Source organism: Lithobates pipiens, unplaced genomic scaffold, assembly GCF_037356315.1.
Source record: "Lithobates pipiens isolate NorthernLeopardFrog02 unplaced genomic scaffold, aLitPip1_a1.2 Scaffold_18, whole genome shotgun sequence".
Classification (NCBI taxonomy): domain Eukaryota; kingdom Metazoa; phylum Chordata; class Amphibia; order Anura; family Ranidae; genus Lithobates; species Lithobates pipiens.
This window is the reverse complement of record NW_027507758.1, coordinates 274,531,918-274,820,275: the sequence shown is the minus strand read 5'-3', so window position 1 is coordinate 274,820,275 and position 288,358 is coordinate 274,531,918. Positions and strand designations below refer to the sequence as shown.

Genomic DNA, 288,358 nt, shown 5'->3' with positions numbered 1-288,358 from the left:
CGATTTTTTTTTTAACCAAAAATATGTAGAAGAATAAACTGAGGGAAAAAAATGTTTTTTTTATATATTTTTGGGGGATATTTATTATAACAAAAAGTAAAAAATAATGCGTTTTTTTCAAAATTGTCGCTCTATTTTTGTTTATAGCGCAAAAAATAAAAACCGCAGGGGTGATCAAATACCACCAAAAGAAAGCTCTATTTGTGGGCGTCAATTTTGTTTGGGAGCCACGTTGCACGACCGCGCAATTGTCAGTTAAAGCGACGCAGTGCCGAATCGCAAAAAGTGGTCTGGTCTTTAACCAGCAAAATGGTCCAGTCTGAAAGTGGTTAAACAAAGTGGTCAGTTTATAAGATATTTCTAACTCAAAGCATGTACATAGCAAAAATTACACCCCAAAATACATTCTGCTACTCATCCTGAGTATGGCGATACCACATGTGTGTGACTTTTACACAGCGTGTCCACATACAAAGGCCTACCATGCAGGGAGCGCGGGCAGGTGTTCTAGGAGCATAAATGACACCTCTAATTTCCTAACGACCTATTACATTTGTGAAGGCCCTGGAGCACCAGGACAATGGAATTACCCACAAAATGACCCCATTTTGGAAAACAAACACCCCAAAGTATATTCTATGAAGCATTATGAGTCTTTTGAGCAGTTCATTTTTTTACACAAGTCTTCAGAAAACGTGGAAAGAAAATTTAAATCTTTTTTTTTTTTTTTACACAAAGTTGGCCATTTATAAGATATTTCTAAAACATAGCATGTATATAGCAAAAATTACACCCCAAAACACATTCTGCTACTCCTCCTGAGTATTGCGATACCACATGTGTGAGACTTTTACACAGCCTGGCCATATACAGAGGTCCAACATGGAAGTGGTACCTTCAAGCGTTCTAGGAGCATAAATGACACATCTCATTTCGTTCCTACCTATCACACTTTTGAAGGTCCTGGAGCACCAGGACAATAGAATTACACACAAAATGACCCCATTTTGGAAAGCAAACACCCCAATGTGTATTCTATGAGGCATGGGCTGCAAATAAGTACTCGGATACTCCGACGGGCTGGTGACAGGTACTCGGATACTCCGACAGGCTGGTGACAGGTACTCGAGTACTCCGACGGGCTGGTGACAGGTACTCGGGTACACCGATGGGCTGGTGACAGGTACTCGGGGACTCGGACGGGCTGGTGACAGGTACTCAGGTACTCCGACGGGCTGGTGACAGATACTAGGGTACTCCGATGGGCTGGTGACAGGCATTCGGGTACTTAGATGAACTGTGACAGGTACTCGGGTACTCGGATGAATTGTGACAGGTACTCAGGTACTCGGGTACTCAGATGGACTGTGACAGGTACTCAGATGGGCTGTGACAGGTACTCGGGTACTCAGATGGACTGTGACAGGTACTCAGATGGGCTGTGACAGGTACTCGGGTACTCAGATGGGCTGGGACAGGTACTCAGGTACTCGGGTACTCAGATGGGCTGGGACAGGTACTTGAGTACTCAGATGGGCTGACAGGTGCTCAGGTACTCGGATACTCAGATGGGCTGTGACAGGTACTTGGGTACTCGGGTACTCAGATGGGCTGGGACAGGTACTTGGGTACTCAGATGGGCTGACAGGTGCTCAGGTACTCGGATACTCAGATGGGCTGTGACAGGTACTTGGGTACTCAGATGGGCTGGGACAGGTACTCAGGTGGGCTGGGACAGGTACTCAGGTACTCGGGTACTCAGATGGGCTGTGACAGGTACTCGGGTACTCAGATGGGCTGTGACAGGTACTTGGGTACTCAGATGAGCTGTGACAGGTACTCAGATGGGCTGTGACAGGTACTCAGGGACTCAGATGGGCTGTGACAGGTACTTGGGTACTCAGGTACTCAGATGGGCTGACAGGTACTTGGGTACTCAGATGGGCTGACAGGTACTCAGGTACTCAGATGGGCTGACAGGTACTCAGGTACTCGGGTACTCAGATGGGCTGACAGGTACTCAGGTACTCGGGTACTCAGATGGGCTGGGACAGGTACTCGGGTACTCAGATGGGCTGACAGATACTCAGGTACTCGGGTACACAGATTGGCTGGTACAGGTACTCGGGTACTCAGATGGGCTGGGACAGGTACTCAGGTACTCGGGTACCCAGATGGGCTGGGACAGGTACTCAGGTACTCGGGTACTCAGATGGGCTGACAGGTACTCGGGTACTCAGATGGGCTGACCGGTACTCGGGTACTCAGATGGGCTGTGATGGGTGATGACAGGTACTTTGATGGGTGATGACAGGTACTTTGATGGGTGGTGACAGGTCCTCTTTATTGGGGGGGTAATCAGTGTGTGTTGGTGTACACTGAGCGGTAACGAAATGTTACCGCAATCTCCTCCTCACACACGATAAGTGTGTGAGAAGGAGAACCCGGTAACATCTCGTTACCGCGGTTTGTTTACATTCTGTGACCGGCTGTGATTGGACACAGCGGCCACGTGGTAAAGAGCCGATTTCATTGGCTCTTTACTGTGATCGGGGTTGGGCTGTGTCAGGGTGATAAGCCGCATCCCCGATCGGCGCTCTGCACGCGCCCTAGGTGCGTGCACGAGCCCTATAACGGCACAGTACATGTGACCGGCTGTGATTGGACATGGCCGGTCACATGTAGCGAAGGGGGTCGATGGGGAGGAAAATCCCACAGATCGGGGATGGGCTGTGTCCGAGCCCTATAACGGCACAGTACATGTGACCGGCTGTGATTGGACATGGCCGGTCACATGTATCGAAGGGGGTCGATGGGGAGGAAAATCCCACAGATCGGGGATGGGCTGTGTCCGAGGGACACAGCTCATCCACGATCGCCACGCTGCAGGCCCCCGGGGGCCCGCAGGAGAGGCGCAATACCGAGGCCGTCATATGACGTCCACCCAGATCCCATCTGTGGCCGTCATTTGACTATGGCCCGGTATTGAAGTGGTTAATACAGGTGTTTTGGCTTATGGTGGTGGGAGATAAGAATATGGTGGGGAAATTGACAATTATAGGAAACCCCCTAATTTTGCTACTGGGAATATGTGATACAGTAGATACTATTTATCATAAAAACACTTTGGGGGAGATTTACTAAAACTGTAGTACTCAAAATCTGGTGCAGGTGTACATGGTAGCCATTTAGCTTTTAGCTTCAGCATGGTCAATTAAGCTTTGACAATAACGCCTGGAAGTTGATTGGTTTCTATGCAGAGCTGCACCAGATTTTACAAGCTCCAGCTTTAGTAAATCTCCCCCTTTGTGTGACTCTGCAAATGTGAAGAGCCATGGTTAATGCAACCCTGCTACTATATATAAGCTTACATATCTAGTGTATAACTGTCCAAATAAATGTGTGAAGATTTAGGTGATCCGAGTTGAAGCGAGGGAGTAGACTCTATAAAATGTAAAGGTTTATATGGCTATTAGCATTGTTGACACTTCTTATGCTGCGTACACACGATCGGACTATCCGGCGGACAAACCGCCGGACTTTGCAGCGGAGGTCTGCCAGACTTTCCTAACAAGCGGACCTGCCCACACATGACCGGCCTTTCCTGGCTTGCTAGGTCCCATCAGACTATAAAATGAACAGACTTGCCCACACACGGAGAAAAGTCAGTTCATGCCCTCAACATGGGGGGTGCTTTGGGGAAGGGGGGCCCTGCGAAGATAGAGGAGGCCCGGCAGAAGAACCTAAGAGCGGGACAAGACCCCAGAAGAGCGGGACAAGACCCCGAAGTCGGAAGAAGACCCCCGGACAGCGGCGATGATGAAGAAGAAAGCCGGGCTCCTCCGCTAGTAAAAGAGCTAGCTAGAAGATAGCGGAGTAGTCCAGTGAGAAGACCCCCCAAGACAGAAGAAGACCACAGGAGCTGTCTAATAATTTTTAAAAATTGTTTTTTTATTTACACTTTTTTCACCAGGTGAATGGGTAGGGGTACAATGTACCCCATACTCATTCACATAGGGTGGGGGGCTGGTATCTGGGGGCCCCCTTATTAAAGGGGCTCCCGGATTCCGATAAGCCCCCCGCCTGAAGACCCCGATAACCAACGCCCAGATTGTCAGGAAGAGGCCCTTGTCCTCATCAACATGGGGACAAGGTGCTTTGGGTTGGGGGGCCGCAGGGCCCCCCTTCCCCAAAGTGCCCCCATGTTGATGGCACGCGGCCTGGCACGGCTCAGGAGGGGGGCGCCCATTTGTCCCCACCCCCTTTCCTGACCGGCTATGCTAGCTATGAGCTAACTATGAGTAAGCACTGATTTCACTGTGAAACGCATAAGCATTTTGTTCTGTATCACGTTTGCTGTGGATTGTGTTATGTGATCTTTAGTTTACAATAAAAGGCACAAGAAAATAGATCCTTTTCGGAGTGCGGCTGCCCAGAGTTTTTCAATTTCCTCTCATCTATGCTTGCACTAGCCAGCACCTGGAGCTCTCTGCCTGGAAGTGGAGTGATTATCCTGGTGGTTCAACCAGAAGGTATCCTTTTCTCTAACTGTGCTACCCTGTAGGTCCATTTGTTGAAAGGAGGGCTGAAGTTTCCATAAACTCCTTGTCTGTTTTCCCTACTTCCATAGCAGCCAACAGTCCCGATTTTTCCGGGACATTTACATTTTTTAGGCCCTTGTCCCTATCTATCTGTGTCCTGGGAAAAATCATGGGAATTTGGCTTTGTCCTGGCAACCTGTCACTGACCGCAGCTCCTGGCTGTGAAGACATGGCCGTGGAGGATCTCCATGTGGCTATCAGATCTCTTCTGTGTGTACAGTGCAGAGGGGAGTGGCCTCTAACTCGGGCAGCTAATCAGCTTCTCTCTTTAGTGTACATGCAGAGCAATTTACTTATACACTGATGCCTTTTAGCTGTCAAGGTCAGAGGCCCCTGCCCTCTGCACTGTACACACGGAAGAGACCTGCACCACAGAGCTGCCATCCACCCCCCCTCTTAGTGAGCTGACAGCCAGTAGAGGTGCAGGGGAAGATGCTGCAGGCACCAGGATGTTGCAGGTGTGTGGCCATAATGGGGTGATCTGCTAGATGGTCCATGTGTTGGGGGGGTACAGAGCGCTATGTTGGAGGTGCACATCAAGTGAAGTCCTGCACTCTCTCATCCTCTCCTGTACCATGTCTGCACCATCTCACCCCCTCCAGTACCATGTCTGCACCCTTTCACTCTCTCCTGTGTCATGACCGCACCCTCTCCTGTACCATGTCTGCACCCTCTCACCCTCTCCTGTACCATGCCTGCAACCTCTCACCCTCTCCTGTACCATGTCTGCATCTTCTCACCCTCTCCTGTACCATGCCTGCAACCTCTCACCCTCTCCTGTACCATGACTGCACCTTCTCATATTCTCCTGTATCATACCTGCATCCTTTCACACTCTCCTGTATCATGTCCGCACCCTCTCCTGTACCATGCCTGCACCCTTTCACCCTCTCCTGTATCATATCCAAACCCTCTCACCTTCTGCTGTACCACGTCTGCACTCTCTCACCCTCTCCTGAACAATGCCTGCACCCTCTCACTCTCTCCTGTACAATCTCGGCACCCTCTCACCCTCTCCTGTACCATGTCCACACCCTCTCACCCTCCCCTGTACCACATCTGCACCCTCTCACCCTCTCTTGTACCATGTCTACACCCTCTCACCCTCTCCTGTACAATGTACACACGCTCTCCTGTATCATGTCCACACCCTCTCACCCTCTCCTGTACCATGTCTGCACCCTTTCACCCTCTCCTGTATCATATCTGAACCCTCTCACCCTCCCCTGTACCACATCCGCACCCTCTCACCCTCTCCTGTACCATGTCTATACCCGCTCACCCTCTCCTGTACCATCTCCACACCCTCTCACCCTCACCTGTACAATGTCTGCACACTCTCCTGTACCATGTCCACACCCTCTCCTGTACCGTGTCTGCACCCTCTCCTGTACCATGTTCATAGCCTCTCACCCTCTCCTATGCCATGTCCACGCCCTCTCACCCTCTCCTGTACCATGCCCTCACCCTCTTATGTACCATGTCCGCACCCTCTCCTGTACCATGTTCCCTCTCTGACTGTATCATGTTCTCACCCTCTCTAACAGTCTCTTGGACCATGTCTGCACCCTCTCACCCTCTCCTGTACCATGTCTGCAACCTCTCATCCTCTACTGTACCATGTCTGCACCCTCTCGCCCTCTCCTGTACCATGTCCACACCCTCTCTGACTGTTTTCTGTATCATGTCCGCAAACCCTCTCTAAAAGTCTCCTGTACCATGTCCACACCCTCTCTGACTTTCTCCTGTATCATGTCCGCACCCTCTCTAACAGTCTTCTTTACCATGTCTGCACCCTCTCATCCTCTACTGTACCATGTCTGCACCCTCTTGCCCTCTCCTATACCATGTCTGCACCCTCTCTGACTTTCTCCTGTATCATGTCCACACCCTCTCTAACTGTCTCCTGTACCATGTCCACACCCTCTCTGACTGTCTCCTGTATCATGTCCTCATGCTCTCTGACTGTCTCTTGTCTCATGTCTGCAATATCTGACCATCTCCTGTGTCATGTCTGCACACTCTTTGCCCATCTCCCTTTCTCTCTTTTTCTCCCTTTCTCTATTTTTCTGTCTCCCTCTTTCTTCCTTTCTTTGTCTCTCCCTCACTTCCTTCTCTCTCCATCCCTCTTTCATCTCAGACGCCAACCACACCCCCATTAAGCCACACCCACAATTTAGTTTAAACCATGCCCATTTTTACAGTGCCACCTTTTTCCTCTACTAAGCCACACCTAAAAATGAATGCCCCTCCCCTAATTAAAATGAGACCCCAGCATACATGCAAAAAAAGTGTCCCTATAAATTTTTTCGGAATGTTGGCAACTATGTTCTTCCCACCCTACCTCTTCCTTAATCCCCTTCTTTTTCCTCCCTTCTCAAGGCTTTATGCTGAGCACTATCCTTCTGGGTTCGTTTGGAGTGTACCCAACATTGCAAAGTTGTAATTTGGTCTTTGCTTTTCTATGAATACCTCTTTGTCGAATCTACTGTAACTATGGCCTGCAATGTTGGACCGTCTAACTTTTATACTGTTCTTCATGGAGAATACTTTATGTACCACTGCTATTTGCAGCATGTTGTTAAAACATAATAAAGTTTTTCTGTTAAAAAAAAATGATCGCCAACAGGTCCTAAATATCTTATGGGTGTGGATGGGCTCTCCCTGCACCCTGTCATTCTGTCTGAGGGTCAGCCTCAGAGGGGAAGGGTACAGTGTTGTGGGGGAAAGGGAAGCTAATTTGCTTTGTTAGAGATTCAATTTGTAAAAAGACATGGCAGTTGGGCTCATTTTTGCATGTTGATAAAATACTCATGCAGGAAAAAAGAACATTTGAGTGATTTTGAATTGGTGCTGTGATATTGCAAGGTGTGTTGTGTTCTGTACATCATAAGAGAATTTGATTTACAACTGAACTTTAGGCTGGATTTACAAAATATAATTTAATACACTTTTCATTCATTAAAAAATAATTAAATGCATTTTAAATGCAATTAGTGTAAGAAAGAATTGTACCCCAATAAAAAAAAAAAGTATCAGCTTGTATAATCCCTTGTTTACCAACACTCATAGTGGGAGATGAATTGTCAGAACCCCAAACCACAGTGGCAAATTGAAGAGAGAGATCACCTCCACAGACTGATTCCGCTCCCTTATTGTCCAGTCACAAGCTATGGGCGATGAGGAGAACCATCTGTATTGCTTAACTACAGTATAGAAAAGTTAGGCCACCAATTTGACACAATTGATTAGCAGGGCTGTGTAAATCTTAGGGACTGGCTGTACAAAATTAGAAATCATTTATAAAGTAGCTCCTGTAGATGTATTCCGATTGTGTATTTGGACTTTTGGCTGGAGTTTTAGGTAGGAAAGAAAAGAGATTGCTTAGTTTAGTATAAGTGCATAGTCGGCTGTGAAATGTTAGTATCTAATGTAGAGAATAGACTCAGCTAAGCAGTGTACATATTTTATTTAGAGGTGTTAACAGAATGTAACCTCAAAGAGCGTTTTCTTGGAGGTCTGCTGATCCCACACTCATCAATGATGATAGATATGTGCAGAAAGTGATGGTTTATCACATCATCTACTATGCATGGAAACATAAACACCTTAGAAAGGATAATGCACTGCAGGGAATCGTGCCCACACATAAAGTTACTCTACACAAGCATTATATAGCATCCTTTTTTGAAGATCAGTGTACGATTTCTGTAAAGCTAATGGGGACAAAAAAGAAAAAGCATGTAAGACAAAGGTATAATGTGCTAGTATGCATCGCATACTAACTCATTATGAAATGCTTACCTTAGATTGACACTGTTGCAGCGGTCCCCATACACTGCTGTGACTGGCGACATGCCTCCCGGAGTTATTTCCAGGTTCATGGGCTCTAGCGCTGTGATTGGCCAGAGCCACGATGACATCACTCCCACGCATACGCGTGGGAGCAGCCAGTAATGGCACAGCTGCTGAAGAAATGTCACGAGCGAGCTGTTTCTTCAGTGCGCATGCGCCAATGACGTCAGCTCAAGCGTATATGGTAAATATATGGTAAGCCTGCATCGTTTAGGAGATATATACAGTACCTACAGGTATGTATTACTATTATAGGCTTACCTGTAGGTACAAGTGGTGCAATTAGGTTTACAACCACTTTAAGCCCTCATTCACACTGAACACGGCTTTGAAATCGTGTGAGCTCATCTAAACTCACACAATTTCAAAGCTGCATTTCAATCCGAATTTGGGGGTGACTTGAAAGACATCTGTGTGGGTTCACGCATAGATGTCTATGGAAACCTCCCCTGAAGTCACCAAAAGTAGTGCAGAAACTACTTCTGGAAATCGGTGCAGCGCCACAAAGTCTGAATTGCACCGATTGGGACAATCCTATTGCCTGTCAAATCGCTGGTCAAATCACCCCAATGTGAATGGGGGCTTAAAGTCATGCAGGGGATGTGTTGCCTGCTGCTTGTCTTCTCTAATGCGCCTGCAGCATATTCATAGGACAAAGATTCACGAATAAAAAACAGCCAAAAGCCAAACGCTGCGCTAGAGAAGGGATATGAATGTCCAAACAATAAAAATAAATCAATCGGTAGAGCAGCCAGCACTTCGAGTTTTAGAATACAAGAAAACCTCTAAATCAGTGACAAATAAAAAATAAGTGCAGCGCTAAGTGATAAAACAATAGTGAAAAGAAAAATTTACATAAATAATAATATATCAAGAAATATGCTGGATTAATGGCACAAACTCTGCTTAAATATAATAGATTTGCACACTGGAATTAAGCATATATAATAAACATCAAATAAATAATTATTTAAAGTGGCTAAAAATATCTGGTGAAAAAATGCTAAAAGAGAAAACTAAGGCCGAGTCCCAAAAAGTGAAAGTATAGTGAAAATCAGTCCATAGATACAAGTCCTTAGGTGAATTAACAATGAAGATCAGTGAGTATGAAATCACTTTGCCAAGTGGAAAAACACCCAGGAAGTGAAAAAATATTCTCCTTACCGACTCCAAAGACCAATAGAATGTTCTCAGCAAGCCCAGGGAATTTGGTCTCCCAAAAACCTATGCCGCAATACAGCTGATCCTGGATCGGTACCACTCAGGGAATACAAATAATAAAAGCTCCCATTGTGTAGTATTTAAATAAAGAATTTAATAAAAATAAATAAATCTCACTTACAAGAAAGTTGAAATATAGCGCAATATAAAATCATCGGTGTCCCATAACACTCTCCCTGCTCGCTGTCCTCAGCAGAGCTACACCTCCAACGAGGCAAACGTGATGACATCAGAGCACCTCCCTACGCGGCATTTCGTCACAAGCGGACGTCATCTGGGGATTGGCTGAGGCTTCTGAGTCATCACAAGACATCTTATATAATGCAAAGGCGCCATTTTAATTTAGGGCAAAAAGGGCAATAATAGAAAAACAAACGGCGCAAGCTGCACCAGCGATATTCATAGTATGCCAAAACAAGCGGGACAGATACAGAGATAAAAAACATTGTCACAGCACCAACCACTGGTTAGGTGAAATATAAAAAAATTACATTAATAACAAAAACACGTCAGACAACGCATCACGAGAGTCATATTGGGATCAAATAATAACACATTAGCATAAAAGTTTACAAATTTGAATAAAACCATACAAATTGATACCTGAAACGAAAGATTACCGTATATACTCGAGTATAAGCCGAGATTTTCAGCCTCTTTTTTGAGGCTGAAAGTGCCCCCCTCGGCTTATACTCGAGTCATCGCTGTCTGCCTGCTCGATCAGCGTGTCGAGCAGACAGACAGCGGACATTCTAAAATTCAAAAGCCGCGCCTCCGCCTCCGCCTTCGCCTGTGATAGGCGGAACACTGAATTTCCCAGCAGTCAGTGTTCTGCCTATCACGGACATCCGCTCATCCTCGTACTACGGACGAGGATGAGACGATGTCCGTGATAGGCGGAACACAGGCTGCTGGGAAATTCAGTGTTCCGCCTATCACAGGCGAAGGCGGAGGCGCGGCTTTTGAATTTTAGAATGGCCGCCGAGGCGCCGACGAAGAGCGGCGATCCTGGCAAGGCACGGGACGGAGGCAAGGCAAGGCACGGCACGGGACGGGACGGAGGCAAGGCACGACACGGGACGGAGGCAAGGAGGCAAGGCACGGCACGGGACGGAGGCAAGGCACGGCACGGGACGGAGGCAAGGAGGCAAGGCACGGGACGGAGGCTCGGGACACAGGCTCGGGACACAGGTAGGCTGGACACACACACACACACACACACACACACACACATGGACACACAGGGATGGATGGATGGAGACACACACACACAGGGATGGATGGATACACACACACACAGGGATGGATGGATGGAGACACACACACACAGGGATGGATGGATGGAGACACACACACACAGGGATGGATGGATGGATGGAGACACACACACACAGGGATGGATGGATGGATGGACACACACACACACAGGGATGGATGGATGGATGGATGGACACACACACACACAGGGATGGATGGATGGATGGACACACACACACACAGGGATGGATGGACGGACACACAGGGATGGACGGACACACAGGGATGGACGGACACACAGGGATGGACGGACACACACACAGGGATGGACAGGCATGTCTCACCCTCGGCTTATACACGAGTCAATAAGTTTGCCAGTTTTTTTGGGGTTGTAAATTGGGGGCCTCGGCTTATATTCGGGTCGGCCTATACTCGAGTATATACGGTAATTGAATAATAATAATTTAAAAATTACTTTGATAAAAAAAAACACTCTAGGCATTGTTAAGAAAACAATTAATATCCCAATCAACATTTAATCCGAATGGCACATAAGACTTCAAGTCGAAAATCCATTTTGTTTCGAGTCTAGAGATCGCCCTAACCTTATTAGTACCACTCCAATGTGGACGAATTTTATCAATCGGAAGAAATAAAGTACCTTTAATTTGTTTATCATGATGTTTAGCATAATGTCTAGAAAGATTATGCTTGGTGAAGCCTCTCCTAATGTTACCTACATGCTCTTCCAAACGTACATGTAGAGCTCGTTTAGTACGCCCAATGTACTGTTTGGAGCACGGGCACTGAATCAAATATTCCACACACTCCGTAGAGCATGTAATAAATGATTCAATGTTGTAAACCTTATTTGTTTGGGTAGAATTAAATGTTTCACATTTTCTACCTCTAAACTAATTAATCTGGCAAATGATACATTTGCTACAGGGGGAAAAACAAAACCATTTTAGGAGGATCAATAACATAATTGGTCGGTCAGGGATGCAGATCTGCCAGTATATCTGTGTGCCTGTACATCCCATACAGGCAAGCCCAGGCCCAAAACCTTATCATTTCACAATATATTCCAAAATTTGTTAAAAATCTTTCTAACTGAAAAATGCTGATTTGAATATCTAGTGATCATAGAAAAACCAAATTTATTATCAACTTATTGGTTAATTCTCCTCGGACAATTGAACATACCTTCTGTATCCATATCGGCAACTCTTTGGATAATATCATCCAATTCACGCTCACCATAACCTTTATCAATAAACCTAGTTTTCAAAACAAGAGCTTGTTGCTGATAATCGGATAGAGAGGTACAATTACGACGTAACCTCTGAAATTGACCCTTAGGGACAGCTTGCGGCCATGTTGGATGATGGCAACTGTTAAGCGGAATGAACGCATTGCGGTCCGTTTCTTTAACCACTTCCCGACCAGCGCACGACGGTGTACGTCGACAGAATGGCACGGGCAGGCATATTGGCGTACAGGTACGTCCAATATTCAATGCCGCCCTGCCATCGGGAGCGCGCCGCCGGCGGCGCGCTTCCGCGCTGGTCGGGACCCCCGTGAGTCCGGTCGCGGGACCCGCGGACTCGATCACCGCGGGCATCCCCGCGATCGTCTCACGGAGCGGCCGAATGGAGGAAATGCCGAGTAAACAGCATTTCTCCATTCTGCCTAGCAACTAGTGACGCTGATCTCTGCTCCATGTGATTGGAGCAGAGATCAGTGTTCACTAAATGAAAGCCCAACCCCCCCACAGTTAGTAACACACCCCTAGGAACACTTAACCCCTACACTGCCACCCACTGGTTAACCCCTTCACTGCCAGTGTTATTTACACAGGAATCACTGCATTTATATAGCAGTGATTACTGTAGAAATGACAATGGTTCCAAAAATGTGTCAAAAATGTCCGATGGGTCCCCCACAATGTCACAGTCACAATAAAATCACTGATCGCCGCCATTACTAGTAAAAAAATAAATAATAAAAAATTATTAATAAAAATGCTATAAAACTATCCCTATTTTGTAAACGCTATAACTTTTGCGCAAACCGATCAATAATCGCTTATTGCGATTTTTTTACCAAAAATATGTAGAAGAATACGTATCGGCCTAAACTGAGGGAAAAAAAAGTTTTTTTATATATTTTTGGGGGATATTTATTATAACAAAAAGTAAAAAATAATGCGTTTTTTTCAAAATTGTCGCTCTATTTTTGTTTTTAGCGCAAAAAATAAAAACCGCAGGGGTGATCAAATACCACCAAAAGAAAGCTCTATTTGTGGGAAAAAAAGGACGACAATTTTGTTTGGGAGCCACGTCGCACGACCGCGCAATTGTCAGTTAAAGCGACACAGTGCCAAATCGCAAAAAGTGGTCTGGTCTTTGACCAGCAAAATGGTCCGGTCTGCAAGTGGTTAAAGAACATGGTAGTAACCAAAAATCCATCTCTAACAAATATGTTGAGATCTAAAAACTGAATCCGCGATTCACTCGCCTCATGCTGTAAAACAATATCCAAAGTGTTGGAATTCAATTTGGCAAAAAAGGCTTCTAGAGAAGGTAGATCCCCTTCCCAAATCACAAGTACATCATCAATGTACCTTTTCCAAAAACATAAGTCGACAGGGGGGTCTATATCAATTACTTCACGTTCCCATCGGGCCATAAACAAGTTTGCCAAACTTGGGGCGAACTTGGCACACATGGCAACGTCACAAGTTTGCAAAAAGAAGTTGCCCCCAAACCAAAAGTAGTTATGGCTTGTGGCAAAAACCAAAAGATTAATAATGAAATCTTTCTGAATAGTGGTCAGAGTATGGTCAGATTCCAAATAGAATTTAACCGCATCTAGGCCATCCTGATGTGAAATTATATAGTGTATATGGAAGTAACATCAGCTGTTGCCAGAATACACCCTTCATTCCATATACAACCTGCCAGCAATTTGATAACTTGGGTAGTATCTTTCAGATGTGAGGGAGTGGCCACAACCAAAGGCTGTAGAAACTCATCTACATACTTCCCAATTCTGTCCGTAACGGAGTCTATACCGCTAATTATAGGAAGGCCAGGAGGTTTGGATAGACTCTTGTGGATTTTAGGAAGGTAATACATAACCGGCACTCTAGTTGCAGAGGGTACCAGATATGCTTTTTTTTTTTTTTTTTTTATAATCCCAAGCTGAAATCCGTTATCCACTATAGACCCAAGTTCTCTCTTATATTTAACTGTAGGATTTGAAGCCAGATGGGTGTAAGTCTTCCTATCAGACAAAAGTCTGTTCATTTCTTCTAAGTAATCACTTTTATTTAAGATAACCACCCCACCCCCCTTATCTGCGGAGCGTATAACAATATCTCTGCATGTGCATATCTGTTTTAAACCTACCTGGAAGTCGTTCTGACTCCCAAATTTTGGTATTTTAAGAGCCACAAGGTCCTTAACGACCATCTCTTTAAAGATCTGAACAGAAGAGGCAACAAAACCTGGAGGGTTTAACAGTGAGGCATTCCGAAGTTCCGTATGACGGATGCTAGCCACCCTACTTCCACCCTCCACATTTTGAGACAAAATAGCCGAAGGATTAACACCAGATACACTATTGGTGGTTACAATCTGGGGCGCAGTGTTGACACTTACCTGATTGACCACCGAATTAGATAAAAGATATCTTTTGATGTTCATTTTACGGATGAATTTATGGACATCTATAAAAGTTTCGATTTTACTAAGTCTCCGGGGAGGAGCAAATTTAGGTCCCTGGCTAATAACTCTGTTCACCTGAAGAGAGTTGAGCTGAGCTCAAATTAAAAACACCACTGATGTCTATTGCCTTTTTCTCTTTGGACCTGATCCTCCTCCCCCCTCTAATGCCTCTCTTATTATTTATGTAAATTTTTCTTTTCACTATTGTTTTATCACTTGGCGCTGCACTTATTTTTTATAGGAAAAAGATTACCTAAAAAAACACACTCCATATTTTAAATCAGGGAAATGTCTATATTATTGTACCCATTTTCTGAGTGTTAGTGACACCGGTGCAAAAAGGGGGGTTATAACAGATTCACATTTTTTTCTGCTTCCTCTAAAAACTTAACATGGCAGTGTCAGGTGTCCACACATGTGCCTCAGTTACGAAGCTTTGCTGCCACAACAAATTCAAAACTTTTTTCAAGAAACTGGACTTTTCAGGTACATAAAGAGACAATTCAAAAGCAGGGAAAAGGTAAGCTCCAAAAGAAAAACTCAGCATACAAAGGTACCAACATCCCTTTAAGTAATGAAACAAGAAAAGTGGACAGAGTAGGTGATGGTCAGACAGATTGGGGTAGGGAGTTCCAGAGAATGGAAGAGGCTCTGGAGAACTTTTGAGGACGAGCATGGGAGGGAGAGACAAGGGAGCTAGAGAGCAGGAGGTCTTGGGAGGAGCAGAGAGGATGGTTTGGGTGATATTTGGAGACAAGATTGCTGATGTAGCTTGGGGCAGAGTTGTAAATGGCTATGTATGTTATTGTTAGTGTTTTAATTTTTATTCATTGGGCAATGTGAAGCCAGTGGAGGGATTGGCCGATAGGGGTGACCAACACTACAGTATGCTGTAGGTCCAATCCCAATATAAAAAAGGACTGATATATTATATCCATGCAAAAGGTATGGTTGTATGGATATAATATGTCAATCCTTTTATTTTACCAGGATTAAAATTCCAGCAAACTTATACAATATCTTAACATACCTACTTTTTGAACTATCATAGACTCCTGCATGTGGAGATGAGCCTACAGTCGATCCTGTTGTTTGTGATACGTGAACACAGGCTGTCATCTATGACGAAATGCGTAGGTAGGGGCGACGCGCTGACGTCACTGCGATTGCGCAAGTCCCAATACACGGCTGCTACCATTAGCTGGCCAGCTTGAATTTTTTATCCTAAAGATTACATTCCTTGATGTAAGTGAAACCCAAATTTAAACTAATAAACTTTGAAGATTTTACACTATGGCAGCCTTATCTCTTTTTGGGGCTCACGTGTGATCAAATATCAGAGTGATCCCCCTGGACGATCAAAGGCCCTGGCTCGGTATATAGCCACAAGCGTAAAAGACCTCCCGTGACAGGACGTCATGAGGAGCTGGTGAGCAGCCATTTTATGAGGTGGAGACTTTTCATGAGAATTCATGATTATTTTAGTGAAAGTGTAAGACACTGAGGGACACATTGGACTTCATGTCACTTTATGGACCTCTCTTCTGTTTTCTCTTTTTATGTGTTTATGGACACAGATCCATCATTATTTCACAACCATTTAATTAGTGCAATTTATTTTTGATATACTGTATATAGTATCAGAAGAGATTTCATTGAACATAGTGTATAATTTTACTTCAGACTTTACGACAACAAAGACCCAAGGGGAATTACACTTAATTCCCATTGGAGAAGATGTAACAAAACAGAGATGGACATATGGTAGATTTATGAACTTAAGACTTTTTCTTCTGACGGGATGGGATGGGACATCAATTGTTTTATTGATACTAAATAGTGGGACTATTTACTAATTATGGAGGTCTCGATAAAATTTATTATTATCACAATTTAATTTAAAGTTTAGGCACAATGCATTGAGTTTATATTGGTCACATTGGTGTAAGTTGTAAGATATTATTTTATTTCATATTAACCATGCACTTTATTGAAGAGGCCATATTGTGTGCATACAGGCAGTCCCGGAGTTACGAACAGGTTAGGGACTGCCTGTTTGTTCTTAAGTCGGATTTGTTCGTAATTTGAACATGCATGTGCAGAATGGCGTTTTCTGATGTTTTACGCTGTTTCCGACATTGTTTTCCGATGTTTTCCGTTGTTTTCTGCTGTTTTTCAACGTCGTTTTCTGATGTTTTCCACTGTTTTCCAATGTGCCCGCCGGCGCCCCCTGCCACTTGTAAGTAGGAGTTGTTCGCAAGATGGAGGTTCGTAACTCAGGGACCTCCTGTACTGTATTATATGTTTATTAGTAGGGGTATTATAACATGTACAGTATCACATAATGTATAGAGATGGATATCAGGGGAGGGCTGGCAGCCTTAAGCCTAGGGGGCAAGTCCAGTTGAGTGGGCCATTGTACCAACAAATCAGCCCACTATCCATACCCACCGGGTTTTATAACATGTATTGATGTTATGAAGCAAGACAAATATGACACAGCAATAACAGCAAGACCCCGATCTTGGTAAAGAGCCAATGATGCGGCTCTTTACCCATGTGATTGGCTGTGTCCAATAGCAGCCAATCACATGTAAATTACAACATGTAAAGAGAGCCTCACAGGGGAGACTGTATAGACAATTAGGGCACCAATTACAGCCGTGCCCAGCAAGTGACTTCAGTCTGTGCCCATCAGTGACACCAATCAGTGCCCATCAGTGAAACCAATCAGTGCTGCCTTTCAGTGCCCAGTGCCACCGATTAATGTCCATCATTGCCACCCACCAGGGCCCAACTATACCACCCATAAGTTCCGCCTATCGGTGCCACCTATCAGTGCCCTCCATCAGTGCCACCACCTATCAGTGAACTTCAATGAAGGAGAAAAATTACTTACAGTGCCTTGAAAAAGTATTCATACCCCTTGAAATTTTCCACATTTTGTCATGTTACATCCAAAAACATAAATGTATTTTATTGGGATTTTATGTGATAGACCAACACAAAGTGACACATAATTGTGAAGTGGGAGGAAAATAATAAATGGTTTTCAATTTTTGTTTTACAAATAAATATATGAAATATATAAATATGACGCCCCCCTGAGTCAATATTTTTTAGAACCCCCTTTCTCTGCAATTATAGCTGCAAGTCTTTTTGGGTATGTCTCTACCAGCTGTTTGCTCATTCTTCTTTGAAAAATATCTCAATCTCTGTCAGCTTGGAGGAAGAGCGTCTGTGAACAGCAATTTTCAAGTCTTGCCACAGATTCTCAATTGGATTTAGGTCTGGACTTTGACTGGGTTATTCTAACTCATGAATATGCTTGGATCTAAACCATTCCATTGTATCTCTGGCTGTATGTTTAGGGTTGTTGTCCTGCTGGAAGGTGAACCTCTGCCCCAGTCGCAGGTCTTTTGCAGATTTTAACAGGTTTTTTTCTAAGATTGTCCTGTATTTGTCTTCATCCATCTTCCCCATCAACTCTGACCAGCTTTCCTGTCCCTGCTGAAGAAAAGCATACCCACAACATAATGGTGCCACCGCCATGTTTCACAGTGGGGATGGTGTGTTCAGGTTGATGTGCAGTGTTAGTTTTCCACCACACATAGTGTTTTTCTTTTTTGGGTCAAAAAGTTCAATTTTGGTCTCATCTGACCAGAGCACCTTCTTCCATATGTTTGCTGTGTCCCCCACATGGCTTCTTGCAAACTGCAAATGGGACTTCTTATGGCTTCTTATGGCTTTCTTTCACCAATGGCTTTCTTCTTGCCACTCTTCCATAAAGGGCAGATTGTTTAGTGCATGGCTAATAGTTTCTCCCACCTGAGCTGTGGATCTCTGCAGCTCCTCCAGAGTTACCATGGGCCTCTTGGCTCCTTCTCTGATGAATAATTTCCTTGCCCGGCCTTTCAGTTTAGGTGGACGGCCATGTCTTGGTAGGTTTGCAGTTGTGCCATACTCTCTATTTTCAGATGATGGATTGAACAGTGCTTCGTGAGATGTTCAAAACTTGGGATATTCTTTTATAACCTAACCCTGCTTTAAACTTCTCCACAACTTTATCCCTGGCCTGTCTGGTGTGTTCCATGGCCTTCATGATGCTGTTTTTTCACTAAGGTTCACTAACAAACCTCTGAGGGCTTCACAGAACAGCTGTATTTCGGTGACTTCCGGAGGCAATTGGTTCCACTAGATTTTAGGTTAAGGGTATTAGAGTAAAGGGGGCCGATTCCAAATGAACACCACACTTTTCAAATATTTATTTTTTTAATAAAATGTTGAAAATCATGTATTATTTTCCTTCCACTTCACAATTATGTGCCACTTTGTGTTGGTGTATCACATAAACTCATCAATAAAATACATTTACATTTTTGGCTGTAACATGACAGAATGTGGAAAATTTCAAGGGGTATGAATAATTTTTCAAGGCAATGTATTTACAAAAAAAATTACTATTATTTTTTTTAATTCGGTCTTTTTTCATATTTTAGCAAAAAATAAAACCCCCCAGTTGTGATTAAATACCACCTAAATACCACCAAAATGAAAACAATGTAACAATGTAATATGGGTACAGTGTTGCTTGCCTGCGCAATTGTCATTCAGAGCCTAGGTTTACACTGACATCAGGAATGAAATTGAGCGAGTTCAGCTGAACTACTGAACGATTTCATACTCGCATGTCAGTCCCAACTTTGGGGTGCGATTTCAAAGATATCTGTGTGGGTTCCTGTACAAATGTCTATTGAAATCGCACTCCGAAGTTGCCAAAATTTGTACAGAAACTACTTTTGGTAATCGGTTTGATACCGCAAGTGGATTTGATGCGGCTTTGAATCGATTCGGATGGTGCCATCGCCGGCAATTGCCACTGATTTGGCATGCGATTTGACATATCAAATTGCATGTCTAATCGCTCCAATGTGAACCTGGGTTTAATGTGAGAGCACTAAAAGATGTAAATTGTCCTGGGCAGAAAGGGGGTGAAAGTGCCTGGCAGGCAAGAAGTTAAATGATAAGGCTGAGGAAGAGAGGGAGGAGGGGGAGAGTCTGGTCACAGCTCACTCACTTGCACAATGCACAGTCCCAGCAGGAGGCTCACTGGCTCAGTCAGTGTCTTCATGTTTAGGATGGGACATTGTGGCTGCCGACTTTAAGACCCGGTTCACACAGGGGCGACTTGTCAGGTGCGTCCGGTTCTGTACCATGGAACCGTTCTAATAGGAGCGACTCAGGTCGCTCCAACTTAGAAAAAGGTTCCTGTGCTACTTTTGGGGCGACTTCAGGTGGCTATACAGAAGTCATTTTGCAAGCCGCCAATGAAGTCATATGCAGGTCGCCTCCGTGAGTCGCAGTGCAAGTCGTGCCCCTGTGTGAACCGGCTCTAAAGTTTCCCACCCGCATATCCCCTTCAAACAGCACACGGGCTGCATTAAGTGTGGGCGGGCACAGGGAAAGAGGAGTGGGAAGAGGCAAAGCTGATCAGTCTCCCATTAGTGTATGCTAGAGGAGGGCTGCCAACATTCCTGCCACAGGACACATCGCAGCTGCAGCACGGGATGAAGATCATGGAGGGATCACTGCAATTTGACTGCTAATTCAGGATCCAGCCCTTTTAACACCCCCCCCCCCCCCACACACACAGCTGTAGTACTTGGCCGGGTCCAGAAACTGCACATGCACAGTTCTGAGCTGCGGCCATTTTGCAGAGAATCATAGCAGCCCTGAGGAAATTTCCACTCTACACCCCGGCCCAGCCCGCTCCTGATGGATATTGTATTTGATTTGTGGATATCAGAATGCACCTGTGGGTGGTAGATATTATGTGCACATCATATGTGTAGCAATGTGGACTACAATTGCAAAGCATAGCAATTCCCCATCATTTCTATGTACTGTATTGTCCAGCATCACTAACTGACATCATATCTGCGAGCCAAGTCAAAGGGATTGTGGGATTAGTAGTTCCTCAGAATGGCAATTGCTTCATATGACTATGCACCTGGACTACATATCCCAGGGATCTTTGCTAACATTGGAGAGATTGCTGGGAAAAGCTATAAAAGAGGACAGAGACCCATTCCTCACTCTCTTCCTCCTGGGCCTGGTGTGTGACGGACCTCTCTGTACAGAGGGTGAGGTCGCGGCCTACCATGCAGTGTATAACATTCCAACCTGGCCAAGAAGGGCCTATCACTGCTTGCTGTTCATCAGACATCAATCCAGCATCACCCTGATAGTCCAACAACCCGTGCTGCGTGCTTTGCATCAAATGATCATTGCGATTGGATCCACTGCAAGGACACCTCTCCGAGAACGGCTGTTCAGAAAGCATTGAATTGGCCTGGTTGCTGGTGAGAGGGCAATTGTCCACCTTTGCAACCCTTTTTTTTGTTGCTTCACTGGGATACTGTGCACAGACAGCTTTACCCTGGGGAAACACTACTGCAATTCTAATTGAACAATGTACATAATCACCTGTTGCATCAATCATTCCAAGAAATACCATTGCCTTGTTGCTGCACTGCTCAGCAGCTCCGACTGCTGGCAAAGACCATCAGGCCTGCAACAGGGACATTACTGTCATTACTAATTAAAGGGCCTTCATACCGTTCTTGCTTAATTGATCTCCCATTAGGCTTAAAGGTTAAATAGGCTTGCCTGGGTTCCTCTTTAGAAGTCTTGCCAGAATGAATGCTTATCACTTGCTTATCCTTTCAGGTCATGTTCAAGTGGTACTCCATTTTACATACGTGTATATAATATACTGTCATTGTCAAATTGTCTTAACTTGTATTATTGTAGAGGAATTTTTCTACTGAACTAGGATTGTTATCCAAAGTTCAGTTGATCTATTACCTTCTCTGTGCAAGAAGATCTTCCTTGAGTTATCCAGTAAATGTTAATAGAATATAAACTCATCCAGTTGTTAGACTTATTACTTTAAGGTGGTGCAAAGATGTCTGAACTCAGAGTGTCAGGTAGGTGGGGATGTTCCTGCACTAAGGTGGTGCAGATGAGCAGGTAATACCAAGCATTCCCCAAGGGGATCGTGCTACATTTGGGGGGCTCTCTGGATGCCATCTGCAGCCGGGCCTGGTCAACCATGGCCACAATCTGCATGGCCGCGGCTGTTTGGGGCAAATGTCAGGGAGCTCAAAAGGGAAGGAGCGCTGTTCCGGAGATCTCTGAAAGTGAACACACTGAGAGAGAGATTAGAAAGTGGATGAGAGCCCTGGCCCCAGGACACAGGGCCTACATTGTGGAAGCAGAAACTGAGTATGACCTGGATCAAGTTAGGGTGCTATTGGAGTGGCAGAAAAAACTCTCAAGGGGCCAATCCCCCTCCCCTCTCTTAAAAAAAACGAATTTGAGCGGGCTAGTTGATAGCTTAGTGAAGAATGGGTCAGGAAATTCCAGCCAGAGCTATCAGGGCTTTTCTCAGGGCAGTTGCCGCCTCCTGTGGGGGAAGATGAATTTGAAACCTGGATGAGCCAGGCCCTTCAGGCCGTGGAAGAATGAAGTGTTTCAGAGGCTGTGAAGAGGCAATGGCTCAGTGAGAGCCTTTGAGGCGATGTGATCCGTAATCTGAGGATGGGAAAGAAAACTTGTGTTGCCATGAACTACATAGATGCTCTATATGCTGTATTTGGGAGGGTTGAAACCATTGCAGACTTGATGAACAAATTCAACTACACTCACCAACAAAAGGTGAAGAGTCTGTCTAAATACATATTCCTCGAGTAGACAGAATGCTACATCAAATTATCCTCAAGAGGGGTATTGATCCCAATGTTGATCAAGCTCGTCTAAACCAGGTTTGCAAGGGGCCCCGCCAAACAATCCTATTGTATTAACCACTTCAGCCCCGGACCATTTTGCTGGTCAAAGACCAGACCACTTTTTGCGATTTGGCACTGCGTCGCTTTAACTGACAATTGCGCGGTCATGCGACGTGGCTCCCAAACAAAATTGACTCCTTTTTTTCCCACAAATAGAGCTTTCTTTTGGTCATATTTGATCACCCCTGCGGTTTTTATTTTTTGCGCTATAAACAAAAATAGAGCGACAATTTTGAAAAAAACGCATTATTTTTTGCTTTTTGTTATAATAAATATCCCCCAAAAATATATAAAAAACATTTTTTCGCTCAGTTTAGGTTGATACGTATTCTTCTACATATTTTTGGTAAAAAATTTTGCAATAAGCGATTATTGATTGTTTTGTGCAAAATGTATAGCGTTTACAATATAGGGGATAGTTTTATGGCATTTTTATTAATATTTTTTTTTACTAGTAATGGCGGCAATCAGCGATTTTTATTGGGACTGCGACATTATGGCGGACACATTGGACATTTTTGACACATTTTTGGCACCATTGTCACTTATACAGCAATCACTGCTATATAAATGCAGTGATTCCTGTGTAAATGACACTGGCAGTGAAGGGGTTAACCAGTGGGTGGCAGTGTAGGGGTTAAGTGTTCCTAGGGGTGTGTTACTAACTGTTGGGGGCTGGGCTTTAATTTAGTGAACACTGATCTCTGCTCCAATCACATGGAGCAGAGATCAGCATCACTAGTTGCTAGGCAGAACGGGGAAATGCTGTTTACAATGGTGTGCTCGCGATGGCAGGGCGGAAAATTTAAAGGGACGCACAGGTACGCCCATTTGCCTGCCCATGCCATTCTGCCGATGTACATCGGCATGTGCTGGTTGGGAACCGGTTAAAGTTGTTATTAAGAGTACCAAGGTGGTGCCTACGTACCCTGAATTGATACGAAAAGTGCGAGAAGAGGAGGCTCTATTAGAAAAGAAAACCCTATTGCTGGAAATAGAGAGAAAGTGGTGGCTCAAGCTGGTCATGCAGAGATGGGTTTCTCCGCTGAGGAGAGTGGAACTGAGTTTGAACCAATGAGACTGGCCATCCCTGATACTAATAAACCAGTAAAATAGATGCAAAGGGATTTTGATTAGGGATTATGATGGTGCCCAAGTACATGGAAGATACAATTTTTACTTAAAAAGTATTGATTTTATTACATAGATATATGACAAAAATGAACAGAGGGTGCATAAAAAATAAGAAAAGTAGATATACAGACATTCATACTGGCCAAAGTATCTGTATGCATGGAATGGTCGCTGATGCATTACAAGTCCCTACGTGGTTTGCCAAACAATGGCTTCTTCAGGGGATTATATGGTCGCCAGTGTTCAGCAATGGCTCTAGTAGTAATAAATACCGTATTTATTGGTGTATAACACGCGCCGGTGTGGTAAAATTTCCTGCGACTCATAAAAATTCCTCACCCCGTCACTTCCGGTGAGGCTCCGTCACTCTAACAGCTGACGGCGGGCCTTTACTGCGCATGCGCCAAGTCCGTGATCTGAACGGCGCATGCGCAAGATCTTAATTTCAGTGGTGGTTAAAAATTCTACACGGAGACTTGCTGGTGGGCGGGCGGAGCTGAACAGATGCTCAGGACGTCAGCAGCAGCCCCGCCCACCCCACTAACATGCCCCTGAATCTTAAGTGGTGGTTAAAATTATACTCAAGTGGGCGGAGACTTGCGGGTGGGCGGGCGGAGCTAAGCTGCTTAGAACGTCATCAGCAGTCCCGCCCACCCCACTAACATGCCCCTGAAGTGCTGGATGTTGTTTATGGTCGAGAAAATTTATGGCTTCAGCTGCTATTAACAGCAGCCGTGCATGCGCGGGATTTTTGATTACTGACCAGAAAAATTATGCACTCACTAATGATGGCTTTATTATATCATCGGCAGCACCAATATGTATAGTATTTATTAAATCTGAACAAATAAGCAGTGTATTTATTAAAGCTGAACAATTAGCAGTGTATTTATTAAAGCTGAACAATTAGCAGTGTATTTATTAGGCTGCTTTCACACTGGGGCAGTGCGGGCGTCGGCGGTAAAGCACCGCTATTTTTAGCGGCGCTTTACCGTTGTTTTAGCGGCGGTCTGCGGCGCTAGCCGGGTGGTTTTAACCCCCGCTAGCGGCCGAAAAACGGTTAAAACCACCCGCAAAGCGCCGCTGCAGCGGCGCTTTGCCAACGGTATTGTCGCGCTGTCCCATTGATTTCAATGGGTAGGAGCGGTTTAGGAGCGGTGAATACACCGCTCCTTCACCGCTCCAAAGATGTGGCTAGCAGGACTTTTTTCACTGTCCTGCCAGCGCACCGCTTCAGTGTGAAAGCCCTCCGGCTTTCACACTGGAGTGACAAGGGCCAGTTTTTTTCAGGCGCTACACAGGCGCTATTTTTAGCGCTGTAACGCCTGAAAACCGCCCCAGTGTGAAAGGGGCCTTAAAGCTGAAGAATATGGGCACAATATTGGGGACAGTGTGTGCGTTTGGGGACAGTAGCTGCATTTGGGCACAGTGGCTGCGTTTGGGGCACAATGTCTGCGTTTGGGGACAGTGTGTGCGACAGTGTCTGCATTTGGGCACAGTGGCTGCATTTGGAATGATCACAGTCAATTGCGTGGTAAACGGCCAATGGCTGTTTACCAGCATCAGTGGCGAGCAGTGTTCCCGGGAACACGCCGCCACCAACGTGCACGCGCAGAGCGCGCCCGCGATCGCCGTGGAGATGTGGGGCAGCCACCAACGTACACGCGCAGAGCGCGCCTGCGATCACCATGGAGAGGTGGGGTGGCCACCAACGTACACGCGCAGAGCGCGCCCACGGTCGCCGTGGAGGGGTGGGGCGGAACCATCTGTGATCACGCGGTAAACAGCCTCATGGCTGTAATGGGGCCTAGTCCTCATGTGATGGGAACCAAGGCCTGATGTGATGGGGGGGGGGTCCTGTGATGTGATGGGGGTCTTCTGATGTGATGGGAGTGTCCTGTGATGTAATGGGGCCTAGTCCTCATGTGATGGGGACCAAGGCCTGATGTGATGGGGGGGACCGGTGATGTGATGGGGGGTCTTCTGATGTGATGGGGGTCCTGTGATGTAATGGGGCCTAGTCCTCATGTGATGGGGACCAAGGCCTGATGTGATGGGGGGGTCCTGTGATGTGATGGGGGGTCTTCTGATGTGATGGGAGTGTCCTGTGATGTAATGGGGGGCCTAGGCCTGATGTGATGGTAACCAAGGCCTGATGTGATGGGGGGTCCTGTGATGTGATGGGGGGTCTTCTGGTGTGATGGGGGTCCTGTGATGTAATGGGGCCTAGTCCTCATGTGATGGGGACTAAGGCCTGATGTGATGGGGGGGGGGGGTCCTGTGATGTGATGGGAGGGTCTTCTGATGTGATGGGGGTGTCCTGTGATGTAATGGGGGACCTAGGCCTGATGTGATGGTAACCAAGGCCTGATGTGATGGGGGTCCTGTGATGTGATGGGGGGTCTTCTGGTGTGATGGGGGTCCTGTGATGTAATGGGGCCTAGTCCTCATGTGATGGGGACTAAGGCCTGATGTGATGGGGGGGGGGGGGTCCTGTGATGTGATGGGGGGGTCTTCTGATGTGATGGGGGTGTCCTGTGATGTAATGGGGGGCCTAGGCCTGATGTGATGGTAACCAAGGCCTGATGTGATGGGGGGTCCTGTGATGTGATGGGGGTCTTCTGATGTGATGGGGGTGTCCTGTGATGTAATGGGGGCCTAGGCCTGATGTGATGGTAACCAAGGCCTGATGTGATGGGGGTCTTCTGATGCGATGGGGGGGGTCTTCTGATGTGATGGGGGTCCTGTGATGTAATGGGGGCCTAGTCCTCATGTGATGGGGACCAAGGCCTGATGTGATGGGGGGGTCCTGGGATGTGATGGGGGTCTTCTGATGTGATGGGAGTGTCCTGTAATGTAATGGGGCCTAGTCCTCATGTGATGGGGACCAAGGCCTGATGTGATGGGGGGGTCCTGTGATGTGATGGGGGGTCTTCTGATGTGATGGGGGTCCTGTGATGTAATGGGGCCTAGTCCTCATGTGATGGGGACCAAGGCCTGATGTGATGGGGGGGGGGGGTCCTGTGATGTGATGGGGGGTCTTCTGATGTGATGGGAGTGTCCTGTGATGTAATGGGGCCTAGTCCTCATGTGATGGGGACCAAGGCCTGATGTGATGGGGGGGTCCTGTGATGTGATGGGGGTCTTCTGATGTGATGGGGGTGTCCTGTGATGTAATGGGGGCCTAGGCCTGATGTGATGGTAACCAAGGCCTGATGTGATGGGGGGTCTTCTGATGCGATGGGGGGGTCTTCTGATGTGATGGGGGTCCTGTGATGTAATGGGGGCCTAGTCCTCATGTGATGGGGACCAAGGCCTGTGTGATGGGGGGGTCCTGTGATGTGATGGGGGTCTTCTGATGTGATGGGAGTGTCCTGTGATGTAATGGGGCCTAGTCCTCATGTGGACGTGTGATGTGTTGCCCTGAGTTGCTAGGTCACATGGCTAGCTTCTATCCCAGGGACATCTGGCTGCTAGGCTGCCTGAGGGACATTGTGGGAGAGCAGCGTAGGGTTGGGACTTACAGCTTGTAGTCCAACCAGAAGCAACAGTGCTCCTGTCTGGGAAAACAAGCTGCGGTCGGGAGGTAAAAAGGAACAGCTGTCGCCACAAAGGGACCATACACCGTGGTACCAGAGACCATTGTGAGTAACTAAAGCCATTACCCAAGCAGTCTTCTCACTAACCAGAGATGCTGAAGTGGGAAAACTTGAGTTAGTGCCAAGCCAGGGACCTATCTGAGGAGACGCTTTGAGAGCTCCTTTGAGTGCTGGTCACCTGAGAAGGTCGGAGATGCTACACTGTATCCAAATTAAATTTTTATCATTTTTTTCCCACAAACAGAGCTTTCTTTTGGTGGTATTTGATCACCTCTACGGTTTTTATTTTTTGCTAAACAAATAAAAAAAAGACATAAAAGTTTTCTCCTTCACTGATGGGGCTGCAGTGACGGGTACCGATAAGGCCACACTGATGGGCACTGATGAGGTGGCACTGATGGGCGACACGGATGGGCACTGATAGGTGTCACAAATTGGCACTGATAGCTGACAAGGATTGGCATGGATAGGCGGCATGGACGGGCATGGATAGGCGGCACAGATGGGCATGGATGGTCACAGATAAGCGGCACTGTATTGTATTATATAGTACTGATGGATGCCAATCAGTGCCAAACAATAATGCATACCAATCAGTGATGCCCATTGTGGGCACTGATTGGCATCCATTGTGGGCACTGACTGGCATCCCTGGTGGTCTAGGGGGTGCATACCTGGTGCTGGGCATCCCTGGTGGTGTCCCTGGTGGTCCAGTGTGGGCATACTCGGGGGAGGCTGCAATGAAAATCGATCAGCACAGACCCCCCCCCTGTCAGAGGAGCAGCCAATCGGCTCTACTCGTGTCTGACAGACGCAAGTGAGGAAAAGCCGATCAACGTCTCTTCTTATTTACACTGTGATCAGCCATGATAGGACACGGCTGATCATGTGGTAAAGAGTCTCCGTCAGAGGCTCTTTACCGAGATCGTAGTTGCGGGGTGTCAGACTGACACACCGCAACAACGATCGCCACGATGCACGCCCCCAGGGGTGCAAAGTGGATCAAAATCATGAGGACCTCATATGGCGCCCGGTCAGGATTTTGAAACCACTTTGCCGCTGTCATTTTGCTATAGGCCAGGCGGCAAAGTGGTTAAGAGACAATAAATCTCTGTGCATTAAAAAAGTGTCTAGTGCCCATCAATTCTTTTTGCACTGCACCCAACTTGCCTTTTAACCCACTCTACACAGAAGGATGTCTGCTGTCCCTAACTCTTAAAGTCACCAATATGCCTCCAAGAGCCCAGGACTCTACTACAAGAGGAAAGAGCGCTACACAGAAACCCAGGTATTAGTACAAGTACCACAAGTAGGTGAGGAATCTTTGGAGTGTGGCACAGTGCACCTAAACACTAAAAACTTCCTAACAGCAGCATCAGCCACACTGTGATGTAATGGGTTCTTGATACACCAGCTAGTTGCATTGATCGAAAAACAATCATGATTTTTGACCATCTGGCCCCCGGAACAGTACGCCCTTGCTTCGCTGTTACAAGTCTCCTATCACTGGACAATAGGGGTGCAACGGATCCAAAAAACTCACGGACCGGATCGTTCCTCGGATCTGAGTCACGGATTGGATCAGTTTTCGGATCAGCCAATAATAATTGAATTAGCAAAAACCTGTTAAAATTCCACCACAAAATAGTCCCCACTGTAATATATATCTCCCCCACTGTAATATTGGCTGAGCATGGCTGGGTACGGCTGGCTACCGCCGAGTATGGCTGGATATTACAGGGTATGGCACAGTATTTGCTGGGTACGGCAGAGTATTGGCTGGGTACGGCAGAGTATTGGCTGGGTATGGAGGGATGACTGTGACTGCACTTGTCACAGAGCAGTTCTGTGGACACAACAGATGCAGCCCGCAGCGCTGCTGCCTTCCAATTTCTCCCCTCCACTGTACAGATCAGTACACAGAGGGGAGAGAGGAACTGGCGTCACTATGACGCCAGTTTGTTTACAAGTGATCGCTCCGTCATTTGACGAAGCGATCACATTGTAAATGGGTGCACCAAGATGGCCGCTGCTACGGAGCTAGGCCGAAGCCACGGCCTTTCCTAAGGCCGAGGCCGCGGGGCACTCCGCGGATCGTGGCGTGTGCTGATCTGAACAGGGTGACCTGTTCGCATCACGGATCGGTGATGATCCATTGCACCCCTACTGGACAATGCAAGTGCATTCCCTTCCCCCATCACATCAGGCCTAGGTCCCCATCACATGAGGACTAGGCCCCCATTACATCACAGGACCCCCATCACATCAGAAGACCCCCCATCACATCACAGGACCCCCCATCACATCAGCCCTTGGTTACCATCACATCAGGCCTAGGCCCCCCATTACATCACAGGACACTCCCATCACATCAGAAGACCCCCCATCACATCACAGGACCCCCCCCATCACATCAGGCCTTGGTCCCCATCACATGAGGACTAGGCCCCCATTACATCACAGGACCCCCATCACATCAGAAGACCCCCCATCACATCACAGGACCCCCCATCACATCAGGCCTTGGTTACCATCACATCAGGCCTAGGCCCCCCATTACATCACAGGACACTCCCATCACATCAGAAGACCCCCCATCACATCACAGGACCCCCCCATCACATCAGGCCTTGGTCCCCATCACATGAGGACTAGGCCCCATTACATCACAGGACCCCCATCACATCAGAAGACCCCCCATCACATCACAGGACCCCCCCATCACATCAAGCCTTGGTCCCCATCACATGAGGACTAGGCCCCATTACATCACAGGACACTCCCATCACATCAGAAGACCCCCATCACATCACAGGACCCCCCCATCACATCAGGCCTTGGTCCCCATCACATGAGGACTAGGCCCCCATTACATCACAGGACCCCCATCACATCAGAAGACCCCCCCATCGCATCAGAAGACCCCCATCACATCAGGCCTTGGTTACCATCACATCAGGCCTAGGCCCCCATTACATCACAGGACACCCCCATCACATCAGGCCTTGGTTACCATCATATCAGGCCTAGGCCCCCCATTACATCACAGGACACCCCCATCACATCAGAAGACCCCCCCATCACATCACAGGACCCCCCCATCACATCAGGCCTTACTCCCCATCACATGAGGACTAGGCCCCATTACATCACAGGACCCCCATCACATCAGAAGACCCCCCATCACATTACAGGACCCCCCATCACATCAGGCCTTGGTTACCATCACATCAGGCCTAGGCCCCCCATTACATCACAGGACACTCCCATCACATCAGAAGACCCCCCATCACATCACAGGACCCCCCCCCCCATCACATCAGGCCTTGGTCCCCATCACAAGAGGACTAGGCCCCATTACATCACAGGACCCCCATCACATCACAGGACCCCCCCATCACATCAGGCCTTAGTCCCCATCACATGAGGACTAGGCCCCATTACATCACAGGACCCCCATCACATCAGAAGACCCCCCATCACATCACAGGACCCCCCATCACATCAGGCCTTGGTTACCATCTCATCAGGCCTAGGCCCCCCATTACATCACAGGACACTCCCATCACATCAGAAGACCCCCCATCACATCACAGGACCCCCCCCATCACATCAGCCCTTGGTCCCCATCACATGAGGACTAGGCCCCATTACATCACAGGACCCCCATCACATCAGAAGACCCCCATCACATCACAGGACCCCCCCATCACATCAGGCCTTGGTCCTCATCACATGAGGACTAGGTCCCATTACATCACAGGACACTCCCATCACATCAGAAGACCCCCCATCACATCACAGGACCCCCCCCCCATCACATCAGGCCTTGGTTCCCATCACATGAGGACTAGGCCCCATTACAGCCATGAGGCTGTTTACCGCATGATCACAGATGGTTCCGCCCCACCCCTCCACGGCGACCGCGGGCGCGCTCTGCACGTGTACGTTGGTGGCCGCCCCACCTCTCCATGGTGATTGCGGGCACGCTCTGCACGTGTACGTTGGTGGCCGCCCCACATCTCCACGGTGATCGCGGGCGCGCTCTGCGCGTGCACGTTGGTGGCGGCGTGTTCCCGGGAACACTGCTCGCCACTGATGCTGGTAAACAGCCATTGGCCGTTTACCACGCAATTGACTGTGATCATTCCAAATGCAGCCACTGTGCCCAAATGCAGACACTGTCGCACACACTGTCCCCAAACGCAGACATTGTGCCCCAAACGCAGCCACTGTGCCCAAATGCAGCCACTGTCCCCAAACGCACACACTGTCCCCAATATTGTGCCCATATTCTTCAGCTTTAAGGCCCCTTTCACACTGGGGCGGTTTTCAGGCGTTACAGCGCTAAAAATAGCGCCTGTGCAGCGGCGCTTTGCAGGTGGTTTTAACCATTTTTCGGCCGCTAGCGGGTGTTAAAACCACCCCGCTAGCGCCGCAGACCGCAGCTAAAATGACGCTAAAGCGCCGCTAAAAATAGCGGCGCTTTACCGCCGACGCCCGCACTGCCCCAGTGTGAAAGCAGCCTAATAAATACACTGCTAATTGTTCAGCTTTAATAAATACACTGCTAATTGTTCAGCTTTAATAAATACACTGCTTATTTGTTCAGATTTAATAAATACTATACATATTGGTGCTGCCGATGATATAATAAAGCCATCATTAGTGAGTGCATAATTTTTCTGGTCAGTAATCAAAAATCCCGCGCATGCACGGTTGCTGTTAATAGCAGCTGAAGCCATAAATTTTCTCAACCATAAACAACATCCAGCGCTTCAGGGGCATGTTAGTGGGGTGGGCGGGACTGCTGATGACGTTCTAAGCAGCTTAGCTCCGCCCGCCCACCAGCAAGTCTCTGTGTAGAATTTTTAACCACCACTGAAATTAAGATCTTGCGCATGCGCCGTTCAGATCACGGACTTGGCGCATGCGCAGTAAAGGCCCGCCGTCAGCTGTTAGAGTGACGGAGCCTCACCGGAAGTGTCGGGGTGAGGAATTTTTATGAGTCGCAGGAAATTTTACCACACCGGCGTATAACACGCACCCCAAGTTTAGGAGGGAATTTTAAGGAAAAAAACTTTTAGGAAGGAAGTTTAAGGAAAAAAAACTTACATTTAAATGCCCATCAATGCAGCCTTATCAGTGTCTATCTGCAGCCTTGTCAGTGTCATATGCAGCCTTGTCATGCAGCCTGTCCATCATTGCAGCCTTGTCAGTGTCATATGCAGCCTTGTCATGCAGCTTGTCCATTATTGCAGCCTGTCTATCATTACTGCCTTGTCCATTGTTGACCCCTTGTCAGTGTTATTTTCAGGTTCTACTTTTAAAAATGGCGCCGCCGAGATGTCCTGTGTATCTCGGCGGCGCCCGGTAGTTCTCGGCTGCTCTGGGCAGCTTTCGGCCGCCTTCAGCCCTTCTCGACGGCTTTCGGCCACCTTCGGCCGTTCTCATCGGCTTTCGCCCGAAAGCCGCCGAGGAAGGCCGAAGGAGGCCGAAAGCCGCCGAGAAGGGCCTAAGGCGGCTGAAAGCCGCCCAGAGGCTCAAAAATCACGGAGGATCGGCGTATAACACGCACCCGCGATTTCCCCCTGATTTTATGGGGAAAAAAGTGCGTGTTATACTCCGATAAATACGGTACATAGTCAAAATTTTAATAATCAAAAATAACAAAAAGTAACAAAATAGGTTGAATGTGGCAAAAAAAGAGTAAACAAGTCATGTGTCATGGCTCATAATCTCTCCCACTCCGCAGTTCCCACCCAACTGACCAAGGAGACTCCCACTCCCACAAAGGGTATGCATCCGGGCAGTCCAACAGCTGCAGCAATGGGGGGTTCCGTGTAGCCACAGGGGGCTTACAAGGGCCAGGCTAAATCAGGATTAAGAAAAAGGAAGAAGGTAGTCTATATTATTGGACATGACGCAGTCCAATGTTGTGGGACTCGATTGTAATTACTGTACATGTACTCTGCTATGCAAAAATATGGGTACAGGGGCGCCACAGAGACCAAAATGTAAAGGTTGAGATTATGACTCCGTCATAAGCAAACCACTATGAAGAAGAGAAATGAGATAAAAATAAGAATAAGAGAAAGCAAAATAAAAATAATAAATCAATAAAATTGAGGAGAGATAAATAAAAATAAAAATAAATATTGTTTTTAAAAAATATAGAAAGGAAGAGAGATGTAGTATAGGATAGTTCAAATATATAGATGAGAATAAATATAAGAATAGAAACAAAAAATTGAAATAAAAATACCCATATGTATTAACATATGTCCCATTATGGACATACAGCAAAAAGAGAGACTAAACTATAGAAAAGAGAGGAAAAAAGCACTAATCCAAAAATAGCAAGTAAGATTGCATGTGAGTACAGTGACTCTCAGCGATAGCCCAACAAGTAAGAAACCCATGCAACACACTAGTAAACAGAGAAAGATTCAGTCAAGCAGCACAGTCCCACAAGAACAGAAGGAGTGGAATGAAAAGCCGTCCAAATTGACCTCATATCAGTTGGGATGTCTAAATGGCTGCCCCTGGCATCCAACTGATGGAGAGCTGGACAAGCCGGGCCTATACACCCCCCACTCGGTCGGCATTTCACGTCACCGACTGAGTGCGGATGAAAGGAGGCCACTGTGCATGCACCAGAAGGCTACAGATACCAGGATGATAAGCGACAGATATAGGCACTGCCACGCATTACGCAGTTGGACACATGAACGGGAGCAGGCAGTAAGCGAACTTGGGGCAACTGAAATGATGGCCCAGGTAGCTCAGGCCCAAATCCAGATGTGTCATGCTTTAATGTGAGTGATAGAGACCCAAGCGAAGGTTCCAGAACAAGAGACTCGTCAAGGGGAACCAAAACTTTACCAAGGGCGAGAAAAGAGATGTTATGGGTGTGGAGAAGGTGAACCCTTTCAGGCTAAGTGTCCCAATACTAGCATCAGCCCTCATGGAGGTCCTGAAAGCCTTACAAAAGCTACTCTTCACCAAGCCAGCGGGAAACTTAAGGGGACCTCAGTGAAGGAGCTTGTTGAGAGTCCTGAGGGAAAACTGCACTCCAAAGTTAAGAGAAGATCTAAGAAGAAAAGGAGGCACAAGCCACCTGTTGCTCCTTCCCTTCCTTTACTGAAAAAACGAAAAAGAAACAAAACACTCATGGAAGGAAAGACGAGGACAGGAAGTGCACACCTTACTGAGCGAATAGTAAAACCAATTCCACTGCTCTCAAAGAGGCTGATCAAAGCCCAAACTATAGAGTCACCCACTGGGAACCTGTCAGAGAACCTATTGATGCCCTTCCCTATAGTCTTGATACAAGTAGAGGTCATCTACACTAAAGCCCTGCTGGATACTGGAGCCCAGGTGATGTTGCTGTACCAAGACTTTTACTTGAGACATATCCCTTTGTGCAAACTCGAGGAGTTAGAGATTAGGGACCCAGAAGTGCCCTTTTAACAGATACATACCCATCAAGATAACATTTGATACTGCCTTGGCTGGAAAACCAGAGACTTTTGATACATTGACAGTTTGCTGCCCCTGACCTCCTGGGGCAGGCCAAAATTCCTTGTTGATAGGCACCAACACTTATCTTGTGCGGAGATTACTCACTCCACTGGCCATGGAGGGTGCTCCAGTAGGAATGATCCATCTTCAGCTGCGACAGGCTTTCCAGAGAGTGTTGCAAGAGAAGAAGGCCCCTGAGGAAGGGTCAGGAAGACTGTGGCGATTAGATACCCATGAAAGGGAGTTGCAGCCAGGAGAGAGAGCCTGTCTAAAGGCCACTGTTAAGCTGTCATGGGACCAGCCAGGTCCCTATGTGGTGGTGGAAGCTGACTCAACAGAAGAGGATGTTGAAATAGAAGTGGTCCTGGAGATCAGACCCACTAGGGCCTTACTGGGAAGCGAGGGGCGAATTCCTGTCCATGAGAGGAACGTCACTAGTCACCCAATCAGCCTGAAGCCCAGAATGGTGATTGGAAAAGTGAGTACCAGGGGATGAGCTAGTCCAAAAGGGAAATGGAAGAGAGACTACCGTCCACTGTCCAAATCTACCTTCCAGATGGGAGGAGAGGATCAAAGCTCAAATAGCCTGATGGGAGAAAATATTCAAGAATGACCTTGATGTGGACTGTACCCGTGCTCAACATCAAATTCGGCTAACTGAAGATAAGCCTTTTTGTGAAAGAGCCGGGCAGATTCCTTTGTGTGATCTGGAAGATCTTCGAGAACAGCTGGCTGAACTGAAAAAGTCAGGGGTCATTGAGGAGTCCAGGAGCGCTTATGCTTCCCTGATTGTGGTAGTGAGAAACCGAACCTTGAACCGAAGGGCCATTCCAGATCTGTACACAACCCCCCACATAGAAGAGGCCCTGCAATGCTTATCCGGGGCCAAATGGTTCAGTGTGCTGGATCTAAAGTGTGAATACTACCAAATACCCATGCATCCAGATGACCGAGAAAAGATGGCCTTCATCAGCCCTCTTGGTTTTTTTTCGCGTTTGACCAAATGCCATAAAAATTAACAGGGGTCCCTGCCACTTTCCAGAGACTGATGGAGAACACTATGGGTGATATGAACTTGTTAGTGTACCTTGATGATATCATCGTGTTTGGCAGAACGTTGGAGGAGCATGAAGCTCGTTTGGAGAATGTTTTTCAATGATTACACACAGAAGGGCTGAAGCTGTCATTAGAGAAGTGTCAGTTCTATCTGACTTCAGTCCCGTAGTGCATGTAGTATCAGCCAAGGGAATAGCTGCTGACCCTCAGATGTTGGAGGCTGTTACTTCGTGGCCTCGCCCACACACTGTCACTGAGTAGAAGAAGATTTGTGAAGAACTTGTCACAGATTGCCCGGTCGTTGAACGAGCAATGGATGGTGAAGTGTGAAAGGGCTTTTGAATGACTCAAACAGAGCCTTGTTAAAGCACTGGCACTGGCCTATGCTGATCCATCCAAACCTTATGAATTGCACATGGATGCCAGCAGAGATGGCCTGGGGGGGGGTGTTGTATCAAGAGTTGGAAGGGAGACTTTGTCTGGTGGCCTATGTGGGTCGCAGTCTCATGCCCTGAGAAGAACTGTCCTGTACACAAATTGGAGTTCTTGGCCCTCAAGTGGGCTTTGGCAGATAAACTACATGATCATCTGTATGGGGCTACCTTTGTGCTGAAGACTGATAACAACCCCTTGACCTGCCTCCTGTCCACTGCCAAGCTGGATGCCATTGGACATCGGTGGTTGGCCGCACTGTCTGGATTCCAGTTCAGTTTGAAATACTGACCAGGAGTGGGAAATCAAGATGCTGACGCTCTTTTCCAAAGGCCTCACTTCACCAACGCTGGCCAAAAGAGTTGGGTTAATTTACCCTTGGAAGGAGTATAGGCTGCGTGTCAAGGAGTAGAGCATAAACACAGAGGGGCCAAAGAAGCCGAAGCTTTAGGAGCTACCCCCACGGGAGTACCAAGATATTACTGTGATTTGACCCAAGTGTGCAGCCAAGAACTGCCTCAGTTGACAAGAGAGAACATGAGACTGGACCAACATGAAGACCAATTGGGGAATCTTGTGAAGAATTCGTTAACCACCCAGAACCCTCAGATACTGTTGAATAGCCCCATTGAGGAAGCAAAAGTCATCCACAGAGAGTGGGAACAAATGCGGTTGGGAGATGGAGTCATATACTGAAGAGGTCCATCTGAGGAATTAGAGGGTGTTCTTCAACTGCTCCTCCCTGAGAAACACAGACTTATAGTGTTGACCACTCTTCATGATGATCATGGTCACTTAGGCACAGAAAGAACCTTCAAGTTAGTCAGAGAGCGATTTTATTGACCATCTATGAGAGCTGAGGTGGAAAGCTACTGTTGCTCTTACATTAGATACATTCAGAAAAAGACTTTACATGGAAGAGCAGCCCCAATGGGCCATCTTCAAAGCCAGGGACCAATGGAGTTGGTGTGCATTGAATTCTTATGCTTGGAACCTGACCTGAGTGGATGGAGTAATGGCCTGGTTTTGACAGATCATTTCACCCGTTATGCTCAAGCTTTCCCCGCTAGGGATCAGCAAGTCAGTACTGTAACAAAAACTCTAGTGGAAACGCTTTTTGTTCACTTGCAGGGCTGCCTCAGCGCCTACATTTTGGATCAAGGTCGAGATTTTGAGAGTAAGCTGATCAGAAGACAGTGTGAACTCTTAAACATAAAGAAATCCAGGACAACTCCTTACCACCCTCAAGGAGATACACAACCTGAGCGTTTCAACCGTACCCTGCTGAACATGTTGGAAACCCTTCCCTTGGAAAAGAAACAGAATTGGGGGGACCATATAGCTGCAGTGGTTCAGGCTTATAATAGCACCTCAAATGATTCTACTGTATACTCCCCCTATAGTATACTGTATACTCCCCCGATAGATTAATGTTCGGAAGAGAAGCTTGTTAACCAGTGGATCTGGCCTTTGGAACATCATTAGATCACAAATCTCAGGCCTCCTACTGAGGGTATGTTGACAGACTTCGAAAGAATCTAAAAGTGGCCTATGAGAAAGCCAAGGATGCCTCTATCATCACAGAACAGAGGAACAAGAAAAACTTTGACTTCAGAGTAAGGGTTCAGGATCTAAAACCTGGAGATCAAGTGTTGTTGTGCAATCTATGGGTGCCTGGGAAACATACACTTGCTCTTCGATGGCACTCTCAACCCTACATTGTCTGTAAGCAATTACCTGGGCTCCCTGTGTATCAGATTCGGCCTGAAGGGAAGACTGGCCCTTTGAAGACTTGGCATCAAAACCATTTGCTGCCTATATCCGAGGCTGTCCAAGTACCCCTATCCTCTTGCAGGAAAACCTGCCCACCCATACCACCTGAAGAGGAGGGAGATGAAGAAGAATTGCTATAGCTCACCTCAAATATGTGATGCTTTATTGGTGCTGGTCCTCCTGGAGTAGACTTCTGGGCATCACTATGAAAACCAGGAAGTCGATGAGTGGAAATGTGGGACTAATGGCAGTATTTTGTGTGTGTGGGGAGCTCAGTTATGATGTAGAAAAAACAGAGGTCTGGAGGTGCATGTATTGAGCTGATCTGAGGTCTGAAGGTGCATGAATTGGGGCCGATCTGAGATATAAATGTGCAGAAATTGGGGCTCATCTTAGGTTAGAAGGTACAGGAATTAAGGCTGATCTGAGATCTGAAGGTGCAGGACTTACGGCTGATCTGAGGTCTGAAAGTGCAGGAATTGGTGTTGATCTGTGGGGAAAAGGTGCAGGAACTGAGTCGGAGCTGAGACCTGCAGGTGCAAAAACTGGGGCTGATCCAAGGTCAAAAGTCAAATACATTTGGGGCTGATCTAAAGTCTTTTCAAAAAGCCCTCCGGCAAACACTGCGCTGTAACCAAGGTGAGATATATAATATAAGCAGCCAGCACCAAAAAAGTCCAGTACCAAGTACTTTTTGCACAAATATAAAAACAAAATAGATGCAGAGCTAATAACAACACATGACTAAATTACGTAGTAAATTCATTTGTGAATAATGAATACAATTAATTAATCACAAAAGAAAAAAAAGAAATCTGATCTAAAGTCTGAAGGTGCAGATATTGAGTCTGATCTGAGGTCTAAAGGTGCATGCATTGGGGCTAATCTAAAGGCTGAAGTAGACATATTGAGACTGATCTGAAGTCTTAAGTGCACACATTGGAGATGATCTGAAGTCTGAATATGCATGCATTTGGGCTGATCTGAGGTCATATAAGCTTGTTTTGTGTGTCCACCAATTTATATTATAAAAATTGAGTTTAACTATCTGTCTGTCTATCTGCCACCTAGTGTGAGTACATAATTCTCATAGGCTGTCATTTTGTGTGATCTTTGCTAAAATGAATAAAAGTAATGAACACATACTGTACACAATGAAGCAGTTTGCATGGGATTACCTGTAGGGGGTACCATATCACACTTCACCTAATGCAGCAAAAAGTTAGAATCAGTGAAAGGGAGTTTAAAAAACATGCGGCCATTTACTGAAATTGGAAGAGAAGCCGTTTAAATGTAATCAGCATAGAGGGTTCTTTACTATCAGAGCAGTAAGGATGTGGAATTTTCTTCCACAAGAAGTGCTGTCAGCAGAAAGCATCCATACTTTCAAAAAACTATTAGATGAGCATTTTAATGATCACAACATACAGGGATATATATATACGATTTACTATTGAAATAAACGCATACACACACAAGTTGAACAGGATGGACTGGTGTCTTTTTTTTAATCTTACCAACTATGTAACAATGTAAAGATCGCCCCTGACCTCTACATTGCCTTTAAGTGTAGCTCACAGCTTTTCATTTGCTCACGGGGATAGATATCTATGCCATTCATACTAACCATACATATTGAATGTTTCCATCACCTCCCATTATAAATACCGCTATGATGTCAAATGTAAGATAAACAGATCTATAGATAAAGAAAAAGATAGATATGTGTGCAACATTGTATCATAATATAATTATAGTAGAGACAGCCTTAATTGGCTTCATTTCTGTGTTTACCTGCAAACTTTTGCAAAATGCAGTCTTTTGTTTGGTTACTTAGAAACCATTTTATAAGGGCTTGTTGGAATTTATAGATTTTCCATGCTTAGAAAGTCTTAAAAAAGAGTAATAAAGGATCGTTTAAAGCTTTCTTCCTAAGGTATTTGGGGCTGAAACATGCATGCAGTGGAGAATTTGTGTTTACTGGACTTCCAGTCACTAATAAAAAATCAATTCAGTGTCTTTGCTGCCTGCTAAATTATTTTTGCAATTACTTTCATGCATAATAGGTTTTATTGTGCAGGGAAATAGATTTATTAACCAGGTTTGTAATAGCCATATTGTGGGACTTAGGCAGTATTGCACAAGACCTCATTGTACTGGTGACCTAGTAACAGTGAAAAGAACTTCCATCAAAGTCTCATTTCTAATCTCAGATCATTCCAAGAGGGGAACAGAACATCTGGGGAGAATTTTAACACCTTTAATAGAAGTGTATGTACAGGCATACAGGTTCATTAGGGAAAACTAGCAGGTTTGTCGTTTTTGCGTTAGCCTGACATTGCTCAGTCACAACATTCTGTAGTCAAGAGTAAATATTCACACCCCTGATGTGTCACTTTTTGTTTTGCAGCCAATAAAGCTTTTCATGGTGAAGGAAGCCTGCACATTGTAATAATGACATATGCATTTATATTGTGTCATTACAGTATGACGAACAACCTCAAGCTCTTTATTAAACAGATGTGTGCAGTATCTATGCCGACCATCACAGGTGCTTCTGTACAATTTGTCCACAGAATGATTCTTTCACATGGATACAGACACGCTGACCAACACAGAACAACAGGGCCTCTGCAGAATAAGGGCCCATTCACACTATTTTCATTAGGCTGTACTGAGCAGCTCAACGCAAGTCCTAAAGCAAATTGTCTTGTGTCCTATGTGAACAGTGCACACCACTTTGCTGCACTTGTGTTCCCTGCACAAAAGTAGGATATGCATTACTTTTTTCACTGTAGCATGTAACGACCCACATCAAAGCGCTCTGCTGTGAATACAATTAATGAAATTGCACTTTGAGACACTTTAATACAGTTTAAAAAACTCCTAAGATTCGTGCTTAGCCGCAATTAAATTGAGACTGCTGCACCAAAATATTCCTTGAATTCTAGGACTGTGCAAATTTTGTAAAATTATTATTGATAAATGAATACCTGCAGCATCAATTAATTAATGCACCCTCATATTTTTAAAGGGCAAATTACAGTATCTCACAAAAGTGAGTACACCCCTCATATTTTTGTAAATATTTTATTCTATCTTTTCATGTGACAACACTGAAGAAATTACACGTTGCTACAATGTAAAGTAGTGAGTGTACAGCTTGTATAACAGTGTACGTTTGCTGTCCCCTCAAAATAACTCAACGCACAGCCATTAATGTCTAAACCGCTGGCAACAAAAGGGAGTTCACTTTTTTGAGATACTGTATGTGCTGTATGTGCTAAAATTCAAACATTAAAGCATTTGTTAACCCCAAAAAATAAAATAATGGATCCTCCTCCTTTAAAGCATGTTATATAGCACAATACTTGTGCTGTGTCATTTGGTCCCCTTTAACACTTAAAATACTTGGTTGATCCTGAAAGTTTCTACCCTCCCCACTGTAAACTGACCATGATATATCATGGCTGCTGAGCCCTGACACCGTGGTCAGTTTACATGCCTCCATCATCCGCAGCCTGCTCTCTGCTCTAGAGGACTCACATTGCTATAGTGTTTAAATCAAGTATTTCATAAAAAGTATTGCACTTACAGAAATATTGTGTAAAACAAGCAAACAATGTCATATAAGCACGGCCACGATGAGTTGGCCCATGCATGTTAAAGTTGCTCCACTAGCTCTGCTCGATGTGTTTCCCCTTAGCCCTTGTACACATGGTCGGATATTCCGATGGACAATGTCCAATAGGACCGTGTTGTTGGATAATTCGACAGTGTGGGGGCTCCATCGGACTGTCTCCATCGGAGTATCCGATGGATCAAGTTTTCCAACTTGTCTATAAAATTTTCTAACAACATGCTCCGATCGGACTTTTTCCGATCATGTGTAGAGAATTCCGATCGGACAAAGTGTCACGCATGCTCAGATCAAATTCCTAGACCAAAGCTATTGCCTACTAGCCTGAATGTATTCCCGTTGTAACAAAAAAAAGTCATCACATTAAGTACGATCGGATTTTCTGACAACTTTGTCCGACTGTGTGTATGCAACAGTTTCGGACAAAATCCGTCAATCAAAATCCGACGGATTTGGTTGTTGAAATGTCCGACCGTGTACAAGGGCTTAGAAGGCGTCATCTGGGATTAGAAGCCTTTAATAAAGTTGTTAAAAAGTTTTAAAAAAGTTGTTATAAAGCTGTTAAAGGAAGTGAGCAAAAATCTCCTCAGTGGGGATGCAGATACATTAAAAATCTGACAGAGTCAATAACAATATTCTACTATATTGACCTTTATGCCTTCTTCAATTTCAGAGGCATATGGGTGTGGGTGAGACAGTTTGCATTCAAGGTCATGCATCCACATTCACATGTTTGTCAAATTGGGATAAGCAGCTGTGTCTGTGAGCCACCGCATCCCTATAAACTTAATTAGGCCTGTCGGCATGAAGCACCTGGCAGCTCAAGCAGCATAAGCACACGGCCAATTCACAAACTATGAAACTCAGTGTCCATGTGAATGGGGCCATAAAGTGCTTGTAAACCCTTACATATACCTAGTGAAGGGAATAGCCTCAGGTGATACATAGAGATTAATCAAATCCTCCTACATAAAGTGTGCCTGTAAATCTGCAGCCATGTATCCTGTAGTGCCTTATAAAACATGCAGATCAAAGGATTTTTCACAAAGCAGGACGGCAGAGATCTGATGTCACACATACACTGCAGAGCTGCAGCACAGAGTTGTCTGTAATCTGATAGCTGAGTTGAGGTAAAGGACACACCCCCTGTAGACAGGCTCATAGAAATACATACGGAGCTGAGGCTATGAGTCACCTGCTCTGTGTTCTCTTGCTACAAAAGCTGGATTGTTTTTAATTATTATGGCTGATAAGTATACAATGGGTCTTAAGTGAAAAACATCCAATCAGCCAGGACTCAGTATAAGGCAAAGGCAGAGAAATATCTCATAGTTAGGGTTGCCACCTCATCCCTTTAAACCCCAAACACATATGAATTACACAGGTTCTGAGGCTGATTAAGGTGGTAATTAAACTAACTTAGTGCTTTAGCTGCATTAAATTAGCCTTAGAACCTGTGAAATTCATATGTGTTCAGGTTTAAAGGTATGAAGGCAAGAAAATCACATATAACACAAGTAATCCATATCAGCATACATGGGGAAAAAGGGAAAATAACTAGTTTCTCACTAGTGGTTATCACTGTCAGGCTTTAATAAGCCAACTAGACAGCATCCCTGGTGATTGCTGACTCGCCTCAATTTAGGGGGTGATCCAAGTGACCCAAACACATGTAAAAAGGAGTTGGGGGAAAGAACCCCAAATAGAAAGTCACAGATGGACCATGCTGCTTAACCACTTGCTTACTGGGCACTTAAACCCCCCTCAGTCCCAGACCAATTTTCAGCTTTCAGCGCTGATGCACTTTGAGTGACAATTACGCGGTCATACAACACTGTACCCAAATGACATTTTTATCATTTTTTTCCCACAAATAGAGCTTTCTTTTGGTGGTATTTAGTTACAGCTCGGAGTTTTATTTTTTGCTAAACAAACAAAAAAAGATGCAAAAAAAAAAAAATGTTTTAATAGTTTGTTATAAAATTTTGCAAACGGGTCATTTTTCTCCTTCATTGAAGTGCGCTGATTAGGCGGCACTGATAGGCTGCATTGGTGGGCACTGATGGGCTGCATTGGTGGGCACTGATGGGCTGCATTGGTGGGCACCTATAGGCTGCACTGGTGGGCACTGATAGGCATAGTTAAGGCGGCACTAATAGGCACAGATAAGGCGGCACCGATGGGCACAGATAAGGCGGCACTGATGGGCAAAGATGGGCACAGATAAGATGGCACGGATGGGTGGCACGGATAAGTGGCACGGATGGGTGGCACGGATGGGCACTGATAGGTACCACAGATAGATGGGACTGATGGGCACTGATAGGTGGCACTGATAGGTGGCTCTGATAGGTGGCACTGCTGGGCACTGATGGGCGGCACTGCTGGGCACTGATGGGCGGCACTGCTGGGCACTGATGGGCGGCACTGGGGTGCAGCACCTTTGAGGCAGATTTTGGGTGGCACTGTGGGTGGCACTGCTGGGTGGCACTGTGGGTGGCACTGTGGGCACTGCTGGGTGGCACTGTGGGCACTGCTGGGTGGCACTGTGGGCACTATGGGCACTGCTGGGTGGCACTGACAGGGGGGCACTTACTTTATTTCAGGATGGCACTGCGGGTGGCAGGTGGGCACTGGCAGGGGGCAGGTGTCCGCTTGAATTGCTGGCCGTGATCGGGACTGATGTCCCGAACACGGCCGCCGGCGATCGGCTTTTTTTTTCTCCTCGCGCTGTCAGCGCGAGGAGGAATACTAGCCGATTACCGGCTCCGTTTTATCACATGATCAGCTGTCATTGGCTGACAGCTGATCACGTGATAAGGGGTCGGGATCGACCCCTTACACGGATCGGTGATCAGGCGAGTCTCACGGACTCGCCGATCACAGAGCCGGGCGCGCAGGCCGCTCGTAACCGGGACGATGTCAATAGACGTAGTCCCAGCAATCTAGGTCCGCGCTAATGCCGTCATTCGGCAATAGCGCGGTACCCAAGTGGTTAATCATGGGACAATTTTATTGAATTAACAAATATAAAAAACTTCTGGGTAAAAACACCACCTTCACCTTCCCCTTGGTGAAAAGTTAAAAAGACAACATTGTCTAGGATACAGTGGGGATCGAAAGTTTGGGCACCCCAGGCAAAAATGTGTATTAATGTGCATAACGAAGCCAAGGAAAGATGGAAAAATCTCCAAATGGCATCAAATTACAGATTAGACATTAGATTTTATTTCCATCATTTACACTTTCAAAATGACAGAAAACAAAAAAATGGCGTCTGCAAAAGTTTGGGCACCCTGCAGAGTTAATATCTTGTACTGCCCCCTTTGGCAAGTATTACAGCTTGTAAACGCTTTTTGTAGCCAGCCAAGAGTCTTTCAATTCTTGTTTGAGGTATCTTTGCCCATTCTTTCTTACAAAAGTGTTCCAGTTCTTTGAGACTTCTGGTCTGTTTGTCACGCACTGCTCTTTTAAGGTCTAGCCATAGATTTTCAATAATGTTGAGGTCAGGAGATTGTGAAGGCCATGGCAAAACCTTCAGTTTATGCCTCTTGATGCAATCCCCCGTGGATTTTGAGGTGTGTTTAGGATCATTATCCATTTGTAGAAGCCATCCTCTCTTTAACCTCACATTTTTCACAGATGGCATCAAGTTACCATCCAAAATTTGCTGAAATTTTATTAAATCCATTTTTCCTTCTACTCGTGAAATATTCCCTGTGCCACTGGCTGCAATACAATCCCAAAGCATGATTGACCCACCCCCATGCTTAAAAGTTGGACAGAGGTTCTTTTCATTAAATTCTGTGCCCTTTCTTCTCCAAACGTACCTTTGCTCATTTCAGCCAAAAAGTTATATTTTAACTTCATCGGTCCACAGAACTTGTTTCCAAAATGCCTCAGGCTTGTCTATATGTTCATTTGCAAAGTTCAAACGCAGATTTTTGTGGTGAGGACGTAGAAGAGGTTTTCTTCTGATGACTCTTCCATGAAGACCATATTTGTACAAGTATCTCTTTATAATGGAATAGTCTACCACAACTCCAGTGTCTGCCACATCTTTCTGGAGGGATTGTGCAGTCAAACGTGGGTTTTGAATTGCTTTTCTCACAATCCTGCGAGCTGTTCTGTCTGATATTTTTCTTGGTCTTCCAGATCTTGCTTTAACTTCCACTGTTCCTGATGACTGCCATTTCTTAATTACATTCCGAACAGAGGATATTGACATCTGAAAACGCTTTGCTATCTTCTTATAGCCTTCTCCAGCTTTGTGAGTGTCAATTATTTTCAGTTTCAGTTTTCTAGACAACTGCTTAGAAGAACCCATGGTGCTGATTGTTGGGGCAAGGTCAGATGAGTCTGGCCATTTAAAACCTTTGAGATTGACATCACCTGGTCTTCCCAGATGATGATTGAGAACAATCCATGACACTGGCAGGTCTCAGCTTTGCAAAGGGGCAGTGTATGCTATGAATTCTGCAGGGTGCCCAAACTTTTGCAGATGCCATTTTTTTGTTCTCTGTAATTTTGAAAGTGTAAATGATGGAAATAAAATCTAATCTTTTTGACATATTATAAGAATGTCTAATCTGTAATTTGATGCCATTTGGAGATTTTTCCATCTTTCCTTGGCTTCGTTATGCACATTAATATACATTTTTACCTGGGGTGCCCAAACTTTCGATCCCCACTGTAAATGTAGCTGCGAACACATAGTGCACACACACATAGAGATTACACTCATAAACTGATTATAGCACCTTCCTAGTGGTAAGAGGAATCTGAGCCTAGTGCACAATATCACAGTGAAATAAAGCAGCCTCTTAAAGAGGAAGTGCAGTCTGCACATAATTTGTAATAAAAACATCCCTGCCATTCTAAAGCTTCCCTCCAACCACTTTGCATATTATTTTATATATACTGTTATTCTGTACCTGCCAAATATGCTGCAGAAATCTCCCTCCACTGGCTGCAACCATTTTAACTGTGGGCAGCTGAAGCTGTTGCTTGTTCACTTTCTGGATTTACACAGACACACCTCCAGCTCTGCAGCTCTCATTGACCCTCTTATGGCTCATCCTCCCTCTCTTCCTAGCAAACTCTCATGAGAGTGAGAGAGAGAGAGCTGTGCATGATGTCGTAAGCCTAGGCTTTTTCCAGACAAGAAACAGGTAGTGGGTTATATAAGGTTTTTACTGGCAGAAAATAAACATGTTTTACTATCCAAAGTTCCATCCAAAGTTAAAACAACAAGGGCAGAAGATTTAATAGATCGAAAGTTGAAAAAATTACTGAAGTTCCACTTTAAGAATCCACATGTAATCACTGGGTAAATAGGATTTTTCACAGTCACTTAATGTGAGTATAGTTGATCCTTGGTTGGATAGGGTGAATGCTATAAAAAATAGGACTGGAAGAAAATGTTAGACAATGTGAAGGGAGTCTTATAACTTCAGTGTCATAGGATGAGGAAATAAAGCATCAGGTATGCTATAAAGTCAAATGCTCATAAGGAATCGCAGGCAACAGTAAAGTGCATCCGCACTGTAATCTAGAACAGGACCAGTATTATCAGCTCACCTGACCAGTATCCCATTAGCATACAGATGAATCCACCCTCTGGGTCATGTAAGAGAGGCTCTGTACTTACAGATATTCATCTCACAAGGAGCCAGGCTGTCTGCCGACATCAGTACTTGATGATTCTGGTCTCTCATGGAGGTTGGAGTGATCTGTAAGCATGATGGTCTGTTAGCTGTGTGTGCCTGCACCTAAGGTGGTGTCCATTGTCTCATTAGGTACTTCAGGCATGTGCAGATGTGTGGTGCTGCAGCATTGGTGACTTCAGAGCTTCACTCACGTGGTGTAGGGACCTCCTTTTGCCCAATTAGCTTGAGCTTTGTCAGGGACGGGAGGGGCAAGTTGGTGTTGTTTATTTAAGATTTTTTTTGCCGTGGCATTTTTTATTCCACCACCAGATGTCATCCATACCATTAACACCACACAGACATATATTGCAAACGGTTTTCAAGGTAAGTTGAGACAAAGTGAATTAAAAGCCACGAGGCTTAAACAGTACAAATCAAATTCCACCGCTCTGCAGTCCAAGCTACATTTCATAGATACATATTTTTTTCAGCACTCCGACTGGCGTAATGACATAAAAGCTGACGTCTATCCGACACGTTTCATCAAACAGAACATAGTCCATTGGGGCAATGGAGTATAGCAGTGATTGAGAACATAAGCAATAAATAGATACAGCCCACAATACAGGTGCATATACACAGGTTAGCCATTGGTTTAAATGGTGCTAATTGACATCCGTGTGATGTGTTGTCTGTTTCTTAATGCATCATTGCACATTGTTGGGCCTACTGATAATGATGATGGAAGTGCATGAAAAAGCATGATTGTAGATAACACACATAAAAATGCATGAAAACACACACTGAAAGGTGTGAATCCTGCCTTATAGTTTAGCACTAAAGTTGCACTCCAGAAAACTTGAAAATGCTCCATTGTAGTGGGGCTGTGCTCGCACTGTCATGGTTAACTAGTCATTTAGATCTAAGGGCATGAAAAAGTAGATTTATTTACCCAATCCTCCTGCCCTCTGTGCTGGTGGACCAGTCCCGCTTCTCCCCAATGCTCCAGTGGTCCAAGGTCCTGATGACATCAAGACAGACTAATGCAGGGTCCATAGCCAGAGCATGGGGGAGAAGTGAAAAGGGTAAGTAAAAGTGTTTTTACTCCCCCCAAAATAAACAAGTAGGAAACCCTTGCAGTGTGCAGCCTCAATTCAAGGGAGAATGTTCAGATTTCCAAGAGCTGGGCATTGACTAAAAATCCAGTCATTTATTTAATAGTGGACTACGTAATACAGCCCATCAGAACAATAATACACTGTTCTTTAAGATTTTTCTTTTTAAATATTAAGAAACTAAAGGGAATGCATAAAACTGTACTCAACGAATTCCCTTTTGACATTTTTTTGTACTCAACCTTGTTTTTGAGTTGCTGCTTATAAACTGACCTCAATAATAAAGACGTCTACAGGAATTTCCAACAGTTAACTTCTATAGGTCCGGTCTGTGCGAAACATTAATACTTGCTACCATCTAATGGCAAGTTGGTGGTATTACAGGAGTTATGCTACCAGGCTTTACAATCTGCATGTTCTTCTAAATCAAATGTAAAAACTTAAATTTAAAAAACTAAATTTACAACGGAACACTAACAGCTTCTGCAGAAGAGATTCTGTTTGCACTTTCCAAAGAAGAAAACTTTTAATGGAATGAATGTAAAAAGTAAAAAAAAAAAAAAATTATTGAGAAGCACAGAACCATTCCAAAAAAAGGAAAACATGATTTGCGCTTTAAAAAATAGTTTTTGGTAGACATGCCAAATACGGCAGCTCATATAATACTCATTAAAAACTCTTCTTAGAATATGTTTTTACTTATGAAAATGTAGTTATTGTTATCCTTAGCAATGTTCTTAAATCATATAACCAGAGGTACTGTTAATTTGTTCTCATTGCAACTATGGTAATCTGTTCACAAGTTATATGTGGTTTATGAAGGGATGGTTGTACAGAGGGACAGCTTCTCTAGCAATTAAGCCACAGCACAGCGGTGTTGGAAAAATTATATTTTCCTCTGAAGGTAGTTTAAAAAGTAGCAAGTTTTAATCTGATTTGCAAATCAAAGAAACAGCATATACAACAGAAAGGCCCTGTAACAATGTGCCTACCACCTTTCAGAATGAATTCAATAAAGTATTCCAAACACTTTTCTGGCAGCAGGTGCCTTTATAATTACCTGCACCTAATTCACGCAACAGTTCTGGTAATATTACCAACATGAGAAAAAATTGACAGTAAGGCCGCGTACACACGCGGGGACTGTTCGCCCAACTTTGTCCGCTGAACAGTGTTTCGGCAAACAGTCCGCTCGTGTGTGGGCTTTCAGCGGACAGTTTCAGCGAACAGTCCGCTGAACAAGGTTTTTCGGAAATTCCGAAAAACTGTCCGCTGAAACCTTGTTTCAGCGAACAGTCCCCTCGTGTGTAGGCTTGTTCGTCAAACTAAGTTCCGCGCATGCTCAGAAAGGATTTACACGCCGAAAGTTATAATGCAGTGTATAGGACGTCGTATTTTTCGTCCCGTCGTACGTGCCGTTCACGTCATCGCGCACGGTTTCAGCAAACTGTTCGTCCGTCGTGTGTGGCCATGTCCGTCCATGCTAATTTTGAGCGGACTGTTTGCCGAAACTGTTTGACGGACAAAGTTGGGCGAACAGTCCCCGCGTGTGTACGCGGCCTAAGGGAAAAAAGTATTCAATCCCCTTCTGATTTTGTACGTTTGCCCACTGACAAAGAAATGATCAGTCTATAATTTTAATGGCAGGTTTATTTTAACAGTGCAAGACAGAACAACAACAAAAATATCCAGAAAAACGCATTTTAATAAAGTTATAAATTAATTTGCATTTTAATTAGTAGAATAAGTATTTGAACCCCTATCAATAAGCAAGATTTCTGGCTCCTATACAGGTAAACAAGCTGAGATTAGGAGCACTCTCTTAAAGGGAGTGCTCCTAATCTCAGCTTGTTACCTGTATAAGACACCTGTCCACAGAAGCAATCAATCGGATTCCAATCTCTTTACCATGGCAAAGACCAAAGAGCTGTCCAAGGATTTCAGGGACGAGATTGTAGACCTACACAAGGCTGGAATGGGCTACAAAACCATCACCAAGCAGCTTGGTGAGAGGGTGATAACACTTGGTGCGATTATTCGCAAATGGAAAACACAAAATAACTGTCAATCTCCCTTGGTCTGGGGCTCCATGCAATATCTCACCTCGTGGAGTTTCAATGATCATGAGAACAGCGAGGAATCAGCCAAGAACTACAAAGGAGAATCTTGTCAATGATCTCAAGGCAGCTGAGACCATAGTCCCCAAGAAAACAATTGGTAACACATTACGCCGTATAGGACTGAAATCCTGCAGTGCCCGCAAGGTCCCCCTGTTCAAGAAAACATATGTACAGGCCCGTCTGAAGTTTTCTAATGAACATCTGAATGATTCAGAGGAGAACTGGGTGAAGGTGTTGTGGTCAGAGGAGATCAAAATCAAGTTCTTTGGCATCAACTCAGCTCACCATGTTTGGAGGAGGAGGAATGCTGCCTATGACCCCAAGAACACCATGCCCACCGTAAAAGATGGAAGTGAAAATGTTATGCTTTGGGGGGGTTTTTCGGCTAAAGAGACAGGACAACTACACTGCATCAAAGGGAAGATGGACGGGGCCATATACCATCAACTCTTGGGTGAGAACCTTCCCTCAGCCAGGACATTGAAAATGGGTTGTGGATGGGTATTCCAACATGACAATGACCCAAAACACACGCCCAAGGCAAGAAAGGAGTGACTCAAGAAGAAGCACATTAAGGTCCTGGAGTGGACTAGCCAGTCTCCAGATCTAAATCCCATAGAAAATATGTGGAGGGAGCTGAACATTCGAGTTACCAAATGTCAGCCTTGAAACCTTGAAATGACTGTAAAGAGGAATGGGACAAAATCCCTGCTGAGAAGTGTGCAAAACTGGTGGCCAACTACAAGAATCATCTGACCTCTGTAATTGCCAACAAGGGTTTTTCCACCAAAGGGGTCAAATACTTATTTCACTCATTAAAATGCAAATTGATTTTATAACTTTTTTGAAATGCGTTTTTCTGGACATTTTTGTTGTTATTCTTACTCTCACTGTTATAATAAACCTACCATTAAAATTATAGACTGATCATTTCTTTGTCAGTGGGCAAATGTACAAAATCAGCAGGGGATCAAATACTTTCTTCCTTTACTGTAGGTAATTCTTACCACCTCCACTGTGACCAGTTGCTATGGTTGTCAAATATTCAAAAAGAATTACCACCAGTTCGCAAATCGGGAAACTGGACCAAATCTCAGCTGGTGTATTTCAGAGTAGGTAGTATGTTCAGGATGATGGTATGTGTACGCTGGGCATTTGTCATGAATGTGAAAGTTTTCCACCCATGGCTCGAGGTTGATAGGTCACAGGAGACTGCCAGCTTCCTAGCAACCAATGACTTATCCCTGGCCCCATTCAGCTGCCGGTCAAGAAATTCCCTGGCTGAAAACTGAATGTAAACAAAGAGATTCTGGCTGATGTTACTACTCAAATGTGGCGATATTTGTGCAATGGTGAGTTCTCCATTGGGCATTACAGCCCAACTTCACACCCGCCCATGTGCTGTCAATCAAATTTAGTACAAATATTATGTTGATCAAACCAAATGTGCAAAATAATGCAATGAAAGTGATCAATGCAAAGAAAGTTGTTTCCATAAACAATCCCAAATAATCAATTAACATGTGTTCCTGCGTCAGTTCTGATTAAATGCATAAGAAGGAGCATGTGTTCTGAAGTCATCGTGCACGCACACATAGCAGCGCAATATCTTGTATATGCCGTTTGCTGCTTTTCTTTTGATGGGGCACAAGTACATAATCTTTTTTGTTTTCTGGCTTTAAAATTGTTGGAGGCCTCATGTTCTACAGGCTACCTGTTGAATATATACCGGTAGGTAATAAATAACAGGTGTTATGACCTCACTATAAAGGCTTGTATACACTATAAGAAAATTGGACAAACATTTTAAAAATCAGAAAACAAAGACTGCTCATGATCAGAAACAATAAACAACAACAAAAAAAGCCTTTGTTGTACGAGATTTTTTTTCAGACAAATTTAGGTTCACCGATTCCGGTTTGCTGTGAAACATTGAGAAAAATCGGACAAACGTTCACCCGATTTTCTTATAGTGTGTACCCCACTTAAGGTGCCCTATTACTCAATAGGTAAGGCATACACCAAGATCTAGACTGTTGCAAAAAAATACATAAGTCATTGAACTGTTTCCATAATAGTATCCACTGAGCCACAATGTACTGTGGCAACCCCCCCCCCCCCCCCCCTCAAAGGCACCTGCTGTGATTGTACACAGTGGGAGCCTCTCTTATTCATAGCTGGGACATGCTGATCTGCTGTGTATATTTAAAGCCCAGAGCAACACAGAGCTCTGTACACAGGGAATATGGATGAGCAAGTTAGGTGTTGAGAAACTTGACAGGCCTGCACAGAGTCCTGACCGCAACCTCATAGAACACCTTTGGGATGAATTTGAACGGAGACTGCAACATCAGTGCCTGACCTCACAAATGTGCTTCTGGAAGAATGATCAAACATTCCCATAGACACACTCCTAAATCTTGTGGACAGCCTTCCCAGAAAAGTTAAAGCTATTATAGCTACAAAGGGTGGGCCAACTCAATATTGTAGCATAAAACGTTTATTGAAAACATTTTTGCAGTAAATAGACCAGTGTAGTTGATATCATTGCAAATCTTTCTATACTTTATGTAATGTCTATAATACTTCTATATTTTCTCCCAAGGTACTTACTGTGTTTTCAAGCATAAGGGACAGGGTAATATAGAGCTAAGGCACAGGAGAGGATTCTTTTCATCTGTGGGAAAATGCACCTCGAATACAAAGCCATCGCGGAAACAGAATGCTCTCATGTAGCCATTGGCACTTGCTGAAAGCAGATTACTTTGATACTGGAGATTGCTCGCAGTAAAAATGGAACATTCTGTTCACTCCTGCAGTGCTTGTTTTTTCCCCACTTTATGACTGGCTGTATTCATTATTCCCTTTCTGTGTTTCATTGAAGAGTCTCATCAAATTTTGTCACTGGACCCTGGTAGCAGCTACCAAGAACATATAAAATTATAATCTTTGTACCATTTATATGTAATAGACTATATTCATTTTTAATGTCTCTAACACTGACTAAGATCATTTCGAATTGTACAGATCCCATCCAAATGAACTTGACCTGGATGTTAAATGAGAATCACGCTCTTGGTACAAATAGCTAGTTATGTACATTTTGGTCCTTTTTTATTCCTCGTAAGCTGCAGTAGGAGTACCTACACACCACATCTTACAGCAATGCTATCAAGACTACTTACCTATATCTTATGGACCAAGGGTTAATTGTGGAGGCTCCCTATGCAGAAAGGAGTAAAATTTTGTTTCTTTCTGCTAAATTCTAAATGTGTGAAGCTGTGAGGTTAGATACAGTATATGGGAGCTGTTATCTGATTTATTTTCACCACTTTTCATCTGCCCCACTTTTTACATTTCTCACACACATTTTAAAATCAGCATTTTTTTTGCTAAAAAATTATTTAACCCCCCCCCCCCCCCCAAACATTTTTTGAAAGCAGTGGCACTGGAGAATAAAATTGCGGCTTTTGTAATATTTTATGTTGCACGATATTTGTGCAGCTGTTTATCAAACACAAATTTTCAGGAAAAAATACAGGGAAATGCATTTTAGTGCACACAAACACAATTTTTTTGGAAAGAATAAAAGATGATGTTGCGCTGAGTAAACAGATACCAAACATATAAAGATTTTAAATTTTGCAGGCCTCTGAAATGGCGACAAACTAAGGTACCTAAAAATCTCCATATGCCTTTACAGTTTACCAGTTCAGCGGTAAATGTGAACTCTAGTGATAGAAAGATTGCTCTCATTACTCTTTTGTTGGTTCAATCACTGTTTACATGTGCATGCAGGATGTGAGCGTTTGCATTTACATATGAGCACGAGGGTGCTTTCATTGTTTTTTACTTTACTACTTATTTTATTTAAATTTATTTTTTATACCTTTTCATCACAAGGGATGAGCTACTCTACTGCAGTGCTCCCAGTGCCTAGCGGAGCTGTATAGCATGTCATGGGTGTGGTTAGGAACTTGCTAGATGGTGTAATACTGGGCTGTCATTTTCTGTTGTCTTGGGAGCTGTTGGGAAAAACAGGTATCCATTTCTGAAAGTGTGTCCTAAGTAAAACTACTGATGAAGAAGTAAACTAACTTTGAAACGCATTTTGTGTCTACTACGCATGTGTCTATAGTGACGTTGGGATTGCAGTCCTGGGTTGAACACTGATTGCCTTTGCAGTGACAGTGGCTTCCTCCACCTTCAGCATGGTTTATCGCCAGCCAGTGGCAAAGGCTGGTGGTTCTCTGGTTGGCCCTCAGATATTTCTGGCTCCCAAGTAACCTTTATGCCATGCCCCATACATGCATACTTTTGGGAATGCATTTATTTTTTAATGCTACAATGTGGGGATGCACTGTTATTTCTCTTGTTTTTTTCCGATGCCTTACAAAGTTACTGGATCAGTTTATTTTTGGAGTGGATACCTACCCTCTTAGTATTTTCTTTTAATAATCTTTATGTAACATTTTAAACTGTACAAATCAGGAAAAAATAAATACTGTATTTATCGGCGTATAACACGCACTCTTTTCCCCTTAAAACCAGGGGAAAATCGTGGGTGCGTGTTATATGCCGATCCCCCGCCGATTGCTAGCTCCTCTGCCTTTTCTGCCGTTCTCGGCAGCTTTCGGCTATTTTTGGCCGTTCTCAGCGGCTTTCGGAAGCCACCGAAAACAGCCGGTGGCCGTCAAGAATGGCCGATGGCAGCCGAAAATAGCCAAGAGCGGCCGAGAGCTACCGAGTTCCGCCGAGATACACAGGACATCCGCTCTGTATCTTGGCGGCACCATTTTTAAACTGAAAGCCTGCAAAAGAAACTGACAAGGCTGCAAATGACATGTAAGGCTGCAATGGAAGGCCGCAAATGACACGTAAGGCTGCAATGGAAGGCTGCAAATGACATGCAAGGCTGCAATGGAAGGCTGAAAATTACATGCAAGGCTGCAATGGAAGGCTGAAAATTACATGCAAGGCTTCAATGGAAGGCTGAAAATGACATGCAAGGCTGCAATGGAAGGCTGAAAATGACTAACAAGGCTGCAAATGACTGACAAGGCTGCAATGCAAGGCTGCAAATGACACTGACAAGGCTGCATTGATGGGCATTTAAATGTAAGTTTTTTTCCTTAAACTTCCCTCCTAAAAGTTATTTTCTTTAAAATTCCCTCCTAAAGTTGGGGTGCTTGTACAGTAAATAACTAAAACAACAATTAAATAAGTACAGAAAGGCCAAGCACCTGCTCAGTCTATTCCAGACTTTCAACGAATGGGTAGTCAATGGGGACACCCAGTCAGAGAGATATCTGTCCCCCGATTGAACTCAGGGAGCACACAACAGATTGTGGCTTGCAATGTTTTTTTCAAGTAAAACCCACATAATTTAGAGGAAGCGTGAAATTTCAAGTCGAGTACACGTTGCAGAGCTATCACCTGGTAATATTGGAGAACATTAGGCAGACCCAAGCCCCCATTTCGCTTGAACCGCTGCAGCAACGCCATGGCTAATCGTGGTTTCTTGCCTCTCCACACAAACCCAGTAAAAAGACTACGTAGCTCCATGAAGAAGTATCAAGGTAGGGGGACAGGTACCATCTGAAGGAGAAACAGTATGTGGGGAGAATTGTCATCTTTATAATATTCATGACCATGACCAGCCCATGTGAAAGACGCCTTGTTCCAAGATTGTAAGTCTAGGCAGATTTTCTTGAGTAAGGAAATATAATTGTGTGTGTACAGAGTGTCTAAGAATTGGGGGTGGATTTTGGGACTTTAAATGTGTGGTGTGCCTCCATCCCTGATTCCAGTAAATAAAGAAGGAAAATTGGGACTTTAAATGAAGCTATTAACATTGTGGAGGTAAATTGGTAAAATAACATATTTATTTGCCATAGGAATATGTAAAAGATACATATCAATAATGGAAGACAAATAAGTAGTATTATTTCATATATAGTCACACACACATATGTGCGCATGTAGCATGGACATCAAAGAAGATAAATAGATATATATCAGCTTGGCACCATATGGTAATCTGACAGAATTGATGGATACATTCTTTAAATTAATATAAACATGTCATCTAGGCTGCACATTGCAAAGGAAATATGAATGATAAAAAAGCAGTAAAAACATGATTAATTTGTAGATGATGACTTAGATTGATTGTCTAGTACAGGCATATGTTTGCATCCTAAATGCTGGCAAGATTTGGCATAGTTAATCTAAATATCAAAAAGATGCAGTGCTAATTCAAAACTCATAAAAATATAAATGTGAAATATATATAAAAAAGAAAAGAAATACCAAAGTGAAAAAAGAAAAAAAGTGACAAAAAAAATAAAGACTAAAGCAAAGTGCCATCAAAGAACAAAGTCCATAGATCCTTAGAAGATGGTGTCCATAAGAATCAATTTAGAGAAAGATAATTGTGACAATCATGACAAAGTCTACAAACGAAGTGCATCTAAATCACCATCCAAAGTGTGTGAATTGCCTGCTTACCAGAAAGCGATGACCACCACAGAAGTCTCGCCCAGCCTAGGGAAGTAAGGTCTCCCTCAACCCGTGTGGACAGTCCGGAACTCCCGCTGTTTAATTGGAGTACTCAGAGACATAAAACAAAAAGGCTTTCATAGTGTAGAATGTTGATAGATAAAATGTATTAAAAGATAAGATTGCACTTCCAAAAATGTAGTAATCTCTCAGCGGAACAAATAGTGGGGTAGATATGCTACAGTTGTGGTATCACCTTTAGTCTCACTCTACTTCCTATATTGCGCTCCCATCCACTGTCTCGAAAAGGCAAGGCTCAGCCTGCGCGTTTTGTCAGCAACAGGATATCGTCTGGGGATTGGCCAGATATAGGAAGTTGAGTGAGACTAATGGCGATACCGCAACTGTGGCATATCTACCCCACTAAGATGCCACTTTTTTCATTTTTTCACTTTATTTGTTTTCTTTTTTATATACCGTATATATTTCACATTTAAATATTTCTGTGTTTTTAATTAGCGCTGCATCTTTTTGATATTACACCTTATTTGGAAGTTTCCGTACTGGACTTTTTTGATGTTAGCTGCTTAGATATATATTATTTTCAGAAAATAATTTCTTTCTTATTGTTCTAGCGCAACGTTTGCCTTAGGGCTTTTTGCACTTTTTTCTATATATACAAATAGTTAATCTTAAAGTTGGACAGCCGGCTATAGGCCACCAGTTCCTCCACCAGATTAGGCAGCAAGACAGTGGGGGCCACATGAAAAAGAACAACATCCATTTATGCTAAGAGCTTATGTTCCCCCGGGACCTATGGGGACCATTTTGTTCTGATTAGCTTGCATTTTCCAGAGCAGTGGTTCCAGGACCAGCGCGAACAATAGGGGCAAGAGTGGACACCCCTGCCTCATGCCATTCTGGATAGAGAACACAGAGTACAAGCAGCCATTCACCGTAACCTGAGCAGTCAGGGATGTATATAGCGCAGATATCCAGCACAGCATATGATGGTCTAAACCCATCCTCACCAGCACAGCATTGAGAAACTCCCAGTCCACGCGATCAAACACCTTCTCAGCATCTGTGGAGAGGATCAAGTAGGAAGGCAGATGATCGCGTGTATGAGCCCAATGAATTAGCTGTACCCTCTGTGCATTTTCAAATCACAGGTAGTTAGATTAATGAAGAGACATATATTTAATATATATAATATTTGATCCTATACATTTATTGGATCTGAGTTAAACAGCTCATAGATAATTAGATTTTCTTTCCTTCCACCATGAGTCAGTGTTGATGGGGGAATGCCTCCAGCAATGTTATTTTGTTCTGTTGGTGGGGGGAGCAATCCCGGCTGATGGAACACATTTACTGCTAGTTAGTGGCTATAGCCGCTGACAGTAATCTCATGAACAAAAATCCAAAAATCTGGTTTTACCCATGTTGATCAATGGCTGTAGGCTGAGTTGGCATTTTAAAGTCGCAGTGGAGGTCTTTTCTCTGTTTTTAATCACTTTTTTAAATGGTTTACTTTTTTTGAATTCCTTGAGTCTGTATTATCATACACCCCATCAGCTATCAAACATAGATCTTGCAACTTCATTCAGAAATGTGTCTTATTTCCAGAGGAATATACCATTTGATATGTCATTTGTAAATTGTAAAAATGCGATTGAATCTCCACGTTTTACCTTTATTTTACTGTTTTGAAAATGAAATGCAAAATATATAAAACAAACAAGGGAACAAGTGCTGCCTGTTGGTTTTGGAGAATCCAATAGGGGAGACCTTATTAGTCAGTACTAGGGATGAGCCGAACACCCCCCTGTTCGGTTCGCACCAGAACCTGCGAACAGACCTAAACTTCGTGTGAACTTTAGAACCCTATTAAAGTCTATGGGACTCGAACGTTCACAATCTAAAGTGCTAATTTTAAAGGGTAATATGCAGGTTACTGTCCTAAAAAGTGTTTGGGGACCCGGGTCCTGCCCCAGGGGACATGGATCAATGCAAAAAAAAGTTTTTAAAACGGCCGTTTTTTCAGGAGCAGTGATTTTAATAATGATTAAAGTGAAACAATAAAAGTGTAATATTCCTTTAAATTTCGTAGCTGGGGGGTATCTATAGTATGCCTGTGAAGGGGCGCATGTTTCTGCTGCTTAGAACTGTCCCTGCACAAAGTGTCATTTGTGCAGGAAAAAAAGTCTTTTAAAATCACTTGCGGGTCCCGTAATACAGAGAACACTCAATGAGTGTTCTCTGCATTAGCCGACAATTCATTCATTCATTGATAAAAAAAAAAAACGTGGGGGTTCCCCTAAATTCAATTACCAGGCCCTTCAGGTCTGACATGGATATTAAGGGGAACCCCGTGTCAAATTAAAAAAAAAATTGACGTGGGGGTCCCCCTAAATATCCATAACCAGACCCTTCATGTCTGATATGGATATTAAGGGGAACCCCGCATCAAATTTTAAAAAAAAATTACGTGGGGGTCCCTCTAAAAATCCATATCAGACCCTTTATCCGAGCACGCAACCTGGCAGGCCGCAGGAAAAGAGGGGGGGACGAGAGAGCGCCCCCCCCTCCCTCCTGAACCGTACCAGGCCACATACCCTCAACATTGGGAGGATGCTTTGGGGGTCTGTGACCCCTCAAAGCACCTTGTCCCCATGTTGATGAGGACAAGGGCCTCATCCTCACAACCCTGGCCGTTGGTTGTGAGGGTCTGCGGGCGGGGGGCTTATCAGAATCTGGAAGCCCCCTTTAACAAGGGGATCCCCAGATCCCGGCCCCCCCCTGTTTGAAATGGTAAGGGGGTACAAAAGTACCCCTACCATTTCACAAAGAAAGTGTCAAAATGGTTAAATAAGACAAACACACTTTTGAAAAATTCCTTTATTGAAAATGAAAAAAACAAAAAAAAGATTCCAGCGGTGCTAATCCACTCTTGCTATCCAGCGACGGGTCTCCGGGGTCCAGCGATGGATGATCATATCCAGCGACGGGGGATCTCTCAGTCCAGCGCTGTCCATACATCCTTCTTCTGTCTCCACTCCGGAGACACTGCAGAGATCCCAGCGCTGACGTTTCTTATATTAGGAGGGTGGGGCCCCCCGTCACCTGACCCCGCCCCTCTGACGCTGGAGAGGGAAGCCAGGGGTTCCCCAGTGACGTGTGGGTGACCCCGCCCCCTCTGATGTAACGCAGGTTTCCGTTACATCAGAGGGGGCGGGGTCACCCATACGTCACTGGGGAACCCCTGGCTCCCTTCACTAGCGTCATAGGGGGCGGGGTCAGGTGACAGGTGGCCCCGCCCTCCTAATATAAGAAACGTCAGCGCTGGGCTCTCTGCAGTGTCTCCGGAGTGGAGACAGAAGAAGGATGTATGGACAGCGCTGGACTGAGAGATCCCCCGTCGCTGGATATGATCATCCATCGCTGGACCCCGGAGACCCGTCGCTGGATAGCAAGAGTGGATTAGCACCGCTGGAATCTTTTTTTTATTTTTAATAAAGGAATTTTTCAAAAGTGTGTTTGTCTTATTTAACCATTTTGACACTTTCTTTGTGAAATGGTAGGGGTACTTTTGTACCCCCTTACCATTTCAAACAGGGGGGGGCCGGGATCTGGAGGTCCCCTTGTTAAAGGGGGCTTCCAGATTCTGGTAAGCCCCCCGCCCGCAGACCCTCACAACCAACGGCCAGGGTTGTGAGGATGAGGCCCATAGATTTAGATTTCTCCCATAGACTTGTATAGGGTGTTCCGGCTTTTCAAATTTGCTGCGAACAGCCCAAATTGTTCACTGTTCGCTGAACAGGCGAACAGGCAATGTTCGAGTAGAACATGAGTTCGACTCGAACTCGAAGCTCATCCCTAGTCAGTACAAAGTCCTCCTGCATAGAACTGTGTATGTTTACTGCCTTGCTGAATAAAATTGCAGATCACACCTTCTTGGACTGTTCCTAGATTTCCCTGTCTTGTGCATGGTTCACTGTTGCCACTACCAACTAAGCCTGTACAAATCTGTGTACATTTTTACCCTTTCCTAAGTCAGATGGGCTGGGCAGCTGCTGAAGAAACAGGTCTTTAAGATGTTAGAATGTTTACGCCCAAATCAGACCCAAGTTCAAATTTTTCTTCGAATTTCGTATTCAATGTAAATGGCTAACTTCATGCTGTTTAATTTTTCCACTTTTGGTTAAATTATCATTTGAAAAGACAACATGCCCCTGTATTAGGATAGTAAAGAACTCTTTGCAAACTTTTTCTTTAATAGAAAAAGACTTGTTGCAGCAGTGCGCCGTTTAGGCTTTCCATATGTTGTGCTTCCAGGAATGGTCCACATGCATTTCAAAACCTTAATGAAGTAATCTTAGGCTCTTAGACCTAAATTCATTCTCAGATCATGATACTAAAACCTGCTAACTATTCTAGCAACAGTAATTCCTGTTTTGGAAGCCGGTCAGCCAAGCTGTTTAACATTGTGATAGCCAAGCCTGTCTCCTCAAGTTCCTCCTTCTACCTCTGCTGCTGGAAGCCAATGCCTGGAGCATCAGGAGATGAAGACATTCAAACTTCAGCAAGAGATTTCTACAAAAAAAGTAGGTATAAAAGTGGGGAAAGCATGGGGACGGGGGCATACTTCCTACTTTGCCAAAGATGAGTGCTGCTAATTGTATTGCAGATATCCCTCAAACATTTTGTACAAGAATTGCCCTGTGAACACAGGAAGGGTTAACTCAATTGAAAGGAGTTACGAAGATAATCTCTAAAAAGCTTGCATCTGTTTTTTCTGCCCTGTATAGACAGAACTAAAAGCCATATGTCTGCTTCTTCAAAGAAATGACTTGACAATATAATCATACTACTGTACTTTCTTTCCAGGAATGATCTGCTAAAACCCTGTGAAGCACAGTATCATGGATAACTATAAATAAATGCTACCAAGTAGCGGCTGATATGCAGGCATTAGACCATTATTTATTACTTTACTTCATACAGAAATCAACCGATCATGACAAAAGGAAGCTTTGTTAAATACATAAAAGTAATTTTGATTTTAAACATTGGACAGTGATATACAATAAAGTAAGCAGTGTAGAAAAGAGCTGGAGTGATTTCCTTTTTTTAACCTTTAATATTTTTAAAGATTTTGATTTGTGTCAAGTGAAATAGTGCTGGTAATAAATATTAAATAATGGGAGAATTCATGGGTACAAAGACTGACTTTCAATAAAAAAATATGTTCATACAGTGGGAACCAGCTTCATACGGTAGAGCATTAAGCCACTCACAACTACTTTTTTTAAGGGTTTTTTTGTCCACTTTTATTAAAACAATGTTCCCAAAACACACCAGGACTTCACTTGCCCTGCTACAAAACATCAGCCTCCTGGCTTACACTTTGCAGCACTAATGCTCACCATGCCTTTTGTCTGTATACTCCACTGTCTACCTGCTCACACAAACTCTGTGCATACATCTAGTATGTCTGTGCTGCACTGGCTCCCACCTGTCTCCTAGATGAAGTCCTCCTGACACCTTGGCTGACACCTTCTATGTCTGCCAGGGTGGAGTGCTGAACCATAGTCATGCCCTGCACAATCAGTATTCTGGTTATCCACAAAACCTGGATCCTGGAATGGAGACTTCATCCCTTCCAAGTCTATATGAAGCCTCCAGACTCCAGGTTCCAACATCTTTATCAGCCTCTGAGAAAGCTAAAATTGCTGTTACCTCTGTATGAGACAAGAACCCTGGAGCACCTCAACCTGGGTGACACCAAACCCCTTTCACACCATAGCAGAGCACAGCACTGTCCCAATACTAACAAAAATTGAAAAAAAGTGCTTATTAATGGGAACAACTTCCCTGTTTCAAGAAAGGCACTTCACTAGTATTTGGCAACTTGCTGGGTGTACTGTCAACTGGATTCTACAGGATCTATGAAACCAAAAACTTCAAGTCCCTCAAGGCAGCAAGCGCCCTAAACCCTGGGATACCATGGGTCATGAAAAAACTTAGCACTGGGGACTTTTGACAGCACAGGAACCCTGGCATCATCAGGGTGTCTTATTGCAACTGGATAGCTTGTCTGATTCCTAGGACCTGTTGTGCACATTGACCTAGGTCTTTCCAGGGTGCTGGTTACCTGATCCAGGTCTTCTAATGCACCTAGAGTCACAGTAATTACATCTGGGTCATGAACTCCCCAGAAGATTGAGACTAGCAGGACTGTTATGGCAAATGCGGCTACTGGTTGCAGAGCTAATGTCCAGATCACCAAGCTGTGGCACTACAGGAGCAAAACACTCAAAAAAAACTTGAACAAAGCAACTACTGGAAGAATCTCAAGGCAGATGGGCAGCTCATGCAAGACACATGACAAAATAAAACGCTGAACTATCAGACCAATTAGCTGGCAGGTACTTAACTCAGTACCAGAGTCAGACTGGGCAGCAGACAGAGAAGAAGCACAGTCATGCTGGGCAGCAGGCAGAGAAGTGGCCAAGTTTGGCCGGGAAGAAAGCAGAAAAGCAACCTAGTCTGGTTAGACAGCAGACAAAAAAGCAGCAAAGTTTGGCTTTGCAGCAGACAGAGAAGCAGCAGAGTCTGACTGAGCAAACGGTAGAAGTTCATAAGTGCCTGCAAAGAAATAAGAAAAGCTGCTCCAGGTGAGTGAGTCTCTGGTTAATCCCCACACACACTAGTCAGATGCTAGCCCAGCTCGCATTCTGTGTAACATAAGGAAATGATTCCAGTCAGCTGCACTTCCAAAAATCCTTTTATTGAAGCTTCATATGACAAGTGGTTGACAGATTGAGCAGGGGACAAAAAGGTGGGAGCGTTTTGCGCAAATGTTAGCGCTTAGTCATTTGCGCAAAATGCTTCTACCTTTTTGTCCCCTGCTCCATCTGTCAACCACTTGTCATATGAAGCTTCAATAAAGGATTTTTGGAAGTGCAGCTTTCTGGAATCATTTCCTTATGTTCAGAAGAGTCTGGCTGGGTAGCAGGAAGTGGATCAGCAAAGTCTGAATGGGCAACAGTCAGAGGATCAGCAGAATATAGCTGGGCACCAGGTAAAGGATCAGTGGAGTCTGTCTGATCAGCTGGTAAAGGATTAGCAGAGTCTGTCTGGACAGTGGGAAGAGGATGGACCAGTGGAGTCAGCCTGGGCAGCAGGAAGAGGACCAGCGGAGTTAGCCTGGGTAGCAATCAGAGGACCAGCAGAGTCAGCCTGGCCAGCAGGCAGGAGGATCAGCTAAGTCAGGCTGGAGGGCAGACAGGAGGATCAGCAGAGTTAGGCTGCAGAACTGAAATACGGACAGAGTGCATGATGTCTGGAATGGCTACAGAGTGCAAAGTCTTTGGAACAGAAATGAGGTGCAAAGCTACTGAATAGGCTTGTGCAATTAGTTTCGTAACAAATCGAAATTCGGCCGAATTTTGCATCTTTCGGACATTCGCATGCATCCGAATGTCCGAATAAAAAAATAACGAATAACAACGAATACGAAAGAAATATAACGAATGAATTCGAATGAATTCGACATGTTTCGGTAATTCTTTAAAGATCTAATGAAACAAAAGGTCAGCTCAAAGTAAATCTTTTTTTGATAAATCTTTTTATTGAAGAAGTCATGACATACATCAGAAACAGCGGGTACATATAACATGTTACAAACAAGCCATTATAAGTGCAGTACAATGTCTAATAAACCATCAGTAATAATTGTTAAGAAAATCTAACATAGTTCTTCTCATTGGGGATACGAAGGCTTCCACATCACGATCCGTGTGATCCAGAACCAGGTCTGGAAAGGTGATAACCGGAATGTGTCAGATAAAGTTAAATGAAAACATTGGAAGAATAACCGAACTGTTTAATAATTGGTTGCCGTACCTCTGAATTGCTCTATCGTAAGTGTCTGAAATGTTACATCTAATATATGATGACCAGCATCATAACATAAGGGGAAGGAGGGGGGGGGGGGTCGAAAAGGAAAGGGGAGGACATGTGTACTTTAGTGTGTAAGGAATATTGCCTAATCCGATCACATCCTATAAAGACCATAGAGGCATCAAGTAACAACAACTTGCTGAGTATTTCGTTAATCTACCATATACCGTTTGTAATCATCGGTTGTTTGGAAGTGTTTCCAACATGCCCAGGTGTTAGTGAACTTAGGAGATGTGTCAAGGATTCGATGCGTGAGTTCTTCCATGTCCATTATTCTGTTTACTCTACGTAACCAATCCTTGACACAAGGGGTCGTAGTTGACTTCCAATGAACTGGGATGCACATCCTGGCTGCATTAACTAAGTGTATTACAACTGACTTCCTGTAGTGGCGCTGAGATAAGGACGTATGATGAAGTAAGTATTGGGACGGTGTAAAATCTAGTGTGAAAGTCGTTATATTAGAAATAGCTTGGTGGATCGTCTGCCAATACAAACGGAGTGCTGGGCATTCCCACCAGATATGTAGGAGGGTTCCCGGAGTCTCGCCACATCTCCAGCAAGCTGGAGAAACCGAAGGGTAGAAGGAATGCAGAATATCGGGGGTTCTATACCATCGGGAATAGAGCTTAAAACCGTTTTCCTGCACTGATACATTCCTAGAACCTTTGTGAACATTTATTAGTATCCGTTCCCAGTCGTCTGGTGTTAGGTCTATACCCGTGTCTCTCACCCATTTAGAGCGCAATGATGTCACTGAATCGTTCGTAGTAGGAAAGAGAGCAGAGTAGAGTTCTGAAACCAGATGTCTTTGTGGAGTCGTTTCAGTGCAAAGTTGTTCAAACGGGGTCAGATCTCTGCACCACGTAGTGGCTGGAGATTCCTGTAGTAAAAAGTGTCGGATTTGTAAGAAATTAAAGAAAGGTATCTTTCTGTCCGGGAATCTAGCCAGTAGAGTTTGAAATGTAATCATTCTACCTTTGTCAAAGAAGGATCTTGCACGAACGTAGTCTTTGTGTATATCATCAGTGGGGAGTGGAGCTTGAAAACCAGGGGCGAAGTCCGGATTGTGTTCTAAGGATGTGAGCGGGCCATGCGGGGAGGATATTTTAGTATTCCGGCAGACTGTTTTCCATATAGTAAGCGTGGTGTTAATCAGAGGGTGATCTGAGATATTCTGAAGAATTGGGGCTGTGCCTATCCAAGGAAGCAAATGTATCGGTGTTTGTACGAACGCCTCTTCGATCGCCACCCAAGCTTTGTGTTGTCTATGTAGGTGCCAGTCCACGATTCTGGTCAAGTGACAAGCCCATTGATATTTGCGTAAGTCCGGGATACCCAGACCCCCCCGCAATTTGGGGAGAGTCAGGGTCTCCCATTTGATGCGAGCTTTTTTGTTCGCCCATACGAATTGGGAGCATAGAGTTTGAAACGTTGCAAAAAAGGTGGGGGGAAGTGTGATTGGGATCGTTTGTAAAAGATATAAGAACCGTGGGAGGACGTTCATTTTAAGAATCGCTGCTCTCCCAAACCACGAAATAGTGGGTATTTTCCATTTCAACAAATCAGAACGGACAGAATTAAGTAGTGGTAAATAGTTGCGAGGATATAGGTCTTTTAGTTTAGTCGGTAATTGAATCCCCAAATAAGTGATAGCGTGCTTTTCCCAACCAAAGGGGAAGTTCGTCTGGCAGTGTGTCAAAACGTCGTCGGGTAAAGTGATGTTAAGGGCCTTCGATTTGTGGAAGTTAATTTGCAGGTTTGCTATTGTCCTAAATTGAGCAAAGTCCTTGAGTAAATTGGGTAAAGTAACAAGTGGGTCAGTAAGAAATAAAAGGATATCGTCCGCGTATGCAGCTATTTTAAAAGTCTCGCCCCGTATTCGTATTCCCTTGACATTGATGTTCGTTCGGAGTTTGTGGAGGAAGGGTTCAATCGTTAAAATGAACAAAATCGGGGATAGTGGGCAACCCTGTCTCGTACCGTTGGACAGGGAGAAGGCGTCCGACAAATGTCCATTAACTTTAATTCTGGCTGTGGGTGAAGAATACAGTGCCGTGATATATTGTAAGGTACGTTCTTTAAAACCCATTTTCCTCAGGGTAGCCAGCATGTAATCCCAAGCCACTCGGTCGAACGCCTTCTCCGCGTCCAACGACAAAAAGAAGCCCGGACTGTGAGAGGCCGAGAGCCATTTGTGGACATTGATTGCTTTCAGCGTGTTATCGCGCGCTTCACGACCCGGAACGAAGCCTACTTGGTCCAGGGAGATCAGGGAAGGCAGAAAGGGGAGAATACGATTCGCAATGACTTTCGCGTACAGCTTCATGTCTACATTTATCAACGAAATCGGCCTATAATTAGGGACCAAGGCTTCGTCTTTCCCTGGTTTCGGGATCATAGTAATGTGTGCCTCATGGAGATCTGCGTGAAGTGCTGGTGCGTCAGGAAGATTATTAAATAGTTCAGTAACGCGCGGTATAAGCAAGTCAGAAAAGGTTTTATAATATACAGTGGGGAAGCCGTCGGGGCCGGGGCATTTACCCGGTTTAAGCTGTTTAAGGGCTGTCAGTATTTCTTCGGTCGAAATTGGTTTCTCCAAGTCTGTGGCAAGATCGTCGGATATAGTCCCGGGGCAGTTCTCGGCAAGAAAGTCTGTTATCTGTTGCGTTCTGTCGTGTTGTGTGGTAGTCGAAGAATGTCTAGGGAGATTGTAAAGATTCGAGTAAAATTTTTTAAATTGTTCCACTATGCCAGATGGTGAGGAAATCTTTAGACCTTGCGGATCTAGTATATGATGAATCGTGGACATTGCTTTTCGCATTTGGATTGCCCTTGCTAGAAACTTCCCTGATTTGTTGCCAAATTCGTAAAAATTGCGGTGCATAAGGGTATACTTCTTCCTAATTGGAATGTTAAGTTCCTCCAGGAGATCTAGTCTGGCCTGTTGTAATGCTTGAAGTGTGTTTTCTGCTAGCGTTCTTTTGTGCGTCAATTCTAACGAGTGGATGGTCTTTGACAGTTTATCAAGTCTGGCCTCCCTATCCTTCCGTCTCTTAGCTGCAAGGGAGATCAGCTCCCCCCGAATCACGCATTTATGAGCTGCCCATCTTGTTATGGGATGGATTTCTGTGGAAGCATTATCCGTAAAGTAGTTCGTTAGACTATTAGAGATAGAACGCACTACTTCCGAATCGCTGAGTAAAGAACCGTCCAACCGCCAAATATAGGGTTTAACTGTTCCGATCGGGAAGGACAGGGTGATCGAGACTGGATTATGGTCAGAGATCACCATAGGTTCGATGGAGGCTACAAGTAAGCAGTCCAAGTCCGCCTGAGAGAGAAAGAAGTAGTCGATCCTCGAGTATTTGTTATGAGGGGGTGAATAGTAGGTGAAGTCTCTGGCGGTCGGATATAACGTTCGCCATGTGTCATGTAATGTCAGTACGGTCAGTTGGGATTTTATAGCCCTCAGCGCGCTGTATTTCAAAGAGGAGGTACCGTTTGAAGAATCTAATGCGGGAGTTAAGGCTGCATTGAAGTCACCACCGACCACCAGAGTGCCCTGATAGAAGGCGGTGAGTTTCAACAACGTGGAGTTGAAGAACTGGACATGTTGCTGGTTGGGGGCGTAAATGTTGGCTAATGTGAAAGTTTTGCAATATAGTTCGCCTTTCAGAAAAACAAAGCGTGCATCCGTATCCAACAACGAGTCTTTCACCTGGAAGGGGCAATTCTTAGATATAAGAATTGACACTCCCTTTGATTTTGCTGATGGGTTAGTAGCATGAAATACTGTTGGATAAAGTGAAGATCGTAAGTTAGGTATTTTGTCAGATCTAAAATGAGTTTCCTGGAGAAACACTATATCCGCCTTAGTTTTTCGTAAAAGTCGAAATAATTGCGATCTTTTTTCCGGCTTGTTAAGGCCTTTCACGTTAAGCGAATACAATTTAACCTGAGAGTCAGGGATAAGAGATTGTCGTTTGTGCATGATGTAAAATCACCCTCTTTACTTAGTGCAAGTGATCGTATAACAGGTCGTTCAAATTGAAAGTGTCCTAGAAGATGTGAGGGCTAGGGGAGGGAGAGGGGAGGGGAAGAGCGGGGAACGTGAATAAGGATAACGGGAAACAGGGATAAACCCTTAGGCGTTCACTGTGAGGATATAGGACCAGCCTCACCCTCAAAGCGAAGACGTCCGGGAAGTGTGCGGTGAGCGCGCGGACAGCGTCCGGAATAATACAGGACACCACCGTACGATCAACCGCAGTGGGGTTGAACCAAATCTCTCGGTAAGGGTGGATACTCTAGATTCCAGATGCGACCGCGATCCGGTCCAATAATAAAAAAAAACATACATAGATTCTATCAAAGGAAGCGGACTGGCGCAACCTCTTCTGCGTTCAATCTAAGGCTTGCAATTTTATATAAACCAAGTCGCCCACCTAGCTGAGAGGATGTATCACTTACGAACAGTGCAAGTAAAACAGATCAAGTATACATGGGCCATTTTCACTACATAAAGAGTATGTACAGGCATAGAGGTGGACAGAAGGTGACCAGGAGGAACCTTCTATATTCATATACATCCTTCGTAGAAGCGCCCTGTTAACAGTAATTAACTAATAAATCACTAATACAAAGATTGCTGCTACGGATCTTAGTAAAGGAGAGTCGGGACTGTGCAAGGAGTGGAGGAAAGAGTTCCTCAGTATGTACTATAGGAACGGGCACATTGCTACGTAGGCCTGTCTCTTCTCTCCGAACGAGCCACTCGATGGGGTTGATTTGCATGGGGGGACGAGCAGAATTAGGCCATCCACGTCTGCAAACCATAACCCTCAATGACCCCTAAAAGTGATGTCAATATCAGCTAAGCGTACGGGCGTCTATTCAGTAATAAGATAACTAAAAGGAACGTGGCAATGTGAGCTATAACCCTCCCACCGTATAACAGGCAATAGGAACCTTGCAAACAACAAAAATACAACATTTCGTGAATATAAGGTAGTGTTCAGCAATTCAGTGCATCCGAAGGAATTTCTCCAGGAAGGAGGTAATAAGTCTAGTTACAGCACGTTTCTACCTATCGGTAAAAATATACTACCTAAAATTACTTTACCGTGAATACGTGGCTAACGAAAAAATTTGCCTATATAAAACTTCAAACCGATAGGCTACGGGGTCCAATTCCAGAACCGATGTTGGCTAACTTAGGAAAGAAACAGACCAGCTCCGGACTGGAACAGGCTAACTAAGCGTCCCGTAGAGGTATAAACCCGAAGGTATAGTTCTCCGAGGAAGGGGTATTTCACCCAAAAGAAAGAAATGAACGAACTTAGCTGAAGAGTCTCACTCCTGGGGAACGATCCCGATGCTGAGCAGCGTCTCGCCTGGCTCTGCCAGATCGCGGGGAATCCGTCGGACTACGGTCAGGGCGGGAATCTCTTCTAGAACGATAGGATCGACTTCTAGATTCCGATCGACGCCGTCGGTGCCTGCTGCACTGAGTATCCATCGGTTCGGCGTGGTCTCGTTCCCTGCTGGGTTGGCTGTAAGTGCGAAAAGCTGCGTACCAATTGGGAACTTCAACCAAGGGAATCTCCAAGGCGTCGCAAAAAGAAGGAAGTTCCTCCGGGACTCGTAGCAGGGCCGTTCGGCCCCGATAGGTGGCCGCTAGGCCGAACGGGAACTTCCATTTGTATGAAATGCCTTTCGCCCGTAGTACATCAAGAAGTGGTCGCAGGTCCCTGCGATTTTGTAGGGTAATGCCCGATAAGTCCTGATAGATGTGGATCGTAGCACTCCCTAGAGATATTTGGATCCTATTTCTGGCCTTTCGTAAAATGTCTTCCTTCAGCCTATAATCCACCAGGCAGCAGACCACATCACGTGGGGGATCTGTATCCCGGCCTCTGGGTCGTAGAGCTCTGTGAATTCTCTCGAAGGCCACCGGGGTACTCGCCGGTCGGTCCAAAAGATCGTTGAATAGATCCATAACTGTCGTCTCCAGTTGATCCGCGTCTACCGACTCGGGGAGGCCTCTCACCCGAATATTATGCCTTCTCCCCCTATTGTCCAGATCTTCCTGGTGACGTTGGAGGTCTCTCAATTGCAGCGTGTGAGCATCCAATTTGTGGGTAACTTTACGAAGGACCGTTTCATGGTGTGTTGTGCGGTGCTCCACTTCCACTACTCTGTCAGCAATGGCGCGCAAATCCAGTCGGAGATCCGCTATGGCTGCCGTGAGAGTCTCTTTGATGTCCGTTGCTACCGATCTTAAGTCCATGAGGCTCGGTTGTTGTTGAAGGGCGTGTAGTGAAACCTCCTGACCCTGAACAGCTTCGCTGTGAAGCGCGGGAGACTGTGTGGAGGCTGGGGCCTGCGATGAAGTGTGGCGGGAAGACGCCATGTTGTCTCTCTGTGAGCGGAACAGCTCCGGGAGAGTTTGACTAATGCCGCCGCGCTGTCGCCTCGGGGATCGCGAACGGGAGGCAGATGATGTTCTTGAGGCGGTTCCCATAATCTTCGAGGTATTGTAGGGTGTTAAGAAGCTTCCTTAACGGCTGTAGGACCGGATCGCGGCAGGAGCTCAGCTCCCAAGCGTCCATTCCGTCCCGAGGTTAGGCCACGCCCCCCCAAAGTAAATCTTATAGTCCAATCAGCTAATTAATTTTGTGCCGGAGGATGGATTACTGGCAAAGTGCATTCCTGAGAACTGAGGTAGAAGGGTGTTGTATTGTATTTGACCCGAGGAGAAGAGGCGTTGTCATTGTGTGTGTTAAAAGATTCAATAAACAAACGACTTTCCAAACTACGAATTGTTATCACGAATGTCTATACATACATAAATATCGAATTTCAACAAATACGAACAAATTAATTCGACACTCTATGAATAATAACGAATTAACCAAAAACGGATTAACGTAACATAATGAATATAACAGAATGAAATGATGTCTTTTACGAATGACAACGAACCGAAACTAAATGAAATTTTCAGGGTGGCGAATGGCTTTGAGCAGTGTTTGAAGATCCCACTTAGCTGAATGAGAATGCAAGGATGGATGGAACTTCTTGTAAAGACATGGATAGATGTTACTGCAGTAGAGAAAGACTGAGGAGCTAAGGGTTTCAAAGGTAGCATGGCAAAAGTCAGGGCAAAGGTTGAATCAGGAGTGGATGGGCTTAAAATTGTCAATGCAATAGGATGAACTGAAATGGTTGGTGGAGAGGCAGTTAGAACTGGAGCAGCTGGCACAGACTGGATGTGATTAATGGACACCAACAAGGTTATAGCAACAAGCACAGGAACAGGCTAAATTGGAGCAGCTGGCATTGAGGCAGGCTAAACAGGATCAACGAACACAGGCTGAATTGGAGCTGCTAGCATGGGAACAAGCAGGACTTGAGTACATGCCACTGAAACAGGTTAAAATGAAGCTTCTGGCACAGAAACAGGCTGGACTGGAGAAACCAGCACTGGGAAAGACTGGACTAGGGCAGCAGGCATGGAGGCAGGCTGCTCTTACTCTTTAAGTGGTTGTAAACCCACAAAAAAAAGAAACCTGCAAGAAAAAGGCATAATGAGCTAGTATGCATAGCATACTAGCTCATTATGAAATAATCACCTTAAATTGAAGTACCCACAGTGGTCCCAGCACACTTCTCTGCCCGATGTCATGTCTCCTGGAGTTATTTCCAGGTATTGCGGGCTCCGGCGCTGTGATTGGCTGGAGCCACGATGACATCACTCCCATGCATGTGTGTGGGAGCCGCCGGTATCGGCACAGCAGCAGCACGAACCATGCCGTTGCTTCAGTGCACATGTGCTGATGACGTCAGCAAATGCAGATACAGGGGATATCTCCTAAACCGTGCAGGTTTAGGAGATATCCACGGTAGCTATAGGTAAGCCTTATTATAGGCTTACCTGTAGTAAAAAGTGGTTTGTAGGGGTTTACAACCACTATAAGACAGCAGGCAGATGGGTTGGTTGATAGTTGCTGATGATACAGTAAAAGAACCAATGGCAACATACACTGGTCAGAGGCTGGTGCAGTAGTGTATTGATCTAGAGTGGATACAAGGCCTGACTGTACAGAAGTTGTAAATGGCACAGGACCTGGCTAAATAATGGCTTAAGGGGTTGTAAACTATTTTTTTTTTAAAATAACAAACATGTCATACTTACCTCCACTGTGCAGTTAATTTTACACAGAGTGGCCCCGAACCTTCTCTTCTGGGATCCCACAGCGCTGCGCTGCTATCAATATTTCCAATCTGGACACAAGACACCAGCTGCAAATGGTGTGCTCGTTCCCAGACAGAGGATGACAGCGTCCAGGTAAGTAAAATGGGGGCTCCAGCACTAAAAAAAGTTTTTCACAGTAATGCATAGAATGCATTAAGGTGAAAAACTATGAGGGTTTACAACCCCTTTAAAGCAGGAGTGGGCCATGACACAGCTGTGTGGGCTGTAAAAAAACATTTGGGTTTCCCCGCATCCAATTCGCATATCAGGAGAATGTGATCAGCTCCTTATGGAGCCGGTTCACATATCTCCATTGCGGCTGCAGAGCGCACTGCACAGAAACACTCTTTGGCTCCATTTCAAGGCCTAATTCAGGCATAGAATCGTCCGTGATTCGTCCCTGAAATGGGGAACAGGGACGCACAGCGCTCCTGTATGATCCGCAGCAGGTTACAGTGTGAACCCGGCCTAAGACTCTCAAGTCCTGTGGTCGATTGCAGGATTCCAATCAGGTTCTTCTGCTGGTGGTAAGGCTGGAAGAACAATGAAAAGCTGAGCAGGGAAAGTAGCAGTGGCAGGATAGGGTGTCTAAGGGGTTGACATGAGTATCAAGGGTGTGGAACAAGACTTTAGTTGAGTCTAAAATGTCAAATTATACATGTTTATGGCTTATGTTTTGTACCCCCCCCCCCCCCCATGCTACGTGATGCATTTTATTCTGAAGTTACCATTAAACCTGAGTATAATTTGAACCATAATTGTGTCCTCTTCATTGTATGCTCCCAGAGATCTGTGTAAGGAATTCACTGGTCAGTCATAGAATCTGGGCAGAATAACCCTTTCAGTTAAGCCAGAAGGAAATAAAAAGAATAAGTGTGGCAAAAAGAGTTTGAATACAAAACCTTTCCCGCTGCCTTTTACGGCAGAACAATTGCACTTATTAGAAGCAAAAGTAAAGTGACCCCGCGTACAGCCAGCTGCTCCCGTCCTTTTGCCCACTAACCCATTCCTCACCATACTGCCTGATGCACCCCCTCAGCCACCACCACCTGCCTACACACCCTTGTATCCCAGCATACCTGTGTGCAAGGCTCCGGGGGATGACGAGTTAATCGAAATAGCCACTCTGGCCATAGGCAACCCAGTAAACCCCCCTCCTTTGGTGGCAGTGGCTCCACCTCCACAGGTATTCCAACAACAGATACCCATGGTAATGCAAGCCGAGGAAGCTTTAGACTCTGATGAAAGCGAGGCAGGATCAGAAATAATTGTTGAAAGGAAGACGTTAGAGACCCTTATGCAAAGAGTAGAAGCTATCTCAGATCAAGTTACAGAATTACAACAAAAACAAACCGATTCTGGTGAAACCTCGGAGGAGACACCAGAACTAGAACTAAAACCCAAAATTTACATGGATGCATAAACTCACCACCATCAAATCTCAAAAGAAATGTCAAAAACAGGGACTCCCTATCCCTCCTCCAACATTTTCTGAAGGAGCCATGTCCGAGGAAGGCATAGCTTCTGGTAGTGAGAATGAGGAGGAAGACTCATCCGCGCTAAGTGCATCAGCGCCTGATGTGGATGAGCCCGAGTCGGATGAAGTGAACTGACCCTACTATTCCTCATTATGGGAGACCAAATGATCCTGAAACCATTGGATTTTGAGGAACTTACCACTATAATAAAAAGAGCCCCCAAACCTCAAGTTAACCCTATGGCTTGCATTGCTTTCTTAAAGAGAGCATGCAAAGGTAGAAATTACACAAAGTAGGATATGAAGCTGATGATAGATACCATTATGGGCTGGAGAAATGTTGGCAGCATACACAACATACAGCCTGCTAGCATGGCAGCCAGTGCTTACAAGCTTAACAAAGAAGATGGCCGTACTGAAATGTGGACACAATTAGAGGCAGAAACGAAGAAAGTTTTTAACCCTTTAACGCTCTGCTTCCCCGTTTGGTAGAGCACATTTTGAGTCACGCTAACTAATTGAAAAGTATGGACTTTAAAGGGTTAATAAACGATCTTCCCTCCCTACGGCCATAGCTTGTAAACAAAAGCTGTGGAGAGGCACACATAGGTTGGACTTGATGGACTTGTGTCTTTTTTCAACCTCACCTACCATTTAACTATGTAAGAAATAGCAGAGTTCTACAAGAGGTTTATGAAAGTGTGGAAGGTTTATGCAAAGAGGAAACAATGTGATCTTTGTTTATCCAGACCTTAATTTCTAGTTTGAGAAATGAGGCAGGTTTGGTAGTGAAACAACAAATCTCCCATTGTCCCTTTGGAGGTTAATGGTAGGATCCTCACATATATCCTTGATACAGGGGCAACAAAATCGACCATATCCGAGGAGATGTATAGAGGTGAGAGAATGGATGCTGAGCCTTCAATGAGAATTAATGGGATACTAACTAAAACGTACAAAACACCTCCACTCCCAATTACTGATTCTGTCACAGGGACTGTGCTCTTGCATCACTCATTCAGAATAATACCCTCATGCCCAGTAAATATTTTGGGAAGAGATTTAATAGGAGTTCTGGAAACTGAAACTTTCCTGACTTGAAGAGGGGATGTAGCTATAGAGTCACCATTGTTTTTCCAAGCTGAAGTTCCTTCCCCATTCCCACAGAACAATCCCCTCTGGGCTAAGGACAGCCTTGATGTGAGATACATCCCTTGCACCCCCTACAAGACCTGTTTAAAGCAAGGGGCGTCCCCAGTTTACCATAAACAATACCATCTCTCCAAATAAAAAGAGGAAGAAATTAAACCCATTATATAACAATATCTAAAACAAGGAATTTTGAGGCCCATCATATCGCCTTATAACAACCCTATCAATCCAGTTAAAAAGAGTGATGGATCATACAGATTTGTGCAAGACCTTAGAGTCATTAATAACTTTGTAGTTCCCATTGTCCCTATTGTACCTGATATGCTGTCCCTCATCACCTCCATACCTGCTTCGGCAGTATGTTTTTCAGTTATTGCTTTAAGTAATGCTTTTTTTCTCTGTCTCAATTGACAAAGAGACACAACTACTACTCACTTTTTTATGGAGGGTGCCAGATAACCTGGAATCGTCTTCCAAAAGGATATACAGTATAGACTCAGCTGCAGTCTATTCAATAGCTGTCCAGGCCACCTTACAGTCTTGGGCACCCAGCCATGGTTACGTCCTGCTTCAGTACGTCGATGACCTACTGTTGTGTAGTCCCTCCCAGGTAGCCTATCAGAAAGATTCTGTTTTGTTAGAACATCTTGCTCAGACAAGTCACAAAGTGTCTAAGAAAAAGTTACAATGGTGTCAGGATGCAGTTAAATATCTTGGTTTCACTTTGTCTCATGGTGAAAGGAGAATCAGTCACAAAAGAGCTGCGGCTCTCGTGGGTCTGCCCCGCCCACACACCAAGAAGGAAATTTTAACCTTCTTAGGTATGATTGGTTACTGCCGCTAATGGATACCAGATTGCTCCTACTATGACAACGTGTTAAGACAGGCCCAACAGCCCTAACCTTGTAAAATGGAATGATGAAATGGTTAATGCATTTGTATATCTTAAAACTGCTATGGCAACGGCTCCTGGTTTGGGATTACCTGAATATTGTAAAGTGTTTTATTTGTTTGCAAGGGACCACTGTAAAACCATGGCAGGGGTCTTTGCACAGGAGCATGGAGGAAAGCTAAGACCTGTAGCCTTTTGTTCTAGAGCAGTGCCAGTTCTGGTGCAAGGCATACCGGTGTGTCTGAGGGCCTTGGCCTCCTGTGCCATGGCTGTGGAGATGGCCACATCATTTACACTGGGTCACCCTACAGAACTGCACACCACCCATCAGGTTGCATATTTATTGAAGAGAGCCTTAATACCCAACACATTTCTGCACAACAACTAAGCGGGTATGAGGTCATCCTCGTGAGCAATCCCTCCCTACAAATCAAATACGGTGCCTCTACAGCAGGTCCTACTCCTATCTTGAATGCCTTACTTGGCATAAAAGGAGAAATTAGTTCCCCCTCATGACTGTATAGACATTGTACATCAGGACACATGACCTTGAGCTGACCTACTTGCAAGCCCCATTGAGGGAGCACACACTGTGTTTGTGGATGGTTGTTGCTCTCGTCCCAATGATCACACCTACTATGCCGGATATGCTGTGGTAAAATAGGCTGACATAGAGATAGAGGCATAACCCATCCCTTATCAATCAGCTCAAGCAGCAGAGCTTATTGCTCTTACAAGAGCATGTCAGCTTTTAAGGGACAAGATGTAAACATTTACACAGGCTCCAAGTATGCTTTCTGAGTCGCACATGACTTCAGAATAATATGGTAGATTCATGGTTACATAACTGCAGATGGGAAATCTATTTTTAACTCTTCTCTAGTCATCAATCTTCTTGGAGCCATCTCCTTACCCAGTAGAATAGCGATCATTTATTGCAAAGCACAGGGGAAATGCACTGGCAGATGTCACTGCCAAACAAACTGCTCTCAAAGTTCAAGCCTTTGTCCAAATGCTCCCCCCCCTTACACCCCCAACTTCATCCTGGGAACAGGTTTTAAAGGACCTACAGGCTATGGCTTCATCAGAAGACCTGGCCTACTGGCATAAGGAGGGTCTGACACTGAGTCCTGAACCTGGACTCATTGCCAAAGAGGGGAGACCAGGTATACCAAAAGCAAGTGCACCTTTATTCATTTCACAATACCAGGACCTAGGACATAGAGGATGGAAGGCCACAGCTGACATGTTAACACAAGATTTCCACATCCTACACCTCCGTTCATTATGTAAGTCTTTTGTGTCCAGATAAATTGAATGTAACAGAAACAACCCAAACACGCCAAACAAGAACACCTACTGTACCTTACCTTACCTTTTACACACCTACAAATTGATTTTACCTAAATGCCAAAGTTGGGTAAGAGATAGGAATATTTACTCATCTTAGTAGACATGTTTTCCAGGTGCATGGAGCTTTCGTCTGTACTAGGGAGGATGCAAGGACAGTTGTAAATATCTTGACACAGGAAATAATACCTAGGTGTGGATGCCTGTTGCAAATTAACTCATATAATGGCCCAGGCTTTGTTTCCAAGGTATGCCAGGAGTTTGTCAGAACCCTGCAAATAGAGTGGAAATTCCACACTCCCTAACACCCACACAGCTTGGGTATAGAGGAAAGAATGAACAGGACAATCAAGGACAAGATTAGGAAAGCTACGGGTGGCACATTTGCCAAATGGAAAAAACTGTGCTCCCTGCAGTTTTAGCAGAGATTAGAATGACTCCTTCCAAGATTAATCATTTGTCACCCTTTGAAATTCTGATGGGTCAACCCTTTCCTACCCCTTGGGCCAAGAAACTTCTGGTAATTAGGGATGAGCAGAACACCCCCTGATTCGGTTCGCACCAGAACCTGCAAACGGACAGAAAATTTGTATGAACTTCAGAACCCTGTTAAAGTCTATGGGACCCAGGTCCTGCCCCAGGGGACATGTTTCAATGCATAAAAAAGTTTTAAAAATTGAAATTTTTTCGGGAGTACTGATTTTAATGATGCTTAAAGTGAAAAAAAAGTGAAATATTCCTTTAAATATTATACCCGGGGGGTGTCTATTGTATGCCTGTAAAGAGGCGTATATTTCCCGTGCTTAGAAAAGTCTCTGCACAAAATGACATTTTTAAAGGAATAAAAGTCATTTAAAACTGCTTGCAGGTTTAATGTAATGTCTGGTCCCGGCAATATGTCAGTGAGACAAACGGCATGGGTACCCCCTCCCCAGTCCATTACCAGGCCCTTTGGGTCTTGTATGGATATTAAGGGGAACCCCACACCCAAATTAAAAAAAGAGAGGCGTGGGGCCCCCAGGTCCTATATACTCTGAACAGCAGTATACAGGCAGTGCAAACAAGACAAGGACTGTAGATTTGTTGTTAAGTAGAATCTGTTTGTAATTTTGAACTGATACATTTTTAAAGTGTAACTCCAGTCAAAAAATCAATTTTTAAGCTTTTTGGAAAACATAGGGAAGGGTTATGACCCCTGTAACATTTTTTTGCTGTCTGTGCACCTCTTCAGAAGTTTTCACCTCACTTTCTGTCCTAATGGGAAATGTTTTTTGAAAATTTGGGATTTTTAGTGAAACAAGGATTGGTGAGAGGAGACACGTTTTTCCCATATCAACTCTTACAGGAGATCCTTTGGGCCTAAGGTGCTGGTGTTGCCACAACACTGTAAACCCTCACAGTTATTCTTGGTGGGCGCTGGAACCCCTGCTGTGAACTATTATATCAAGAATTGTAATTACATGCCATTGTTGAACAGTGGTAAAAAAATTGGGCCTTTGGTGGTGGTGGTGGTGGTGCTGGTGCCACAACACTGTAAGTCTTCACAGTTACTCTTGGTGGGCGCTGGAACGGGCCCTGCTGTGAAATATTAGATCAAGAATTGCAATTACATGTCTCTGTTGAACAGGGGCTGAAAATTGGGCCTTAGGCACTGTTGCCACAACACTGCAACCACTCACAGATATTGTAGTTGAGCGCAGCAATGAACCTACCTGCAAAATATTGCATCAAAAATTGTAATTACACGTCCCTGTTAAACCGGGGCTGAAAAATTGAGCCTTAGGGACTGGTGCTGGTGCCACAACACTGCAATCCCTCACAGATACTCTAGTTGGAGCCCAGGAATGAGCCCTGCTGCAAAGTATTGCATCAAAAATTGTAATTACACGCCCCTGTTAAATAGGGGCCGAAAAATTGGGCCTTAGGCACTGGTGCTGTTGCCACAACACTGCAACCACTCACAGATATTGTAGTTGAGCGCAGCAATGAACCCTCCTGCAAAATATTGCATCAAAAATTGTAATTACACGCCCCTGTTAAACAGGGGCTGAAAAATTGAGCCTTAGGCACTGGTGCTGGTGCCACAACACTGCAACCCCTCACAGATATTGCAGTTGAGTGCAGCAACGAACCCTCCTGCAAAATATTGCATCAAAAATTGTAATTACACGCCCCTGTTAAACAGGGGCTGAAAAATTGGGCCTTAGCCACTAGTGGCGGCACCCAGAACCAAAAATGTTCTTACAAGCTATCAGCATGATCATTGAGGAGGAAGAGGATAGTCACTCAGCATAACAGGATAGTCACTCAACATCAGCATAGGCAGTCTTGAAGGGATCTGACATTTCAAAAAAAAATATTCGGTCACATCAGCATCAGGTGCTTGGTAGCTGGTGGTGATCCAAGACTGATTCATTTTTATAAAGGTGGAAAGGCGTACTCTGTGATCGATTACAAAGCCTCCAGCAGCACTGAATGTGCATTCCGAAAGAACGCTGGATGCAGGACAGTCCAGTAGCTCAATTGCATACTGTGCAAGCTCTGGCCAGTGATTCATCCTCAAGACCCAGTAACCCAGAGGATTTTCGGTGGGAAAGGTGTCCAAGTCTGATCTTGCCCCTAGATATTCCTGCACCATGTAAATCAGACACTGGCGATGGTTGCTGGAATCGATCATACATTGGGGCTGCGGACTAAAAAATTGTCTGAACGCATCAGTCAGACGGCCACCTTCTCCACCGCTCCTTCTGTGACTGACTGAAGCCTCAGCAACATGTTGTCCAGGACCAGGAATTTCTAACCTACCAGGCTCTGGGAACATGTTGCACAGACCTTTCTGCAAGGCCTACCGAAGATGTTTCATCCTTTGTTCCCTCTGCAAGGGCAAGATAAGATTTGCAACCTTACCCTTGTAACGTGGATCAAGGAGGATCAAGGAGGGTTGCCAACCAGTAATGATCCCTCTCCTTGATCCGATGAATACGTGGATCCTTTCGCAGGCTTTGCAGGATCAGGGAGGCCATGCAGCGTAGGTTATCTGAGGCATTCAGTCCGGAGTCCTCTGGGTCACTAAGGATGACATGTTCCACAGCCACCTCCTGCCAGCCACGTACAAGTCCATAGGTTTCTTGGGACTGTAAATGATCCCTTAAAGACTGCTGCTGATTCTGAGTGCTAGGCTCCACCTCCATGCTGCCACAATCCTCCTCCTCCTCATCCTCCTCTTCCTGTGTGATCGGCAGGCCAGCAGGAACACTGTCCGGATAAAGGGGGCCTTGAGAGGTAAAGAAGTCCTCCTCTTCCTGCCTCTGTTCTGCCTCAAGTGCCCTGTCCATTATTCCATGCAGCGTGTGCTCCAACAGGTGGACAAGAGGGACAGTGTCACTGATGCATGCACTGTCACTGCTCACCATCCTCATGGCCTCCTCAAATTGGGACAGGAGAGTGCATGCACCCCTGATCATGGCCCACTGGCATGGGGAAAAAAAACAAGCTCCCCTGACCCTGTCCTGGTGCCATAGTCAAACAGGTACTCATTGATGGCCCTCTGCTGTGTGAGCAGCCGCTGTAACAAGGCCAACGTTGAGTTCCATCTGGTGGGCATATCACAGATTAGGCGGTTCTTGGGCAGGTTAAATTCCTTTTATATGACTGGCGGAAATGCTCACAGACTTTCCTGGCCTGCCTCAGGACATCCTGTAAGCCCGGGTACCTCCCCAAGAACCACTGCACCCCCAAGTTAAGGACGTGAGCCAAACAGGGCACATGGGTCAGTTGTCCCTGTCTGAGGGCAGAGAGGAGGTTGATGCCATTGTCGCAAACCACCATTCCTGGCTTAAGCTGACATGGCGTCAACCATCTCTCAGCCTGCCCCTGCAGAGCTGACAGAATCTCTGCCCCAGTGTGGCTCCTGTCCCCCAAGCACACCAGCGCAAGCACCGCATGGCATCTTTTTGCCTGCGTACTTACATAGCCCCTTGAACGCCTACGGAGCACTGCTGATTCCGAGGACAAAGTACAGGAAGAGGCCATGGAGGAAGAAGAAGAGGAGGGGGTGGAGGAGAGAGGTGTGTCAGAATCACCAGTAGTAGCATTTTGGAGGCGTGGTGGGGGGAACAACCTCCAACACTACTGCACCTTGTCCAGCAGAGGCATGGACATTGCATTCCACATGCCAGTAGAGAGCCGGAATCGCCTTCCCTGTGAAAAAGTGGCGTTTGGGAACCTGCCACTGAGGAACAGCACATTCCACAAACTCACGGAAGGGGACAGAGTCTACCAACTGAAAAGGCAGCAGTTGAAGCGCTAGCAATTTAGCCAAGCTAGCATTCAACCACTGGGCATGTGAATGGCCGGGAGTGAACTTCTTTCACGGTGCAGCAGCTGGGCAGGGAAACTCGCCTGGTATAATCTGGCGTTGGTGTACCTATAGCAGATTGCCTGCAAGTACTTGGCTGTGACACACCTAATTCTACACCTTCATTTCTCTCAGTGCAGGTTTCAGAGAGGACTGAAGGTATAGTGGGGTTGGAGATCCCAGCTGATGAGGAGCAAGGAGAGGTCTACTTTGTTCTTTGGTGTGGGTCTTTTAGGTACGCTTGCCAACGAACTGCATGGCAGGTTGACATATGTCAGGTCAAGCATGTGGTGCCCAAGCGGCTGATGTTTTGGCCACGCGAGATATACTTGAGACATATGTTACAAATAGCAGTGGTGTGATCTGATGCATTCATCTCAAAAAAGGCCCACACCAAAGAACTTTTGGAATAATGCGCAGAGACAGCAGCGTCCTGCACATGTAGAGCTCTGCAGTATGATGCAGTCGGTGTGCTGCCCTTAAGCTGGAGATGTGCCTCCTCCTCCTCCTCCTCTCTCCTATCAGGCACCCACATGGAGTCAGTGACCTCATCATCCCCTCCCTCGTCATCACTGGAGCAAACCTGGCAGTATGCTGCAGCTGGGGAGAACATGACTGCCAGAACCTGCGAACAGACCTAAACTTCATGTGTTTAGAACCCTATTAAAGTCTATGGGACTCGAACATTCACAATCTAAAGTGCTAATTTTAAAGGCTAATATGCAAGTTACTGTCCTAAAACATGTTTGGGGACCTGGGTCCTGCTCCAGGGGAGCAGGACCCATCAGAGTTACATCAGAGGGGCGGGGTCACCCATACGTCACTGGGGAACCTCATGGCTTCCCTCACCAGCGTCAGAGGGGGTGGGGTCAGGTGACGGGTGACCCCGCCCTCCTAATATAAGAAACATCAGCGCTGGGATCCCCGCAGTGTCTCCGCAGTGGAGACAGAAGACAGATGCATGTATGGACAGAGCTGGACTGAGAGATCCCCTGTCCCTGGATCAGATCAGCCATCGCTGGACCCCGGAGAGATGATCATCTGTCGCTGGATAGGAAGAGTGGATTAGCGCCGCTCGAATCTTTTTTTTATTTTTTTTATTTTTAATAAAGGAATTTTTCAAAAGTGTGTTTGTCTTATTTAACCATTTTTACACTTTCTTTGTGAAATGATAGGGGTACTTTTGTACCCCCTTACCATTTCAAATGGGGGGGCCGGGATCTGGGGGTCCCCTTGTTAAAGGGGGCTTCCAGATTCTGATAAGCCCCCCGCCCTCAGACCCCCAAAACCACCGACCAGGGTTGTGGGGATGAGGCCCTTGTCCCCATCAACATGAGGACATGGTGCTTTGAGGGGTCACAGACCCCCAAAGCATCCTCCCAATGTTGAGGGCATGTGGCCTGGTACAGTTCAGGAGGGGGGCGCTCTCTCGTCCACCCCTCTTTTCCTGCGGCCTGCCAGGTTGCGTGCTCGAATAAAGGGTCTGGTATGGATTTTTAGGGGGACCCCCACGTCAATTTTTTTTTTAATTTGATGGGGGTTCCACTTAATATCCATAACAGACCTGAAGGGCCTGGTAATTGAATTTAGGGGAACCCCCATGCTTTTTTTCTTTTTTTTTTTTTTTAACAATGAATGAATTTAAGGCTAATACAGAGAACACTCATTGAGTGTTTTCTGTATTACGGGAGCCGACAATGGAAAGTGATTTTAAAAGGCTTTTTTTCCTTGCGAAATTACACTTTGTGCAGGGACAGTTCTAAGCATGGGAAACATGCACCCCTTCACAGGCATACTATAGACACCCCCCAGGTACGAAATTTAAAGGAATATTACACTTTATTGTTTCACTTTAATCATTATTAACATCACTGCTCCTGAAAAAATTGCCATTTTTAAAACTTTTTTTTGCATTGATCCATGTCCCCAGGGACAGGACCCGGGTCCCCAAACACTTTTTAGGACAGTAACTTGCATATTAGCCTTTAAAATTAGCACTTTAGATTTCTCCCATAGACTTGTACAGGGTGTTCCGGCTTTTCGAATTTGCCGCGAACAGCCCAAATTGTTCACTGTTCGCTGAACAGGCGAACAGGCAATGTTCGAATCGAACATGAGTTCAACTCAAACTCAAAGCTCATCCCTACTCTAGACACAGAGCCTGCTTGCCCTCTTTTATTGGCTCGTGACTGTCTGCCTCTCCTTGTTGGCCTTCCAGACATACTAATGGCCTGCAGGGAGATGTAGCTGCACAAAGATTGGCCTGCAGGGAGATGTAGCTGCACAAAGCTGGGACGTATATATATATATATATATATATATATATATATATATATATATATATATATTTATATATACTGATTATACTGCAGCTAGCAGAAGCAACTGCCTGCCTGTAGTATTATTAGTATGAGAACACTGGCAATTGTATTCAGGTAAAGCTTTAGGTGCACACTATGCAAAGAACACTAAAACAAACTACTGCAGCACCCTGCCTATATTTGTATGAGAACACTGGCAATTGTATTCAAGTAAAGCTTTAAGTGCACACTGTGCAAAGGACACTAAAACAAAATACTGCAGCTCCATGCCTGTATTTGTATGAGAATGCCGACAATTGTATTCAGGTAAAGCTTTAGGTGCACACTGTGCAAAGGACACCGAACACTAAGTGAAAATAGTGCAGCTCCCTGCCTGTCAGTATATTATGAAGAGAATAACAGGAATGGATCTAACTAAACTGAATACAGTGTATAAATATATATATACAACACACCTGGGATGCATATATATCCTTTACACACTGTAACTGAAGCTAACTGACTAGCCTGCCTATTCTATCTAACTTAAATCAAATGACACTGTCTCTCTGTCTATCTCTCTCCACTAGGGATGAGCCGAACACCCCCCGGTTCGGTTCGCACCAGAACTTTCGAACGGACCCCGCGTTCGTTACGAACGTTAGAACCCCATTGAAGTCTATGGGACTCGAACGTTCGAAATGGAAAGTGCTAATTTTAACGGCTAATATGCAAGATATTGTCCTAAAAAGGGTTTGGGGACCTGACTCCTGCCTAAGGGGACATGGGTCAATGCAAAAAAAAGTTTTAAAAACGGCCGTTTTGGCGGGAGCACTGATTTTAATGACAATTAAAGTGAAAAAAAAAGTGAAATATTCCTTTAAATATGGTGCCTGGGGGGTGTCTGTAGTATGCCTGTGAAGTGCCACGTGTTTCCCGTGTTTAGAACAGTCCCTGCACAAAATGACATTAAACGGAAATAACACCATTTAAAACTGCTTGCGGTTTTAATGTTATATCTGGTTCCTGCAATATGGTTGAAAATCATTCAGAAAAATGGCATGGGTAGCCCTCCCTGCCCATTACCAGCCTATTTGGGTCTTGTACGCATATTAAGGGGAACCCTGTACCCATATTAAAAAAAGGAAATGCGTGTGGCCCTCAGGCCCTATATACTCAGAACAGCAGTATACAGGCGGTGCAAACAAGACAGGGACTGTGTAGGTTTGTTGTGTTAAGTTGAATCTGTTTGTAATTTTCAACTGATAAATTTTTAAAGTGTAGCTCCAGTCAAAAAAACTATTTTTAAGCTTTTTGGAAAACATAGGGAAGGGTTATCACCCCTGTATAATTTGTTTTGTCGTCCATCTTTTTTCATCTCACTTGCTGCTGTCTGATGTTTGTATGTTGGATGTTTGAAAGTAGGGGCCTGCCCTATATGCTCTGCAGAAATGGCGGAACAAGGTGTTGGTTTTGCCACAACATTGTAAGCCCTCAAAGTGACTCTTGGTGGGCGCTGGAGCGCCCTGCTGTGAACGATTATATCAAGAATTGTAATTACATGCCATTGTTGAACAGTGGTAGAAAAATTGACCTTTGGTGGTTGTGGTGCTGGTGCCACAACACTATAAGTCCTCACCGTTACTCTGGGTGGGCACAGGAAGGGGCCCTCCTGTGAAATATTATATCAAGAATTGTAATTACATGTTCCTGTTAAACAGGGGCAGAAAAATTGGGCCTTAGGCACTAGTGCCATCACACTGCAACCTCTGCCATATACTCTAGTTTTATTGCAGGAATTAGCCCTGCTGCAAAGCATTGCATCAAAAATTGTACTTAAACGCCCCTGTTAAACAGGGGCAGAAAAATTGGGCCTTAGGCACTGGTGCTGGTGCCATCACACTGCAACCTCTGCCATATACTCTAGTTTTATTGCAGGAATTAGCCCTGCTGAAAAGCATTGCATCAAAAATTGTACTTAAACGCCCCTGTTAAACAGGGGCAGAAAAATTGGGCCTTAGGCACTGGTGCTGGTGCCATCACACTGCAACCTCTGCCATATACTCTAGTTTTATTGCAGGAATTAGCCCTGCTGCAAAGCATTGCATCAAAAATTGTACTTAAACGCCCCTGTTAAACAGGGGCAGAAAAATTGGGCCTTAGGCACTGGTGCTGGTGCCATCACACTGCAACCTCTGCCATATACTCTAGTTTTTTTGCAGGAATTAGCCCTGCTGCAAAGCATTGCATCAAAAATTGTACTTAAACGCCCCTGTTAAACAGGGGCAGAAAAATTGGGCCTTAGGCACTGGTGCTGGTGCCACCACACTCCAACCTCTGCCATATACTCTAGTTTTATTGCAGGAATTAGCCCTGCTGCAAAGCATTGCATCAAAAATTGTAATTAAACGCCCATGTTAAACAGGGGCAGAAAAATTGGGCTGCTGGCATCACCCAGAACCAAAAATGTTCTTCCAACATATCAGCGGAGGAGGAAGAGGATAGACAATCAACATAACAGGACAGTCACTCAGCATCAGCATAGGCAGTCTTGAAGGGATGTGGTATTTCAAAAAAAATTATTCGGTTACATCAGCTTCAGGTGCTTGGTAGCTGTGGGTGATCCAAGACTGATTCATCTTGATGAAGGTCAGTCGATCAACTGATTCGGTGGACAGGCGCACCCTGTGATCGGTAACAAAGCCACCAGCAGCACTGAAGGTGCGTTCCGAAAGAACGCTGGATGCAGGACAGGCCAGTAGCTCAATTGCATACTGTGCAAGCTCTGGCCAGTGATCCATCCTCAAGACCCAGTAAGCCAGAGGATTTTCGGTGGGAAAGGTGTCCAAGTCTGACCTTGCCCCTAGGTATTCCTGCACCATGTAAATTAGACGCTGGCGATGGGTGCTGGAACCAATCATACCTTGGGGCTGCGGACTAAAAAATTGTCTGAAAGCATCAGTCAGACGGCCACCTTCTCCACCCCTCCTTCTGACTGATGCCTCAGCAACACGTTGTCCAGGACCAGGAGTTTGTAACCTCCCAGTCTCTAGGAACGCGTTGCACAGAGCTTTCTGCAAGGCCTCCCGGAGATGTCTCATCCTCTGCTCCCTCTGCGATGGCAAGATAAGGTCGGCAACCTTACCCTTGTACCGTGGATCAAGGAGAGTGGCCAGCCAGTAATGGTCCCTCTCCTTGATCCGAAGAATACGAGGATCCTTCCGCAGGCTTTGCAGGATCAGGGAGGCCATGCAGCGTAGGTTAGCTGAGGCATTCGGTCCGGAGTCCTCTGGGTCACTAAGGACAACATGATCCGCAGCTACCTCCTCCCAGCCACGTACAAGTCCACGTGTTTCTTGGGACTGTAAATCATCCCTATAAGACTGCTGCTGCTGATGCTGATGCTGAGTGCCAGCCTCCACCTCCATGCTGACACAATCATCCTCCTCCTCTTCCTCCTCCTCACCCTCTTCCTGTGTGATGGGTGGCACAGCAGGAACACTGTCTGGATAAAGGGGGCCTTGAGAGGCAAGGAAGTCCTCCTCTTCCTGCCTCTGTTCTGCCTCAAGTGCCCTGTCCATTATTCCACGCAGCGTATGCTCCAAGAGGTGGACAAGAGGTACAGTGTCACTGATGCATGCACTGTCACTGCTCACCATCCTTGTGGCCTCCTCAAACTGTGACAGGACAGTGCATGCATCCCTGATCATGCCCCACTGGCGTGGTGAGAAAAAACCAAGCTCCCTTGACCCTGTCCTGGTGCCGTAGTCGCACAGGTACTCATTGATGACCCTCTGCTGCGTGTGCAGCTGCTGCAGCATGGCCAATGTTGAGTTCCATCTGGTGGGCATGTCACATATAAGGCGGTTCTTGGGCAGGTTCAACTCCTTTTGGAGCTCAGCCAGACGAGCACAGGCATTAAATGATCAGTGGAAATGCACACAGACTTTCCTGGCCTGCTTCAGGACATCATGTAAGCCGGGGTACCTGCCCAAGAACCGCTGCACCACCAGGTTAAGGACGTGAGCTACACAGGGCACATGGGTCAGTTGTCCCTGTCGGAGGGCGGAGAGGAGCTTGGTGCCATTGTCGCAAACCACCATTCTTGGCTTAAGCTGGCGTGGCGTCAACCACCTCTCGGCCTGCCCCTGCAGAGCTGACAAAACATCCGCCCCAGTGTGGCTCCTGTCCTCCAAACAAACCAGCGCAAGCACGGCATGGCATCATTTTGCCTGCGTACTTGCGTAGCCCCTGGAACGCCTACGGAGCACCGCTGGTTCTGAGGACAGAGCACTGGAAGAGGCCATGGAGGAAGAAGAAGAGGAGGGGGTGGAGGAGAGAGGTGTGTCACAACCAATAGTAGCATTTTGGAGGCGTGGTGGCGGAACAACCTCCAACACTACTGCACCTTGTCCTGCATCCTTCCCAGCAGCCAGAAGAGTGACCCAATGGGCCGTGAAAGACAGGTAACGTCCCTGTCCATGCCTGCTGGACCATGAGTCAGCGGTAATATGCACCTTACCGCTGACCGCCCTGTCCAGCGAGGCAAGGACATTGCCTTCCACATGCCGGTAGAGAGCCGGAATCGCCTTCCGTGAGAAAAAGTGTCGTTTGGGGACCTGCCACTGAGGAACCGCACATTGTACAAACTCACGGAAGGGGGCCGAGTCTACCAACTGAAAAGGCAGCAGTTGAAGTGCTAGCAATTTAGCCAAGCTAGCATTCAACCGCTGGGCATGTGGATGGCTGGGAGTAAACTTCTTCCGCCGGTCCAGCAGCTGGGGCAGGGACATTTGCCTGCTATAATCGGACGTGGATGTACCACTAGCAGAGTTCCCGGAAGCACTTGGCTGTGACACACCTAATTCTACACCTTCATTCCTCTCAGAGCAGGTTTCAGAGAGGACTGAAGGTCTAGTGGGGTTGGAGATGCCAGCTGATGAGGAGCAAGGAGAGGTCCGCTTTGTTCTTTGGTGTGGGTCTTTGAGGTACGCTTGCCAACGAGCTGCATGGCAGGTCAACATATGTCTGGTCAAGCATGTGGTGCCCAAGCGGCTGATGTTTTGGCCACGTGAGATACGCTTGAGACATATGTTGCAAATAGCAGCGGTGCGATCTGATGCACTCGTCTCAAAAAAGGCCCACACCAAAGAACTTTTAGAATAACGCCCAGAGGAAGCGCTCTGCGCAGGCGGAGCTCTGCGGTGTGATTCAGTCGGTGTGCTGCCCCTAAGCTGGCCCCCGGAGGGCATCCTGACTCGTTGGACATGTGCCTCCTCCTCCTCCTCCTCCTCCTCCTCCTCCCTCCTTCCAGGCACCCACGTGGAGTCAGTGCCCTCATCATCCCCTCCCTCTTCATCGCTGTAGCAAACCTGGCAGTATGCTGCAGCTTGTGGAACATGACTGCCAGATTGCTGTCCTTCTTGAGCATCCCCTCTCTCTGCGCTCACGCTACTGCCTTCCTCTAGCTGAGTGTCATCATCAGAGCCCACCAAACACTGGGCATCCTCCTGGAGCATGTACCCAACACTGTGCTCAAAGAGTTCAGGAGACTCCTCAGGAGGACGGGGTGGGTCTAGGGAAGGAGTCACTGATGATGACATTGAGAGGAGGGAAGACGATGCGTTGGCAGCTGCTTTGCTACTACCCTGAGACTGGGTGAGAGAGGATGAGGAGGATGAAGAGGGCTTGGTCATCCACTCTACCAAGTCGTTGGCATGTTGCGGTTCAACATGTCCAGCTGCAGAAAAGAAGGACAAGCATGTCCCATGGCCACGTGCTGATGACAATGCACCGCGTCCACGACCAGCACTGTTGTCTCTAGACACAGAGCCTGCTTGCCCTCTTTTATCGGCTCGCGCCTGTCTGCCTCTCCTTGCTGGCCTTCCAGACATGGTAATGGCCTGAAGGGAGTTGGGTAAAACAGTAGTTGGGTAGTTTATATTGTGCTGGAGGCACACAACACCCACTAACTCCTGCAGATGCCTTTTTTATAGAACAGCAGAGATAAAGGGGTATATACAGATGTATACTGTGCTGTGCTGGAGGCACACACAACTTCCAATAACTCCTGCAGATGACAATTGGGCTCAAATAGAGAAAAGCTATGTAGGTGGATTATAGCGGTATGTACTGGGTACAGAGCACGCAGACAGCACGCACTATCTCCTGACACTACTGACTGCAAGCTCTATTATTAAAGATGGACCACTAGGTATATAGGTGAGGTGAATATCACGGTGTATACTGCGGTCAGGGCACGCAGACAATAACCAGAAAACAGCAGAGATAAAGGGGTATATACAGATGTATACTGTGCTGTGCTGGAAGCACACACAACTTCCAATAACTCCTGCAGATGACAATTGGGCTCAAATAGAGAACAGCTATGTAGGTGGATTATAGCGGTATGTACTGGGTACAGAGCACGCAGACAGCACGCACTATCTCCTAACACTACTCACTGCAAGCTCTATTATTAAAGCTAGATCACTAGCTATATAGGTGAGGTGAATATAGTGGTGTATACTGCGGTCAGGGCACAGACAATAACCACTACACAAGAGCAAGATAGGAAATCAGCCAAAAACGATTGGTGTGTAACTGTGTTGAAGGTACACAGAACACCCACTGCTTCAGATGCCAACACACTACACGAGGCCGCCTCAAAGGCGGCCTTATATAGTGTGGGGCGTGCACTACACAGCCTGAGCTATGATTGGCCACAAGCATCCTGCCTGTGGCCAATCATGGCTCTCCTCGCTGCTGGCGCTGCGATTGGCCAAGCATGCGGGGTCACAGTGCATGCTTGGCCAATCACGAGCCAGCAATGCACTGCGCCATCGCAGTGCATTGTGGGCCGTGCGCGCCACACGAATTTTGACTCGAACGGACCAAGAGTTCGGATTTCGCCGAACGGACGAACAACCAATGTTCGAGTCGAACGTACGTTCGACTCGAACACGAAGCTCATCCCTACTCTCCACCATCGCAACACACTACACAAATTATAACACTGGTGGACAGGGACTTTAAAGGTGCAATATTCTAAGTCAGGTATAATGTATAAAATATTATTTTATTTTTGAACAACAAAAACAAAAGTTATTAAAATGTAGAGGAACACAAAAATGCAATACAATACATAGTGTGTTATTAATGATGCAGTGTGGTGGTATTTTCCAACGTTTCACCCCTTTATTGGGCTTCCTCAGGGGATGCTGTCTGTTTGTATACTATAACGCTTTCTAATAGACAACAATAAAATATTTCAAATTAGTTCAGGGAGATATACTGTATTTATTGGCGTATAACACTCACTTTTTTACCATGAAAATCCGGTGCAAATAGCGTGTGCGTGTTATACACCAATACTTAAATTTTAGCTGCCTTATTTAAAATTTTAGTTTTTTTCCTGAAACTTCCCTCTTAAAATGAATGTGCGTGTTATACACCTTTGCGTGTTATACGCCGATAAATATGGTACTTAGTTATACATTCATCATTTATAATTATGCAAATGCGTCTCCCCTATCAGGTCATCATTGCTTACCACTATTTCCTGAGACAAGACCAGAACTGCAGGGATGATGAAATAATCAGCTGCGCCAAAAAGCCAACTGAACGCCACAGGTGGCCAAAGATGGTAGATAATGGCCAGCTAAAAAATATATATGGAGGAAACAAAAGAAGGGAAAAAGGAGATAATAATAAAAAAAAACTAGTACCAATAATCCCATGGGTATGAGGTAGGATAAACAGAACAGTTTTTTTATATTCTCCCCAAAAAATACTTAAAGCTCAAAAATTGTATTACAGGGATCCTCAAACTATGGCCCTCCAGCTGTTGCAAAACTACACATCCCATGAGGCATTGTAAAACTCCGACATTCACAAACATGACTAGGCATGATGGGAATTGTAGTTCCTGAACAACTGGAGGGCCATAGTTTGAAGACCCATGTTGTATTATATAACCTCAACTTACTTAGTTCAATTTAGCAGCTGACACAGTACCAAGGACCACGTACCTCCCTCTGCTGAGGTTTGCTCTGAGACTCTCTAGTGAATAATGCATCATAATTATAAGTTATCCAACCATTTCAAAAATCCTATTAATCCTACAACCGTGGCTATGCAATCGTATGCGTCGCCGGTGGGGGAAAAAGAAACCATTTGTCAAGATTCAAAGAGGATCACGTGCACGGCACAGTTAATATGTCCGCATCCGGTCACCTGACCGGATGGATGGTATATAAAGCCGCTGCATGCAGTTAAACAGCGCTGCGGGAAACAACGGACACAAGCATGCTGCTCCATCTCCTTCAGGTATTTGTTGGATCATCTTTGAATCTTGACAAATGGTTTCAGTGAATTATGGGCTGTGACACGCCACTCAAATTTGGAGCGAACGGCCCATAACGTTCGGAATTCGCTGAACGGGCGAACAGACGATGTTCGAGTCGAACATGGGTTTGACTCGAACATGAAGCTCATCCCTACTGGTAATAGAACAAGGTGACCTGGGTATGATACAAGAAGAATATTGCAGAAATTTGATTATGAAATTGAATGGCATCTATGGTAAAGTATCCTCTTTTCTCCCGTTACCCTCACAGGAACCAACACATGAATTCCAGCCTGGTGACACAAGAAGCAAGACTATCCCTAGAGCAGGTATATGCAATTAGCGAACCTCCAGCTGTTGCAAAACTACAAGTCCCATCATACTTCTGCCTCTGTGTGTCATGCTTGTGACTGTCAGAGTCTTGCAATGTCTCATGGGATTTGTAGTTCTGTAACAGCTGGAGGTCCACTAATTGCATACCCCTGACCTAGAGGATTCCTCTCTGGTCTAGTTAATTTGGATGTGGCACCCGATGGGGACATTTGCACTGATATAATCTTTGCTTTGTACTATATGTGGCCGCCCTAGAAATGAGACCATGACCCAGAACAAGAGAGAGACTAATGCAAAGAGCCCAGACTCTTTTACTGATAAAATGTTGTTGCTTCAGCTCAAGTGCTCTTACACCCAGATATCAACATATGCTGGGTATGTAGCAAATTGCACCCCAGGATGGTTTCGAATCCCCCTAATGGCTGTCCCCTTGATTTTAATCCCATTTCTGAATGGTACCCCTCCTATGACTATATATCAGCTGTATTTTTAAATGACACAATTTCCTTCCCAATAATAGGTAGGAGTCCTTTCCTAGATTGGTGCTTTATGCTAGGAAACTCGTCAGATAAAGGTCAAAACAAAATATGCCAGAAGTCACTATTTAAAGCGGAGGTCCACCCTAAAATGGACCTCCGCTCATCGGAATCCCCCCCCCCTCCGGCGCCACAATCGGCACCTTTCAGGGGGGAGGGGGGTGCAGTTACCTGGATAATCCAGGTAACTGCACCCACTTCCGGGCTAGCTCTCTGCGGAACGAGCGTAGGTTACGCCCCCATTCCGCAAGCGCCCGCCCCCTTCAGCAAGTGCCCCGCTGCCTGCTGGGAAACACACAGCTCCCAGAGGCAGCGGGGACCGTCCGGATTGCGCCGCGCGGCTCGCACATGCGCAGTAGGGAACCGGGAAATGAAGCCGAAAGGCTCCATTTCCTGATTCCCATACCCAAGATGGCGGCGGGACCCGGCAGCCGAGCGAGCGATCGGCTTCGGGTGCCGACATCGCGGGCGCGCTGGACAGGTAAGTGTCACTATTTAAAAGTCAGCAGCTGCAGTATTTGTAGCTGCTGGCTTTTAAAAAAAAAAAAAAAAAACGCGGAGTCCCGGTGGACTCCCGCTTTAACCACTTCAGCCCGGGAAGATTTTACCCCCTTCCTTACCAAAGCACTTTTTGCGATTCGGCACTGCGTCGCTTTAACTGACAATTGCGCGCTCATGCAACGTTGTGCCCAAACAAAATTAATATCCTTTTTTTTTCCCCACAAGTAGAGCTTTCTTTTGGTGGTATTTATGTTTTTATGTTTTTATAATTTGCGCTATGAACAAAAAAGCGACAATTTTGAAAAAAACATAATATTTTGTACTTTTTGCTATAATAAATATCCCCTTTTTTTAAAAAAAGCTAATTTTTTCTCAGTTTAGGCCGATATGTATTCTTTTACATATTTTTAGTAATAAAAATCAAAATAAGTGTATATTGATTGGTTTGCGCGACATTATGGGGGACACATCGGACAATTTTGACACATTTTTGGGACCATTAGCATTAATACAGTGATCAGTGCTATGAAAATGCATTGATTACTGTAAAAATGTCACTGGCAGTGAAGGGGTTAACAGTAGGGGGCGATCAAGGGGTTAATTGTGTTCCCTCAAATGTGTTCTAGCTGATGGGGGGATGGGACTGACTAGGGGAGATGAATGAACAGACCACCTGTCACTTCTCCCCTCAGAGAACCACAGAGATCCCGGTTTTCATCGTGTCACGAGCGATCGCGGGATTATCATCGAGACCATCGAGGCATTCCCATAGGCTCTGGGTGCGAGCAGCGGGCGCGCGCGCCCCCAGTTTCCACCTAAGGAAGCAACGTAATATAACCTTGATTTGCCTGCCGTGCCATTCTGCTGCAGTAAAACTGTAGCGGCTGGTCGGCAAGCGGTTAATATATCCTTGCACAAAGATTTATCCTCCATGTTTCACACCAATGACCCAGAAATCAATTCTACTCCAAATTCCCTCTTTAAAGCACAGGGCAGCTCTGTGGGTTTTGTCCTAGGCCAATTAACCCTAGCCACCTTTTCTGAAAATGACCAGGATACCATAAGTAGATGACCATTGTCTCTGGGTGATAATGTATATATCTGTTTTGGCAATAAGTGCTATCCTTGGATTCCCGTTAAAGAACGAGGATGGTCTTATCTGGCCTTACTGGTCCCAGTACTGGGCATTATAGGGGATGGAGAAGGTAAACATCAACACCTTTTGAAGGCAAAAAGAAGAAAGCAAAAAAGGGAACCGTTTTTGGAACATGACATGACTTGGGCATGGTTCCCCTCATGGACAGGGTGGGGTATAGAATTAATGAAAAGGCTAAACAACTACTCCACAATTATAGATGAGGTTATGGAAAGAACTCTGCAGATATCAAACTGTTAAGTATTGAGCAAAGAGCTATTCGTAAGAAACTAGAACTGCTCGATTCCATGAGTGATGCCCTGACAGTACTCTATGAAGTCACGGAGGACTACGAGTGCTGTACCTGGATTCATAATATTGGTACCTGATTAATATGAGAGAATCAGCGAACACCGACAGGAGGTGTCGCTCCTCCAGGCTGAAGCCAGAGACATTGCCAAAGATGGATGGAATCCCTTTAAAGGATTGAGAAGGTTTAGTGATTTCTTTGGCTCAATTTTTTCACGGTTTAAGAAAGCTGGAATGCTAATTTTTAATGTGCCTACTGTTTGTTTTTGCTGTATAGGTTCATACGTTCAAACGTATCCAGTGCTTTTGCAAATACGTTGAACAGAATACTGAAGTCACCTTAAAGTTATTAGGCAACCATGGTGAGATTACGTGGTGATCTAAGAGGGGACTGAAGGAGTAGAATGAGTCAATGCACTGTTACATTAACTGAATGAGAAACAACATGCCCTTCTGCTGTACTTTCACACATAGCATAACCACAGGCCAAACAAGCCTCATAAATAACTGACTGTGAGACCATGTCCCAGAACAGGCTGACCACCAATATCCTGTGATGCGTGCTATTTGCTAATTTAAACTATTTCTAAAATCAAAAATGTCATATTATACGTGTATATGTCTTATGTTTTGTACCTCACCCTTATGCTATGCGATGCAGTTTGTTCTGAAGTTTTGATAAAAACTCAGCCAAGCTACCATTAAACCTGAGTATACTTACTCCAAAAGCTCTGAGTAAGGAATTCACTGGTCATTCATAGACTCTGGACAGAATAACCCTTTCATACAGTACTAAAGGGGTAGGAAGGTATGGTATTGGGGGGTCAGGAGGACAATTCAGGGGGATAGGAAGGCACGGTACTGGGGGCCCAGGGGGGCAGAGTACAGGGAGGTCAGGAGGGCACATGCAGGGAGGAAGGAGGGTATACTATTGTGGGTCAGGAAGGCACAAAAGTTCTTTACTTATGCAGAGTGGCACAGGGAAGCTGTCATGGCAGAGCTGAATGGCCTGATCCCCACCGACCCTCCTCGCAAATATTACCTTCCAGTTCTTTGGATGGGTCGGAGGGGGATGGTTGGTGTAAAGGCGCACAGTGCAGTAAGTGTAAAAGCTCAGGCATGTTCAGTAAGGAGGCCGAACCCTCCCAAGCTATTTTTAAAGCTTTCCCCACCCTGCAGCTGCACATTTGCAAAGGGTGGGGACTGTCTCTGCAGGCCGGGACTAGTTTAGCAATAAAAGTGATCAATTATTTTTTTTTTTAAATCAACAGTGCCCCCATCCTCCTGTGCTGCTCAAAGGCAAACGTGCATGAATGTCCCGCACGCACGCAAACATTGATCGTCCCACACATGTGAGGTATCAGCGCAAACGTCAGATCATGGGCAGTAATTCTAGAACCAGACCTCCTCTGGAAATCTAAAGTGTTAACCTGTAAAGGCTTTTAAAGCTTTGCCTATGGAAAGTAAAGTTTATGTTGTTTGTCGCTGTTGCACAGTCGTGCGCAATTTTAAATTTTTACATGTTTGGTATCTATTTATCCAGTGTAACATAATATTCTATATTTTACAAAAAATTGGGTTATGCACTGTGTTTTTTTGCATTAAAATTCCAAAAAGTGTATTTAAAAAAAAAAAAATAGTGTTTGAAAAGCCGCTGCACAAATACTGTGCAACATAAAAAGTTGCAAAACCCATCAATTTATTCTCTAGGACTTCTGCTTTAAAAATTATATATGTATAATGTTTAGGGGTTCTAACTAATTTTCTAGCAAAAAAAACTGATTATTACATGTGAACAAAAAGTGTCAGAAAGGCCCTGGACTGGAGGAGGTTTATTGCAGCTGTTGTTGCTGAGGGCAACCGAGAAGAGGATTCTGAGAAAGCTAGCGTCTAGAAGTGGCCTCATTAGGATTGATCACCTAGTCACCCCCGCTATCCTGCCACAGTGCTCTGTCCCAACCCACCATCTGCCACCCCCCCTAACCTGCCACAGTGCTTTGTCCTCACCCCCCATGCTGGCCTGCCATAGTGCTCTGTCCTTACCCACCTGTAGCCTCTCACAGTGCTCTGTCCCCACCCCCACGCTAACCTGCCACAGTGCTCTGTCCTTATTCCCCCCTGTAGCCTGCCACAATGATCTATCCTCACCCCCCCCCCCCCCACCCAGCATGCCACAGTGCTCTGTCAGGCAGTAGGTGCAAGCAACAGCAGATGAGATGGGTCAGGAAGGCAGCCATCAGGTTCTAAATTAGTGTAGCACTTATTAATCATGTTTTTCCTATATTAGAGTGGCATTTGTTAACCCTTGGTGGGAGATGTATCTCTTCATAATTCTTTTCTTTTTTTTTTTTTCTTGGTAAATGGAAGGTCAAAAAGCCAGTCTAATTTTATTTTATGTATACACTGTAGTCTCCCACATGGATCCCCTTTGTGAGATCTTAAATAAAATATGTGTAATTCTTTATAGATATGTATTTTCCAAGAACATTGTTATTTGCCAGAGACAGAATAAATTCTGTCCTTATACAAGCTGTGCTCCAGCATCCCATGCATCACTTTAATGGGTTCTTTCCTGCTGTAAACTCTAAATCATTGCCACAGCATAGCACACAGCATGCACATGTTAAATAGAGATCCGTAAGATATGATTATCATTCCCAACTTGGAACACTCCTTAACTTTGGTAATATGGATATAAATCAATCATCATCATTGCTGTAGATCTGAAGTTTTCTTTTTAGTAATGTGCGCCAATGTTTTAATCCTGCTCTAGTTTTACATCTCTAAACATACAGTAGATACATATAATATTAAATAAATACACCTTCTTAATGTATTTAATATATTCCAATAAACCAGACCTTCCCAGGAAATGAGTGTAGTGAAATATTGTAGTAGAGACCCTCTTTACACACTTTGTCCAAAAGTGGGTGCAACCCCCTTTAATTCATTGTCTCAAAGATTCAACAATCCCAATGAATTCTGGACATGTCCAGGGGATATAAATTTCACTGTTTGCCACTCCCAGGTGCTGAGGGAGATGGGACAGTAGTGACTGAATATGTTAGCTGTCACCATTCCACCTCTGTTGTACCAATATACAGAACTAGGTTGCAAGTTAAAGGGAAGGACCTCAAAGGTGATATTCGCTGAAATATTGGCTGTGCCATGTGCAACATGGAAAAGACAGGGGGAGATTAAAGAACTGAATGCATGGCTAAGGACCTGGTGTAAGAAGGGGGGATTTGGGTTTTTAGAGCACTGGGCTGACTTTTTATTGGGGTACAACCTATATATAAGATGTTTTGCACCTAAATGGAAGGGAGTCTGCTGTGCTGGGGGAGAGGTTTATGGGAAGGCTGGAGGAGTATTTAAACTAGGATTGGGGGGAGGGTGAATTTGATTTTAATGAGGCAGACAGGTCAGACAGGGGTAAGACCCTATTGGTGGGTGGCATAGGGAAATATGGGGGAAGGGCTATGGCAGGTGATATGAAGGTTCCCATGTTACAAACAACCATTGGTAATTGAACTATTTGTACTAAAATAAAAAAATATGCAACATAAGCCCTTGTACACACGGTCGGAGATTCCGACAACCAAATCCGTTGGATTTTGTCCGACTGATTTTTTCCGAAACTGTTGCATGCACACGGTCGGACAAAGTTGTCGCAAAATCCGTCGTGATTGCGTTATTTCATTACGACGGGACTACATTCACGCTAGTAGCCAATATCTTTGGTGTAGGAATTTGATCTGCACATGCGTGGCACTTTGTCCGATCAGAATTCTTTACACATCATCGGAGTATGTCCGATCGGAGCATTTTGTCGGAAAATTTTACCAACAAGTTGGAAAACTTGGTCCGTCGGAAACAGTCCAATGTAGACCACACACAGTCGGAATATCTGATAAAACGGTTCGATTGGACACATTCCGTCGGAGTGTGCAAAATGTGACAATGAACTACAGAGTTTATCATTGTAGTTTCTTAGTCCCCATTCACACCTGAGCGTTTTGTAGTTTGAAGCCTGAAGCTACAAAACGCTGGAGGGGAAAAAATCCATTATTCTCAATGGAGATGGTTCACGCGAATTGGGCTGATTTGGGCGTTTTTATTCCCATAGAAACGAGCGTTTCTATGGGCGTTTTTTTTCGCTGTATCTGCTCAAGAGAAGTAGAATTTACATAATTTACATAAGGAAATGACATAAAACATATGCAGGAAGTGCACAGATCACCATATTTAGCACACATGGAGACCAGCAATATGGAAGGGGAAGTGGATGAGACAGTGTGTCTCCTAGATCAGGAGAGCTTCATTAGAATGGGAAAGGAGCACCCCTGTCTGTATGATACTAGAGATCCATGCTACAAACTGCGAGCGAACAAGAGGAGGGCATGGAACCAGATTGCCATCCAAGTTTTTACAAACTGGGCAGACCTAACTGGCCGTGTTAAGGATGAGAAAGGTAAGATAAACCCCTGCAAACATAACCACAATAGGGACATAATAGGATGATCAGTACATTATAAGGCCCCTTTCACACTGGGACAGTGCAGGTGTTGGTGGGTTGGCGCTTTGCCGTCGTTTTATCAGCGGTATGCGGCCGCAAAAGGATTAAAACCGCCCACAAAGCGACGCTGCAGCGACGCTTTGCCAGCGTTCTAGCGGCCGCTAGCAGGGCGGTTTTAACCCCCACTAGCAGCCGAAAAAGGGTTAAAACCGGGTTAAAAACGCTGCTGCAGTGGCGCTTTGCCGGTGGTATAGCCACGCTGGCCCATTGATTTCAATGGGTAGGAGCAGTATTCACCGCTCCTTCACCACTCCAAAGATGCTGCCAGCAGGACTTTTTTTTACCATCCTGCTAGTGCACTCCACTGGCTTTCACAGTGGAGTGAAAGGAGTCTCTTTTTCAGGTGCTATACAGGCTCCTTTCACTCCATTGTGAAAGCCGGAGGGCTTTCACACTGGAGAGGTGCGCTAGCTAGTGAATACACCGCTCCTTCACCGCTCCGCCTGAACAATGCCTCAGTGTGAAAGGGGCCTATGCATAGGAGTATGAGTATAGTATTAGCAGAATGTCATAAATACATGATGATACACTCTGACCCCTAGTGGATATTGTAAGGATACTGCACACAAAGATAAATATATATTTCTAAAAAAAAAAACATGGGACTTCTTATCAATAAATCAAGCATTTTTATTAATAATTCAGTACAGCATAATATATGGTCGTATTTACAAAGAACTAAAGATTTGAATTTATTATATTGCCTCAAGCTGCCATGGGACCTGTCCTGCTGGAGACATGAAGTAGGAGGCAAATTGATCCCTGACCTGTGTCCCTTGTCTGCTTCCACGAACACCGGTCCAATGAGCTCTTTCCATGTTCTTATGTACTGGGTCCTCGAAGTCAAATCCATCCCGCTGCCGAACAAAATTATGCAAGGCACATGCAGCTTTAACAACACAGACTGCATTTTGCATGTTCAGAACAATGGGAGTGTGCAGTACCCGCCATTTGTTTGGCAATATGCCAAATGCACATTCGACAACGCGACGTGCTCGTGTTAGTGGATAGTTAAACACACTCCTCTGTACAGTCAGGTTGTGCCCCGAGTAAGGCCGTAGAAGATGCTCACTCAGAGCAAAGGCCTCATCTCCCACAAAAACACTGGGTAGGGGAGGGCCATTTGTGCCGGGAGTGGGCTGTTTTCTGGAAGGTCCAGAGAATTGGTACGCAGCAGGTGTCCAAATGAAGAATGGGAAAAAATAGCAGAGTCAGCGCTGCTGCCATATGATCCTATGTCAATGTAGCGGAAGCAATAATTAGCATCAGTCACTGCCATTAACACAAATGAAAAATATTTTTTATAATTAAAATACTGGCTTCCGCTACCCATGGGCTTTATGATGCGAATATGTTTCCCATCGATGGCTCCAACGCAGTTGGGGAAGTTGCAGCATTGCCAAAAAACATCTGAGATCTGGGACCAATCTTCCGCTGTAGGTTTTTTGAAAACAATATCCTTTAAAATATCATAAATAGCAGAGCAAGTGTCACGAACTATGTAACTTGCTGTGGATTTTCCAACACGAAAGGCATAGTCTAAACTCGATATAGATTGTCCGGTTGCTAGGTACCTACAAAGAAATAAACATACATATTTTAATGTCTTTTTTAACAGTTAAACTGCTCAAAATAAAGTGGAAGAGTATACGTGATGCCTACACTCGACATCTAAGACTGCAAAGGGAATTTAGGAGTGGATCTGGGGCATGTGCTCTGAGAGAATATCTGCATGCAAAAGAAATGGAATTCCTTCGGCCATTGCTGGCTTTGGGGCGGTAAGCTATCATCTGTACGAATGTCACAAAATGTAAAGAGAAAGTTATAATAATTCAATTTTATTTTCAGGACTGAAAACTGCTGGGAGGACAGTACTCCAAATGATGATTTGGACACAGATGCTAGTCAGCAAGCAGGCCGAGCATCAGGTGATCAAAGTCAGCAAGCAAGCCAAGCATCAAGTGATCAAGCAGGCCGAGATCTGGAGAGCCAATTGTCGACTCCAGCACGGTCTACATCTGAGACACCTGTGGGAGATGAGGAGTCCCCACCATCCATTTCTGCTCATGTACCTGCTAGAGCAACAAGAAGGAGGGCTCCTGAACCTGGCTTTAACCGCATGCTGGACATTATGGCCAGTATGTCTGAAAAAATTAACAGCAATAGGTCTCATGTGCAGGTTTCTGCAAGATGTCTGGAATGTCTGATGGAGAAGGTACCATCAGAACTCCAGGCAGACACATTGGCAGGTACCATACGTTATATTGTGACTTTTATTCCACCAACCGCCACATAAAGGTCCTCTGCCCATCTGCCAGCACCACCACCTTCTAATTACCTTCCTCTGCCAACACCACAACCTTCTAATTACTTTCCTCTGCCAACACCACCACCACCTTCTAATTGGCAGCATAATGAGAATCCCTCTACCTCCACCTGGTCACAATATGGCCCTGCAATGAATGTGGTGAATACACCTAATGAGGGAGTCAACTCCTCCCAAACATTCCATCGCCTCTAATTTGTTTTGTTTTTTGGTTTATGAGCTATGTTAGCTCTATTTATTTTGTTATATTGTTGAGCTGTATATGTGCAAAACGATCAAACAAACAGAAAAAGTTATAACAGAAAAAGTTATATTTCAGTAATATTTTAAATTAAAAAATAAAGTTTTTGTTTGGCTTTAAAAATGTGTGATTGGTGTTTATTTTATCCATATACCAAATTATTCATATTAGGTTCTTCATTAATCTCAGTTAAGCCCCAAACCAATTTGCAGCCAAAGGACCAGGCCCCTTTTTGTGATTCGGCACTGCATTGCTTTAACTGACAATTGCGCGGTCGTGCAACGTGGCTCCCAAACAAAATTTATGTCCCTTTTTTCCCACAAATACAGCTTTCTTTTGGTGGTATTTGATCACCTCTGCGGGTTTTATTTTTTGTGATATAAAAAAAAAATAGCAAAAATGTTTAAAAAAATGCTATATTTTTTACTTTTTGCTATAATAAATATCCCCCAAAAATATATAAAAGAACATTTTTTCCTCAGTTTAGGCCGATACGTATTCTTCTACATATTTTTGGTAAAAAAAAATCACAATTAGCGACTATTGGTTGGTTTGCGCAAGAGTTAGAGTGTTTACAAAATAGGGGATAGTTTTATAGCATTTTTATCATTTTTTTTTTTTTACTTGTAATGGCGGCGATCAACTATTTTTATTGTGACTGCGACATTTTGGCAGACCCATCGGACATTTTTAACACATTTTTGGACACTGGCAGGAAGGTGTTAACCACTAGGGGGCAGTGTAGGTGTTATGTATGACGTAAGGTGTATTTTTTTATTTTAAGGGGCGTGGCCTGGCATGTGACGTCACTGATTGTCTTTCCCTATTAGGGAAGAGACGATCGGTGACAGCCACAGTAGGAAGCACGGGGAGAGGTTTGTTGGTACCTTTCCGCGGTGTAACTGTGATATGTGTCCGTATATCTCAAATTCTAGGAAAATTGTGCTTTCTAATGGAAGTATCCACACTATTAGTCATCAAGTGAACTGTAAGACAATAGGTGTGGTATATTTGGCATCTTGTCGATGTGGTTCTATGTCGGCAAGACGAAACGACCCTTTCATGTACGCATTAGGGATCATATTAAACCTATGTATAAACGCAGCACTACTACTGCCATTAACAGACATGTGGGCACTCAACACAATTTTGACTTGCATATGGTCAGTTTCGCAGCTCTCAAACATGTACCTATGCATGCGAGAGGGGACGGAATTGACAACAAACTACTTTAACTTGAAACTAAAGGGATTCATAATTTGGATGTGATTCATTTTCCAGGCTTAAATGAATATATAAGTTTTAAATCCTTATTATAATTACATAACATCAATTGAGATAATCAATTGTACTGTCTGCATCAGTGGCACATATGTCTGGATATGTTTTGATATGTGATTTTCTTCTTTTTTTTTTCTCTCAACCACGGTCGAACAGTCTGGACTGCCTTTTTTTCTGTGAATGTATTTGTACAGTGTTTTCTTTTTTTGTATGAAGTATGATTATATGTGGCATGTTGATTTTTAATACATGATTATAATTTAAGTTTTCATATTAGAATAATTATCATTAAAAAAAATCACTGCTAATAAGTTTTGAGCATGTGTTTGCTTCAGAATGCCTGTCACGCTCGATGGCCCCCTCTTGTCCACACTTTGGGAGTGCATCCACTGTTGGCCCCTATGCCGTGTGCCTGTGTGTGGTTCAGGGCAAAACAGAGCCTTTAAAAAATATAAAAATTAAGAAACACTATCATTGTTTAAATGTTACAAAGAATATAATAGAATATGTAAAAAGGAAATCAAGGATGCAAAAAATCAAAGCGAACATCAAATTACAAAAGAAAGTAGGACAAACCCCCAAAAATTCTTCAAACATATTAATAGTAAATAGGTCAGGTCTGAGCAAAATAATCTGGAGTGGGTGACTGGGGATAAAGAGAAAGCTAATTTATTAAATAATTTCTTAAGCTCTGTGTATACAAAGGTGCATGGGGGAGCTCATGTCCATAATGGAGATGGTAGTGACACAGCCCCAAATAATCCACAATTGCTCAAAAGTGATATGGTCCAGAGACATTTAGACAGAATAAAGTTAAATATAGGAACCTGGACCGGATGGCATACACCCACGGATTCTAAAACAATTGAGCTCTGTCATTTCAAAGGCATTGTTTCAAATTTTTAGGGGCTCGTTAATTACTAAAATAGTACCACTGGATTGGCGTAGGGCCAACATGGTGCCTATATTTAATAAGGGATTACAGAGGAAGTAAAGGTAAAAAAAAAGGAAAAAAAAAAACACACCCTGCAAGGCAAAGGCATAATGAGCTAGTATGCATAGCATACTAGTTCATTATGAATAACTTACCTGAGAACGAAGCCCCAGAAACGGTCCTCCGTCTTCCTCTTCACCGCTGCCATGGACCCCGGAGCGACTTCCGGGTCTCGCGGCTCCGGCTCTGTGATTCGCCGGAGCCACAATGACGTTATGCGCACGGGAGCCGACACTCACGGTATATCGTTGCGATCTGCGGTGGCTGTCTTCGGGTAACTATCTCCTAAACCGTATATGTTTAGGAGATATTTCTTGGACCTACAGGTAAGCCTTAATCTAGTCTTACCTGTAGGTCAAAGTGGTTTGTAGGGGTTTACAACCACTTTAAAGTATTTACCAAGCAACTATAGACCTGCTAGTTTAACTTCTATAGTCGGGAAGATACTGGAGAGTCTAATAAAAGACTACATAGATATGTTCTTGCTGGAAAAAAAATATTTTAGTGCTTTTAAACTACTTTTTTTCCTGCAGAAATAGCACTTTGTGCAGGGGCAGTTCTAAGCACGGGAAACATGCGCCCCTTTACAGGCATACTATACACACACCCCAGGAACGAAATTTAAAGGAATATTACACTTTTATTGTTTCACTTTAAGCATTATTAAAATCACTGCTCCTGAAAAAACTGCCTTCTTTTTGCATTGATACCCAGGTCCCCAAACACTTATTAGGACAATAACTTATTAGGCTTTAAAATGAGCACTTTTGATTTTGAACGTTCGAGACCCATAGACTTTAATAGGGTTCTAAAGTTCACACAAATTTTAGGTCTGTTCGCAGGTTCTGGTGCGAACCGAACCGGGGGGGCTCATCCTTACTGTGTTTACACTAGACTGAACTGTACTGTGCTGATTTTCACTAGTGATGACTTTTGAATACTCTGTTCTACTCTTCCTCCTTCACAGTCCAGGAACAGGTTGATCGATCGTTCGGCAGGATATAGACTTTGGAATTTTTTGCCTAAAATGAAGCCATATATTTCCACAATGGGAGCATGTTGAGTCTTACAGACTTGTAGCTGGCATCATCTGTTATGCGACTCCTTCCATTTTGGGAAACCTAAACTAAGTTTGTGAGGGGGGGGCCTCTTTTATGTTTATCCTCTGGAATACTTATAGTACAACAGCAGTGATGATGTGAACTTGCTTTTGCATACCGTACACTAGAATATAGAAGAGAGAAAGTATAGTTTACTGAAAACTGCCAGACCATATTTTAATCAACCAGGATAAAGATATGGAACCACAATAGTTTAAAATTCCCTAAATTTTACGAAAGAGATGGTATTTATAAAAAGCTCTTGATGAAGAGGACTATGTCCAAGAAATGCATTGAGCTGTAAAGACTTCTATGTCCAATCACTGCAGTATTGAGATGGATTGGTTTTATACAATTGTATTTTATTGCAATCTGTTGTAATATGGACCGAATTTGCAAAATGCTAACCAATTTGAATAAATGTAATTTTATACAATATGCTGTGCCTCAAAAGTTCCACGCCTTTGCTAGTTAAGTAGTCTCGATACTCTGTTCTATTGATAAGTCTGTATTGTGCTGCCACCTATGGGTCATTGTGGGAACTACCCCTAGGCAGCCCTGCCTGGTATACTTTGCCTTTGTTTGTTTGTTGCATACCCCTTTACTGCTTTATTAACATTGTCAAATTAGCTTGCATATGGTAAATTTCAAGTTGCACAATACTGCATGTATGATCATTTGGCTGATACCTCAGAACATAACAATATTATTCTGGATTTACATGTTTTCATATTGGATTCAAGTGTTTCCAAACCCCAACATTTTAGAAGCAATTACAGCAGCTTACTGAGACACTTATCTGTTGCTTTTTCTTCTTTAAAGCTGAACTCCAGGAATTCAGCTACTTTCTGTGAAGTCCCACTATTAGGTCCAACAAGGTGCAGGCCACCTCCTAGACTTATCTTTATATTATTGCATCTGATAGGTTTATGGAGATCCCGGGAGCAAGACAATAGGGGAGGTCTCGGGAGCAAGCTATCGCTATAGTTTTGGCAGCTCCTACGCTGGACCTTCTGGTCTCAACTACTTCAGCAGCAGAACCGATACCAACCTTTTCCAGATGTTTTGAGATCAGTTAGATGATCCTGTGGGGTCCTCTATCTCTTAACCTTTTCCCTGAGCTGGAACTCCTCACTGATGCAGAGAGTAGGGCATGATGATGTAAGTGCAGCTTTCTGAAACAGTACACTGTGAATGAAAGGTGACATGGTGACGTCTCAGATGCTTTGTTTAACACTACCTAGAGGACAGCTTTGTGTGGGATCACATAAAATTTAGAGTAACCACAAAAACTGAAAGAGGTTAGATGAAACATTAATTGCATAAACTAAAAATGTTGTGATCAGGAGTGAAGGGGATTCTATATATTAAAGTATAACTAAAGGCAAAACTTTTCTTTTTAGTTTTGTAGTGGAGAGGGATTAGTACACCTGTCAGTTTTTATTGCTGCCTGTGCAACCATTAGGGAGATTCACCCTCTCTTTTTGTCCTGTTTATCATTATCGTGGAAAATGAAAGTAAAGAAAATCCCAAATTTTGGGTTGTACCCAGAAGAGTAATAAAGGGGAAACTTGTCCCTAGAACCTGGGGGTCCCCAAGGGATTCCCTTAATTTGCAGGGAATCCCTCTCACTTGCTGTTTGGCTATGGGACAGGGAGTGAAGGGAAATCTCTGAAATGAGACATAGGTAGCGGAAAAAAAACCTGACAGGGGTTAACCCCCCCACCCTCCATTTTGCTCTAGCTATGAAAAAAAAGTTTTGCCTATAGTTCTAATTTAAGAAAAATGGTTTGTATTTTGCCCTCAAAGAATAACTTCACTCCCCCTTTATATCTTTTTTCCCCTTTTACATTTAATGTTGGTTTGCCCAAAACAAACTCACATGTGGTGTAATCTGCCTCTGCAAGCCAGGTTTCATGCCGCTACATAGGTAACCCCCGGAGGCTACAGGATGCTACATTCGCACCTAGGTAAAAAGGCCAGAGAAATGGAGATAGAACCAGAAAAGTTAGAAAAAAAAATATTTGGTTTTGTAACCAGGTGGGGGGCCATGAGGGGGGAGTTAAAACATCTAAAGTTCTAAGGTCTACTTTCATGAGAAAAGTGAAGGTGCTACTTTGCAGAGACTTCCTTGGACTTTTTGCTAGGAAGTAAAGAAATTTCCTCAATGGGACAACACAACGATCCTGAGCAGAGAGTAGCGACTTTCAATCAGCAGCTCTATGATCTGCCCTTCCAGTTCTCCATGGAGCGCTGGGCTGGAGAGGGGGTGAGAGCATCTGGCTCAGTCTCCCAGCAGTGCAGATGAGAGGCTAAGCCAACTGCTGGTCCAGGCATCTAGGTGGATCCTGATTGAAAAGTCAGGCTCTTTCCCTAGCCTGGACATTAGCCGATAACGTGCTTCAACCCACTGTCAGCTGAAAACGGGTCACAGAAGTGCAGAACAAACTGCACTCCTGTGATCATTAAGGGAAATATAGCCAAAATAGCTTTTCCATACTTCTCTTTTATTCTTTGTGCTTCACTTCAGACTGTGGGTCTCGAACATGGCAAACTCCTATAAACTTTCAGTTGTCATGATCGCAGAACTAGGGTTTTCAAACATTCTTCATGGTTTTCAGGACATACATACTGTATAAGACACTATGTAAATCATTACTGTGACAGATTCTCTTAACACAACAGCTTACAAATCAGTCAAGTTTTGTTGAACTGTAACATAGCATATTAATAAAGACATTGATTTTCCGTTCATTTGGTTTATGTATTTTTTCCTTGGAAACAAAGGGCAACATGAAACAGTTCTTAATGGTTTGTCTGTGATTAGGTATCCAGCTTATGTCATGGAAATGCTATTATAAGTGAGAGCTAAACATTTCACTTTGCTAATTAAACAAATTTGGCTTGTTCCATAGAAATCATAGAAGGTGATTATTAAAATGTTTGACTTGTACAAAGGTTAAGTGTCATGTACTCGTCTAACAAAACTGTGCCAGTGGTAGCACAGATAAACAAAGCTTCTAGCAAGTCATCCTATTTTATATTATACAATGATATATGTATGACTTTTTGTATGAGAGTCCTTCAAGTCCCTTATTATTAAAAATATTTTAGTAATAACCATCAATACTTTTTTTGAGACAAATATTTCAATAAATATATTCAATTTAATGATTTTCTATAAGGAACCAATAAGGGAAAAAAAACATTTTTTGTGTTTTTCCACTAATACATTTTTATAACTATTGCTATTACTTTTTTGGCTTTTCAATAAATGTGACAGTTTCGCCATCTACTGGCAAAACAATGCTATATGCGTGAAAGAGAAATTAGAATCTAAGTAAAATGATTCTAACAGATTTATGTTAATCAGCTACTTCTAGATATCATTTTGTTGTTTGCAGAGGAAACTTAACACAATAATATATAGAAATAAAAAGTGTATATTAAATATAATGTACCTGACCCCTAATGGCAGTTATTAAAATCTGACTCAAAGCATTCAGTAAACTGAAAGGCAGCTATCCCAGGATGTGTTTTATTGTCCTGAATGAAAACAAAACTATTGCTAACTCTGTATGGTGGGGAGCGGGGGAGGGACTCTCCCCAGCCCCCCCCAACCCCTCATAGGGGGCATCCCATCTCCTCCAACCAAGGTCTCTACAATCTCGCAAACTTCCTAAGGTTGTTTTGTCTAATATACAATGTTATACAATGACAATGTCATGTTTTAAACCCCTAAAATCCCATGCCACAGTTGCAGCCCAGCCCCATTCAGTTGAAAGGGTTGAGTTAAACAAGCGAGGAGCCGTGCACCATTAACACGTTCGGGTTTGGCTTGAAGAAAAGGTGGCAACCCTAACCGGGGTGATGCCTGCATTTGCCTTATATATGTGCTGCTACTATGGAGGCTCTCAAAATGTATAGAGTTAGAACTGTAGATAACACTGGGGTGCCGTGACGTGGCCTGCGCAGCTTACGCATGTAGTTGCAAAGAAATGTGTGCAAACGAATCCCCTGTTTTTGATGTAAACTGTTAGATGGGATAATTCAATTTGTTTCAGGTTGGCTGGTAAGTTGAGCTGGGAAATTTTTCTTTGTTGTTGTTTGGCAGATGATTTTAAGCCTTCACATATTTGATATCTATTTACTCGACACAACCTCATCTATTATATTTGACTAAAAACTGGTTAATATATTGTTGTTTGTGTGCACTAAAATTATCTGTGTCAAGTGTCTTTTTTTTACATGGTGTGGAAGTGTTCAAAGTTATTTAGATACTGGGTGGAGATAGTTGAGAGGATAAACAAAACCTTCAGGACTACATTAGAGCCTGAGGCTAAGGCATGCCTATTAGGGAGCTTGGAGGTAGATAGAGTTCCATCCGATGTTACTGTAGCAGTATTGAGATGCCTGTTTCAAGCGAGGAAATTAATAGCACAGAAATGGCAGGCGCAGTCCCCTCCCAACTGTGAAGAATTGGATAGAGACTATCAATTTAATGGTTTGGAGTGAGTAAGTAGTATATAACAGATGCTGCATAATAAACCAACTCTGCCAGACCAATACCCAGCTCTGCTTTACCTTCCACATGAATGGAGACCACACCAAGCTGGAGTAAATATTGTCCGTAGCAGCCATTTTTTATTAACACGCAAGTAAATTTACATAACTTTTTAAAACAACTGTTACATCACCACCCATCAGTTACATACTTGCGTTAGTCTTTGCAGGAAAACCTCAAGCTTGTCACATGATCCAATCTGGCACTGCAGTACCTTAAACTTAAATAGGCCTCCAGCTGACATGCTAGCTGGGAGACAACCAAACTCTGACTGCAGTGCACCCATTAACCAAATTCCAGCTAAACCACAGTTAGCTGGAATACCACTAACGGGACCCATACCACCGATGGGTCCCGAACTCTTCCATATCGAAGGATACTTCCTTCACCCGCAAAGACCAAAACCTTATCCTTATGTGTGCCGCCACACGGTCAATGCTCTCTGTATTCCATCTTTCTGTCAGGGCTGGCTTAGCCCTTCCTTCTCTGGGCTGTCAGCTAATTGCCAGCTCTCTTCTCTCTCCACAGTTACCAGCTGTTCCTGATGATGCTCTTCTGACCTGCCTTCTTAAAGCCTTCCAGCTCACTTCACCTCTGCCTTCACCTTGGTCACATCACTAAAACCATCTCCTGCGGTTTGTTTAAAGACTGGCTTGCTGATATCCCTTCTGGCCGTCACGTCAATTTTTCTCCACTTCCAAGTCAGAGTCGGTTCCGATTCCTATGATTCCTCCTGATCATATCTTGGCTACGGTTCGCATCAGTCTTCTCCTTTGGGTGACAAAATTCTTGCTGCTCAGGTCCATGCTCCTCCTGATAAACCTTGTGACCGCTGCTTTGTCCCTGAGAGTCTCCATACTGCTGTGCTCCAGACTTACCATTCTCCCAAGGCAGCTGGCCATCCTGGGAAGAATCAACTCATTTGGGCCATTTCCCAACAATTCTGGTGGCCTAGTCTACGGGCTGATGTTACTGCCTTTTTAGCTGCCTGTCCCGTGTGTGCTCAGAGTAAGACTCCACGACACCTTCCAGTGGGCCTCCTACAACCCATACCCAATGAAGAGAGGCCCTGGACTCACCTGTCTATGGATTTCATTGTAGAGTTGCCCAACTCCCAAGGCAACACTGTTATCCTTATGGTGGTTGACCGGTTCTCAAAGATGTGTCATTGTATTCCACTTAAGAAGTTGCCCACCTCTAAGCAACTGGCTTCCATTTTTGCTCGGGACATCTTTCGCTTACATGGGCTACCCAAGGTGATTCTCTCGCACAGGGGCAGTCAGTTTGTCTCCCGGTTCTGGCGAGCCTTTTGTGCACAGTTGGGAATCTAGCTTGCGTTCTCTTCTGTGTATCACCTGCAGTCTAATGGGGCCACAGAATGAGCCAATCAGTCCTCGGAGCAATTCCTACATTGCTATATTTCTGACCATCATAACAACTGGTCTGACCTATTACCTTGGGCAGAGTTTGCTCACAACAGTGCCTTGAATTCTGCCTCCCGATTGTCTCCATTTATGGCGAATTATGGTTTCCAACCTTCCATGTTGCCTGACTCGTTTGTTCCGCATAGTATTCCTGCATTAGAGGAGCATCTCCGTGGTCTTCGTTCCACTTGGGTACAAGTCCAGGAGGCTTTGCGTCATGCTAATGATAGGTACAGACTCCATGCTGACCGCAGACGCCTGCCTGTGCCTTCCTACCAGGTTGGGGACAGGGTCTGGCTGTCATCTCGCAACCTCCGGCTTCGTGTTCCCTCACTGAAGTTTGCACCTTGGTTTATTGGGCCTTTCCGTATCCTTCGCAAGATTAACCCAGTAGCTTACGCGTTGGACCTTCCTCCTAGTATGCGCATCTCAAATGTGTTTCATGTCTCCTTATTGAAACCGTTGGTCTGTAACCAATTTACCACTTCTGTGCCACGTCCTCACCCTATTCAGGTTGAGAACCATGAGGAGTAGAGATGAGCCAAACACCCCCCGGTTCGGTTCGCACCAGAACTTTCGAACGGACCCCAAATTCGTACGAACTTTAGAACCCCATTGAAGTCTATGGGACTCGAAGGTTCAAAATAAAAAGTACTAATTTTAATGGCTAATATGCAAGATATTGACCTAAAAAGGGTTTGGGGACCTGGCTCCTGCCCCAGGGGACATGGGTCAATGGATAAAATGTTTTTAAAAACAGCCGTTTTTTCGGGAGCACTGATTTTAATGACGATTAAAGTGAAAAAAAAAGTGAAATATTCCTTTAAATATCGTGCCTGGGGGTGTCTATAGTATGCCTGTGAAGTGCCATGTGTTCCCCGTCTTTAGAACAGTCCCTGCACAAAATGACATTTAACGGAAAAAAAAGTCATTTAAAACTGCTTGCAGTTTTAATGCAATATATGGTTCCGGCAATATGGATGAAAATCATTGAGAAAAATGGCATGGGTAGCCCCCCCTGCCCATTACCAGCCCCTTTGGGTCTTGTACTGATATTAAGGGGAACCCCCTACCCAATCCATATTAAAAAAAGGAAAGGCGTGGAGCCCCCAGGCCCTATATACTCAGAACAGCAGTATACAGGCGGTGCAAACAAGACAGGGACTGTGTAGGTTTGTTGTGTTAAGTAGAATCTGTTTGTAATTTTCAACTGGTACATATTTAAAGTGTAGCTCCAGTCAAAAAATCTATTTTTAAGCTTTTTGGAAAACATAGGGAAGGGTTATCACCCCTGTATAATTTGTTTTGACGCCCGTCTTTTGTAAGTTGGATGTTTGAAAGTAGGGGCCTGCCCTATATGCTCTGCAGAAATGGCGGAAAGGTGTTGGTGTTGCCACAACATTGTAAGCCCTCAAAGTGACTCTTGGTGGGTGCTGGAGAGCCCTGCTGTGAACGATTATATCAAGAATTGTAATTACATGCCATTGTTGAACAGTGGTAGAAAAAATGGGCCTTTGGTGGTTGTGGTGCTGGTGGTGCTGGTGCCACAACACTATATGTCCTCACAATTACTCTCGGTGGGCACAGGAACGGGCCCTGCTGTGAAATATTATATCAAGAATTGTAATTACATGCCCTTGTTAAACAGGGGCTGAAAAATTGGGCTTTAGGCACTGGTGCTGGTGCCACGACACTGCAACCTCTCCCATATACTCTATTTGTAGTGCAGGAATGAGCCCTGCTGCAAAGAATTGCATCAAAAATTGTAATTAAACGCCCATGTTAAACAGGGGCTGAAAAATTGGGCTGGTGGCATCACCCAGAACCAAAAATGTTCTTCCAACATATCAGCAGAGGAGGAAGAGGATAGACAATCAACATAACAGGACAGTCACTCAGCATCAGCATAGGCAGTCTTGAAGGGATGTGATATTTTTTAAAAAAAATATTCGGTTACATCAGCTTCAGGTGCTTGGTAGCTGTGGGTGATCCAAGACTGATTAATCTTTATGAAAGTCAGTCGATCAACCGAGTCGGTGGACAGGCACACCCTATGATCGGTAACAAAGCCACCAGCAGCACTGAAGGTGCGTTCCGAAAGAACGCTGGATGCAGGACAAGCCAGTAGCTCAATTGCATACTGTGCAAGCTCTGGCCAGTGATCCTCAAGAACCAGTAAGCCAGAGGATTTTCGGTGGGAAAGGTGTCCAAGTCTGACCTTGCACCTAGGTATTCCTGCACCATGTAAATCAGATGCTGGTGATGGTTGCTGGAACCGATCATACCTTGGGGCTGCGGACTAAAAAGTTGTCTGAACACATCGGTCAGACGGCCACCTTCTCCACCGCTCCATCTGACCGATGCCTCAGCAACACGTTGTCCAGAACCAGGAGTTTGTAACCTCCCAGTCTCTGGGAACGCGTTGCACAGACCTTTCTGCAAGGCCTCCCGGAGATGTCTAACCCCCTGCTCCCTCTGCGACAGCAAGATAAGGTCGGCAACCTTACCCTTGTACCGTGGATCAAGGAGAGTGGCCAGCCAGTAATGGTCCCTCTCCTTGATCCGAAGAATACGAGGATCCTTCCACAGGTTTTGCAGGATCAGGGAGGCCATGCAGCGTAGATTAGCTGAGGCATTCGGTCCGGAGTCCTCTGGGCCACTAAGGACAACATGATCCGCAGCTACCTCCTCCCAGCCAGGTACAAGTCCACGGGTTTCTTGGGACTGTAAATCATCCCTACAAGACTGCTGCTGCTGCCGATGCTGAGTGCCGGCCTCCATCTCCATGCTGACACAATCATCCTCCTCCTCCTCCTCCTCGTCCTGTGTGATGGGTGGGACAGCCGGAACACTGTCTGGATAAAGGGGGCCTTGAGAGGCAAGGAAGTCCTCCTCTTCCTGCCTCTGTTCTGCCTCAAGTGCCCTGTCCATTATTCCACGCAGCGTATGCTCCAACAGGTGGACGAGAGGTACAGTGTCACTGATGCATGCACCGTCACTGCTCACCATCCTTGTGGCCTCCTCAAACGGTGACAGGACAGTGCATGCATCCCTGATCATGCCCCACTGGCGTGGTGAGAAAAAACCAAGCTCCCCTGACCCTGTCCTGGTGCCGTAGTCGCACAGGTACTCATTGATGGCCCTCTGCTGTGTTTGCAACCGATGCAGCATGGCCAACGTTGAGTTCCACCTGGTGGGCATGTCAAATATAAGGCGGTTCTTGGGCAGCTCAGCCAGCCGAGCACAGGCATTAAATGATCGGCGGAAATGCACACAGACTTTCCTGGCCTGCTTCAGGACATCCTGTAAGCCGGGGTACCTGCCCAAGAACCGCTGCACCACCAGGTTAAGGACGTGAGCTACACAGGGCACATGGGTCAGTTGTCCCTGTCGGAGGGCGGAGAGGAGGTTGGTGCCATTGTCGCAAACCACCATTCCTGGCTTAAGCTGGCGTGGCGTCAACCACCTCTCGGCCTGCCCCTGCAGAGCTGACAAAACATCCGCCCCAGTGTGGCTCCTGTCCCCCAAACAAACCAGCACAAGCACGGCATGGCATCGTTTTGCCTGCGTACTTGCGTAGCCCCTGCAACGCCTACGGAGCACCGCTGGTTCTGAGGACAGAGCACTGGAAGAGGCCATGGAGGAAGAAGAAGAGGAGGGGGTGGAGGAGAGAGGTGTGTCACAACCAATAGTAGCATTTTGGAGGCGTGGTGGCGGAACAACCTCCAATACTACTGTACCTTGTCCTGCATCCTTCCCAGCAGCCAGAAGAGTGACCCAATGGGCCGTGAAAGACAGGTAACGTCCCTGTCCATGCCTGCTGGACCATGAGTCAGCGGTAATATGCACCTTACCGCTGACCGCCCTGTCCAGCGAGGCAAGGACATTGCCTTCCACATGCCGGTAGAGAGCCGGAATTGCCTTCCGTGAGAAAAAGTGGCGTTTGGGGACCTGCCACTGAGGAACCGCACATTGTACAAACTCACGGAAGGGGGCCGAGTCTACCAACTGAAAAGGCAGCATTTGAAGTGCTAGCAATTTAGCCAAGCTAGCATTCAACCGCTGGGCATGTGGATGGCTGGGAGTAAATTTCTTCCGCCGGTCCAGCAGCTGGGGCAGGGACATTTGTCTGCTATAATCGGACGTGGATGTACCACTAGCAGAGTTCCCGGAAGCACTTGGCTGTGACACACCTAATTCTACACCTTCATTCCTCTCAGAGCAGGTTTCAGAGAGGACTGAAGGTCTAGTGGGGTTGGAGATGCCAGCTGATGAGGAGCAAGGAGAGGTCCGCTTTGTTCTTTGGTGTGGGTCTTTGAGGTATGCTTGCCAAGGAGCTGCATGGCAGGTCAACATATGTCTGGTCAAGCATGTGGTGCCCAAGCGGCTGATGTTTTGGCCACGTGAGATACGCTTAAGACATATGTTGCAAATAGCAGCGGTGCGATCTGATGCACTCGTCTCAAAAAAGGCCCACACCAAAGAACTTTTAGAATAACGCGCAGAGGAAGCGCTCTGCGCAGGCGGAGCTCTGCGGTGTGATTCAGTCGGTGTGCTGCCCCTAAGCTGGCCCCCGGAGGGCATCCTGCCTCGTTGGACATGTGCCTCCTCCTCCTCCTCCTCCTCCTCCCTCCTTCCAGGCACCCACGTGGAGTCAGTGCCCTCATCATCCCCTCCCTCTTCATCGCTGTAGCAAACCTGGCAGTATGCTGCAGCTTGTGGAACATGACTGCCAGATTGCTGTCCTTCTTGAGCATCCCCTCTCTCTGCGCTCACGCTACTGCCTCTAGCTGAGTGTCATCATCAGAGCCCACCAAACACTGGGCATCCTCCTGGAGCATGTACCCAACACTGTGCTCAAAGAGTTCAGGAGACTCCTCAGGAGGACGTGGTGGGTCTAGGGAAGGAGTCACTGATGATGACATTGAGAGGAGGGACGACGATGTGTTAGCAGCTGCTTTTCTACTACCCTGAGACTGGGTGAGAGAGGATGAGGAGGATGAAGAGGGCTTGGTCATCCACTCTACCAAGTCGTTGGCATGTTGCGGTTCAACATGTCCAGCTGCAGAAAAGAAGGACAAGCATGTCCCATGGCCACGTGCTGATGACAATGCACCGCGTCCCCGACCAGCACTGTTGTCTCTAGACACAGAGCCTGCTTGCCCTCTTTTATCGGCTCGCGCCTGTCTGCCTCTCCTTGCTGGCCTTCCAGACATGGTAATGGCCTGAAGGGAGTTGGGTAAAACAGTAGTTGGGTAGTTTATATTGTGCTGGAGGCACACAACACCCACTAACTCCTGCAGATGCCTTTTTTATAGAACAGCAGAGTTAAAGGGGTATATACAGATGTATACTGTGCTGTGCTGGAAGCACACACAACTTCCAATAACTCCAGCAGATGTCAATCGGGCCCAAATAGAGAACAGCTATGTAGGTGGATAATAGCGGTATGTACTGGGTACAGAGCAGGCACACAGCACGCACTATCTCCTGAGTGACACTGCTGACTGCAAGCTCTATTGTTAAAGATGGACCACTAGCTATATAGGTGAGGTGAATATCACGGTGTATACTGCGGTCAGGGCACGCAGACAATAACCAGAAAACAGCAGAGTTAAAGGGGTATATACAGATGTATACTGTGCTGTGCTGGAAGCACACACAACTTCCAATAACTCCAGCAGATGTCAATCGGGCCCAAATAGAGAACAGCTATGTAGGTGGATAATAGCGGTATGTACTGGGTACAGAGCAGGCACACAGCACGCACTATCTCCTGAGTGACACTGCTGACTGCAAGCTCTATTGTTAAAGATGGACCACTAGCTATATAGGTGAGGTGAATATCACGGTGTATACTGCGGTCAGGGCACGCAGACAATAACCAGAAAACAGCAGAGTTAAAGGGGTATATACAGATGTATACTGTGCTGTGCTGGAAGCACACACAACTTCCAATAACTCCAGCAGATGCCAATCGGGCCCAAATAGAGAACAGCTATGTAGGTGGATAATAGCGGTATGTACTGGGTACAGAGCAGGCACACAGCACGCACTATCTCCTGAGTGACACTGCTGACTGCAAGCTCTATTGTTAAAGATGGACCACTAGCTAAATAGGTGAGGTGAATATCACGGTGTATACTGCGGTCAGGGCACGCAGACAATAACAAGAAAACAGCAGAGTTAAAGGGGTATATACAGATGTATACTGTGCTGTGCTGGAGGCACACACAACTTCCAATAACTCCAGCAAATGACAATCGGGCTCAAATAGAGAACAGCTATGTAGGTGTATATAGTGGTATGTACTGGGTACAGAGCACGCAGACAGCACGCACTAACACTACTGACTGCAAGCTCTATTATTAAAGCTAGATCACTAGCTATATAGGTGAGGTGAATATAGTGGTGTATACTGCGGTCAGGGCACAGACAGTAACCACTACACAAGAGCAAAATAGTAAATCAGCCAAAAACGATTGGTGTGTAACTGTGTTGAAGGTACACAGAACACCCACTGCTTCAGATGCTAACAAACACTACACGAGGCCGCCTGAAAGGCAGCTTTATATAGTGTGGGGCGTGCACTACACAGTCTGAGCTATGATTGGCCACAGGCAGGATGCCTGTGGCCAACCATTGCTCTTCCCGCTACTGGCGCTGCGATTGGCCAAGCATGCGGGGTCACAGTGCATGCTTGGCCAATCGTGAGACAGCAATGCATTGCGCCATCGCAGTGCATTGTGGGCCACACGAATTTTGCCGCGAACGGCCCAAACGTTCGGAATTCGGCGAACGCACGAACGACCGATGTTCGAGTCGAACATGCGTTCGACTCGAACACGAAGCTCATCCCTATTAGAGAACAACAGCAATAAAGGGTAGATACAGGTGTATACTGCGCTGGAGGCACACAGCACCCACTAACTCCTGCAGATGGCTGTATTAGAGAACAACAGCAATAAAGGGTAGATACAGGTGTATACTACGCTGGAGGCACACAACACCCACTAACTCCTGCAGACGCCGGAACACACACTACACAAGGCCGCCACGCTGGCGGCCTTATATAGTGTGGGGCGTGTACTAAACCCCCTGAGCTATAATTGGCCACAGGCATCCTGCCTGTGGCCAATTATGCCTCTCCTCGCTGCCAGCACTGTGATTGGCCAAGCATGCGTGGTCACAGTGCATGCTTAGCCAATCATGAGCCAGCAATGCACTACGATGGCACAGTGCATTGTGGGCTGTGAGCGCCACACGAATTTGGCGCGAATGGCCCACAGAGTTCTGGCTTTGCCGAACGGGCGAACAGCCAGTGTTCGAGTCGAACATGCGCTCGACTCGAACACCAAGCTCATCCCTACTGATCGCCAACCCACCATTCCAAACCACAAATCTGCTGACTTCCTTGTTTACTTTCTTCCTGGCTTTGTTAATCTGCTCTACTGACCTCACTAATCTCCAAGTCATCCGTGCCACAATGTCGGACCACACTATTATCATCTCTGAAAAGGCCATGCGGTGCACAATCTTGCACAATATCCAACATGGACCTTAGCCCCAAGTCATTATCCCCCACATGCAAAACAAAAATGTTAGGGGGCCTGTCCAAACGTTCAAATCTGTGCACTTCTTGAATGGTCCTATGCCATAGCATCCCAGGAACCCCCAGCCACCTAATACATGCCTCACTTTTTGAAATGCCTAATTGTCTGCCCTCTGGCCGCACATCTGCCTTCTTGCCCCCCAAAATACATATGAATGGCCCAGTATCCAGACCAATCCTTGGGTTCCTCCTGAAAGAGAAGAAACAACAACCCATATAACAATTATTGTTCGCCTGAGCAGGTATATATAAAAGACCACACACACCCCATGCACCCCCACTACCCAGCTAAACTGTCAACAGGTGGGGTCTAACATATGACTTAAACCGCCTAGACTTCCATCTCCCAATGCGTCTTACCACTACTTCGTTCAGCCCCCATCTGACTGCCTCCGTAGCAGCTCCAATACAAAACTAATGAGATGAAAATTTTTGATCATCTAAGGGCCGCCAAACATTTCTTAAAGACTGCAATAAACTGAAATCTTGAACAAACTGCCGTCCCTATGTACCAAGAATGACCCCGTTAGGACATACTGCAAGGAATCCCTTCACCAACCCCGTTGGGTACAAGGGCGAATCCGGTATTGCAAATACCTGCACATTTTTCCCCTTGCCCCGCTGATCCCTTTTCAATCTGCTCACCCATATAGAAAATCAATCATCACCACAGATGACCTCGGTGGACCCCAAACCCCCCTGTAACTTCTTGGAAGGGCTAAGCAACTCACTAATCCGAAAAGCCCCAAAAAAGCCAGGGAAAATGGCGCTTTAAACAACACCATCTCATATTGGGAAGAACACGTATGAACCAACTGCCCCAATAACCTACCCAAGAACTCAAAATAAACGGGTCACTGTGAATCCTTACTTGCCATGGATCTCATGTATCCCTTCATTACCAGCCTTACCGAAAAATCTTTAGCAAAGTCTGGGGAACCCTGTCATTTAAACCAAAAGGCCAGCCCCGCCAACTTCGTTTCCAACCCCGATACCCCATCTTCCAAATTACGCAAAACAAAGTACAGTACGATCAATCTCAAGTCTTGCTCCTGCAACAGGCACAACCATTCTCGCCATACCCTATTATATGCCACCCATGTCGCTGAGCTCATCAACTATTTTATCCATCTGGATACTCTTCCAAGGCAACTCTCCACAGCCCTTCGGGACAAGGAACCCTTCGTTGCTCCGCCTCCGGTGCCAACTCCCAGAACTTGTCCCACTTAAAGCGAGACAAAGCGTCAGCAATGACATTTTCTACTCCTGGGAGATAAATAAAATCCTTCAGCTCAAGAAAACGCAAAACTAGGTGTCTGAGTAGCTGTACAACCAGTGAGAATGCCGCCGACAATTTGTTCATGACCTGCACCACCCCCAGATTATCCCCATGAAAACGCACCTTCAAGTTTCTGAATGACTCCCTCCATAACTCAACTGCTAATACTACTGGAAACAGCTCCAGCAACAACATGTTCTTCATCAAACCTGCCGGTAATGGCAAACTAGGGAATGGGCCACCCATGTGGCCCAAAGCCAGCTCCTTCCTTAGTTTCTCCGAAACGTCTGCATGCTGTAAAGCTGAGTACAGACTGCGAGCCACCGAAGGTGCATACACCAGGGTAGATGGAATCCTAAACCCCTCTCTGTGTGCCTCACCCACGGCGTCCAGGTAGCAGAACAGCGCTGAACAATGTTAAGGGTTCTTCTCACCCATCACACTAGCCATTATGGCGAAAACCAGGAGCCAATTCTGGAAAGTCTGCAGAATAAGCCTGTGTTTCCTCTTCTCCTCACCCTCTTTTTTGCAATCCTCCGGCATTACCCTCTCTAAATTAAATCTCTCCAGCGGCAGAAGTGCGAACTTGACTAGTAAATGTTATCAGGCACAGATTCTTATCTTTATTCAGCACCAGTTTTGACAATTTAATCATAGTCACAAAGTCTATTTCTATACCAATCTGCTGGTGAACGTAATAACCGGGAAGAGCAGCACAAGGATTGCTCCGTCGGGGATCTATCTGATCATTTTCGGTCTCAGGCGGAGTAATCCTTGTGCTGTGGTTCCCGGCAATTACATTCCCCAGCAGATTGGTATAGAAGTGGACATTGTGACTCTGATTAAATTGTTGAAACTGCTGAATAAAGATAAGAACCTGTGCATAATAAACTACTCATGTTCCTCCCCTGGCCACTAGCTGAGCAGATGGGGCCCAGAGTCACAGTCCAGTCTGGATCATATGTACAGGTTTCAGGCGGACTCAAAACCTGTACTGTCTGGGTTAATTACGGAGAGGTGGCAACCCTAACCCCGGTACCATTTTTTCTAGAGCCAACGGTTGGCTTTCTTGTAAAACATTTGATGCGGCAATCAGCAGGAGGGGATGCCCCCCCCCCCCACCACCTTCTGCCACTTGCACGGCTCTCCCATCAGGAGACTCGAGCCACCAGCCAGCATGTTCGCTGGCTGGCCGGAGACCCAAAAAAAGCTGGGTCTCGGATGTAGTAACCCGGAAGCAACGTCACAATGTCACGTCCAGGTTTACTTGGCACCCGATGGTGCAATTTTTCAAAAGTCCAAAGTATTCCGACGGAAAATGTGCAATCGGATCGTGTTGTTGGAAAATCCGATCGTGTGTGGTCTTCATCAGACTTTTTCCATCTGAGTTTCCGACACACAAAGTTTGAGAGCATGATCTAAAATTTTCCCACAACAAAATCCAATTGTTTAAATTCAGATCATGTGTAGACAATTCCGACAGACAAAGTGCCACGCATGCTCAGAATAAATTACTAGAAGAAAGCTATTGGCTACTGGCCCGTTTACAGTCTCGACATACGTGTTTGACGTCACCTCGTTAAAAACGATCGGATTTTCGGACAACTTTGTCCAACCAATCGGATGGATTTTGTTGTCGGAATGTCCGACCGTGTGTACAGGGCATTAGTCTTTTTATGCTGTCAATGTTTTTTCTCTGGGTGTTGAGCTCTCAAAATGGGTGTCCAGCCTACTTTCCCTAATAAATACCAAAAGTTAGATGCAGTGGTTGTGTTCGTTTTTTATTTCAGCCCAAGTGAATTTTTTGCAAATACAACAAAATACCTGTTGATCCTGTGAGAAATCCAATATCCTTGCCACTGTGTAATGAATTGATATTTAAAGTTATGTTATCCATTTTCCCAGTCATCAAAATAAAACAAAAAGATATAAAAAGCCAAAAAAGAAAACAAAATAAAGGAAACGAATAACATATCTAAAGCCGCGTACACACGTAGCCGTCTGTCCGACGTACTTAGTCTGGCGGAGTCTGGCGGACTTCCCGCCAGACTGTCCGTCGGACTTTCCGATTGGGCTACTTGCCCACACACGGCACTTTTTCAGCAGACTAATACGGCGTACTAAGTCCGCCGTACTATCCGCCCTACTTTTGAAATGAACGGACTCGCCCACACATGCGGAGGAAAGTCCGCTCATTTCGAGCACGTCTCCAGGTAGGCGGGGCCCGCAAAGGGTACGTCGCTGGCCCCGCCGCCTGGTATGGACTTAAAGGGGTACCCCAATGGGGTACAATGTACCCCTACCCATTCACCTGTATAATAAAGTACAAAAAAACACAACACACAAGATAAAATAGTTTATTGCACAGCTCCGGGGGTCTTCCGTCTTCGGGGGTCTTCTCGCCGGACTCCTCCGCTATCTTCTTGTAGCTCTTTTCTTAGCGGAGGAGCCCGGCTTTCTTCCTCGCCGCCGGCCTCTTCTTCCGACTTCGGGGGTCTTGTCCCCCTCTTCGGTTCTTCTGCCGGGCCACCGCGCCTTCTTCTAGCTCTTTTACAGGCGGTGGCCCGGTCTTCTGTTTCGCCGCCGCCGCCTTCCGTTCTTCCGTTCTTCTGTTCTTCTCTTCTTCTTCTTCTTCTTCAGATGTTGCCTTGCCGAGTCCTCCGCTCACAATGACGGGGACCGGGCACGCGACGACTTATATAGGGACAAGAGGCGGGGTCTTCGGTTGATGTCACATGGGTTGTTGTCACATGGTGACCCCGCCCCCTTACGAAGTCACAGTCCCGGAGGATGCTGGGACTGTCGCCATGGGACATCAACCCATGTGACATCAACCGAAGACCCCGCCCCTTGTCCCTATATAAGTCGCCACGTGCCCGGTCCCCGTCATTGTGAGCAGAGGACTCGGCGAGGCAACATCTGAAGAAGAAGAACAGAAGAACGGAAGGCAGAGGCGGCGGCGGCGACAGAAGACCGGGCCACCGCCTGTAAAAGAGCTAGAAGAAGGCGCGGTGGGCCGGCAGAAGAACCGGAGAGGGGGACAAGACCCCCGAAGTCGGAAGAAGAGGCTGGCGGCGAGGAAGAAAGCCGGGCTCCTCCGCTAGTAAAAGAGCTACAAGAAGATAGCGGAGGAGTCCGGCGAGAAGACCCCCAAAGACGGAAGACCCCCGGAGCTGTGCAATAAACTATTTTATCTTGTGTGTTGTGTTTTTTTGTACTTTATTTTACAGGTGAATGGGTAGGGGTACATTGTACCCCATACTCATTCACATAGGGTGGGGGGCCGGTATCCGGGGGCCCCCTTATTAAAGGGGGCTCCCGGATTCCGATAAGCCCCACACCCGCAGACCCCGACAACCAACGGCCAGGGTTGTCGGGAAGAGGCCCTTGTCCTCATCAATATGGGGACAAGGTGCTTTGGGGTGGGGGGGCCGTGCGGCCCCCCCCTTCCCCAAGACACCCCCCATATTGAGGGCACGCGGCCTGGTACGGCTCAGGAGGGGGGGCGCTCGCTCGTCCCCCCTTTCCTGGCCGGCCGGGTAGCGTGCTCGGACAAGGGTCTGATGTGGACCTGGGGGGACCCCACGCCGATTTTTTTCGGCGTTGGGGTTCCCCTTTAAGTCCATACCATCCTTCGCTGGCCCCGCCTACCTGGAGACCCGCTCGAAATGAGCGGACTTTTCTCCGGGCGGGAAAAGTCCGCTCATTTCAAAAGTACGGCGGACTGGCACACACACGGCCGGATTTTCCGCCGAAATGCGAGTCCGGCGGTAAGATTGGAGTGTAAAACTACTTTCTAAGTACGCCGTACTTTCGGGTCAAAAATGTATGCCGGGGGGGCTACACACGGGAGGATTGTCCGGCGGACTTGAGTTTGCCGGACTTTTCCACCCGCTTGTTTGATCGTGTGTACGCGGCATAAGGACTCCTAAGCTATGATTAATCAAATATTTTTTTTTTTTAGATATGCTTTAAGAAAAACGGAGGATTAAAGTGTTAAGTGGACATGTGCACTGCCAAAAAATGTTTTCGTTTTATTTGTGTGTTTTGTTTTTTGTTTTTCGTTTTTCAGGTCATTCGTTATGATAAAAATTCATTATTTTGAATAAATTTGTAAAATCAGAAATCCAAAAACTTGAAAATCTTGAAAACCGTAAAATAAAAAAGAAAAAAAATCGTAAAATTCAAAAGAAACGAAAATCAAAAAATTATAACGAAAATCCAAAAATCCTAAATAATAACTAACTAACTTACTAATAATACTGAACTATTAAATTATAGGTATTGGAATTTCCTTTCAAATTTGGCTGTTAGTGAATGTAACGAATACAATTTTATCCAAAGTTACAAATTATCCAAAATAATGAATGCCACATCTAAACGAAAAGAACGTAATGAATTAATAATAATAAATAATAATAAAAAGTTATATTTAATTAGTTATGCTCCATTTGTTAGTTCAGATAATTCGTAACTTTGGATAAATTCGCATTCATTACGTTCACTAACAGCCAAATTTGAAAGGAAATTCTAATACCTATAATTTAATAGTTAGTAATAGTTATTATTAGTTAGTTATTATTTTGGGATTTTCGGTCTTTTCGAATTTTCGAATTTTCGATTTTTGGATTTCCAAATTTTCGGATTTTCGAAATTGGTAAATGTGTTTTTGTTAATTCTAATATTTAATATAAACAAATTTGGAAAAAAACTAATTCTAGTCTAGTGTTAGGATTTTTTTTTGTTCTTGTAAAAATAACAAACATGTTATACTTACCTGCTCTGTGCAATGATTCTGCCTTGTCAGCTATTCGCTGTGTGGGGATTGGTTGGCGTGGGGTGGTGGCTGTGGTCCTTCCTCATCACGGGAGCTGTGATGCGCTCAGTGGACCCTCCCTCTCCTCCCCTTACACGTATTACATTTGGGAGGGGTGGGCAGGTGCCCCTTCGCGCATCTGCGCCACGTCTGTCATGCTGTCGGTGTGACGGCAGGTACGTTGTGTGCATGACGTCAGTTTTTACATCATTGCGCCAACGTCTGTCCCTAACATGTCGTGTTCCTGTATGGGGGAGCTTCCGCCTGCTACTGAGTGATCACTTGGTTCAGGTGCGGCCCTTTCTCCCCCTTGGTCCACTGGCGTGGCGTTGGCGGTATATATTCATATCCCCCAGTGCAGTGGGCTGTTCATTTGACCAGTCTGCTGCTGGGGTGATTGCACACCGGCCACGTTGGTTGCTGGTGGTGCCTTTATGCAGCATTAGGGTTAGTTTTTCTTTTGGGTTAGACCCCCTTCTCTTGTCTCCTTTCTCCTCCCGGTGATCTATTTTTAAGTTCTACTTTCCATTATTTTCTCACTTGTCATAGATTTTTTGGCTTTTTTACACTCTCATATACGTGTCCATCACTTTCTTAAACTGATATTCTTACACTTCTTGGAAATGTTCTTATATTGTTATCACCCCTTATGGAGCCATACTGGGTTCACCCATATAAAATGATGATTATTATCTAGAACATGTCATTGTTATAATTCACAATACATACACATACTTTAAATATTCTGTTCCCAGATATCCTTGCTTCACTTAGTACACCTAATTCCTTGCCACATGGAGATTTTATTCATACTGCTTATGCCCTTATACCATCAGATGCTGCATCCTTGTCTTTATGGTGGGGTTTGTATTCTCGGCCGACCCTTGGCCGGCCACTCCGCGCTGCTGTTGTTGTCCAGTTTGGTGAGTGTTGTTGGTCAACTATTTATACTTATAAAATTATTTTGAGTACCTCTACCTAGAATTTAGCTCCTTACATCCCTTTATATATATTTCATAGAAATGTCTGCCGCATCCACTCCTGATGATTGGGAATACCCATGAAACGCGTAGAGCTCTACTTGATGCCACTGTTATACCTCATACGAACTGATATTTATCTATTTACTACTATTAGACTCTATGATGTTTTTATATTTTTCGATAGATGTACATATACCATGTGGGTGCATATGGCAGTATTGGGCATGGTGCTATTAGCACGTGCACGCCCCCTTGTATTAATCTACATATTCATTACTCCAATCATGTGTTGTATGTATGTACCTTTTTATCTACTATGTTCAGTCTTTGCGCACACTTCATGTATATATATATATATATATATATATATATATATATATATATATATATACGATATTAACAATGATTTAATGTCTTGAGATTATTCAATAAATAAAATATGCTATATTGTAACTTACTTCCACTACTCAATTGCTTCATCCAAAGTCCCAATTTGCCCTTTTTTTCTTATTCAGGACTAGAGAGTGGGTGTTGCTGCACTTTAACATGCCTGCGCACTGTATGATCCATGTTTTCCAATTCTCGGTTCAGTGCGGTGTACCTGTTCTAGATCATCCAACCTACTCCCCTGATCTGGCACCTGTGGACTTCTTTCTGTTTCCCCTCTTTAAGAGCATCATGAAAGGCGCATTTGTTTTGTGGATGTGGCGGCAATCCAAGAATGTGTGACAGCAGTTCTGTCAATGGCGGGGCGTCCATAAGGGTGCACGGGCACCATTCCCTCTCTCCTGCCACCCCCTCTATTACCAATATTCAATGCATTGCATGAATCTATCTACGGCCGCCGCTGCCACCCCCTATTCAGGCGCCCAGCCCCTTTTAAGGAGCGGGGCGCCTGTATTACAGCAGCGGTGAGGTGTTTTTGAAGCACCTGATTAGAGCCATAGGCTCTAATAGGCGTCCAAAAGGGACCTGCGAGCACCATGCTGGGCGCTCGCAGGTCAATCAGCTGTGTTAGGAAAGCAAATATTCATTTGCTTTTTTAACACTAAACACTAAATCAAGTGCTCGGAAATGAGGGTATCATTCACATCACAAGAGCAATACTCCAGCTACAATAAAACTAGCAAGACACAGCTTTCTGTGATCCTGTTTAGGAAGAGCAAAAGTAAATCTGAAAGTGATATTATAAAACAGAGTTTTAAAGGCCAATATACTTGTGGGAGTGATGTTCCGCTTTAAGAGAGAGATACAGCTATATGTGCGTTGGTATAATTTACAGCTGCAAGGACATGGATTATGCCTCCCTCAGAATTCCTGCCAGCATAACTTCTGCCACTGTACCCAGTTACAGTTAAGCTTGCAAAATGTTTCCAGAAATATCACCTCTTTGTACCAGTTTTCACCAGTAGTGATGAAGTCATATAATTTATGTTTTCTGCACAACTGTAGAAGATATAAATTTAACACATCATACTGAAATGGCTTTATTTCAAACTCATGGAAAATGCAGAAGTATCCAAAGGTAGGAATAAGTGATGTGACAACAGAGGACAAATACAAAGGGAGAGGTTTTAGAATGTCTTGGACAAAGTGCTAACGGAAATTGCTTTTTTTCCCGGAATTCTCAATTCTTTTCCATATTATATTATAACTGAAAATGTACAGTTTAACACAAAGAAGTGTTTTTTTCTTTTTAATTTATATTTAATTCCAATCTTTTTTTAACAAATCGCTTATTTCAAATTAGTGGTGCATTTTCCAGTGCAAGCTAAATACAAAGACATGAAAAAATCCAAAACGTGTTTATGGCTGGTTGATTAAAGTAGTTAAGGTAGTTTACTTGGAGAAGTAAATGTCCATTTTACAAAGTGAATGTTCTCCTAGCTAAGTAAATAAGGTAAAACTATTCACTCTAATCAACCAATTGTGTATTCCAAGTGAATGAACACAGCTTCACCCTTTTTGCTAAGCCAAGTGAAAATTCACTTTGCTCTACTCCTTAAAGTATATGTTACCCCAACATTTCATATTCCTGATATGTGTCTGTGTTACCATGACCTTGTATTATTTTCTTTGAATTGCTTCCTGGTGATCCTGCCAGTTCTCCTGACTTTCTATTTCAAATTGACCACGCTAGGCATAGTGGCACTTCCATCCTAGTGTGGGCAGTTCCCTGGCTGTGCTGGGAGCACAGCCTGCCTGCTCCACAATGGCCAAGACTTGTGCTGGCACACACCCCTTCACAGCTATTCATTGAGAAGATCAGTTTGCTGCTGTTTCTCTGCCTACTGCTGACACCTGAAGTCTTTACCCCAGGCTCTCTAAGTCACATTTGAAGCTGCGAACAAAGGTTATGTGATCACCATAGTTGTCAACAGTCCCGATTTTGGGACCCTTGTCCAGATCCGAGGCCGTCCCGATTAAAATCCTGGGATTCTGCCTTTGTCCCAGGAAATCTGGAATGTTTTTGGCTCCGCAGCTGCTTCTGGCTCCAAGAAAATGGCTGCCTGCGCCGCCGCAAGATCTCTCTCTGGGCTAGCAGGTTCTTTCCCCTTGTATTCAGTGAGAGGGGAGGGGCCTCGATCCGTGCCGCCAATGAATCAGCTTCTCTCTTCACAATTCTCCTGCACATTGAAGCTGGTGTTAGCTGCGCGGATCTGTCCCTCCCCTCTTCACTGAACATGTGGAAGCGAACGAGACGGACACATGGAGCTTCAGTCAACCCTCTGTATCATGGCCGGAGCAGTGCAGTGCAGCCGTACTGTACTGGGGCCATTTATGTAAAAGGCACTCCTCTGGGGAGTGGGGACACTGATGTAAGAGGTACTCCACTGGGGAGTGGAGACACTGATGTAAGAGGCACTCTGCTGGGGAGTGGGGACACTGATGTAAGAGTCACTCTGCTGGGGACACTGATGTAAGAGGAACTCCGCTGGGGACACTGATATAAGAGGCATTCCGCTGGGGACACTGATGTAAGAGGTGTTGTGATATGGCTGAACCAGAGTGACTCCATCTTTATAAGCTCGTATAAGATTAACTTGGGTTAACCTATTAGTTAGTTTAAACTCTGTATTTACAGACTGTAGCAGTTTTCCTATAAAGCATACATATAAGAAAATATAGCTTGCATAAGTAGTTTTATTCTGTACTGTCTAAATAAAGAAATTTTGGCATAATATGTCTGGGCCACAGAACTCATGACTGTGACTCATGAAAGCAGATGACATAATTAATGATATGTAATGATATGTAATGTACACCTCTGTATTAACCACACCCATGCACACTCTATGCAATGATTGGCTGATAATGGTGCATATAAATTGTAGACCCTCCCAGAATAAACCAGACAACCCCTAAACACCAATCTTGACTCATTAGTCTGCAGTGCTAAGTAGGGTTTTCGTAAGTATGGTAATTGCCGTAATTATACCTAGCTGGTCTTTGTCGGGTATATAGAAATACCATTTTAATCACAACAGATGGAGGCACTCGCTGAGATTTAAATGTAGGAATTTAGGACTTGACGGGGTGATCAAACTTTGATTTTGAAGCAAACGAATAATTGTTTATTGCCTTAGCTTTGAGACAACCCTGGTCAGATAAATTTTTATTAAGAAGTGAATTGTGAGACGGGCCAGGCTGTTAAGAAGAGGTTCTTGGGAAGCCTATGTCCTGGGGGACTGTTGAGAAGTTTAAAACGTAATATTATGCTCTTTTTGGGAAAGAGAACAAGAAAAGGGTAATGGGGCAATTACCAAATACTAACGGAATCCACAAAACTTTTGCTCTATCTGGCTTTTCTTGTCTATTGCATTTGCATTAAAGTAATAAGATATCTGTTGTGGGGGATACAGGGTTGTATGGGGTAAGGCAGCCCCTGTTTTCACTGTTATATGATGTCCCAAAAGAGGAAAATTAGATTAGAGTGAAGTAAATTTCCCTTGTTATGTTTAGGTATCGTGGAAAGGGTGAGTACTGTTATATGCATGTTCATATAAGTTTGCTAAGGTATTCTTTGAAGAGACAATGGTATAGTATATGAATAATATGACTTCTCCCCTTGTGGGGATAGAGCTCTGGAATGATAGGTGCTTGATTCTGCTTGAAAAGTGCATAATTTGTTTGCACATGTTTAACATGTGTTTTGGAAACTCTTGGAAGGGTATCAGAATGGTATTTTTTGCAGGTTGTAAAAGGGATGTGTTTTAGATGGGTGGGTGTTTTGGAGAATGCCCAGGTGTGATGAGATTAAGTAAGTGAGTAGGGTGTTAATTAAGAACATCCTACATTGTTGAGGGTAAGGTAAGTTAAGTAAGAAGGTAAAAGAGAGATTTGAGTTATTTATTAAAGGAAGGTGTGCATTTTGCAAGGTTTTTCAATGCATTGTTCTTTTTAGGCAAGCCGATTTCAAAGCCGTTTTAAAACTAACACATAGAGAAGAGAAAAAAAAAGTGAAGGAAAGTACATTTAAAAAGGAGAAGTTAGCAGTCAGAGTTTGTTTTGAGATTTAAAGGGGACATTTTACTGGCAGTGCATACCGAGCTTGAGGGATTTTTTCTCATGTTTGCTGTAGCAATGTGGAGATATTTGTGATAATTTATAGATCATGAAGTATCTTTGAGGAAACGATTTTAAAGGACAGCCGAGATAGGAGGTTTTGAGCAGGTAAGGAAATTAACACAGAGAGAGTTTTGTTTAAAATAAGGATTTTTAAAGTGTCACAGCTAGATTCATTTGGATTATCAGATAAAAGGTGTTGTTAAAATAAGGATTTTTTGTGTAGACTTACCCTGTTACCCTGTTTGTTTGTCTGTTTGTTTGTTTATTGATTATTTGTTTATTATTGAAGTTATGATGAGTCATGAAGCACCCCACCTCGTGCAATGAGCAGCCCTGGTGCTGGGGTCTCGTGAGACTTTTGCAGGATTACGGTACCAGAGATTCATAGAGACACCAAGATGTTGGTTTATTGGGCAGTGATTAAATTGCTGCTGGATGCACTGACAGGGGGACATGTTTACGGTTTTGGGGGGTCGGAATGAGGTAGAGGGTGATTATGAATCTTCCTCCTTCTCCCTCGGATTCCCCCAGATTCCCTCATCGCTCCCCGATTCTCCACCTCTGAGCTGGTGGGTTTGGGGGTGTGAATTCTGACATGGATCTCTGGTGAGGCGCTAGGGTTGCAGCTTCATGGACTGACCATTTCTGTGTTGATCAGTGAGGATTCTCAGAGTGCAGAGATCATCGGAGGGAGAACATGTTTAAACACTTCTCCCACGACTGTCTCTGTTTCATGGACTGTTTGTGGACTGTGATCAGTGGCAGTCCTTGGGGTCGCCCTGTTCACAGTTTCATAAGGCAGACACCTAGGTAGAGGAGACTGGTTAATAGAGAGAAATGCTTAATTTTATGTGTATGTGAATTTTTGTCTTGTCTTGGAATTCCAATTTAGAGTATAAGATTGTTTTTGTTTTCTGAATTCAGATAAATTGTTGGGTAGTTGATATATGTCCTATGATCCTACCAAGACAGAGAGCGTTGCGGAAGTGGGCAGGTGAAAGGGACAGAGTAGGGTACTTATCTGTGTGTGGTGCTTTAAGAGGATTGAATCGTGGATTTGGGCAAAGACAGATTACTATTTGAGTGATCCCTCCTGTCCAAAGTACTGTTTAGCACAATGCACGGAGGTACATATCCGCTCACAGAGATCTGCTATTTTGTTTTGGGTGGAAGAGCGGAACAAACCACCAACCATGCCTTCACCACCGCTTTTGTGGGGAGCATACTTCTATATTTGCGTTCCATAGTCAGCAAGTCAGAGAGACTTGCTGAGGTGGAGAATGAATGTTAAAGAAGGATTTGATTCTGAAAAGTTATCTATAATAGGCACATGTTTATTGTTAAAATGTTGCAACTAGTGTCAGTCTATTTATGAAATGTGTTGGGCACATATTAAGCCAATGCCCACTCCATAGTAAATTGGGAACATTAAAAGGGGAATGTGACATGTCACTGATGAAATTATATGTATGCGCTGGTACCAAATGTTTTTTAAAGGAGTCTGATCAGATACAAATTTTTAAAGTCTGACTTTAAGACTGTTTTGGGTGTGGTTGCCTATCCTTACATTATTGAAGTTAAAAGGTGTTTTTTTTCTGATAACAGCAAATGTGCTATATTTGTGCAAATTATTTTAATAGTGTTTAAGCTGTATTAACAATGATTTTAAAATATTGATTTTGACAGGGTTGAAAATATTATAATTAAGAGTCCAGAATTTGAAAGTAAACAAAGGGAAGTTGTATATTCCAGGCGCTACGCCAGAGGAATTGTGGTTAGTAAAGTAAAAGAGAAGTAACTGTGTTGTGTAATTCCGGACCCTGGAGAGAAAAATATTAAGGTTTGAAAGTGTTATGGACAAATGAAGGATGAATGTAATGGCCAAATGAATGTGGAATGAGAGAGTGGTTGTATTGTGTTTAATGAACACACGGTATAATTTCGATTAGTAAAATATTTTAAGTGTGTGTCTGGAATGTGCACAACAAGTTTAGGCCCATGTTATATTTTCAATAAAAGTTTGGGGTTAAATTAAATCAAAAGAATTGATAAAGGAATTTTGGTAAAGGAAGGGTGAAATTTGAAAAAATGTTTGAAGAAGTTACTGAAATTAAATGACTGGAATCAAGATACATTGCTGCATATATTGAGTCCATGGGGTACTAAAAAGTGATGGGAAGGATTTATTTGAAATAAGCAATCAGATATTCTGGATATTTACCGTATTTATCAGGGTATAACATGCATCGGCGTATAACACGCACCCCAGGTTTAGGAGGGCATTTTAAGGAAAAAAGTTTAGGAGGGAAGTTTAAGGAAAAAAAAACTTACATTTAAATGCCCATCAATGCAGCCTTATCAGTGTGCATCTGCAGTCTTGTCCATCATTGCAGAATGATCAGTGTCATTTGCAGCTTGCCCAGCATCATTTGCAGCGTGCCCAGCGCTGTTTGCAGCCTTGCAGAGTGTCATTTGTAGCTTGTCCAGCGCTGTTTGCAGCCTTACAGAGTGTCATTTGCAGCTTGCCAGTGTCATTTGCAGCTTGCCCAGCGCCATTTGCAGCCTTGCAGAGTGTCATTTGCAGCTTGCCCAGCGCCGTTTGCAGCCTTGCCCATGTTTAAATTTCCCGCCGCCAAGACAGACCGAGCGAGCGCCTCTAAAAAAAGACCCAGCGCCGACGAAAAAGACCGAGCCGACTGCTCGGCTCCGCTCGTAGTCCCGCCTCCCTGCTGTTTCTGGAGCAAGCGCTGCCGAAAAAGATCGAGCCGACTGTACTGTGTATTCGGCTTAGCTCCGCTCGCAGTCCCGCCCAGTACGAGCGGAGCCGAGCAGTCGGCTCGGTCTTGTTCGGCGGCGCTCTGTATTTTTCGGTTGCGCTCAGTATTTTAGACTCACAGACAGTGGGGATCGGCGTATAACACGCACCCACGACTTTCCCCCAATTTTAAGGGGGAAAAAGTGTGTGTTATATGCCGATAAATACGGTACCTTCTGAATTCCAAGGGTGTTAGTCATGAAGTGTTGATGATGAAATCTTGTCTATCCATCAATGTTTTGTTTGTTGCTGATGATCAGATATATTTGCAAAGTTGGGAGACTTCTGAGTCAGAATATGTGTTTGAGTAAAATGTTCTGTCCTACGTCCCTCGGGTCCACTTGGGTCCGGGGAATAGAAGATACTAAAGAGGTTTAAGTTTTGTTGAAGTTCTGCTATAATACTGGATTTGGAAAAATGTTTAGTTAAATATATTGAATCTATATAATGAAAACCCTTGCTGAGAAACATTTTCATTCCTGCATGTTTTACTTATGTTTGAGTCAATTAAGAATACTATTTTTAATATCGCCAATGGTTAAGGCCTGAATTGATCAGGTAGATTCTGTGATTACTCATGTCGGATGAGGAGTATCTGCCCCAGCCAGCCTGCATTCACCCACAGCCCTATGCACATAAAGAAATGCCCACCCCAGTCATACCCTACACCCTATACATACCCTGCCCTATAACCTATCCGGATGAAGTGATGACTACAGCTTTAACATGGAAATCTTCGTTGTTCATCTTTGTTGTTTAAAGCGGGAGTCCACCGGGACTCCGCGTTTTTTTTTTTTTTTAAAAGCCAGCAGCTACAAATACTGCAGCTGCTGACTTTTAAAATAGTGACACTTACCTGTCCAGCGCGCCCGCGATGTCGGCACCCGAAGCCGATCGCTAGGTCGTCTGTGGGGTCCTGCCGCCTCCATCTTGGGTATGGGAATCAGGAAATGGAGCCTTTCGGCTTCATTTCCCAGTTCCCTACTGCGCATGCGCGAATTGCGCTGCGCAATAAGGACGCTCCCCGCTGCCTCTGGGAGCTGTGTGTTTCCCAGATGGCAGCGGGGCACTTGCGGAAAGGGGCGGGCACTTGCGGAAAGGGGCGTAAGTTATGCCCCTTTCCGCAGAGAGCTGTCCCGGAAGTGGGTGCAGTTACCTGGATTATCCAGGTAACTGCATCCCCCTCCCCCCTGAAAGGTGCCGATTGTGGCACCGGAGGGGGGGAGGGTTCCGATGAGCGGAAGGTCCACTTTAGGGTGGACCTCCGCTTTAAGTACCATAGGAGGTGCTCAGATGACTAAAGGCGGACTCCTGCTGGAAAATGTTCCTGCGCATGATACCTCAAGGGGGAGCCACATGACGCAAACCTGGGGTACAAAATTCCTGTGAGCACCACATGAAAGAGATCCAGATGTGCCAGCCGAAAGTCCCTGGTCTCGCCCAACACATCAGTTCCAGTCTGTCTGTGGATATCAAGTTCTCTCCTTACAAAGAGACAGTGTTTTGGGGTAGAGAATTCATGTCTGTACATATGAGTGATCACAGAATTGAACCAAAAGGTTTTGGGAAAAGTTGAGCATAATGAGAGTTATAATGTGGACATTTCCTTTTCCTTCCTTTTCTGCGAATTTAATGGACATTCAGAAGCCATCCACTTTTCTTTTTGAGCCTTTCTTTGGCACTATTTTTATTTGGCCTAAAGGCTGTCATGCCCCTCCCACTTGTTTCTATGGACTGTCACGCCCCTTCCTCCCTTTTGCATACCATGGACAATTGCTATGCAGCTGAGATTACATGTTTGTTGTTTTCTATTTTTGCATGCTTAGAAGTTGGTCCTGGTGAGGGTCAGGGGGCATATTGTGAGTGTTGTTGTAGTGTGCCCAGGACATGCTCGACCATTTCAGTCTATATACTGTTTGAAGGGATGCTGGCATAGGCACTGTATTATATATGTATTGGTTCACATGTCATCTACCAGCCTCTGTGTTCTAGGGGGAGCTTTAAGGTTATATGTGGCCCACCCGATAACACCACTAATAACACACTCATTGGACATAGAGGGGATGTGCATTCAGAGTCTACAGGAACTCCACAGGGACACCTTAGATCATGCCCTACATCACACTTCATGCATACCTCTGACCCCCATACTGAGATGGCCAAGCTACTTTCACAGCTTGCCTTTGCAGGATTGTCTGAGGGTGCCCAACAGGTCCTTAAGCAGACAGCCACTGGCCTTGGGCAACAGCACGTACATTTGTTGTGGAAGAACATGCCATCCATGGATTCTGAATGATTCCAGGGCATGGTGTTACTTGGCCTCATTGGTTCTGATAGTGGTGATTCTCGGGGACAGTGAGGAACGTCACTTGCTCAAGGCTAGTGTTCGTCCTGGATGCTCACTCAAACACCGTTAAGCTTGGTCATTGTTTCTGGAAAAGAACATGACCTGGCATGGTTCCTCTCAGGAGCCTAAGGGGGTATTGACATGATGAAAAGGCAAAATAATTGCTTGGGAGCCCCCTGGGTAACATTGGGGGTTTGGTCTCAATGCTGAATCCTGGATTAATCCTGGATTAGGGATACACAGCGTTTGTTGTACTGATTTTGCTTATGGTATTACTTTTATATGCCTGTTCGAGTTTATGTGCATGATTTTCTGAGGTACTTGACCTTTCGACCCAGCTGCAGCTAATAGAATATATCTTAACTTTTACTATGGTCACCGGGATGAGTATGTCACAATGAGAAGAAGTAAGTCATGATCATGATTTGATTTCATGACTTAAAGAGGGGATTGTTGTGATATGGCTGAACCAGAGTGACTCCATCTTTATAAATTCATATAAGATTAACTTGAGTTAACCTATTAGTTTAAACTCTGTATTTACAGACTGTAGCAGTTTTCCTATAAAGCATACATATAAGAAAATATAGCTTGCATAAATAATTTTATTCTGTACTGTCTAAATAAAGAAATTGTGTCACAATATGTCTGGGCCACAGAACTCATGACTGTGACTCATGAAAGCAGATGACATAATTAATGATATGTAATGATATGTAATGTACACCTCTGCATTAACCACACCCATGTTCTTTGCAATGATTGGCTGATAATGGTGCATATAAATTGTAGACCCTCCCAGAATAAACCAGACAACCCCTGAACACCAATCTTGACTCATCTCTTCTTGTGTTCAGCAAGATGTTGTCTCCTTAGTCTGCAGTGCTAAGTAGGGTTTTCGTAAGTATGGTAATTGCCGTAATTATACCTAGCTGATGTAAGAGGCACTCCGCTGGGGACACCTGATGGCATCTGGTGACAGGTGACATGCTCAGGGCTCCCACTGATTCTACATTATGGTGAGTTGAACTAATTCATTTTTTTATGCAATGTAATAATAATTATAATGCGCTTCAATCACCCTGACACCATAACAACCAGGGATAATTGAAGCGCCAACACCAGACGTTTGGAATATCTTTATCTGCTGATTGTTAAACTTTATGGAATACACATATTTCTATTGTGAAGAAGGATCTGGGCCTGCTGTCCCTCCATCCCTCTTCCTTCTCTCTCCTTCCCTCCCTATTTCTTTCTTCCTCCCTCCATCCCTTGTTCATCTCAGACTTGGACCACACCCCCTTTGAGCCACACCCTTTTAAGCCATGCCCATTATCCCATTAAACCATGCCCATTTATCGCCGCGGCATACACCGCATTTTCCTTTACCCTCTACACCACGCCTTAACATGCATAACCCACCCCCTAATTATAATAAAACTCCGCCTACAGACAAAAAAGTGTCCCTATCAATTTTTTCACAATGTTGACAACTATGTGTGATCACTTATAGAAACATGGAAAAAAGTTTTTAGAATGTTTATAATTTTTTTTAATTATTTATATACACAAATGTTTTGACTTGAATTTCTATTTTAAAGGAGAAGTACAGCCAAAGAGAAAATGCAGTGTGGAGCAACAAATCTCAAAAATTTGAGAAAGCAAGACAATGCCCTATATGGGAACAAACAAGCACAGAAACACCAGAGCTGTCTTTGCAGATTTGAATATTAAAGGCTAGTGATGGACAAACTTCCGACGGGACGTTTCGCAAACGCGGACCGCGAACCCGGCCGATAGTTCGCGAACTGTAACGTTCGCGGCAGGCCCCATTGACTTCAATGGGAGGCGAACTTTACAAACCTACAGGTCAAATTTGCAGCCACAAAATAATTACTAGCAGTGCACACATAGTCCCACCACATGGCAAATGATATAACACATGTATGAGGTGAATCTGGGATTGACAACTACAAGCATTCTTTTTTTTATATGTGAAATTGTGACAATTCAGGACTGTGGAGCGCATGAAGGCAATGGAGGAGAGGGAAGGTCAGGGTAGGCAAAGAAGAGGGTGCAGGAGATGATCACCAGCAGCGTGACATACAGCAATGACACCTGCACCGTGATAGAGTGATCTGACACCAGCACCGTGATAGAGAGCACTGACATCAGCAGCGTGGCATACAGCAATGACACCTGCACCATGATAGATTGATCTGACACCAGCACCGTGATAGAGAGCACTGACATCAGCAGCGTGGCATACAGCAATGACACCTGCACCATGATAGAGTGATCTGACACCAGCACCGTGATAGAGAGCACTGACATCTGCAGCATGACATAAAGCACTGACACCAGCACCGTGATATACAGCACTGACACCTGCACCGTAAGCAGCCCCAGGAGGAAGTCAGCATAGCACAGGGATGGTGGAAGCCCCTCATAATGAGCATAGCACAGGGATGGTGGAAGCCCCTCATAATATGCACAGCAGAGGTACAGCCCCAGGAGTAAGTCAGCATAGCACAGGGATGGTGGGAGCCCCTCATAATAAGCAGCCCCAGGAGGAAGTCAGCACAGCACAGGGATGGTGGGAGCCCCTCATAATATGCACAGCAGAGGTACAGCCCCAGGAGGAAGTCAGCACAGCACAGGGATGGTGGGAGCCCCTCATAATAAGCAGCTCCAGGAGGAAGTCAGCACAGCACAGGGATGGTGGGAGCCCCTCATAATAAGCAGCCCCAGGAGGAAGTCAGCACAGCACAGGGATGGTGGGAGCCCCTCATAATGAGCATAGCACAGGGATGGTGGGGGCCCCTCATAATGAGCATAGCACAGGGATGGTGGGAGCCCCTCATAATGAGCATAGCACAGGGATGGTGGGAGCCCCTCATAATATGCACAGCAGAGGTACAGCCCCAGGAGGAAGTAAGCACAGCACAGGGATGGTGAACTTTACAAACCTACAGGTCATATTTGCAAACACAAAATAATTACTAGCTGTGCACACATAGTCCCACCACATGGCCAATGACATAACACATGTATGAGGTAAATCTGGGATCGACAACTACAAGCATTCTTTTTTTATATGTGAAATTCTGACAATTCAGGACTCTTGAGACAACAGAGGCGAGGGAAGGTCAGGGTAGGCAAAGAAGAGGGTGCAGGAGATGATGATCATCACCAGCACCGTGATATAGAGCACTGACACCTGCACCGTGATAGAGTGATCTGACACCAGCACCGTGATAGAGAGCACTGACATCAGCAGTGTGACATAAAGCACTGACACCAGCATCGTGATATACCAGTACCTCACTCAACCCTATATACTGTAGTACGCTATACCTTACCAGTCCTTAGAAGGACCTTTGTGCAACTAGTAGGTTGTGATTAGCAGACTGTACCTCACTCAACCCTATATACTCTAGTACGCTATACCTTACCAGTCCTTAGAAGGACCTTTGTGCAACTAGTAGGTTGTGATTAGCAGACTGTACCTCAGTCCCTATACTGATAAAGGACTGCTGCAGAATAGGGCAGCAGTCAGCAGTAGTGCACCTCAACCCTATATATTGTGGACCTATACCAGTCCTTAAGGATTAGCAGACTGTACCTCACTCAACCCTATATACTGTAGTACACTATACCTTACCAGTCCTTATAAGGACCTTTGTGCAACTAGTAGGTTGTGATTAGCAGACTGTACCTCAGTCCCTATACTGATAAAGGACTGCTGCAGAATAGGGCAGCAGTCAGCAGTAGTGCACCTCAACCCTATATATTGTGGACCTATACCAGTCCTTAAGGATTAGCAGACTGTACCTCACTCAACCCTATATACTCTAGTACGTTATACCTTACCAGTCCTTAGAAGGACCTTTGTGGAACTAGTAGGTTGCAATTAGCAGACTGTACCTCAGTCCCTATACTGATAAAGGACTGCTGCAGAATAGGGCAGCAGTCAGCAGTAGTGCACATCAACCCTATATATTGTGCATCTATACCAGTCCTTAAGGATTAGCAGACTGTACCTCACTTAACCCTATATACTCTAGTACGCTATACCTTACCAGTCCTTAGAAGGACCTTTGTGCAACTAGTAGGTTGTGATTAGCAGACTGTACCTCAGTCCCTATACTGATAAAGGACTGCTGCAGAATAGGGCAGCAGTCAGCAGTAGTGCACCTCAACCCTATATATTGTGAACCTATACCAGTCCTTAAGGATTAGCAGACTGTACCTCACTCAACCCTATATACTGTAGTACACTATACCTTACCAGTCCTTATAAGGACCTTTGTGCAACTATTAGGTTGTGATTAGCAGACTGTACCTCAGTCCCTATACTGATAAAGGACTGCTGCAGAATAGGGCAGCAGTCAGCAGTAGTGCACCTCAACCCTATATATTGTGGACCTATACCAGTCCTTAAGGATTAGCAGACTGTACCTCACTCAACCCTATATACTCTAGTACGTTATACCTTACCAGTCCTTAGAAGGACCTTTGTGGAACTAGTAGGTTGCGATTAGCAGACTGTACCTCAGTCCCTATACTGATAAAGGACTACTGCAGCAGAAGGGCAGCAGTCAAGTATAATATTCTTTCTATATTTGGAAGAAAGAATATTATACGTGTACAACCCTATTACCATACCAGTCCTGAAAAGAACCTTTGTGGACCTAATATTAACAGCTACTGATTAAACTGACTGTCCCTCACTGCCACACACAGCTTCCTGTCTGTCCCTATTTAAACTGACAAAACACAGGCTGCTGCAACAATAACTTGAATAACACTGAAAACTATATCCTGTACTACTTTACCATACCAGTCCTGAAAAGGACTTTTGTGGACCTAATAGTAACAGCTAATGATTAAACTGACTGTCCCTGCTGCACACAGCGTCCTGTCCCTTTCTATACTGACAAAAGACAGGCTGCTGCAACAATGACTTGAATAGCAGTGCCTCAAACCTATATCCTGAACTACACCTAACACCTATACCATACCAGTCCTTAAAAGAACTTTTGTGGACCTAATAGCTAGCGATTTGGGTCACTGTAGTCTCTCCCTGCTCCACACAGCAACCTCTCCCTATAGTGACATATGAAAGAATGTAAAATGGCCGCCGGATCGGGTCTATTTATAAGTTAGGGGGAATGTCCAAGTGTCCATGTGCTGTAATGTCTCAATTGGCTGTCCTGTACCACATGATGGATGTGTCATCATAGGTCAAAGTTCTTTTGCACAGTAAACACGGAAGTCTGCCGGGCGAACAGCGGCAATAGTCTGCCGATCGGGCGGACCGCGAACAGTCGAAATTCGCCGCGAACCGACCGCCGGGCGAACCGTTCGGCCATCCCTATTAAAGGCATAGGTTTTAGAAACCCAGTTTCAAACCTGAGGGATGCATGCAGTAAAATCTGAACAATTATTCAGATTGGTAAATCATAAGGTAGTGAAGCCAGGATGAAAGCCCCAGAGTTAGCACATTCGGAAAAGCTACGAGTGTCAGCTCCAATATTTCTATTCTTACTGATTCCCAAAAACCAGATCAGTAGTCAAATTAAAGTGGAGGGCCACCCTGAAAAACAAAAGTACATTCAAATGTTTTTTTGTTTTTTTTTAACCATTACAATACAGGGCACTTTCCCCCCATTCCTTCCCAGACCAATTTTCAGCTTTCAGCACTCTCGCACTTTCAATGACAATTGCGCAGTCATGCTACACTGTACCCAAATGAAATTTTTTTCATTTTGTTTGCACAAATAGAGCTTTATTTTGGTGGTTATTATTAACGACTCCGTTTTTTATTTTTTTGCGATATAAGCGAAAAAAGAGTGGAAATTTGGAAAAAAAACAATATTTTCTTCTTTCTATTTTAAAAGGAATCCAATAAAATCGAATTTTGTCATGAATTTAAGCCAAAATGTATTCTACTACATGTTTTTGGTGAAAAAAATTCTCATAAGTGTATAATAATTGGTTTGTGTGATAACGGACATATGTACGCAAATGATCATTTACAGATGTGTGCAGGTGATCACGGACATATGTGTGCAGATAATCATTGGGACATGTGATTTTAGTGAGACATGTGGGGGACATGTGTTTTTATTATTTGGGGACATGTGTTTTTATTATTTGGGGACATGTGTGGGGACATGTGTGTTTTGGGGACATGTGTGTTTTGCACTAGACTGGTGATCAGTGAGTAAAAAGCTGTAAAAAAAACAGCTCATACTCATTGATCACCAGCTGGCTGCAGCGATCCGCTCTCCTCTCCTCAGCGACGACTTCCGTGTGAAGAGAGCCGACTGCCTAGCAACCAGCTGTTTGTTTACATCACATGACGGCTGTGATTGGACATGGCTGTCATGTGATCAGGAGGGCCAATCACAGAGCCCTCCTGCTGATCCGAGATGCGCTGTGTCCAGGTGGCACGAGAGCATAGGGATTGTGCAGCTGCACGGGCACGCACGCACGTAATCCCCCTCCTTCTGACGGACGTTCCTGAACGTACAGTCAGAAGGAGAAAGGCTCCCACCCGGCCAATTTAGATATACGTAGTTAAACTTACCAGAAATGCCTGTTGCTAGGTAGATCATCCTAATCTGCCTCTTCCTACTCTGCGGTGATCTTCAGTCTTCTCTCCTCTGCGCATTGTCTTCTGGGTAATGGGGCGCTGTGTGTTCTGGGAACTATGTGTCCCAGAACACAGCGCACCCCTTTCACAAAGTGCTGCACGAATCGGGCATGCGCAGTAGGAAATGGGCAGTTTCCCTTAGTTGGAATGGCGGCGCCGGGACCCAATATCGCGGGCGCCCTGGACAGGTAAATCTGCTAATTAAAAGTCAGCAGCTACAGTGTTTGTTAAAAAACTAGGATTTTTTGCACTCACCGTAAAATCCTATTCTCTGTAGTTCACCGACTGACACGGCTCCTCTCTTAGACCATTGGGTTGTTACGCCACCTTCAGGAGAGGACTAGGCATAACATGTGAACATGTAATAATAAAACTAGAACTTTCTAGTTCAGACAAGGGCGGTCCCTTAGGTAACAACCCCACAGCCTGCATTGCAGCTTCAGTACGTCAACAAGCAGTATAGCGTATAGAGAAAAATAGGAGGGGCGGGTGCTGTGTCAGTCGGTGAACTACAGAGAAAAGGATTTTATGGTGAGTACAAAAAATCCTATTTTCTCTTATGTTCACCGACTGACACAGCTCCTCTCTTAGACCATTGGGATGTCCCCAAGCAGTGTCAAAACAAGGGGTGGGTAAACAGCATAAAAACTTCACCCACCGGCATGTGGGAGCTAGTACAGTGGTGTGAAAAAGTGTTTGCCCCCTTCCTCATTTCCTGTTCCTTTGCATGTTTGTCACACTTAAGTGTTTCGGAACATCAAACCAATTTAAACAATAGTCAAGGACAACACAAGTAAACACAAAATGCAATTTGTAAATGAAGGTGTTTATTATTAAAGGTGAAAAAAAATCCAAACAATCATGGCCCTGTGTGAAAAAGTGATTGCCCCCCTTGTTAAAACATACTATAACTGTGGTTGTCCACACCTGAGTTCAATTTCTATAGCCACACCCAGGCCTGATTATTGCCACACCTGTTCACAATCAAGGCATCACTTAAATAGGAGCTGCTTGACACAGTAAGGTCCACCAGAAGATCCTTAAAAGCTACACATCATGCCGAGACCCAAAGAAATTCAGGAACAATTGAGAAAGAAAGTAATTGAGATCTATCAGTCTGGAAAGGGTTATAAAGCCATTTCCAAAGCTTTGGGAATCCAGCGAACCACAGTGAGAGCCATTATCCACAAATGGCGAAGACATGGAACAGTGGTGAACCTTCCCAGGAGTGGCCGGCCACCCAAAATTACCCCAAGAGCGCAGCGACGACTCATCCAAGAGGTCACAAAAGACCCCACAACAACGTCCAAGGAACTGCAGGCCTCACTTGCCTCAGTTAAGGTCAGCGTTCATGCCTCCACCATCAGGAAAAGACTGGGCAAAAATGGCCTGCATGGCAGAGTTCCAAGGAGAAAACCACTGCTGAGCAAAAAGAACATCAAAGCTCGTCTCAATTTCTCCACAACACATCTTGATGATCCCCAAGACTTTTGGGACAACATTCTGTGGACCGATGAGACAAAAGTGGAACTCTTTGGAAGGTGTGTGTCCAAGTATATCTGGCGTAGAAGGAACACTGCATTTCATAAAAAGAACATTATACCAACAGTAAAATATGGTGGTGGTAGTGTGATGGTCTGGGGCTGTTTTGCTGCTTCAGGACCTGGAAGACTTGTCGTGATAAAAGGAACTATGAATTCTGCTGTCTACCAAGAGATCCTGAAGGAGAATGTCGGACCATCTGTTCGTGTACTCAAGCTGAAACGAACTTGGGTTCTGCAGCAGGACAATGATCCTAAACACACCAGCAAGTCCACCACCGAATGGCTGAAGAAAAACAAAATGAAGACTTTGGAGTGGCCTAGCCAAAGTCCTGACCTGAATCCTATTGAGATGTTGTGGTATGACCTTAAAAAGGCCGTTCATGCTCGAAAACCCTCTAATGTAACTGAATTAGGACAATGCTGCAAAGATGAGTGGGCCAAAATTCCTCCAGGACGCTGTAAAAGCCTCATTGCACGTTATCGCAAACGCTTGGTTGCAGTTGTTGCTGCTAAGGGTGGCCCAACCAGTTATTAGGTTTAGGGGGCAATCGCTTTTTCACACAGGGCCATGATGGTTAGGATTTTTTTTCACCTTTAATAATAAACACCTTCATTTACAAATTGCATTTTGTGTTTACTTGTGTTGTCCTTGACTATTGTTTAAATTGGTTTGATGTTCCGAAACACTTAAGTGTGACAAACATGCAAAGGAACAGGAAATGAGCAAACACTTTTTCACACCACTGTATAAAAACTTTAACCACAAAAACAACAGTGTGTGGGAATAACCAAAACTTTTTTACCCACAAAAAAACAGGGTGCTCCTCAACTGGGAGTCACTATCTCCAAACTGCACCAGAACTGCGGTAACAAATGCAACAGTGCATTACTTAAAGGTACTGTTTTTACCAAAAAAACAGAAAAAAAATGTAAGTGCAATTGCAATTATACAGCCGCCTGCAAAACTTTGCGGCCAAAACAGGCATCAGTCGATGCACTGACATCTACCTTGTAGAATTTTGTAAAAGTGTGAACAGATGACCAAGTCACCGCTTTACACACTTGAGCGATAGACGCTTGACGTCAGAAGGCCCAAGATGTTCCGATTGCCCTTGTGGAGTGGGCCGTGACTGGAAAGAGGGGCACCTGCCCCCTCAAGACATAGGCCTGTAATACAATCTGTCTGATCCACCTGAAAATGGTGGCCGATGAGACCGCCATGCCTCTTTTCGGACCGGCCACCGAAACAAACAAGGAGTCTGACTTCTGAAAAGGAGCCGCAGCAGACAAATACACCCTCAGAGCCCGAACCACGTCCAGGAAATGAAGGGCCACCTCCTTAGGATGTGTCGGCTTAGGACACAGAGATGGTAACACAATGTCTTTATTGATTTATAATGCCGAAACCACCTTCGGCAGAAAAGAAGGTTGCGGACGCAACACCACCTTATACTTGTGGATAACCAGATAGGGCGACTTGCAAGACAAGGCACCAGTTCCGAAACACTCCTGGCCGAAGTAATGGCCACTAGAAAGACCACTTTCTGGGAAAGAGTCAACAGAGGGATCTCTCTGATGTTTTCAAATGGCAGTTTTTGAAGCGCCGATAACACCAGGTTCAGATCCCATGGGGGTAAAGGTGGACTCAACAGAGGAACTACATGTCGGACCCCTTGAACAAAAGTGCTCACTAGAGAGTGAGATGCCAGGGGTCGCTGAAAAAAGACAGCCAAAGCTGATATTTGTCCTTGAATCGTGCTTAACGCCAATTTCTGGTCTCCTTGCTGAAGAAACAGCAGGATCCTGGATATAGAAAAGGAATGCGAATGCCATCCTTTCTCCTTACACATGGAGATGTAGGCCTTCCAGGTGCGATGATATATCTTCCGAGAGGAAGATTTCCGCGCTCTCAGCATAGTTGGAATCACCGAGTCCGAAAGACCCCGGGTTCCTCAACACCTGACTCTCAATAGCAATGCCGTTAAAACCAGCGATGGTAAAGCAGGATGGAGAATCAGACCTTGAGACAGAAGGTCTTCTCGTAACGGCAATCGCCAGGGGGCGTCTGCCACCAGGCGCACTAGGTCTACGTGCCAGGGATGCTGGGGCCATACTTGGGCAATCAGTATTACTGAAATCCCCTCAGCCTCCACTCTGCAGAGGAGATGTGGCAACAGTTTCAGCAGAGGAAAGGCATAGATCAGCTGGTACTGATCCCACGGAGCCACCAGCGCGTCTGTCGTGTCTGCCCAAGGATCTCTGGACAAAAATCTCTGTACCTTCCAATTGAGATGGGAGGCCAGAAGATCCACGTCTGGTGTGCCCCATCGCAGGCACAGTAGCCTGAACACCTCCGGATGCAACGCCCATTCTCCTGGGTCCAGCATCTGGCGACTTAGATAGTCTGCCTGTGTCATGGATCTGCCACCTAGGGGTTAAAATAATGCAGATTAATTTCAGTGATTGGTAACAGGCTGCCTTATTTAAACACCTCAGCAGCACTGTGTCTTTGCTGTCTGGTCTGCAGCTCCTTCCTGTTCCAGTGACTTCCTGTTCCTGTGATCCGATCTGTTTACTGTGTTTGACCCAGCTTGTTTGACTACGATTTGATCTCTGCTATCCTGACCCTGGTCTGCCTTGTAACCACGCTCTACTCTACACTGCTTGATATCGTGTTGCCGAACTTTGCCTGTATCCTGACCATTCTCTGCCTGTCGTCTATATTTACATCTGATCATCTGTTACCAAACCTTGTCTGACTACGTATTCAGTGTCTTCCCAGCTTACCAACCTGCTTCCTGTTTCCTGCTGCACCAGCTGAACTGACAAGACCAAAGACGAACCAGGCACCCATACACCGCCAGGCTCTTGTGGCCACTGTTGCAACATCGGTGGTCCTTGGGCCGGGGTTGTACGAGGCAACCTTCCCACTGCACGTCAGGCTCATCCAGCAGGTACGTAACAGCCTGCCAGTTCTCCACTCCCGGGATGTAAATGGCCGACAGGGCTAGTACATATTGCTCTGCCCACTGAAGGATGGGAGCAACCTCCCATTCGGCGGCCAAGCATATTGTTCCTCCTTGGTGATTGACGTATGCCACTGCCGTGGTGTTGTCTGACTGGATCCTGATCGGACGCCCTTGAAGTCTTATCGACCATGTGTAGAGGCATAGCCTAAACACGCTCAGCTCGAGCAGACTGAACGGCAACTTGGATTCCTCCACCAACCAGAGGCCCTGGGTCGACTGAACTCCCATTACTCCACCCCAGCCGGTTAGGCTGGTGTCCATTGTGATCACTGTCCATTTCAGAGGTAGGAACGACTTGAAGTGCCGGGGACCTCAGTCACCAGAGCAGGGAATCCCTGACTAACTGGCTCTGCCGATCCAGGAACAACGGAGATTTGTCCCATTTTGTCAAAACTTCCTTCTGCTGGACACTGGTGTGAAACAGGGCGTACGGTACTGCCTCGAAGGAGGCCACCATGAGTCCCAGGACTCGCATGCAGAAGCGTAGCGACGACCACCTGCGATTCATCAACAGTTTTACCGCGGCTCTGAGAGTCTGCAGCTTGTCTGAAGGGAGAAACACTCTCACTTCCATGGAGTCCAGCAGTAAGCCTAGGTACTCCAAACGCTGAGTCGGCACAATCACCGACTTTTTTAGGGTCAACAGCCACCCAAATTCCAGCAGGGTCTGCATGGTTATTGCCACATCCTCCTCTAACTCTGAGGTGGAAGATGCTCTCAGGAGGAGATCGTCTAGGTAACCCATGATTGTGATCCCGCGTTGCCGCAGGAAACACCAAAACAAGAGCCAATATCTTGGTAAAGACTCGGGGGCTAATGCTAAAACAAAGGAGAGAGCCACAAACTGGTAGTGGGCTTCCCCAACTGCAAATCGCAGAAACCTCTGATGCTGAGGGCATATGGATATGTGCAGGTACGCATCCTGGATGTCCAAAGACTCCAGGGAGTCCCCTTGATGGAGTGCAGTGACTACTAAGCGAACTGATTCCATTCTGAACCTCAGTACTTTTAAAAAGTAATTGAGGGCTTTCAGGTCCAAGATTGGATGTACCCCTTCCTTTTTGGGGACTACAAACAGGTTTGAGTAGAACCCCTGGAAATGTTCTGATTCCGGAATAGGTACTATCACCCCGCGACCCAGCAGGTCCCTTACCGCCCCCAATAGGGCCTCCCGTTGAGCCGGGAGTAGGGGTATGCTGGAGGGGAAGAATCTGTTTTGCGGCCAAGAGAGGAACTCCATCTTGTAGCCTGAGGAAATCAGATCGCAGACCCATTGGTCAGACACCTGAGAGGCCCACCGGGCTGCAAACTCCCGAAGGCGACCCCTCACCCGTGTTGTGGGCGGGGGCAAACCTTCATGCGGTAGCACTTGTGCTCGCAGGCTTGCGGTTCCAGGGACGCTTTGGTCCTTCAGAGGTCATCCTGTCGGGCTGGGGACGCTTGGCCGTTTGTGAGTGGAAAATGAAGACCCTTGCCTACAGTGTGGCTCCTTAGACTTCCTGGCCTGTGGGAGTAGTGTACTCTTACCACCTGTGGCATTTTTAATAATGTCATCCAATGAGGCTCCAAAGAGCCGGTCGCAAAGGAAGGGAAGATACATCAGGGCTTTCTTAGATGCCTGGTCAGCAAACCAGAATTTTAGCCAAATCAGGCGCCTCAGCATCACTGCTGACACTGAAGCCCTGGACAGCAGAGGGAGAGTGTCCAGGGCGGCATCACAAATGTACTTAAGGCCTTGCACTAATTGGTCTGCTAGATCCACGCAGACAGGAGAGGCCTGTTGCTCTCCCAAAAGTTTTGCCCACTCAGTGAGTGTCTGCGACACAAGTGCGGATGCCAGTACTGGTCGCATAGTTGACCCCACAAACGTAAACAAGAAATGAGCCACTGCCTCTGCCTTCCTGTTCGTGGGATCCTTAAAGGCAGAAGTCCCCTCTACCAGGATTGTGGTTACTTTGTTTAACCTGGATACTGGGGGGTCCACGACCGGAGGAACCGACCACTTTTTGAGAAGGCTCTCCTCAAAGGGGTAAAGCCCCGTCATGTATTTGGGGACCGAAAAGGTACGTTTCGGTCGACCCCATTCCTTGTAAATGAACTTATCGAAATAAGTCAGATACAGGAACACCTTAGGTGAATGGGCTGGCTTACGGGACCCAAAGGGGACCGCTACATCAGCAGAGGGATCTGCTTGCTCCTGAATTTTCAGGGTATCACGCACAGCTGTGATAAGTGCTCCAACAAGCGTTTTGTCACACACGGACCCGGACGGGGACTCATCCTCACTGTCCGATTGGTCCTGGTCAGCGTCACCTGAAACGACAGAACAGGGTTCACCAGCCTCAGCAGGGCCGAGTCTGCGTCAGGGGCCGTTTTTTACCACCTTTGCGCCCATGCACCGCCTCCATCTTGGCAAATAACGAATTGAGGCAAACTGGTTGCAATTGCCTGAAGGTATGAAAAGTAGTAGCCTATTTCCCAGGATGGGTGATAACGATTTATTCCATATGGACATGATCAAGGGCATTTGTTTGGGAGACAGTGAAGGTTTTCCGTATTACAAGGGGGATCCCAGGTGGGACAAGGAATATATGAGGAAGGGAGGAGAAAACTGGTTACTGTATGCCCCTTATTGGTATGAGAGAGCAGTTAAAAAGATAAATAGGAAAGGTCCTAATCAAAGAGATAGAGAAGCTCCGGGTTTGCATGCTTGTGAAAAAAGGCTTGGATTAAGATTCCCGCTGCACCTCCCTGTGGCCCGCCTGAGGAGCTGACCTGTACGCTGCCCTGTCCAGCGTTACCTTTCCTCGACCCCTCCATCACACAAACGCTGCTCCCTCCTCCCTCCTCTCCTCATCCCCCATCTCCTCCATATGGAACACAACCAAGTGAGCCATTGCTCCAGCCGCAGACCATATACCTTTCATTCCCAAAGGAGGACATGGAGGTCTTGGTTCGCCCCCCTGCCCCCGTTCAACAACAGGATGCAGGGGAGGGTTCCACGCATCGCCTCCATCTTGGCAACGAACGAATTGAGAATCGCCGACAAAGTGTCCAGAGGCACTGCACTGTCTGCAGGCGAACTGGTTGCAATTGCCTGGATTTCGGGGGAAGAAATAACAGTTTCTGAAGCCATGCTGACCCTACCCTGTATGCCACCTGTTGGGGACTTAGGACAGTGATAGTGTCATGGTCGTCCCGGTAATCCAGTGGCATATGGGAGACCTGCCCGCAGAATCCCCCTGTTAAGAGCTAACCGGTATCCATGGGCGCGCGTTGGCGCAAACAGACGCACGCGGGTGTGCGATGATACGAACAGGTGCACGCGGGTGCGCGGGGTCACGAACGGGCGCATGGTTACACGTGGGTGCGCACAGACACGCCGTGCGACCGTTTTTGGCGCCCAAAGGGCTACTTAAAGGAATCTATCACGGTGCCTCCTTGCTGTCCAGTCTACAGCGCGTCCGGTGATCCTGCTATCTGCTACCTAGTTGTCTTTGATTCCTGTTTACCCGGCCTGTTCCTGACAATGTCTGTTTGCTGCCTGCCACCGACCTTCGGCTTGTCTGACTACGCTTTGCCTCTTCCTTTGTACCGTTGCTGCCCGCCTGTTCCCTACCGGCTCGCACCTTCGACCCCCTTCTACTACCCGCTGTTGCAGCCTGACCGCTGAGCACCTTCTGCCACCCGCTGTTCCAGCCTGACTGCTGAGAGCCTGCTGCCACCCACTGTTCCAGCCTGACCGCTGAGTGCCTTCTGCCACCTGCTGTTCCAGCCTGACCGCTGAGTGCCTTCTGCCACCTGCTGTTCCAGCATGACTGCTGAGTGCCTGCTGCCATCTGCTGTTCCAGCCTGACTGCCGAGTGCCTGCTGACCCAGCGCTCCTGTGGTTCTTCCGCTTACCCAAGGGTCCGGACCGGTCCTGCACCAGCTCGACACTTGTGCCCTCTGAACTCTTGAGTCCCTGTCTCCACTTCCAGGGGTTCTCGAGCCAGAGGCTTACGAGAGGCCGCTCCCTGCATTCTGGGCTCCTATACCAGGTACGTGACAGATAGTCCCACCCTCCTAACTGCTGGCTGAAGGGCTCTTTCCCACAGCTAATAGTACCTGTGTCAGCTCCCAGATGCATAGGAGACCACACCACGCTGTGCAGAGATGCTCTGAATGGCGCTGAAACTGACAAAAAACGCGTTCAGGCTTCATGAAAATGGCTGCCGAACATCCAGTATAAAGGATATAATTGAAGGGATATTTTAGCTTAATGTTTGTTTTAGCTTATTGCCTGCCATCTTAGCCCTTGTACACACGGTCGGACATTCCGATGGACACTGTCCGATAGGACCGTGTTGTCGGATAATCCGACAGTGTGTGGGCTCCATCGGACTGTTTCCGTCGAAGTATCCAACTTGGCCATAAAATTTTCCCCAACATGCTCCGATCGGACATAGTCCAATCATGTGTAGCCTATTCCGACGGACAAGGTGCCACGCATGCTCACAATCAAATTCGGACACGGAAGCGCTCGCTCAGGTAAAACTACCGCTCGTAATCGATATAGCACATTCGTCAGGCTGCAATGTTAAAAATTCTTTCATGCAGCGCATTCTCTTGTTCTTTACAATGCTGCAAGAATGAACTTGTTTTGATGCTCATATTCACACACACTTCTCCCGAACGTATTTCTTTATTCTTTTTACTCATTTCAGCAATACAATATTTTAAATCGTCACATCTACCCAATCTTTTTATTTATTTATTTTTAATTTTGTGGTTGGTTTTTTTAATCAGCATCTCCTTTTTTGACAGTTTGCTCATCTTTGCATTTTTTTTGGTGTGCTTTGTGTGTCAAATTACCACAACACCATTATTATCTTTTTAATTTATTGTTTTCTTTTTTAATCTACAGGAGATTGTTTGGTGTTGGTGCCCCTTGTTATTCATTTGACTTTGTATTTTTGAAATGTACCTGCCTACTCACAAATAAACTGTCCTTTTTGAAGTAAAACACATATTTCTTCAACCAAAAAAAAACTTTATTTAGGTGTCAAACAAATAAACAGGAAGGCAACGATGGAGAAAATCGTTAATTTGGCGAAGCCTTTGGCCCCCAGGGCAGACATGAACTAAATAGAAAATGCAAAATAGGTGGCCTGAGGAGTACATATCTCAGGGAGAGCAGTCTGGTCCAGAAGTCCGAGAGATCAGGAAGAGCAGATGCCATCTATGTCCCCAGGCTGTGGCCCTACAAGAGGCTGCATCTTCTGTCAGACCAGACTGAACCCAGGCCATCACTCTCTGGTCTTCCTCGGGCACTTCCCTCCAGGCTTCCTTCCAGGCTGTGGCTCGGCTCCTGTAGTTGTGGCAGGAGGAGGAGGGCGATGGTCGACCTCCTGGCTGCCACTTGCCACAGCCTCCTCCCGTCTGAGGTCTTTCTGTGTATGAAAATGGAACATTAGTTTTAGTTTTTTGGTCATCAATCACACAATTTTGTGCTCATGACTGTTGCAAATTGAATGTTATCAAATAGAACAGACTATCATTCTGAGCCCAGCATTTTTCATTCTTGTCTCAATCATTTTTGGTTACTACTGTCTATTGATATGTAAACCACTTTGTTAAATCACAACTTACTAATCAATAATAACATCCAGTTAACATCATTAAATGTACGACAAGAAATATGTTCAACAATGCTATACTTGTCTCAAGCTGGGCCCCTCCACATGTTGTTGCCTGGAAGGACCAGGTTAGACATCGGAAGCCTCAGCTGGGGGTGAAGGAAGCCTTGAAGGAAGACTGGAGAGTGGTGGCGTGGGTTCCCCCTGGTCTGCCAGAAAATGCAGCCTCTCGTAGTACACCATCCTGGGGACATAAATGGCATCTGGATCTCCTGATCTCAGGGAATTCTGGTGCTTCATTCGCTCCCTGAGGTATGTACTCATGTCTGCTGTGGGGACCATGATCCTCACCAAAGCAAGACGTTTCTCCAGCGCTGCCTTCCTCTTTCTTTGGTCATTATAAAAGGGGTTGTTCTTCTGCCACAGGCAGGGCACCTCCCTGAGCAGATCAATGAATAGCCCCATAAAATTTGTGTTCTTGAAGGGATCCATCTTGTCTGCAAGACATAACACAAGACAAACCCTAATAATAATAATGCCATGCTAAACTCTCCTAATCTTGTCCCAACATAGGCCTATATAGAAGCAGTATAGGCTAGTGATGTTCCAAGTTAAAAATTGTACCTTCGTTTGCACGATCAGCGCGTCAGCTCCTCACTCTGCTCACAGATTGTACGTACGACGCACGCGCGTTGCGTTATATCTACAGTGCGCATGCGTAAAACTCCGCCCGCCCCTGACATTCTTTCTAGACTATTCCCCACCCCTTCTCTTTTGGCGCAGTGGGGAGAGCACATGGTGGAGAAAAAGCAGGTGTGCAATCAGAGTTCCACTAACGAGGAGGAGGGAGAGGAAAGCCCGGAGCCTGAAACGTCCCGATCCTGGAGGAGAAGATTTAAGGCCTCAAATATGTCTTTTGGAGAGATGTTGGAGATGGTGGACATATTGAAGAGGACCGACCATGATGGGAAGTATGGACCTTACCCAAACCCAAATATCAGAAAGGCCAAGATGACTAAAGTTGTGAAGAGTCTTCAGAAGAATTTTGGGGTACGATGATCCAAGGATCAACTGAGAAAATGCTGGTCAGACCTGAAACTGAGGAAGCACGATCAGTACAGAAGGATCAAGCGTGTTCTTCAAAAAAGTAAGTAGTTGTCGTGTGTTCATATGAGTATTATTGCTTGCATACTGCTCCATGTGCTTTGATTTAATGTTGTACGGTTTAAAATGGCCACTTTCAAGTTCATGGGTTCATTAGTTCGTAATACACATCGTTCGTTAGCCCACTCCCAACACAATGTTTTCCCAAATTACACTTCACTACATTTGTTCCCACTGCAGGTAAGTATTCCAGCTTTAAAAAAGTGTCCAAAATAATGTTATCACCTTTGAACTCGGCCAAAAAACACAATTGTATGACGCTTCCAAGCAATGTTTCATATTCCTAGTTCTGCCCTCTGTGTGCTAAGTATTCCTTTTTTACATTCTCATAGGGGAGAGAAGACTCGGGAAGTCTGAGGACACCAGGGACCCCACACCTCCCAAAGAAGGTGAAATTCCAACACCAGAAGCAAAGGAGCAGGAGGAGGAAGGAGAGATTGTTGAAGTTGGACAAATTGTCACCACAACAGGTGAATGTCGGAGACCACAGCTTACGGTAAGCTAATCAATGTATGTTGTCATATTTATAACACATGGTGTGTTTATTTTTATTTTTTTAGGTGACGTGGAAGAAGAATCACATTTTACCAGTGAAAGTGCCCAGATCCTGATTGGGGAGATAATGGGGTGCAATCGCGATTTAGAAATTATACAGAAAAACATCAATGATGCTCAATATAAAATGAAGAACATCATTGATGTTTTGGGGAGAGTTTGAAACACCCCAAACTAGCTCGGGTTTTTTTTTTTCAAACAAACAACTTTTGTATTTTACTAAAAGCCAAATTTGGAAGATGCACACAGTGTGTCAACATGTGCTATCTCCCATCATGGGGGATCAATGTACGTGTTTTGTGGAAAGTGGCTGAGATGAAGGGGTTGCACCCCAAAAACATGTTGATTGATCCCCCATGATGGGAGATAGCACGTTGACACACTGTGTGCATCTACCAAATTTGGCTTTTCCAGGGGTGACACCCCATATGATGAAGGCAATAATAGCCCAGTTTGTACATACTCATATCTGATATTGTCTTCACTTTTCAAAGTTGAACTTTGTAAGTTCCTGTGTTCTGTATGTTATGCTTTGATACATGCCTGTTTACACAAAAACGCTAAGTTACGAAAAAGTTACCGAAAATAATGTTTTCGATACACCCAATATGTTGGTTTGTTGCAAAACCCTTTTCTAAACGCACATGTGAATGTGCTTTGATTAAAAAGTGAAATTATCAACAATGTGTGGCTTCCTTTTTCAATGCGCAAAAGCAGTATTTGGAGTAAAGTTGTTGTTTTCTGTGGCAATGGGTGTTATTTACTAAAGGCAAAACCACTTTGCACTCCAAGTGCAGTTTCAGGTGCACTTTTGCAGTGCACTTGTAGTGCATAGTGGATGTGCCTTTAGTAAATAACACCCACAGTGATGTGTAAATTTCCACAATCACGCCATTTTCCTGACCCCACATATTTCTGCCATGGTGCTGAAAATGAGCAATATTTTTGTCAATAATGCACTACATACATTAGCAACAAAAAGAAGGTGTGTATGTAGCAGACCCACAACATAATAAGATTATCTGAAGAAGAGACTGTCACCTTATCTCGCTCAGAACTTGGGTTTGCACTTTTGTAGAAAAAGGCCCAACAAAAAAAAAAAAAAGCAAAAAGACCTAGGAGACACCTAAAAACAAGCCAAGCAGTAAATGAAAACAAAGATTATTGTACTTTCAAAGAAAAAAGTATTTAAAAAATGCCTCTCAGACATTGTCTGGCATATCAATGGCCCCCCTACCCACAAAATACTCCATGTATTGGGTTCTGACCTCGCGGGGGGGGGGGGGGGGAGCCAGGACGAGCAGATTCAAGGGCCGTGAGATTGTCATTTTCAGGCAAGTCTGCATCTGGGCCAACTGAGAACACATAGTTAGCTGAATGTCTTTTCAAGAAATTGTGCAGAACACAGCAGGCAAGCACTATGTGATTGAGTTTATATTTCGCCATGTGGATTGGCGTCAAAAATAGGCGGAACCGGCTGGCCAGTATTCCAAAAGTGTTCTCCACGACTCTTCTGGCTCTGGCCAGCTGGAAATTAAAGATCCTCTGATCCGGGGTGAGGGTCCTCATCGGGAAAGGCCGCAACAGGTGGTTTGCCAGGGCAAACGCCTCATCCGCGACGAATACGAACAGGAGTTCTTCGACATTCTCCTCTGGGGGTGGCAAGCCCAGACTACCACTCTGGAGATGCCAGTAGAATTCCATCCGTGAGAACACTCCACCATCCGACATCCGGGCCATTTTGCCCCACGTCCACATAAAGGAAGTGATAGGTCGCTGACACCACTGCCAACATCACGATACTATTAAACCCCTTGTAATTATAGTAGTACGACCCCGAGTTGGGGGGTGGGACGATGCGGACGTGTTTCCCATCAATTGCACCTCCACAATTGGGAAAGTCCCAACGGCTGGCATTGAAGGAAACTGTGGAGTGAAACAAGACAAAAAATTAGTAATTTGGCACATCAACACTGCAAGCAGATTGGACACAAACATTTTTGGCCAAGATCCGTATAACATTTTGGGAAATGAGTATTTAAAGCCTAAAGTATAAGGTCCCCTTATCAGAGTCATCACCCCCCCATCCCCCCCATCTGATGGGCCCTTACAAAAAATGAGGGGGGGGTGTTTTGGATGCATAAATAATGTGTGATACTTTGGGCAGCCCCTCCTTACTTACACTATTGGCAGCCCACCGGACAGGTAAGAAGTGTCATAATACCAAAAAAAAATGGAAGCACATTTTGACATTCTGCTATTACCTATCAAGATAATAATAGGAGGAAAAAAAAAACTGTAGCATTTGAAAGTATTGAGGCAGGCCCTTGCACTACATGCTTTAGTGAGTTCCTCCATAAATCTGACCAGAAACAAGGTAGGTAGAGTGTGCATTGGGTTTGGCAAAGTCAGCAGATAGAGGATTGCTATCAGCTGACCTAGCAGTTGGGGGGAGGGGGGTTCCTAATGAGTTTGGCCCAACCAAAAAAAAAAATGTCACTCTGCATGAATTTAAGCACACGCATAACATTTGTAGATATTTTAGGGGGTGTTTAGGGGAAAGCAATACTATGGAGCTGACAAAAGACATTGCTAAGTGACTAGACTATAGGTTTATGGGCCCAGAAGAGCATGGTGGGGAAATGAGTGAAGGCAAATATGCATGAAGGACAAAAAGGGAACTTGAAAAGCTTCCAGCATGCATGAGGACAAAGGGGCACAGCATATCAATTAGAGCATATTGCAATCATGGTAATTAAGGAATGAGGAAAGAAATCCAAGACATTAGCAATCATTAAATACATAGAATGTGATGTTAAAGGATAAAACTTACCTTCATATAGTCCTTCTGCAGGACCTGAATGATGGCAGAACAGGTCTCTGGAATTATGATTCCCAGAGCCTGGGGGAGATGCCTTTGGAGAACTTCAGGTCCTGAAGGCTTCTCCCTGTCGCCAAGTAGCACAACGTGGTGAAGAGCCTCTGTGATGGCTTGCCGCATGCAGGTATCCTGCCTGGTGATATAAGGGGACAGCAAAGCCAGCAGACGGTGAAAAACGGGGTCCGTCATCCGGAGATAATTCCTGAAATCATCAGGATTATTCTCCCGGATCTCACGGAGCAAAGGCATGTGCGAGAACTGGTCAAGCTGGCGCAACCAATTCTTGGTCCACAAATGCCTCCTCGCCCTGTTCATGGACCGGGCTTGTGTGAAAGTTAAAAGCCCAACACCAACCCCCTGCACAGCACAAACTCTATGATGAGTGCGTACACGAAACATGGTTTAAAACGGTCGGCTAGTCAGAACGGACAACAGAAAGCACAGATAAACAGCAATGCCTGAAAGAACGACCTGAAAAGCAGAAGCAAGCAGACAATAAGCAATGCAAATCAAAGAGTACTATACCAAGATATAGTCCACTATGAGAAACAAATGCTTACTGACTACACGCACTGATAATCAGATACAAGCACAAACTGAAGAGCAGTAACGAACTGAAGCACAAATCTGAAAAGCGCAAATCGTCTCTCACCAAACTTCTACTAACACGCGATAAACATGAGATCAGCAGAAGGAGCCCAAAGCGTGGCGGACGTGGTGCTGAACTTCCTTTTTCTAGTCCCGTCGTACGCGGCTTACGCCACTGCGTTCTTGGCAACCTGAACTTCCGACAACTTAATCCGACCGTGTGTATGCAACACCACTTCCGGACCTCTTCCGGATTAAATTCGTTGGAATTTATCCGACGGATTTGGCTGCCGGAATGTCTGACCGTGTGTACAAGGGCTAAGATATTGTAACCTATAATATGAGTATCCATTTTAAGATAAATATTCACATAGAGTCTGTTAGGAGTTAAATTAAGAGTTAAGTTAAGTTCATTGGGACCAAATGTTCTCAAGAACAATCTATTTTTCTCTACTAGCCTTTCCTGTGACCAGTTTCTATATGGATTTAAGGGTGTATATTATTTTCTGCACGTACTCAGTAATTTTCCACTGCTTGTTTTAATTAATGTCTGTATTTTATCATATATTCATGTTAGGAGGATTGGGCTTTCTTTGTGAGGTCATTTTACCCTTATGAGCTGAAGTCCGGAAATAAATTGTCAGACCACTTGAACTGTATGGTGTGTGTGTGTGAATATTTTCCTGATCAGAGTGGTCTCCAGGCCTGCTGGGTTTGAAGGATAATCTAGGCTGATACCTTAACCGAGGGTCCACTCACTCCTAGAACACTCTACCCCCCAACAATGATCACAGGGAAAATGGCCGCCGAACTACAGGAAAATGGCCACAGAGCATACTGCTCTTTGGTCACACCAAAAATGGCCGCCGAGCACTGTATACCATGAGGGACAGTGAAAAACAGGCAGAGAAATGGTGGTGAAACAGTACTACAGCGATCAACAGACACAGCCCCCAGACACCTCCAGGGAGAGACCTACACACATCCAGGGCACAGCCAGCCAGCGCAGCCCCCCCCCCCCCCCAAGTGAGCACCTACTAAAGAAATGCGTCCACTACTGGTGACGTCACCTCCTGCAGCCTGCTGTTTTCTGCGTCTCGTCACGAGTTTGTCTTCTGGACCCGGCATAACCATGTTAACAGCGGACACTTCTCTGACCAGACTGTTTTGACAGAGGAACTACAAGGCCCAGGACTCAGGATCGCCACCGTGACATAACCATGTTTATACTTTTATCCCTATCACTTTCTGCTGAAATGTGAATTTGACTAATTTATGTGTATTAAAGCTTGTTAAAAACGTCTGCACCTTTCTTTTTATTTTTTTTTGCAGTTCCCTGGAACATGATTTCTATTCTAATATGATGGCAGCCCTGCTTGCTGTGGACTTTTAACCCCTTCTCACCATCCGTACATAGACTTATATAGACTGTGTATATAAAACAAAATGGATTGACCACAGAAATATGATTGATCGTTTTACAGTTTTATTGCAAATTTTTTTTTTTTTTTTATGGTTTTAGTTGTTGCGCCTCCACTTGTTTTATCTGTCAGGCCCTCTCCCTCCTCTGTCAGCCCCTCCCCCTCTGTCAGGGGGCTGTCAGAGGAGAAGGACTGACAGAGAGGAGGGGGGACTGACAGAGAGGAGGGGGAGCTGACAGAGGAAGGGGGGCTGACAGGGGGAGGAGGGGGGCTGACAGAGGAGGGCTGAAAGAGAGAAGGGGTGCTAACAGAAGGGGGCCTAACAGAAGGGGGGCTGACAGAGGGGGAGGGGGTGCTGACTGAGAGGAGGGGAGATGACAGAGAAGGGGGAGGGGGGCTGACAGAGGGGGGAGTGGAGGCTGACAGACGGGAGGCTGACAGAGGAGGGGGCTGACAGAGGAGGGGGGCTGACAGAGAAGGGGGGCTGACAGAGAATGGGAGGGGGGCTCATAGAGGGGGGGCTGACAGAGAAGAGGAGGGGGGCTGACAGAGAGGGGTAGGGGGGCTGAAAGAGAGGAGGGGGACTGACAGAGGGGGCTGACAGAGAAGAGGGGGCTAACAGAGAAGGGGGGGCTGACAGAGAAGGTGGGGCTGACAGAAGGGAGGGGGGTTGACAGAGAGGAGGAGGGGCTGACATAGAAGAGGGAGGGCTGACAGAGAGAAGGTGCTGACAGAGAGGAGAGGGCTGACAGAGAGGTGGGGAGGCTAACAGAGGAAGGGGGAGGCTAGCAGAGGAGAGGGTTGACAGAGGGGGGCTGCCAGAGAGGAGAGGGCTGACAGAGAGGGGGGCTGACAGAGAGGAAGGGAGATGACAGAGGAGGGTGGGCTGACAGAGAGGTGGGGAACCTAACAGAGAAGGGGTGACAGAGAGGAGGATGGCTGACAGAGAGGAGGAGGGAGGGCTGACAGAGAGGAGGAGGAGGGGCTGACAGAGGAGGGGGCTGACTGAGAGGAGGAGTGGGGTTGACAGAGAGGAGGTGGGGGCTAACAGAGAAGGGGGGCTGACAGAGAGGAGGGGGCCTGACAGGAGGGGGGGCTGACATAGGAGGGGGGGCTGACAGAGAGGAGGAGGGGCTGACAGAGAGGAGGAGGGGCTGACAGAGAGGAGGAGGAGGGGGCTGACAGAGAGGAGGAGGAGGGGCTAACAGAGAAGAGGGGGGCTGACAGAGAGGAGGTGCGGGCTAACAGAGAAGGGGGGCTGACAGAGAGGAGGGGGGCTGGCAGAGAGGAGGAGGAGGGGGCTGACAGAGAGGAGGAGGAGGGGGCTGACAGAGAGGAAGAGGGGGGCTGACAGAGAGGAGGAGGAGGGGGCTGAGAGGAGGGGGCTGAGAGAGAGGAGGAGGGGGCTGACAGAGAGGAGGAGGGGGGCTGACAGAGAGGAGGAGGAGGCTGACAGAGAAGAGGAGGGGGAGGCTGACAGAGAGGAGGGGGGGGGGCTGACAGAGAGGAGTCTGACAGAGAGGAGGAGGGGGAGGCTGACAGAGAGGAGGAGGGGGAGGCTGACAGAGAGGAGGAGGCTGACAGAGGAGGAGGGGAAGGCTGACAGAGAGGAGGAGGGGGAGGCTGACAGAGAGGAGGGGGGCTGACAGAGAGAAGGCTGACAGAGGAGGAGGGGGAGGCTGACAGAGAGGAGGAGGGGTTGAAAGAGAGGAGGAGGGGCTGACAGAGAGGAGGAGGAGGGAGGTGACAGAGAGGAGGAGGAGGGGCTAACAGAGAAGGGGGGCTAACAGAGAGGAGGGGGGCTGGCAGAGAGGAGGAGGAGGGGGCTGACAGAGAGGAGGAGGAGGGGGCTGACAGAGAGGAGGAGGAGGCTGACAGAGAGGAGGGAGGGCTGACAGAGAGGAGGAGGGGAGGCTGACAGAGAGGAAGAGGAGGCTGACAGAGAGAAGGAGGGGAGGCTGACAGAGAGAAGGAGGGGAGGCTGACAGAGAGGAGGGGGGGCTGACAGAGAGGAGGAGGGGGAGGCTGACAGAGAGGAGGAGGGGGAGGCTGACAGAGAGGAGGAGGGGGAGGCTGACAGAGAGGAGGAGAGAGGAGGCTGACAGACAGGAGGAGGGGGAGGCTGACAGAGAGGAGGAGGCTGACAGAGGAGGATGGGGAGGCTGACAGAGAGGAGGTGGAGGCTTACAGAGAGAAGGGGGAAGGCTGACAGAGAGGAGGGGGGCTGACAGAGAGGAGGCTGACAGAGGAGGAGGGGGAGGCTGACAGAGAGGAGGAGAGGGGAGGCTGACAGAGAGGTGGAGGGGGAGGCTGACAGAGGAGCAGGGGGAGGCTGACAGAGAGGAGGGGGGCTGACAGAGAGGAGGAGGGGGGCTGACAGAGAGGAGGAGGGGGAGGCTAACAGAGAGGAGACATAGGGGAATGACAGGAGGGGGGCTGATAGAGAGGAGGAGGGGGCTGACAGAGAGGAGGAGGGGGCTGACAGAGAGGAGGAGGGGGAGGCTGACAGAGAGGAGGAGGGGAGGCTGACAGAGAGTAAGAGGGGGGCTGACAAAGAGGAGGTGGCTGACAGAGAGGAGGAGGGGGGGCTGACAGAGAGGAGGGGGGACTGACAGAGAGGAGAGGCTGACAGAGAGGAGGAGGGGGAGGCTGACAGAGAGGAGGGAGAGGAGGAGGGGGATGCTGACAGAGGGGAGGAGGGGGAGGCAGAGAGAGAGGAGGAGGGAAGCTGACAGAGAGGAGGAAGGAGGAGGCTGACAGAGAGGAGGGAGGCTGACAGAGAGGAGGAGGGGGGGCTGACAGAGAGGAGAAGGGGATGACAGAGAGGAGGAGGAGGCTGACAGACAGGAGGCTGACAGAGAGGAGGAGGGGGGAGGCTGACAGAGAGGAGGAGGGGGAGGCTGACAGAGAGGAGGAGAGGGTAGGCTGACAGAGAGGAGGAGGGGGAGGCTGACAGAGAGGAGGAGAGGGTAGGCTGACAGAGAGGAGGAGGGGGAGGCTGACAGAGAGGAGGAGGGGGAGGCTGACAGAGAGAAGCGAGAGGCTGACAGAGAGGAGGGGGGCTGACAGAGAGGAGGAGGGGGGCTGACAGAGAGGACGAGGGGGAGGCTGACAGAGAGGAGGAGGGGAGGCTGACAGAGAGTAAGAGGGGGGCTGACAAAGAGGAGGAGGGGGGCTGACAGAGAGGAGGTGGCTGACAGAGAGGAGGAGGGGGGGCTGACAGAGAGGAGGAGGGGGCTGACAGAGAGGAGGGGAGCTGACAGAGAGGAGGGAGAGGAGGTGGGGGTGCTGACAGAGAGGAGGAGGGGGGGCTGACAGAGAGGAGGAGGGGAGGCTGACAGAGAGTAAGAGGGGGGCTGACAAAGAGGAGGAGGGGGCTGACAGAGAGGAGGAGGAGGCTGACAGAGAGGAGGAGGGGGGGCTGACAGAGAGGAGGAGGAGGGGGGCTGACAGAGAGGAGGGGGGCTGACAGAGAGGAGGGGGGGCTGACAGAGAGGAGGGGGCTGACAGAGAGGAGGGGCTGACAGAGAGGAGGAGGGGGAGGCTGACAGAGAGGAGGGAGAGGAGGTGGAAAATGCTGACAGAGAGGAGGAGAGGAGGCAGACAGAGAGGAGGGGGATGCTGACAGAGAGGAGGAGGGGGAGGCAGACAGAGAGGAGGAGGGAGGCTGACAGAGAGGAGGAGATTGGAGGCTGACAGAGAGGAGGAAGGAGGAGGCTGACAGAGAGGAGGGGGGCTGACAGAGAGGAGGAGGGGAGGCTGACAGAGAGGAGGAGGGGAGGCTGACAGAGAGGAGGAGGAGGCTGACAGAAAGGAGGGGGAGGCTGACAGAGAGGAGGGGGGCTGACAGAGAGGAGCAGGGGGAGGCTGACAGAGAGGAGGAGGGGGCTGACAGAGAGGAGGAGGAGGCTGACAGAGAGGAGGAGGGGGGCTGACAGAGAGGAGGAGGGGGCTGACAGAGAGGAGGGGGAGGCTGACAGAGAGGAGGGAGAGGAGGTGGGGGATGCTGACAGAGAGGAGGAGGGGAGGCTGACAGAGAGGAGGAGGGGGAGGCAGACAGAGAGGAGGAGGGAGGCTGACAGAGAGGAGGAGGGTGGAGGCTGACAGAGAGGAGGAAGGAGGAGGCTAACATAGAGGAGGGGGGCTGACAGAGAGGAGGAGGGGGAGGCTGACAGAGAGGAGGAGGGGAGGCTGACAGAGAGGAGGAGGGGGCTGACAGAGAGGAGGAGTAGGCTGACAGGGAGGAGGGGGAGGCTGACAGAGAGGAGGGGGAGGCTGACAGAGAGAAGGGGGAGGCTGACAGAGAGGAGGGGGGCTGACAGAGAGGAGGAGGGGGGCTGACAGAGAGGACGAGGGGGAGGCTGACAGAGAGGAGCAGGGGAGGCTGACAGAGAGTAAGAGGGGGGCTGACAAAGAGGAGGAGGGGGGCTGACAGAGAGGAGGAGGCTGACAGAGAGGAGGAGGGGGGCTGACAGGGAGGAGGAGGGGGGCTGACAGAGAGGAGGGGGACTGACAGAGAGGAGGGAGAGGAGGTGGGGGTGCTGACAGAGAGGAGGAGGGGGGGCTGACAGAGAGGAGGAGGGGAGGCTGACAGAGAGTAAGAGGGGGGCTGACAAAGAGGAGGAGGGGGCTGACAGAGAGGAGGAGGAGGCTGACAGAGAGGAGGAGGGGGGGCTGACAGAGAGGAGGAGGGGGGCTGACAGAGAGGAGGGGGGGCTGACAGAGAGGAGGGGCTGACAGAGAGGAGGAGGGGGAGGCTGACAGAGAGGAGGGAGAGGATGTGGAAAATGCTGACAGAGAGGAGGAGAGGAGGCAGACAGAGAGAAGGGGGATGCTGACAGAGAGGAGGGGGATGCTGACAGAGAGGAGGAGGGGGAGGCAGACAGAGAGGAGGAGGGAGGCTGACAGAGAGGAGGAGATTGGAGGCTGACAGAGAGGAGGAAGGAGGAGGCTGACAGAGAGGAGGGGGGCTGACAGAGAGGAGGAGGGGAGGCTGACAGAGAGGAGGAGGGGAGGCTGACAGAGAGGAGGCTGACAGAAAAGAGGGGGAGGCTGACAGAGAGGAGGGGGGCTGACAGAGAGGAGCAGGGGGAGGCTGACAGAGAGGAGGAGGGGGCTGACAGAGAGAAGGAGGGGGCTGACAGAGAGGAGGAGGAGGCTGACAGAGAGGAGGAGGGGGGGCTGACAGAGAGGAGGAGGGGGAGGCTGACCGAGAGGAGGAGGGGGAGGCTGACAGAGAGAAGGGGGAGGCTGACAGAGAGGAGGGGGGCTGACAGAGAGGAGGAGGGGAGCTGACAGAGAGGACGAGGGGGATGCTGACAGAGAGGAGGAGGGGAGGCTGACAGAGAGTAAGAGGGGGGCTGACAGAGAGGAGGAGGGGAGGCTAACAGAGAGTAAGAGGGGGCTGACAAAGAGGAGGAGGGGGCTGACAGAGAGGAGGAGGAGGCTGACAGAGAGGAGGAGGGGGGGCTGACAGAGAGGAGGAGGAGGGGGCTGACAGAGAGGAGGGGGGGCTGACATAGAGGAGGGGGCTGACAGAGAGGAGGGGCTGACAGAGAGGAGGAGGGGGAGGCTAACAGAGAGGAGGGAGAGGAGGTGGAAAATGCTGACAGAGAGGAGGAGAGGAGACAGACAGAGAGGAGGGGGATGCTGACAGAGAGGAGGAGGGAGAGGCAGACAGAGAGGGGGAGGGAGGCTGACAGAGAGGAGGAGATTGGAGGCTGACAGAGAGGAGGAAGGAGGAGGCTGACAGAGAGGAGGAGGGGAGGCTGACAGAGAGGAGGAGGAGGCTGACAGAAAGGAGGGGGAGGCTGACAGAGAGGAGGGGGGCTGACAGAGAGGAGCAGGGGGAGGCTGACAGAGAGAAGGGGGAGGCTGACAGAGAGGAGGGGGGCTGACAGAGAGGAGGAGGGGGGCTGACAGAGAGGACGAGGGGGAGGCTGACAGAGAGGAGGAGGGGAGGCTGACAGAGAGTAAGAGGGGGGCTGACAAAGAGGAGCAGGGGGGCTGACAGAGAGGAGGAGGCTGACAGAGAGGAGGAGGGGGGGCTGACAGAGAGGAGGAGGGGGGCTGACAGAGAGGAGGGGGGGGAGGCAGACAGAGAGGAGGAGGGAGGCTGACAGAGAGGAGGAGATTGGAGGCTGACAGAGAGGAGGAAGGAGGAGGCTGACAGAGAGGAGGGGGGCTGACAGAGAGGAGGAGGGGAGGCTGACAGAGAGGAGGAGGGGAGGCTGACAGAGAGGAGGCTGACAGAAAAGAGGGGGAGGCTGACAGAGAGGAGGGGGGCTGACAGAGAGGAGCAGGGGGAGGCTGACAGAGAGGAGGAGGGGGCTGACAGAGAGAAGGAGGGGGCTGACAGAGAGGAGGAGGAGGCTGACAGAGAGGAGGAGGGGGGGCTGACAGAGAGGAGGAGGGGGAGGCTGACCGAGAGGAGGAGGGGGAGGCTGACAGAGAGAAGGGGGAGGCTGACAGAGAGGAGGGGGGCTGACAGAGAGGAGGAGGGGAGCTGACAGAGAGGACGAGGGGGATGCTGACAGAGAGGAGGAGGGGAGGCTGACAGAGAGTAAGAGGGGGGCTGACAGAGAGGAGGAGGGGAGGCTAACAGAGAGTAAGAGGGGGCTGACAAAGAGGAGGAGGGGGCTGACAGAGAGGAGGAGGAGGCTGACAGAGAGGAGGAGGGGGGGCTGACAGAGAGGAGGAGGAGGGGGCTGACAGAGAGGAGGGGGGGCTGACATAGAGGAGGGGGCTGACAGAGAGGAGGGGCTGACAGAGAGGAGGAGGGGGAGGCTAACAGAGAGGAGGGAGAGGAGGTGGAAAATGCTGACAGAGAGGAGGAGAGGAGACAGACAGAGAGGAGGGGGATGCTGACAGAGAGGAGGAGGGAGAGGCAGACAGAGAGGGGGAGGGAGGCTGACAGAGAGGAGGAGATTGGAGGCTGACAGAGAGGAGGAAGGAGGAGGCTGACAGAGAGGAGGAGGGGAGGCTGACAGAGAGGAGGAGGAGGCTGACAGAAAGGAGGGGGAGGCTGACAGAGAGGAGGGGGGCTGACAGAGAGGAGCAGGGGGAGGCTGACAGAGAGAAGGGGGAGGCTGACAGAGAGGAGGGGGGCTGACAGAGAGGAGGAGGGGGGCTGACAGAGAGGACGAGGGGGAGGCTGACAGAGAGGAGGAGGGGAGGCTGACAGAGAGTAAGAGGGGGGCTGACAAAGAGGAGCAGGGGGGCTGACAGAGAGGAGGAGGCTGACAGAGAGGAGGAGGGGGGGCTGACAGAGAGGAGGAGGGGGGCTGACAGAGAGGAGGGGGGCTGACAGAGAGGAGGGAGAGGAGGTGGGGGTGCTGACAGAGAGGAGGAGGGGGGGCTGACAGAGAGGAGGAGGGGAGGCTAACAGAGAGTAAGAGGGGGCTGACAAAGAGGAGGAGGGGGCTGACAGAGAGGAGGAGGAGGCTGACAGAGAGGAGGAGGGGGGGCTGACAGAGAGGAGGAGGAGGGGGCTGACAGAGAGGAGGGGGGGGCTGACATAGAGGAGGGGGCTGACAGAGAGGAGGGGCTGACAGAGAGGAGGAGGGGGAGGCTGACAGAGAGGAGGGAGAGGAGGTGGAAAATGCTGACAGAGAGGAGGAGAGGAGACAGACAGAGAGGAGGGGGATGCTGACAGAGAGGAGGAGGGGGAGGCAGACAGAGAGGAGGAGGGAGGCTGACAGAGAGGAGGAGATTGGAGGCTGACAGAGAGGAGGAAGGAGGAGGCTGACAGAGAGGAGGGGGGCTGACAGAGAGGAGGAGGGGAGGCTGACAGAGAGGAGGAGGGGAGGCTGACAGAGAGGAGGAGGAGGCTGACAGAAAGGAGGGGGAGGCTGACAGAGAGGAGGGGGGCTAACAGAGAGGAGCAGGGGGAGGCTGACAGAGAGGAAGAGGGGGCTGACAGAGAGGAGGAGGAGGCTGACAGAGAGGAGGAGGGGTGGCTGACAGAGAGGAGGAGGGGGCTGACAGAGAGGAGGGGCTGACAGAGAGGAGGAGGGGGAGGCTGACAGAGAGGAGGGAGAGGAGGTGGGGGATGCTGACAGAGAGGAGGAGGGGAGGCTGACAGAGAGGAGGAGGGGGAGGCAGACAGAGAGGAGGAGGGAGGCTGACAGAGAGGAGGAGGGTGGAGGCTGACAGAGAGGAGGAAGGAGGAGGCTAACAGAGAGGAGGGGGGCTGACAGAGAGGAGGAGGGGGAGGCTGACAGAGAGGAGGAGGGGGAGGCTGACAGAGAGGAGGAGGGGAGGCTGACAGAGAGGAGTAGGGGGCTGACAGAGAGGAGGAGTAGGCTGACAGAGAGGAGGGGGAGGCTGACAGAGAGGAGGGGGAGGCTGACAGAGAGGAGGGGGGCTGACAGAGAGGAGGAGGTGGAGGCTGACAGAGAGGAGGAGGGGGAGGCTGACAGAGAGGAGGAGGGGAGGCTGACAGAGAGGAGGGGGGCTGACAGAGAGGAGGAGGGGGAAGGCTGACAGAGAGGAGGAGGGGGAAGGCTGACAGAGAGGAGGAGGGGGCTGACAGAGAGGAGGAGGGGGAGGCTGACAGAGAGGAGGAGGGGAGGCTGACAGAGAGGAGGGGGGCTGACAGAGAGGAGGAGGGGGAAGGCTGACAGAGAGGAGGAGGGGGAAGGCTGACAGAGAGGAGGAGGGGGCTGACAGAGAGGAGGGGGCTGACAGAGAGGAGGAGGGGGCTGACAGAGAGGAGGAGGGGGAGGCTGACAGAGAGGAGGAGGGGAGGCTGACAGAGAGGAGGGGGGCTGACAGAGAGGAGGAGGGGGAAGGCTGACAGAGAGGAGGAGGGGGAAGGCTGACAGAGAGGAGGAGGGGGCTGACAGAGAGGAGGGGGCTGACAGAGAGGAGGAGGGGGAGGCTGACAGAGAGGGGGAGAGGAGGCTGACAGAGAGGAGGAGGGGGGCTGAAAGGGGAGAGGAGGAGGGGGCTTGGTGCTGGGGGGAGAGAGTGCACAGTGAGCTGCAGTCAGTGAGGAGGAATGGTGTTCTGCCAAAAACTGTTCACCCATCGGATAGTGTACGCCCCGTACTACGCAGGCACGGCGCTTACGCAGTATGGAGGACAAGGAGCCTCTGCATTTTTTTATTCTAACTCTGCGTTCCCCGAGACGCAGGGAACAGTGTGGATGGTGGGGCTTGAACCTGGACTCAGTGCGCAGGCGCCGTTCATCTTCGGAGACCTTCGGCGTCTCCTTGTCCTCCGTACTGCGCCATCGCAGTACAGGACGGACACTATCCGACGGGGGACAGTATTTGACAAGACACTGGACGACTCACCACAGTCACCATTCACCAGTGACAGTGAAACTGCCAACACTCATTATCCCTGCTGGAGCAGGGGAAGGAGAGGGAGGGTGCTGCTGGCAGGAGAGAACACATTCAGGGCAGGCTGCATTGGCACAATGACGGGGGAGAGGTGGATGGAGGGGAACTCTCACCACTGAGGCCGGTGTTCTGGCAGATAGGAGCGGTCAGGGTGGGTACTGGAGAGTGTGCATCCAGTCAGTGACAGGAGGGGGTCGCGCTGCTGGAGGAACACAGGACGGAGCGCAGACATCTACAGAAAGGGGGGGGGGGGGGGCTATGCTCAGGCTGTAATGCAAAAAAATGAATAAACATATATTTAATTTTTTTGAGATGGATTATTTTTTCCAAAAACAGAAATATATTGCAAAGAACGCATTTGCCGTGATGAACTAATCGATTCAGAATGATCCAGCAAAGACTCCTCCGTTTCTAAAAGTCACCACAGTGTTGTCTCTGTACGCTCGGACACGCTGTCAATTAAACTTTGTGAATGGGGTGGAAAAAAAAGAAAAACGTATTACAGCGTTGCGCTGCGCGGCGTGAGTCGTAGTCACGTGATGGAGGTAGGCCTGCTGTTGTGTCGGATGTGGACGATGGAGAGTCACGTGAGGGGGCGCGGCCATGTTTGTGTAGACAGTGTGTGGATATCATGTAAATGAGTGGGGATAACAGGCAGAGATTTCCAGGCTAAACAGCAGCTTGAGAGGAGGGACCACCAATATTGGCGCACTGCAAACATGAAGGCCAGCTCCAGTGTCCCCAAATTCCTCACTAAGATATGGGCTCTAGTGGAAGATCCCAGAAACAGCGATTACATCTGCTGGAGCCAAGTAAGGGGGCATGATGGGATGATAAGAGGGCATGATGGGAAGGAGGGGGGGGCATTTCACTAATGTTCCTTCTATATGAGGGCTATGTAATGCTGCACAATGGAGACTCACTGAAGGTGTCCTACCATTCATTGGGATGAGAGCTGCTTTCCTTCTATCTAACAGAATGTGTGATTGAAAGGCACAGATCCATTCCCAGGCATTTTATTTGTGTGTATTTAGGGCCTTTTTCACCCCAAAACAAGGTGTGGGAAACCTGTGTTCAAAACCGCACTGGGTGTGCGATTTGCTGCAGGTGTCGATGAATTTCTAAAACACCCCAAGCACATTGCAAATGCAGTGCGTTTTCCTGCACCAGAATGTATAGAGCCGCAGTAAGGATGGGCTCGGGCGTGTTTGCAATCCCCCACGAGCACGCCAGGAAGCTGACACTGCACAGGCAGTGAGACGTTTCCTGATCCACGGCTGCACATATCGGGAATAAGGATGAGCTCAGGCGTGTTCGCTTGCTCCATCTGTAGAGCCCGCCAGGAAGCTGCACCGCACTGCGCTAATCACAGGCACTGAGACATTGCCCCGATGCACGGCTGCAGAGATTGGACAATGTCTCACTGCCTTTGATTAGCGCATCATTGCGCCGACTTCCTGGCGGCCTCTGCACGTGGACCATGCGAACACGCCTGAGCTCATCCCTAATAGGGGAAATGTCTCACTGCCTGTGATTAGCGCTGCACAGTGTCAGCTTCCTGGTGGAGTTACGAACATGCCCGAGTCCATCCTTATGCCATGGTACCATGCGGTCTAGTGCAGTGCGTTTTTACTTTTTTTGTGCAATCAAGTACAGTTTCAGCCCATTTAAAGCGGTAGTAAAGCCACTTTTGTGATTTTTTTTTTTTTTGATTTTTTTTTAACTACAGGTAAGCCTATAATAAGGCTTACCTGTAGCTAAAATTAATATCGCCATTTAGGAGAGATTCTCCCTGGATGCAGCCATCATTGGCGCGCACACTCTAAAGATCTAGCATTCTAGCATACCTTACCGGAATTTCAGAGCTTCATGATGGAACCAAGGGTTCCTGCACGCATGCGTGGAAGTGATGTTACCGCGGCTCGAGCCTATCACACAGCCAACTGCGAACCCAGAAGAAAGACCCGGGGGGGGGGGGGGGGGTTATGCATACTAGCACATTATGCAATTGCCTATCAGGGTTGTTCTTTTTATAATCAGCTACGGTTTACAACCACTTTAAACTAATAGGCTGAAAATCACACTTCGTGGAAATGCACAGCAATGCACCCCTTAATGCGGAGCTAAACCCATAGATTTAACTGTTTCTCAAAACAGTTGTAGTTCGTTTAGACTCCCTGTCAGGCTAGATTCACATTGATGCGACGCTGCATGTTGCCTGGGAGCGGCAGCCCCTTCATTTGAATGGGCTGCTGTGGCTCCTGAAATGCAGGGAAAAGGTCCCTGCACCGTTTCTGGAATCGTAGCCCATACGGGAACTGTAAGTGCAATATGAGTGCGATTTCTAGTCCTTGCATCATGCCATTAGGACACATCCAGCGTGCTTTTCTGTGGGGGTGGCTGTGGGAACAGGTGAAGACTCGCAGTGGGAACCACTCACGCAGATATAAACCTAGCCTCTGGGGACATTCAAAACAAGCAGTTGAGCTGCTATTAATGCCTTCTGAGCAGCCCCCTTTAAAGTGGTTTTGAACTCTATTTTTGTATTTTTGCCTACGGGTAAGCGTATAGTAAAGCTTACCTATAGGTTGAATAAATATTCCCTAAACCGTTAGGAGATATTTGTGAGCAGCAGGGGGTGACATCACCACCACATGTGCTCGGAAGGAATGGCATACCCATGTCGTTTGTTCAGAGCTGTGTGCCGTGCCAGAGATTCTGCACGGGAGTGACGTCATTGCAGCTCAGCCATGCAAGCCATGGCAGCCGGCAAACCCAGGAGAAAGACTGGGTGAAGATGGAAGCCTCTGTAGCCCTGACCGCGCGCTGCTGGAGGGCTTTGTTTTACGGTAAGTCTTCCATAATATGCTAGTATGCAATGCATACTAGCACATTATGGCTTTACCTTGCAGGTGGGGTTTTTTTTTTTTTTTTTTAATAAGGGTTTACTACTGTTTTAAGCTGCAGAAAACAGGAGTTCACATGTCACGCCTATTGCAGAAATTATCACTCCTGCCGTGTTCGGTGGATAGCGAGCTTGCCGAACACAACCTATTCAAGTGAAATGGAAAGCGCTGCAAATGCCCAGCGCTTTATGGTCGTTTGTGGGGCAATTATGAGGGTTAAAACAGGTGGTGGTGAGGCGTCCTATCCCCTCTTCACTGCCTGTCAAACTCCTCTAAAAAGCGATCTGAACACATTTTTCAGAGGCACGGTGGTTTAGACAGGTTTAAGCTTAGGTTGGTCTAAGCTTAGCCTTATATTCTAGACATGCCATAAATAACTGTCACATTTATTTGTACTTAAACAAACTGTCAAGCCATCAAATGGCTGGTGTCATAACTGATCACATGTGCAGCAGCATGACAGTTGCAAATCAAACAGAGGAATAAATTGTCAGCTTCCATGGCTTTAAAGTGGAACGAAACCCACCGATTTAACGTTTTCATAAAAAAGGTAAATTCCTGGCATACTGGAAATGTTAACTGTCATATATATTTTCTTGGAATTCTCCACCAACCTGTCAAACCATCAAATGGCCGGTATCATAACAGATCACATGTACAGCTCCATAGTAACTGCAGATCAGAGACAAAATGGCAGCTTCTATGGCTTTTACCAGTTCCCGCCCAGCCTACAGTCAAAAGACAGTCAGACGAGACTTTTACCGCTCCGAGTGGATGTCATATGAAGTCCTCGCGAAATGCGCTGCTGGACACAACGGATGACTGATCACTTCCCCAGAGTAGTATTGTTTACTATGGTAACACTGTGTTGCTCTAATCACAGTGTGTAAAAAAAACAAGTTATTAAAAAATAGGAAAACAATTCATTTTTATTTTTTACATACTGTCACCAGTCAGTGTCCCTGATCACTTCCACACCATTTATATGGTAACGCTGTACTGCATTGCTGACAGTATGTAAAAGGAAATTACATCAAAACACTCGCCATGCCTTTTTTAATACCTTTTGGACTGTCTACTTTCCAAAAAGGGGTTATTTTCAGGGGTATTTGTACTGTCCTGGTATTTTCGGGCCTCATGAAATGATATCAGTCAGTGCATGAGGATTCATTGATTTTCATATATATATATATATATATATATATATATATATATATATATATATATATATATATATATATATATATATATATATATATATATATATATATATATATATATATATATACTATAGTTTGTGGACTCCTATAGACTAATATACACTGATTTGGGTTATTTTCCCCAAAGAAAAGTAGCAGAATACAGTTTGACTTAAATTTATGAACAAAGATTATTTATTTGCAAAATTTATAACAGAATCAAAGAAACACTTTTTTTTTTATTTTCAAAATCTTTCTATTTCTGTTTATTTAGCAAAAACTAAAAAACAGCTGTGATTGAATACCACCAAAAGAAAGCTCTATTTGTGTGAAAAAAAAATTAAAATTTTTATATGTACAGTGTTGCATGACTGCGCAATTCTCATTCAAAGTGTGACAGCGTTAAAAATTGGCCTGGGCAGGAGGGGGGTGAAAGTGCCCAGTGTTGAAGGGGTTAAAGTGGAACTAAACCCATGGATTTAATGTTTTCACAAAACTCACATTTACTTTTCACATGTGCTCTTGGGTGCTGGACCAAACAGTCAAACCATCAAATGACTGGTGTCATAACTGATCACATGTGCAGCACCATTATAGTTGCAGATCAAACAGAGGCTCAGATGGCAGCTTCCTTGGTTGAAAACGATTGGAGGGTTTAGTTCTGCTTTAAAGAATAGAAAGGTTTGGTTCAGCCTTAGGGAGAAGTACATGCAAAGCTCTTTTTAGCAGATTGTGGGTTGAAGTCACAGAGCTGGTCCAGGCTTGGGGCAAGATCACAGCCATATGGTCAAGATCTGCCCACAATCCTGGACCAGGACCTGGCTTAGCTTCTTAGCCTGCCGCTCCCGCCCCCTCCTCTGTGCAGCGCTCCAGTGAGAACATGGGGGGCAGAGCAGACAGTGGTGACTGACAGTCACCAGCTCTCTCTGCTCAGGGATCTCTGAGAACTGGGCAATCAGCTGTGTTTTATTGCTTGGTTTTCAGTCTTAGGGCTGGCTGGGGGCAGATACAGCATTGGACCTATAATCCACCAGTATGATTCTTTAAAAAAAATTAAAAAAATACTGCCATTTTCTTTCAAGCTTCAGGTGTTTTTGTTTTAGCCAGTGGAATGCATCGAGGGGCGGAGGAGGGCAGTTCTTATAGGTTTGAAAATGCCTAAACCACGCCTGGGGAAAAAAAACACTTGCGCGTACACATGAGCGGAATGTCTGACAGAAAATGTCCGACGGAAGCTTTTCATCGTATATTCTGGTCATGTCTATGCCTCATCAGACTTTTTTTTTTTTTAAACTCTGACGGATCTAGAAATAGAACATGTTTTAAATATTTCCAACGGAACCAATTCCTATTGGGAAAACCGCTCGTCTGTATGCTGTTCCGATGGACCAAAAACGACGCGTGTTCTGAAGCAAGTATGAGATGGAAGCTATTGGCTACTGGCTGTTGAACTTCCTGCACGTCAGCACGTTCTTGACGGTTGGACTTTGGTGGGATCGTGTGTACGCAAGACAGTCTCAGCGGAATTCTGCTGGAAAAAACCTTCAGAGTTTTTTCCGACGGGAAAACCGGTTGTGTATACAGGACATTAAATCCATTTCCATTGAAGTCTTTGGGGCCTACAACAACCAAATCTACCTCAAAAGCAGCTCATATAGCTTTTGGAGCATCGGTCTTCTAGCTAAAGTCCCTATTGTAATACATTGGATTTGGGATGCTGACCATTTTGGAGCTTCAGGCTAAAACCATGCTCGGGTATAAGCTTTTACACCATAATGGAATTTCAAGAGTTATTTGTAAAATTTTCAAAACTGCATTTCTTTCATTAACACAATACCTGATCACGAATGACCTTGTTCAGTCACTTCCTGGTATCGGGTGACATTGTTTTTTCCCAATTGTGCTCCTGCATTGTAACACAGGCTTCCGATGTGGACTTTTTTAACACGGGCATGACCCACTGTTGTCACTGACAGGAACCCTGCTGCCACTGTTGAGGTACATGAATTCCTGTAGATGGGAACTAGCAGCAAAGAGGCTGGAGGTGATCAGCATTAACAGTAGCAAGAGGCAGAAAAAAGTTGAAACAAGTTTTTTATGAAAACACATGACAGTTTACGATACCCAGGGGTATATTTCTAAACATATTTTGTCACCATCAGAATACAATGATCACAATGATTGTGGCTATAGCTACCCAAAGTGGTCACACGAAAAAAAAACCTTTAGTCTGCTTGTACTGAAGTCATTCGATAGAACGACTCCAGTACAACCATCTTGCTGACAGATGAATCAAAATTCAGCCGGTTCCTGCTGAACCAGCTGAAATTCGATCTGTCTATGGCCAGCTTTACTGCCTGTTTTACAGCTCAGTCTAAAGCCTCGTACATACGGTCAGATTTTCAGATGACCAAACATATGTATTTTATTGCATGCTAGTCTCGTGTTGAAAGTGAAGAGGTTACTTACAAAACGTCATTCTGTCTTGCGAGAATTTTCGCAATGTGTTGGCTAGTTTTGTATGTATTCTTTTATTTCTGAGCATGCATAGTCTTGCACATTTTTTTTTTTTTGTACGAAAACTGTACTAATTAAGTGAAAAGTGGATGTTGATTTCATGTACGACAAAAATGTTATAGTCTGCACATCCAGCTTTTGTCTGACCAAAAAACAGAATCAGCTGCTGAAAGCACCATATTAATGATGTGAAAATCAGAAGATCATTTGGATGAAATTTTACTTTGGATTTTCGTATCGTGTGTATGGGCCATTAGGGATGGGGGACATCTTTCATTACACGTGTCACTTGAGAGAAGCAAATGCTGTCAACTGCTGCTCCTGTATGCATTATGCCACGTACACGCGATCGAATTGTCCAGCAAACAATCCGGCGGATAGTCCGGCGGACTTTCTACCAAACGGACATGGCCACACACGGACACACAGAAAGTCCGGCGTTTGCTAGCGCGATAACGTACAGCACATACGACGGGACTAGAAAAAGGAAATTTAGTAGCCAATAGCTTGCCTTTCGTACTTGCTTCTGAGCATGCGTCATTTTTAGTCCGCCGGACTAGCATACTGACGAATGTATTGTCCGCTGAAACCCAAGTCCAGCGGAAAGATTGGACTGCAAAAATACTTTCTAAGAGAAAGTACGCCGGACAATTCGATCGTGTGAATGCGGCATTAGCCAATGTTAATTGTTTAGTGTTTGATTGACGTGGGTAAATAAAAAAAAAAAAAAACTGTCTTCCAGTTAGAGGAAAAATTTAACAAATACCAAATTACTAACATGCATTTGGATCCTTCTGGGAGCTAGACGATAAAATGATCCAATACTCTATATTTGTAATAGAAAGGCAAACCATTTTTGGTGCTGACTGCCATTTAATGAAGGTGTGTGGCTACATTGTTCTACATGCAGACCCCTGCAGGTCACATGATCGTCCCCCACCCCCTTCCCTTATATCACTGGGACCAGGACTCACAATCTTGCCTGTGGAGATGTAATGATGACTTTTTGTATTCTCTGTTATGTTAATGAAAGGTCTTCGGCTGCTACAATGACTGGAACCTTTTCTTTGTAATCTGTGATGGCATTTGTAGCAGAGGTCCTATTGAGATTACAGTGGGAAAATCCTTTATGCATTGTATACTGTGTAATGGAAATCAAGGTCAAAAGAGCAAATATTCCCAATGACGGTACTAAAATTATATATATATATATATATATATATATATATATATATATATATATATATATTCAATTTTTTTTTTTTTTATATATTTTTTTGTGTGTGCTACTGGCATGATAAGCTATTTTTATGTATGTTCTTGTTTTTCTGACATTTTTGGCACATGTATGATACACACTTGATAGGTGCGCAAAATAAACAACATTGTGCACCTATGTTAAATGATGAGTTCACCTTTACCCCAAAAAAAAATGCTCTCCTTTTTTCTTTTTCCTTTTTTTTTTTTTTTATTTTTTTTTTTTTTTTTACAGGTAAAAATCTGCATTTTTTTTATGTTTGTTTTGAGCGCCTGTATAGCATTGCTTGACATTCGGGTCTCCTGCAGACAGTCAGTGTAGGTGCTTCCTCATACATGGAAACTAGAGCTGCACAATTCTGGCCAAAATGAGAATCACAATTTTTTTTTTTTTTTTGCTTACAATAAAAAGATCACGATTCTCGTAATGTAAAATCTTTCACATTATACAAAAAAAATGGGCTAACTTTACTGTGTTGTGGTTTATTTTATTTTTTATTTATTTTTTATTCATTAAAGTAAATTTCTCCCCCAAAAAAATGCATTTGAAAGACCACTGCGCAAATACAGTGTGACATAAAATATTTCAACAACCACCATTTTATTCTCTAGGTTGTCTACTAAAAAATATATATGTTTGGGGTTTCTAAGTAATTTTCTAGCAAAAAAAAATGATTTTAACTTGAAACCAACAAATGTCAGAAAAAGGTTGTGTTTAGTGGTTAAACTTTTTTCACTTACAGTCTAGTCCATTGACAAATTGTTACATTGTTTATACTTAAGTTCAACTGTACCCAAATGTTTTGATTCTTGGCAGACTGCCCAGGTTTTCTCTTCCTTTCTTTTGACTAATGTGGCTTCAGAAGAGTAGAAAGAATTCTTTGCATAGAAAGAATTGTGAAACACTTTAGTCAAGATCGCGATAACGATTCTTGGCGATTAATTGTGCAGCTCTAATGGAAACTGATACATTCTGACAGGAAGCACGATTGAACTATCACCACACTCCACAGCACTGTGGTAGTTCATTGAGAACTACAAGCTGACAGTTGCTAAGGCTGACGGGACTTGTAATTTTCAATTCCCAGAGCACTGTGAATGAGTGATGTGGGCGGAGCATTTTTAAAAACATTTTGACCGCTAGCGGGGAGGAGAAGATTCCCCCGCTAGCTGTCAGAGAGGGGCCGCTGCTTTCATAACATGTTACACCCTATAAGATGAAACAATCAGCGCCACAAGTAAAAAACAATATTGTGATGTTTAAATAAGATAACCTAATAATAAACGTGCACAGCTGCTAAACAATCCAAGTGGCACACCACACTAATTTCAAAATGGATAGTAAATGGTAAAAAAATGTAGCGATATGTGTAAAAAATATATAATAATATAATATTCGCTCCAAATATCTGCTTGGTCTGAGTAGGCACAGATCTGTTCATTGAGCTGACTCCTCTAATAGGCTCTCTGTACAGATTCAGGACTCGGGGAGTCTTGAGTTGAGAGAACTTTCGGGTGATGAGGTAAGTAAAGCTCTATGGAATAACTGAACGGCAAGACCAGATGTCTCACCTTTCAGCTGTTCCATAGAGGTTCTTCTCTTAATTACACGTTGCTTTTTATCCAAGCCCTACTTCTGATTTCCTTTTCGTAGATGTTTTTACTCTGTTAAGAATAGAAGGTGTGTTTATATATATATATATATATATATATAACAGTGCCTTGCGAAAGTATTCGGCCCCCTTGAACTTTTCAACCTTTTGCCACATTTCAGGCTTCAAACATAAAGATATAAAATTAAATTTTTTGGTGAAGAATCACCAACAAGTGGGACACAATTGTGAAGTGGAACGAAATCTATTGGATATTTTTAACTTTTTTAGCAAATAAAAAAACTGAAAAGTGGTGCGTGCAAAATTATTCGGCCCCTTTTACTTTCAGTGCAGCAAACTCACTCCAGAAGTTCAGCGAGGATCTCTGAATGATCCAATGTTGTCCTAAATGACTGATGGTGATAAATAGAATCCACCTGTGTGTAATCAAGTCTCTGTATAAATGCATCTGCTCTGTGATAGTCTCAGGGTTCTGTTGAAAGCGCAGAGAGCAGCATGAAGACCAAGAAACACACCAGGCAGGTCCGTAATACAGTTGTGGAGAAGTTTAAAGCCGGATTTGGATACAAAAAGATTTTCCAAGCTTTAAACATCCCAAGGAGCACTGTGCAAGCGATCATTTTGAAATGGAAGGAGTATCAGACCACTGCAAATCTACCAAGACCTGGCCGTCCCTCTAAACTTTCAGCTCAGACAAGGAGAAGACTGATCAGAGATGCAGCCAAGAGGCCCATGATCACTCTGGATGAACTTCAGAGAACTACAGCTGAGGTGGGAGAGTCTGTCCATAGGACAACAATCAGTCGTACACTGCACAAATCTGGCCTTTATGGAAGAGTGGCAAGAAGAAAGCCATTTCTCAAAGATATCCATAAAAAGTCTTTTCTAAAGTTTGCCACAAGCCACCTGGGAGACACACCAAACATGTGGAAGAAGGTGCTCTGGTCAGATGAAACCAAAATCCAACTTTTTGCCCACAATGCAAAACGATATGTTTGGCGTAAAAGCAACACAGCTCATCACCCTCAACACACCATCCCCACTGTCAAACATGGTGGTGGCAGCATCATGGTTTGGGCCTGCTTTTCTTCAGCAGGGACAGGGAAGATGGTTAAATTGAGGGGAAGATGGATGCAGCCAAATACAGGACCATTCTGGATGAAAACCCGTTGGAGTCTGCAAAAGACCTGAAACCGGGACGGAGATTTATCTTCCAACAAGACAATGATCCCAAACATACAGCAAAATCTACAAAGGAATGGTTCACAAATAAACGTATCCAGGTGTTAGAATGGCCAAGTCAAAGTCCAGACCTGAATCCAAACAAGAATCTGTGGAAAGAGCTGAAAACTGCTGTTCACAAACGCTCTCCATCCAACCTCACTGAGCTCAAGCTGTTTTGCAAGGAAGAATGGGCAAAAATTTCAGTCTCTCGATGTGCGAAACTGATAGAGACATACCCCAAGCGACTTGCAGCTGTAATCGTAGCAAAAGTTGGCTCTACAAAGTATTAACACAAGGGGGCCGAATAATTTTGCACGCCCCACTTTTCATTTTTTTATTAGTTAAAAAAGTTTCAAAAATCCAATAGATTTCGTTCCACGTCACAATTGTGTCCCACTTGTTGGTGATTCTTCACAAAAAATAAAAATGTTATATCTTTGTTTTGAAGCCTGAAATGTGGCAAAAGGTTGAAAAGTTCAAGGGGGCCGAATACTTTCGCAAGGCACTGTGTGTACACACACACACGTACACACACACGTACACACACACGTACACACACACGTACACACACACGTACACACACACGTACACACACACGTACACACACACGTACACACACACGTACACACACACGTACACACAATATATATACACACACACAAAAATAAAGTGTTTTTGCCTTATTCCATTTCTGCTACAGACTCCATCTTCTTTGGGTTGAAGTACCAGAGGGGATATCAAGAAAATGCCTCTCGTGCAGCTGGGTCACTGCATCTGTATTTGGGGTCAGTTCCCACCACGTTCGATCCAGTGCGTTTTTTTTTTTTGTTTTTTTTTTTTGCATCAAAAATGCATGGAAAGTAGGTTATATGGTTTTCAATGGCATAGTTCATAGCAGTGCTTGCAGTTCCAGTGCGTTTCAGATTTTTAATTTTTTTTTTTTTTAAAACCTGCTGCATTTTTCCTGCACCGGCACATGTCATTATTTAAGTATAAGAAAAGAGGGGGGGGGGAATGCAGTGGACTGCATCAAAACCGCACATGCAGAAAAGCTCCAGGAACTCATCCGGACTGCATTTCTGTGGCGTGAACTGGCCCTTAGGGTTTGGGTCACAGCATCTTCTGGATACAAAGGGGTAGCAATGATTATACTGTATATAATTGAAATGGACACTTTTTTTTTTTTTTTTTTTTTTTAACATCAAAGTTTATTATGAGAAAAGTATTTGCACATACATACGGAAACTGTGTCAGTTACAAACATATGTTGCATATATAGCAATGAACATCTGGGAAATACAGCATATAAAACTATGGGTGGACATCTATCCAAACAAATGTACTCCCAGAGATTACAGGTATGACCTGAAACCTCTGTAGGATGGCATGATCAGCCACCAACCTATTGCAGTTTCCCAGACAGCAGGTGAAGAAAGGTAAAATAAAGTAGAAAGAATAAGCAGGAGTGGAAAAGGAAGGGAAGAAGACCTGAAGTTTAAAAAAGTGAAGTGTAAAAAAAAAATAACGTCATGAGAGTGTCAAGGTATAGCTTGGTGAGCTCGGTCTTCGCCAAGTAGGTACTTGCCTATGTTGGCTATTTCGGCTAGATGTCACAATATGTGTGTGTGATCCATTAAAAAAGTCATAGGGGGGCAAACAAAGACTTGATAGCTGTGGTAATAATGAGCAATGATTGTCTGCGTTCAATCTATCTCTGACATACGAGCGTGATCCTGGGAATACCGAAAGACGAACCACGGAGACCAAGTCTCATGGAAACGCTCAACTATCTCATTCGATTGAGCTTGCGTGTCCTCCATTTCACATATGGAGGCCACCTTAAGCAGCCAGTCTTTCAACGTGGGGGTGCTTGAGGATTTCCAAAAGAGTGGAATTAAAGAGTTGGCCGTGTTAATCAAATGCCTGGATAGAGTTTTTGTATTTCTTTAGGGAAAAATTTGAAATGTGAAGCAAACTGGCCACATCAAGCCTGAGCTCAGTCTCCGTGAATCGTCGAATTGTCTCGATCACTCTGGTCCAAAATGGTGTAATCACATCACACTGCCACCAAACATGCAGCAGAGTGCCCTTTTCTTTATGGCACCTCCAGCATAGGTCTGATGACTGAGGATACCACTTATGAATTTTATCTGGGGTGGCATACTAATGGGTCAGGAGTTTGTATGCAGTTTCCTGCACCTGTGTATTGAGGGAGCATTTATGTGATGAGATGCAGGCTCTTTCCCACAGGTGCTCTGAGATTTGCATGTTTAGTGCCTGCGACCACCTCTCCCTGAACCTATCCAGACCTGATGTCCGAAGGCCCTGTAGCCACCTATAGGAAATAGAGGGGGAGTTCTGAATTTGGACCCCTTCCAAGCACACCGACTCAAACTCTGTAATGTTTTTTGTGAAGTGTCCCTTACGGGTCTTGTTACTGACAACTACGGATTTGGAATTATGTCCACCTAGGCAGTAGAGGTAGGGTATTGTCCGCTTTAAGTTGGTTGAGATCTTTCATTTCACCATTTGCAAAACAGTGTATAGCTAACAAAGGTTTCCCTGTGTCAGCAGACTGCAGGGTATTGTTACCCACACCTGGTATGAAATCAGGATTATTCTGTAATGGGGTGAGAGGGCTTATAGGCGTAGAAAATTTTGGGTGCTTAGTAAGGCGGTGAAATATGTTCAATGAGGTGCCAATCGGAGGGTGTAATTTGAAGACTTGAGGGAGTTTAGATTTTGGGATCCAGGGTGAGAATTGTAGGGGCACGTCGTTTATGTCATTTTCTATAGATACCTAATCTTTGAAGTTCGAATGACAATGCCAGTCAATTATGCGAACAATGTGCGTAGCGTGATAGTAGGCTTTGTAGTCGGATATGCCCATGCTTCCCTGGTCTTTGGGTCTGGACAGCAAGATGGGTCTAATGCGAGGTGGTTTATGGGCCCAGATGAATTTAGTTTGTAGCGCCTGGAGGGATCTAAAGAAGCTCATAGGAGTTTTGATAGGTAGTGTGCGGAGTAGGTAGAGGACCTTTAGCAGGACGGTAATTTTACAGATAGCCGCCCTACCAAACCAGGAAAAATGTCTAGGGTGCCAATCGACCCTTTGTTGAACTCTGTGGGAAGATAAATACAGCTTTATCATTTGGTAATTGAAGTCTGCGCCACCTATACAAAAATAATAGTAATGGACACAGGGAGGCTTTACAATGACACCAGATACCATGCTAATTTGGACCGTCGTGCCAGTTTGAATGGAATATGAGACCAAAACATTCTGATTGTCTTTCCACTTTAATCACTTAAAGCGGGAGTAAACCCGCTGAAGGTGTTTTTTTTTTTTTATTTTTTATTTTTTTTTTAACCTGCAAAGGAAAGGGCATAATGAGCTAGTATGCACCGCATACTAGCTCATTATGAAATACTTACCTTAGAAGGAGGCCCCGACATCTGGTCCGATCCACACCGAGGAAGCTGACATGTTCCCTCGGCGTGTTTTCCGGGTATCGCAGCTCTGGCACTGTGAGTGGCTGGAGCTGCGATATCGTCGCAGGAGATTTCTTTCCAGCAGGGTCTGGCGTGTGCCGGACTTTCAGCCGAGAATCCCCTGTGCGCATGCGCCGCTGCAGTCAGCGGCGCATTGCGAGGGTAATATCTCCTAAACCATACAGATTTAGGAGATCTTTTTTTTAACCTACAGGTAAGCCTTATTATAGGCTTACCTGTAGGTTAAACTTATAAAAATGAATATACAACCGCTTTAAGCCCCGGACCAAGCCCCTTTTTGAGATTTGGCACTGCGTTGCTTTAACCACTTGCCGCCCGCCCTATTACAAATAGACGGCGGCAAAGTGGTTTCATAATCCTGACCGGACGTCATATGACGTGATCAGGATTATGAGCCGCTGCGCGCCCCCGGGGGCGCGCATCGCGGGCGATCGTTGTTGCGGGGTGTCAGTCTGACACCCGGCAACTACGATCTCGGTAAAGAGTCTCCGACGGAGACTCTTTACCACGTGATCAGCCGTGTCCAATCACGGCTGATTACACTGTAAATGGGAAGAGCCGGTGATCGGCTTTTCCTCACTCGCATCTGTCAGACGCGAGTAGAGGAGAGCCGATCGGCTGCTCCTCTGACAGGGGGGGGTCTGTGCTGATCGATTATCAGCACAGCCCCCCCGAGGATGCCCACACTGGACCATCAGGGACGCCACCAGACCACCAGGGATGCCCAGCAGAGGTAATCCTCCCTAGACCACCAGGGATGCCAGTCAGGCACAATGGATGCCAATCAGTGCCCATAATGGATGGCAATCAGTGTCCACAATGGGCATCACTGATTGGCATGCATTATTGTTTGGCACTGGCATCCATTAGTACAGTATAACACCTGTGCCGCCTATCAGTGCCCACCTGTGCCGCCTATCAGTGCCCACCTGTGCCGCCTATCAGTGCCCACCTGTGCCGCCTATCAGTGCCCACCTGTGCCGCCTATCAGTGCCCACCTGTGCCGCCTATCAGTGCCGCCCACCCGTGCCCATCAGTGCCGCCTACCCGTGCCCATCAGTGCCGCCTACCCGTGCCCATCTGTGCCGCCTACCCGTGCCCATCTGTGCCGCCTACCCGTGCCCATCTGTGCCGCCTACCCGTGCCCATCTGTGCCGCCTACCCGTGCCCATCTGTGCCGCCTACCCGTGCCCATCTGTGCCGCCTACCCGTGCCCATCTGTGCCGCCTACCCGTGCCCATCTGTGCCGCCTACCCGTGCCCATCTGTGCCGCCTACCCGTGCCCATCTGTGCCGCCTACCCGTGCCCATCTGTGCCGCCTACCCGTGCCCATCTGTGCCGCCTACCCGTGCCCATCTGTGCCGCCTACCCGTGCCCATCTGTGCCGCCTACCCGTGCCCATCTGTGCCGCCTACCCGTGCCCATCTGTGCCGCCTACCCGTGCCGCCCATCTGTGTCGCCTACCCGTGCCGCCCATCTGTGTCGCCCATCTGTGTCGCCCATCTGTGTCGCCCATCTGTGTCGCCCATCTGTGTCGCCCATCTGTGTCGCCCATCTGTGTCGCCCATCTGTGTCGCCCATCTGTGTCGCCCATCTGTGTCGCCCATCTGTGTCGCCCATCTGTGTCGCCCATCTGTGTCGCCCATCTGTGTCGCCCATCTGTGTCGCCCATCTGTGTCGCCCATCTGTGTCGCCCATCCGTGTCGCCCATCCGTGTCGCCCATCCGTGTCGCCCATCCGTGTCGCCCATCCGTGTCGCCCATCCGTGTCGCCCATCCGTGTCGCCCATCCGTGTCGCCCAATCCGTGTCGCCCATCCGTGTCGCCCATCCGTGTCCATCAATGCCACCTCATCAGTGCCACTTCATTGGTGCCCATCAGTGCCGCCTATCAGTGTCCATCAATGCCACCTCATCAGTGCCACTTCATTGGTGCCCATCAGTGTAGCCCCATCAGTGTAGCCCCATCAGTGTAGCCCCATCAGTGTAGCCCCATCAGTGTAGCCCCATCAGTGTAGCCCCATCAGTGCCCATCCGTGAAGGAGAAAACGTACTTATTTACAAAGTTTTGAAACTGAAACAAAAAAAAACATTTTTTTTTTCAAAATTTTCGGTATTTTTTTATTTGTAGCACAAAAAATAAAAACCGTAGAGGTGATCAAATACCACCAAAAGAAAGCTCTATTTGTGGGAAAAAAATGATAAAAATTTCATTTGGGTACAGTGTAGCATGACCGCGCAATTGTCATTCAAAGTGCGACAGCGCTGAAAGCTCAAAATTGGTCTGGGCAGGAAGGTGTTTAAGTGCCCTGTATTGAAGTGGTTAACTGACAATTGCACGGTCATGCGACGTGGCTCCCAAACAAAATTGGCATCCTTTCTTTTATTTTATTTTTTTATTTTTTTTCCCACAAATAGTGCTTTCTTTTGGTGGTAGTTGATTACTTCTGCGTTTTTTTTATTTTTTGCGCTATAAACAAAAATAGGATGACAATTTTGAAAAAAATGCAACACTTTTTACTTTTTGCCATAATATCCCCCAAAAATATATAAAAAAAAAATTATTTTTCCTCAGTTTAGGCCGATACATATTCTTTCACATATTTTTTGGTAAAAAAATCGCAATAAGCGTTTGGTTTGCACAAAAGTTATAACGTCTACAATATAGGGGATAGTTTTATGGCATTTTTATTAATTTTTTTTCTTACTAGTAGTGGCGGCGATGAGCGATATTTTTATTTTATTTTTTGTGTGACTGCGACATTATGGCGGACACGTCGGACAATTTTGACACATTTTTGGGACCATTGTCACTAATACAGCGATCAATCCGATTAAAAATGTACTTATTACTGTAAAAATGTCACTGGTATTGAAGGGGTTACCCACTAGGGGGCAGTGTGTGTGTGTGTGTGTGTGTGTGTGTTTGTTTTTTCCTGTAGGGGAGCGTGGCTTGGCGTGTGATGTCAACGATCATTTTTTCCTATGACAGAGAACAGACGATCAGTGACAGGCTCACAAGGAAGCACGAGGAGAGGTTTGTTTACACTTAACCTCTCCCCGTTCTTCAGCTGTGTGACCCCCATCGCCGGACACTGGCGGAGATCGTGTCCGCAGGTCCCGCATCCACGGTCACAGAGCTCAGGACCCACGGCTGGGCACTTAAAGGGCAAACGTACCTGTACGTGCTTGTGCCCAGCCGTGCCATTCTGCCGACGTATATCGGCGTGAGGTGGTCCTTAAGTGATTAATGCGAGTAATTCGCAAGCAGGCCTTCTCCCACTTTCTAAGTCATTGTGGGGATCCGCGGCAGTTTGGTCGTACTGTGCCACAGCAGCCGATTCCAAGATTGAATAAGTGTATAAAAAAAAGTGGCAAGCTTGTATCAAGGTTGTCCACATACAAATGGTACCTCTTGCCAAGCAAGGGTGACACCAAGTCCCATACAATCTCGCCACTGCTCCCCATGTAGTCTGGCATTCGGAGGACTCCACTTTATTGTCTTTTCTATCATAAACTCTTAATCTGTTTGTAAAGCCTGTTGTGTTGCCCTCTCACAAAGCTTATACGGTTTGACCCCCATATCTGGAACACTTACTGTGGAGATACTGCTTGATTGCAAGGTGGCCAGTGCATGAGGGACTTGTCTATGCAGATGTTATGTTGAGGCATATACATAACTGGGATTTTCTTGGAGAGGTAGTTCATGAACGGCTGAATTTTGTGGAGCCAATCATTCAGGGTCACCCTGGGGACGACAGTGTATCCTCACTAAAATGCGTGAAATGCAAAATCTCATAGGGTTTCCTGGCCATTGCAGCAGATAACAAGGACATCTGATGAATTGGGTCTGTGGACCAATAGGACCGCAATTCATTCTTTTTTTTGTAATACCCATGTTAAGGGTCTGGGGTTTAGGCCCAAAAAAGTCTTGCATCAGAACCCATGCTATGCTTCCTTGTGAATGGTCTAGCAAGAGTTAAAGCGGAGGTCCACCCTAAAATGGACCTCCGCTCATCGGAATGCCCCCCCCCCCCCTCCAGCGCCACAATTGGCACCTTTCAGGGGGGAGGGGGGTGCAGTTACCTGGATAATCCAGATAACTGCACCCACTTCGGGGCTAGCTGTCTGCGGAAAGGGGCGTAGATTACGCCCCTTTCCCCAACTGCCCGCCCCTTTGCGCAAGTGCCCCGCTGCCTGCTGGGAAACACACAGTTCCCAGAGGCAGCGGGGACCGTCCGGATTGCACCGCGCGGCTCGCGCATGCGCAGTAGGGAACCGGGAAATGAAGCCGAAAGGCTCCATTTCCTTATTCCCATACCCAAGATGGCGGCGGCAGGACCCGACAGACGACCTAGCGATCGGCTTCGGGTGCCGACATCGCGGGCGCGCTGGACAGGTAAGTGTCACTATTTTAAAAGTCAGCAGCTGCAGTATTTGTAGCTGCTGGCCTTTAAAAAAAAAAAAAAAAACGCGGAGTCCCGGTGGACTCCCGCTTTAAATTTGGGTTGGCGGCGATGTACAATATTAGTGTGTGCATAAAGATTACTTTGGTCCACAATCAATTGATACAGATCTTCCGTGAAAAACAGCTCAAATAAAATCACTGACCTCATTGGCAGAGCGAAATTCAGCCCTTTTGTTCTGTAAATGAGCAGAAGATGCAATGTTTCTTTCCATCTCTTTCAGCATTGAGCAATGTTGTTGATGCACATTGCCGGCGTTTTTTTTTTTTTGACAGCTGTGAGCAGGTAACTGCTCTGCACTCATTACATGAATTGTTGAAATGCTGGATTAAGATCGTGTGGGGGGGGGGGGGGGGGGTCTGAATCAAGATCACGATTGACCGTGCAGCTCTACTGTGTGGTGTCTTTTTCTTCCTGTACTGAAAAGGGTTCAGAGAGAGAAGAACCAACTGGTGTTTACTAACAAAGGCACAGAGCTGATCTCTCGTTTGCAGCCCATCAGCAGGGTCCTGTGCAGAATCATTGGCTGGGACCTGCTGACTAGATTGTTCTGCAGCAAATGACAGCTGGGGTCACAAGGGGTGCGCACATGCTCAGACCTGGAAGAAGGCCACGGCGTACAGATATGTAGCTGTGCCTGTACAGGCCACCTTCTGCAGTACTTTGCGAAGGGATCCAGAGGTGGTTAAAAGAAACAAAACATGAGCTGTTTATATTCAAAGAATATGAAATATAAGGAGAAGAGATTACATTAGTAAAGACATGTAAAGCTAAACAATATCCACACTGAATCTGTTCAAAGGTACTGCTTTAACAGTTCCAAGCTATCTCCAGTAACTGTCTGTCTTCCTGAAACCAGCCTTATAAGGTTAGGTGAAATAGACAAATGGCAATGAGCAGTCATTTTAGAGTAAGACTGACCATACACCTATAGATAATCTGCAGATTTTCTATGGTCAGATGGAAAAAGTGAAACCGATTTCTCCATGTATGCTAAACTGTGTGGATGGAACAATCTCCCACTGGGCCAAGCTTCAGTATCTTGCTAGTCCAGGGCTCGACAATACCCGGGCGCCAGGTCGCATTTGCGACTAGAATTAGTGACCTGGCACCTGGGGCAGCACAGCTGGGGGTATCCTTTCTCCGTGGACCCCCCCCCCCCCCCCGGCATGATCGCGTCCGGCCGCGCCGCCAGTAATTGAGCCCACGGCTTTGAGGCCTTCTGCGATCCTATGGTTCCTTCTGGAATCTGGCGCCCTCTTGTGGTCGCCGTTGGAATGACAACCAGCAATGCTAATGGAGCTTCCCTTGCCTGCCAGCCTATCTCCTTCCCTTTTACTTAGAACCCCTAAACATTATATATATTTTTTATTCTAACACCCTAGATGGTGGTCGTTGCAATACTGTCTGTCACACCATGTTTGCACAGCGGACTTACAAGTGCACTTTTTTTGAGGAAAAAATTTTTTATTTAAAAAAAAAAAAAAAAAAAAAACAGTAAAGTTAGCTCGTTTTTATAAGAAAGATAATGTTACGCCGAGTAAATCGATACCCAACATGTCATGCTTCAAAATTGCGCCCGCTCATGGAATGGCGACAAACTTTTACCCTTTAAAATCTCCATAGGCGACGTTTAAAAAATTCTACAGGTTGCACGTTTTAAGTTACAGAGGAGTTCTAGGGCTAGAATTATTGCTCTCACTCTACCGATCGCAGCGATACCTCACATGTGTGGTTTGAACACCGCTTTCATATATGCGTTCGCTTCTGCACGCATACATTTTTATTTTTATTTTTTTTCACTGTTCTTTAAAAAAAAAAAAAAAGTGTTTCACTTTTATTCCTATTACAAGGAATGTAAAAATCCCTTGTAATAGAAAAAAGCATGACAGGTCCTCTTTTTTTTTTTTTTTATATATGAGATCTGGGATCAGAGAGACCTCACATCTCATATTTCACACATGCGGATGGTATGTCTGTATTTCATCCATCCGTTTGCGGATGAAATACGGACATACATTCATCCCTATGGGATAGCGGGTGTCTGCGGATGAGCATCCGCAGACACCTGATTTCATCCACCTCCGCAACAGTCCGATTCTGCAGACGGAGGAAAATACTATTTTTCTATCCGTCTGCAGAGCGGATCGGACGAACACGGACAGACGGTCCGTGCTCGTCCGATCCCCATAGAGGAGAGCAGAGATCTGACAGGGCGGTCCCTGCATAGTGTGCGGAGACCGCCCTGTCTGCAGCCGGCTCAGCGGGGACAACGGAGCGATTCCCCGCAGAGCGAGCTGATCATTACATATCCGCCCCGTGTGAAAGAGGCCTTACACTAAAATGCAATAAAAAAAAAAAAATTGTCATTTGAAAAAAATAAAATAAATAAAATGTCCCGCTATGGGCAATGACTTGGAGACAGGTGGAGGGCTGGGTGCTATCTTCCCCTCACTCCTCTCCATGTCAGGCCAGGGACAGGTCCAGATCGCCGTCACGGACCTGGCTCCTAACTTTTTTAGCTGGCTCCTAGAATCCAAGCAAATTTGTCAACCCCTGTGCTAGTCGGCCCCGCTGGCTCTTAACCTAAACAATGCCTGCACCCAAAGAGCCAGCGGGGTCGACTAGCAAGATACTGAAGCTTGGCCCAGTGGGAGATTGTTCCATCCACACAGTTTAGCATACATGGAGAAATCTGTTTCACTTTTTTCATCTAACCATAGAAAAGCTGCAGATAATCTATAGGTGCATGGCCAGCTTTTAGGCTGCTTTCACACTCGGGCAGGGGTTGACGGTAAAATGCTGCTAGTTTTAGCGGCGCTCTACCATTGCTATTTGGAAGCTAGCAGGCACTTTTAACCCCCGCTAGGGGGCAAATAAAGAGTTAAATATGCCAGTGTATCGGCGCTGCCGAGGCGCTTTCCAGGCACTTCGGCACACCGCCCCAAAAATGCTGCTTGCTTTTTTTTTTACGTCCTGCCAGCACAGCACCCCAATTTGAAAGCCCTTGAGCTTTCACACTGGGATTGCAGTGGAGGTGTTTTTCAGGTGCTGTGCAGTCCCTATTTTTAGCCCAAAAGGGGTATGAAAAGGGTCTAACAGCAACCTACATACAGTATTAAACATTAAGGTGAACAGTGTGGCACATAAGAATAAATGTAGTCTGTTTAGAAGTGAATGGTAAAAGTAGTCTGAGAGAAGATATTGAGATTACAGGAGTAAGAGAATTAAAGTGGTTGTAAACCCTTACAAACCACTTTGACCTACAGGTAAGCCTAGATTAAGAGCCCATTCACACAGGGGCAACTCCTGATCCGACTTCAGGTCGCCCCTAGTCGCCTCAGGTCGGACAACATTTAAAAAGCAATGTAAGTGAATGAGAGCCGTCTTAATGCACACTACTGAAGTCGCTCCGACTTCAGAAAAGGTTCCTGTACTACTTCTATCCGACTTGTAGGCGACCGGTACCCATTGATTTCAATGGAGATCGCCTCCAAGTCGGATCTCCGTTTATACGGAGGCGACTATGACAGAATTATCAGCTCTGAAGGGGGAACTCCACGGCAAATTTCTGAAAAAAATTTGGCGTGGGTTCCCCCTCCGAGAGCATACCAGGCCCTTAGGTCTGGTATGGATTCCAAGGGGAACCCCCTACGCCGAAAAAACGGCATGGGGGTCCCCCCCAGATCCACACCAGACCCTTATCTGAGCACGCTACCTGGCCGGCCAGGAAAGGGGGTGGGGACGAGCGGGCGCCCCCCCCCTCCTGAGCCGTACCAGGCCGCGTGCCCTCAACATGGGGGGGGGTGCCTTGGGGGAGGGGGGGCGTGCGGCCCCCCCACCCCAAAGCACCTTGTCCCCATGTCGATGAGGACAAGGGCCTCTTCCCGACAACCCTGGCCGTTGGTTGTCGGGGTCTGCGGGCGGGGGGCTTATCGGAATCCGGGAGCCCCCTTTAATAAGGGGGCCCCCGGATACCGGCCCCCCACCCTATGTGAATGAGTATATTTTATTGCACAGCTCCGGGGGTCTTCCGTCTTCGGGGGTCTTCTCGCCGGACTCCTCCGCTATCTTCTTGTAGCTCTTTTACTAGCGGAGGAGTCCGGCTTTCTTCCTCCCCGCCGCCGGCCTCTTCTCCCGACTTCGGGGGTCTTGTCCCCCTCTTCGGTTCTTCTGCCGGGCCACCGCGCCTTCTTATAGCTCTTTTGCAGGCGGTGGCCCGGTCTTCTGTCGTCGCCGCCGCCGCCGCCTTCCGTTCTTCTTCTTCTTCTTCTCCAGGAGATGTTGACACGACGCTCTCTCCGGCCGGAATGCCAGAGCCGCCCTGCGCTGCCACTTATATAGGGACAATGTGGCGGTGTCACATGGGTTGATGTCACATGGGTTGGTCACATGGGTTGATGTCACATGGTAAGGGGGCGGGGTCACCATGTGACATCAACCCATGTGACCAACCCATGTGACATCAACCCATGTGACACCACCCCATTGTCCCTATATAAGTGGCAGCGCAGGGCGGCTCTGGCATTCCGGCCGGAGAGAGCGTCGTGTCAACATCTCCTGGAGAAGAAGAAGAAGAACGGAAGGCGGCGGCGGCGGCGGCGACGACAGAAGACCGGGCCACCGCCTGCAAAAGAGCTATAAGAAGGCGCGGTGGCCCGGCAGAAGAACCGAAGAGGGGGACAAGACCCCCGAAGTCGGGAGAAGAGGCCGGCGGCGGGGAGGAAGAAAGCCGGACTCCTCCGCTAGTAAAAGAGCTACAAGAAGATAGCGGAGGAGTCCGGCGAGAAGACCCCCGAAGACGGAAGACCCCCGGAGCTGTGCAATAAAATATTTTTTCCCTGTGTTGTTTTTTTTTTTGTACTTTTTTTCCACAGGTGAATGGGTAGGGGTACATTGTACCCCATACTCATTCACATAGGGTGGGGGGCTGGTATCCGGGGGCCCCCTTATTAAAGGGGGCTCCCGGATTCCGATGAGCCCCCCGCCCGCAGACCCCGACAACCAACGGCCAGGGTTGTCGGGAAGAGGCCCTTGTCCTCATCGACATGGGGACAAGGTGCTTTGGGGTGGGGGGGCCGCACGCCCCCCCTCCCCCAAGGCACCCCCCCATGTTGAGGGCACGCGGCCTGGTACGGCTCAGGAGGGGGGGGGCGCCCGCTCGTCCCCACCCCCTTTCCTGGCCGGCCGGGTAGCGTGCTCGGATAAGGGTCTGGTGTGGATCTGGGGGGGACCCCCATGCCGTTTTTTCGGCGTAGGGGGTTCCCCTTGGAATCCATACCAGACCTAAGGGCCTGGTATGCTCTCGGAGGGGGAACCCACGCCAAATTTTTTTCAGAAATTTGCCGTGGAGTTCCCCCTTGAGCTCATTCTCTGCTTGGCCTCGGCAAAAGTCGCCTGGCCTGGGGCGACTTGTAAGTCGTCCCAAGTCGGGCTTGAAGTCATCACAAGTCGTTTTGAAGTCGTCCCAAGTCGCGCTGTGATCTTAACTCAAGTCGTGTCCAAGTTGCCTGACTCAAGTCGCCTACAAGTCGTGTTGCCCCTGTGTGAATGGGCTCTAAGGCTTACCTGTAGGTCCAAGCAATATCTCCTAAACCTCTATGGTTTAGGAGATATTTGCCCGAAAACAGGCACCGCTGTCTAGACAGCGGCGCGCAGGCGCACTGAGTGCGGCATTCTCAGCGACGGAGCTGCCGCGCGTGTCGGCTCCCGTGCGCATGCGCGGGAGTGACGTCATCGCGGCTTCGCCGAATGACAGCGGCGGAGCTGCGAGACCCCACCAACAAGATGGATGTGGCGGACTACAGGGGACAGCGGCGACTTCGCTGGCTCCTGTGTCAGGTAAGTGACACATAATGGGCTATAATTGCAGGGAATGAAAGAGGAAGTAAACTCATCAGGGTTTACTTCCTCTTTAAAGTGGAATATTTGTATGTGATGATATGAGGTGACAAGGATGTGGTAATATATTTAATACATCATCTGTTTTTTGTCTACAGGATGGAAACAGTTTTATTGTGTTGGACGAAGAAAGCTTTGCAAAAGAGATATTACCCAGACATTTCAAACATAACAACATGGCAAGTTTTGTACGGCAACTCAATTGGTGTAAGTACCGACCCACTCAATATGTCTTACAAAATCATGATCTAGTCAATATTGCAAAATGTTAAACCTGAATTTGAGTAAAATTCCACTGCCTGCCAACATTTCACTTACTGTAATGATGTACTGTACGTATCTGTTACTTTTTGGGGAGATTTTCTCCGCAGAGTGCACAGTCCTCTTCCTGGTGCTGAACTTGACAGTGGAGGTTAATAGTTTTGGGACTTCAGATGAATTGTATTTCTTACATTTTGATGAGAAACCACCCATCCTCCCTTCTCATCCATTGAGAAAAGCTTGTGCATTGTGTACACTGAAAGCGATCTCTTAATGTAGGAGAGAATCCCGTCATTCATCCAACTCTCACCCACTCAGAGATTGTTTTACATGCAGTTTAATTAATGCACTGAATTTTCTTAATGGATGAGAAGGAAGGCGGTGGTGAGTTGAGAAGGAAGGCGGTGGTGAGTCCCCATCAAACCATCTGGAATGCAGTTCACCCTGAAGGCTGGAAGCTACTAACATCTTCTGTGCCAGGGAATCAGTCTAGGAGGACTGTGCACCCTGTATAGAAGAGTTCTACATGAAGCAGCAGCCTGCATGTAGTGGGGCATGCTATAGTTCAGATAAATTTATGTGACTGCAGCTATTGGCAAAGCTCTGGTTCGCACTCCTCTCTCTACAGCGGCTGGTGTGAGCAAACTTTCCCCATATATGGTGTACAATTCAGCCCTCCCTGTTACAGAGTAGTTGGAGCTTTGCAGTTATGTGACTGCATAGAAAAACCACCGTTTCCAGTGGCTAACTTGCCTTCCATTATCCGTTCTGTTTGTTTCTCAGATATATTCTTTAAATTTCAATAAGTGAGATAACTTTAATGTGCACACATTTCTTATCGTACATCCCGGGACACAGAGCCATAGTAGTTACTATGTAGGTTATAGGCCACCTTCAGGTGGTGGACACTGGCATGCCCTAAGACAAAAAGTACACTCCCTATATGACCCCTCCCACTACTAGGAGCACTTCAGATTTTTCGCCAGTGTCTAAGGTGTTGGTCACGAGTAAAGATGTGCTGTGCTGAGCTTCACTGGAGAAATCCTTGCTGGGGCTAGCTATACAGCCGGATCCAATCAAAGTGTCTTTTAGGCCGAATTGATTGGTACCCGGGCTTCGTATCCGAAGAAACAAGGTTTTGCCTGTAAACACTTCTTTTTAGAGAGCTGGACCCCGGGATCCAGTGCTTTTGGTATTAAGGCCATAAAGTTTTACTGGCGGTAGTGCTATTACAGGTCCAGGATTGTGGGTTTTCCCGAGAATCCCCGGCTCCTGAAGGTTTAACGGAACCCAGTGTTAAGGTTGTAGATTGGGTCTGTTCGTTTTTCCACAGAAAACCCTGCGACGGGAAAGTGGAGCTTTCTAAGAAATTTTAGAATTTTCTTATGACTGTCTCCTTTTAAATGTTGTCATGCTTATGTCACCACTGGGGGGCTGTATAGAGCACATACCTTATGCTTCCTCAGAGCTCACGATGTGTCCGGAAATTAACGGCGTGCCGCCCTATTCGGCAGCTTCCAGGCCCTCCTCGCCATTTCTTCCCCTCTCTGTACGATCCTATAGGATCAGAGGCCTGCTCTCAGGGGACCAGGCAGAGACTGATGACTCCTCTTCCAAAGAACCTAATACAGAAGAATCAGGTTCACAAGAAAGATTGTTGCTACAATCTCTCACTGAATTGGTCCGCTCCACATGTTTTGCTGCCAGCAGGGAAGTCAGTCGATGTGCCCACTTCTGGTTGGGGTTCACTAAAGCCTCCCCAAACTATTCATGCTTTTCCTATCCATTCATGGCTAAAAAAAGCTCATGTATTCTCAGTGTGAGCATCCAGATAAACAGTTTTTTTCCTCCAAAAAAGTTTTCAACACTTTATGGAGGAAGAGTTTAAAGTGGAGGTCCACCCTAAAGTGGACCTTGCGCTCATTGGAACCACAATTGGCACTTTTCAGGGGGGAGGGGGGTGCAGGTACCTGTACAGTACAGGTATCTGCACCCACTTCCGGCGTAGATTCTGCAGAAGGCACGCCCCTTTGCACAGAATCTACGCTCCTTTCCGAAGGTCCTCCGCTGCCTGCTGGGAAACACACGGATCCCAGAGACAGCGGGGACCATCCTCATTGCGCAGCGCGACTCGCGCATGCGCAGTAGGGAACCGGGAAATGAAGCCGAAAGGCTCCACTTCCTGATTCCCATACCCAAGATGGCGGCGGCAGCACCCAAGAGACGATCGAGAGATCGGCTTCAGGTGCCGACATCGCGGGCGCGCTGGGCAGGTAAGTGTCATTATTTTAAAAGTCAGCAGCTGCAGTATTTGTAGCTGCTGGTTTTTAAAAAAAAAAAAAAACGGCGGACTCCCACTTTAATAGGAAATGGGGGATTCCAGCAATTGACACTGCTATATCCTCTGTGGACAAAAATCTGACTTGTCCAGTAGACGATGCTCAAATGCTGAAGGATCCAACAGATAAGAAGTTGGAATTCCTTTTTAAAAACTATATTTCACTTGCAGGTTCAGTGGTTCAGCCTGCGCTGCCAGCGATCGGGTATCTCAGTCCTTAAAGTTTATAGAGGTACTCAAGCTTATTCCTGATCAGCAGGCCTAAGATTTGGCTGGGATATCAGAGACGTTATGTTTTACAGTAGATGCTATGAACGATTCTATTCTCTAGGCCTCACGACTTATGCTAGGGCTGGTACATGTGCATAGAATCTTATGGTTGAAAAATTGGTCAGCCGAAGCACCATACAAAATAATTTGGCCAGTTTTCCATTCCACGGTGAATGGTTATTTGGAGACTATCTGAATAAGTACATCCAAAGAACTTCTAATGGAAAAAGTTCCCTTTTACCAGTTAAGAAGACGTTTAAGTGTTTTTCTTTTAGACAAGCTTCTTCTCCAGTGCCAGGAGCATCAGCCTCCAGTCAGTCACAACAGCCTCCACTGTCAGGTTCAAGAGGTAAACCTCAGGGTCAGTCTCAGGATCAAAAGAGGCCCTGAGGGAGGAAACCAACAAAAAAAAATACTAAAACCTCCTTATGAAGGGGTGCACCCGCTCGCTCGAGTGGGGGGAAGACTTCTGCAGTTTTCAAGGGTCTGGCAGGAACAATGTCAAGACAGATGGATGGCTTCCTCAATATCTATAGGTTACAAACTAGAGTTCCGAGAATTCCCGTCTCCTCATTTTGTCAGATCAAACGTTCCCAGAGATCCCGTAAAAAAAAAAGTCTCTTTCAGCTTTGGATCATCTCTTGTCTCAAAGAGTAATATCGGTGATCCCCTTGGAAGAGTGAAGATTAGGGTTTTAATCCAACCTTTTCACGGTACCAAAACCAAACAGGGATGTCAGACCCATTTTAGATCTCAAGGACCTAAACCGGTTTTTGAATATCCGCTCTTTTCGCATGGAGTAAAATCCGATCAGTGGTCTCCATTTTACAAGGTGGAGAGCTGCTAGGATCAGTCGACATCAAGGATGCTTATCTCCATGTGTGATCTTTCCCGCTAACATAAAATGTCTATGCTTCGAGATAGAATATCTTCATTTTCAGTTTGTAGCTCTGCCTTTTGGTCTAGCTATTGCACCTCAAGTGTTTACACTCGAGGTCTTGGCTCCTCCCATTAGCCAGATTAAGGGCTCAAAGTATAATGATTCTAGCCTACTTAGAAGATATACTCTTGATAGATCAGTCGGTAGCCCGCTTAAACCAAAGTTTGGTTACCACAGTCAGCTACCTGGAATAGCTAGGTTGGATTCTCAACCTAGAGAAATCCTTCTTAAAACCATCAAGGAGATTGGGTCTGATCATAGATACAGCTCAGAAGAGGGTGTTTTTTGCCCTAGAAAAGGATCAGTTCCATAATTGGTTGCAGGCGCAGGTTCCTCCGTCCCTCCAGGGGCGTGAATAGTGTGGCTCCTTGTAAGTCCCTCTGGGTCGGGCTTTCTTCCTTCTTGGGTGGACGGGGGCGAGCACTGGAGACCTCTCGGATTCCCTAAGCGGCTCTTTGAATCTTGGGTGATAGGAATACCCATTCCACTTTTGAGCGGTAAATATACTATCATTGGCTCGCCCAATGTTATCTACATTAACATGTTTTTTAACTGAATTCATGTAAATTTTTCCAGATCCATCTGTCCCCCTGAAGAGACCATATGCTGGTCGAAACGCATCGGGACTCAACTACTATATAATACTATAACAATGTGTAACTATACATGTTTGTTTTATTGGATTGTGGAATATGTAATATGTATTTTCTAAACCAGATGATATACTGTACACACTGTATTGAACTACACTATGACATTGGACATTTTTTTGAATAAATCAATTTCTTTATATACAACCATGACAAAAGTTTTGACTGTGCTATTCCGCTGCCAAAAAGCCCCATCGGGGAAATCCTTTCTTTTCTTTTTTTTTTGCACAGTTCCATAAGGGAACTGATTCAGTTGGTCAAAGCAAAGAAGAATCCCTCTATTCGACTTTGCATGAAATTGTTGGGAAAGATGATTGCTTCATTCAAGGCCGTTCCTTATGCGCAGTTTCATTCGAGACTGCTGCAAAACAGTATCCTGCCAAATTGGAACAAGCTGGTTCAAGCTCTGGACTTCCCAATGTGTTTATCCCCCCAAAGTGTGTCAAAGCCTCAATTGGTGGTTGATATAAATCTTTTCTACCAGTTACCTGGAAGGTGGTAAGAGATGCCAGCCTTCTGGGCTGGGCAGCAGTCCTGGAAGAGGCGTCTGTCCAAGGAAAATGGTCCAAATCAGAAATTACCTTGCCCATCAATATTCTAGGGATCCGGGCAGCACACCTAGCCCTGAAGGCCTGGACACTCTAGATTATGGAATTGCCCTTTCAGAATCCAATCCAACAATGCCACAACAGTGGCCTATATCAATCACCAATAGGGCACGAGAGGTAAATCATATCCTATCTTGAGCAGAAGACAACATTCCTTGTCTATCAGCAGTCTTTATTCCAGGAATAGAGAATTGGCAGGCGGGACTACTTGAGTCGCCAATAGTTGCTCCCAGGAGATTGGTCTCTGCACCCGACATCTTTATTTCAATATGTGAAAGATGGGGAATTCCAGACGTGGATCTGTTTGCGTCCAGGTTCAACAAGATCAACAACTTTGTGTCAAGGACAATGGATCCGATGGCATGCGGAGCAGATGTCTTTGTTTTTCCGTGGGATCAGTTTTCACTGATCTATGCGTTCCCTCCTGTTCTGCTAATTCCGCGCCTTCTTTGCAGGATCAAGCCGGAAGGGAAGGAAGTGATTCTTGTGGCCCAGGAGATCTTGTTTGCAGAGATTGTAAAGATGGCGGTAGGGGACCCATGGACCCTACCACTATGGCCAGACCTTCTCTAGCAAGGTCCGATATTCCATCCTACCTTACAAACGCCAAAATTTAACGGTTTGGCTATTGAGACCCACATTCTTAAAGACTGTGGGCTGTCACCTTCAGTAGTTTCTACTTTGGTTAATGCTAGGAAGCTGGCAGAGTCATATACTATAGAGTCTGGAAGGCATATGGCTTCTGGTGTGAATCCAGGGGTTGGCACCCCAGGAAATGTCATAGATAGGATCCTTGAATTTCTACAGATGGGATTCGAAATGAAGCTGGCCTTGAGTACTATCAAAGGCCAGGTGTCAGCCTTGTCTGTGTTTTTTCAAGGACCACTTGCTTCACACTCTGTGGTTCGTAGCTTTATTCAGGGGGTAAAGCGGATTAATCCTCCAGTTAGGTCACCCCTGAACCCTTGGGACTTAATTTAGCCCTGTCGGCGTTACAGAAACAGCCTTTTGAGCCAATACGAAATATTCCCTTTGGCCCTCTTGACAATGAAATACATTTTCTTGGTTACCATATCCTCTGCAAGAAGAGTATCAGAGTTGGCTGCTCTTTCTTGTAAAGAGCCAGATTTGATTTATAAGGATAAGGTTGTATTACGGCCTCATCCTTATTTTCTACCGAAAGCAGTGTCAGGTTTTCGTTTAAACCAGGATATTATTCTGTCTTAATTTTTAATTTTTTTTCCAGAACCTCGTTCTGCGGGAAAAAAGTCACTACATTCTCTTGATGTGGTAAGAGCAGTCAAGGTCTATTTGAAGATGACCACTCAGATTCATAAAACAGATATTTTGTTTGTGTTGCCAGAAGGTCCTAATAAAAGGACAGGTAGCATCAAAATCTACTATTTCTAAATGGGTTTGTCAAGTGATTGTTCAAACTTATGGTATAAAAAGGAAAATTCCACCTTTTTCATATTAAAGCGCACTCTGTTAGTACTTCCTGGGCAGTGCATCACCAAGCCTCCATGGCTCAGATCTGCAAGGCCGCAACTTGGTCTTCAGTCCATACATTTACCAGATTCTATCAAGTAGATGTAAAAGGTCATGAGGATATCGCCCTTGGTCGCAGTGTACTGCAGGCTGCAGTATAAGTCCTCTAGTCTTTTAGTGCCCTACTTTTGTTGTGTCTCCCTCCCTTCAGTTGGCATTGCTATGGGACATCCCACATAGTAACTACTATGGCTCTGTGTCCTGTGATGTACCATAAGAAAATAGGATTTTTAAAACGGCTTACCTGTAAAATCCTTTTCTTTGAAGTACATTGTGGGTCACAGAGGTCCCTCCCTTCTTTGGTATACACATGTATTGCTTTTCTACAAAACTTGGGTACTCCCAGTAGTGGCGTGCCAGTGTCCATCACTTGAAGGTGGCCTATAACCCACATATCAACTGCTGTGGCTCTGTGTCCCATGATGTACTTCAAAGAAAAGGATTTTACAGGTAAGGTGTTTTAAAAATCCTTCAGCCTCCTACAGCCTCCTACAGCCTGTCACAGCCAAATATCAAGATCTTCTAACAATCAAAGCTCCGATGCTTCTGGGTAACGTTGGAGCTTGCTGCTAAGGCCCAATCTTAAGCATTGCTTTTGCCATGTCACTATGATGGGCAACCTCACTGACCATAAGTATTGTGCAGGAAGGGATGTGTGAGCTTCAGGAAATGCCAACGGTTTCCCTGCTTAACTATCAAGTTTACATCATAGAAAGGTGAAGGGTCCATAGACATGAGTTCATCTGCCAAAAATGACTAGTTGGAGACTTTAGGCATGCTACACATGACCCAAAAAAGTCATAATTGTACACAGGGTATGTGTAGCATGTCCAGCCTCTCTGCCCTGCTTCTGGGAACCCCCTCCCAGTATACAGTACGTTCAGCTGTGTTTAATCAAAGCCAGAGAAGTTGGCAGCGGTAGATGTCAAAAAAGCAGTCTGACAGTGTTTATAAACAACACTGCTCCACATAGTGTACACAATTACATATTGTTACTTTTACATCTTTCTGCTCATTTATATGCAGATTAATGGGGTTCATTTAGATCTGCAAATTATGTCAGTTAAAGTAACCTAACAAGTAAAAAAGTTTTTTGATATTTAACCACTTCAATACAGGGCACGTCAGAGACTCTTTACCTAGATCTAAGATGTGGTGTGTCAGACTGACACACCACACCAACGATCGATGCATCCTGCTGGACGTCATATGATGTCCAGTCAGGCTAACTTAATCACTTTCTGGCCGTCATTCTGCTATATGGCGGACAGGATGTGGTTAAACCTTTTTATTTATTTTTTGATTTTTACACGTTGCCCATTTAAAAAAGCCCAACATTGTGAACAAAAACAAAAAAAAACTTTCATTTATAAATATTTTGTAAATTTTGTTTTTTAACTAAGATTGCTCAAAAAAAACGTTATTGATGAATAAACAGGTCCTTAGCAGAAATGTAAAAAAAATGCTCTGGTCCATAGGAGGTGAACAGGTGTGAGAGGCAAAGTGTTTAAATAGCTATCATCTAATATCTATGGGTAGGTGAGGCATATTGTAGCCAAACCATGTGAACTCACACCTAAGCTTCCCCCTCTTTTGTCCCCCTTAAAACTGCACAACAATAGTGTTAGTAATATATCAAAAAGCAATGTCGGAGCACAATTACCCTTAGAAAGTAGTTGGTCTTTATTTTACACTTCTATGATTACAGATTCATGTATCAAATGGGGTTGCTACTGGTTAGTGCCTCCTGCACTAATCTCTGTATCCTTTGCACCAATGCTCTGCTCCATGTATGTGTAAGCGCCCCTATTTTGGGGGTTCCCCTGGTACTGTCTTCCTGCAGATGCTGGAGAGACTGCGTGGAGTGGGTGGTGCTTGTTTTCCCCATCATGCCTATGGGAGCTGCAGCAACCTACAGGCCGGCTCCCAAACCCCCCGATGCCCCCGCTTTGGTGCGCTGATTTATCTTTAGGCTGCTCAGTGAATTATGCCTGTGTTACTGTACAGGTGCAGCCCGGTGAAGCCACTGTGCAATTGTAACCTGCCTGCCTGTGCTACTGTGCAGGCACCATCTTGGAACTGACCTTTTCCCGTTGGGACACCAGTCAAACAGCACACACTTTGCAGAGCCCCCACACAGCACAGGCCACATCATGGCTAAGGACCTTGAAGCCTCCAAAAGGTGTGACAAACACTGAGGCGCTACCCTCTTCCCCAACCTTGGTGCTAGCACGAAGAATTTAGTATCTTGCCGCTTGTGCACTTGGCAAGCATGGTATATTTGGTACTAGGGTAATCTGGATCAAGAGAATGAAGCCCCATACACACTATCGGTTTTTCTGCTGAGTTTTTCCTGCAGATTTACCAAAACCATATAATATGATCTTAGGAATTTCAATGTGTATGCAATCAGGCAGGCCCTTGCACTACATGGTTTTGGTAAACCTGAAGCAAAACATCAGCAGAAAATCTGATAGTGTGTACGCAGCTTTAGGCTCTCTTAGGAGACACACTTCCCTCCATAAATTAATTTAGGACCAGAAAACCAGCTCTGGCTCTCAAGTAACATCTGGTTTCTCATTAACTCATACAGGATCTCCATCCTTTGCGACCTTTGTGCCCAGGAGGAATTCTCTGCTGCCTTTTCCATTGTTGGAAGAGCTGGTGGCTATCCATAAGGATTTGTGGAGAGATGGCTGTAAAACTGTCATTACCAGAACCCCCAGATAGCAAAAGGTATCAGAATCTGGGACTTGGAAAGCCCCTTAACCAACTCAGTCTTTCCAATTCCATCCACATACTGAGCCAGACCTGTATGAAAACTAGATCCCTCTGCACAAGATATTTCCTTTGCTTTTTAGGGGAACAACATTTTCAGTTTGCGGCTTTGGCCTAGTCAAGACACTGCAAGTGCTGATTAAGGTCTTGGCTTTCCTGCGACCCAAGAGTTTCCAATTCTGCAGTATATGGTCAATCTACCCCTGTTAGGACAATCGAGTAAATGCCAATGTGTAGCAGATGGTGCATGCCCTACAGGACTTAGGCTGGGTCCTCAATTTCAAGAATTAAAAATCTGGGCCTCATCCTGGACATGACCCTGGCACAAGTTTTTTCCTTTCCAAGGGAAAGGAGGCCACAATTCAGGAGTTGAGTTCCTTGGAACGCCCCACTATTCACTGATGCATAAGGTTGTTGGGGTTAATAGTAGTCTCCTTCAAGCCAGTCCCTTACATGCAGCTGTGCAGTTTTATTCAAGGTTGTTGCAACTTAAATTCTTCCCGGCCTTGTCTGGTGGCGCTCGGCCCTTTCCCTGGCCTTGTCTGGTGGCGGGCGGTTAAGAGTGAAAAAACTGCTGCAGAGAGGTTCTGAATGATGGCGAACGTGTCCACTTTCGGATTGTGTCTCAAGTCCATGTGTTTCAAAGGTTAAACCTCCCTGTCAAGCTCCGCCTTTTTTTCTTTATTTTTTTCTTTAGACTAGTTGCTGACCAGCCACCATTGTTATACGGCGACAGGTTGGCTCTCCTGCATGAATCGCCCTAGCTGTACATTGGTTCGCACAGTGGTGGGTGTGTGGGTCAGGCGGACTCTGTCCACCGGTGACCTGCAATTGCCTAGTACAGGGACAGAATGGGGATCTGCCTTTGTAAACAAGGCGGATCCCCATTCTGACAGGGGACATGTCAGGGATCTACTGTTCCCAGTGATCAGGAACAGTGATCTCTGTCATGTCCCTGGCAGCACATCCCCCCCCCCCCCCTACAGTTAGAACACGCTTCCTGCCAGTGTAATTTTTTACATTGATCAGTGCTATAAAGTGCACTGATTAATGTAGTAATGACACTGGTCCCCAAATAGTGTCATTTGGGGTCAGATTTGTCCGCTGCAATGTCTTTGTCCCGCTAAAAATCTGATTGCTGCCATTACCAATACTATAGTATGTGCTTAACATTTTTTTGCAGTTTTGGTGTATCTTGAGATAAATAGGTGTCGTGTTCATCCACACCAAACACTCAGCTCATCCCCACTGGCCACAACAGGTCTTATGCAAAAAAGTTTTAATTTTCTGTCTGTCTAATTGTGCCTGCTTATGGCATTTTTGTTTTCACCCTCCATTTAGCTTTACAGCTTTACATACTTATTCAGTTGTAGCTTTATTTTAGCACAGACTTGGTATGCAGTAATTTGCAGAGGACATGGCTTCATTCATTAATATCAATCCCTCTTCTTCAAAGCAACACTGAGGCTAGGTTCTCACACATGCAATGCCAGACATTGCATGTGATTTGCACCGCATTGCTGTGCACATTAGATGCGATGTCTGTGTGATGCGAATTCAGCCATACAGTTTGTATGGCTGAAAACACATTGCATCTGCACCAAAATGGCGCAGGACCCTTTTTCTGATCCGATTCCACAATTCTCACTGCGTTCTGCGAACCAATTTGACGGTGTCATTAAATTTCTATTGACACCCACAGCGGTTCAGATAGCAGTGTGAACTGCCTGGGAGTTAGATGCGATGTGGGAACCCGCATAGAAACTGCGCTGGTTCCCGCATCGCATATGTGTGAATCCAGCCTGAATCGAATGTCTCTACTAAACTTAGGGAAATTTGAAAGTAAACTGGTTAGTCTACCTGTGGCTCCTGAAGGATATTCATAGGTATGATTCTGCATATCACTTTGCGTGTTGGGGACAATGAGCCATCTAATGTCTGACAGCTTGTCAACCCGTGTGTTTTTTCAGTAATGGTAACATCACTCTTGCTTTTGCAGATGGCTTTCATAAAGTTATGCAGGATGAGTCTGGTGCAGCTAGACATGATAAATACTGCTCAGGCAGATACCAGCATCCCTTTTTCAAGCGTGGCCAAGAAGAGTTACTAACAAAGATAAAACGGAAGGTAACGTCAAGTACTGGAGATAAGCGTGTATTCCGGAAGGCTAAGGTTTGTTTGCCTGTTTGTTTTTTTTTTTTGTTTTTTTTACAAATTTCAGGTACAGTATGTTAAGCCCAGATGTTGGGTGCATGATTATTCAGGAATAAGATCTACAAAATTTTCCTAAGCCAATGTTTATAATTGTCTCTAAAAAAGAAATATCATATATAAAATCTGAATGGATTTATAAGGAAATTTTATTTAAACTAAAGCCTTATGAATCATTAGTCTTTTACTATCACGGTCTGTTGATTGATTAGTGATCTCCAGCATTTTGCATTACCTTAAGCAACTGGGAGCCCACATAAGTTTGGTTACAGGTAATTTGGTTCCTAGTTCCAATAACCTGCTGTCACTGACAGTGCTGATCTCAGACTAATGATCTGTGTTTAACCCCGATCGTGTGATCACTATGAGATCCATAATTATTGCATGGGTTTGCTTATGAAATAAACCTGCTAGGTAAGCTGCCCTTTATGATTTGCCCAGAGTGAGGCACATTAAAATCTGGCTGGGCTAATAAAGTGAAACAAAAATAAATATATTACAGCTCAACTGCACCCAAAACGATTTTTTTGTTTGGACAGAGTGGGAGGTAGAACCCCTGTTTGGTTTTTATTGCTGTTTTTACGCGCTTCCTTTTGATCACTGATGCAGGAAGCTTGCAAAATCTCTCAGACAATGGTATTGGCAATGGCATAGACAGTTCTAAAACATTTTCATAAACTAAAGTGGGGAAGAGTGAGAACCTTGGTCAGATTCTTATTGTTTTCTCTGCCCTCACTTTTGAGATATCCTTGCTTCCTGTTTGGTCATTCCAATAATGGCGAGACGGCAATAACCAAACAGTAGTTCCGCGGTTTGATATAGGACTGGGAGCATGGTACCTGTCAAAACCAGGTACCCCCCACCAAAAAGTGCCAAATGTAGCTGTGGAGGGTGCAGGCAAGCAGTGCTTCCCCTTTTGGGGCGGAGCTTCACTTTAAGTAATGGGGACTTTCACTTCTCCTTTTGGCACCACTGGAACCCCTATGCCCACCTCTACTTGGTACAGTGAAGCTGGCCACTGTGGCCTTTAAAGTGGTTGTAAAGTCTTATGATTTTTTTATTACCTCAATGCATGCTATACATTAAGGTGAAAAACCTTCTGTGCATAAGCCGCCCCCCCCCGCCCCTTTCCTTACCTGAGACCGATCCGATCCAGCCATGTGCAAAAGCGCAGCAGCCCCGGCCGCTGTTGCTCTCCTCCATTGGACAGATTGATAGCAGCTGTCAATCAAAAGCTGTGACATGGGGGGCAGGGCTGAGTCCTGCTGTCTGTGTCGATGGATGCAGCAGGACTCCAGAGAGAGTCCGCACGGGTGCCCCTTAGAAAGTGTCTTTCCGTAGGGGCTTGGGGCACTGGCGGGGGACCCCAGAAGAAGAGGCTCAGGGCTGCTCTGTGCAAAAGCATTGCACAGAGCAGGTAAGTATAGGCATGTTTTTTATTTTAAAAATCAAGGATTTACAAACCCTTTTTATAGCTAAACTGTAGTCAAAATTTAAAATTGACCCTTGCATTGGTTGTCTCCCACTTGACCCTTGCAGTGGTTTAAGGATAACTAAATGCAAGAACGAAAAGTAAGGAGACAGTCTGATCTCTGCTGGCTTTGCACACTGGCACTGTATGGACAAGTAGCAGTGGGGCATCCGGGCTCCGGAGTCAGGCGGCTGTGGTGGAACCTTCTGTTCTACTTCTATCCACCAGCTGGGCTTCCTCCCTCAGTAAATACTGTTTGCTCTGCTGAATGTCGGTCGCTCCCCTGCCCCGGCAGGACTTCATGGCTGAGAGCAGGTTGGGCGCACAGTGAACTGTGCTGCCTTTGTAGCTGCCTGTGCCGAGCCTGCAGTGTCGCTCAATATCTCACTCGCACAAATCCTGTGAGTGAGATATTGGATTTGGCAGGATTTAGAGTGAACAGCACAGGCCACCAGGGTGCTGAAGACCCTTTTGTAAAGTGACCATACCTGCTGTGCCCACCCTAGCAGCCCCACTCCCTGGTGTGCACACACAAGGCATGGTGCTAGATAAGGGTGTGTGCATCTGCAGCAGGTGAAAACTTTAATTGGATGACACTAGAGATTGCAAAATCATTGAGTCCACTGTCCAAACACCCTTCAGCTTGACAGATACTTGCATATGTTGTTTCCTCACCACCTGTTTTAACGCCCTAATTGTTGAATCTACCCCACCACAAGCACATGCATTGTACATGGTTGTGGAAAAGTTGCAGCACAGACTTTTATTTAAATTGCGTTTGGTGAGAACTAGTGCTTACCAAATGCAGCTGGTGATATTCTTGTTGCAGTCATGAAGCAAAGCATTGTGGCTCCAGCATGTGTACACCCTCAGCAGCAACCTTGTCAGCAAAGTCCTGGTTCACAGTGGTGCAGTTTTGAAATTGCGTTACTTCAGCACAATTTCAAAGCCGCAGATCAGTGCGATTTGCACCCCTGGATTCATTGCAGCGTGCAACTTCATTTACCAGAATTCTATGCAAATTGCAATGAAATAAGAAAAAAATAGTGCACAAACCTTTTTCATAGTCGCAATGATATGAACGGTTCAATTGCCAGCAATGGGGTGCAATTTGGCCCTGTCAAATAGCATGATAAATTGCACCAGCGAAGACAAGGGCTAAGGGTTTATTCGCCCCATCTCCTGGGTTACAACACACTGTGTTCTTCCCTTTTTATTTAAAAAAAAACAAAAAAAACCTGACATTTCATAAAGTTCAATTTGGCCGCAGTTTTGTCAACGCAATGGTGCGAACTGGACATACCTCAGACAAGGCATTTTGTTTTGTCATGCAGTGGGACTGTACTAGGAAAAGCCGCCCAACACAGTCCAACCACATCTGGTGTGAATATACACCTGCCACCCAAATTAGCACCTAAATTGGGGAAGGCTTGTAGGGGCCCAGGTGCCCATTATGCTTTTAAGATGGCCTCTTTGCTCGTGAGCAGAAGTAAATCATAAAGAAGAACTAAACCCATAGATTTAACAGTTTAAAAAAAAAAAGTTACATTCCTGGAATGCCGGGATTGCTAATTGTCACATTTTTGCTTGTTTCCTCAACCAAACCATCAAATGGCTGGTGTCATAACTGATCATGTGTAGCACCATGGCAATTGCAGATCAAACAGAAGCAGCTTCCTTGGCTGTAAGGGCCTCTGCAAATTTGTCAGTGCCTAAAAATGGATAACAACTGAGCAGGGTGAGACAGTGTATTACTGGATTTTACACAGTATAGACCTTTATTTTTAATGTTTTACATAGCTATACCTGCAAAAGGGGCCAGCGTGAAGTTATCCAGCAGGAATTTTTTTTCTGATTAAAGTTCCACTTTAACTTTGAGTGTTGCGAGGGTTTATAGCTTCAGGGAAAAAGTTCCTGGCAAGGACCTAACACTTCTCCCCCCTCCTCCATTTAAAAATGTTCTTTCATTGTTTAAACTGGCTATAACTGTGAATGGCGGAGAGAATCCTGTGGCTGATCAGACTTTTCCTCCATTCACAGATCATCGTAAAGGCAGTGAGAGCAATTTAAGACAGTTTCTCAGTAGTGGAGGTAAAGGTGAGTCCTTGTCTGTAACTTTTTACAGTAGCTTCACAAAAGAGCTGAGGCTATCAACCCCCACCGTGCTAGAAGTGTATAGACAGAGGACAGGGTATCCCTGCACAGAAGATTTCCTCAGTATCTAGCTGTTGCTGTCTGGGACCTCTTCATTACAGGCACATTTGCTAACTAAAGCTAAAGACAATGTTTTTGCTTATGGCTAACCTTTTTAGCTTTAAACACAAGCAGCCAAAATGCATAACTTCAATAAGTAGTTTACTTGAATCTGTTGCTGCATAATCGTGTACCCTAAGCCCTCGTTCACATTGGAGCGATCTGTCTTGCGATTTGACAGGTTGCAGCCTATAGCTGCCAATGGCACTGGTCCAATCAGTGCGACGCCGACTTTGTGGCACCGCACCGAATTGCAAAAGGTAGTTCCTAACACTACTTTTGTCAATTTCGGGTGTCAGCTTCAATAGACATCTGTGCATGAAGCCACACAGATGTCTTCAAGTAGCACGATTTCAAAGTAGCATCAATGTAAACCAGGGCTAAAGCTGAAATATTTAACTGCTTTCTTTTTATCTCTTTTTATTGTTTTCCCTGATCTTTGCTTTTGCGCTATGTTTTTTTTGTGACTTTATACTCTCCTTTAAAGGAAAATTACACAAGTATACAAACAGATGGGAAACTTGCTTACTGAGTAGGACGAACATCAGTCATAGAACATAAATTTTACTTGACGTTGTTTTTTTTTTTATTATCATTATCTTTGAAAGCTTGATTTGCCCTGTTATTCTGTCCCTGTATGCTAATCATTGAATTTTTTTTTTCCAATATATAACTGCATTTTTGAATGTCTGTCAGTTATGCAAGTGACTGATGGCAAAATGTAAATTTTGTGGTTAAATATAAACACTCTGCATCTTGGAATTCCTTTTATCCAGGTATCTGTTCCTCGCATTGAAGAAGATAAATCTGGGCCAGATGACATGCAGAAAATACTGACATTTCTGCATCAGCTTCAAGCAAGACAAGATGTACTTGATTCAACTGTGGAATCCCTAAAGAGGTACAGTGGGCTGCTTGTAGAGCTGCATAGGACTTGTAGGGTATTGAAGTTTACAGTGCATACCCTCACAGATAACAAATCAAGTAGACCTTCCCTGAAACGGGCTCGATTGACCTTGAAAAAAAATAGTATGTACTTGGCTCTGAAAGGCTTTTGAATATTCTTTTCAAGTCATATTTGGAGATTTTATTAACCTCCCTTAAAAAATAAAAAATGTTTTTTTTTTTTTTCTTTTTTTTTTTAATCAGGGAAAATGAGGCCTTGTGGAAAGAGGTCGTACAGTTGCGGCCAGCTCAGCCACAGTTTGAACCTGTGAGTACTGTGTACCATGTCTGTCTATGTACTGAATGCATGTGTATATATAATTATTTTTTACTCCAGAATGGCTCTAAAACCTGTAATCTGCTGCTTTACCATTTGTTGGACCTCTTGCTGATATGTGCTGTTCACATTATGTGCAATCACCAGGAACCATAATGCTGCAAGGCAGAAGTAGTAAGCAATTGTGCTGACCCAAGCATTTCATGTGATCTTTTGTTTTTTAATATTTTTATCTTGGAATTTTATTTGTGACTTCCACTTCTTCACTTATGTTGTTGAGGAAAATCTAAGCTTCTCCCTATAAGCGGGAAAGCGCGCCTTTCTTTCTCTCCAAGTAACACCAACGGATGCTGGTATCGCCTCAAGCTCAGTATCAATCCTGAGCAAAATAGCCAAGCTGCTTTTATTTATACTAAACACATGGATAACAAAAGAGGGTAGTGGCTTCAGAATCGGCCAATCGGACACTTGTATTCATTCAAAAGAACCAATGACACACATGCATATATTCAAATAGAAATACAGTAGTGACATGTGCAGATGGTGGTGTGCAAAACCATGTGGCAAGCACATGGTTTTGAACACAACCGTGTGCTCATTCCCACTGCTACCAATGATGCGAGCAATACTACATCATGGCCCAGTGGGCCATAATTTTGTATGGTTATTCTATAGTTCCCAAGTACACAGACTTGATTACTTAGGAGTTTAAATGCGGTCGCCATGGAGTGGCCAGTTCCTTGGATAAACTTCCTTAAAAGAGCAAACTGATCCGCTGTGTCCACAGGAAGGTTTCCGCTGCCAATGGTCTTCACATGAGCGCATTGCAGCAAAACTGACACGGGGGGGGGGGGGGCGGCATCTGAGAACATACATTATTAAAATTTTCCACAACAATGTACAATTGTAAAACACTATAGTTAGAGTAGGATCAATAGTTTCTTGTAATCACGTATAGATGTACACTTGTTCTCTTCAGCAGTTATTGTTTTTTTTTTTTTTTTTTTTTGTAGCGCTGGCAAATTATTTTTAAAGGATAAGTTCACTTTTGGAACATGTGACATGTTCCACCTGTATTTACCGATACATGTTCCACTCCCCCCCCCCCCCCCCCCCACTTCGCTCCGCAACCACCGTCGGTAAATAAAAACAGCTCCGCCCACATGTCTGCGTTATTCATTCAGAGAGTTCTGTGAATGAACTACATCTCTTGCCTGCCTCCACACCTGATGGCTTGTATTTCTCAGTGAACTGGTGAGTGTCCTCGAAGTCTATTGATTCTTCCTGCCAGACGGTATGAGGTACAAGCAGACAGCTGTACTGAGTGTCTGCAGGATCCGGGCATTGCAGCCGTTATCTGCTAATCGCAGGTGCAATGCCTTACAGGCTGCAGAGTAAAAAAATATATAAATGCATATTTGCTTGCTTGCTAATGAAAATCTGTTTAAAGATCATGGTGAATTTTCATTCAAACTGTATTCAATCATTTTAGATTTATAATATCAGATATAATGTATATACTTTCTATTTTATAGGTTGGAACATCTCACTCTTATGAACCAATATCATCTTTTCAATCAAACCAGTAAGTACTGTTTACATTTACTATAATAAAATGGCAATATAAAATCTATGAGTTTATTATGACTTGCTGTCATAAATGCCTTTTACTGATGTAAATTACTAGGTAATTGAAACGGCATGCTGAAAATGTCTGATATTCAAAGATACAATTTTTTTTCGCTGAAAATATGGTAACGATGCTCTATAAAAATTAGGTATTGGCCTTTTTGGTCATAAGAAGCCAAGAATTTCTGTGGAAAATGTTAGAACTGTGTGTGTGTGTGTGTGTGTGTGTGTATGTCTGTTAATTGGAGCACACAAAATGAGAACTGTATTTTGCATTGTGCAGGCCTCTCATGATTGACAGTACTGGTAACTACAATCAGTTATCTGCTTCCAAAACATCACAAACCACCATTCAGGTAAGCCTTCCTTCCTTCCTTCCTTCCTTCCTTCCTTCCTTCCTTTCTTTCTTTCTTTCTTTCTTTCTTTCTTTCTTTCTTTCTTTCTTTCCTTCCTTCCTTCTTTCCTTCTTACTCCTTCTTTTCATTTTTTTTTTCCATTTGATTTTACTATTAATAGTGGTTCTATTTTGATAACATTGTTCATACATGCAAAGAAGGAAGTGTAGCCTTGCCTCTCTTGCTGCCTATGCCACTGAATGGCGTTGTGATGACAAGGCATTGGCTCCCTAAGTCTTTTCAGAAAGTGACACTTTGGGAGTGTCGAATGTCTGGTTCCCCCATTGCATACAGAGCACATCAATGATGTATAAGTTGGAGCAAGGAAGTGCAATGGGGGATTGGACAAACCACACAAAACTTGGTGAATAGAATTGCAACTATTTTGTCAGGTTAAAAGATGATTTTAGAGGAATGTGCAGGCATCTAGTGGTGCCTGCAACAATTTCCCTTAACTCCTGACTTTGTTAGCTTTGGGCAGATTAGAGAAGGAATCTCTGGCAGGGTTTTATTTCTGACCTGTGATCCTGTTGGAGATTCCCCCCCCCCCCCTTTTTTATTTTTATTTTTTAATATACAGGATATTCTAGGATATCTATCCAGTGGGGGCTCAGACTTTAACAAAACACTTTTGTCAGGTAAACTTGGGAAAGGTTAGAACCCCTATCGGAGTTTTATTAGAAATTGCTTACCTAAGGCAAGCCATAGATAATGCGATTTTTTTTTTTTTTTTTTTTTTCCCTTTCCTGCAACTGCAGACAGTGTTGATGGGAGTCTTCCCTGTCTTTAGCCACCAGCAGTAATTGGATGCAAAAAAATCAGACAGACAGAGGTTGTACTGAAGTGGATTGGGTTCAACCAGCCTGCCCATAGATGGATTGAATCTTGGCCGATCCCTACTGAACCAGCCAAGATTCGATCCATCTATGGCCAGCTTTAGTCCTATCCCTGCGACAGCAGGACATGAAATGAATCAAAAGCTCTCCAACACTAACATAAACTACAATAAAAAAATGACAAAACTATTTACTTGTTTCATATTTATCAAAAACTGCTATCCAAAAGTGTTGGATTTTAGAACCTTAGGGAAAATGTAGACTTATGCTTTTTCCCTTGGGTGGTATTATTTGTTCACTGTGTGTGTGTGTGTGTGTGTATATATATATATATATATATATATATATATATATATATATATATATATATATATATATATATATATATATATATATATATATATATATATACTGTATATATTACGAAGGGTCTTCAAAATGTTTCTGCACTTTTTGTTATCATTGGAAACGGTGAGGGTGGGAGGAGTTTTGCTGATGGCATTAAAAAGCTGGTACGACACTGGGAAAAATGCATTGCAAAGGAAGGTGAATGTAGAGAAGTGAAGATGTCATTTGTTTTTGAAATTCTTAATAAAAAGAGTTAAAAAAAAAAAGTGCAACTTTAGGAAACCTGGTACAATTCCTGTTTAATCTAACTGAGTCAAATTGATTTCTCTCTTTCCAGTCGTGAGTTTACTTTGCTGAGAGTTTTATGCTTAAATTTAATATCTTATGCAATGTGCAGGCTTTTGATAACGGATCGCCATGGTACACTGAACAGAAGCCTAGCAAAGGCATCAAAAGAGTAATCGGAGAAGATCATGATAGCTCTACAGAGGAGCCCAACAACCATCTGAAAACTTCTTTGTACGTAGATCTGCTGCGTGTTATAAAAACATAGAACTCATGAAATAAGATTTTACATAAAACAGTCTGTTTCTAGTAGCAGGTATAGTATGCTTCTTGGCAGCTGCAATTCTCAAGGAATTGTATAACAGTACATGATTAGAGTTTTGTGTGTGGCCTTTTTTTTTTTTTTTTTTTTTTTTTCAGACTTTTTTCGTTTATTTTCATGTGGCGATCCTGCCATTATCACACTTCTGTTCTGGGGTGACAAAGGTCAGTCTAAGGGCTCGATCACACAGGGCGCTTTACTGTGGGCCTCATGAAGGTCTATTTTTTCCTGGCATGGGGATGCACAAGTATTGCATGCATCCCTGTGCAGGCAACCCATTTATTTCTGTTGGGACATGCGGCGTCACAGACAGCCTGTGTGTCCTAATGACATGTGGGTGAGTGCAGGTCTCCAAACGCGCTCTGTATGCATTCATGGACATGCACCTATACCCACATGTCATATTGGGACACAGCAGCTGTTTCCTTGCATCCTCATGTCCCAATGTAAATTTAAAATTGGGATGTTGCGGGATGCATGCAATACCTGTTCGTCCCTGTGCTGGGAAAACATGGACTTGCTTTGGGCCCACAGTAAAGTGCCCCATGTAAATGAGCCCTAACTGTAGAAGAGAAGTGTTGTCATCCTAAGGTATAAAATATCAGCGTAATAGAGCCAAAAGCAAACAAAGTGATTTCCCCGGCATCTGGATACAATATGCTTCCCTATGCAGAGGAAATAAGAATTAGGATCATAACCAGTGCTCGTGAACGAATATTAGTCCCAGAAACGGTCCATTAAGTGTTCTCAATACATAATTTGGTAACCCCTGGATCAATTAAAGTACATTTGCCCAAATTACAAGTGCAACTTGCTCTCTTGAGCTTTATCCAACAGGTGGAGTTCCAATCTGCAGGCTGATTTTTCCCTTCCACTTGTGATCTAAAAAAATAATATAGCGGCGTATGCTTGACTCAAAAACTCCAAAAAATAAAATTGAAATGTGCTCACATTATTAATCGGTGCTGGAAATATCACTAGTGGAAGGGAAGATCCGCCTGCAGATTGGAACCCCACCTGTTGGATATAGCTCAAGAGAGCAAGACACTTGTAATTTGGACAAATGTACATCATTTGATCTAGGGGTTACCAAGTGATATATTGATGGAACATTTAATGGACTGTTTCTGGAACTAAAATTTGTTCACGAGCACTGGTTGTGATCCTAACTATCCTGAATAGACTACAAACCTCTCCCCCTCTCCACATCTGTATTACATTGGGAAGAAGGAAAGAGGGGTCCTAAAATTTTTACATTAGATAGCTTGTAAGGCTAATCAGATTGTTTGTTTGATATTTGAATTTAGTGTCCAGGAAGTGCATAGGTAGCACAGTGCACATTAATCCCTCATCATTCAAATGAGAGATGGTAAATACTTGTATCCATGCAATTTTACGTGTTTTTGTTTTTGTTTTTAAGTAGAAAAGAAAATGTACTGGTTTTACAGAACTGAATTTAATTATTCTCAACACATGAGTTAGAGGTATAATAAAAAAAAAAAAAAAACAGGAGATAATTTTAAAATGAGGAGCTTGTGAAATAACTTTCATATTTCAGTAAACGCAGAGCCATAGTCATTACTACATGGGTATATAGGCCACCTTCAGGTGATGGACACTGGCACACCCAATGCAGGAAGTTCATCCCCTATATAACGCTTTCCCTTACCACGAGTACCTCAGTTTCTTTGGCAGTGTTTAAGGTGTTGGTCGCGAGTGTAGTTGTGTTCTGAGGAGCTCCACTGAAAACGGCATTCTACAGACCGGATCCATCCACAGTGGATGGTACCTGGACCTCGCATAAGAATGACAAGGTTTTGCCTGTAACGCCTCTCCTTGGAGGGCTGGCCCCTGGAATCCAGTGCTTTGGTCATGCTCACATTACCATAAGTTTTACCTGGCGGGGTGCTATACAGGTCCAAGGGAGTAGAACCCCAATAAAAAGGGACCCGGTCCTTGAAGGTTTACTAAACACAGCCCGCCGTGATGAGTGAAGGTTGGATCTGGCTTATAGCAGAAATTCTGCAGCGAGCATAAAGTAAAGGAAGAAGCCTAGGAATTGTAAACTGTATTTTTTTTTTTTTTTTTTTTTTTTTTCTTCCTTAAGTAAAATGTTGTCATACCTAATGTCTCCACTAGAAGGCGTAAATGCACATACCTGTTCATGTTTGCCTCTCAGTCAGCTCTGTGTCAGCAGCTAAAGTAGCATATGTAATCTCGGCCAGCAGAGGGGGGGGGGTTCCTGGATCAGGAAGATGATGGGCCAATTATTGCGCCTTCCTCCATGGGGAAAAGAAGGCTGGAAAGGTGTAACAGTGGCTTGTGCCTCCCTGTATCCCTCTCCCTTGTGGGTGCGGGGGCTTCCCCTATGTTTTGGTTTATGTTTTATTAACAAAACTGGCCTCCTCTCCCCTCTCTCTAGGGGAGGCCGGCCGGTCGGCGGATCTGAACTGCACCCACAAGAACTCGTTTTTAATTTAAACATTGAGAAGGGGCATGGGGTAGCGCGGCGCCATGTGCGGGACTTGGTGTCCACGAGGGACGCCGAATCTAAAAAAAATTCTTCCCAGCCTAAGGCTGCAGAGTGCGGCTGTCAGATCCACAGGACACAGGAGTGGTGGGTGCACGTATTGGTTGCATACAGGCATTCCCAATAAGGGAGGAATACATTTTACTTGGCACCAGGCTGAGCTTTACTGGCAGCATTTTTATTGCTAGACTATACCTAAGCAAATAGTGCATTTATTTTAGTACCTCTGCTTTTGTGCTTATAACTATGGCTCCCAAAAAGGGCAAAAACTGTGAAAAAGCCACCTAAAACACCGCCCTCATGTGCTGGGGACTCTAGTCATGCCTCCACATTGTCTTCTTCTCTGAAGTACCGGAAGGTGCTAGCCAGGGTGAATCATTGGGCCCTGTAGGTGTCACAACCGCTTCTCAGCATCTCAGCCCTAGTCTATGACTGAAGATGTTTTTTCCTCCCCCCTGCTGGGACTAGAAGAAAGATTATCGGCCTTAATTGCTTCTTCCATTCAAAGGGAAATAAAGCGTGGTAGGTCCCCCTCCCCCACCTTAAGCTCTCTGTCAGGACAGCAGTGGACAGGGATAGATGAGTTACCCTCAGGGGATCAGGAGGAAAGACCGTCTAATGATGCTCTTTCTGAGGAATCAACTATGGAAGAACCATTTTCAGCCTCGCAATCTGAGAAATTGCTGAAATAGTCTCTTACAGTGATGGTCCGGTCTGCTTTCAAGCTGCCCTTAACAGTCAGTCGAAAGTACCGTTTCCTCCTTGGGTTCTCTCAAACCTCCTCAGACTTTGCATGCCTTTTCTGTTCATGCATTATTGGAGCAACTTATATATGCTGAATGGGATCACCCAGATAAGCATTTTCTTCCTCCAAAAAGATTTTCTGTTCTTTACCCCATGGAGGAAAAGTTCATCAAGAGGTGGACTGTTCCTGCGGTTGATGCCACTGTTACCGGTGTCACTGCAATAGGGGTTTGTCATTCACTAAGGGATCAGTTTAAACAAACTCTTAAGGAGATCCCTGTTCAACAGGCCCGGGAATTGGCTGTACTGCCAAGGGCATTATGTTTTGCCATTGATGCCATTAAGGATTCTATACACCAGGTGATCCCTTGATTTGTCTTTGCATGAGCCTGTTGGGGAAGATGGTGGCTTTATTCAAAGCAGTTCTCTATGCCCAGTTCCATTCAAGACTGTTACAAAACAGTATCCTGTTTGCTTGGAACAAAAAGGTCCAAGCTCTAGATTTGCCAATGCGGTTGTCCCCAAAGGTGTCCCAGAGCCTCAGTTGGTGGTCAGTAACTTGGAAAGGAAAATCTTTCATGCCAGTTATCTGGAAGGTGGTAACCTCAGATGCCAGCCTTTCAGGTTGGGGAGCAGTGCTAGAAGAGACAACTGTCCAGGGACAGTGGTCAGAGACCAAAAAAGCCTTGCCCATCAACATCCTAGAGATTTGGGCAGCTCGTCTGGCTCTGAAGGCCTGGACATTCAAATTACTGGTTTGTCCTGTCAGAATCCAATCTGAGAATGCCACAGCTGTAGCATATATGAATCACCAAAGGGCACCAAGAGTCACGCAGCTTAGAGAAGTGAATCGTATTCTGCTTTGGGCAGAAAAGGAATGTTCCTTGCCTATCGGCAGTCTTCATTCTGGGAGTAGAAAATTGTCAGGCAGACTACTTGAGTCACCAACAGTTATTCCCAGGGGAATGGTCCCTGCACCCTTACATTTTTCGGGCTGTTTGCCAAAGATGGGGGATCCTGGACATAGATCTTTTGGCATCCAGGCTCAACATGAGGTTGGTCAACTTTGTGTCCAGGACAAGGGATCCACTCGCATGCTGGACAGATGCATTGGTAACCCCAAGGGATCAGATCTTGATTTTATGCATTTCCTCCTATTCAGTTACTGCCATGACTTCTTTGCAGGATCAAGCTGGAAAGGAAGGTGTTAATTCAATTCATGTAGCCCCAGCATGGCCCAGAAGGGTCTGGTATGCAGAGATTGTAATGATGGTGGTGGGGGATCTATGGACACTTTCACTACATCCAGACATACTTTTGCAGGGTCCGCATTCCATCCTACCTTACAAACTCTAAATTTAATGGCTTGGCTTTTGAAACCCACATTCTGAAGAAATGTGGGCTATCCAGGTCAGTTACCTTGATTAACGCAAGGAAGCCAGCTTCCAGAGCCATATATTAGAGTCTGGAAAGCTTACATTTCCTGGTGTGAGTCCAAGGGTTGGCACCCTCGAACGTATAGCATAGGCAGAATTCTTGCCTTTCTACAGTTGGAGGTAGAGATAAAGTTGACCTTAAGTACTATTAAGGATCAAGTCTCAGCTTTGTCTGTCTTATTTCAAAGACCGCTTGCTTTGCATTCTTTGGTCTGGGTTTTATGCAATGGGTAATGTGGATTAATCTGCTAGTTAAATCTCTCTTGAACCTTTGGGACTTGAACTTGGTTTTGTCAGTGTTGCAAAAACAGCCTTTTGAAGTGAATCAGCATACTCCCTTAGTCCTTCTGACAAGGAAATTAGTGTTTCTAGTTGCTATATCCTCAGCAAAGAGGGTTTTGGAGTTGGTGGCTCTTGTAAAGAGCCATATCTGATTATTCATGAAGACACGTTTGTGTTGCGTCCTCATCCAGGTTTTCTGCCTAAGGTGGTTTCAGGTTTTCATTTAAACCAAGATATTGATCTTGCATCATTTTTTTTTTTTTTTTTTTTTTTTCAAAACCATCTTCTAAGGAAGAAAAGTCACTACATTGTCTTGATGTAGTGAGAGAAAGACGACTGCTCAGGTTCGAAAGACTGATGTCTTGTTTGTGCTGCCAGAAGGTCCTAGGATAGGACGAGCGCCGTCTAAATCCACTATTTCTAGATGGATTTGCCAAGTTCTAATTCAGGCCTGTGGTTTAAAGGGTAAATTTGCACCTCTTTCAAGTCAAGGCGTACTCTACCAGAGCGGTTAGTGCTTCTTGGGCAGTGCATCACCATGCCTCCATGGCTCAGATCTGTAAGGCCCCAACCTGGTCTTCAGTCCATACGTTCACCAGATTTTATCAAGTGGATCAAAAAGGCATGAGGCTATCGCATTTGGGCGAAGTACGTTGCCGGCAGCAGTATAGGTCCTCTAGTCTGTTGGCACCCTACGGGTTGTATCTCCCCCCTCTTCAATTAGCATTGCTATAGTATGTCCCATGTAGTAATTACTATGGCTCTGTGTCCCGTGATGTACGCTGAAGAAAATAGGATTTTTATAACAGCTTACCTGTAAAATCCTTTTCTTGAAGTACATCACGGGACAAAGAGATCTCTCCCCTCTTTTGGCATTTATGTATATTGCTTTGCTACAAAAACTGAGGTACTCCTGGTAAGGGGAGGGGTTATATAGGAGATGAACTTCCTGTATTGGGTGTGCCAGTGTCCATCACCTGAAGGTGGCCTGTATACCCATGTAGTAATTACTATGGCTTTGTGTCCCGTGATGTACTCCAAGAAAAGTTTTTTTTTTTTTTTTTTTTTTACAAATAAGCTTTTATAAAAATTCATTTTTTTTTCTGCTTTTTTTACCACTAAAGAGAAGTGCATAGTGTGTGAATTCAGGTTATTTGAGCATTTTGGTATATTGAGGTGTCTGTGATTCCAGAAACCGAGGGTATGAAAATTACAACACAGATGAATCTGACGATGCCTCAGATTTATCCTCTTATGAAAGTGAGCTGGTGATTAATGAAGATACTGCCTCAAATCTCGAACAGTCCTTTATAAATCCAGGAGAAAAGTAAGTAATGACGCTAAAATTTTGGCACAAGCTTTGTGAACATACTTGGGTGACAGAGCACCATATACTCACTATTGCATTGTACTTCAGAGTACACCAGTGAAAAATGAAAGCCCATTGTTTATGGATTTTTTTATTTTATTTTTTTAATTTTGTTTTTTTTTACACATTTTCGGTTTGATAATGTATTTAATACCTTTTTTTTTTTTTTTTTTTTTTTCTGTTGGTGAAAATTTGCTTCCTGTCCTCTCATTGCAGTGTTCTATGCTGGCATTGATGAGTAGCAGCCACGTGCCTGATCACAAATCCTCACTTGGCAAGAGAGAGAGGGGCACTTAACTAGTTCAGTTCTTACACCTGTATACACCTAGGGACCACAGCAATTTCACATTTCTTCTATGGGCTTGTTTGTATTCAGCAACAACTTTGTCATGATTTAAGATAACAAAGTAATACATATATCTTTTTTCAAAGAAGCTTTTCTTTTGGTGATATCTTGCAAATATGATTTTATTTTTTCTGCCATCCGTAGACCACAAACGCAACAAAAAATGAACACTTTTTTTCTACTTTGCTCAATGTTGGTTCTTAAAAAAAAATAGTTGTAATATAGTTAAAGTGATACTAAAGCCCTTTTTCATTTAAAAATAACAAATGTTATACTTACCTGTTCTGTACAGTGGTTTTGCACAGAGCAGCCCATATCATCCTGTTCTCTGCCCCCCCCCCTTCCGCTGAGTGGCCCCATAGCAAGCAGCTTGCTATGAGGGCACCTATGTGTCCATTTAGACATGGAGCCACGGCCTGACCCCCCCCCCCCTTCCTCTCTCCTTATTGGCTCATTGAATTAAATTGACAGCAGAGGAAGGCAATGGAGGGAGAGTCCTGGCCAACAACATCCATGGATCGAGAAGAGCTTAGGTAAGTATGAGGGGGGGACTGCTGCACACAGAAGTGTGTGTGCGCGTGTGCGTGTGTGCGTTTTTTTAAATGTTAATGCATAGAATGCATTAGGATAAAACCTTCTGCCTTTTACAATCACTTTAAAATGTATATATTTTATTCTATAATGGGTCCTTTTTATAATTTATATTAAGATTAGAATTCTGGTACAAAGCATTGAAAAGTGATTTACAAATGAAATAAAAGATTTTATTTTTACCGTGCAGAACACAGATTCATTGACCGTGGGTGATATGCCGCTACCTTTAGGTGATTGGACACTTACAAAAGCTTCACTGGGTCCCCAAGTGGGGCCATATAACCCCACCAATTCAATGAGACTCCATTTGTACTAGTGTCCTTAGGTGATGGATGCCTGCTCTTCTTGCAGAAGAATTTAATACTATTTTCAGCAGATTTAGCTTGCCTCCTTCGGCTGACATTTTTTTTTTCAAGATCTGACTGCTTTTTGCTTTCATGGCTTATTAGCATTTTCTGGATCAGTTACTTGTGGGAACTGTACCCAGACTTCATGGCAGTGGGACTGGTCTGTAATGTTTGCTTCAGACATCTGATTCTGCAATCAGCACTCACATTGGCACATGGTGCAACAAGTGTTAGCCACAGGTCCAGGGCCATGGTCCACTTCTTTGGCACCCAGACCCTTTGTGGATATGCCCAACATGGTGGATGTAGCTTTGACCCTAATTGGGAGCAACTGCATGGATAAGGTAAGACAGGGTTTTTCTGTACCCTTATACGTAAGTGTACTATGCACTGTACAATAATACTGCTCAACCAGTGTATTGAGCTATAATACACCTGTGTGCAATGTACATTACTATCACTTTATCAGTGCATTGTACTACACAGTATATTAAAGGAACAGTGCATAGATACTTAAGAGAAAAAAAAAAATGAGGGCATAAAAAGGCCAAGTGGTCCATCAAGTCTGTCCCCTTTTTGTCGGAGGACAGACCTAGGTTTGTCCCAGGCATGTTTCAATTCACTTTGTGTTGACGGACTCGCTACCACTGCTAGAAGTCTGTTCTAAGCATCACCGACTCTTTCAGTAAATTGTACTTTTTAAAGAAGACTTCCAAGCTCCTTCAGAAAATCAGAAAACACTTACCTGTCATTCATCTGTCAGGTGCTGCCGCAGACATCTCCACTTCCCTACTGCGCATGCGCATAGCACGCTGCGCTTAGTGGATGGCCAGCGGTGGGGGAGGAAGAGGGGGAGCCGAACTTCCAGCTGACCTCACTGCATATCCGCACCCCCCCCCCCCCCCCCCATCAAAAGCTGCCTAACTGTAGCTGCTGACTTTCAATAAAAGGACACCTTGCCTGTCCAGGGATTCAGCAATGTCCTCACCCAAACCAATTCCTCAATTGGCTTCGGGTGCAGGCATCTCTAGTGTGGGAAACGGAGTGAAGCCTTGTGGTTTTTCAGCCTGTTTCTGCATGTATGAATCATGCTGTCCCTTTTGAATGGTCCAGTAGTCTTTTGGGATCTGCGATGTGTCACAGAAGACTGCGGAGAAAGGAGGAGGGGTTGAGGGGCAAACTTCTTCTGTCTTGGATTGCTGCTCCCCCCCCCCCCCCCCCAAAAAGTGCCAAATGTGGCATCGGAGGCAGGGAGGAGACAAACAAACAGAGCTTCCCTTTTTTGGATGGTGCTCGCTTTAAGGTTAATTTTAAACTTTCTTCCTACTAGTTTGACGTCCCCTTCATGTTTTTATGGTCTTGGCTTCATATTGAAAAAGCTGTCCAGGTGCAGAACCTCATTCACATCCTAAGCCATCTGCTTTCTCTGCCTCTAGGAACCCTGAAAATAAACCACTATTGGAACCAATATGGTTCTGCAACTTGTTTTGTTAGTGTCATTTACTCCTGAGAAGACAAACTGAGGTAATTGTTTAAATGGTTTGCTACATACATGCAGGTTTCCCTCAACATAAATATTGTTCCCAGCTTTCATTTTTGTGATCACATAGTATCTTTTCTTCTGTCACCAATATTCCTTAAAACTAAGCACTGACATCATATGCTGGGTGGCATATGGCTCAAGTTCTCTTTCAGCCATACAGCATTGAGGAAGCATCTCCTCGCTGCTTCTCCTGGTTGCAGAAGAGCAACATGGATTTCCAATCCTTGGTTTGTTCATGATGCCTGCCGACCATGGCTGACTCAGCTGTTTGGGTTTGTTGAGTACCTGAGGCCTTGCCTTCCTGCATTGAAGTTAGGTTGCCTTCCCCCAAGAGGTCACAATGTGCCTCCTTCTATACACAGGAGATAGTCCTGCTGCAATGAGTGTCCCCCAGCTCACACTCCACTAATGGCTCCAGGGATGTTTGTTCAGCTCTTCTGGAAGTGCTGACGCCTGTAACCTGGAATCGCGTTGTCCTCTGCTCAGTCTGATTTGTCATCATTGTCCTCTCTAGCTGTGCAGGGTGGGACGAACTCTCCTGCCTTGTTGGCAAAGGTTTTGATTACAGTCACGTTGACATTGTAGTCCAGTTCACCCAGTTCCTGGCAGGCTTGTGCACGTTCACTACTTTCTCCACAGATTCTATAGCTGATCCTCCTGTGGCTCTAATGATTTCTAAAACGTTGGACGCAGTGACTATGTTTGATTCTGAGGCTTTCCAGTTTTTACCTAATGAGATTATCTTTGAGGAGTCCGTCTTCCTCTATTACTCCAGAATTGACACCATTTCAGCTTTTATAGATATATTGCACACCACTCAAACTGGAGGATCAGCTTGTTGTCTCCAGTCTTGTGGTCTTTCAGAGCCCCTGAAACTGCAAAGACCTTACCATTTCACCCGCTCTTCAAGGTTCTTCAAAGTTTAACTTTATGGGGATTGCAAACAACCCTACATGTCTTTGACACACCTAAGGCTAGCTAGAATTGTTTGCATTTAGAAAGGACATTGGTAGCGGTCAGGACACCACAGGGGGAGATTACTTCCGATCCTATTATGATTAAAAATATATTTTATCATTACTATCTCTCTCTTTATAAATCCCAGAGGGTAGGAGAGCTGGGAATGGTGGCCAAATTCTTAGGAAATATTAATATACCAACATTGTCAGTAGAAGACCGTGCAGTAATGGAGGCCCCAATAACAATTGAGGAACTCCGTAAAACGGTGGCAGAGATGTCCAATCTGAAATCACCTGGACCTGATGGGCTTCCCATTGAGGTTTAAAAAAAATACGGTGAAGTCCTGTTGCCGGAGTTGTTGGAGGCATTGACCCAGTCCTTGGTGGCAGGGACGTTGCCTCCTTCAATGTTGGAGGCTAATATAGTGGTTCTCCCAAAGGAGGGGAAAGACCCTATGGATCCTGCTTCGTATCGGCCGATCTCGCTGCTTTGTACCGATGTAAAGATTCTAGCGAAAATTCTGGCAACTCGCTTAAAAAAGTTTATACACAAGCTCATCCATCCTGATCAGTCGGGTTTTATCCCGAACAGGTCAACTAGCATTAATATACGCAGAGCCCAGTTGAATGTCCAGATCCCGGTAGATGATGGCGGCCCCAGGGCAATATTAGCCTTGAATGCAGCCAAGGCTTTTGATTGTCTTGAGTGGGAATATTTGTTTGAAGTTCTTTCTAGATTTGGGTTTGGTCCAAACTTTATTAAATGGGTAAAAATGCTCTATACTAATCCAAGAGCAAAAATAAAAATTAATAATGAATACTCTGAGGCGTTTCAACTAGAACGGGGAACGAGGCAGGGCTGTCCCCTTTCCCCCCTGCTCTTCGTTCTGTCAATGGAGCCATTGGCCATAGCCATTAGGGCAAATTCAGATATTCAGGGATTTAGGAGGGGTCAGAGGGAGGAAAAGATCTCACTATTTGCCGACGACATCTTGCTCTTTTTAGGAGAGGCTCAAGCTTCGTTGAAAGCGGCTATGAAAATGATTAAGGAATTCGGCCAAGTATCTGGATTGGCTATCAACTGGGATAAATCGGCATTACTCCCGATAGATATGGGGACCACTAATATAATACAAGACACGTTCACTTTAAAGGTGGTAGACAAGTTCAAGTATTTAGGGGTCTGGATGGCAAAGGATGTAAAAGGGTATGTGGAAGATAATCTAGCTCCCCTTTTGTTCAAACTTAAAGACAAGGCAGATATTTGGAGCCGCCTCCCCATATCGATTGCGGGTCGCTGCAACCTGGTCAAGATGGTTTGGCTCCCTCAAATCTTATACGTTCTCCATAATTCGCCTGTATGGATTGGCGCGCGGTGGTTTAAGAAAATAGAATCTCTGTCTAGAGATTTCATATGGAAAAAGGGGCCGCCTAGGATAAGCCTACGGACGTTGCAGTTACCGCTGGAAGATGGGGGGATGGCGGTTCCACATCCCAGGCTTTATTATTTGGCAGCACAGATGCAGCATATAGCAGATGCAGGAATATCAAGCGAGGGTTTGCCACATCATAGCCTACAGATGCTAGGATGCCCCCACAATACACTCATTGAGGCCCTTGAGGCAAACTCGTTTGGGATAAGTTGCCCAACAATCCATCAGATTGTTAAACTCTGGAAAACAGTCAAGGCTATATTAAGATACCAGGGAGTATCCGTATTGGCCCCCTTATGGAACAATAGAAACCTGGCTGAAATAGCTAAAGTGGAAAGATCCAGGGAATGGGCGAACCAAGGTATAAACTATTTAATCCAAATATTCCAGGGCTCAGAAATTAAATCATTCAATAGTTTAAAATCTGAGTTCTCACTGTCAAACAGGGCCTTTTACAAATATATACAGGTTAGGCATGCAGTTCAGTCCCAATTTGGACCTCAAAAGGTTCAATGGATTCAGATGCCCGTGCTGTCGCAGATTGCGACCCAGGATAAGCTTAAGGGACTGATTTCATATATGTATGCTAGACTAGGGGACGAAATGTTAAACCACGATGCCCTGCGTAAAAGTAGGGAAAAATGGGAGAAAGATGTAGGCCCGTTGTCTAACTCCGATTGGGATCGGTTAATCGATTACGGTACAAAAGTTTCGATTTCCCCTTCCCAGAAAGTTTCTCACCTTTTCTTTTTCTATCGGGTGTATCACACTCCCAAGAAAATGTTCAAACTTGGATGGAGAAACAACGACCATTGCCCCAGATGCGGTATGACTGGCGATTTTATTCATATGTTCTGGAGATGCCCAAAGTTGTTTAGGTACTGGACACAGGTCATAGACCAGATAAACAAAGTTTTTAACTTAACATTGAAAGCAACAGCTAGGACCTGTCTTTTGACTATCCCTGAGGATCGTACAGTCCCAAATGCCATTAAAACACCAGTGATCAGATGCCTTTTCCAGGCAAGGAAAATAATCGCTCAACAATGGCATTCACACTTAGGCCCATCAGTTGAAACCTGGATGGTAAATATAAAAAAGACAATCGCTAATGAGAGGGTCTTTTTTACTAGACAAGGCAATAATAGGAAGTTCAAGAGTCTATGGGGGCCTAGTCTGGGGAAGTTAGGTATTCTATTGTAGGTGAAAGAGCTGTAGATCACTTATGGGGATCTGAGGTTCCCCATGGGTATCTGACGTCCCTTTTTCCCTTTCTATACAGGTTTTTATTTTCCCTGTTTGTGTTTTTTTTTTTTTTTTTTTTTTTTTTTCTTTTTTCTCTTTTCTTCTCTCTTTTTTCTTTTTTCTCTTCATTTTTGATCTCTTTTTCCTTTAGGAATTTTTTAGCTAATTGGTGAATGTTATCGCTACAGAACTAGGGAGAGGAATAATAATAATTTATAATCAAGTGTGTGTAGGAAGTTCGCGGGGTTGGGATGGTGGGGGGGTGGGGGGGAGTTGTTTAAACCTTACTTAGGAAGCGCTAGGTGAATAGGTATAATTACGGTATACACTATGCATAGGTTCATTTAAGTCTATTTATAGGATGTATATCTAATATAACAAAAACAATTGACTCTTAACTTTTTACTTTGTGATTTATAAATAATTTGTTTTTGTAAAAATGTACGGAATTAAACGAGCCACGATGATGTGGAACTGTGAATGAGACACTAATGAGCAGCAAGCTGATTCTAGTCTCTGGCGGAAAGTAACTGATGTGGCAAAAAAAAAAAAAAAAGGACATTGGTTAACAGTAGTCTACCCCCCCCCCCCCCCCACTGTGGATCCATCAGTGGCTCACCTCAACAGGGAGACTGCTAGGGTAGTGGATGTTCCAGTATTAGTGGATCCTACTGGTAAACAATTGGAAACGACCCCCCCCCCCCCCCCCCCGCCTTTAGAATTCAGGTTTTTACTGGTGGGTCCTGCCCTTCACCCCTATTGAGATTTTTTTTGTCAAACCAGGGCAATATCTCTCTTCTGCGGCAGCACATCCTTCACTTACAGTACATGTGGAGCAAATGACTGAAGCTTTGCACTTGTAATAGTCTGCTGGAAGCATCTGCATTTGTGCTGGTTTGCAGAGCCTGTGTGCAAGGTGCACCTGACCCATAAGGAATGTCTTTTGGACTGCTCTTGGTGTTATCAAGAATGCCACTGAAGGCATGGGGACTTCCTGGCCTCAGCGTAAGATGCTCAGGGAAAGATCTATTAAGTTCCTTTTTTGTTTCTTTAAACCTGGGATATGCACATATAAGTCTTCCAAATTTGGTTCTCTGGTCAACTGCAAAGTCTGCTAAACTCTACAAAAAGCCTTCATCAGCATGATGATGTGCCTTTACTTTACAAAGTAGAGGGACTTTGTCAATGAGGACTCCTAGATAGTTTGTCTTTTCAGGTGCAGAGAGTGATATTCCAGGGAAACAAACTAAGCCTTCAGTCTAAACATCCTTTTCAGCTCTTCGCATTTGACTTTTCTGGCTTCTGTGGTCAGGGATACTTTGGAAACAATCAATGCAGGTTCTGTTCGATAACGCGTCTCTGCGCAGATGTCTCAGCGAGTCGGTTGAATCCTAATTCTCCAGAAATCAATGCTGGAATCCCCTTAGTGCTTTCAGGCAGCTCTAATCTCATATCCTTGTCCTTCATTTTGAGAGTTGCCTGCCTCTTAGTTTGTGCATTAGAGTTGTAGGTAACCCCTTTTTTGAGGCAGCCACTTTTACCCATTCTTGTCTGACTGCCCTATTATTACATTCTGTTGTCATGGGAAAAGTAGGCAGTGTTTCTCAGTAGATGGATTTGTGTGCCCCTTAGGATCATTCAATCCTTGGTCTGTTGGAAAGTCCTCCCTTACCACCTTCTGCAAGGTCCTATCAGACATTGGCCTGTTGGGCTTGGGGGGGGGAGTTATGAGCACCCTGACCATTGGAGAATTATTCTCTCAGTCTACAGTATATCCTGCAGTTTTAGAAGGTTGTAATTTCTACATTGATGGATTATTCCCTTGGCAGGTCACATGATCTGGATCTAGTTGGACAATGCCACGGTGGTGCCATGCCTCAACTGTCAGGTTGAGATTTTACTGTGACGAGAGGTCGTTTCTACTCTGAGCTGGGCAAAAGTTAAAGCGGAGCTCCACCCTAAAGTGGAGCTTCCGCTCATTGGAACCCCCCCCCCCCCTCCGGCGCCACAATTGGCACCTTTCAGGGGGGAGAGGGGTGCAGGTACCTGTACAGTACAGGTATCTGCACCCACTTCTGGCATAGATATCTGCAGAATCTACGCCCCTTTCCGCAGAATCTACGCCCCTTTCCGCAGGTCCCCTGCTGTCTGCTGGGAAACACACAGATCCCAGAGACAGCGGGGACCATCCCTATTGCATGCGCAGTAGGGAACTGGGAAATGAAGCCGCAGGGCTCCACTTCCTGATTGCCATACCCAAGATGGCGGCGGCAGCACCCAAGAGACGATCGAGAGATCGGCTTCGGGTGCCGACATCACGGGCGCGCTGGGCGGGTAAGTGTCCTTATTTTAAAAGTCAGCAGCTGCAGTATTTGTAGCTGCTGGCTTTTAAAAAAAAAAAAAAAAAACAACGGCGGAACTCACGCTTTAATTCTAGTGCTGTCCAATATACTTGCATCAGGTGCAGATAATTTGTGGAAAGGCTTCTTCATGGTGTCATACGTGGACCCCCCTAATATCCTGGCTCAACTGCATTCTGAAAAGATTAATCTGCAGGTGTAGATATCCTCTAGTGCCAACAGTGGATGTTCTTGTAACTTCATGGGATCTGTTTGCCCAGAGCTAGACTTTCCTTCTTTTAACACTTCTTCATCTGCCCCGAAGGCTCAATGGATAACTTTTTGTGATTTTCCTTGCTCCTATTTGACCAAGGTGAATGTACTTAAAGAGGGATTCCACCAAAAAAAAATATTAAAAGCCAGCAGCTATAAATACTACAGCTGCTGACTTTTAATAAATGGACACTCACCTGTCCCGGGTTCCAGTGATGCCGGCAGCCGAGGCTGATCGATCCCTCGGCCCTCGGCTGCTGCCGCCACCATTCTAGGTGAGGGAATCAGGAAGTGAAGCGAATCGGCTTCACTTCCCGATCCCTACTGTGCATGCGCGAGTAGCGCAGCGCAATAGGAATTCTCCGCGCTGTCACTGGAACCCGTGTGTGTCCCAGCAGACAGCGCGGCAGAACAGGAAATGCCGTAGACTCCCACGGGAGTCTATGCCCGGAAGTGGGTGTAAATACCTGTCTTTGACAGGTATCTCCACCCCCCTCCCCCCTAAAAGGTGCCAATTGTGACACCGGAGGGGGGGAGGGATCCGATCAGCGGAGGTTCCACTTTAGGGTGGAACCCCGCTTTAACTGACCTTCAGTTGCTCTGTGGGACTCATTGGAAGGATTGTTTTTCTTCTTTCCTGTAAAGGCATACTTCACTAAGTGAGTGTTTCTTGATCTTCTGGGATTAAACATTGGTTTTCCAATGCAAGGATACAACCTGATATTTTGTGTCAGATTTTTGCTACCAGGTATAGGTTGCGGCCTCACCTCATGCCATCTTTGGGTGTACGACCTGTCAGTTGGGTCTTGAACTGTAGGCAATCCTCCTCCAGTTTTTTGATTGTTCAACTTGGGCTTGTAAAGTTGTTTGCTTTGTTACCCGCTCCTTCGTTGGTCATTCCAAAGGTGAATGACTTGTGTCCCTCAATGGATTAGAAAATTAATAGGTTTTTCTATTCATCATAAAATCCTTTCCTTGGAGTCTGTTGAGGGACATACAGTAAGTTTTACCGCTGTGTTTTTGATCATGCTTTCTGTACTGCCTTGCTTCAAAACTGAAGCATGTTGGTAGTGGGAGGGGTTATCCTTGCATAGTAGGTGAGGTTGAAAAAAGACACCAGTCCATCAAGTCCTAGACTGACACACAATTTTTTTGCTTGCCATTATGTAGGTGGCAGCATTACCGAAAGACTTCCTGTGTCCCTCAATAGACTCAAAAAAAAAAGTTTTGCGTACTAAAATCCTATTTGTCTCCCTTCTTAACAAATTTAGGCTTCATGCACACTGGTTTACTGTAAATGCCGTTTCTCTTGACAGGAGAAAATCGGCATTAAAAACGCCATCTAAGCTGCATTTTTTCAAAGCAGTTTAGATGCGTTTAGCAGCATTTGGTGTTTGGGAGTTTATTTCATTGGCCAGAATTTTAATCTATTCTTGAAATGAATAAATGCAAAAGTGCTAAATGTGCCTAGCATTTAAGTGCGTTTAGGCTTGTTTTTTTGTTTTTGTTTTTTTTTATGGTCAAAAATTCCTCTCCTGAACGCAGAAGATTGCTTTAACTGCCTATAAACTCTGCTGCTCCTAAACTCTGGTAAAAACCTATGTGTGCATGGAGGGCTCTTAAAGAAGCCAGCTCTGCTTGTCTTTGATCAATTCTGAGCACGTTTAACACAACAGACTAAAAGGGTTGCATCAGATTTGCAAACGCACCTAGCAGTTATTCCCGGTGGACTTACAGGTCAGCTACAGCCACTAGATGTTTCAATCAACAAGCCATTTAAAGTCCTGATGAGAGAAGAATGGAGTAGATGGATGCAAAAAGCAGGTGATAACTTGAAATTGGCAGGAAGAGTGAAAAAAACCAACTATTACTGGGCTTTGGCTGTTTCATCTAGTGATGCACCGAAATTTCGGCCGCCGAAACATATCGGCCGAAAATGCCCTTTTCGGCAATTTGCGATAATGGAGCCGAAAATGGGGCGTGGCCTGGGTGGGGGCGGGGCTCCGCCCCCGCCCTGGTGACGCCCATCATGGGGGGTGTGAAGCGCAGGAGAGCCACCTCCGCCGCTTGTTGGATCACAGCGCCGGGAACATCACAGCTTTCATTTCAATTGCTGTGTGTTCCCGGCCGCGCACCGTCACACGCAGCCCCTCACCCTTGTCCGGGCACTTTGATAGACAGATCATCCGTCCAATCCTGCGGATGATCTATCTATCTAAGTGCCCGGACAAGGGGGAGGGGCTGCGTGTGACGGCGCGCGGCCGGGAACACACAGCAATTGAAATGAAAGCTGTGATGTTCCCGGCGCTGTGATCCAACAAGCGGCGGAGGCGGCTCTCTTCCCTACACAGGCTGCAACAAAAGGGGACACACAGGCTGGCTGCAACAAAAGGGGACACACAGGCTGGCTGCAACAAAAGGGGACACACAGGCTGGCTGCAACAAAAGGAGACACACAGGCTGGCTGCAACAAAAGGAGACACACAGGCTGGCTGCAACAAAAGGAGACACACAGGCTGGCTGCAACAAAAGGGGACACACAGGCTGGCTGCAACAAAAGGGGACACACAGGCTGGCTGCAACAAAAGGGGACACACAGGCTGGCTGCAACAAAAGGGGACACACAGGCTGGCTGCAACAAAAGGGGACACACAGGCTGGCTGCAACAAAAGGGGACACACAGGCTGGCTGCAACAAAAGGGGACACACAGGCTGGCTGCAACAAAAGGGGACACACAGGCTGGCTGCAACAAAAGGGGACACACAGGCTGGCTGCAACAAAAGGGGACACACAGGCTGGCTGCAACAAAAGGGGACACACAGGCTGGCTGCAACAAAAGGGGACACACAGGCTGGCTGCAACAAAAGGGGACACACAGGCTGGCTGCAACAAAAGGGGACACACAGGCTGGCTGCAACAAAAGGGGACACACAGGCTGGCTGCAACAAAAGGGGACACACAGGCTGGCTGCAACAAAAGGGGACACACAGGCTGGCTGCAACAAAAGGGGACACACAGGCTGGCTGCAACAAAAGGGGACACACAGGCTGGCTGCAACAAAAGGGGACACACAGGCTGGCTGCAACAAAAGGGGACACACAGGCTGGCTGCAACAAAAGGGGACACACAGGCTGGCTGCAACAAAAGGGGACACACAGGCTGGCTGCAACAAAAGGGGACACACAGGCTGGCTGCAAAGGGGGGACACACAGGCTGGCTGCAAAGGGGGGACACACAGGCTGGCTGCAAAGGGGGGACACGCTGGCTGCAAAGGGGGGACACGCTGGCTGCAAAGGGGGACACGCTGGCTGCAAAGGGGGACACGCTGGCTGCAAAGGGGGACACGCTGGCTGCAAAGGGACACGCTGGACGCACAAGGGGACACGCTGGACGCACAAGGGGACACGCTGGACGCACAAGGGGACACGCTGGACGCACAAGGGGACACAAGGGGACACACTGGCCGCAAAAGGGGACACGCTGGATGCAAAAGGGGACACGCTGGATGCAAAAGGGGACACGCTGGCTGCAAAGGGGGACACGCTGGCTGCAAAGGGGGACACGCTGGCTGCAAAGGGGGACACGCTGGCTGCAAAGGGGGACACGCTGGCTGCAAAGGGGGACACGCTGGCTGCAAAGGGGGACACGCTGGCTGCAAAGGGGGACACGCTGGCTGCAAAGGGGGACACGCTGGCTGCAAAGGGACACGCTGGACACAAGGGGACACGCTGGACGCACAAGGGGACACGCTGGACGCACAAGGGGACACAAGGGGACACGCTGGCCGCAAAAGGGGACACGCTGGATGCAAAAGGGGACACGCTGGATGCAAAAGGGGACACGCTGGATGCAAAAGGGGACACGCTGGATGCAAAAGGGGACACGCTGGATGCAAAAGGGGACACGCTGGATGCAAAAGGGGACACGCTGGATGCAAAAGGGGACACGCTGGATGCAAAAGGGGACACGCTGGATGCAAAAGGGGACACGCTGGATGCAAAAGGGGACACGCTGGATGCAAAAGGGGACACGCTGGATGCAAAAGGGGACACACTGGATGCAAAAGGGGACACAAGGGGACACACTGGATGCAAAAGGGGACACAAGGGGACACACTGGATGCAAAAGGGGACACAAGGGGACACACTGGATGCAAAAGGGGACACAAGGGGACACACTGGATGCAAAAGGGGACACAAGGGGACACACTGGATGCAAAAGGGGACACAAGGGGACACACTGGATGCAAAAGGGGACACAAGGGGACACACTGGATGCAATAGGGGACACAAAGGGACACACTGGATGCAATAGGGGACACTGGCCTGCAATGGGGGATGCCTCCTGTACCGTGTCCCCAGTCTCTGACCATCTCCTGTACCGTGTCCCCAGTCTCTGACCACCTCCCGTACCGTGTCCCCAGTCTCTGACCACCTCCCGTACCGTGTCCCCAGTCTCTGACCACCTCCTGTACCGTGTCCCCAGTCTCTGACCACCTCCTGTACCGTGTCCCCAGTCTCTGACCACCTCCTGTACCGTGTCCCCAGTCTCTGACCACCTCCTGTACCATGTCCCCAGTCTCTGACCACCTCCTGTACCATGTCCCCAGTCTCTGGCCACCTCCTGTATAAAAATATTTTTTAAAAACAGTCATTTTCGGTATCGGTGCTGTTTCGGTATCGGTTTCGGTTTTCGGCCTAGTGTATTTTTCATTTTCGGTATCGGTTTCGGCACCAAAAAACCCATTCGGTGCATCCCTAGTTTCATCCTCTTTCTGTGCTTTAGCAGCACTGATGATGTTTGGCATCCTTTTTCCAGTTCTATACACTTGCTTATTAGCTAGCTACACTTTGTTTCTTTTTTATCTCCAATATGCTGATTTATCTTCTCCTTTTTAATATTCAACTTTCCTTTGTAGTGAAGCATAATGGTTTTCTATATAGCAAAGTAGTACAAAAACAAAGTGGATGCAAATTATGTGCAAATTTTGAAACATATTTGAGGTTAACCAAGATTCAAAGACTGGTGAAAGAAACAACTTAAAAGACTAGCTTTGGTCATCTGTGGAAGTGAAAATGGACCCCCCAGCATGTTTTACCAGGAGGTCCCTTTTTCCCCACTTTAATCTGTCAGTGCTCCTGATACAGAGTAGTACCATTTCTGATAGTAAGGTCTCATTTACTGTGGTGGCAGCCCTTGCCCCCATCTGAAAAGCAATCCATGGTGGATCCCTTTTCAGAGGGTGGCTGGGAATGTGATTTGTCACCTCCACACCACCTGCTTTACTATGAAAAGTCTGCACCACTGCGCTGCAGCCACAAGCTGCATGTATGAATGAGCCCAAGCAGAGCTCTGCAGCGTAAACCAAGCCAGTCCCTTCATGCTTACCTGTAAGCCATCAGTTTGACAATTGGGTCATATGTTATGCTGACAGGGTCTGCAATGTTTGTTTGTAAACGCTATGCTTATACAGCTTCCCAGATTTAATGTTTCATTTTCAAACATACTTGATATATTACAGTATAAAATTACAAAACAAATCTTTACACTAAAACAACCAAAATATATTTGTGTTTAACATACTTCACTGAATTTATAACCTCATTAGGAACAGGGTTTGTTTGATTTAAATAAAGTTGATTTAAATCACTAGTAAAAATGCTAGATTTAAATCATCGTTTTTAAAGAGCAACTGTCATCTCTGTCCCGCAGCGGCTCCTTCTCTGACCCGCTGTTGACTCATCGACAGGCCCATTCACTTTAAAGGGATGGCTGGTGATGCAGCAGTAACATAACAAGGTGAAGGATGTGGATGCCCACTAACAGGCGCTGCAATGATGGATCTGAAATGACAGGTGCTCTTTAAATGTTGGGCCTATCTGTGGCCAGGCTGTGTAAAAGTCTCACACATGTGGTATTTCCGTACTCAGGAGGAGTAGCAGAATCTATTTTTGGGGTGTCATTTTTGGTATGTACGTGCTATGTGTTAGAAATATTGTATAAATTGACAACTTTTGTGTAAAGAAAAACGCAATTTTTTTTTTTTTTTTACACATTTTACAAAAACTACTAGAAACAAAAAACGTTCAAAAGACTCATCATGCCTCATAGATTATACATTGGGTTGTTTTCTTTCCAAAATGGGGTAATTTTTGGGGTGTTTCCATTGTCCTGGTGCTCTTCAAAAGTGTAAGAGGTAGTCAAGAAATGATATGTGTAATTTATGCTCCAAGAACGCCTGATGGCGCTCACTGTATGTTGCACCTCTGTATGTGGCCACTCTGTGTAAAAGTCTCACGTGGGGTATCGCCATACTCAGGAGTAGTAGAATGTGTTTTGGGGTGTAATTTGGGGTATGCATATGCTGTGTGTGAGAAATAACCTGATAATATGACAATTTTGTGAAAAAGGAAAATCTTGATTTAGCAAAGGATTGTGGGAAACAATTACAACTTAAAAAAACTCACCATGCCTCTTACTAAATACCTTTGGAATGTCTACTTTCAAAAAAGGTGTCATTTGGGGGGTATTTTTACTTTCCTGGCTTGTTAGGGTCTCAAGAATTTAGATCGGCCGTCAGTACATCAGGTGTGATCAATTTGCAGACATTGGCACCATAGCTTGTGGACTCTATAACTTTCACAAAGACCAAATAATATGCACTAATGTGGGTTATTTTTACCAAAGATATGTAGCAGTATAAATTTTGGGCAAAATTTATGAAGAAAAACTACAAATTTGTAAATTTTATAACCGAAACTAAGAAAAATGCATTTATTTTTTTTTTTTTTACAGAATTTTCGGTCTTTTTTTTTTTTTTTTTTTTCTTTTCTTTTCTTGCACAAAAAATAAAAAAAAACAGCAGTGATTAAATACCACCAAAAGAAAGCTCTATTTGTGTGAAAAAGGACAAAAATTTCATATAGGTCCAGTGTTGCATGACTGAGTAATTATTCAAAATGTGAGCACACCGAAAGCTGAAAATTGGTCTGGTTAGGAAGGGGGTTTAAGTGCCCAGTGGTCAAGTCAAAATTCAGATTTTAAAAAAAAAAAATTTGATTTTTTATCCACCCTGATAAGAATGATTTTGTGATTTATCTTTATACAGTTCAGTGGCAAATCACAGAAAATCAGGACCACACAAGAGGCTGAAAAGCTATGCAGAAAGACAAGATTCTGTAAGTACTAAGAAATGTTGAAATGTGTGTGTGTGTGTGTGTGTATTGCTGGGTTTAAAGGAACATACATGTTTTTATAGATGCATTTTTGTGAGTAGTATCAATTATGTTTTGTGGCTAAAAGGTTACATATATAATCAGTATCTCACAAAAGTGAGTACACCCACTTACATTTTTGTAAATATTTTATTCTATCTTTTCATGTGACAACTCTAAAGAAATGACACTTTTCTACAATGTAAAGTAGTGAGTGTACAGCTTGTATAACAGTGTAAATTTGCTGTCCTCTCAACATATCTCAATGCACAGCCATTAATGTCTAAACTGCTGGCAACAAAAGTGAGTACATCTCTAAGGGGAAATGTCCAAATTGGGTCCAAAGTGTCTATTTTGTGTGGCCACCATTATTTTCCAGCACTGCCTTAACCCTCTTTGGCATGGAGTTCCCCAGAGCTTCACAAGTTGCCACTGGAGTCCTCTTCCAATCCTCCATGGCGACCTCATGGAGCTGAGGGTGTTGGTGCTCCTCCACCTTCTGTTTTTGCCCCACAGATGCTCAATAGGGTTTAGGTCTGGAGACATGCTTAGCCAGTCCATCACCTTTACCTTTAGCTTCTTTAGCAAGGCAGTGGTTGTCTTGGAGTGTGTTTGGGGTCGTTATGTTGGAATACTGCCCTGCGGCCCAGTCTCTGAAGGGATGGGATCATGCACTGCTTCAGTATGTCACAGTACATGTTGGCATTCCTGGTTCCCTCAATGAACTGTAACTCCCCAGTGCCAGTAGCACTCATGGCGCCCCAGACCATGACACTCCCATCACCATGCTTGACTGTAGGCAAGACACACTTGTCTTTGTACTCCTTACCTTGTTGCTGCTACACACGCTTGACACCATCTGAACCAAATACGTTTATCTTGGTCTAATCAGACCACAGGACATGGTTCCAGTAATCCTTGTCCTTTGTGTGCTTAGAAGAGGCTTCCTTCGGGGATGACATACATGCAGACCAATTTGATGCAGTGTTCAGCGTATGGTCTGAGCATTGACAGGCTGACCCCTCACCCCTTCAACCTCTAGTAATGCTGGCAGCACTCCTACGGCTATTTCCCAAAGACAACTTCTGGATAGGACGCTGAGCATGTGCACTCAACTTTGGTCGACCGTGGCGTGGCCTGTTCTGAGTGGAACCTGTCCTGTTAAACTGCTGTATGGTCTTGGTCACCGTGCTGCAGCTCAGTTTCAGGATCTTGTCAATCTTTTTATAGCCTAGGTCATCTTTATGTAGAGCAAAACATTTTTATTTTTTATTATTTTTTCAGATTCTCAGAGTTCTTTGCCATGAGGTGCCATGTTGAACTTCCAGTGACCAGTATGAGAGTGTGAGAGCGCTAACACCAAATCTAACATACCCTCACATGATACCAGGGAGGGAAAATTGCTAATTGGGCCCAATTTGGAAATTTTCACTTACACTGTTATACAAGCTGTACACTCACTACTTTACATTGCAGCAAAGTGTAATTTCCTCAGTGTTGTCACATGAAAAGATATAATAAAATGTTTACAAAAATGTGAGCGTTGTACTCGCTTTTGTGAGATACTGTGTGTGTGTGTGTATATGTAATATAATTTCCTTTTTGGGAGTTTCTGTTCTCTACTTGTCTTTTGATTAATTTTTTTAATGTAAGCACATTATAAGAATATAGCTCATGTACATGAGTGGAGTTAAAACCTAGTACACCATATATAGCTTCTTTTTTTTTTTTTTTTCTTTCGAGATTAATCCTCTTGTTGAGTGGACCACTATTAACCACTTCAGCCCTGGAAGAATTTGCCCCCTTCCTGACCAGGCCTTTTTTTGCGATACGGTACTGCGTCACTTTAACTGATAATTATGCGGTCATGCTTTGTGGTACCCATACAAAATTTACGTCCTTTTTTTCCCCACAAATAGAGCTTTCTTTTGGTGGTATTTGATCACCTCTGCAGTTTTTATTATTTGCGCTATAAACAAAAAAAGAGCGACAATTTTGAAATAAAGCAATAAGCTTATTGATTGGCTTGCGCAAAACTTATAGCGTCCACAAAATAGGGGATATATTTCTGGCAATTTTTTTTTTTTTTTTTTTTTTTTTTTTTTTTACTAGTAATGGTGGTGATCAGCGACTTTTATCAGAATTGCGGTGGGCAGATCGGACATTTTTTATTTATTTTTATTTTTTATGCTTTTTTGGGTCCATTGACATTTATACAGCGATCAAAGCTAAAAATAGCCACTGATTACTGTATAAATGTCACTGGCAGGGAAAGGGTTAACGTTAGGGGGCGATCAAGGGGTTAAATGTGTGTATTCTAACTGGGGGGGGTTGGGAGTGACTAGAGGAGGAGTCATATCACTGTTCCTAACTAATAGGAACACACGCTCTATCTCACCTGACAGAACCAGGATTTGTGTGTTTATACACACAGATCCTTGTTCTGTCTCTCGTGCCCACGATCGCGGGTGGCCGGCGGACGCGTGCCTGCTAAGGCTCTTAAAGGAGCCAAAATACCTTAAGTTTTTTTGCGCAGGGCTGCCAACCTGCCGATTTATATATGTACATGTGCTGTTCGGGAGGTGGTTAAAGATCCAAGACCAGTGAAGACTGTGTCGATTCTACGCTGTTAAGATGTTAAAGATCTTTGGAAGGACATTTTATGGACTGGGTATGAAAGATATTAATAGTTAGCGCTGATCTTGTAACTGATATTTTTCTCCACTGGGGTGGAATTATTTCAGCTACTGCTAAAGTGAGAGTTTTGCTTTTATCCATTTGATCTCTAGTGCGCAAATCATGATGCAAGTGTCATTCAATGACTGTCATATTTATTCATTTAAATATACAAACCATTCTGCTCGGCAGTGCTAATTGTAGTGCACCTTACCTATAGAATGAGTTACAAAATGCTGGGGTATAAGATGAGGTGAGCTACAATTAGCCTTGTCAAGTACAATGGTTTGTTTAACAAAATTGATGAACATAACAAATATTTGATACATATGCAAATATTTAATACAACCTATATGTCTTTTGTCATTTAAAAAAATTCTAGACGATAAAGCGCAGAATTGTATACAGTGGCTCAGAGAATGAAGATGAACCAAAGAGCTGTCATATGGACTCTGGTATCTTTTCGTTCTATACTTTGTGTTCTCTGTCATATTATCCTGTATATTCTGTTTGCTGATTCTGCAGTCAGCCCTTAAATTGGAACTATGGGCAAAACTACATATGTGATATTGTCTGTCACTAACATCAACACAGCCGTTTTTGGTTTTCTTTGGTCTCTAGTAGTGTCCTCCAACAGGGTGATAGTACTATTCGTTCTGCAGTGAAATTGCACCACAGCAATGTTACTCGGCGCATAAAACTATCACATTCTGAAATGGTTATCTCATGTTCCATCTTTGCTCCTAACAGCTGTAGTCAATCTCTGGCATGTATCCCTGTATGTGCAAACCCCATCTGACTCATTTTGTCCAAAGACCTCTGACGAAGTTCTTATTTTTAAACTTAAGCCTTTTAATAATGTTTCTGCGGCCATAAGGAGCTTCTCTTTCTTTCCTGAGTATTGTCCTTTCCAACAATTTCCACAATGTGTATGTGTGGCAGAACTAGGTTATATGAGCACAATATGACTTGCCTGTATTGGTTGTTTTAATTGTGCTGAGCTTCAATCCAAGCAGTGGTGGCTCTGCACACTTGGAATTGGTGTGGATACAAATGTATGGTGGAGTTATTTACAGAGAGATGTAGTGATTCTTGGTGTACTTAATACTTCTTTAGTGTGTTACATTTTTTGATTTATATCATGTTGTGGTGGTTTTGATTTATGTAGAGCATGCAGCACTTTAAATCGGTTTTGTTACTTTTATACACAGCTGTGCAGCAATTTCTTTGTTTACGTGGTATTATCACATTTTGATTAGGGTAAAAAAAATGAGGTTAGTCTACTGTTGCCATAAAGGTAAGAGACTCTCTACTCATGTATTCATCTGTATTTTTCTTTTGAAAGGGTCAGTAGACAAGTCCATCAGATCATGCCAATCATCGTGTTACAAGATGGACCAGATCGTTAAACAAATGCATCGGGATCACACTCGTCTGACTAAAAAGGTCCTAGCTGTGGAGCAACAGTCATTACAGAAACTTTCTGAAATATCAACAGCACTGAGCACATTAAGCAGCTACATCATGAACACCCAGAATCCCCAAAGAGCTTCATGTCCTCCTTTTCTAGATGCTGCAAAGAATCAGCAAAATGAAAAGCAGGTTGCCCAAAGTCATCGCCATGGACTGTGGTCAGACACCTCTGCAAATCATTCCACTAAAAGAGAGTATGAGTCTTAGCAACTCTTCACGTGAGTGCCTGCATAAGATCCGTTGCATCCATTAGAGTTCTTCTGTTGAATTTGTAATTGTATCTACTAGTAGTTATGTGAATGTTCAGCAGACTACTTTCACTCATGTTACAAACCATTACATAATTTAAATACTAGTAAATGTGTGTCAGTTGGCTGAATGGTAGAATATATAGAAAGAAAGAATGGAGCGTGCGAGAGTGCCAAAGATCAAAACAAATGGATTTTAAAACAATATTAAGCAATTACATGCTGTTATACAATAAATGACTACAAAATACATGGGTGTATCAGTTTGGTGTGTGATTTATGTGTAGAAAAAATGTGAAGAGTAATTGACATAAATAAATGAACTGTGACTATGATGGAAAAAATGTGTGATTATAAATTTGCATGTGCATAAGATTCATCAGAGAGTTTTGAGATTTCAGAAGGATGTGGGGGGGACTCATTGGTCAAAATAAGTATAGTGAATCTAAGATGGTTTACAGGATGAAATTTCAGTTCTAAGGAGCCAAAGGTGTTCTTACCAGAGATGAAACAGATGCAAGGAAAAGTGTGGACTAGAGAATTAAGGGCCGGTATCAGTACTTGAATGGACTGAATGCTCAATAAGCTCATATTTTAATCCTACAGCACAAGTACATAGACTTGGGGTATTCCTCAACCCTGGGTTATAGGCTGGTATCTTTAGGTGATTGGACACTGGCAAAGCTTTGCTGGACATGTCCCCCTGGGCATACTCCTATAATCCTGCCCCCACTCCATGAGATCTCCATTATTTGCTAGTGTTCTAAGGTGATGGATCTGGGAGCCTTGTTTGAGCCCATATTATTCTGTCAATTTCATTCTTGTCCTCTCCACCTCAACATCTTGCCGGCCTGGAACAAGCACATTCCTTCTGTCAACCTTTCATTTAACTCTCCAGCAAGCAATACATTCCCTAGCTTTGTGTCATTCCTATTGCAACAGATTCCAACCTCACAAGCTGGGATGGATTGTTCCAATTACCCATAGTTTAGGGAACATGGTTACCCAAGGAAGCCAAGTTCCATATTAACATCCTAGAGTACAGAGTGACAAAACTATATCTGAATCAGTGGACCCCCCTTCTTTAGGATTACCAGTTGGAACTGCTCTGCAAAATAGAGCAAGAAAAGAAGTAGGTGCCCAGACATACTCAAACGTATAGATTATCTCTGGCCTCACCAAGCAAGCCAGACCTTCTGTCTCGGGGCACCCTGTACCATCCTGCTTTTCAGTCACTGACATTAATGGCATGGCTGTTGATCCAAGTCTTGAGGAACAGGGGTGTCTCTGATTTTGTCATTCCCACATGGCTCAAAGCCAGAAAAGCTACTTCGAGGAAAAAATGCTGTTATACCTAAAAACCCTTCTTTGCCTGGTGTGAACATGGTTTTCAATCCCAAACATCTGTGTAACTTGCATGTTGACCACCATACAATCGGGAGCAGAGGCTGGCCTCAAGTACTCTTAAAGCGGACCGTCGGTAATTTTTTTCATCTTTCCATCAATTAAATCTTCTGCACTTGTTTTAACTTTGGATAGTAAAACAATTTTTTTTTCTGACAGTAAATACCTTATACAGCTCACTTCCTGTCTGTGTAAATCTAGGAAGTGAACAGGCGGCAACTTCAGATGCCCACAGTTAAAATGGATGCAGCCAGACTTAGTGGAGGAGATTTGTGCAGCATATTTGGCAAGGACAGAATCGCAGTATATATAAAATGATATGCAAAGTGGTTGGAGGGAAGCTTCAAAATGGCAAAGATGTTTTTATTACAAATTATGTGAGCAGACTGCAGTTCCTCTTTAGGTACAGGTTTTGGCCTTGTCCATTATGTTCCAAAAACTTCTGATTTCATTTTCCCTTGTAAAAACCTTTTTATTAAAGGTGTTTCTTGGATGAGACTACCCCTAGAGCACCCTGTGCTTCCTTGGGATCTTAATTAGGTTCTCTCTGACCTGAAACAACAACCTTTGAACCCTTCAGGGAACTCTTTAGATGATCTTTCCTGCAAATTGTCCTTAGTGGCTATCAAGTCTGTCAGATGGGTTTCTGAATTGGTGTCTCTCTCTTGTAAGGAGCTATTCCTGATCTCTCACAAAGGAATTTCCTCTTTGTGCCCTGCTCCTAAGTACTCCAAAAAGATTGCTCTTCATTGTCCAGACATTGTCAGAGCTATCAAAGTTCATCTAAAAAACGTTATATTATGAAGACAGATTCTCTGTCTTGTCATCATGACCATGAAAAGGACATCTTGCTTCAAAATCCACAGTTGCCAGGTACATAAGACAACGCCTTTCAAGAGTTTACTGTACTTTGTAAAGGAAGAAACCTCCAGAACTCTTAGGTGTTCACGCCACCAGATCGGTGGGTGTTTCCTGGGCATTCTAAAGTCAAGCCTGTGCTGCCCAGTTTTGCAGAGCCGCCACCTGGTCTTCAGTTCATACCTTCCCCATTTCTTGCAGGTAGATGTCCAAGCTTATGCAGCTTTCAGCCGCAAGGTTCTTGCAGCAGCACTGTGAGTGTTCGTTGACCCTTTTTGGTGGGCCTGTTGGCACAGTTCTGGATAGAGGGGAAGAGGAAACCAAAGACTATGTGAGTTAGTGTATAATCCAGCCTAATCCCTGCAGGATTTGCCATGGAATATCATAGAATGTGATGTCAAGCCTTGGTGAGGGGGATCTTTCAGATAAGAATGTCTGACATTCCCCTGGCTTAAAAAAATGGGTAGGGCTATAGACACAAAACCTTGTGAAGAATAAGGATGCTGAGGCTACCCCAGAGTGCATAACCACATAAAGTGTAGATCCTTGAAAGGCAAAGCAAGTCTTACATGAGAGGGAATTGGGACAGGGGGATAGGTGTCGTACATGCCTATTAACCTAAGGAAGACTCTCTTAATCAAGTAAAGCTAGTGGGTTTTGAGGTCCAGAATAGGACATGTGATTGCGTCCCTGCTGGGTACTGAAACAAGGTTGGAATTAAACTCACAAAAGGACATGAATCACCACTCCAAGGAGAGATAAAAACCTGCAGGGACTCTAAAAACTGCAGTCCTGGGGAAAGGTGTAAATTTGCCTGTAATCACTACACCAATTTATAAATTGGAGAAAGGTGCTTCCTCCCCCATCGTGGAGCTGAAGGAGTGGAAACTGATCGTCCTGCTGCCCTGTAGTTATCAACTTGGCTTATGGTCTTCTCAGTAGACATGTGCAATTTGTTTCTTTATAAGTCAAAATTTTAGATAAAATTTTCATTAGAGATTCGGAATGTAATTTGAATGCGAAATGGAAGCATATTGCAATCAATACAGTAAGGTATCAAAGCGAAATAACATAGTTACTACCTAGGTTGCTTAATAGAATAAAATAGAAAAGAATAGACTAGAATACAATATAATAGAAAATAAAGGAATATAAGAGAATAAAATAGAAAATAATAGAATTTAAATAAAATGGAAAAGGTAAAGGAATAGAATGGGAATAAATAGAATAAAATGGAATAGAATATTTTCTATTTTTTTTTTCTATTCTTTTATAGTCTAATCTATTCTATAAAGCAGCCTATGTAAGAATCATCATCCTGCCTCACTTTTATATATTACTGTACTTATTGCAATATGTTTCCAATTTGAATTAATTTTCTAATAGAAAATAACGAATATACAGAATGAATTCAAATATATGAAACAAATTCTGAAAACAAATAATTCTAGCATATATGACAAAATTTATTGGTTAACGTAACAAACCCGAAACAAAACTATTTTTGTCCTGCCCATCTCCACCTCCAAGACTAGGTAGGCTTACGAAAGAGCTGCAGTAGGGACAGGTCTTGCACATTCCCTGGGAGTTTCATGGACCTGGGTCAAGGCATCCCCTAACAGTCAGGGATAAGGTTACTGTATCTGGGTATAAGATCTGATTTTTTCACCCATGGAATCTTGTCATCAAGGTTTGTGCCTCAGATGAAAAACCAGGGTGCATGGATCAATCATTTTTTATAACTTCTAACACTGACCTCCAAAGATGGGCCATTTTTTACTTGTACTGACACTAAAGATTGGGCAAATTTTACTCTCGCTTATACCAACGATGGGGAAAGAGAGGATAAAATGGCAGTAATGCAGGTGAGTAGAAGGGACCCCGAAGATGCAGATGGAAAAGGTATGTCCCTGTTGTATGCATGTTTTTTCCTGATTTCATTACAATACTTTTGGCCATTGCTATCTTTTACCCTGGGCTTTTCCTGCTATGCAAAGGGCCTGGGTGTTTAGTGCAATGGGGACCGGGTGTAGCAGAGGTATTCATGTTGGATGTGGCCTTCCTCTCCACTTGTGGAAATAAATAAATGTGGACTTCTTCCCTTTTAAGTTGGATATCACTGGCCTATACCATTGGTTACAATCTCAGAATGACCGCATGTTGCTGTTTTGGACCTCTTGTGTGTATTTAGTACTAACAAACGCTACCGTTTCACACACAAACTGGGTGCTTATATTGAGTATGCAGGACGTAATTTTGGTTTAGCATTGCTGTATGCTTATTCCATCCTAGTCATCAGGATAAAGACAGCTTCAAAAACAAATCTGCAATGGCAGCTTGCATGTTTCCTTTCTCGCTGCTTCATGTTAAAGTGGATCTGAAATAAAATTTTGATCTTAGGTTAGCTTTAAAAGATTATTAAACCTAAGAACAAAAATGTAATAATGTATACCACTCCATAGATATGGTGGCAGCATTATTTATTTATTTTCAGTCTAAGAACATTTTTTTCAAGTTAGAGAATTACCTGTTGGGCTTGCTGGAATCGCAGTTTTCTTTTTACTTCCTGTGCTTGGAACTGGTTGTACTCTGTGTGTTATGCACCCCTGACCCCTGCAATGTAGACTCCAAAGTGAGGAAATCCCTGGCTGTCACCAGAACTAGTGCCCGGGGACTGTCAAGACACTGGTATCTGTGAGCGGTCCTTGCAGGGTCCACAGCCCGGCCGCTGCTTTCAGGTAGGACTTTTTCTTTTTTTTTTTTTTTTTTGTACTAAGGCTGTCGGACCCTCCCTTAACCGGTGCGATGGCTGGCTCAGGCTCCTTTTCTCTAGATCCGGCTGCCGCTGCCCACTCTATAGTAGAAACTGGATGCGGAGGAGTGATATGTTGGAGGGAGTGTAGCGGCCGTCCCACAGCATAAATAATGCGGCAGAGTGTGGCGCTTTTCAGATGGTGCGGGCGGGAGAACAGTCAAGGAAGGTCAAGGTCAAAGGACAGGTGATGGCCTGGAACTTGGTGGATTCTTCTCTGCTGGTCCGGCTCCAGCATAATAACATCATGTTTTCTAAATATACAGTATATTATATTCTTTGCAGGGAGAGCCCCTGGACCGGAGTACTACCTGGTGTTAGTGTAGGAAAACTTGGTAGCACGTCTGGGGAATATAGGTGATAAGACTAAGTGGGTTCTATGGGGACCCTGGCCTGCTCTAAAGGGGGTCATGTTGGCTAAATATATATATTCTTTGCAGGGAGAGCCTGGAGTACCTGGCGGTGCAGGAAAACCTGGTAACATGGGGAGTACAGATGAAAAGGTAAGACTAAAGGGGGATTATTGGGGACCCTGGCCTGTTTTTTAAACATTTTATAACAGTATACCACAGACAGTCTTTATATAATGTTATTTTAAGCTTTGTAGAACTAGGCCAGAGAGTAGACAGTGTTTTTTGATGGTTTTCATTTGAAATGTACCTTGGGGCCTTCACTAAGATCTGTGCTTTGGAAAATGTCTGCCACAGCCTTGGTCCATGCCTATCCCAGCTAGTGCCACTATTGGAAAATGTCCCTTCTATTCCTGTTATGGTGACAGTCTAACATTTGGGATTTTCTTTTACTCTTAGCAATAATGGTAAACAGGAAAAAAAAAAAAGCAAATCTCTCTAATTGAGCACAGAGGTTAAATCTCCCTAACTGGGTGCTGAGAGAGCAATAGAAACCTTCCAGGTGTTTTAATGCCTTTTCTACTCTATCCAAAATGGCAAAAAAAGTTCCCTTGAGGCTCAGATCACATTTTAATGGGCTGCTGTGCTGCATGAACCACACAAAAAAGATGCATGCATCTTTTTAAAAATGCAGCCATGGGAAACCGCATGGTCTTTTTTTATTATACGGTTCTTGTCATCACGATGCGGGCTGAGATGCATGGGGGTGCCATTCAGGATGAATGGCAGCCCCGCAAGAGCAGTGCGACTCGGCTGCAGATATTGATGTGACTTCTGCAACTGGAACACACAGTGCAGACTAGTATGAACTTAGCCTTTTAGCTTTTTTTCTTTGTTTTTAATCAAGGCTGGTACTTAACCCCTTCCAGCCCAAGGACATCATATAACATCTTTGACTTTGAGTGGGGATATCCGAATGATGCCTGCAACTGCATCACTCAGATATCATCTTTTACAGCCGGCGATACTGTACACCTTCAGAACAATCATAGTGGCAGTTCAGCTGCTTGATCATTCTTACAGGCGGCGAGAGGGGACATCATTCCCTCCGGTGCTTCTCTGGGCTCACCCGTGCGACCGGCGAGCCGGAGAAAGAATCTGCCGCCAAACATTGATCATAAAGATTTCCAGTGCCCATATGGTCCCAAGTCATCAATATGACCTTTGGAGGCCCGGGCGCAACGGTTTGACAATCACGCCTGACCGGCCAAAGGAAACAAAGCTGAGAACTTGGCTGGAAAGAGATTTGTTCGTTTTTTTTTTTTATCTCAATCATCCCAGCCTCGAGGAGACATGTGGGGTCTATCTCTTATAGACCCCACATCTCTCCATAAAGAGGACCTGTTGTGTACCATTCCTATTACAAGGGATGTTTAGATTCCTTGTAAGAGGAATAAAAGTGATCAAAAATAAATACATTTTAAAGAGAGAGTGTAAAATAGACAATAATTGCCCTGTCCGTGTGTGCTTGCAGTGAGAGCAAAAATTTTAGCCCAAGACCTCTCTGTAGCTCTAAACTGGTAACCTGTTAAAAAAAAAAAAAAAAAAAATGGGCTAGCAAAAAAAAAAAAAAAGATTTTTAAATGTAGAAGTGCCAGAATAGGCTAAGGGTGGAAGTGGCAATGAAATTTATTAAAAAAAAAAAAAAATCACTGATTAACATTCTTTTAATAAGTTTATTTAATCATCAAACCTGGCATTGGAGAGATAAACACTCGACTATAATAGCCTCCTAATTGCTGCCGCGGTACTATGATGAAGTCCCGCCTTCACAGCCGCTATGAATAGTCTGTAAACCGTCGCTGTGTCCACTATGACATATAAAGCTACCGCACTCAGCTACTGGCTCGAAAGTAAACGTCCCCTGCGTCATACAACTGCTCAGCAACCTACTCAGCATCAACCCCATCATCCAATCATCTCTGGAAAACTTCCAGGCGCGCCCCCCACCCACGTGAGGTTGTACCCGTTATGTAAGGAGGAGCCAAGTCCCGTTTCCTTGTCCAGTACGACGCTGCAGCGTCAGGCTCAGGGGGGCGTGGTGTGGTGTCCAGTTGGCGCATGCGCTGTAGCGCGGTCTAAGCTCAGAGCGGCCGGGTTGTAGTGTGTTGGTTTCTGAGGGAGCTCGGGACAATGAAGCAGAATTCTAACGTACCGGCGTTCCTGAGCAAACTGTGGACGTTGGTGGAGGACTCGGACACGAACGAGTTTATCACATGGAGTCAGGTAAGCGCCTCTCTGCCCTGTGTGTACATGGCATGGCTTCCATCTTGTGGCAACGGCCCAGGCATGATGCCAACCAAGCCTTCTCCACACACACGCTGCCCTCCTTTCTTCGAGGCTAGGTTCATTCTACCCCTCTGTCTGTGGGCACTTCTCTTCCTTAGGAGGCCCCTCATGCTACCTTATAGAATCTGTACACAACGCTGGCATCCAATCCTCCTAAAGCCCATTCATTTCATTGTTCACAAAGCATGCCAAGACCTCAATCAACACCCTTTAGCCCCATACACATTATCCGATTTTTATCTTCAGATTTACTAAAACCATGTAGTGCAAGGACCTGCCTGATTGCATACACATTGAAACTCCTATATGGTTTTGGTAAATCTGAAGGGAAAACTCAGCGGAAAATCTGATAGTGTGTATGGTGCTTTACACTTCTAGTGTGCTTGTGTTGGCTCTCAACCATACTGTCATGCCATCAAATAACTGGCATCCGAGCTGGTCACATGTGCAGCACCATGGCACCTGCACACCAGACAGAGGCAAAGATGGCGGCTTCCTTGTCTTTAGAGCAGTGGTCATCAACCCTGTCCTCAGGACCCACTAACAGGCCAGGTTTGCAAGATAACTGAAATGCATCACAGGTGATATAATTTGCTTTGTTTTGCTTAAAGTGGGGTACCCCCTAAAAAAAAAAAAATTAAAAGTCAGCAGCTACAAATACTGCAGCTGCTGGCTTTTAATAATCGGACACTTACCTGTCCCGGGTTCCAGCGATGCGGGGGAACGAAGCCCCCCCCCCCTCGCTCCCCGCTCCGCTTGCGGCGCCGTCATGCATACTGTGGGCACCCGGCTGTGGCTTCACAGCCGGGCACCCACTGCGCATGCGCGAGCGGCGCAGGGCGCCGTGATACGCCGTACAGTCACCTGGGACACGTGACAGGTCCCAGGTGAATGTGCGTCGCGAGGGGAAGTGATGTCACCAGCCCGGGCAATGAAGAAGGCAGACTACGAGGGACCCCCTAGCAACCGGTATTTAGAGGTGAGTAAAAAATTTTTTTTTTGCCAATTATTTTTTTTTGATTTTTTTTAAGATTTTTAAGTAGTTTTATTTTTTGGGGGGCAACTCCACTTTAAGTTCCGGTTCATACTGGGACGACTTGTCAGGCCACTTCGCCTCCTGACAAGTCACATCCTGTTCTGTACTATGGAACCGTTCTAATCGGAGTGACACAAGTCATTCCGACTTAGAAAAAGGTTCCTGTACGACTTTGGGGGTGACTTGTGTTGACTTCTATAGAGAAGTCATTTTGCAAGTCGCCGCAGCGGTTGTGTCCAGGTCGCCTGAGGCAGTCGTACAGCAAGTCGTGTGTGAACCGACACTAAGCCTGAGTTCACACTGATGGGATGTGGGAACCAGCACGATTGTAGCTCTGATTCCCGCATCTCATCTCTCGCACAGGCAGTTCATACTGCCCTCTGTGAACCGCTGCCGGTGTCATTACGTTTTTAATGACATCTGCAGATCGCAGTGCAAACTGTGACCTCGCACAGGAATCGGCTCACCGGGGTGAGAACACCCATGCGATCCCATTTCTGTGCAGGGGAAAAAGAGTCCCTGCACTTTTTTTTTTTTTCCCTGCAAATCCAATGCAAGTTCAGTCATACGACTGTATGGCCGAACTCGCATCTCAGACATTGCATGCGATTAGCACCGCAGGTGTACGGTTGCCACCCCTTCCCTTTTTAAACCTGAACACATGAATTGCACAGGTTCTGAGGCTGATTATGATGGTAATTAAACTCACTTGGTGTCTTATCTGTATTAAATTAGCCTCAGAACCTGTGTAATTCATATGTGTTTGGGTTTAAGGCTAGGTTCACATTGCAGCGATGCGGGAACCCGCGGCGGGTTCCCACATCGCATACCTCCCAGCGGCAGTTCACACTGCCCTATGCGAACTGCTGGGAGTGTCAGTGAAACGTTAATGACACCCCCAGATCAGTCCGCATATCGCAGTGCGATCTGCAAACTTGGACAGGAATCGGATCGCATGGTGTGAACACCCATGCGATCCGATTCTGCTGCAGACCAAAAAAAGGGTCCTGTGCGAGTGCGATGCGAATTCAGCCATACTATCTGTATGGCTGAACTCGCATTGCACAGAGATCGGATGTGATTTGCACTGCAGTACGGTGCAAATCACATCCGGTTCTCGTAGCCCCAGCAGTGTGAACCCAGCCTAAAGGGATGAGGTGGCAACCCTACGCAGGTGGGAATCGCATGCGATGTCTGTGATCACAGTAGTGTGAACCTGGGCTGAAGCAGAATTAAACCTTCCTATCCTTTCCAACCCAGGAAGCTGCTTCTCTTTGATCTGTAACTGCCACGTGCTGCTGCACATGTGATCAGTTATGACACCAGGTGTTTGACAGTTTGGTTGAGGACATAAATGTGACAGTTTGCATTTCCAGCATTCCAGGAATGTAACTGTTTTTTTTTTTTTTAACTGTTAAATCAATAGGTTTAGTTCCGCTTTATGATTTTGTGCTGTTCAGAGGCTCTGGGTTTCAGCAAACTGGCAACCTCCAACAAGAAGAACCCAGAGTAATGCTGGAGGCAATTTGCGCACACACACTACATTTGGTAGCATAATTATTCATATGGAATGTATGTTCCTTGCTAAAGAACATGATATTTATCAAGTGGTTATGGATAAAGTTGGTTTTAAAACAGAATTAAACTCTCCTATCCTTTACAGCCAAGGAAGCTGCTTCTGTTTGCAACTGCCATGGTGCTACACATGTGATCAGTTCTAACACCAGCCATTTGATGGTTTGACAGTTCGGTTGAGGACACAATCAAATGTGACAGTTAGAAATCCCAGCATTCCAGGAATGTAACTGTTTTTGAACTAGCCATAACTTTTTTGGTTATGGGTAAAGTTCCACTTTTAGGCCTCATGCACAGTGGACGTTATAAAAACGCCAGTAGCTTCGCAGTGAGTTTTTCAATGTTTTTGCAATAGCGTTTTTCCCACATTAGAGTTTTAGCAGATTTATTATTATTTTTTTTTTTCAATGGATCAAAAACGTTAAATGATGTTGAGCGATGTTTTTGAGCGTTTATCAGCTTTAGAGTGGGAACCCACTAGCTTTGTTTTTTGTTTTGTGCCCAAAACTGCTGATAACAGCCTATATGTGCATGGACACATAGGATAACATGATGGAGAGTTTAATGACTGTAGAAAAAAAACGTCTACAGTCAAAAACCGCCCAGAGTGCATGAGGCCTAAAATTGGTATAAAAGCAAACATTTTAATATACTGCAGCTTGCCAATTCTTAAAGAGGAAGTAAACCCTGATGGGTTTTACTTCCTCTTTATTTACCTGCAATGGTAAAGCATAATGGACTACTATGCATCGCATAGTAGTCCATTATGTGTCACTTATCTGAAACCGAAGATAGAAAAAAAAGTGCAGTGCTGGGTAATATAATAATGATACAAGGGAATATAAATAAACGGTTTATTTATTCATTCATTTATTTATATAATATTTTCATATTGCTTATTACACACCTAGCGCAATTCTTCCTTTTTTTTTATTTTTTTATCTGAAACCGAAGCCTGCAGTGTCACCACTGTCCCCATTAGCAGCGAGCGTCCATCTTCACCCCTCTTTCTTCCGGGGCTGCAAATCCAGCTATGTGACTGACCGGAGGCGCATGACATCGCTCCGGCACATGTGCGCGGAGCCGTCAGTCACGGCATGACTTCTTTAGAAATGGCACGATCTGCCCTTTCTAAAGAAGAAACCCAGAAAGTAGACATCGGTGCACGGCTTTATTGTAAATTACTCCAAAACTGGTGAGGTTTAGGAGATATTTCCAGCACCTACAGGTAAGCCTAAATATAGGCTTCCCTGTAGGTAAAAGTGGTTGTGCAGGGTGTTCAACTACTTTTAAAGTAATACTAAAGTCTTTGTTATTTTAAATTAAAAAAATAGTCATACTTGCCTGCTCTATGCAATTAGTTTTGCACAGAGCAGCGCAAATCCTCCTCTTTTCAGGTCCCTCTTCAGCGCTCCTGGTCCCTCCCTCCTGTTGAGTGCACCCACAGGAAGCAGCTTGTTATGGGGGGAGCCGAGCCACAGCTCCCATTCAGACACTGAGCTGTGGCCCCGCCCCTTTCTCTCATTGGCTGGCTGACTGACTTTGATAGCAGCGGGAAGCAATGTCGCCATGCTGTTGTCTCATCCAATAAGGAGGGGAGTCCTAAAGTGGGGTACCCCCTAAAAAAAAAAATTAAAAGTCAGCAGCTACAAATACTGCAGCTGCTGGCTTTTAATAATCGGACACTTACCTGCCCCAGTGTCCAGCGATGCGGGGGAACGAAGCCCCCCCTCGCTCCCCGCTCCGCTCGCGGCGCCGTCATGCATACTGTGGGCACCCGGCTGTGGCTTCACAGCCGGGCACCCACTGCGCATGCGCGAGCGGCGCAGGGCGCCGTGATACGCCGTACAGTCACCTGGGACACATGACAGGTCCCAGGTGAATGTGCGGCGCGAGGGGAAGTGATGTCACCAGCCTGGGCAATGAGCAAGGCAGATTACGAGGGACCCCCTAGCAACCGGTATTTAGAGGTGAGTAAAAAATTTTTTTTTTTGCCAATTATTTTTTTTTTATTTTTTTTACGAATTTTAAGCACTTTTAATTTTTTGGTGGCAACACCACTTAAGCAGCTGAGACACTCATGCAACATTGCTGGATGTAGAGGGAAATCGGGTAAGTATTAGGGGGCTGAGGGGGGGGATGCTGCACACAGAAGGGTTTTTATCTTAATGCACAGAAAGAATTAAGGATAAAAAAAAATCCTTTTTCCTTTTACAATCATTTAATGTGATGAATTGCATGCAGTGTGAACCCAGGCTTGTCTTCGTGACTTTTACATGTGATCTGGACAGGAATCGCACACTTTTTTTTTAATTATTATTATTATTATTATTATTTTTTTATTTATTTTTTTCACATGTGATTTGTTGCCGTGCAATTTGAGTCCATTCATGTGTCTGCTTCAATTGCACTGCAAAAGAATCGGTATTGGCAAGTACAAAGTATCAGTGCAACCCTATCGGCTAGTATATCTAACACAACACCCCCCATTCAACTTGACAATACTGCTGTCCACAGGTGTCTCTGTTGCTCATTCATCCAGAGTGGCGGCACAGGAGGTGTGTTACTGGCCAGATCACCAGGTTAAAGCAGAGGGGAAAGAAGCCTAAAAAAATAAAATTTAATACAGCCACCACATCTAAGGATTGTTAAGCTGCAGTATCTTAAAGAGGGATTTCACTGTAAAAAATAAATAAATATTAAAAGCCATCAGCTACAAATACTGCAGCTGCTGACTTTTAATAAATGGACACTCACCTGTCCCAGGATCCAGCGATGTCGGCAGCAGATCGATCTCTCGGCTGCTGCCGCCACCATTCTAGGTGAGGGAATCAGTAAATGAAGCGTTGCGGCTTCACTTCCCGGTTCCCTACTGCCCGTGCGCGAGTCGCGCACCGCAATAGGAATGGTCCGTGCTGTCTCTGGGACCTGTGTGTGTCCCAGCAGACAGCGAGCTGGGACAGGAAGAGGCATAGACTCCCATGGGAGTCTATGCCTGGAAGTGGGTGCAAATACCTGTCTTAGACTGGTATCTGCACCCCCTCCCCCCTAAAAGGTGCCAACTGTGACACCGGAGGGGGGAGGGTTCTGATGAGCGGAAGTTCCACTTTAGGGTGGAACCCCGCTTTAAAGGTGATAAGTTTACCTTTAGTAAAATGTTACACCCATATTTAGGATGTGACCATTTACTGAGTAGACCCTATACCACCAAAGTATGCAGTGCCTACTAGTACATTATTTATGACTTAAACATGGGGGGGGCAGCTTTTTTATTTTTCAGCGATTACTTGCCTACCGCATTAATAAAGCCATTCGTTCTAATTCGGCTTGTAGTTCTCTGTGATCTACCAGGGCTCTGATGAGCACCCTAGGTAGTTGATTGATTCTTCCTGTCATTCAGTAACTGCCTTCCTGTATGAGATATGAAGCGGACAGCTACACTGAGCCTGCAGAAGCCTGAGATTGCACTTGTGATCTGATGATTGTGGGTGCAATGCTTTTACAGGCTCCTAATGAAAAAATTTTTAAATAACAAATGCACTTTTTTTTACCTGCAAAAAGATGCGCGGTTGTTAAAGCGGTTGTACACCCTGCTTGGTCATTTTTACCTACAGGTAAGCCTATAATGGGGAATATCTCCTCAACCTACATGACTTAGGAGATCTTCACTTTGCCTGCAACCGCTGACATCAGGCGGAAGGTCTGGCGGATCGTGCCAGAACTTCCAAGCTTGTTGCAGGAACAGAGGACATCATCGGGGCTCCGGACAATTTACTACTGCTTAAATTATTTATATTTATATAATATATATATATATATATATATATATATATATATATATATATATATATATATATATATATATATATATATATATATATATATATATATATATATATATATATATATATATATATATATATATATATATATATTTTTTTTTTTTTTGTGAACTTATCCTTAAAGCATGCCACAGATTACTAGATTTATTCATTTACCTTCCTCCATGAGGGGGGTGCAGGAAGCTTTCCCAGCCGACAGAATACAAGGATTACTGCTAGTGGCTATAGCCACTGACAGTATTTGCATGCAGAAAAAACCGTCAGGCTGATTGTACCAATTCATCAACTTGGGTTCATTCAGCCTGCCCATACATGAGCTAAAGACCCTATCCGTCTCTTCTGTCATAAAAGCATCCTCCTACCTTTCAGCGGTAATGTATAGTAAGCCAGGGCTCGACAAAACCAGGTCGCATTTGCGACTAGAATTAGCGACCTGGGGCATCACAGCTGGGGGTATCATGTCTCCATGGACCCCCCCGGCGTGATTGCGTCGGGCCGTTCCGCCGGCGGACGGTAATTGAGGCCGCGACTTTGAGGCCTTCTGCGGTCCTATGATTCCTTCTGGAATCTGGCGCCCTCTTGTGGTGGCCGTTGGTATGACAACCAGCAATGCTAATGGAGCTTCCTCTGCCTGTTTTTTTTTATTGCCTGCCTATCTCCTTCCCTTTATTTAGAACCCCCTAAACATTATATATATTTTTTATATATATTTTTTATTTTAACACCTTAGAGAATAAAATGGTGGATGTTGCAATACTGTCTGTCGCACCGTATTTGCGCAGCGGACTTGCAAGCGCACTTTTTTTGGGAAAAATTATTTATTTAATAAAAAAATAAGACAACAGTAAAGTTAGCCCAATTTTTTTTTATATTGTGAAAGATAATGTTACGCCAAGTAAATTGATACCCAACATGTCACGCTTCAAAATTGCACCCGCTCATGGAATGGCGACAAACTTTTACCCTTTAAAATCTTCATAGGCGACATTTAAAAAAATTCTACAGGTTGCATGTTTTGAGTTACAGAGAAGGTCTAGGGCTAGAATTATTGCTCTCGCTCTACTGATCACGGCGATACCTCCTATGTGTGGTTTGAACACAGCTTTCATATGCGGGTGGGACAGGGCGCGTTTAAAAATTTTATTTTTATTTTTCTTATTTTAACTTTATTTTTTTCACTGTTCTTTTAAAAAAAAAAATGTGTCACTTTTATTCTTATTACAAGGAATGTAAAAATCCCTTGTAATAGAAAAAGCATGACAGGTCCTCTTAAACATGAGATCGGGGGTCAGAGAGACCTCAGATCTCATATTTACACTAAAATGCAATAAAAAAAAAAATGTAATTTGAAAAAAATAAATAAATAAAATGTCCCTCTAAGAGCTATGGGCAATGACTTGGAGACAGGTGAGGGGCGGCGGCGGTGCTGCTATCTTCCCCTCACTCATCTCCATGTCAGGCCAGGGATAGGTTCGGATCGCCGTTACCGACCTGGCTCCTAACTTTTTAAGTTGGGCTCCTAGATTCCAAGCAAATTTGTCAAGCCCTGTAGTAAGCCACGCATGGTCAGCTCAGGGTACATTTACAACACCCACTCTATGAAGTTCTGGTGTCACCTGTAGAACACCTCCAACCCAATAGTAGAACAAAATACAGAAAAGTCTCCCTGGGACTTTGAGTGAGGTGAATATGGATAGCCAATGAACATACCAGAAGTTAACATTCTCAATATTTATTCTAAAAATTTCATGTGCACATAAATAAGCATTGAGGGGTGTCAAGTCGATAAAATAGTACAGTACAATGTAAAAATTGTCATGGACATACAGTACATATAAAATGCAGTGCCACAAGCATCTAATATAATCCTACGTGTTTTGCAAGACAAGGCTCGCTTCTTCAGGACTGGATGTGTGTGGTATATCTGAAATGATAATCATCACCACTGTGTTGCATACTTGTTTATTATCATTTTAGATATACTACACACACATCTACCCATGAAGAAATGAGCCTGGTCTTGTGTAATGCATAGGGTTATGTTAGATGCTTGTGGCACTGCATTTTATTTGTACAGTATGTCCATGACAATTTTTACATTGTAGTGTACTACATATCTATCCTTTTTTTAATGTGCGTATGACATATTTTGAATAAATCTTGAGAATGTTTGTTTATTTCTGGTATATTCACTGGCTATCCGTATTCAAAGTCCCAGGGTGACTTTTCTGTGTAATTTCCCAGTGTGGTTCATACTTGGTGATCTGCTCCAGGAGGCTTCTCCTTGCTGCTAGGTGGGTTCCTTGCAGCCTCTTCACCCTGTTTTCCAATGGTTGGATGTCATCAAGACATAGCCATCTGATGGGTTAGTTGGAGATTGGTTAAGTAAAAGTGCTTTTCCATCTCCTAGACCAATCTCCGCAGTTGACCCTTAAAGTGTGGGTGCAGCCTTACTGCCGGGGAAGATTTAAAATTTTTCCTAGATTTGGCCATTGCGTTATTCCTGTTATACCTTTTTTGGATTGTGGGAGGAAACTGGAGCACTTGAAGGAAAATGTTCAGTCATGGAGTTTTTTAAAAACTATTATTTAATGCAGCCAACATCTGCTGGCATAAAAAATACTGTCTTCAAAAATGTCCAGGATGTGCACTGGGGGAAGGACCATCTTGTTTCATTGTGCGGCATTGGGAAAATGTTGAACGTTGTATAATTTATTGCTTATTTTACATAATGATGAAAAAATACACACTGTAACACTTGTAAACCACAATATAATGCAGCATGCTGTAAAAGGCACACAAGTGTGAGTATGCACACAACATGAATATTTTCTGATATAAATTAGCCCTTTTGTTTACTTCACATTTACATTGGTCTCCAGCCAGCATTTAGGGGTAAAGCGCTTGTTTTAGCGGCACTTTTTGGTGGGGCGCTTTTAACCCCTAAGAAGGGTTTAAAGGTGCTCATGATGCAGCGCTTCAGAAGCGCTGCCTATTCATTCCAATGGGCAGAGGTGGTGGAGGATCAGTGTATACAGCGCTCCCACAACGCCAAAAGGATGCTGCTTGCAGGACCTTTTCTCCTGTCCTGCAAGCACACTGCTCCATTATGAAAGCACTCAGGCTTTCACACTGGGATGGCTTAAGAGGCCGTTTTCAGGCACTTTACAGGCGCTATTTTTTAGGACTAAACCGCCTGAAAAGCGCATCAGTGTGAAAGGGGTCTAAAACTGGAGAGTGCAAAATCTGGTGCAGCTGTGCATGGTAGCCAATTAACTTCTAACCTCAGCTTGTTCAGTTAGAGCCCTTTCACTCTGAAAGCACCCAGGGGTGGTTTTAATCCTTGCTAGTGGCCAAAAAAGGGTTAAAACCGCCTGCAAAATGCCACTGCAGCGGTGTTTTGCTGGTGGATTGGCAGCACTGCCCATTGATTTAATACACCGCTCCTACAGCGCTGCAAAGAAGCTGCTTGCAGGACTCTTTGTGACGCCCTGCCACTGCAGCGCTCCAGTGTGAAAGCACTCGCTCTTTAACACTGGCATTGCAGCTGAGGCCAACGCGCCTAAAAAACGTCTCCAGTGTGAAAGGGGTCTTAAGCTTTTGACAAAAAAAGAAAACTGAAGCTGATTTCATTTCTATGCAGAGCTGCACCAGATTTTGCGCACTCCAGTTTTAGTAGATCAACCCCATTGAGAAGGGAAGCACAAGGCTGTCGCAGATCAAGTCCAGGTTTTGTTAACCTGGGAAAATAAGTGGTCTGCTGACTGAAAAGTGTTTAACGTATTTGAAAAGCATGCCTTTACATTGATGCAGTGACCAGCATTAGTAAATGTGCTGTAAACTTTTTTACTTTTTCTGCTGTTTTGTAAACCTTATTAATTTTATTTAGAATGGTCAGAGTTTCTTGGTCCTTGATGAACAACGATTTGCAAAAGAGATCCTGCCCAAGTACTTCAAGCACAATAACATGGCCAGCTTTGTGAGGCAATTAAACATGTGTAAGTAAAGTTAGACTGGTATGCATGCATCAAGCGTCATATAAAATGAATAGTGCATTCATCTGAGACAAGATAATGTTTCGTACGTCTTTTTATTGCTTGTGGCACTTGCGATTGTTCAAGGGAACTTCCACCTAATGGATGTGGATTGAATGACATAAATCTTAGAAAGATGCATAGTAGATTCTTTCCCTCTTCTCCACACTACCTGAAAATTGCTGAGCCCCTTCTAAGCGATATGATTTTCCACTTTGTGTTTGCTTTGTACAGTACCATGAGATGCTCCAGGATAAGTGTTTTGGAACTGTTCCTTCCAGTGAACCCTATTGGCCATGCGTTCAGCACTCAGCGCTTGCTTTTTCACCTTGTTCGCCTTCTTGCAAGCACCAACAATTTTATTCCTTTTGACTGACCCAAAACACACATTTGTGGTAGTGGTGACCAGTTCAGTTTAGCAGATGCAGAGAGCGCTTCTAAATGTTACTTTGATTTTATAATGACTGTGATTTTTAGAGGCATGGCTGATATTGTTATCTAACTACAGAAGTTTTTTTATGCTTTAAGATGGTTTCAGAAAGGTGGTCCATGTTGACTCTGGAATTGTGAAGCAGGAGAGAGATGGACCAGTTGAATTTCAGCATCCATACTTCATTCAAGGTCAAGACGAGTTACTGGAGAATATCAAGAGAAAGGTAATAGGAATGCTTGTTTAAAGGAAATATGTTCTTTTATTAAAACCTTCCAGACTACAAAACACTAGACACCATAAGATCAGCAAAATGAAAGTGATTATTAAAGGCATGAGTACTGTTGGCTGGGGACAGGTTACCATCTGGCTTCTAATAATTGGATTGAATACAAATGTTGTTAATAGGAAATGGATCTTAAAGCTGAATTCTGGGTTAAAAAAAAAAAAATATATATATATATATATATATATATATATATATATATATATATATATATATATATATATATATATATATATATATATATATATATATATATATATATATATATATATAAATTTTTTTTATTATTAATGTCCAGTATTGGTGCAACCCTACTACTAGTTATTGCTTCGATTTTATATGGATAGTTTTATTACAAATGCATAAAAAAAGTAAGATTGCACATAAACATTTTTAATAATGATATGGGCTTGGTTGCTTGCTGCTTGTAAAATTTAGATTGTGTGTGTTTTTTTTTGTTTTGTTTTTTGTTTACAGGTATCCTCCACAAGACCTGAAGAAACTAAAGTGAGACAGGAAGATATATCAAAAATTTTGAATAATGCTCAAAAAGTTCAGATGAAACAAGACACTATTGATTCACGACTGTTCACATTGAAGAGGTATGTAGTTTCATAATAATTAGGCAGCGTTACCAAGTCTGAACTGTATATAGAAAATTGTGCACATACTGCTTATTCTAAATTGCATTTTTTTTCAGAGATGTAAATGGTGAAACAATGGTGTTTAAGTAACCTCGTATGAGTTGTCCATGTAATGTTTAGTGCAACTTTAATTTTGTGAAAGAAGTGCAGATTTAATCTGGTAGCCAGACACCATATAATTGCATAGGGCTATGAGTCAACAGAGCTTGCGTATTAAGGTTTTAACTTGTATTCATAATAAATTGCTCGAAATAAAAAACCAAAACAATGTTTAATAATAAAGGCAAATGCTCTTCTGTTTTGTGAAATGTGAGTTTTCAAGTCCATGGTAAGTTGTCCATACCGAAGAGTAAACCCCACTAAAGAAACCCTGTCCAGTAGTATGTCCATGCTGCTGGAAATATGCCAACTAGTAAGTGAAAGTAGATGAACATGTATGCTTGCTCATGTATGAACTGTTGTTCCTTCCCTCTCTGGGTTTGGGAAAAAGGAAGGAAGGAATGAGTGTCCAGAGAATTGCAACTTCTAAAGTATGGTTCATAGACCTTTTATTTAAAAGTAGCAAAATGTACATTAAGCCAAGACTGTCTTCTTCAGGGCTGTTTCTGCATACTATTTGATGGGAACTTTTCTCATGAATGGTTATGTTGGATCAAGCTTTCATAAACCAGGATGGTAGGATGCTGGCTTTATCTGCAATTGCTGCCCTATGCAAGGAACATCGTGCATCTGATTGCAAAAGCGTTCTCAAAGAGAAACCTCCTCCTGCTCTTTTGCACGCCAATTTTACCAGATTGAGCGTTTTCTAGGCATTTTGGTGCCAAGCCTCTGTAGCCCTATTGTGCAAGGCCACCAGCTGGTCTTAAAAAGAAATGGAAAAACCAGAGACTGGTTTTCTAAAACATTGGACTTTCCAGGTACAGAGTGAGACAGTAACCAGATATCTCTTCTGTTAAAAAAACATGCATATTCAGAACTTTCTTTTTAAAATTTCCATATGGGTTCCAGAAACGGTAATACCTCGGTCACGCCATGTGCAGAGACATTCGTTTTTCTGCACGTGTTCTGCGAGGACACAAAAAACCCCAATATTTTCTATATGCCCTGCATGCGATAACACATTACAGGTTACATTGTTAACCTCTGTTACTTGAATATCCATCATATTATAACAGATGACCTTTTTCAGGAATGTGCTGTTCTGTTATGTTACTTTTCTATACTGCATACCCATAAATTAAGAATAAAAAATATATAAATAAAAATCACTTTAAAGCTTGTGCATCTGTGGTGTTTGTTTTTTGTGAGTCCAGAAATGTAATCTATATATTTTTATTTGTTTTCTTGCAGAGAAAATGAAGCCTTGTGGAGAGAAATTACTGATCTGCGCTCCAAACACTCCCAGCAGCAGCAGGTTATTCGGAAGGTAAGGCAATGCTTTACACTTTGAGACTATTGTTCTTTCTTTAGGCAATCTCTACATTGGGCTTCTGTATGTACAATCTAATTTTTCTCTATGTCCTCCACTGTGCTGGCTTTTAACAGCACAAGTCGCATGGGAGGCTAGGTGAGTCTTTACTGTCTCCCGTCCTGTGGCGGTTTATCTTATCTTGGTAAAAAATTTTTTTATAAATTATATTGGCCACTGAGGTGTTACATTTTATATTTTGCTGTCTGTAGAGTGTCTGAGACTTCAGCTATAAGTAAATGCTAAACTTTTGTTTTGGATACAGTGAAGAGGCATTAGAATACCTGTGCCCCTGTTAAGGGAGATTCACCCTCTCTACTTGTTTGGTTTACCATTATTGAAAGTAAAATCCCCAAATTTTAGGTTATCCGCACAACAGGAATAGAGGAAGAATCTTCCAATGGGGACATTCATTCTGGTGACAACCAAGGAATTCCCTCACTTCTGTTTTTTGCTATGGGGCAGGAATTGAAGGGAAATCCCTCCCACCCAATGGAACACAGATTGCAAAAATAAGCTTTACAGGGGTCATAACCCTTCCGTTCTTTATCCAAAAGGGGGGGGCTTGGTCTTGTGAATGGGCAGAACCAAGCTGTTTGTATATAGTCACAGCTTGTGATTGTGTTGAGGTGTTCTGACAATTTGTTGACAGTTTAATGTACTGCTTTGCATAAAATTCATTAAAATGGCGAATCAAACCTATTTACTCAGTGCACATTGACAACACTAAGACCTTTTATTTATCGTAATTTATTGCAGTACAGATTTACCATTGGTTTGTTACATTTAAGACATAGAAATAGGAGGGTTATCCAAGTGTGTGTGGTGTGTTTTTTTTTTTTTTTTTTCCCTCCCGCGAGTCCTCTTCCAGGACGACTTGAGAGTGACTCCTCGACCTAAAACAGGAAACGCATGATCCACATTACCATAAAAAGCCTGAGCAAAGACCAGGGCCTCAGTTTGTGTTTCCTTGGCCAGTCAGGCTCACAAAGTAATTTATTTATTTTTTCCTTCAGACCATTGTGCTAGGTGGCAGGGTCCTGCTGGGTACACACGTCCCAAAACGGGGATAGTGACAGGGTTTTTTTTTTCCTGAACGGTAAAGGATACTTTAAGTGATACAAATTCTATAAATAAGCTGAACTGTGAGATATTTAATGTGGAGTATGCAGAGCACAAATAAAACCAATTTGCATGTGACAAATGAACTGTGCAGCAAGATAATGGATTCTCACCAGACCACACAGTGCGTCATAGTGTACAGTATAAGAAAAAATGAACTTGTGCCCTGTTCACACAAGTGTGACTTGCCATGAGATTTGAACTGTCAAATCGCATGACAAGTCACACTGCATTGCTGGCAATGGAACCATTCATGTTGCAGTGATTTATGAAAAAGCTTCCTGCATTATTTTTTTACTGATTCCTTTGCGACTTGCATAGACTTCTGTTAAATGAAATCGCAAGCTGCAATGAAATCGGCTGTGCAAATTGCAGTGATGTGCAGCTTTGAAATTGCGCTGAAGTAGCGCAATTTCAAAGCTGCACCAGTGTGAACGGGGGCTTAATGTGTTGGCCGATTGAAAATGGTGTATACATCCAAAGTGGGGTATGTAGCAAAATTACAATGGTATGGAAGACTTAATTAAAATACAATAGACCCCATGCGATAATACAAGGAGGGTCCATACACCTTAATGTTTGTCTGATCAATCGCTGTCAGCACCATAGACCAATAGCAAATCAGTGAGCAGATGTGTAAAAACTATAAGCAAGATAAGGAAATATGTATTGAAACTGAAAAATGCTCACATTTAGTGAGCATATACCGCAAGCATAGTAAAAGGCCATTAATGCCTGCCTTAAATTAAATAAAAAATCTATGGGCTTGTATATGTGAAGACCTGAAACAAAAAAATAACTGAGAAAATTATTTGATATGCAAAGGACAAGTATAATTGTATGGAAGAATGAGAGGAAACTGTACCCTGAGGGGAAAAAAAACGACCCTCTTATGAGGCAAAAAGTATATAATGGTGTACACGTCTAACTTTTTATTGAGCCCCCGGATGGATTTAAAGTGTTCAACTGGAATATCCAGAAGGTGTCCTGGGCACAAATTTTCTTAAAACGTTCACCTTCAAGCCAACTAGAAGGAACAGAATGTATAGCTAGCAGTCCCAGGAAGCTAGGATCCTTGTGGTGTGTTGCAAAATGGCAGGCAACACTGTACAGATTCATGGTTCTGATCACTGAAGCCAGGAGCGCAATCTGGTTAAAATCATGGATGGGAAACTTGGAATCCAAATCGAAGGTGTGTGCACTTTGTGGGAGAACTGTTGCTCGACACAGAGCTTGAATCTGTACTAGGATGGTCAGCGGACAAGAAGAAAGGATTGTTAAAAAACGGCAGCGAAGATAAATTTTCTCCCTTTCAAGAAGCAGTAGAAAGATTCAGGAAAACGAGCTGAAAAGGGGCTGGTACTATAGGTACCAGCCCGGGGTTTGGGGGTTGGAGACTAGGGGCCTTTCTCACCCAATGGCAGCAAGTCTAAGGCCATCCTTTTTATCCTGAAGCTGATATCTCGGGAATTAAGGATAGTTTTTTTTTTTTCAGACCCCCAGAAAGATTCTGTACAAGGGAACCAACCTGGGCTACAGCATTGATATCCCTTTTACAGGAGATGCTGGATCAAATAGTGATAAGCCTTATTATTCAAGACCGTAAATGCAGCAGTAATATACAAAAACATTCAAAATGGACTTGATATGTTCAATGAAGGATTTGTCCCCAGGAACATTTATGGTTACCCTGGATTTGAGTAACTCGTATATTTATATACCAATCAGAGAAACGTCAAAAATATGGCTCGTTTTCTCTGTGAAGGGTCCAGTAGAAACCCTCTATTTCCAAGTTAATGCACTCCTACTCGGCCTGTTATCTCCACAGATATTCATCAAGGTCTTGGAGACTCTTAAGTCCTAAGATCGAATGGGATGTAAAATGCAAGTTCTTACTTGGACGACCTGTTGATCTTTGCACACTCCGATATTGAGCTAAGGCATAATGTGGATTATACGATCAAGCACCTTCAAAATCTCAGGTGGCTGATCAACTCGGAGAAGTCTAAACTCTGGCCAGTACAAAAGGTGAAATTCTTGGGTTACACTGATTTAGTGAAGGCAACAATTTTGTTGGAAGGAAGAAAAAGCGAGGTGCCGATCACAAGCAAAGCACTGGGCTCAGAAATATCAATTTGGAAACTGAGGCTTAGGGTTGATGACCGCTTTCCCTGGAGTACAATGGGCACAGCTACACGTGAGATCTCTCCAGAATTATATACTCTGTCTGAAAAGGCCAACAAGAGTCCTTAGTTTTGATGGTGCAATTCATGGAAATGGTGACCGTCCCAACCACAACCAAGCCCCCAGATGCAAGCACATGGGGTTGGGGGGCCCACATGTAGCCATGCAGGGAAGATAGGGCGAAACGTGATATCGCAGTGCTTTCAGACAACATAACCACAGTGTCCTATTCCAACTATTGCGGGCATGAGATCAAAACATTTCATGCAAATTGTGGAAGAAAATCTTTTGTCCATCTCAGGCGTTCATCTAAATTACTTAGCTGATCTCATAAGCAAGGAAAATTTGTGCAGCATGGAGTCTGAACCAGGAAGTTTTCAATCAGATCCAAGTGGGGTTTTTTTTTTTTGTGTCCCGGCTGAACAAGACAGTGAATTTATTTTTCTCTACTAATGGCATCTTTTTGGCCTAAAATTGCATGGTTGACTGGGTTGCATTAACTGAGCATTGTGAAACCTTGGAAGTTGTCATGCAGATAAGACCTCCTGCATCAAGGATAGGTGATGCATCTGTTTTATACACTAACTTTCTCTGGCAACCTAGCTCCTGAAAGAATTGCTAAGAGTGAAAGGATTATTGGAAAAGGTGATTAATAGGATTATGGATAGTAGGAAGAAATCCACTAACATTTATGGGAAGATTTGGAAATGTTCTAGTTGGAGAAAAGGTAATAACCATATAGATGGACCAATTATTCCAGCAAACCCTTCTAGCAAAAATGTAAAACTAGAGAAAAAAATAAAATACTTCCTGACCGCCATAGCTAGGAAAAAGACCCCGAAGGAAAAAGTTCCCTACATGGGACCTCTCAGTAGTAGTGCAAAGCTTTCTGAAAGAGCCCTTTGAGCCACTGAAGGACAGTTTGCTAAGATGTTTTACTCTAAAAATTATTTTTTTAGTTTCCCTGGTCTCCACTAGGAGGGTCAGCAGGTTTCAGGCTTTTTATTCTGCAGAACCTTATTGCTCTGTCCTACTGGATAAAGTTGGCATCCATGCTAGACCCAGCTTTTCTACCAAATGTGACAACTGATTGCCACAGGTTGCAAGAGATTAGGATATCTTCTTTTTGCGGAGAATCAAAGAGTGTGAAGGAATCAGAATTTTCCCAAATGTAAGTTTGAAGATGTTTACTAGCATACATCGTTCGCAATAAAGCACAGAGTACATCCAACATGTTCATCCTTCCCATTATTTTTGGGTCGGAGGAAAAAAAAGCATGGGAGTCACAAAAAATAGTCACTTGATGCATGAAATTAATCCCGGAAGTCTATCGGGCCTTCTCTCCATGGCACCACCTGGCACCTACCAATGTTAAAGCTCATTCCACCAGGGCCATGTCATGAGCAGAAAGGGCTGGGGCATCACAAAGCCAGATCTGAAAAGCCCCAACCTGGACCAGCTTTTATTTGATCGTTTCTCATTATCAATTTGGACCCTATGCCTGAGGGTCTTGGTCTTTGCCCAGGTTTTTTTTATCTTAATGTGGATCGTGCGTTTTTACAAATTTAGATGTAGCCTCTCATGTGAGCTGTCTTGAAAATGTAGTCAACCGGTAATGACATTTTTAATTAATTTTCCTCTTCCTCTTTCCTCAGATTGTGCAGTTCATTGTGACTTTGGTGCAGAATAACCGATTAGTGAGTTTAAAGAGAAAAAAGTAAGTTGCATGCTTTTTATATTTTCAGATCGGTCTGTGATGTACAGTATAAAAACGACTAAACAATTTTCTGTATTCTAGGCCTTTACTTCTCAATACGCAGAGTTCTCAGAAATCCACCATTTTACAGACAATGGTTAAAGAAACCGCTGAAGAGACACATCATGTAAGTTCTGGTAGAATCTTCATTTTATGTGCAGGTTGTCTGCACTAGAACTCCAGATAACAAAGCCATAGTAGTAACACACTTCATTTTCAGTGTGGCATGTTTATAACGATGACCTGTTGCCTGTCTTATCCATGTCTGTACTGCAAAACATCCACACCTCTCTAACATTTGTTAGTTATTGAGTGTAACTGGGCTCCTACACTTAAAATTCTAACTAAGGCTAAATCTGCTTTCACCCCCATTCCAAAACTATTCTATCCACCCTGTAAATGAAAAGTGTATACTTGGAGGAGGTTCAGCCTCCTGACGAAAAATGAAGTCAGCAGCTACAAATGCTGCATATGCTAACAAGAAGAGGAGAGATTACGAGCACAATTCTTCTTCCCCTGGCGTAAAGAAATTAAATATTTGGGAGTTCTCCTCTCGAACACCATAAGAAAAATATACCTGAAAAATTATATCCCTTTACTAGCGGAAATCAAGAGTGAAATAAATAAAATTTCATCTAGTCCCCTCTCGTGGTTAGGTCGGATAAATGTGGTAAAAATGATTTTAGTCCCGAAGATAATATATAAATTTCAAATGATACCCATTGCACTCCCTGCGACCTATTTTGTAGTTTTAAGGAAGATAATATCGAAGTTTATATGGCAAAATAAAAAACCGAGAATCTCGTTCGCGTTACTAAGGAGAGGGAAAAAACAAGGGGGGGTGGCGGCCCCGGATATAAAAAGATATTATAAGGCAGTAGTTTTGTCACGGGTGGTAGAGTGGGCGAAAGAGGTAAACGATAAAAGATGGGTAGGCATAGAAAACACGCTTTCTCAAACACAATTAGGGAGAATAATATGGAATCCGCCACAGTATAGGACACTGGGTTCAAATACACACAAAATCACACGACAAGTTTTTAAACTATGGGACCAAATACACACGCAAAAAAAATGGGGCTACAATTCACCTTGGATTTTTTTGAAAGATAACGAATATTTTTCACCAGGACAACGAGAAATAGGGGGAAATTGGATACTAAAAGATAATGCACAATTAAAAGATATTTTAGTAAAAGATAAATTAAGCACTTTTCAAGCACTAAGAGAAGACACAGAGTTAATGAGGATTGATGAATGGCGGTACCTCCAGCTACGAATGTTTGTTTTAAAGCTACCTCATCCCTTACGGAGTAAAGAAGAACTAAGACCTTTTGAACAATTATGTCAAAAGGATAAATTAATAAAAAAAAGAAAAAATATTGGTTTGATCTATAAAATAATCTCAGAGGGGGATGAACTGGAGGAACCGGCATTCATTAATAAATGGGAAAAAGAATTGGGGGTGCAATGTAACACTCAAAACAGAAAGAAAATACTAACATTAACCCACTATGCGGGGGGAGGGAGTAAACTGATAGAAACAAATTACAAATGTATAGCAAGATGGTATGCCACCCCTGACAAACTAAGTAGGTTCAGAAACGACCAATCTTCGGAGTGCTGGCGAGGATGTAAGTCTATCGGGAGTATGGGCCATATATGGTGGGACTGTCCCATAATTAAAGAATACTGGAAGAGGATAATCGATATAATAAAGGTGGCTACAGGAAAAGTAATCAGAGAGGACCCATGGATGGTGTTATTCCATGGGACAGAGGAGACAATAAATCAATACAAAGCATCATTAGTCCCTATATTACTTGATACTGCAAAAAGTCTTATCCCGAGAAATTGGCGAGAGAAAGAAAGCCCTAAAATCCAGGAGTGGATCCGTCGGGTAAACGAAATACAACATATGGAAAGTGGGGAGGGAGGTGACGAGGAATCAGCCATAAAGGAGGAGAGGGACAGGAAATGGGATCTCTGGGAAAAATTTAAAGGGTCATGGCGATATGTGGAGGAGATAACACAGGAGTAACAACGGGAATGGAAAGGTGGAAGAGAGGTCTAAAGTAGAACCCCGAGGGAAAGTAATCAGGAACAGAAAGGGAGGAGGGAGGGGATAGATGAGAGGACAAAGGGACAAAGAAAGGAGGTGGCCCGACTGAGAACAGACGTCTGATGAGCTGTGGTAGGATCTGGGCTGCTGCCCCCTTTTCTTTTACCCAGAATGGATTTAAAAGAGAGAGGGATTGGGGGGAGGGGGTAAAATAAAGTGAAGAAGTAGGGCGAGGGACGGTAAGGGGTAAATCCAAGGGATAGCGCAGGATAACTTGGCATTATATTTATCTTATATGTATGAACGAATAAAGTCTTTGATTGTTAAGGTTAACGTAAAAGATGAGCTACAATGATGTGATGTGAAGACGAGGAAAACTAAAATGAACGCTAAGTTGATTGGTGCCTCGCAGATAAAATCGCTGATGTAGTTAAAAAAAAAAAATGCTGCATATGCTGACTTTTGCTGTATGGACACTTACCTGTTCAGGGAGCCTGCAATATCTGCCAAGCTTCGGGTTTGGCTGTTGGGTACAGCCGCCGCCATATTTGTTAAAGGAACCCGGCAGTTTAGCCTTTCAGCTTCACAGCCGGTCCCCTCTTGCGCATGCGCTTTCTATTTGGTGCAGGAGGAGTGGGGCCAAACTTGCGAGAGACTGGGCCGTGGAGGTAGGAGACCTCATACTCACGCGCTTTTTATTTGGTGCAGAGGCAGGAGGAGGGGGCTGAACTTCCAAGAGACGGATAAGCGGAAGTTCCACTTTTGAGTGAACTCCGCTTTAACTATTCTGGAAGTGGTTTGGTCACATAGGTAAGTATAGGCATCTTTTCTTTTACAGGGTAGATGGAATTGGGGTGGAGTTTAGCCTTGGTTAGAATTTTACTCGGATTACACTTTAAACATTATAGGTTTGAAAATGGATAAAGTCCCATCTTGCAATGAGTTGGAAAGTAAATAGATCCTAAATGTTGTACATCTATTGGTGAGCACAGCAACAGGTTGTAGCAAAAAGGGTTCAGTTAGTGGAATCAAATATTATATTTGGCCTTCAGAATTTAGAATCTAGTTGGTCCAGTCTAGGAGCCTCTAATGTTTGGGCAGGACTTATTTTTCATTGATATCCTAAACTTCTTGATGTTGATCTTTTTAATTTAGGTAAACTAAAGTATTGTAAAGCCACAGTTGTTGGGGGCTGATGTATTAAAGTGCGATATAAGAAAAATTATGTTTTATGAAAATGTAAGCACAGGTTGTTTGGTCATTCTTGTTTGCACACTTTAAACCTCACAGTCCCTAAGTAGCATTAGCTTATATCATTCACGTACTCACTCTATTTTTATCAGTAATATGAATATATATTAAAGCTTCACTTTTCAAAATACTTTGCAGATGACCCATAGGGGAGATGGCTTAAACAGAGAGATTTCTGATGATATAGTCATTTTTGATATAACTGACAATATAGAGGAAGAAGGAAAGAAAAATGTACTTGCTCAAGAAAATTCTGATCATTCTTCTGACACGCTGAAGTGAGTGAAAATTTTGCTTTGTGTTTCAACTCTGAAATGTTTTTAATACTGCATTAACCACTTAAGCCCCGGACCAATTTGCAGCCAAAGGACCAAGCCCCTTTTTGCAATTAGGCACTGCGTCTCTTTAACTGACGATTGCGCGGTCGTGCTACGTGGCTCCCAAACAAAATTGGCGTCCTTTTTTTCCCTACAAATGGAGCTTTCTTTTGGCGGTATTTGATCACCTCTGCGTTTTTTATTTTTTGCGCTATAAACAAAAATAGAATGACAATTTTGAAAAAAATGCTATATTCTTTACTTTTTGCTATAATAAATATCCCCCAAAAAAATATAAAAAAAAAAATTATTTTTCCTCAGTTTAGGCCGATACGTATTCTTTTACATATTTTTGGTAGAAAAAATCGCAATTAGCGATTGATTGGCTTGCGCAAAAGTTTTTTTTTTTTTTTTTTTTTTTTTTTTTTACTAGTAATGGCGGCGATCAGTGATATTTTTATTTTTTGTGTGTGACTGCGACATTATGGCGGACACACCAGACATTTTTGACACTTTTGGAACCATTGTCATTTATACAGCAATCAGTGCTATTTAAATGCACTGATTCCTGTGTAAATGACACTGGCAGTGAAGGCGTTAACCACTAGGGGGCAGTATAGATGTTATGTGTTTTTTATTGTAGGGGGCGTGGGGAAGAGACGATCAGTGACAGCCACACAGAGAAGCATGGGGAGAGATTTGTTTACACAGACCTCCCCTCGTTCTTCAGCTCTGTGACCCGATCGCGGGAAACCAGTGGCAATCGGGTCCGCTGGTCCCACGGTTACAGAGCACGGGACTGGGTCAGGAGCACGCCGCCAGCGGCGAGCTCCCGACCCATGGCTGGGCACATAAAAAGCAACGTACAGGTACGTGCTTGTGCCCAGCCATGCCATTCTGCCGACATACATCGGCGTGAGGCGGTCCTTAACCGGTTCCGACCAGCGCATGCCGATGTACGTCGGCAGAATGGCACGGGCAGGCATATTGGCGTACAGGTACGTCCAATCTTTAAGGCCGCCCTGCAAGCGTGCCGCCGGCGGCACGCTCACGTGCTGGTCGGGACCCCCGTGAGTCCGGTCGCCGTGGGCATACCCGCGATCGTCTCACTGGGCAGGTGAACGAGGAAATGTCGTCGTAAACAGAATTTCCCTGTTCTGCCTAGCAACTAGTGACGCTGATCTCTGCTCCATGTGATTGGAGCAGAGATCAGTGTTCACTAAATTAAAGCCCAGCCCCCCATAGTTAGTAACACACCCCTAGGAACACTTAACCCCTACACTGCCACCCACTGGTTAACCCCTTCACTGCCAGTGTCATTTACACAGGAATCACTGCGTTTGTATAGCATTGATTGCTGTATAAATGACAATGGTCCCAAAAATGTCCGATGTGTCCGCCATAATGTCGCAGTCACAATAAAAATCGCTGGGGTGATCAAATACCACCAAAAGAAAGCTCTATTTGTGGGGAAAAAAAGGACGTCAATTTTGTTTGGGAGCCACGTCGCATGACCGTGCAATTGTCAGTTAAAGCGACGCAGTGCCGAATCGCAAAAAGAAAAATGGTCCGGGGCTGAAGTGGTTAAAGCGGAATTAAACTCTTATACTTGCCTTCCTTCAATGGTCTGACATGATATGGCATCTAACTGGCTTCTACTGGGAGCTGGGTTGGGATGGCTCCCATTGGCTGGCACGGAATGATGTTGCTATTGTACATATACGTAGGAATGCAGTCATCCCAGCACACAGGTGCTTTGCTGGAATGTAGATTGAGCTGTGCTTGGGCAGCTGAGTGTACGTTCCATAGGAGACTTGTGAGTAGGCAGAATCCATTTGGCCCATCCTAAAGCAATGACTGAGAAATGGGGGAGGGGGCAGGAATTTGAAATCCCTGGACTACTGGAGCTGCTCTGGCGGTGCTGGCAGTAAACCCAAAGGTAAGTAGAGTGAGCATCAGAGGGTGTCTGGTGTTCGATTTATTTTTTTAATTGACTAGGTGAACTAGTCTAAAAGTGTTTCCAGCAATGAGTACTGTTGGTGCTACCACATACATAGACGGTTAGATAACTGCGGTTTCAATATTCTGGCAACAGTTTATGGAACAGTCCTTTTTCTGTTCCAGAATGACTAGCTCAAAGCTATGCCCATAAAGACCTGATTTGATGAGTCTGGAATTGAATTTAAGTGGCTTGTACAGAGCCTTGGCCCCAACCTCACTGAACACCTTTGGGTTGACTTGGGAAACCTGATTGAGCCCAAGTCCTCTGCTCCAACATCTGTACCTGACTTAGCAAATGGTTTTATTACTGAATGGGCGCACATACCTACAAGTTCTGGAAAGCATTCCCAGAAGAGTGCAGACTGTTATAGCTACAAAGGTCAAGACCACTGCATATTCATAGCCGCGGTTTTGGAAAGGCATGACCAAGCAGCTTTATATATGCTTAATGGTAAGGTAATCCCTGGCGTATAGCATATTTTGGTTCTGTTTCAAGACAGGTCTAATTTTAAAGTGACTCCCATTAAAAAACAAAAACAAAAAAAACCTATGACCTATGTAAGTATGCAATAAAGTTCATACCAGGTTTTCAACATTTCATGCATTAGCTGATTTGATTTTTGGCACCTACTTCTTAAAAGGTAAAACCTAACTTTTATTTTATTTTTTTTCTCCCCCCTCAGTGACCGGCTTTCACCTGAAATTGTAATAGTGGAGGATGATGTTGAAGATGATGATGCCTCCATTTTGCCAGACGATAGAAATTCAGAAATGATTGGTCCACTGAGCCCAGTCCGAGAACACATCTCAAACCCACTAATATCTGGTCCTCTTCAGCTTAATAACCAGTCCTCGCTTACTGCAGAAGACCCTGTCACCATGATGGATTCCATTCTTAATGAAAGCGGTGTCCTTTCGCAAAATATTAATCTCCTTGGAAAGTTAGTTGGATATATGATTTGTCTAGGCTAAACATTTTTTATCTACCATGAATAATCCTCTACATGGTTTTAACTTGGTTTTTCATTTTATTTGCAGAGTTGAACTGTTGGATTATTTAGACAGCATTGACTGCACCTTAGACGATTTCAAAGCACTATTGTCGGGACGTCAGTTCAGCATAGACCGAGATCTCCTAGTTGATGTATGAAGCTATTTATTTCTTTTTCAATTCCACAATGTTTTATTTTGTGTGTGCATGTACAGGGGCTAAGAATGGGTGTTTCTCCATTTCAGTTAAAGCTGAATTCTAGGAATTCAGCCACTTTGTAAAAAAAATAAAGTGACGGCACACTACGACTTAAGTCCAAGGAGCTGCATGACTTCTCTTAGGCTTACCTGTATTTTTTACATTCGACGTGTATTTCTTTGCCAAGAGACACTCTGGGGATCTGAGAGGAGAGAAGCACACAGAGCCCATTCCTTCCCTGTGTTTCCCATTTACAGAAGCCTTTGTATTTTGTGAATCTGTTGACCTAATACTAGGGCTCCTGTGATTGGACAGGGTAAAGGGAAAGCGAAGCAGCTGCAGCATCTCTCCTGTTCAAAATGCAGAGCCTTCTGAGCTCAGCATCACTCTCCCAGAACTACAGCAATGGCTACCTTCCAGGAGTACTATAAAGCTGTCGGATGTAAATATAAGAGCTAAGGATAGAAGGTGTCACGCACCTTGTTGGACTTCACTCATAGTGTGCCTTCATCTTTTTTTTTTTTTTTTACTAGGGAGCTTAATTCCTGTAATTTATCTTTAAAGCGGTTGTATACCCCGCTATGTGATTTATACCTACAGGTAGGCCTATAATAAGGCTTACCTGTGGGTAAAATAAATATCTGCTAAACCTGTATGGTTTAATAATATTTGCATCAAGAGGCGCGTCTCTTGCAGATAGAATGTACCATTAACCTCTTTGCAAGTAGTATTCTCATTTATATTCTGCATTCTAGTTTTACCTTTTTTAAAGATTGTGGTTTTTATAAAAAAAAAATGTTTTTTCTTTTTGATGTAGTTGGAAACCAAAGGTATCGAGACAAAAAACAGTGAAGTTCTTCCAGGACCAGCACATTTCAATACAGATGGTGTGAAATCAGGTTTGTTTGATTTGCATTGCTTGTAGTAATTTTTTATTCTAAGCTACCTGCAATTAAACCTTCTCTAAATAGATGTTCTGTTTTTATATCCCTTTGGTATTAAAAAGGTACATCAAGTCTGTAGAGTCCATGCAAGGATCACTGGAATTGAATTCAGAGTAGCAGCTTCATAATCTGTGTAGCTAGTAAGGAAATAACACAGACTTCGCCCTTGATAAATCAAGATACAACAAATGAAATTAATATCCAGTCAAATGAACAACTGTAACTGCACATCCAAGACACCTATAAAAATCATAGTGTCTCCCTCGGTTAGCAGTATAGTTGTGAAGTGAGTAAGTCCTGATAGATTGCCGAGTGTGTGGCTCAATTACACAAGCGGGGAGGCAAACCATAATGTCTGCACACCGATTTTCCAAGTTGAGCAAACTGTCCCCTGCTGCCGAGACAATGTTTCAAGGCCTCCAGCTTGAAAATGTACATCTATTTAGACGTGCCTTTATATTTGATTGCAGGAAGCTTATTGTGCCTTTTTTGTGGGTTGTTTTTTGGTGTATGTAGTTCACCAGTCTTTCTGGTGTCCACAGCAGCCACTATCTGTAATAATTTGATATTGTTATTGATGGTAAAGTTTTGGCCCCTTAGGATTGGTGCTCTTTTTTTTTTTACTAGATTTTTATCACCTGGGTTGCAGACAGTGAGAGGTCACGGTAGTTGGAGGATATATATGTGGCTAGTTGTACAGTAAAGAATCGGTCCAGACCCCACAATACATCAGGGGACACAGAGCATCATCATCTTGTCAATAGGATTGTGCTGCCATCTTCAGGTGATTGGACACTGGAAAAAAAGGAAGTCCTCCCACAAGCATAAGCCCTCCCTGTTAGGTAGGGCTTCAGTGTTTTTTTGTTTTTTGTTTTTTTTGTGTTTTTTTTCTAAAGACTATGGTCACATCTGTGCAACTGTCTGCACAAAAATAGCTGGAGTTCTCAACTGTTCCATCTTGGGGATTGGGAGACTGGCTCTTTGCAGATCCATAGCTTTACACCTTGTCAACACTCAGAAGAATAGTACCTAGATGCAGGGCCTCAAAGGTTGCCAGTCGGAATGGACCCAGGGCACCAAATGCAGGAGGCGGAGAGAGTTCTCTGCATTCACTCCAACTGGCTGAGCTGCATGTGACGGGTGGAGTGCCCTGGCAGTAGTCATATTGGAACTCCTGGCAGCTGTTTGCTTAGGACAGAAGGCCACAGCAGGGTCTACCAGGTGGGTTTACGGATCGCAGCAGATCTTTATGGTGCAAGTAAGGTTCATAGCAGAGCTTTCCTTCTTGACTATTGATTGCAGTAAGTATTAGAGGCCATATGCATGCGCGCACACCTTGTGGGGGTGGTGATGCATTGGCAGGTTTGGATTGGGCAATCTTCTGGGGTATTCAGTGCACTAGCATTTCCTGGCACAATGCCCTCTTAGCTGGGACCGCTGTGTCCAACAAGGACCTAAAATTGAATTAATTCAGCAGAGCCTACCTCGATGGAAGAGAGGAGGGGATGTTGGGGTTTAGGTGTTTTTTTTTTATTTATTTTTTATTTTTTCAGGTAGTTAGGAACCTGGACTCAGCCCCCTCATGCATCATCTTGGTCATAAGTTTGTTCCATATCTCTCCCTCCACCTATCTGGTGTCTCCACTACCTCCGGAACAACCTCCCCCAGTTCCTTTGTGACAAGGGAGGAATTCTCATCTACCATCGCTGCATACTTGCCAGAGGAGCAATCAGTGGAGGACAAGGAAGATAGGGTTTCTCTCAGACCTAAAAGGGCCTTTGAGTTTTTCCTGCATAAGTTGTTTGTACACAGCATTCCAACTTTTTTGGAATTGGTGATGTAAGTACAATCGACATAAAAACAGAATGCAATGATTTCCAAATCTCACAAGCCTATATTTTAACCACTTTCCTCCCAAGCTATAGCCAAAAGACTGCTACAGCGGGGGCTTCCAGTCCTGGGAGGGCATCCATAGATGTCCTCCCGTAATCGTGCTGCTCGCACGCTCTGAGATCGTGTACTTTTGGATTTGGCTGATCACAGATCGGAGTAAAGGGCTAATCTCAGCAACCATTTACTTCCGTGATTAGTTGTCATTGGTTGCGCATGGATTATATGGAGGTTTACAGAGACTTCACAGGTCTGAGTGCTGTGTTCTTGAGGCACATCAGGCATTGCACAGGAGGTAGTAGCTTGGATACACCTATTCCAATTTGCCATCCATGCCACCTCATCGGTACCACCTCATCAGCGCACATCAGTGAAGGAGAAAAATTACCTGTTTGCAAAATGTTATAACCAACTATGAAAAAAATGTGTTTTTTTTTTTTTTCTTTTTTTTTTTTTTTTTCTTCCCCCCCCCCCCCCCCCCCCTTCAATTTTAGTTTTTTTATTCAGCAAAAAATGTAAAGCCCAGTGGTGATTAAGTGCTACCAAAAGAAATCTCTATTTCTGTGAAAAAAAAATGATAAAAATTTTGTTTGGATACAGTGTTGCATGATCGTGCAATTTATCATTCAAAGTGTGACAGCGCTGAAAGCTAAAAATTGGCCTGGGCAGGAAGGGGGTATAAGTATCCAGTAATCAAGTGGGTTATCACAGTAGAAAATATACAGTGCATCAAATGGTTTTTTAAACATTTTATATGTTTTCTATTCTGAATAAAACATGGCTTTATAAGATTTGCAAATCATTGCATTTTGTGTTTTTATGTAGATTTTACACATTGTCCCAACTTTTTTGGAATTGAGGTTGTATTTTAAGTTGCGGTTTCCCAAGTCCACCTGGAGATGGGTAGGATTTGGATCATGGTTTCCACCACAGCATTTAAAATCCTTCCCTGTACATCATCACTTAAATGAGGTTTTGTACACAGACAAGGTGTAACATCCAATAAGGTTTTCTTTCGTTCACTGACTGACACATCTCCAGTATTCTTGACCATAGGGTTGTTATGCCACCTTCAGGAGAGGACTAGGCAGAACATGTTACACATGTACAAAAGCAGAACTTTCTAGTTCCACCCAAGGGGCGGTCCCTTCAGTAACAACCCCCCAGCCTGCTTCCTGCAGCTTCAGTTTTTTTTCTGCCTAGTGAAGGTGATGGACCTAGGAACCCTGCGGGACCGTCTGTCCTGGGATCTTTTTTGCAGAAGTTTGCCTTTTGCGCAAGATTTGAGATCCTGTGATCTGCTATCAACAGCCGGCTAGGTGACAGGCTGGATACTCTTATCCTTGTAGTCTCCCCAGCCTGGCCATCAAGCGTGTGCAGACAATAGCTACACGCTGGGTCGGCCACGACATGCCCCTCAGGCTCCAGGGGCGGTCGGTGAGCGCAACTCTCCAGGGCACACATATGACCAGGCTACTGATGTCTGAGTCACAGTGTGCCATGGCCAGCAGCCACCCCGTACTCTTCGGGAGTGGGTCTGTGATGGAATGTACCCAGCTCGCCCTGATGGTAAGTACAGCTCTCCCTGCCTCGGCGGGGTTGAGCAGCTGAGCGTTCCCTGGGAGGTCGATTCGGGGGGTCCCTCTCCTCCCTCTCTTAGCCAGGGGGGCTCTCACCTTGGATGGGTGGCTGTGTCTGTGGGCTCCCCGCTGGGTGTCTGGCGGTCTGCACATGCTGATCGCCATAGCGATGTTCTACCGCCATTTTCTCTTTTTTTTCACTGTCCTCTGTGTACAGTTGTTTGTCGGCCATGTTTGGTGTGACTCAGTGGGACGCATGGTCAGGAACCATTTTACTGTAGTTCAGCGGCCATTTTCCCTGTGATGTCCTTTTATACTGGATGCCCGGCGGCCATTTTGTTGTAACCCAGCACGGGTTTTATGCTCAGCTCTTGTCCCTGAGGCTCAGAACAGTGTGGTTTTTCACTCAGAACACTTGGGAGCTGACACAGACACTAGTAGCTGAATGACGCAGAACTCGGTCAGGGTGGTGAGTCCTACGGTGGGGGCCCCTCAGCCTGCAGCAGCTAGGAGGGTAGGACAACCTGTCCTAAGTCCCCACAGGTGGCAGACAGTGTGGGTCAGCATGGCTTCAGAAACTTCCCCCGAACTCCCAGCAATTGCAACCAGCTTGTCTGCAAACAGTGCAGTGCCTTTGGATGCTTTGTCGGTGGTCCTTGATACGTTCGTTGCCAGGATGGAGGTGGTGCTGGGGCGCAAAGGTGGTAAAAAGTGGCCCCTGCTCTGTTGTTTCAGATGACACTGACCATGACCGATCAGACAGTGAGGATGAGTCCTCGTCCGGGTCTGCAACAAAGCGCTAGTTGGAGCAATTATTACAGCTGTGCATGATGCAGCAGATCCCTCTGCTTAGGTAGCGGTCCCTTTTGGGTCACGTAAGCCAGCCCGTACACCTAAGGTCTTTCCGTATCTGACTTATTTTGATTAAGTTCATATACAAGGAATGGGGAAGACCGCAACGGACCTTTTCCGTCCCAAAAAGTGTGGTGCGTTACCCCTTTGAGGAGAGCCTTCTTAAAAAATGGTCGGCTCCTCCGGTCGTGGACCCACCAGTATCCAGGTTAAATAAAGATCCCGGTAGAGGGGACTCCTGCATTTAAGGACCCCACGAACAGGAAGGCAGAGGCAGTGGCCCGTTCCTTGTTTACGATTGTGGAGTCAGAAATGCGACCAGTACTGGCCTCGGCACTTGTGTCACAGACACTTGCTGAGTTGGAAAAAAAATTTACACCACGAATTGGGGGAGCAACAGGCTTCTGTCTGCGTGGAACTAGCAGACCAGTTAGTTCAAGGCCTTAAGTACGTTTGTGATGCAGCCCTGGATACCCTCCCTGTTATCCAGAGCTTCAGTGTCAGCAGTGGTGCTGAGGCACCTGATTTGGCTAAAATGCTGGTCCGCGTACCAGGCATCTGAAAAAGCCCTGACGTATCTACCCTTCCTTGGTGAGTGGCTCTTTGGAGCCTCGTTGGATGACATCATTAAGAATGCCACAGGTGGGAAGAGTACCTTACTCCCACAGACCAGGAAGACTAAGGAGCCACGCCGTAGGCAAGGGCCCGGGGCTTCAGCTAAATGCCCCCAGCCCGACAGGATAACCTTTTGAGGGACAAAAGCGTCCCTGGAACCGCAAGCCCAATAAGCCTGCGAGCAAAAGTGCTACCGGTTTGCCCTCGCCCGTCACATGGGTGGGGGGTCGCCTTCGGGAGTTTGCAGCCCGGTGGGCCTCTCGGCTGTCCAACCAATGGGTCTGCAAACTGATTCCCTCTTGGCCACCAAGCAGATTCTTCCCCTCCAGCATACCCTTACTCCCAGCTCGCCGGGAGGCCCTCACGGGGGCGTTAAGGGACCTGCTAAGTCGTGGGGTGATAGCGCCTGTTCCGGAGTCGGAAAGATTCCAGGGGTTCTACTCCAATCTGTTTGGACGTACCCCTTCTTTTGGGGACTACAATCTTGGACCTAAAAGTCCTCAATTGCTTTGTGACGGTACAGAGGTTCAGAATGGAATCGGTTAACTCAGTAGTAGCTGCACTCCCTCAAGAGGACTGCCTGGCATCTTTGGACATCCAAGATGCGTACCTGCACATACCGATATGCCTCCGGCATCAGAGGTTTCTGCTATTTTGCAGTTGGGGAAGCCCACTACCAGTTTGTGGCTCTCCCTTTTTTGGCTTGGTATCAGCACCCCGAGTCCTTTACCAGGGTATTTGGCTCCAATTTGGCGTTTTTGCGACAACGCGCGATCGTAGGTTACCAAGACGATCTCCTCCTGAGAGCATCTTCTGCTTCGAATTTAGAGGATGTGGCGGTCACCATGCAAACCCTGCAAGATTTTGGGTGGCTGTTGAACCTAAAAAAAGTTGGTGCTTATACCGACTTTGGAGTACCTAGGCTTACTGCTGGACTCCATGGAAGCGAGAGTGTTTCTCCCTTCAGACAAGCTGCAGACTCTCAGAGCTGCAGTGAAACTATTCCTGAACCGCAGGTGGTCGTCGCTACGCTTCTGCATGCAAGTCTTGGGGCTCATGGTGGCCTCCTCCTGAGGCAGTGCCGTATGCCCAGTTTCATACCAGAGTTTTGCAGAAGGAGATCTTGACGAAATGGGGCAAATCTCCGTTATCCCTGGATTGGCAGATTCGGGTGAGCCGGTCAGGGACTCCCTGCTCTGGTGGCTGAGATCCCCGACACTTCGGTCTGTGAAGTCGTTCCTACCTCCACATTGGACAGTGATCACAACGGACGCAACACAACAAGCCTGACCAGCTGGGGGGGGAGTACTTGGAGTACAGTCGACCCAGGGCCTCTGGTCGGGGGAGGAATCAAAGTTGCTGATCAATGTGCTCAAGCTACGAGCGATCAGGTTATGCCTCTCCACATGGTCGATGAGACTATGAGGGCGTCCGATCAGAATCCAGTCAGACAATGCCACAGCAGTGGCATATGTCAATCATCAAGGAGGAACAAGAAGCTTGGCTGCAGCACGGGAGGTCGCTCACATCCTTCAGTGGGCAGAGCGACATGTACCAGCCATTTACATCCCGGGAGTGGAAAACTGGCAGACGGACTACCTAAGTCGCCAGATGCTGGACCCAGTGGAATGGGCGCTGCATCTGGAGGTGTTCAGGCTACTGTGCCTGCGGTCGGGCACACCAGACGTGGATCTCCTGGCTTCCTGTCTCCAATCGGAAGGTGCTAAGATTCGTATCCAGCACGAGATTCTTGGGCAGATGTGTCAGACGTGTTGGTGGTTCCGTGGGGTCAGTATCGACTGATCTACGTTTTTCCTGTTTAAAGCTACTACCACGTCTGCTTCAGAGTGGAGACCGAGGGGATTCCGGTAATTCTGATTGTCCCAGATTGGCCTTGGCGCCCCTGGTACGCCGACCTAGTACGCCCGATTTGCAGACTCTCCCTGGAGACTACCGTTTCGAGAAGACCTTCTGTTTCAAGGTCCGATTCTCCATCCTGCTTTATCATCGCTGGTTTTAACGGCATGGCTGTTGAGAGCCAGGTGCTAAGGAACCGAGGCCTATCGGATTTCAACTATGTTGAGAGCACGGAAATCTTCTAGGAAGCTATATCATCGTACCTGGAAGGCATACATCTCTGTGTGAGAAGAAAGGATGGCGTCCGCGCACCTATTCATTTTCCAGCATCCTGCTGTTTCTGCAGCGAGGAGTAGACCAGAAATTGGCTTTAAAAGGTTTAGGAGATATTTGCATGAATAGCTGCACTGATGTCGACGGCGCATGCGCCGTAGACATTGGGCGCACTGAGCGTGCCGTTTCTAAGGGCGATCATGCCGTTAGTGGTGGCACCAGCGCACATGCGCAGGAGTGACTTCATCACGGCTCCGGCCAGTCACAGTGCCTGAGCCGCGATACCCGGCAGTCACTCCGGGTATCATGGCGGCGACGGAGGTGGTGACCGAGGACCGCTGTGGGGGCTTTGATCTCAGGTAAGTAATTTATGAGCTAGTATGCTATGCATACTAGCTCATTATGCCTTTGCCTTGCAGGGTGTCTCTTTATTTATTTATTTATTTTTTTCTTAAGAGGCGTTATTTCCTCTTTTAAGCACAATTAAAGGACAAATGTCAGTCTTTGCTGTCTTTTTTTTTTTTATTTTTATTTTTTTTCAGTGACCCCTGGCGTCTCTCACTCTAGTGAGCACCTTTGTTCAGAAGGTCCGACATGTAGTTCCTCTGGTGCATCCACCGTTACCCCCATGGGATCTGAACCTGGTGTTATCGGTGCTTCAGAAACCGCCATTTGAGAACATCAGAAAAATTCCCTTGTTGACTCTTTCCCAGAAAGTGGTCTTTCTAGTGGCCATTACATCGGCCAGGAGGGTTTTGGAACTGGTGGCCTTGTCTTGCAAGTCGCTTTATCTGGTTATCCATAAGGATAAGGTGGTGTTGCGTCAGCAACCTTCTTTTCTGCCGAAGGTGGTTTCGGCATTCCACATCAATGAAGACATTGTGTTACCATCTCTGTGTCCTAAACTGACACTTCCTAATGAGGTGGTCCGGACTCTAAGGGTGTATTTGTCTGCCTCGGCTCCCTTTTTGGAAGTCAGACTCATTGTTCGTTTCGGTAGCTGGTCCGAAAAAAGGTATGGCGGTCTGGTCGGCTACCATTTCCAGGTGGCTCAGACAGATTGTGGTACAGGCCTATGCCTTGAAGGGGCAGGTGCCCCCCTTTCTTGTCATGGCCCATTCCACCAGGGCAATTGGAACTTGGGCTTTCCGACATCAAGTGTGTAAGCAGCTACTTGGTCGTCCATTCACACTTTTACCAAATTATACAAAGTGGATGTAAGTGCATCGCCTGATGCCTGTTTTTGAAAAGAAAATAGTTACCTTTGAGTATAATGCACTGTTGCATTGTTAGCCGCAAGTTCTGATGCGGCTAGATAAGGTGGTGACTCCCCTGTTAGGGAGCACTTCTGGTTGTGGGTGAAGGTGTTTTTTTTTTTTTTTTTTTATGCTGTTTCCCACCCCTCGTTATGATACTGCTTGGGGACCCCTATCGTCAAGAATAATGGAGCTGTGTCAGTCAGTGAACGAAAGAGAAAATAGGATTTTTGTACTCGCCGTAAAATCCTTTTCTCTGAAGTTCACTGACTGACACAGCACCCTCCCCTCCTATTGATAAAGTTATACTGCTTGTTTACGTACTGAAGCTGGGCGGAACTAGAAAGTTCTGTTTTTGTACATGTGTAGCATGTTCTGCCTAGTCCTCTCCTGAAGGTGGCTTAACAACCCTATGGTCAAGAATAATCTAGCTGTGTCAGTCAGTGGCCTTCAGAGAAAAGGATTTTACGGTTAGTACAAAAATCCTATTTTCTCAGTAATACCCAATGGTCTGCCTTCCATATTCCAGGTGTGGTAAATTGACAGGTGGATTTCCTCAGCTGTCTCCAGGTTAGTGGGCTCCTCTTCTGGTGGTGGCCAGGGAACTTTGTATCCAGTGGGGCACCCTGGATGTGGCTCTCCTCCTGACACCCAGGTTCACTAAAAAGGTGGATTGGTTCGTCTCATGGATCAGGGATCCTCAAGCATTTGCTGTGGATACTCTGGTAACTCCGTGGGACCAGTTCTCCCTAATATTTGTACCCTCCTGCGGTTACAGCTACTACCTAGTTTTCTTCACATGTCGAGTGGCAGGAATTTCAGTGCTTCTGATTGCCCGACCTGGCCCAGGGGAACTTGGTGTTTCGACATTTTGTACATGTTGGCGGAAGAAGTCTGATCTTTCATCCTTGGTCAGTTTTTAACCGCATGGCTGTTGAAGCCAGAGTCTTGAGAGACAAATCGTAAGGTGATTTAAAAAAATATTTACCACAAATGTTGAAAATCTTATTATTTTTTTTTAATTGTACATCACTGGACACAGAGCCATAGTAAATTACTATGTGGGTTATAGGCCACCTTCAGGTGACAGACACTGGCACACCCTGAGACGGGAAGTCCACTCCCTATATAACCCCTCACACTACTGGGAGTACCTCCGTTTTTTTTTCGCCAGTGTCTAAGGTGTTGGTCACATGTAAAGATGTGCTGTGCTGAGCTCCACTGGAGCAATCCCTGCTGGGGCTAGCTATGCAGCCGGATCCATTCAAAGTGTCTCTTTAGGCTGAATTGAATGGTACCCAGGCCTCGTAGTGGAAGAAACTATGTTTAGCCCATAACGCTTCTCTTTTTAGAGAGCTGGACCCCGGGATCCAATGCGTTTGGTTTTTTCAGCCATAAGTTTCTTCTGGCTGGGAGCTATTTTGGGTCCAGGAGTGCGGATCCCCCAATTTTAAAAAGGTGCCCGAGTTCCTGAAGGTTTCTTAAATTGAGCCCACCGTGAGGGGTGAAAATTGTTTTACCACAGAAATCCCTGCAGCGGGAAAGGAAAGTGGAGATTTCTAAAGAATTTTTAAGTTTCTTATCAATTGTCTCCTTTTAAAAAGTAAATGTTGTCATGCCTAAAAGTCACCACTGTGGGGCTGTATAGAGCATGTACCTTTTCATGCTTTCTCAGATCATGCTGTGTCAGAAGAAGCTGCAGCTTCCTCCTAAAAACGCGTGCCCCTCCCCCCATTTCTGTGCAATAATTTTTCTTGCCTGGAAAAGGCAATTTTAAAACTGGCTCCAGAGTTTTCCGGAGCTCTGCCCCTCTCCACACTTCCCAGTAATGCAAGGCGTAGTGCATATTGTTCCACTGGCCAGGATTCCACTGACTCTGGGACCTCTACTTGGTAATTTCTCTATTGCGGAAATCTCCATTTGAGCCCATCCAGGATATTTCTTTAGTCCTCCTTACTCGGAAAGCTATTTTTCTGGTTGGCATTAATTCTGCTCACAGAATTTTGGAATTGGCTGCTCTTCCTGCAAGTTCTGGTACTTCCTCATGACAAGGTAGTTCTACGGCTTCAGTTGTCATTTTTACCGAAGGAGGCGTCTTCGTTTCATCTCAACCAGGGCATAAATGGCAGTCTTTTTATCTTGGGCCCCAGATGCTGGATACTTGGATAATGTGGTTCATCTGTAGTGTTTTACTTGCTTATATACAAAGCTCTAAGTGTTATCGGCATGAATCACTTATGAGAAGTTTTCTTAACGCATGAGATATTTGTGAGAGGAGGGAGCTTATCTATTCAGAATACTGCTCTGTATGTTCCTTCTGCTCTGCCTATGAGGCGGGGGAGAGTGTCCCTTCCCCACCCAACCTCTGTACTCATCAGATGCAGAAGGTGTGTGTGTTTTGTTTGCCAGTATTCAATCACCTGAAGGTTGGCGGCATAACCCTATTCGTAATGAATACGAAGACAATCTGTCCCTTGATGTGATGTGAAAATATTTTGCGTGAACTAAAAATCCTTTTTTATTTATTTTTTTTTTTGGTCAGAAACCGGATCTTGTACCTTAACTATGAGAAGATTCCAAATTAAAACCTCTTTCTAGCCTTGCTAAGCTAAGATGCAGCAAATGGCTATAAAAATGCTAAATAGTCTGTTTTCTTTTTACTTCATTATGCCAAACGGCAAAGTCAGTCCAGCTAGTGGATAGTTTATTTATAAAGGACAATTCTAAGGGCAAAGAGATACCAGCTGCTTTGTTGGCTCTGATGCAGAACTGTACTGTAACTGGGCCAGGAAATGGCATTGCACATGACAGACTGACCTTATGGCTCTGAAACCAGCTTATTGGTTGCTATGAGTAAGTGACTTCAATGATGAGACTCACATCTTTTAAGCATTTGTTGTAGTAAACATAAATGTAGATGTCGGCAGTTATTAAAAATATTCTATTTGAAGAACGAAGTGTCATTTTAAAATGTTTCTAATCTTTTGTGTTTTTTATTTGTAGACAAACAGCTTGTACAATACACATCTTACCCACTCATGGCTTTTCTGGATGGGGACACTGGAGGCTTCACGTCAGAGGTGCCATCTGCCAAGGAAAGCGATATGGACAATTTTCTAGAATCTAGTCTGGATTCGGAGCCCACACAGAGTAAACTGGTGCGTCTAGAGCCCCTGACTGAGGCTGAGGCTAATGAAGCCACTTTGTTCTATTTATGTGAACTTGCACCTGCACCGCTGGACAGCGACATGTCTCTATTGGACAGTTAAATAACTGGGATACTGTACGCCTGTATATATTCATCAAAATGATGAACTATTTATTTCAAGTATCATTTTGGTACTGTTTTTCTCTCATGTTTTTGCAACTTTTTTTTTTTTTTTTTTTTTTTTTTTGACACTGCAATTTCACATTTTTGTTTATGCACAAAATAATCTGCTAGATTTGTTTGGATTTTAAGGGCAAGTTATTTTAAACAATAGTTACATGATCTGGGCTTATTTTATCTTTTGCCTACTTTTAGTTGTAAACTCTCACCAAAGTCCCATTTAATCCATGTTGCTTTTTATATGTAATGTATATACACCTGATCTGTGGTGTACACACATTCTTCTTCCTGTAACACAAGCACTAATAAAACTGCACTTTCTTTAAGGAAAAAACACACCAAGCATCTTGTTATGCTGGTCTGGGTTGTTATTGGAATATGAAGTGCAGTGTGCCTTGGTCTGCATCAGTATTGTGCAGTTAGTGCATTTATGTATATAAACAGTATGCTGGAATTACAGTATATGTGTGAACATCGGTAAAGCGTGAGCTAGGAACAAAAGTGCCTGTCCTTATTAGTGTGTTTTTTTGTTTTGAGGGACCAATGAACATTTCTGTTCAGTTATACAGTGGGTCTGTTATGTAAACCCATTCATGCACTACTAACGGTTGCTTTATTACGGCCGTGACATGTTTTACTTCAATAAACAGATCTGTTGTTCCTCTTTTTCCTTTTTTTTTTATTTTTTTTGATAGAGAGATATATAAAAAAAATGATAGAGAATATATATATATATATATATATGTATGTGTGTGTATTGATCAAGACACCACAGCTAGTTAAATAATGTCTAGCTAAACACTAGTGTTTACCCCTCTCCCAGCCAGTATTCTATCCAGAAAAGGTAACCCAGTTAGCTGCAACTGTCCAGTCTTGTTGCTGGCCCCTCATGCTGTCACTGTAATCAGTACAGGACTATTTTAAATAAATACTAGTCAAGCAGATGAGATGTAGGTGCTGGCAGAACACAGCCCTGAAGACCGGAATGTGAGACTGTGTATGAAAGCAAGTATAACCGGGTCATAGAAACCTTTTATGAAGTGCATTATATCCAAAGGGCATGAATGTTGTCC

At 45.1% G+C, this 288,358-nt stretch overlaps 2 protein-coding genes across 6 annotated transcripts; both read left to right on the top strand.

Annotated features, from left to right (window-relative positions):
• The first annotated feature begins 131,696 nt into the window (after positions 1–131,696).
• Positions 131,697–241,970, top strand: LOC143987873 (heat shock factor protein 1-like). 4 transcript variants are annotated; one of them, XM_077487024.1, is made up of 12 exons: positions 131,697–131,844; positions 194,402–194,510; positions 205,696–205,868; positions 210,408–210,532; positions 210,781–210,844; positions 212,389–212,438; positions 212,766–212,838; positions 214,459–214,580; positions 220,853–220,987; positions 237,218–237,287; positions 240,382–240,454; positions 241,345–241,970. In XM_077487024.1, the coding sequence occupies exons 2-12, from the start codon at positions 194,480–194,482 to the stop codon at positions 241,677–241,679; spliced, it is 1,251 nt and encodes a 416-aa protein (XP_077343150.1). In that variant the 5' UTR covers positions 131,697–131,844; positions 194,402–194,479; the 3' UTR covers positions 241,680–241,970. The 4 variants fall into 4 exon arrangements, with proteins under 4 accessions (XP_077343150.1, XP_077343148.1, XP_077343151.1 ...); XM_077487022.1 differs by lacking the exon at positions 131,697–131,844 and adding an exon at positions 170,277–170,521 and having other exon boundaries at positions 205,696–205,823; XM_077487021.1 differs by lacking the exon at positions 131,697–131,844 and adding an exon at positions 170,279–170,521.
• Positions 241,971–249,242: 7,272 nt separating this feature from the next.
• HSF2 (heat shock transcription factor 2) lies at positions 249,243–287,952 on the top strand. Of its 2 annotated transcripts, XM_077487019.1 has the most exons (12): positions 249,243–249,430; positions 259,836–259,944; positions 260,509–260,636; positions 261,174–261,298; positions 262,691–262,766; positions 267,770–267,831; positions 267,913–267,997; positions 271,322–271,461; positions 274,185–274,442; positions 274,540–274,645; positions 275,508–275,589; positions 286,961–287,952. In XM_077487019.1, exons 1-12 carry the CDS (start codon positions 249,338–249,340, stop codon positions 287,224–287,226), a joined length of 1,530 nt encoding a protein of 509 aa, XP_077343145.1. In that variant the 5' UTR covers positions 249,243–249,337; the 3' UTR covers positions 287,227–287,952. The 2 variants fall into 2 exon arrangements, with proteins under 2 accessions (XP_077343145.1, XP_077343146.1); XM_077487020.1 differs by lacking the exon at positions 259,836–259,944 and having other exon boundaries at positions 249,268–249,430.
• Positions 287,953–288,358: the final 406 nt, after the last annotated feature.

What these genes read in the sequence shown, in the direction of transcription:
- LOC143987873 (XM_077487021.1), top strand. Translation starts at nt 170,429, where the DNA reads ATGAAGGCCAGCTCCAGTGTCCCCAAATTCCTCACTAAGATATGGGCT. An exon ending in AACCATCTGAAAACTTCTTT is followed by an intron (nt 214,581 to 220,852) that starts GTACGTAGATCT and finishes CTGTGATTCCAG; the next exon opens with AAACCGAGGGTATGAAAATT. An exon ending in GAGCTGTCATATGGACTCTG is followed by an intron (nt 240,455 to 241,344) that starts GTATCTTTTCGT and finishes TTCTTTTGAAAG; the next exon opens with GGTCAGTAGACAAGTCCATC.
- HSF2 (XM_077487019.1), top strand. Translation starts at nt 249,338, where the DNA reads ATGAAGCAGAATTCTAACGTACCGGCGTTCCTGAGCAAACTGTGGACG. An exon ending in CGACTGTTCACATTGAAGAG is followed by an intron (nt 261,299 to 262,690) that starts GTATGTAGTTTC and finishes GTTTTCTTGCAG; the next exon opens with AGAAAATGAAGCCTTGTGGA. An exon ending in TACAGATGGTGTGAAATCAG is followed by an intron (nt 275,590 to 286,960) that starts GTTTGTTTGATT and finishes TTTTATTTGTAG; the next exon opens with ACAAACAGCTTGTACAATAC.